The sequence below is a fragment of the Mixophyes fleayi genome, chromosome 1, assembly GCF_038048845.1.
Source record: "Mixophyes fleayi isolate aMixFle1 chromosome 1, aMixFle1.hap1, whole genome shotgun sequence".
Lineage (NCBI taxonomy): Eukaryota > Metazoa > Chordata > Amphibia > Anura > Limnodynastidae > Mixophyes > Mixophyes fleayi.
This window is the reverse complement of record NC_134402.1, coordinates 358517896-358806253: the sequence shown is the minus strand read 5'-3', so window position 1 is coordinate 358806253 and position 288358 is coordinate 358517896. Positions and strand designations below refer to the sequence as shown.

General features: G+C 42.3%; 3 protein-coding genes across 4 annotated transcripts; 2 read left to right on the top strand and 1 right to left on the bottom strand.

Annotated features, from left to right (window-relative positions):
* Positions 1 to 92395: 92395 nt before the first annotated feature.
* Positions 92396 to 128949, bottom strand: BRAP (BRCA1 associated protein). The gene is made up of 12 exons (XM_075178462.1): positions 128718 to 128949; positions 124494 to 124655; positions 122592 to 122757; positions 118653 to 118842; positions 113928 to 114041; positions 112348 to 112496; positions 111723 to 111798; positions 109693 to 109831; positions 106526 to 106635; positions 96132 to 96221; positions 95518 to 95621; positions 92396 to 94557 (listed from the first exon to the last, which is right to left on the bottom strand). Exons 1-12 carry the CDS (start codon positions 128794 to 128796, stop codon positions 94209 to 94211), a joined length of 1728 nt encoding a protein of 575 aa, XP_075034563.1. The 5' UTR covers positions 128797 to 128949; the 3' UTR covers positions 92396 to 94208.
* A 215-nt stretch (positions 128950 to 129164) lies between these two features.
* ACAD10 (acyl-CoA dehydrogenase family member 10) lies at positions 129165 to 185578 on the top strand. Of its 2 annotated transcripts, XM_075178460.1 has the most exons (21): positions 129168 to 129448; positions 130853 to 131045; positions 132057 to 132205; positions 133776 to 133970; positions 134135 to 134293; positions 134843 to 135002; positions 136365 to 136506; positions 145538 to 145606; positions 145712 to 145893; positions 146428 to 146578; positions 147584 to 147729; positions 148765 to 148938; positions 149739 to 150145; positions 150652 to 150792; positions 156960 to 157097; positions 165647 to 165737; positions 167364 to 167522; positions 169102 to 169274; positions 182762 to 182905; positions 183878 to 183955; positions 184604 to 185576. In XM_075178460.1, the coding sequence occupies exons 2-21, from the start codon at positions 130859 to 130861 to the stop codon at positions 184736 to 184738; spliced, it is 3180 nt and encodes a 1059-aa protein (XP_075034561.1). In that variant the 5' UTR covers positions 129168 to 129448; positions 130853 to 130858; the 3' UTR covers positions 184739 to 185576. The 2 variants fall into 2 exon arrangements, with proteins under 2 accessions (XP_075034562.1, XP_075034561.1); XM_075178461.1 differs by lacking the exon at positions 167364 to 167522 and having other exon boundaries at positions 129165 to 129448; positions 184604 to 185578.
* Positions 185579 to 209773: 24195 nt separating this feature from the next.
* On the top strand, positions 209774 to 238613 carry ALDH2 (aldehyde dehydrogenase 2 family member). The gene is made up of 13 exons (XM_075178459.1): positions 209774 to 209973; positions 216307 to 216411; positions 226891 to 227031; positions 227809 to 227888; positions 229008 to 229119; positions 229359 to 229487; positions 230903 to 231016; positions 235147 to 235249; positions 236065 to 236249; positions 236361 to 236525; positions 237263 to 237420; positions 237736 to 237850; positions 238144 to 238613. The coding sequence occupies exons 1-13, from the start codon at positions 209854 to 209856 to the stop codon at positions 238174 to 238176; spliced, it is 1560 nt and encodes a 519-aa protein (XP_075034560.1). The 5' UTR covers positions 209774 to 209853; the 3' UTR covers positions 238177 to 238613.
* The last annotated feature ends 49745 nt before the right edge of the window (positions 238614 to 288358 follow it).

Genomic DNA, 288358 nt, shown 5'->3' with positions numbered 1-288358 from the left:
CAAGCGTTCCAAAATGCATCCATATGAGCACACTTTAGACTTGCGGCCCTGTACACCTGTAGAGGTACTGGAGGCCTGATGTGAAGATACATGATGATGACATGAGCAACACTATCTAACCGCTTCTCATTGACTCCTTGTGTACTGACCACTCCAGCTGACAGTACTTAAAATTTTGGCGTTGTTTTTGCTCTCAAGAAGGCATGATACTTTTGGGATACAAATATCTTCTTGTGTTTTGCAAAAGGGAATTGGGGTCTTTCTAATATCTTAAAGTGCCCTGCAATGGTCCCCGTTACTATTTTGCTGTCAGGCCACTTAGCAGTCACATTGGATTATGTACTTCTACCTATGCCCTTTTAACAAGCCTTTGGAATTATGCCATTTTTTTCTTAGTCTGCCAGATGTAGCGGATAGTCTGATACCACATTCAGTGAAGTACCCAGGGCCCTTGAAATGTGGTAAGCCTGTGGGAGGGCATCATTTTTTAGAGGGCTGTACCTACTGCCCACTACTTCACACCCTCCCACCCTGCTTCTGTTGTTGGGCTGCAATGGGTTGAAGAAATAGGGGATTACAATGAAGAAACAGGACCCCTGTCATAGAGTTTACAATATTGCTTAATAATGAGACTTAAGCTATGAAGAGCACGTAGCTCAGACATGGCACTCCACTCACCGACCTCCCCACCAGCCTCTTCTAATGTCTCCCCCTCTTCCTGTGTCTCCAACTCCTACACGTGTGACTGCCTCCCCCTCTGTCTCTCCTTCTGCATAAGACAGTCTCCCCCTCTTTCCCCTCTGCATGTGACAGCCTTCCCCTCAATGTGTGGCAGCCTCCTCTCCACGTGATCTTCTCTCCTCCGCGTGTGACAGTATTCCTACGTTACCCCCCACTCTCCCTTAAACATATGATGGCTTCCCCCTCCATCTCAGCAGAGCACACATGGGGCTGCACTCAGAGCTGGATTAAGGCTTTGGGGGGCCCAGGGCACTTAAGACAGGGGGGCCCCTAAGATCTAAAATTAAGGGCATAGTGACACATCCTGCATTACATCACCTACAGCCCACAGTATGATACTTACAGCTCGAATAGGTTGTCTACATAAAAAAAATCATAGCTTCCACAAACTAAAATACTGTACATTAAAACAATCATCAAAACATCACATTAAAATGGGCATTGACACACACATTAAAACTAGCAATGATACCGCTCTTTAAAAATACCATTTATAATGCACATTTAAACTAGCATTGATACAGCACATGAAAACTATCATTGATACCGCACATTAAAAATACCATTAATAACGTACACTAAAACTAACAATTATGCCGCAAGCTAAAACTAGCAATGATACCGCACAATAAAAATAGCATTGATAATGCACATTAAAACTAGCAATGATACCGCACTTTAAAGCTAAGATAAAAAATAAACATTGATAACATAACACCAAATTTACAAGCCATCGCCGCTTTAAATTTTAGCTGCAAAGTCGCCGATTTCCGGCGAATTGAAAAAAATCGCAGCATAATACATTTACCCCCTGGTCTGGTTTGAAAGAATTTAGTAAAAAGAGTGTGACCTCGGCCATAGCTTCATACGATCCTACTATTAACATGCAAAGGATGGTGGAGGATTATTTTCAAGTGTTCATTGAAATCGACATGTCTGACAGTCCCTTTCCATACTGGTAGGAAAAACAAGCTATTTGAAAACCCATGTAGAAACTCGATTTGCAATACCTAAGCTGCCCACTCTCCAGTGTGTACTCAGAAAGAGTTTTCAGCACAGCCGGGAACCTTGTCAGTGATCAATGTAGGAGGTTACTTCCTAAAAATGTGGAAAAGATGATGTTCATCAAAATGAACTACATCTTCCATGAGGAAGGCCTTTACTGGCAAATACATCCAAGTACTGACACTTCTCTAATGGCGGATTCCAGCGGAGATGAATTAATAGTCTGTGATGACGATGTACACACTGATGAGGGTGAGGATGATGCTGAAGATGATGATGACAACAACTTGACAGTGTAGAATTCATTTGACAGCACTGTTGGTCTAACCTGCCTTTAGGGTATTGATAGCTGGTTTAGTGGGGGCCCAAACAAACCAAGCGCTTCAGCCACAAAAGTGGCAGCCCTTATCGCTGAAGTGCTTAGTTTGTTAAAGTGTGCATGTCCTTTGTAAGATCCAACATATGGGTGGGTGGGAGGCCACAAGGACAATTCCATCTTGTATTACTTTTCTATTGTGAGTTTGTGACACTGGTGGGTGGCAATGTTTTCTAGATGTGATATAAACTGCAGTGTGTTTGTGTCGTTGCGCTGTCGCTTACCATCCAGCCAGCTCGCTACAGTATTTGGCTGAAAGTGTAAGAAAAGCATATTGTTATCTGTGAGATGGTAAAAATTGAATGGAAATTAGTGTTAGTGAGGTTAACAATAATGTAGGTACAAAATAGTACCTAAATTATGCGATTTTAGCCCAAAAAATTTAATTTTGTAAAAAATAGCATTAACCTGCTCTAACTGTACTATGCTTACACCTGCCTACACCCACCCCACCCCCGTTCCGCCTCTCTAAGCATATTGAGGTGAAATGGAGAGTATGCACAAGACTGAGACATAAATCTTTCTACTGTGCATGTGTAGTAAGCTAAAGTGAATCTTGCACTTCCACATCTGACTTGTATCCGATTCTTCCTGACCCCCAAATTATGGAGATTTGTTCTGTTCCTAGGATTTTTTGTTTGCAGTTAAAGTTCTGCTTATCTTTTCAACTGAAAGGATCTTGTTATCACTCAGTGGTCTATTCTGAGCTATACATGTGCCTTAGTGTATAATACTTATAAATATCTAGCCTATACACTTCCAGCACCTGATTTAGAAGATACTGCATTGTATGTTGTGGTTATATGTTGTTGAGTACCCTTAAAAAACATCCAAAGCTTCATAATGAACATACCTCAGTATATAATGGTGTTGAGTGTCTCTATGCACTTCCAGCCTCCTGACACAGTGATGTATGCTTTCTTTCTCTGAGAGCCTCATTAGACCTGGATAGTAACAGCAGAAGTGCATCCTCTGGTGCAATTACCTTTATGATTTAATATTAAAAGACAACAATAAATGGGGGCTTACTATCCTATACAAGCACAATAGCAGAACGCATACCTCCGAACTGTCACAATTTAGGCGGGACAGTCCTGATTTAGGGGGACCGTCTGGTGTTTCAGGTCTTTTTTTCCTGATTTGGTGACAATTGGGGAATATTTATGCCCCTATATTGCAGCACATACCAGCGGCAGGTGTGCTCAGCATTAAACCTGTGTTTTTAGGAAAGAGGAAGATGTCTTGGGGCTGCCCGCTGTTTTCTCAAGCGCTGGCCTCAACCCCAAGGGATGTGAAGCACACAAAATCTTGGGAGGTATAAGAACGTGCGTGCGTGTGTGTGTGTGTGTGTATGTGTGTGTGTGTGCGTGTGTGTGCGTGTGTGTGTGTGTATGTGTTATAAAGATTTGCTCATATTTGGGGGGCGGTAATTGTATTATGTTAAGCACCCCCCAATCATTTTGAAAAGTTGACTCCTGTGATGCGAGTTATCCAAAGCTTAAAACTGGGATTGAAGGCAATGTCTACAAGCTTCCTGTAGGGTTGCCACTTGGCCGCTAAAAACGGGACTCAGTGCCAGTGTTATTAACAGGAAAGAAATATAAAAGAGATAGGAAGGCCAGTATTATCTTTCCCAAAAAAGGTGTCAACCCTAGCACTCCATGGCTAAATATATCATGAGTAAGCAGCAATTAAGTTTTCCCTGGAAATATTTAATCACTTTATCATGAGAACACAATTGCACAACTGTAGCAAGATGATTTGGATCCAGTGGCTGTGTGTAAGGTGCTGGCAGGCTGACAGCAGCAGCAAGGGTTGGATGTGCTTGGAAAAGATACTGCAGTCTGTGAGAAGTCCTCATCCCTCCCCAGTCACAAGGAGAGAAAATGCTCAGTCTGTTTTGGCATTGCTGCACCTTCTGTATTTGTTTTTATACAGATGAACAGATTTTCAGCTCCATGTTTGACAATAACATGATTAAGTGTGTGATGTAACAAACACAACACATAACACGAATATTTCAGTGGATGAACCAAAGATTTATGCATGATACAAAACGGGTCCATTAAACCTATAACACTGGTTTATCTAATGTGTATCCAGGCCCAAATTTGAAGAAAAGACATATAGGCCTTGTATATAATGACACATTATTGTTGTTACTTTATTTTCCATATTTGTAATGTATTAATTACAAATTATTATTATAATGCCAACTATTACACAGTGCTTTTCAGAGAATGCTTAATTATATATATTGGTCCCTGGCCAGTGGTGCTTAGTCATAGTCTAAAAACACACACACACACACCAACACACATACACACACACACACACACCAACACACATACACACACCATTAACCTGCCATTATGTTTTGGACTGAGGCCAAGAAACCAGAGCACACAGTAAAAACTAGGGGTGTGCACCGGGCACTTTTAGTGTTTTGGGTTTTGGGTTCTGATTAGCTTAAGGGTTTTGGGTTCTGATTTGTTTTGCCAAAACACCTGACGAAAGGTTTTGGTTCTGATTTAGGGTTTTGGGTTCTGATTTATTTTTAAAAAAGCGCTAAAATCAATTTTTTGGTTTTTTTTTACACTCCTACGCTATTATTAACTTCAATAACATTCAATAACATTCAATAACAATCATTTCCACTAATTTCCAGTCTATTCTGAACACTGAACACCTCACAATATTCTTTTTAGTCCAAAACGTTGCACCGAGGTAGCTTTCTGGACTGTGTAGTGGAGTGGCCCCGGTACCCAATTTGGTACCGGGGCCACAATATATCACCCTCAACGGGTCTGAATTCCACTGCACAGCTGCCTGCTCCTACGTCCTCTGCAGCATATACAGGGTGTAGTTCGAGCGCGTCAATACCTCTTGTTTTTGACGATGACAGGTCATTTTCATTAATTTTGGATTTGGCCCCAACACTGAATGTAGTTGATACGCATCTATCTGGACTGCGTAGTGGAGTGGCCCCGGTACCCAATTTGGTACCGGAGCCACAATATATCATCAAAGCGTACAAAGGGCTTCATCCACAAGAGCTACATGCTTGGTGGAATCGCAATGGTTTACCAGCTCCTCCCTCACTTTCTCTTGTAATATAGATTGCAGTACCTATTCTCTTGCACTGCTTAAAAATTTAACTTATTAAATGTAATATAGATTGCAGTACCTATTCTCTGGAACTCCTTAAAGAATGAACATAGTAAATGTAATATAGATTGCAGTACCTATTCTCTGGAACTCCTTAAAGAATGAACGTAGTAAATGTAATATAGATTGCAGTACCTATTCTCTTGCACTGCTTAAAAATTTAACGTATTAAATGTAATATAGATTGCAGTACCTATTCTCTGAAATTGCTTAAAGAATGAACGTAGTAAAAGTAATATAGATTGCAGTACCTATTCTCTTGCACTGCTTAAAAATTGAACGTATTAAATGTAATATAGATTGCAGTACCTATTCTTTAGAACTGCTTAAATATTTTTTTTTTTATTAATTTTGTATAATTTTTAAAATATTTTTTTTTTTGTAATTTTGAAGAGATTTTAATAATTATAAAATTTTTATGGACTTAGCACAACAGGACTAAAGCACCACTGGACTCAGCAGGACAGACACTGGCCAAAGCACCACTGGACTCAGCAGGACAGAGCACAGGACAAAAGCACCACTGGACTCAGCAAGGACAGAGCACTGGACACAGGCATAAAGCACCACTGGACTCAGCAAGGACAGAGCACTGATCACGCAGGAGCACCACTAGCCTACACACCCTCCCTCTTCCCTGATGTCAGGCGAAATGAAGATGGCGACCGCAAGGTGAGTATTTATGACATCCGAGTCTCGCGAGATCCGACGCGAGACTTGGATGTCATAGCCTCGGTTTGGCTTCGGTCGGAACGCTGAAGGAGAGAGCGCCGCGTCCCAGCATAGGAGAACTGCTGGGCGCATGCGCAAATAGCAAACCAGCCTGCGGGCTAATTCTGTTAATTTATTCACTAGGCATAGGCTGGGGGCAGTTACAGAGCTAGGCTCTGATTGGTCACACTGTGTATTTAAGGCAGGGAGGGCTTAGCCTCCCTGCCGGTTATAGCTTCCAGATTCCTGTGTTGCTGCCTGCTGCTGTACTCCTGTACTCTTGGTGTTAAGCCTTTGGATTGTTGCCTACCGTGTATGACCCCTGCCTGTTTACTGGATTTGCCTTTTTGCCTGTGCCCTTGACCTTCTGGCCTGTATCTCCGTTTCTGCTGTTTTGCCCGTGACCTCGACCCTTGGCGTGTTCCTGACCATTCTTCCTAGCAAGTGACCCCTGACCTCGGCCTGTTCCTTGGAATTGCTGTCTGCCATTATCCTCTGCTCCTGGGTTCCCCGCAGCTGGTACACGCCACACGACCCTCTGTAGTCTGCAGCCAAGTCTGTCCCCACCACTAGGGGCTCCAGCGAACACCTGACTATCAGAGTAGACTCCGGGTGGTGTTGTACTGGTTGGAGGGGTTCCTGACATTATAACCGGCCAAAAAAAGCGTTGGAGAGTTCGCTTCAATGGAAGATAATGGGGCAAACATTTCTCCAGCCCAAATTCTGGCAGGACAGATCCAGTCCGTCTCACAAGTGGTCCAGAACCTGGTTCAACGCCTGTCTGCTCAGGAAGAGGCCACCAGAGCCGCACAAGCTCAAGCCCAGCAAGACCCATCAGTTCCTGCTGTGGAACCCAAGCTGAATTTGCCGGATCGATTTTCTGGGGACAGGAATCTCTTCTGTAACTTCAAGGAGAGCTGTAAACTATACTTCCATCTCCGACCCCATTCCTCCGGCTCTGAACAGCAAAGAGTGGGTATTGTGATTTCCTTGCTTCAGGGGTCCCGCAGTCCTGGGCCTTCAGCTTACCTTCCGACAGTCCTTCCCTAAGGTCCATGGAATCCTTTTTCAAAGCCCTAGGCCTTCTGTATGATGACCCGGATCGGGTAGCTTCCGCTGAGGGCCATCTCAGATCCCTAAAACAAGGCCGACGTTCTGCAGAGGAATACGCTGCTGAATTCCGGCGCTGGTCCACTGACAGTGAATGGAATCACCCAGCTTTAAGCAGCCAATTCCGTCAAACAAGTTCTGCTTAAACTCCGAAAACATCATCTTTTCGCCAAGCTTGAAAAATGTGAATTCGATGTTAAGAAGGTGTCGTTCCTAGGATACATAATCTCTCCTGATGGATTTTCTATGGATCCTAATAAAGTCCAAGCCATCCTGGAGTGGATACGTCCCACGAGTCTGAAAGCGATCCAAAGATTCCTAGGCTTCGCTAATTACAATCGGAGATTCATCCAACATTTCTCTGATCTGGTGGCTCCCATCACTGCTCTTACCCGCAAAGGAGCGGATCCTGGTAATTGGTCTCCAGAGGCCATTACATCATTCAAAGCTCTTAAGGATGCCTTCACTGCTGCTCCGGTCCTCAAGCATCCTAATCCGCAGTTGCCATTTATCCTGGAGGTGGATGCCTCGGAAGTAGGCGCTGGTGCTCTCTTTTCTCAGAAAGACCCCGGTGATCATAAACTGCATCCATGTACCTTCTTTTCTCGCAAGTTCTCGGCCGCCGAAGTCAACTACGATGTGGGCAATCAGGAACTCCTGGCAATCAAGTGGGCGTTCGAGGAGTGGCGTCATTGGCTTGAGGGAACAGTTCATACAATTTCAGTCTTCACTTATCATAAAAATCTGTTGTACATTGAGTCTGCCAAACGATTAAACTCCAGAAAAGCCCGATGGGCTCTATTCTTTACCCGTTTCAATTTTGTCCTAACCTACAGACCTGGTTCTTAGAATACTAAGGTGGATGCTTTGTCCAGGAGCTTCCTACCTCATCAATTACCCACGAGTGAACCATCACCTATATATTCTCAGCCTCTATCATTCACGCTGGGTTGACCCAGGATTTAGGGAACACTATTCGTCAATTCCAGAAGATTGCCCCTGCTGAAACACCTGCCGGGCGTCTTTTTGTACCGGTGCACCTCCGTAGAGCTGTCCTCACTGAGGTCCATGAGAATAAATCTGCCGGACATCCGGGTATCTCTAAAACTCTAGAAATCCTTATACGCTCAGTATGGTAGCCTTCAATCTCTTCGGATGTTGAGCGTTTTCTCCGTACTTGTGAGGATTGCGCAAAAAATAAAACCTCCAGGATCTCTCCTTCAGGTCCACTTATGCCGTTGTCTACACCTATGAAACCCTGGACACATTTATCAATGGATTTTATCGTGGATCTGCCATATTCCTCAGGAAACAACACTATTTGGGTAATAGTGGACTGTTTCAGCAAAATGTCTCATTTTGTTCCACTCTCTAAGCTCCCTAGTGCTCAGGATTTGGCTGTGCTATTTGTGCAGCATGTCTTTTGCCTCCATGACATTGTTTCAGACCGGGGTTCCCAATTTGTTGCCCAGTTCTGGAAGTCCTTGTGTTGTCTTTTGGGGATCAACATCAGTCTCTCCTCAGCCTATCATCCTCAATCCAATGGACAAACTGAGAGGGTGAACCAATCATTGGAACAGTTTCTTCGCTTCTACACTACAGAGTTTCAAGATAATTGGTCATCATTGCTTCCGTGGGCTGAGTTCACATATAATAACGCATCCCATTCCTCCACCCGAACCTTTCCTTTCTTCTGTAACTTTGGTTTTCATCCAAGATCCAATTCCCTGTCCCTGCTCAACTCCTCTGGCCTTCCAGAGGTCCGTTCCATGGCTTCATTTCTCAAATCTGTTTGGAAAAAAGTGCATTCTGTATTAATTCGAGCCTCTTTTCAGTCTAAAAAATTTGCAGACCGTCATCGGAAGGACTGTTCATTTAAGGTGGGGCAAAAAGTCTGGTTGTCCACACGCAATATCAAGCTCAAACAGCCCTGCAAAAAACTAAGTTCTAGATTTATTGGCCCATTTCTGATCACCAAACAGGTCAATCCTGTCGCCTTCAGGCTAATGCTTTCTCAGTCACTTAGGATGCCGAATACCTTCCATTGTTCTCTTCTGAAATCTGTTATTCCTGCACGCAAGTCTAGGCTCCGTTACTTACCAAAGTTTCAGCCTGTTATTCTGGATGGTCGCAAGAAACTTGTGGTGGAGAAGATTCTGGAATCCAAAAAGGTCCAGGGGCAGATTCATTTTTTAGTTCAGTGGAAAGATCGTGGCCCAGAGGAAAGATCTTGGATTCCGTGGAGACGCTTACACGCCCGCAAACTCATTGAGGAATTTTTCAAACAATTCCCTGAAAAACCTGGATGTCGGGGTGCCTTGACCCCTCCTCAAGGGGGGAACTGTTACGAGCCACGGCGGTGCCCAGCCGCTGCGACTCTCTCACAGGCGTCCCGGCCGTCGCTATGACGACCGGGACGTCACTTCCGGGGCTCGCCCCGGCCGTTGCCTAGGCAACGGTCGGGATGCTGAAGCAGAGAGCACCGCGTCCCAGCATAGGAGAACTGCTGGGCGCGTGCGCAAGTAGCAAACCAGCCTGCGGGCTAATTCTGTTAATTTATTTATTAGGCATAGGCTGGGGGCAGTTTCAGAGCTAGGCTCTGATTGGTCACACTGTGTATTTAAGGCAGGGAGGGCTTAGCCTTCCTGCCGGTTATAGCTTCCAGATTCCTGTGTTGCTGCCTGCTGCTGTACTCCTGTACTCTTGGTGTTAAGCCTTTGGATTGTTGCCTACTGTGTATGACCCCTGCCTGTTTACTGGATTTGCCTTTTTGCCTGTGCCCTTGACCTTCTGGCCTGTATCTCAGTTTCTGCTGTTTTGCCCGTGACCTCGAACCTTGGCGTGTTCCTGACCATTCTTCCTAACAAGTGACCCCTGACCTCGGCCTGTTCCTTGGAATTGCTGTCTGCCATTATCCTCTCCTCCTGGGTTCCCCGCAGCTGGTATACGCCACACGACCCTCTGTAGTCTGCAGCCAAGTCTGTCCCCACCACTAGGGGCTCCAGCAAACAACTGACTATCAGAGTAGACTCCGGGTGGTGTTGTACTGGTTGGAGGGGTTCCTGACACTGTCACCCAGTTGCAAAGCGGATCAGAGACGCCATGGCAACCATGCTAGTATTAGATCTGGATCCAATATCCACTATTAATGCTGCCGGTATTAGACAGTTACTTGAGGTCTTGGGTCCCTGTTACCAAATTCCATCGCGACAGCATTTCACTAGAAAAGCTATTCCTTACCTCTACCAGAAGGTTTGTAAAAATGTAATTATTGGACTACAAAATGCCATTCTACCCACTGTACACTTAACCACAGATGTGTACAAGCAGAACTAAAGATTATATGACTGTGACAGCCCACTGGCTTGGTGAATTGCCTTCACCATCAGGAACAGCAGCAGCATGAACCCAAGTACGTCACATTTGTCAGAGGCAGGCAATTCTGTGTATCACCGGCTTCACTAAGAGGCATACAGCTGACAATCTGTTACAAAAACTAAGGGATGTCATTGCAACATGGCTTATCCAGCTTGGAGTCTCCTCAGGATATTTCATTTCTGATAACGCTACCAATATTGTGAGAGCATTATAGCTGGGTGAATTATCACATTCCCTGTTTTGCTCACACAATAAACTTGGTGGTGCAGAGCTTTTTAAAAAATGACAGGGACGTGTAGGAAATGCTGTCTGTGGCCCGTAAAATATCTGGACATTTCTGAAATTCGGCAACAGCGTGTAGGAGATTGCAGCAGCTACAAGAGCAATTTAATTTGCCGTGCCACCAACTGAAGCAAGAGGCAGTGACAAGGTGGAACTACACCCTGTATATGCTTCTGTAGATGGAGGAACAGCGAAAAGCCAACCATGCTTACTCCACAAGCCATGACATTGGGAAAGGAGAGGGGATGTATTTTAGTCAAGTGCAGTGGATAATACTTTCCATGTTGTGCAAGGTGCTTAAACCATTCGAAGTAGTCACCTGTGAAGAGAGTTCAGACACTGCTAGCTTGAGCCAAGTGATTCCCTCAATTAGACTTTTGGAAAAGCAGCTTGAGAAACTGAAGGAGGAGATGAAGCAAATCAAATAGGCTAAGTATGTCGGACTTGTAGATCAAATACTTTATTCGCTTTGCCAGGATCCAAGAGTTATCAAAACCTTGAAATCGGATCACTACATTTTGGCGACTGTGCTTGATCCTAGGGTTAAGAGCTATTTCTTCTTTGTTTCCAACTGACCCAGATCTCAAGAGATGCAAGGGAATTTGGAGACCCATGTACCAACTCGCTTTGCACTGCCTAAGCTGCCCACGCTCCAGTGTGTACTTGGAAAGAGTTTTTAGCACAGCCGAGAACTTTGACAGCAATCGGCGTAGGAGGCTACTTCCTCAAAATGTGGAAAAGATGATAATATTGTGACCTGTGAGGTGGTCAAAATTGACTGGAGATGACTGGAAATTAGTGTTATTGAGGTTCATAATAAAGTAGGAACAAAAAAAGAGCAAAATTATGCGATTTTAGCATATTTTAGCTATTTTTCTAAAAAAAAATACAGATCCAAAACCAAAACACAGAGGTCAGTGAGCATCTCTAGTTTAAACCAACCCATTACCAGAGTACTTTTGAAAATTAATCTTATACTAATCACAGCAAGCGATCGCTATGTGCAATCGCTTCTCCGATGATCTTGGATTCCTGCTGTTAAACTGTGAATTAATATAAGGTCAAACTCCATACATTTTTTAGGACCTGAACCATAAATACATTTAATGTAAATTTAGCTTTGTATAAATAACTTTTAAGTCTTACTAATAAAATGATGTGAGTTGGAACTTAATTAAAGGTGAACTATTTACAAATGTAGAAGTGAGTGTAAGTGTATTTGCTGTGTTTTCCTATGTAATTGCATATCTAACATCCTTACGCAAATGCTTGCAAATCGTAATCACACAGAATTCTATAATAACCAATATTTATTCATTTAAAATGACTTCATCCAATTATTTGACTTTGATATAGCCCCCATCAGGCTGACATACACTATATGGACAAAAGTATTTGGCCCCACCTGTTAATTATTGAATTGAGGTGTTTCAATCAAACCCGTTTCCAGAGGTATATAAAAATCAAGCACCTAGTCTTGCAGTCTCTATTTGCAAACATTACTGTTACAAAAAGGGTCGTTATGAAGAGCTCAGTGACTTCAAGTGTGGTACTGTGATAAGATGCCACCTTTGCAATAAGACAGTTCGTGAAATTTTATCCCTGCTGAATATTCCACAGTCACCTGTAAGTGATATTAATAAAAAGTGGAAGCGTTTAGGAACAACAGCAACTCAGCCGCAAAGCAGAAGACAATGTAAAATCACAGAGTAGGGTTAATGACTGCGAAGGCGCATGGTGCGTAAAAGTCGCCAAAGCTCTGCTGATTCCATAGCTGAAGAGTTACAAACTTCCACTGGCATTAATGTAAGCACAAAACATGTGCAACGGGAGCTTAATTGAATGGGTTTCCATGACCGAGCAGCTGCATGCCAGCCTCACATCACCAAGACCAATGCCAAGCGTCTGATGAAGTGGTGTAAAGCACACCAAATTGGACTGTGGAGCAGTGGAGACGTGGTCTGTGGAGTGACGAATCAAACTTCTCTGTTCGGCAGTCGGATGGGTGAGTCTGGGTTTGGCAGATGTCGGGAGAACGTTACCTGCCTGACTGCATTATGCCAACTGTAAAGTCTGGTGGAAGAGGGATAATGGTATGGGGCTGTTTTTCAGGGTTTGGGCTAGGCCCCTTATCCCAGTGAAGGTCAATCTTAATGCTTCAGCATACCAAGTAATTTTAGACAATGCTATGCTTTCAACTTTGTGGCAACAGTTTTGGGATGGCCCTTTTCTATTACTGGACTACACACAGCCTTGGTCTCAACCCCATCGAACACCTTTGGGATGAATTGGAACGGAGCTTGCGAGACAGGCCTTCTTGTCCAATGTCAATGCCTTACCTCATAAATGCTCTACAGAATGAATGGGCACAAATTCCCAAAGAAACACTCCAACATCTTGTGGAAAGCCTTCCAAGGAGAGTGGAAGCTGCTATCGCTGCATAAGGAGGACTAACTCCATATTAAAGTATATGTATTTGAATATAATGTCATTACAGTCCCAGTTGATGTAACAGTCAAGCATCCAAATAATTTTGTCCGTATAGTGTATGTCTGTCTCTCCTCTGTTCTCCTTCAACTGCCTTTTTATACTACTTTCTCCAACTGCCTTCTTCAACTACTTTCTACAACTGCCCCCTCCTTCTTTCTTCTGTGCACACACTCTCCACACTCCCCCCTTTCTCTTTCAGTTCCCTGGCCTGCCGGGAGATGTAGTCTCTCGCCAGCAGCCGGGGACACCACTGCGCATACACAGATTGACATGTCCACCTGAGCAACATAATAATATACAGTAAACAGATATCTTTCATGCCTTTTATCATTAGGATGTAAATTGTTCTCCTTAGAGACAAAGGGCTAGATTTACTAAGCTGTGGGTTTAAAAAGGTGGGGATGTTGCCTATAGCAACCAATCAGATTCTAGCTTTCATTTATTTAGTACCTTCTACAAAATGATAGCTAGAATCTGATTGGTTGCTATAGGCAACATCCCCACTTTTTCAAACCCGCAGCTTAGTAAATCTAGCCCAAAATCTTTCCTCTTTTTACGCAAAATTGTGAGGGTTATAATTGTATGTGCAAATGAGGACGAATGACAAATAATATCTCCTTTGTGAATAAAAGTTGAAATTAACTAAGTGTGTGAACTAAGCTCAATGAGAATTAAATAAAGAAAAGTTCAAACAATACAATTTGAAGAATATAAGAATAGCAATACATTACTGGAAAAGTATGGAGCTCATGATAAACACTAAACACATATAGACCCCAACTTACCAAACTGTACATTCCAGCCCCATCTAAAGGTCTAATTAGATTTTTTTTTTAACAGAGCACTTTATTTCTTTCTGTTTATTACCTCCTTAATCTGTATTTTACTATTTTGCCATTATAGGCCTGGTGAATGTGGCAATGGGAATTTTTAAGTTTTGGTTATCAATAAAATAGGTTTTAGTATTGTAAAATTATATAGGAATCTATTGACCTGAAGTGCCTAATTTTTTCAACTCTAATTTTAAAGAAAATATATTCTTATCTGTGGTCAGACAAGGCTGTCCTCTTTTACCTCTTTTGTTTGTTGTATGAGCTCTTCGCAATGTGCATCATACAGAATCCAGAGATCATCGTACTGGAACCCAACTGATGAGCGTGCAAGTGCTCATTCTATATGGATGAAGTCACTGTCTTCTATTCAGATCACAGTCAGTGGCAGCCATCATCCAGACCTGCAAGAATTTCGACCAAGCTTACGGTGGGAAAGATCAAGTGACAGAAGTCAGAGATAATGCTCTTTGGGCAATGGCATCTGTTATGCCCTGCTTCATTCCCCTTCACAATCAAGTCAGACGTCATCAAGATTCTGGGAGTCTGGTTTGGTTGAGAGGACGCGGACCTGAAGTTTTGGGAGGAGAAACTAGTTACTTGTAGACAGAAAATTAGACTGTGGAGCCTCAGAGACCTTACCATTGAAGGGAAAGCACTGGTGCTGTGCAGTGAGAACTTTCCGTACTGTAGTGTATGGACAGAGTACAGCGGTCAGTTATATTCAAGAAGATCCTCAAAGGGAGAAGATAAGCAAGTCGCAGAACCAAGAAGCTAACGTAGGAAATGCTATCACTGGCAATTGATGACTGGAGACATGGGAGAGCCGCATTCAGGTTAGGGAGAAGACACACCTCCATGATGTAAGATCACCTGACTGCCTCATATGTACACTAAGCGGCCAAGAGGAATCAGAATCACTGTAGTAAAAAGCATTTGCTTAAAATTAGGCTGGCAGAAGACAAAGTTATTGTCTACAAATTATATACAGATGTTAGCTCCCACAAGAATTAGGATCCTTTCCTTCTTTGTGGATCACAGAGATTGTGGTTGCTGTAGTGGGTAAACAAAAAGATTCCCTGTCCCAAACGAAGTCATAAAGATCTGTGAGCTTTGGGGTGAGAATATAGCTATTTTATTTTTATAATAAAGAGCTGGCCAGGAGCAGAGGCTGACTTCATTGAGCAAACAGTGACAGAGTTTCCTCCTCTGTTATTGTGGCATTAAAAGTTTTAATGGTCTGTCAAGGATGATAAGTGTTCAAGAGTTTCTTCTGAGGATGTAGCCTGGTGCTGAGCCCGAGCTGCCTGAATATAGGATTCCAATTTCTGAATGAGGTCACGTTCCTTTTATTTTAAGCTATGGTCAGGCTAATTAATTTGCAGCTAATTGTAGGTTTGTAGGCATCCCATATAGTGGGGAGAGAAATATCTTCAGTAGAGTTTATAGAGAAATAGTCAATGCTTCTACTATCTCAGAGCAATCTACCAGCCTCAGCAACAGGTTGTCATCAAGCCTCCAAGACAAATATCTAGAGGAAAGTTGTGAAATATCAATGGTCTGGGACTATGTCAGCTTAATTCAGTCTAAAGTCAAATCTGGAATAAAAGAAAAGAAAACTTAGCATAGAATAGACTCTATGCATGTCCAAATAAAAAGTTTACTCTCTGGCTTCTCTATTAACTAACTGCCAGTGTATGTTGTTTAAAAATAGATGCAAATCTTTCAAGAGAGTATTGGTTAAAATCTTTTAAAGGGGAACTAAATTGCCGGGATTTATCTAGTGCAGGATATAATGTCAAATTGAAATCACTTCCAAGGACTAAGAGGCCCCTCACATGAAGATCAATTTGTTTGAATAGAGAAGATAAAAAGGGAGGTTTGGCCAGTGTTTGGTGCATAACAAGAAATTAAAGTTATAAAGACCCCAAAGAGCCTGCTCTGGGTATGAGTATGTGGGGGATTTCATAAAAGAAAGTATGCTATGAGCTATAATTGCAACCCTATGTTTATCATAAACAGGACTCAACACTTTTTAGGAGAGTTAAGCCATTTGACATTTACAAACAGGAGTTTTAAAGATATTAGGGTATATTTACTAAACAGCGGGTTTGAAAAAGTGGAGATGTTGCCTAAAGCAACTAGATTCTAGCTCTCATTTTGCTGAATGTACTAAATAAATGATAGCTAGAATCTGATTGGCTGCTATAGGCAACATCTCCACTTTTTCAAACCCGCAGTTTAGTAAATATACCCCATTGTCTCCAAAGGCAAGCTCAAATTCTGAAATAAAAAACATGCAACTCTTGCAATATGTACAGGACCAGCAAAGTTGCACCAGCATGAATAGTGTAATTTTGTGACTCCTAGAACCCAGAACTCGGAGAGAGAACTTTCCCATAGTCATCAGTATCATGTCTGCTTCCCTGACTGTTTCACTCTGGCTGCACTGCACACCTTTGGTAGATATGCGCTACGGAATATGTTGGCGCTATATAAATAAATGATGATGATGATGATGATATGCCAGTGGCTTACACACAGAAAGTATAGCCCTCCAACTCTCAGCTTCACCTCAAATATCTTTAGTTTTTATAAATTGCTGAAATTTGTGCATTTATAATTCTGTATTAATAGCTCCTTTAAAGACATCAACTCTTATTTTAGGTTTTCTGTTTCTTTAACAAAATGTACCGCACTAGTCCACTTGTTTTGCACTCTGGGTGCAATACTCAGTATCTGCCCTTATTTTATATAAATGAAAGCTTACTGGCAGCAGGGCCCTATTAAGGGTTCCAGCCAACCTAGGCTATTACCGCCGCAGCGCCCCCCACCAATATAAGCGTATAGGAATACTAGGAGCATTCATCAGCATTCAAATTTAGACAGATGTGCATTCTCTCTTGCCTGTTCTTGCTCTTCTCTGTTCCCTGTTCTTGCAGCTTTATTGTCTTCTAGCTGGCTTCTGGAAAGTTGGGGTCCTGTTTTGTAAATATGTGGATGACCTGTGTGAATTTGAACAGATAATAGTGTACCATATCACTCCCATTTAGTCAAAAGTGACAAATTGTCAGGATTTTAGTGAATAGCCAGCTTTACTCTTAGCTGTTTGTAGTACAGATATTAACTGCAGATGTGAATGAACTCATCATAGCTTCTGGCTTAAAAAATGAAGAGTGCAGCTCACCTCCCAGAACAAACATTTGTCTTTGCATAAAGAGGATTATTAGTTATGATGCAACAAGTATCCCATGTTTGCAGGACAAGCAAAATTAAACATATTTCCCTCTGTCGGTGGTTGGAAATATTTCACAAAAATGCTTAACCACATTGTTGTTTAATAACAGCATAATATTTAGCATAAAAGCAGTAGCAATCAATTTTTTTGCATCATAAAGACAAGGAATTTTAGTTGGCTACATGGAAGACAGCTGTATTTAGACACTATTTAGGTACAGGTCAGCATTGTTTTTATATCATGCTTGGAAATGTACTACTATCCTTCCAATTATGACTTGAGAGCAGAACTCTAGATTTGTTATGTTTGCATGTATTTCTGGTATATGTATAATATCAGGGCTAACATCAAAAATTGTGAGGCCAAGTACAAATGAAACTGGTAGAGTCCCTCCTACTCTTGAACACCTCCACCACCCCTGAGTCCAGTGGACACAGAGGTGTAGTGTGGAGCCATGATGCCTGGAGCAACAATATGCTCCCTAAACTTCCCCGCATGCCCTTTACATGCCCAGCACACCTGTCATCTGACCTCCTGACATGCCTCTCAGACCTCACCACATGTCATCAGACCTCACCACCATATAGTATTACAACTGGGACTGGAACGACTCAGAACTCAGGCAGAGATTATACAGAGGGTGGCAACCTCCTGAACAGAATAAGCCTGGAGCTGGGCCTGGACAACTCAGAACTCTAAAACCTGAGGTAGATCTGGAACTGGAAGTCGGTTCCCCGAGTCACATAGATGGCTCCAGAAAGTGGAGAGTAACGCCCGCAGGGGAACAGGACAGACGCACACAGATGTCTTACCTTCCAAACGATGACCACCTACCGTCCAGTTCGGATTCACCCCAGCCACTCTCTGTGTCAGCACCATGTTTATTGAAGGTCTGACTCCTGGACCCCAATCCCGAGGAGCCACTATGGAATACTCCGCTCTTTCCTATTCCAGCAGATCAGCAACTGAACCTCTGTCAAATCACTCCACTTCCCCCCAGACACTCCAACTTCCGGTCCATGCTCTCCTGCTCCTCTCCGTCACTTGTGGAATACAGCAATAAACACGGCCTCCTTCTACTCTACAGGTGAGGCTAGAATGTACCACTCACACAACTGGCACTAGCTAACAATAGGCGCCCTGACCCTGCAACAACTAATGGTCGGGTAACGCAACTTTGCTAGGTACTGGGTGTGGTGTACTCCCTAAACCTCCTCCCTCTACCTATGGGGAACACCAATCAGTGTTCGCCTTTTACTCTGGGGGCTCACCCTAAACCCGCACCGAGGTCGTACTGAGAAAAATGTCTCCTAACTACGGGGTCACACAGAATCCCAAGGACCAGTTGTCACCTGCCCGACCGGAGCTCACTGGAACAACGCGCCACCGGGGTGGCGGCTTCCACTTGGAACCGTCAGTGGCTACTGCCAGAACTCGAGCCGGTCGTGTTCACCCGAGTGGAAACACCGCCCCAATCTGGAACTGTCAGGGACCCTGCCAGAACTCAGGCTGGGACACCCAATTGGAACCATGGGACGCACCCCTGGAACTCAAAAGGGTCATGCTGCACTGCCAGTGAGGTGCCCAATCACTGCCTCAGGAACCCTGCGTAACCCCAGGGAGCTACGGGACGGGAAGACTACAGTGTGTCCTACCCTAACTGTGTGTGCTCTAACTAACCTCATGTTCCCACAGACACAGAGAATTACAGAAGTACAGTAAGGAAACAAGTGCCTACCTTTAAGGGGGCCTGACATCTTGCTCCTGCTCTGTGCAGGATTCTCAACTTGCCCCTGACGTTTTCGGGTCTTCCAGGCTCTCCAATCGGCAGCGCCTCTTCTCTTCAGCACACCGCTCCCCTCTGTCTTCTTGACAGGGGCGCTCTCTGCCCCTGCAAGTACTCCCCGACGCCGATCTACTTCTTTTCTTGATCCTGGCGTCTTCTGTCTTCCGCGCCGGCTTCTTCTCTTGCCGCACTGTCTTCTCTGTTGTGTTCTTGTGGCAAGGTAGCTCCTAGCCCTTACAAGGGCTCCCTGCCACTTCCGCCTGTGTCCACGTCTCTTCTACTTCTGAATGTCCCACTCTGCTCAAGATGGCGTCAATTGACGGCGCCGCAAGCGCTGATTGGCTCGCCGCGCCGCCAACAGTTAAAACTGCCGGAGGTGAGCCAGGATTGGCTCACTCGCCCTCTGCTGCTGGGACCTGCAGGAAAAGAGGAGAAGTACTCACCGCTGGAACAAAGGACCAGTGATTAACTTCCCATCTCTTCTCTCTTCACCCTCTTCACGGGCACTTCCTCTGGACACATCTCGACAGGATGACTTAGAACAACCTACTACACCAGATAGCCAGTAGGAGAGATAGGAATATATTGATGAGAGGAGAAATCACAAAGAAGGTAACAGCTGGAAACTGTACAAGAGCAGATTCAATGAATGTGAATCCACATGAGGAATAAATAGCCAAAGTCTTTATTTCAGCAAGCAGAGTGAAGCTGAATTCACACAAGAGGTTAATGGTTTGAAGTCCATATAACAGCAAACAGGATGAATGTAAACTCACTCAGAGAGTAAATGGTTGAAGTACATGTATTAGCAACAGCATGAGGCTAAATTCACTCAGAGGGTAAATGGTTGAAATCTGTATACAGCAGGTGGAATGAAACAGCAAATAGGATGAAGCTGAATTCACACGAAGGGCTTATGGTTGAGATCTGTATACAGCAGGCAGGATGAAGCAGCAAACAAACAGCAACTGTGGTAGTCTGGAAATAGGAAAGTGCTCCTATGGCAATTTGCTGAGTATAGGAGGAGACTCTTATAGTCTGCAGGGAAAGCTAATTGGTGGATGAGATCAGATATTCAGAATGAGCAGGATGTTTAGCAAATGTCTCACCCAAGATGGCAGCCTCCAGTACTGTAGACAGAAGTCATGCTTGTCCCAAAATAGAATGCTGCCTTTGACCAAAAGGGAGATGTATGGTTATTTGTTACCACCAAGTAGTGTAAACAGGACTAAGACCCTTATTCGTGACAACTACCTGGTAATTATTTTGGCTTAGGGGTGCCTTCAAAAAATTACTGAGAAAGTTTGGGATCCACTGCCATAAGTGACAGATATTCATGAGAAAAATCAAGTAAAAAATTATAAGTATTGTGACAGGATGGACCGCCTATCTCACCCTGTCTGTTGTTGCTGGGAACCAGCTGGGCTTATTTTGCCACCGTTCCCTTTTGTTATTCCAAATGCGCCCTCTTGCCACAGTAGGAGGGGCTTACAAAGGCTGCCACCACTAGACTCCTATACCGGCATCCAGAACCGTGTTTCTTCTGGGTAACTGACGCTGCTAGCGTATCTCGTTGCTGGTGTACCTGGGCTGGTACTCGTGACCTCTTACTATGGATCAGGGTTGCTGTGGATGGATCCCCTCTGGCCTATCACACTGACCAGTACTGCATGGGTAGCAGGCAGAGCAGTGGTCCTAGAAAAGTTTGGGTCCAAACCTCAGAGACAGCCGGAGAACGGATTAGAGTTAGGGTCTAATCTGCAGGTCACAGGAATACAGCAATATTGAAGAAGTTTCCAAGCAGGTCTTTGAAGGAAGACGTTTATTTGCTATCACACTGGTTAAGGGTCCAGTGATCAAGTCAGATGTTGAAATCAGAAGAACAAGTTTTCAATACAAGCTAGTGCCTTTTATACAGTTCAGACACAGGCTATTTTCAGCTTCAGGATATAAGCTGTTCGCACAAACATGGATTTACATGCATTGCAAAGTCACTAATATTTACACTTAGCTATGAAATTCTTAAAAACCTTGCTGTGATTTCCTGCGTCTTATTTCAGAGGCAGGATACATACTAGCAAGTCAAAAGGTCTGACATGAATACCTTCTTCAGACAGTCGCCGAATACACATTCTCACAGCACAACAAAAACCCAAAACAAAACAAGCCACTTCACCACATCACAATACACCAAAGGATTTGTAAACAAAGGCTCATTGTATCAGATATATACATCAGACATAATGCATTTCCTCTAGAGAGGCTAAACAGAAAAAACACATTTTCTACTCTGGTCTCAGAAATAACGATTTCCTATCTCAAAATATACACAATATTAAAAATAAGTGCATTGGCAATATATATAAATAAGCGCCCCGCGCTATTTCCTTTAAATAAATTCATACCATAAATGATTTATATGTGATCCAGTCACAAGTATTATTAAAGTTCACAGCAGAGTAGTTAAAAAAAAAACAACAAAACATACTCACTTGATGGCGGCGCCGGCTTCCTCCTCTGCTGCTCTGTGCTCCATTGCTCCAGACTGACTGAATGTCGGGTGTGACATCATCATGTCACACCCAGCATTCAGTCAGTCTGGAGCAATGGAGCACAGAGCAGCAGAGAGGACCATGAAAGAAGAGAGAAGAAAAGGTAAGTGAAGGAAGGAAAGGGGGCGGCAGCTTTACACAGGGGTTACAAAATGGGGGGGGGGGGGTGGGCAGCTTACACAGGGGTTAAAAAATGGGGGGGTGGGCAGCTTTACACAGGAGTTAAAAAACTGGGGGGTGGGCAGCTTTACACCGGGGTTAAAAAATGGGGGGTGGGCAGCTTTATACAGGGCTTAAAAAACGGGGGGGGGGGCAGCTTTACACAGGGGTTAAAAAATGGGGGGGGCAGCTTTACACAGAGGTTAAAAAATGGGGGGTGGGCAGCTTGACACAGAGGGGTTAAAAAACGGGTGGTGGGCAGCTTGACACAGAGGGGTTAAAAAACGGGTGGGGGGCAGCTTGACACAGAGGGGTTAAAAAACAGGGGGGGGCAGCTTGACACAAGGGGTTAAAGAAAGGAAGGAGAAACGCAGAGAGGCACAGAGGGGTTAAAGAGAAGAGGTACAAGAGCAGCATGGCACAGGGGGTTAAAAAAGGAAGGAGAAACGTAGAGAGGCACAGGGGGTTAAAGAAAGGAGGGACAAAAGCAGCATGGCACAGGGGGTTAAAGAAAGGAGGGACAAGCAGCATGGCACGGGGGTTAAAGACAGGGGGACAGAGGTAGCATGGCACAGGGGTTTAAAGAAAAGAGGGACAAAGACAGCATGGCACAGGGGGATGATGAAAGGAGGGGGAAAGGCAGCATGGCACAGGGGGATGAAGAAAGGGGCAAAGGCAGCATGGAGGGCGCAGTGTGATCATAAGGGGGCATAGCATGGTGATGATAAAGGGACACAGTAATGTGTGTGTGATGGCACGGAGCTTTTGGCAATGTAGTGTGTGTGAGGTAGAGGGGTTAAAAAACGGGTGTGACACACACACACACGGACTGCATATAAAGAGAGAACTGTACACACACACACACAGAGAGAGGGGGACTGCATACAAAGAGATCTGTATATATAATTAATGGTTGCTTTTTTGTTTGTGGGGTAATGGGAATACTATTTTAATGTTGGGGCTGGAGGAAGGCCTAATTTTTAATCATGGATGCTATTGATTTAACGGTGGGGCTGGCTGTGATTTTCTAAACGTAGCCATTTTTTTCCCAAATAGGTTCTCCAACATTCCAACATTCCAGGATCCGGACAAGCCGGAACCAGCAGCCACATGTGGTAAAAGTGAGAAGAACAGGTAGGACAGAGCAGCATAGTTGTGAAATGTTGTGATTCTAGTAGGGACAATGGCAATGTTTGGTGAGCCCAGTGGGCGCAGGCCAAGACTGAACTCTTTCTGTACACACTGCATTCTTCCTATACTACACAAGGGTGCTAGATGTCCTGAAAGTCAGGAGTACTTGTACAAATGTCACGGTCCAGTGAATTCAGGACCTAGTGATTTTGATGTGCTAGCCACGCCCCAATGGCGCATAGCCACACCCCCAATCGTGTGATCACACCCATGACGGTGGCGCAATTTTTTTTTGCTTGCTCAACTATAAGGGGGGCTCCATGAATTTGTTGTACCGGGGCCCTGAATTCCTCTTGGCAGCCCTGGGAACAACTATGTGGCATACTTAATATAGGGGGGACAACTATGGCATACTATGAATAGGGGCAGACAACTATGTGACATACTATGAATTGGGGGGACAACTATGTGGCATACTATGAATAAGGGGGGCAACTGTGGCATACTATGAATTGGGGAACTGTGGCATACTACGAATTGGGAGGACAACTATGTGTCATACTATGAATAGGGGGGACAATTATGTGGCATACTATGAATAAGGGGAAGACAACTATGTGGTATTCTATGAATAGGGGAGGGCAACTGTGACATACTATGAATTGGGGGACAACTATGTGGTATACTATGAATATGGGGAACAACTATGGCATATTATGAATAGGGGGGACAACTATGTGTCATACTATGAATTGAAGGGACAACTATGTGTCATACTATGAATTGAGGAGGACAACTATGTGGTATACTATGAATATGGGGAACAACTATGTGGCATATTATTAATAGGGGGACAACTATGTGTCATACTATGAATAAGGGGGACAACTATGTCATACTATGAATAGAGGGGACAACTATGTATCATACTATGAATAGGGGGAGCAAATATGTGTCATACTATGAATAGGGGGGGGGCAACTATGTGGCATACTATGAATAGGGGGAACAACTATATGACATATTATGAATAGGGAGGACAACTATGTGTCATACTATGAATAGGGGGGACAACTATGTGGCATACTACGAATAGGGGGAACAACTATATGACATATTATGAATAGGGGGGGACAACTATGTGTCATGCTATGAATAAGGGGGACAACTATGTGGCTTTCTATCAATAGGGGGCCAACTGTGGCATACTATGACTGGGGGAAACTGTGGCATACTATGAATTGGGGGCACAGCTGTGGGCATAATATGAAATGGGGACACAACTATGTGGCATGATATGACTTGTGGGCACATGCATGAGGCATGATATGATTTTGGGGCTCAACTATGTGGCATAATACAAAGTGGGGTAATTCTGTGTCATAATATGAATTGGGGGCACTACTATGTGGCATAATTTGAACTGGGACACCACTGTGTGGCATAACATGAATGTTTATTTGCTGGTCCCATTACTGTTAATATGATATTAGCATCATAACATAATGTAAAAAAATCTCCCTCTCTCTATAAATATATATATACACATATATATATACAAGTTAACCCGTGCATGATACTCATGCATTCTAGTCAAATCAAGCTACTTAAGGTCTTAAAAAGGTTCTTGTCATGCATTTGGGCCTAGCCCAGGCCTCCTCAGGGGAAGAGCTTTACTTCCCGACTCAAGCGGCCTTTTTAATGTGTGTTCATGAGGTAAAATTACCTCACGAAAATGAGTTTGACCCCTCAACTCGTAAATTTAGCCTTTACTACCTCTCCCACGGGGGGAAGGGGGGATGATGGAAGTTAACTGACTTGACTATTCAATTTTTTTTGTCAAATAATGTCAGTATACCAAATTTCAGGTCAATTGGATGAGCCCTTTCTGAGAAAATAGTTTTTTCCACACACACACACACACACACACTAACGCACGCCTCTACACATGTGTGTTCATGAGGTAAAATTACCTCACGAAAATGAGTTTTTACCCTACCAAATTTCAGCCCTTTTTGAAATTTTTTTCCCACACACACTAAGAATTTAGTAGGTCAGTGTATAACTGTGCCCAGCAGGTGGCGCTGCAACTTGTTTTTTTTTTCCACACACACACAGACAGACAGACGCCACTAAGCATTTATATATTAGATATACATATACACCACACCCTAAAGGTGCACAGAGGGTTAAATCTATATATACACACACACACACACACACACACACACAGAGCTGTGTGTGCGAGACTGAAGCCAACAATGACCAGTTAGGGACCTAACTGTGATAGCCAAAGTTTAGGGCTATGAGACTATGTTTATTTTTGTGGATGTGGTGATTTGATTGCTGAAGACACTGCCTAGAATGTTTAACCATCCTGACAAGTAAATAAACGTCAAAGTGGTTGAGCAGAAACCTGTGCACAATATATATTTATAAAATCTAGTCAAGCCCGGGTGTGCCTGGGCTTGACTAGATTTTATCCGGCACACTGAAAGAAAAAGGTTGCCAACCCCTGGCGTAGAAATAGCATAGCTATAGATCTGGCTTGAGAGCCTTAGTAGTACACATTACCTTTTATTGTACACAAATGTCACATACACAAGAGAAAGAAGTGTCTTGACAGTTCTAAGTGAAAGTAAGTACACAAATGAAATGAAATGGAAGCAAATAAAATAAAATTAAATCAAATTAAATAAAAACACCTGTTGTTTTCCCCTTAAAATATCCAATGGCAATTTTCTTCTTTGCAGTAGTCCAAATGGAAATGCCAATTAAGCAATACAACTTCATATAAAATAGCCTTGACACTAATGAATTAAGTGCTTTCATCTGGACGGTTCAATGCGCAATTAGCTAATCAGATGCGGCTAGATACTGCTGCTGATAGCCATCATCATTATATATATTTGCACCAGCCCTCCAGAATCCGCAAGTGATTATCTTCTAACAGGCGGATCTGCGTCTATATTGAATTGAGTGGCATTTACATGACCATGCCCTTACTGTATTTAGTCTATCAATTCCCACCTTTTCCCTACCCCTCTCCGCCTCTCCAGCTATAGGTGAACGACATTCAAAAACCTATATATGGACGTGTGCGTTCGCATTTTTGTGCATATCTTACAAAAAAACCCAGACCTATGTCCAACTGTTTCAATGAAAAAAGAGCGAAAAGGTGTGTAATTCAATGGGGCACGCCATGGATGTATTGTAATAATTGTTAAAATATTATTTATTGTTAATCCATTAAAATATCGTACATATATTTAAAAAAAATCCCTGATCTGTAAACAGCAAAATATTAAACACACATCTAGTGATAAAGTGATTACCGTATATACTCGAGTATAAGCCGAGTTTTTCACCACATTTTTTGTGCTGGAAAAGCCCCCCCTCGGTTTATACTCGAATGATGCTCCAGGACCACAATGAAAAGAACCAACCAATAACATCTGATTAGACGCCCACTTCCGGATATCGTCACATGCGTTCCACTGTGGAGCGCACGCCTTTCTGACTGAGACCATACGGATTACAGCCGCTGTGCAACATCTGGGACTAGTGGAACGTCACCGCTTTTTTTTTTTGTTTGATTGATGCCGTTTATTCTAGTCTACTAACATTGTCAGCAGTCTCACATCTCTGACTATTGAAGTTTTAACATCTGAACTGGGGCCACTGATTATTTATTTTGCACAAAGTGCTGAGCTGAACGGAGGATTTTGATCATTTTGTTCACGCAGACTGTTACGTGGAACTGATTATTTCAACCAGGTCTGACTTATGAACCCGCGGCATACGGATAACGGGACATTCACCTTCCAGCTCTCATATCTGGGGACTGACGGTAATATTCTGTTTACACTTCTCATACTTGTATTCAGCTCCAGAGCTAAGATCATCATCAGCATTTAAGGAACATATCAGCTGAATGTTTTTGGTGTGGCCACACCGGTAATATCTTTTACTCCGGATTATGTTTATTGGAGTGTTCTCAGGACTATTGCTGTCATTCACAACAACCCGTGTTTATGACTAGTTTCTATTTTTTGTGGCTTCAGATTTGTTACGTTTATTATCCATGTGACTTATATCTAGTGGTATTCTGCAGCTTTTTATTGTTTTACTGGCCAGTGATAGCTCTGCTATTGTCATAATATATTTTATCAACAAATTGTTTTTATTTATCCAACGGATCATTCTATGTTGATGGGGTGCACTCATTGTCAGCGCTGATATTTGTGCTTGTTCATTTTACGATCAATCTATGCACTGATACAATATATTAATTAGCCAATATATTTTATTTTTAATTAATGTAATATTATTGGTATCTATTTTTATTTTTGAAATTTACCAGTAGCTGCTGCATTTCCCACCCTAGGCTTATACTCGAGTCAATAAGTTTTCCCAGTTTTTTGTGGTAAAATTAGGTGCCTCGGCTTATATTCGGGTCGACTTATACTCGAGTATACACGATAAGTGTGTAAGGTGTAAATAAAAATGACAGTTCTCACTGCAATGTCATGTGTTGCCCTTTTCTTAATTTAAGTATCCAATTAATTCAGAGTCTATTTTGTGCTAATGTTCAAATTATGACGTCCCCATTAAAAATTTAACATATAATGATTTCTATAGTGTTGATGCTCTTGTGACTTTAATGATTAGATTGTATTTATGACACTAGGATTTAGTACAGTCTGCAAAATAACAGCTACAACCTGATTGGTTGCTATAGGCAACATCACCAATTTTTCAAACCCGCAACTTGATAAATTTACCTCTAGGCCTCAGAAAAGTAATTGTTCTGAATACACATCATATGTTATTAATCACAGGATGCTTGTATATATAGTTTTTTAACCTTAAATAATTTGGTTTGCCTGGGCAAATTTTAGGAATAATAAATCTTAAAGGGGGGAATTCAATTGGCCTGCGCACTATTACCAATATTACGGTAATGGTGCACATTATTACCGTTAATAAGGTAACTTCAACGCCGGCTTCTTGCTCGCGGCTCTCTGAGCTGCAGTTAAGGGACTCTTACATAAAGACTCTTACGATCAAGCAGGGTAACAATCGTTACTATGTTGGTAGCTTGTTCATTCACCAGCAACAGCCATTCACAAGTTTTATTCTGGCCCTCCTGCCTCATTGGCAGTTTGTAAGGCCTACTTAAAAAGGTTTCTCATGTAAACAAACACTGAAATTCAAATTCATACTTATGAGATTATCGGGAATATATTTTGCTGAGGCATAAGCTTTATCAAGGCAGACTCCAACTCTATACAAGCTTCATAGTACTACACTGCTGTAAACATAATAGGAAGTATATGTATGATAAACTGCAACATTGCTATGTAATGTTTCTGGAAAAGATATTTATTACTCATGGATTTCCTGTTGTGGTTAATATGTTCATAGTGTATTTTATATAGTCAGTCACAGACATATAGCACCTTCCATACATTTGACAAATTAGGGTGTGTTTCTTTCTCATATTACGTCATGTGTGCAGACTTGTGTATATGTATGGAACATGAAAGCACCAACTCAGCACTGAGCCAAAACTTTCACGTTCTCTGAAATGTGACCATGTTAGCTGAAATAAACAATTCCATTATTAATTTACTGAAAAATGTATAGATACAAAAGTGCAAAAAATCGTAAAATGTTTTCATTTTAACTTTAAAGAGTCACTAAACCTAAAATTCAAAATGGTCCAACATGGAATATATTCACATTGCAACATTCAGAAATGTTTAAGTAAAAGCTCCTGCATCCAATCTCAGTGTGAAGCTTATTGTAAGTTCTTGTCCTTCGGAATCAGTCATATTAAGTGGAAAGTGCTCCCTGCAATGTTCTTCAACAAACTTACAGACAAGGGGCCAGATTCATTAAGGAGGCATTCTGGCAATTTTGGTTGTATAATACGCACAATAACTCTGCGCATGGCCAGAACTGGACTGTACGCCAGAGAACGCAGCAGTGTCCGATTCATCTTCTAGCTCAGCGGTTCCCAAACTGTGCGCCGCGGCTCCCAGGGGTGCCGCGGCGCTGTCCCTGGGGTGCCGCAGGCCAAGCATTGAAAAAAAAGAAAGAACACAGAAACTTACCAATCCGTCGGGCGCCGGGACCCAGCAGAGGAGTCTGCTGGGTCCTGGCGCCCGACGGATTGGTAAGTTTCTGTGTTCTTTCTTTTTATTCTATGGCTGGCGCGTGGCAGAGGAGTGAGAGGGAGCGTGATAGCGGGGCACAACAGGACAGAGGAGTGTAACAGGGGACAGAGGAGTGTAACAGGGGCAGAGGAGGGTAACAGCGGGGCACAACAGGACAGAGGAGTGTAACAGGGTACAGAGGAGTGTAACAGGGGACAGAGGAGGGTGACAGCGGGGCACAACAGGACAGATGAGTGTAACAGGGGACAGAGGAGTGTAACAGGGGCAGAGGAGAGTGACAGCGGGGCACAACAGGACAGAGGAGTGTAACAGGGGACAGAGGAGTGTAACAGGGGACAGAGGAGTGTAACAGGGGCAGAGGAGTGTAACAGGGGACAGAAGAGGGTGACAGCGGGGCACAACAGGACAGATGAGTGTAACAGGGGACAGAGGAGTGTAACAGGGGCAGAGGAGAGTGACAGCGGGGCACAACAGGACAGCGGGGCACAACAGGACAGAGGAGTGTAACAGGGGACAGAGGAGTGTAACAGGGGCAGAGGAGGGTGACAGCGGGGCACAACAGGACAGAGGAGTGTAACAGGGGACAGAGGAGTGTAACAGGGGCAGAGGAGAGTGACAGCGGGGCACAACAGGACAGAGGAGTGTAACAGGGGACAGAGGAGTGTAACAGGGGACAGAGGAGTGTAACAGGGGCAGAGGAGGGTGACAGCGGGGCACAACAGAACAGAGGAGTGTAACAGGGGACAGAGGAGTGTAACAGGGGCACAGGAGGGTAACAGCGGGGCACAACAGGACAGAGGAGTGTAACAGGGTACAGAGGAGTGTAACAGGGGACAGAGGAGGGTGACAGCGGGGCACAACAGGACAGATGAGTGTAACAGGGGACAGAGGAGTGTAACAGGGGCAGAGGAGAGTGACAGCGGGGCACAACAGGACAGAGGAGTGTAACAGGGGACAGAGGAGTGTAACAGGGGACAGAGGAGTGTAACAGGGGCAGAGGAGTGTAACAGGGGACAGAGGAGGGTGACAGCGGGGCACAACAGGACAGATGAGTGTAACAGGGGACAGAGGAGTGTAACAGGGGCAGAGGAGAGTGACAGCGGGGCACAACAGGACAGCAGGGCACAACAGGACAGAGGAGTGTAACAGGGGACAGAGGAGTGTAACAGGGGCAGAGGAGGGTGACAGCGGGGCACAACAGGACAGAGGAGTGTAACAGGGGACAGAGGAGTGTAACAGGGGCAGAGGAGAGTGACAGCGGGGCACAACAGGACAGAGGAGTGTAACAGGGGACAGAGGAGTGTAACAGGGGACAGAGGAGTGTAACAGGGGCAGAGGAGGGTGACAGCGGGGCACAACAGGACAGAGGAGTGTAACAGGGGACAGAGGAGTGTAACAGGGGCAGAGGAGGGTGACAGCGGGGCACAACAGGACAGAGGAGTGTAACAGGGGACAGAGGAGTGTAACAAGGGCAGAGGAGGGTGACAGCGGGGCACAACAGGACAGAGGAGTGTAACAGGGGACAGAGGAGTGTAACAGGGGCAGAGGAGGGTGACAGCGGGGCACAACAGGACAGAGGAGTGTAACAGGGGACAGAGGAGTGTAACAGGGGCAGAGGAGGGTGACAGCGGGGCACAACAGGACAGGAGTGTAACAGGGGTCAGAGGAGTGTAACAGGGGACAGAGGAGGGTGACAGCGGGGCACAACAGGGCAGAGGAGTGTAACAGGGGCAGAGGAGTGTAACAGCGGGCAGAGGAGTGTAACAGCGGCCAGAAGAGTGTAACAGGGGCAGAGGAGTGTAACAGCGGGCAGAGGAGTGTGACAGCTGGGCAGAAGAGTGCGACAGCAGGGCAGAGGAGTGGCTCAGCAAGGCAGAGGAGGGGGGCAGAGGAGGGGCACAGCGTGAGAGGGACAGTGGAGAGGGACACAGCGTGAGAGGGGCAGTGGAGGGGGACAGCGTGAGAGAGGGCAGAGGAGGAGGACAGCGTGAGAGAGGGCAGAGGAGGAGGACAGCGTGAGAGAGGGCAGAGGAGGAGGACAGCGTGAGAGAGGGCAGAGGAGGAGGACAGTGTGAGAGAGGGCAGAGGAGGGGGACAGCGTGACAGAGGGCAGAGGAAGTTCGGCATTTGCGTTCCAAATACCTAACTTCCTGTCTGTGGAACGCACATGCGTTCCTATGTGTGAGAGAGGGCAGAGGAGGAGGACAGCTTGAGAGAGGGCAGAGGAGGAGGACAGCGTGAGAGAGGGTAGAGGAGGAGGACAGCGTGAGAGAGGGCAGAGGAGGAGGACAGTGTGAGAGAGGGCAGAGGAGGGGGACAGCGTGACAGAGGGCAGAGGAAGTTCGGCATTTGCGTTCCAAATACCTAACTTCCTGTCTGTGGAACGCACATGCGTTCCTATGTGTGAGAGAGGGCAGTGTGTCTGGATGCAGAGGGGGCAGTGTGTCTGGATGCAGAGGGGGCAGTGTGTCTGGATGCAGAGGGGGCAGAGTGCCTGAGGGCAGAGTGTCTGGATGCAGAGGGGGCATTTTTGCATACAACTAAATAAGTATTTCTGTCCTGACCTAAATACTTATTACAATTTTTTGACCCAACTTCTTCTAAAAGAGGACTGCTCAATAATTATTTTGGAGGGGTGCCTTGAAAAAATTTGGAGACTCTAAGGGTGCCGCGAACTGCAAAAGTTTGGGAACCACTGTTCTAGCTCATGACTGCCTACAATTTCAGGGTGGGAATGGGGCAAAGAAGGGGCATATGCCTGTAGTCAAGTACAGTAAGGGTGTGCCAAGCTCGAGCGCATGCAGAGACTCTGGGTATCTCAGTATTTCTTGATCCAGCTACAGGTCTAGTCTAAGTGCCGATTACTAGTGATGATGGCTGAGTATGTTTGCTAGAACATGTGTTTGCAATCAGGAGCAACTGTAAAACCAATTGATCTTAAATTAATGTATTTTTTTTCTGTTTGTTTTGTGATTTTATATTGCACATATGTATTAGATTTATCCTGCAGTGTCTTGTCTAGTAAGCAGAGCAGACCTACACCTGTATTCATCACCACACGTATTTTCAGATCCACTCCTTGTAGTTTTGTGGCGTGCATATAGCCAATTTACATGTGTATTTTAAAAAACACATTACATTCAGTCTGCGTCCGTTAATGAATCAGGCCCAAGAAGTTTGATGTGCCTAGAAAAAATATTCACCAATGATCAAAGTCCAATCCTATATGTATGCTGAGAGCAGGGGCAAATGCAGGATTTCTAGTAAAGGGTTACCTCATCTCGCTGCCAGAACCGTCATGACCATGGTACAAGGGGCATGGCTATCATTTTAGCCAGTTGTAGGTACTCTCCAATCCCTTCCTATACACTTCAAATACACAAGCAATGCTCTGTGCACTACAGTTCGTTGTAAGCAGATCCCCCTTCATGAGCAGATCAGTGTGATGCAGGACATATTACCCAACTTCCCCTGCAGTCAGCACAAAGTCCTGACTGAGTGGGACAGTCATCCAAAAATCAAGACAGTTGGCAGACTGCCCCTCTCCCTCCTACCTGTTTTTTCAGCTTTCACTAAATGCTACTACTCATGTCTTAAGCTCAGGCATTTGGACCCTGGTATGTTGTGGCCCGGTTTATAAAAAGGTTATGTACATGAAATTTTGAAAGCCTAACAATGAGTGAACACTCTAGGGCCTGATTCATTAAGGGAGTACGTTTTCTCCTGGATAAACCATGTTACAATGCAAGGGGTGCAAATTAGTTTATTATTTTGCACATAAGTTAAATACTGACTATTTTTTCATGTAGCATTACCTCTCCTGCTCCTCCCCGCCCTCCCCCACGAACTGCCCTTCTTGCTAACCTCATCCCCATCTCCCCCCTCTCCTCTCCCCCCTTCTCTTGTGCCCTCTGGAACGCTAGATCAGTCCGCAACAAACTGACTGCTATCCACGACCTCTTTTTATCCAACTCCCTTAACCTTCTTGCCATTACTGAAACATGGCTCTCCGATTCTGACACCGCCTCCCCCGCTGCCCTCTCCTATGGTGGCCTCTCCTTCACCCACTCCGCCAGACCTGGTGCCCCCAGGCGGGGGAGTGGGCTTCCTCCTTTCCTCCACCTGTACTTTTCGTGTCATTCCCCCTGAACCCTCCCTCTCCTTCTCCTCCTTTGAAGCCCACTCCATCCGCCTCTTCTACCCCATCCATCTCCATGTTACTGTCATCTACCGCCCCCCTGGCCCCACCTCCCTCTTCCTTGACAACTTTGCTGCCTGGCTTCCTCACCACCTCTCCTCCGACCTCCCCTCCATCATCCTTGGCGACTTTAACTTCCCCATGGACAATCCCACCGACCCTGCTTCCAGCAAACTGCTCACCCTTTCTTCCACCCTTGGTCTCACCCAATGGACCTCCTCCTCTACCCACTGCCTTGGCCACTCCCTTGATCTTGTCTTTTCCTACCTCTGTAGTCTATCTGACTTCTCCATCTCTCCCTTTCCTCTATCCGATCACCATCTCCTCTCCTTCTCTCTCTCTTCCCCTGCTCCCCTCCCCCTGCCCAAACCTACTCTGTCCATTCGCAACCTCGACGCTCTCAACCCGGCCTCTCTGTCCTCTTCTCTTGATACCCTCCTTTCTCCCCTTTCCTCCCTGGCCTGCCCCAACCAGGTGGTCTCCCTCTACAATCTCACCCTCAACTCTGCTCTGGATGCTATCGCCCCTGCCCACTCCGTCCACCCTCGCTGTTCCAAACCCCAACCCTGGCACTCCAAATTTACCCGCTTCCTCCAAAAATGCTCCCGTACCGCTGAACGCCACTGGAGAAAATCCCGCTCCCTGGCTGACTTCCTCCACTTTAAATTCATCCTTTCATCCTACAGCTCTGCCCTCTCACTCGCTAAACAATCTTTCTTTAAATCCCTCATCTCTTCCCAATCCTCTAACCCCCGCCGCCTCTTCGCCACCTTCAGCACCCTTCTGGCCCCACCCCCTCCTCCCACCCCCTCCACCCTGACTGCCTCCGACTTCGCCTCCTTTTTCTCCTCTAAAGTTGAAGCCATCCGACTTAATATCTCATCCTCCACTCTCTCATCCACCCCCCCACTTTTCCGTACTCCCCCCCCAGCCACCTTCCCTTCCACTCCTTCCGCCCCAGCACGGGCGAGGAAGTCCACTCTCTCATTTCATCCTCCCCCCCATCTACCTGTCCCCTGGATCCCAACCCCTCCTACCTTCTTCGCTCCCTTTCCCCCACCACCTGCTCTCACCTCGCTCACCTCTTTAATCTTTCCCTTTCCACCGGCATCTTCCCCTCCTCCTTCAAACATGCTCTCGTATCCCCCATCCTCAAGAAACCTAATCTTGACCCTACTTCTCCCTCTAACTATCGCCCCATATCACTTCTCCCCTTTGCCTCCAAAATTCTCGAGAGGCTCGTCTGCAGCCGTCTCTCCTCCTACTTTTCCGAACACTCCCTCCTTGATCCTCTCCAGTCTGGCTTCCGCCCCCTTCACTCCACTGAAACGGCCCTAGCTAAAGTCACCAACGATCTCCTCACTGCTAAAGCCAGGGGCCACTTCTCCCTTCTCATCCTCCTCGATCTCTCTGCAGCCTTTGACACCGTTGACCACCCCCTCCTCCTCCACACCCTCCAGTCCTTTGGCTTCTCCTGCCCATTCTTGTCCTGGTTCACCTCTTACCTTGCTGACCGATCCTTCTCTGTCACCACCTCTGGATCTCTCTCCCCCCCGTCCACCCTTCCAGTCGGAGTCCCCCAGGGCTCTGTCCTGGGACCCTTACTCTTCTCTCTCTCTACACCTCTTCCCTGGGTGAACTCATCCGCTCCTACGGCCTCAACTACCACCTCTACGCTGACGACACTCAACTTTACCTCTCCTCTCCTGATCTCTCTCCCTCCCTCCTCTCTAGGGTGTCCGCCTGCCTCTCTGCCATCTCATCCTGCTGTCCTCTCGATTCCTCAAACTTAACCTTGCCAAAACTGAACTCATAGTCTTTCCTCCCTCTCACACCTCGCCCCCTTCTGATCTCTCTATCACTGTCGACAACACCTCTATCTCCCCTGTCCCCCAACTTCGCTGCCTCGGTGTCATCCACATTCTCTCTCTCGCTAAATCCTGCCGCTTCCAGCTGCGTAACATTGCTTGCATCCGGCCCTTCCTCTCCTAAGATGCCACCAAATGTCTTATTCACTCTCTGATCATTTCCCGCTTGGACTACTGCAACGTCCTCCTTACTGGCCTCCCCCACTCTCATCTCGCTCCCCTTCGATCTGTCCTCAATGCGGCCGCTAGTCTTATCTTCCTTTCTCGCCGCTCCTCATCTGTTTCCCCCCTTCTACCTATCCCTTCATTGGCTCCTCTTCCCCTACAGAATCCTCTTCAAACTCCTCACTCTTACATACAAGGCCCTCGCCAACTCCACTGCACCCTACATCTCCACCCTCCTCTCTATTCATGCTCCATCCCGCCCTCTCCGATCTGCCAATGACCGTCGCCTCTCTTCCCCCCTGATCACCTCCTCCCATGCGCGTATCCAAGACTTCGCCCGCGCTGCCCCCCTCCACTGGAACAAGCTCCCTCCCTCTATCAGAACTTCCCCTAATCTGTCCAGTTTCAAACGGGCTCTAAAAACCCACCTTTTCCTTAAAGCTTTCCAGTCTTCCACTTAATTTCCTACCTTTTCTTCTACCTCTTCCCTTTCATTCCCCTTCCCTTATCTCTCCCTCTCCTGTGTCTCTCTGTCTGTCTACCCCACCCCTTAGATTGTACGCTCCTCTGAGCAGGGTCATCTCTCCTCCTATCCTCACCACTCTTAACTCGGCTCTCCAGCTACCTAGCCCTCCTCCTCGAGGGCCCTCTTTACCCCCCCGTCCCCTCTCGCTCCTTCCTCTCCCCTCTGGGGGTTTCCCTGTCATCCGGGCCCTCCCTCTCGGGCTCAGCCGTATGCAGGACCTTCCCCTCTCCCCTCCCCCGCCCCTCTAGCTGTGCTTTGAGCTCACCGCCGCGAAACTCATTACCGTCCTCTGACGTCCCGGCCGTCGCCATGACGACCGGGGTGTCACTTCCGGATCCTGGCCACCGGTTGCCTTGGAAGCTCTGTGCCCTGCGCTGCGTCCCGGCAATGGAGGAAGCCGGGCGCGCATGCGCAGAAGATAGTATCTTGTACTTTACATTCTGGGGCTTGATTTAACTAGCCTGTGCGCTGATTAATGCCTGATTCATTAATCAGGCAGGGGGCTGTGTGTGATTCAGAGCTAGGCTCTGATTGGTGGCCACTAGTATTTAAGGCAGTGAGGTTTGCAGCCTCACTGCCGGTTATAGTTCTGTATCCAGTCTGCTAGCCTGCTCCCTGCTTGTTCCTGTCTATTGGACCCTGTTACTGCTTACCTGTATATGACCCTTGGCTTGAATTTGGACCCCGCTTGTGTATCTCGTGACCCTGACCTTAGGCTTGAATACTTACCTCCCTGTCTGCTTGTGACCTCTGACCTCAGCTTATTCCTTGATACCATTGTCTGCCGACGGCCTCTGACCTCTGCTTGGACTCCACTCCGCTGCTTGGGTTCTCCCTAGCCGGTGCACACTTCACGACCCTCTGCCAGTCTGCAGCCCAGTCTGTCCCCACCATCAGGGGCTCCAGTGAATACCTGACTGGTAGAGTAGACTCCGGGTTGTGTTGTGCCAGCTAGCGGGGTTCCTAACATTATAACCGGCCAAAACGTTTCGGAGACGAAGTTGGTATGGAAGAAAGCGGAACCAAAACGTCTCCTCTTCAAGCCCTGGCGGGTCATATTGAGACTCTCTATCAGATGATCGGGGAACTGTCCCAGCATTTGTCCTCCCCAGACGGGGTCCCCCGGACTACACTGTTCAGTTCTGGTTCAGTTGATGAACCCAAGTTAAATTTGCCGGACCGGTTCTCCGGAAATAGAGCCCTGTTCCGGAATTTTAAAGAAAGCTGCAAACTCTACTTTCGGCTAAAACCTCGGTCTTCTGGTTCTGAACAGCAGAGAGTGGGAATTGTCATCTCCCTCCTGCAGGGTGACCCCCAGTCCTGGGCTTTCACCCTACCACAGTCGAGCCCTATCATGCAATCATTAGAAGCCTTCTTTAATGCACTAGGCCTCATTTATGATGATCCAGATCGAGTTGCCTCTGCTGAGGCTCATCTACGGGTTTTAAAGCAAGCTCAACGTTCTGCAGAAGAATACTGCGCTGAATTCCGCAGATGGTCGCCTGACTGTGAGTGGAACGACCCAGCATTGCGCAGTCAGTTTCGCCTACGACTATCAAAGGAGGTTAAGGATTCACTTGTGCGGTATCCTTCCCCTGCCTCGTTGGAGAGCCTTATGCAACTTGCTATTAAAATTGACAGAAGAATCAAGGAGAGGAGAACAGAGAAGGAGGCATCTTCCTGCTCATCTGCAATTGTTCCCGCTCTCACGGATGTTGAGAAGCCTATGTCCTCAGGGCTGCTTCATCTATCTCCTGACGAAAGAAACAGGAGACGGTCACAAGGACTATGCCTTTATTGTGGGAAGAAAGGCCACTTCTCCTGCTCTTGCCCTTTCAAACCTGAGAAAGGAGCATCTCTGGGAAAGATACACGTAGGCCTGCAAGTTGTTTCCCAAAAGAATGCTGTCCTGATTCCCGCACAAGTCACTTTTGGTGCCAGTTCCGTGGCCTTATCGGCCTTCATTGATAGTGGACCTGCGGGCAATTTCCTTGATATCGGGTTCGCCCGCACCGCTGGGATTCCGCCTGTAAGACTCAAATCCGCTATTACCGTCTGTGGCTTAGATGGGAATCCATTGCCTGGAGGGAAGGTTGAATGGGAGACTCCGCCTTTATACTTGAACATTGGAGCACTTCATTCGGAGTCCATAACCTTTCTCCTTATTGATTGCTCATCAGTTCCGTTGGTCCTGGGCCATCCCTGGCTTTCTCGTCACAACCCTGTTGTGGATTGGGAGAGAGGAGAAATCGTTCAGTGGAGCTCGTATTGTTCACAGTCTTGCTTGACCCTGCCTCTGCGAATCGTCCAGTCTATTCCGGAGCAACTTCCCTCACAATACCACGACTTCTGGGACGTGTTTTCCAAGAGAGCTGCGGATACTTTGCCACCTCACCGGGACTTCGACTGTGCCATCGATCTCATACCTGGCTCCAAGTTACCCAAGGGACGCTTGTATTCTCTCTCGGGCCCCGAGACCAAGTCCATGCAGGATTATATTGAGGAGAATTTGGAGAAAGGCTTCATCAGGCCATCCAAATCTCCGGTAGGAGCTGGATGTTTTTTTGTGTCTAAAAAAGACGGAGGACTCAGACCCTGTATTGACTACAGAGGATTGAACCTCATCACAGTCAAAAACACCTATCCATTTCCTCTAATCTCCGTATTATTCGACCAATTAAGAGGTGCAACGGTTTTCACCAAAATCGATCTTCGAGGTGCATATAACCTCATCCGGATCAGAGAAGGAGATGAGTGGAAGACGGCATTTAATACACTTTCGGGCCACTATGAATATCTGGTCATGCCGTTTGGTCTTAGTAACGCGCCTGCGGTGTTCCAAGATCTGATTAATGAGGTGCTACGGGAGTTCCTGGGTCATTTTGTGGTCGTCTATTTGGACGACATCCTCATATACTCCAAATCCTTAACTGTACATCAGGGCCATGTCAGACAAGTTCTACAGAAATTGTGAGAACACCACCTCTACGCTAAAATAGAAAAATGTGATTTCGAGGTGCAGAAAGTATCCTTCTTAGGTTATGTAATCTCCTCTGAGGGATTTTCCATGGACCCAACCAAGGTCCAAGCTATCCTGGATTGTGTACAACCAAATAATCTCAAGGCGGTGCAGAGGTTCTTGGGATTTGCCAATTACTATAGAAGATTAATTTGCGATTTTGCTGAGATTGTGGCTCCTATTGTCACCTTGACTCGCAAAGGAATGGATCCAACGAACTGGCCACCCCAGGCAATAACCGCGTTTGAGACCTTAAAGAAAGCGTTTGTATCAGCTCAGGTCCTTAGACATCCAGATTCTGAATTACCGTTTGTTCTTGAAGTTGATGCCTCCGACGTCAGTGCTGGAGCCATCTTGTCTCAAAAAGATTCCCATACTCACCGCCTACATCCGTGTGCCTACTTCTCCCGTCAGTTTTCCTCAGCAGAAGCCAACTATGATGTAGGTAACCGGGAGCTATTGGCAATCAAATGGGCCTTTGAGGAGTGGCGACATTGGCTAGAAGGCGCTACACATCAGATCTCTGTTATAACTGATCACAAGAATCTACAATACATACAGTCGGCCAAACGCCTGAACCCCAGACAGGCTCGTTGGTCGCTGTTCTTCACCCGTTTTAACTTTGGGATTACCTACCGTCCAGGTTCTAAGAATGTCCGAGCAGATGCTCTGTCCAGAAGCTTCCTGGCACATCATGTTCCAGTTTCTAGTCCTGAACCCATCATTCCCACTTCCATGATCCATGCTGGGTTAACCCAAGACCTGAGCTGCACCCTGCAAAGATTTCAAAGGTTAGCTCCTGATAACACTCCGGTAGGATGCTTATTCGTTCCTGTTCATTTAAGGAAAGCAGTCCTGGCTAAGGCACATGATAGTAAGACTGCTGGACATCCTGGAATACAGAAGACTTTGGAGATCCTCTCCCGTACTGTCTGGTGGCCATCATTGCCCGCTGATGTCAAGAGTTATGTCCTCGCTTGTGAGGGTTGTGCCAGGAGTAAGGTTCTCAGGAGTCGTCCTGTAGGTCAGTTGCTTCCATTGTCTATCCCTGCAAAACCTTGGACACACTTGTCTATGGACTTTATAGTTGACCTGCCACTCTCTGCAGGTCACAACACCATCTGGGTGGTAGTTGACCGCTTCCGCAAGATGTCACATTTTATACCACTACCCAGGCTCCCTGGTGCTCGAGATCTGGCCATTCTGTTCATCCAGCATATATTCCGGCTTCATGGACTTCCTACTGACATCGTTTCCGACCGCGGTTCCCAATTCGTGGCACAATTCTGGAAATCTTTTTGTACAGTTCTTGGGATCAAGATAAGCCTCTCGTCTGCTTACCATCCTCAGTCGAATGGGCAAACCGAAAGGGTTAACCAGTCCTTAGAACAGTTCCTACGATGTTACACCTCGGAATTTCATGATAACTGGTCTTCTCTGTTACCCTGGCCAGAATTTGCGTATAATAATTCATGTCACTCATCTACCAAAACCTCTCCATTTTACTGCAATTTTGGTTTTCACCCCAGGTCTAATTCCTTATACTCTCTCACGTCCGCTGGTATTCCGGAAATTCATTCCACGGCCAGGGATCTCAAAGTTATCTGGAGAAAATTACAGTCATCATTGAGACAAGCCTCATTTTTTGCAAAAAAAAATTCGGACCGCCACCGTACCACCTGCTCCCTCAAAGTGGGCCAGAAAGTGTGGCTGTCTACACTCAATATCAGGCTCAGACAGCCTTGCAAAAAACTAGTCCCTAAATTCATCGGTCCTTTCCTCATTATCAAGAAGATTAATGCTGTAGCATTCAGATTGAAAATCCCTGGTTCCTTAAGGATCCCCAACACCTTCCATTGTTCTCTGCTTAAACCTGTGTTATACCCGAATCAGTTCCAGTCTTCTTATTTTTCTGTACGGAACACGAACAAATACATCATTCATAAGATCCTCGATTCTAAGAGAGTGCAGGGGCAGGTGCACTTTCTAGTTCAATGGAGGAATCGTGGGTTGGAAGAGCGGTCGTGGATTCCACAAAGACGGCTTCATGCTGCTAAACATTTAAAGGAATTTTTAAAAAAATTCCCTAAGAAACCTGGGTGTCGGGGTTCTTTGACCCCTCCTCAAGGGGGGGGTACTGTTAGACAGTCGCGGAGGCCGCGGGCACTGCCGCGTCACTCATTACCGTCCTCTGACGTCCCGGCCGTCGCCATGATGACCGGGGCGTCACTTCCGGATCCGGTCGGAAGCTCTGTGCCCTTCGCTGCGTCCCGGCAACGGAGGAAGCCGGGCGCGCATGCGCAGAAGATAGTATCTTGTACTTTACATTCTGGGGCTTGATTTAACTAGCCTGTGGGCTGAATAATGCCTGATTCATTAATCAGGCAGGGGGCTGTGTGTGATTCAGAGCTAGGCTCTGATTGGTGGCCACTAGTATTTAAGGCAGTGAGGTTTGCAGCCTCACTGCCAGTTATAGTTCTGTATCCAGTCTGCTAGCCTGCTCCCTGCTTGTTCCTGTCTATTGGACCCTGTTACTGCTTACCCGTGTATGACCCTTGGCTTGAATTTCGTGCCCGCTTGTGTATCTCGTGACCCTGACCTTTGGCTTGAATACTTACCTCCCTGTCTGCTTGTGACCTCTGACCTCAGCTTATTCCTTGATACCGTTGTCTGCCGCCGGCCTCTGACCTCTGCTTGGACTCCACTCCGCTGCTTGGGTTCTCCCTAGCCGGTGCACACTTCACGACCCTCTGCCAGTCTGCAGCCCAGTCTGTCCCCACCATCAGGGGCTCCAGTGAATACCTGACTGGTAGAGTAGACTCCGGGTTGTGTTGTGCCGGCTAGCGGGGTTCCTAACACTGTGCTTAGTGTTTACTGTACTGTGCTATCTCACCTTCTATTGTAACTTTGTTTGTCCCTGTACGGCGCTACGGACGCCTAGTGGCACCCTATAAATAAAAATTAATAATAATAATAAAGTAGCACACAAATACTTTCTAGCTTTATTTTTATATACAAATTTAAAGTTGATCTAGGACATGCACTATCTCAACTATAAATTTGTCTCCACATTTTAAATTTATCTCCTGCTCTAATGCAACATGGTTTTGCGAAGGTGCAAAGGTACTTTTTTTTTTGCTTTACTTTCCTTAATGTATCAGGCTATTAGTATTTAAATTTAATAAATAGTCCTCCTTCTCCCCAAATTCAGCACCTCATTCAATTAATAGCCCTCATGCTACCTCATCAATAAATGAATAGTCCTATCACTCCACACTAAATTAACATGCAGCCCCATGACCCCACTATAAAAGTAAATAGACCCACCATCACCCCACCAATAATTTAATAGTTTGTGCCTCTCTCATTGCAGCCCCATCTGTGTCTCTCTAACTCCAGCCTCTCCGTGCCTCTCTCATTGCAGCCCCCTCTATGTCTCTCTAACTCCAGCCTCTCCGTGCCTCTCTCATTGCAGCCTCCTCTGTGCCTCTCTCATTGCAGCCCCCTCTATGTCTCTCTGATTCCAGCCTCCTCTGTGCCTCTCATTGCAGCCCCCTCTATGTCTCTCTCCCTTAGATTGTACGCTCCTTTGAGCAGGGTCATCTCTCCTCCTGTCTTCACCACTTTTAACTCTGCTCTCCAGCTACCTTGCCCTCCTCCTCCCCGTTCACTCTTGCTCCCTCCTCTCCACTCTGGGGGTTTCCCTGCCTTCCGTGCCCTCTTGGGCTCCGCCGTATGCGAGACCTTCCCCTCTCCCCTCCCCCGCCCCTCTAGCTGGGCTTTGAGATCTCGGAGTTACTGTGCATTTTGTTTACTGTATCGTGCTGTCTCACCTTTGTATTGTAACTTTGTTTGTCCCTGTACGGCGCTACGGATACCTAGTGGCGCCCTATAAATAAAAATTAATAATAATAATAATAATAATAATAACTCCAGCCTCTCCATGCCTCTCTCATTGCAGCCCCCTCTATGCCTCTCTCATTGCAGCCCGCTCTATGTCTCTCTGATTCCAGCCTCCTCTGTGCTTCTCTCATTGCAGCCCCATCTATGTCTCTCTGATTCCAGCCTCCTCCGTGTTTCTCTCATTACAGCCCCCTCCGTTTCTCTCTCACTGCAGCCTCCTACATGTCTGTCCCATATCCCCCTCTGTGCCTCTCTCATTTCTGCACCCTCCATGTCTCTCTCATTGCTTATACCCTCTGTGCCTCTCTCATTTCTGCACACTCATTGTCTCTCTCATTGCTTATATCCTCCATATCTCTTTCATTGCAGCCCCCTCCCTATAGCTGGTGCTATTGCTCGTCCTTTAGCTTGAATTGCTCTTAAGTCACAATGTAGTCCATTATGCAGAGCAAGATCTTGGACCTCATTCACGTATCTGCCAATTCTGAGCATATTAGATGCAAAATGACTCTGCGCATGCCCAGAGCCGGGGGATACGTCCGTGCACGCAGCCCTGTCCGCTGCCTCTTCGTACGCAAAGGAGACTTACTACAGACTGCGATATCGGGGAGTGAACAGGGCAGGGAATGGGCATTTTGCCATAGTCAATTTACAGAAGTGGTGTGCCAAACTCAAGCGCATGCAGCCAGCTCTGGGCATCTCAAAATTACTTGTCTTTCTGCCGTATTTCTTGCTCCAGCTAAAGGGTTAGTCCTGATCAGTAGTGATGACAGTCTTGTGTGCATGCTATAACATGTGTTTGCAATCACTAGCAACTATAACAATGTATTTTATGCTCAGTAGACATTAACAACATTCTGATAAATGTATTTCATGGGGGAAGGGGGGAAACTTTTTTTTATAACCGTTTAATCATGAATGCCTAATTTATTAACAGGTGACTTTTATTTAATATATTTTTTTCCCCTGTGCTTTCCTTTGTCAATTTATAATCCACATAGGTACTGGACGCATCCTGCAGCACATTGTGTAGTAGAGCACAGCAGACCTGCCCCCGACTTCAACAGCACACATATCTTTAAATCTGTATTGTAAAGCGCTACAGAATCTGCTGGCGCTATATAAATAAATGTTGATGATGATGATCCATGCCTTGATAAACAGGGCTACAGCCATCGCAGGTTAATATATCGGTTGGCACCACCACTCCACCTTGCCGCTCCCCACCCCAATGTGTGTGTAATTATATATATATATATATATATATATATATATATATATATATATTGTAACAAAAGGAGGCATTTAGCTGGCAATATACAGAGAAAGCAGGGAAGTAGAGTAAAACATTTGTGCAGTAATGCACCTAGATTGAATGTAAAGACCTATGTATGAAAAGCAATAGTTTAAATTTGGTTTAAATTTGGTTTAACTTACATGACTTGAAATCCTTCCTCTCAGCAAACAGACAGGGTGTGTCTGTTTGAATTACAGAGCCAGTGATTGGCGTTTCCTTTTAAAGAGAAGGTGGGTGTGTCACCTATCCATCAAGCTAAGGCTGGAGGAGGAGTATCATGTATAAAAGCTTGTTTATATCATTTGTGCACGGAGACCAACGCTGGGTGAGCTGGCTGGTCCTGAGAGAGAGCCGGACTATGTATAGCTAGTGTTTAGGGTCTCCATGATTGCTGTGCAAGTATACGGTGTCAAAACATTTACCATCCTGACAATAAAGCACCATAAAAAGGAAGAAGTTGTTCGCGTGTGCTTCTCCAGTAGCAGGCTCTTGCCACAAGTGGTGTCAGGAGTGGGATACTCCGGGAAGCAAGTTTCCGCTACCCAACCCGCGCAGATGTCAACATGGAGGAAGTACTGAGAATCCTCGTGAAGGTGGCTGCTGCGCAGCAAGAACAGCAAGCTCAGATGCTACGAGTTGCCGAGGCACAGGTGGAAAACACAAGGCTCTTAAGAGAAGAGTTAAGCCAGGTGAGGCATGACAGGAATGAACCACTTGGTCCTGTTCTCCAGAAAATGTCACCAGGTGATGACATAGAAGCATATCTGGTGTCCTTTGAGAGACTTGCAAAAAGGGCAAAATGGCCTCCTAAAGATTGGGCTGAGAGGCTGGCGCCATATCTGACTGGTAAAGCACAGCGAGCTTATATGGATCTAGATGAGGAACGGGCCTCTGACTATCTGTGCCTAAAGTCTGAGATATTGGCTCGCATTGGAGTTTCTAGGCCAGGCCGAGCCCAGCCCTATCACCAATGGCGCTTTGATAAAGAAAAACCGGTCAGAGCGCAAGTGGCTGTGCTTTCTAAAATTTTAAAGAAATGGCTGCAGCCTGAGGAGAATTCACCTTCTCGGATTATTGAATTTCTGGCGATAGATCACTGCATCCGGGGGCTGAACCGCGATTTGCAAAGGTGGGTTCTGCAATCAGACCCACAAACTTATGAAGAGCTTTCCATCGTGGTAGAAAGGTTTTGTGCGCTACAGCAAATGACTAAAGAACCTGCATTTGTGCCAAATCTGCTGCCACGCCAAAAGCCAGGTTTGACAATCCTTGCTACAGGGCCCAATGGCAAAACTGCTACGGACAGAGGGGCAGGTGCAAAGCTGTCTAATCTGAAGTGTTTTGAATGTGGTGAGCTAGGCCACTTTAAGGCAGAGTGTCCTAAACTACAGGAACCCAGGGACTGTTCCGTGGCACATATTGGGCCTGCATTTCCAAGCTGTTTTACCATGAGTCCCACATCAGGAAGTCCTTGTTTGTTCCGGGTGACTGTGCTAATCAACCAAAACCTTGTTCTGGCCTTGGTTGACTCAGGGAGTGAACTCTCATTGGTTTCCAGCTCTGCCTTACCCGAAACCATAACTTCTCGATTGCCCAAGGTGAAGGTTCTTTGCATACATGGCATGACAGAGGAGTATGAAAGAACAATACTACCAGTCACACTCAAAGACAAAACTATTATGGTGGTAGCTGCCATAGCACCTAAACTCCCATATCCACTCATTTTGGGGCGAGACTTCTCACTGTTTAATGATGTCCTCAGTGAGCGGATCCAGCCGGACATGCCGGCAACTGACACAAAGGTCGGAAGCCCGGTCTTAAAGGAACCGCCTAAGAATCCACAACATCTGGACATCAATCTTTGGGAACCGCCAAACCGGAATGCCATCCTGGGAGTCACAGCAGGAGTTCCACAAAAGCATCCATCTGCGGGGAAACATGGACAGTCCAAACTAGCATTGGTCGGTGATGTCGCAGATGAGCCCACCCCGCCTGTCAGTGAGGATACGGACTGGTCCGCAATACCAATTTTGTTTCCTCTGCAGGACTTTGCTCGAGACCAACTTAATGATGCCACTTTGGAACATGCCTTTAAAAGTGTGACTGAGGTAAATGGGGTAGCGAAAGGCGCCCAGCCTGCAGAAGGTATACCATATTTTATTGTTAAAAATAATTTCCTGTATAGAGTTGCTAATATGCAGGGGGAAAAAGTAGAACAATTAATGGTTCCTCAGGTCCATGTACCCCTAGTGTTAAAAGCAGCACACACATGTCTGAGGGGTACACCTAGAGGAGGATAAAACACGGGAAAGAGTTCTGCTTAGGTTTTACTGGCCCGGTGTACACATGGCAGTGAAAAAGTATTGCCGGTCCTGTCCCATTTGTCAGAGAACCTGTCCCAAACCCATGTACAGGGCACCTCTCATTCTGATACCAATAGTACAAGTTCCCTTTAAACGGATAGCTATGGACCTTGTGGGGCCACTGGAAAAATCCGCACGTGGGCACCAATATATACTAGTGGTGCTTGACTATGCAACCAGATATCCAGAGGCAATTCCCCTGCGAAACATAAAGTCCAGCACCATAGCTAAGGAACTTGTATTGATGTTTATACGATTGGGAATACCCAAAGAAATTCTCACAGATCAGGGTATTCCATTCATGTCTAAACTGATGAAGGACATGTGCCAGTTGCTAGGGGTTACGGCGCTTCACACCTCTGTATACCATCCACAAACAGATGGCTTGGTGGAACGCTTTAACCGCACATTAAAGCATATGCTCAGGAAAGCAGTGGCTCAAGAGAAAAAAAAGATTGGGACACTCTTATTCCCTATTTGATGTTTGCCATCCGTGAGGTACCTCAAGCTTCAACAGGGTTTAGTCCCTTTGAGCTATTGTTTGGGAGACAGCCCAGGGGTATCTTGGATATGTTAAAAGAAGGGTGAGAGCAGCAAAGTCCCAGGGAGCCAAATCTGGTACAATCTGTGTCTTAAATGTATGAGAGGCTAGGAAAGATAGGGCCCATTGTACAGCAACATGTAAAAGAGGCTCAGGAACGACAGAGGAAAAGTTATGATAAAAGTGCTGTTGTTCGATCTTTCAAGCTTGGGGACAAGGTCCTAGTCCTGGTTCCCACCCAGGAAAGCAAACTTTTCGCCCATTGGCAGGGTCCATATGAAATTCTAGAGGCTGTCGGTCCTGTCAATTACAGAGTCCGCCAGTTAGGTAGGAGAAGGGAGGAGCAAATATATCATGTTAACCTCCTTAAACCTTGGCATGATGAGGAAACCACTCCTCAGGTCGCGAGTACTGCCATTGAAAAGTCTGAAGTGCCCATAGAGCCAGCTTTGTCCATTCAGCAGAGACAATAGACTGAAGAAATGATTCGCCGGAACAGGGATGTCTTCTCTTCCATTCCTGGGCGCACTACCTTAATTGAACACGACATTGTCACTGCGCCAGGAGTCATTGTAAAGCAGAAGCCGTATCGTATTCCAGAAGCCAGACGGGTGGACGTGAGAAAGGAGGTCGAGAAGATGCTCCAGTTAGATGTGATTGAAGAGTCCACTAGTGAGTGGAATAGTCCCATTGTGCTTGTCCCGAAACCCAATGGGACAATTAGGTTCTGCAATGACTTTAGGCGCCTAAACAGTATGTCGCAGTTTGATGCCTATCCAATGCCACGTGTGGATGAACTAGTGGAAAATCTTGCTGGTAGCAATTATTTGACAACCCTTGATCTAACAAAGGGTTATTGGCAAGTTCCCCTGACTTCCACGGCCAAGCCAAAGACTGCATTTTCCACCCCTGACGGTCTCTATCAATATAAAGTCCTACCCTTTGGATTGCATGGGGCATCTGCCACCTTCCAAAGGGCCATGAATAAATTGCTACGACCTCACACAGCTTATGCAGCCGTTTACCTGGACGATATAGTGATTTATACCCCAGACTGGGGATCACATTTAGCCAAAGTTGAGGCGGTCTTAGCTTCATTAAGGTCAGCAGGGTTAACAGCTAACCCAGAGAAATGTGCCATAGCCATGAGAGAAGCCAAATATTTGGGGTACGTTGTTGGTCGAGGGCATGTCAAACCCCAGCTAGACAAAGTGGAGGCAGTCAAAAATTGGGCAAGACCAGAGAAAAAGTCACAGTTAAAAACCTTTTTAGGCTTAGTAGGCGGTTTGTAAGCCACTTCGCCACTAGAAGAGCTGCTCCACTAACGGACATGTTAAAAAAAAGTTGTACAGATAGATTAACCTGGTCTGACTCTGCAGAAGCCGCCTGGTCAGATCTTCGGTTAGCTCTTTGTTCCTCCCCAGTTCTACAAGCACCGGATTTTACCCGGAGGTTCTTCCTCTAAACTGATGCTTCTGGTGTTGGCTTAGGTGCAGTCCTGTCACAGGAGAAGAATGGAGTAGAAAATCCTGTCCTGTACCCAAGCCGTAAGTTGCTTCCAAGGGAACAAAAATATGCCACTGTGGAGAAAGAATGTCTCGCCATAAAATGGGCTACAGAAGCTCTGCGCTATTATCTCCTAGTCAGAGAGTTCACCTTAATAACAGACCATGCACCATTGAGATGGATGCAGAACAACCGGGAGGTAAATGCCAAGGTAACCCGCTGGTTCTTGGCACTGCACCCTTTCAAGTTCTCAGTAGAACATAGACCCGGGATTCTACACAAAAATGCAGATGCGGTGTCATGAAAATATGCGCTCCTCGCGAAGTCCGCGTCCCCCTACTTGGAGACGCTAGGGGGAGGGATATGTAACAAAAGGAGGCATTTAGCTGGCAATATGCAGAGAAAGCAGGGAATTAGAGTAAAACATTTGTGCAGTAATGCACCTAGATTGAATGTAAAGACCTATGTATGAAAAGCAATAGTTTAAATTTGGTTTAAATTTGGTTTAACTTACATGACTTGAAATCCTTCCTCTCAGCAAACAGACAGGGTGTGTCTGTTTGAATTACAGAGCCAGTGATGGGCGTTTCCTTTTAAAGAGAAGGTGGGTGTGTCACCTGTCCATCAAGCTAAGGCTGGGGGAGGAGTATCAGGTATAAAAGCTTGTTTATATCATTTGTGCACGGAGCCCAACGCTGGGTGAGCTGGCTGGTCCTGAGAGAGAGCTGGACTATGTATAGCTAGTGTTTAGGGTCTCCATGATTGCTGTGCAAGTATACGGTGTCAAAGCATTTACCATCCTGACAATAAAGCACCATAAAAAGGAAGAAGTTGTTCGCGTGTGCTTCTGCAGTAGCGGGTTCTTGCCACAATATATATATACATATGCAGCGCAGACTACCTGATGTTCTCTTTTGCTTGTTCTTGGAGCATTGTCAGTTGGCTGGCTTCTGGAATCTTGGAGTCCTGTATTTAAAATAGTGCAAAATTTTAACAAACCCTGAATGATTCAGACACAACATTCCATTGTGACCATATAAAACAACCCCCTAGTACAGACATAGACAATAAAATACATGAAAAGTATTTACAATCATATACTTACATCTACCAGCCCTGACTGTCTAGTATTTAGCATTCTAGTCACCGCCACACAATACAGAGATAATGCCCCCCACAAGCTATTTCATCAGCTCCCCCTGCCAGCCACTACATCCCCCCAGCCATTCATCAACCCCCGCCAGAAGGTTTATGACCCTCACCATTCATTTCATCACCCACCCAGCCACTCATTTGTTCAGCCCCCCAGTCAATTCACTAACCCTCCCTGGCCATTCATTAACCCCCTCTCAGTCAAATCATTAACCATACATGCCAACCTTTGAGATTTCTCCCCCAGGAGATCGGGAGTAGAAGTCATGTGACAGACATGGGGTAGGAGGAGGGCGTGATGACACTGTCGCATCACCATAGCATTGAATGGAGGGGGCACGGCTCTTAATGACACGATTATGCCCCGCCCCCTCCATTCAATGCCGTGAATTTCGGCAAATGCGGGAGCTTTGCCTACTCTTACGGGACACCGCCGCGACACTCATTACCTTCCTCTGACGTCCCGGCCGTCGCCATGACGACCGGGGTGTCACTTCCGGATCCTGGCCTACCGTTGCCAAGGCAACGGTCAGAAGCTCTGTGCCCTGCGCTGCGTCCCGGCAACGGAGGAAGCCGGGCGCGCATGCGCATAAGGTAGTATGTTGTAGTTAGACATCCTGGGGCTTGATTTAACAAGCCTGTGGGCTGATTAACGCCTGATACATTAATCAGGCAGGGGGCTGTGTGTGATTCAGAGCTAGGCTCTGATTGGTGGCCACTAGTATTTAAGGCAGTGAGGTCTGCAGCCTCACTGCCGGTTATAGTTCTGTATCCAGTCTGCTAGCCTGCTCCCTGCTTGTTTCTGTCTATTGGATCCTGTTACTGCTTACCCGTGTATGACCCTTGGCTTGAATTTGGACCCCGCTTGTGAATCTCGTGACCCTGACCTTTGGCTTGAATACTTACCTCCCTGTCTGCTTGTGACCTCTGACCTCAGCTTATTCCTTGATACCGTTGTCTGCTGCCGGCCTCTGACCTCTGCTTGGACTCCACTCCGCTGGCTTGGGTTCTCCCTAGCCGGTGCACACTTCACGACCCTCTGCCAGTCTGCAGCCCAGTCTGTCCCCACCATCAGGGGCTCCAGTGAATATCTGACTGGTAGAGTAGACTCTAGGTTGTGTTGTGCCGGCTAGCAGGGTTCCTAACATTATAACCGGCCAAAACGTTTCGGAGACGAAGTTGGTATGGAAGCAAGCGGAACCAAATCGTCTCCTCTTCAAGCCCTGGCGGGTCATATTGAGACTCTCTATCAGATGATCCGGGAACTGTCCCAGCGTTTGTCCTCCCCAGACGGGGTCCCCCGGACTACACTGCTCAGTTCTGGTTCAGTTGATGAACCCAAGTTAAATTTGCCGGATCGGTTCTCCGGAAATAGAGCCCTGTTCCGAAATTTTAAAGAAAGCTGCAGACTCTACTTTCGGCTGAAACCTCGGTCTTCTGGTTCTGAACAGCAGAGAGTGGGAATTGTCATCTCCCTCCTGCAGGGTGACCCCCAGTCCTGGGCTTTCACCCTACCACAGTCGAGCCCTATCATGCAATCGTTGGAAGCCTTCTTTAATGCACTAGGCCTCATTTATGATGATCCAGATCGAGTTGCCTCTGCTGAGGCTCATCTACGGGTTTTAAAGCAAGCTCAACGTTCTGCAGAAGAATACTGCGCTGAATTCCGCAGATGGTCGCCTGACTGAGTGGAACGACCCAGCATTACGCAGTCAGTTTCGCCTAGGACTATCAGAGGAGGTTAAGGATTCACTTGTGCAGTATCCTTCCCCTGCCTCGTTGGAGAGCCTTATGCAACTTGCTATTAAAATTGACAGAAGAATCAAGGAGAGGAGAACAGAGAAGGAGGCATCTTCCTGCTCATCTGCAATTGTTCCCGCTCTCACGGATGTTGAGAAGCCTATGTCCTCAGGGCCGCTTCACCTATCTCCTGACGAAAGAAACAGGAGACGGTCACAAGGACTATGCCTTTATTGTGGGAAGAAAGGCCACTTCTCCTGCTCTTGCCCTTTCAAACCTGAGAAAGGAGCATCTCTGGGAAAGATACACGTAGGCCTGCAAGTTGTTTCCCAAAAGAATGCTGTCCTGATTCCCGCACAAGTCACTTTTGGTGCCAGTTCCGTGGCCTTATCGGCCTTAATTGATAGTGGAGCTGCGGGCAATTTCCTTGATATCGGGTTCGCCCGCACCGCTGGGATTCCGCCTGTAAGACTCAAATCCGCTATTACCGTCTGTGGCTTAGATGGGAATCCATTGCCTGGAGGTAACGTTGAATGGGAGACTCCGCCTTTATACTTGAACATTGGAGCACTTCATTCGGAGTCCATAACTTTTCTCCTTATTGATTACTCATCGGTTCCGTTGGTCCTGGGCCATCCCTGGCTTTCTCGTCACAACCCTGTTGTGGATTGGGAGAGAGGAGAAATCGTTCAGTGGAGCTCGTATTGTTCACAGTCTTGCTTGACCCTGCCTCTGCGAATCGTCCAGTCTATTCCGGAGCAACTTCCCTCACAATACCACGACTTCTGGGACGTGTTTTCCAAGAGAGCTGCGGATACTTTGCCACCTCACCGTGACTTTGACTGTGCCATCGACCTCATACCTGGCTCCAAGTTACCCAAGGGACACTTGTATTCTCTCTCGGGCCCCGAGACCAAGTCCATGCAGGATTATATTGAGGAAAATTTGGAGAAAGGCTTCATCAGGCCATCCAAATCTCCGGTAGGAGCTGGATATTTTTTTGTGTCTAAAAAAGACGGAGGACTAAGACCCTGTATTGACTACAGAGGATTGAACCTCATCACAGTCAAAAACACCTACCCACTTCCTCTAATCTCCGTATTATTCGACCAATTAAGAGGTGCAACGTTTTTCACCAAAATCAATCTTCGAGGTGCATATAACCTCATCCGGATCAGAGAAGGAGATGAGTGGAAGACGGCATTTAATACACTTTCGGGCCATTATGAATATCTGGTCATGCCGTTTGGTCTTAGTAACGCGCCTGCGGTGTTCCAAGATCTGATTAATGAGGTGCTACGGGAGTTCCTGGGTCATTTTGTGGTCGTCTATTTGGACGATATCCTCATATACTCCAAATCCTTAACTGTACATCAGGGCCATGTCAGACAAGTTCTACAGAAATTGCGAGAACACCACCTCTACGCTGAAATAGAAAAATGTGAATTCGAGGTGCAGAAAGTATCCTTCTTAGGTTATGTAATCTCCTCTGAGGGATTCTCCATGGACCTAACCAAGGTCCAAGCTATCCTGCATTGGGTACAACCGAATAATCTCAAGGCGGTGCAGAGGTTCCTGGGCTTCGCCAATTACTATAGAAGATTCATTTGCGATTTTGCTGAGATTGTGGCTCCTATTGTCACCTTGACTCGCAAAGGAATGGATCCAACGAACTGGCCACCCCAGGCAATAACCGCGTTTGAGACCTTAAAGAAAGCGTTTGTATCAGCTCAGGTCCTTAGACATCCAGATTCTGAATTACCGTTTGTTCTTGAAGTTGATGCCTCCGACGTCAGTGCTGGAGCCATCTTGTCTCAAAAAGATTCCCATACTCACCGCCTACATCCGTGTGCCTACTTCTCCCGTCAGTTTTCCTCAGCAGAAGCCAACTATGATGTAGGTAACCGGGAGCTATTGGCAATCAAATGGGCCTTTGAGGAGTGGCGACATTGGCTAGAAGGCGCTACACATCAGATCTCTGTTATAACTGATCACAAGAATCTACAATACATACAGTCGGCCAAACGCCTGAACCCCAGACAGGCTCGTTGGTCGCTGTTCTTCACCCGTTTTAACTTTGGGATTACCTACCGTCCAGGTTCTAAGAATGTCCGAGCAGATGCTCTGTCCAGAAGCTTCCTGGCACATCATGTTCCAGTTTCTAGTCCTGAACCCATCATTCCCACTTCCATGATCCATGCTGGGTTAACCCAAGACCTGAGCTGCACCCTGCAAAGATTTCAAAGGTTAGCTCCTGATAACACTCCGGTAGGATGCTTATTCGTTCCTGTTCATTTAAGGAAAGCAGTCCTGGCTAAGGCACATGATAGTAAGACTGCTGGACATCCTGGAATACAGAAGACTTTGGAGATCCTCTCCCGTACTGTCTGGTGGCCATCATTGCCCGCTGATGTCAAGAGTTATGTCCTCGCTTGTGAGGGTTGTGCCAGGAGTAAGGTTCTCAGGAGTCGTCCTGTAGGTCAGTTGCTTCCATTGTCTATCCCTGCAAAACCTTGGACACACTTGTCTATGGACTTTATAGTTGACCTGCCACTCTCTGCAGGTCACAACACCATCTGGGTGGTAGTTGACCGCTTCCGCAAGATGTCACATTTTATACCACTACCCAGGCTCCCTGGTGCTCGAGATCTGGCCATTCTGTTCATCCAGCATATATTCCGGCTTCATGGACTTCCTACTGACATCGTTTCCGACCGCGGTTCCCAATTCGTGGCACAATTCTGGAAATCTTTTTGTACAGTTCTTGGGATCAAGATAAGCCTCTCGTCTGCTTACCATCCTCAGTCGAATGGGCAAACCGAAAGGGTTAACCAGTCCTTAGAACAGTTCCTACGATGTTACACCTCGGAATTTCATGATAACTGGTCTTCTCTGTTACCCTGGCCAGAATTTGCGTATAATAATTCATGTCACTCATCTGCTCCCTCAAAGTGGGCCAGAAAGTGTGGCTGTCTACACGCAATATCAGGCTCAGACAGCCTTGCAAAAAAACTAGGGCCTAAATTCATCGGTCCTTTCCTCATTATCAAGAAAATTAATGCTGTAGCATTCAGATTGAAAATCCCTGGTTCCTTGAGGATCCCCAACACCTTCCATTGTTCTCTGCTTAAACCTGTGTTATACCCGAATCAGTTCCAGTCTTCGAATTTTTCTGTACAGAACACAAACAAATACATCATTCATAAGATCCTCGATTCTAAGAGAGTGCAGGGGCAGGTGCACTTTCTAGTTCAATGGAGGAATCGTGGGTTGGAAGAGCGGTCGTGGATTCCACAAAGACGGCTTCATGCTGCTAAACATTTAAAGGAATTTTTCAAAAAATTCCCTAAGAAACCTGGGTGTCGGGGTTCTTTGACCCCTCCTTAAGGGGGGGATACTGTTAGACAGTCGCAGCGGCCGCGGGCACCGCCGCGACACTCATTACCTTCCTCTGACGTCCCGGCCGTCGCCATGACGACTGGGGCGTCACTTCCAGATCCTGGCCGACCGTTGCCAAGGCAACGGTCGGAAGATTTGTGCCCTGCGCTGCATCCCGGCAACGGAGGAAGCCGGGCGCACATGCGCAGAAGGTAGTATGTTGTAGTTAGACATGCTGGGGCTTGATTTAACAAGCCTGTGGGCTAATTAACGCCTGATACATTAATCAGGCAGGGGGCTGTGTGTGATTCAGAGCTAGGCTCTGATTGGTGGCCACTAGTATTTAAGGCAGTGAGGTCTGCAGCCTCACTGCCGGTTATAGTTTTGTATCCAGTCTGCTAGCCTGCTCCCTGCTTGTTCCTGTCTATTGGATCCTGTTACTGCTTACCCGTGTATGACCCTTGGCTTGAATTTGGACCCCGCTTGTGAATCTCGTGACCCTGACCTTTGGCTTGAATACTTACCTCCCTGTCTGCTTGTGACCTCTGACCTCAGCTTATTCCTTGATACCATTGTCTGCTGCCGGCCTCTGACCTCTGCTTGGACTCCACTCCGCTGGCTTGGGTTCTCCCTAGCCGGTGCACACTTCACGACCCTCTGCCAGTCTGCAGCCCAGTCTGTCCCTACCATCAGGGGCTCCAGTGAATACCTGACTGGTAGAGTAGACTCCGGGTTGTGTTGTGCCGGCTATCGGGGTTCCTAACACTCTGTGAGGACTCCCCGTAATTTGGGAGCCTCCCGGGACTTCCGGGAGAGTAGGCATCTATGTCATTAACCCCCCCCAGTCACTTCATTAACCCCCCCTCACTCACTTAATTAACCTCCCTCCCTTAGTCACTTCATTAACCCCCCCCCAGCCACTTCATTAACCCCTCCCAGCCACTTCATTACCCCCCCCCCCCCCCCGGTGAAATCATCTAAGGACCCAGTGCCCCAGGCTGCAGCCTGATCAGCCTAATGGTTGATCAGTCCATGTTGATGAATTCAGGAGTACGCAAAGCATAAATAGGTGCGTTTAATATTAAATGGAGGTTGCACTCAGAATGCATGCGTCGATAAATCAGGCCCCATGTGTGCAAATATATTGATAGAATTAATGTGTGTTCCTATAGCATGGTGTGCAACAATTGGACCTTGTATGTGACAATTATAATCTCTGCTCTCTGCACCTCTTCCTAGTGACTTTGTTGTCACAGGATAATCCAGGATCAGACACTGAGGTCTTCTCCCAACAGTTTGAATAGCCACTCATAGATTATTATATGTTTAATGGTCTGTTCACTTCATGTGTGTGTTCTGGTGCGAACGGGTGCATTTTACAAAGGTAAAGGTAAATAATGTTCTGTTTTTAGGACCAATGGCTCTATTCTTTATTTAAAACATTGTTCTGAAAACATACACAGGGGCATATTCTGGTTAAAATCATGAAGCTTGATTCTTTACTATAAACTAAAGGGTACCATGGCACACAATTACTCCAACCACTGCACACACCAATGAGGTTCTCATACATATTTTAATTTCCTTTTCCACAGATGTGTTGGCACAATATAAATTTTAGCACATTTTTTGTGCAGGGCAGTTACACTATTTACACAACACATATTTTACTCACTCTGTGCTACCAGAGCTCAGACTTACACTCCTGTGACACAATTAGAAATGCCTTCAACTATCAATTACAATAGATATTAGGACAGATCAGAGGGTTTCTTGACAATCTTGTGACAAGTGAAGGGAATAACTTTGATTATATCACATACCAAGGTGGGATATATTATACTATAATATATATAATCTATATTAGTGAACAGTCAGTTCTTGATGTTGATGTGTTCGAAGTAGGAAAAATGGACAAGCATAATAATCTGAGCGGCAGCCGGAAAAGTGGGCCAATCCCTGCTCACTTCCGTCTGTTTGAATTTTGGCACCACAGCGAGCCCTGATTGGGCACGACGGTGTCTATTTAATTTATTTTCATTTTGACCTTGTCGGCCATGATTAACAATACCATGGGAAATGGTCCTAGAAAAACCCTTCCAATAAGGCGACTGACATAATGATGCAGGCCAAAATACATAATGCTTCTGCTATTAGAGGATGTGGAACAGATTTATTCTATGGTGCAAACCTAAATAGAATAATCTGGCATCTGCCAGCATTCCTCAAATTCTTGATTTCCTTTGGGAAGTTTTAGAGAAAGGCCTTGCACCTAATATTCTAAGTTCAGGTATCAGCACTTAGAATTCTGCTGGACAGAAATTTGACAACAACTGATTATGTGATGTAGTTCTTTCAAGCACTGAAGGTAATTAATCCATATATAAGGTCATTTGTTGCACCCTGGGATCTTAATCTTGTCCTGGAAGGTTTGATGTCAAATACTTTTGAACAGTAAAAAGATGTCCCTCTTAAGAGTTATGCTCAGTATTACTTCTAGTAGCAATCACATCTGTCAGGGAATGCTTTGTGTGTTAGGAACCATTTTAGAACATTCTTTCTTATAAGGTAGTGATGCTAGAATGCTAATCTTGCCTTCTTACCAAAGGTAGTTTCCACTTTTCACATTAATCAAGAGATCATACTTCCAGCTCTCTGTTCACAGCCAACCAAGGAAAGGTAAAAATTATTCCCTACCCTGAGCCTTGTAAGAGCAATTTAGATTTAACCAGAAGAAAGTAAGTTAGAAATACGAACGAGCCCTTTGTCCTTTCTACAGAAGTAAGACAAGGACATGTGCTATATGTGACATATTCTCGCAAAATGCATCTGAGAAATTATTGCACAGGCCTATAGGGGGAAAGGATGTAAGTTGTCTGAAATCATAAGGGCCCACTCCATAGGGACCATAGCATCCTCTTGGGCATGCAACGTTCAGGCCTCAGTGGGTGAACTCTGCAGAGCAGAGGTCATCTCTTCCTATTGTTACAAGACATCATCATCTTGATGTGGTTTCCTCAATGGATGTCCAGTTCAGAAGGAAGATCCTTCAGGCAGTGGATCAATTAAATTGTTTATTTGCATCACAAATTCAGTGTTGGCTCAATTATGAGCCCACCCTACATTGATACAAATTGGGTACATTCTATTGAAAGGGCTGCCATGGAGTATAAAGAGGAAAAAGGCAATTTATGTTTATCTGTTCATTATGTTTTCATGAATACTCAATGACAGCCCCGATATTCACGCCCATGTTGTCTGTTTATATTTTACAGGGATAGCCTGGGAAGTTATTCAAAGACACATAGGAGGAGGGGGATTCACACTATATACCCTCTGGAGGTGTTTTCCTTTTCCTGTCCCTGCACAGCTGATCAAGGAATTAACCCATTGTAAGGGCTACTAACAGTTAAATATAATTTGCCTATTTTGCCCACGATATACTGAGGCCTGCTCATTGTGCTGAACAAAACGTACACGATAGGCATTTTGACACACATATATCCATGTGGATTTCATTAAAATGCATGGTCTGCAAACTGTTACGTCCGTAGTATCGTATAAAATAAAGATTCTCCAATGTGATCACTGTGGTTCCAAAGCATCATCATCATCATCATCACCATTTATTTATATAGTGCCACTAATTCCGCAGCGCTGTACAGAGAACTCACTCACATCAGTCCCTGCCCCATTGGAGCTTACAGTCTAAATTCCCTAACATACACACACACACACACACACACACAGAGACACAGTCAGAGAGAGAGACTAGGGTCAATTTAACAGCCAATTAACCTACCAGTATGTTTTTGGAGTGTGGGAGGAAACCGGAGCACCCAGAGAAAACACACGCAAACACGGGAAGAACATACAAACTCCTCACAGATAAGGCCATGGTCGGGAATTGAACTCATGTAAGGCAGAAGTGCTAACCACTACGCCACCGTGCTGCCCCACAAAGGTTTTATTTGCAAAGTATTACAAGGCAAAGCTTGGAATGCATACACTTATGCTATTAGCCCTAACACAAGCTTCTATCAGAACGCTCTGGTTTCTAAAGCCAGAGGTGAATAATGTATACACTGTACAGTTGTAAAAAGCATTGACATCATAAAGATACGCAGTTACAGTATTAAGGTCCACATACAGAAGTCGATGGGCCTTGACCTCCCAAGAACTCATTGTGCCATTGGTCACTGTTCCTTGAAGTGGCCAGGTGTCTTTCCTCAGGCTCCCGCCTCTAAACCGGTTCTTTTATGACCTCTCTGGACTTGCTAATTGGTGTATGAAAAGTGATATTATTTATAACTAGCATTCACAAGGTGTGAACGCTGCATAAATAATACCGGAAGCGTTCTCATGCAACTGCGAACAGAATAATACCAAACTCGATGCAATTTAAATGTTGGAAACATTAATTAGCTTCTTCACCACTTTATATTTTATATTAAAAGATAGAAAATATATTAAACTTATTTAAAGGTTGTTACAATAATAATTATGTTGCGTATTAATCGCATCGCAACTGATTGCAGTGTACCAAAATTATTGATTACCACCTTCGTCCAATTATTAAACTTCAACAAAACAGAAGCGTAAATGATGCCATCTATTTTTTTTTTTTTTACTTCAATAGATTTTTATTGAGTTTTTCAAAGTTAAATTGGGTACAGAAAAAAGAAAGGGTAACAAGCACAGTTGGGGAAACAAACAAAAGGGGGGGGGGGTCACTCAATTGAAACAGCAATCTTATAGCATGCACGTTACTTTGAGAAACAGAAATAACATATACACATTGGTCTTTCTCATGGTACACCAGATGGGGAGGTATTAATACCTAGGTAGTGCAGATAACCCACAGGCAGAGCCTATTCTTTAGGCTGGGGTTCCTCTATGAGGGCTGCTGGGGAGGAAGGGGGTGAAGTATTTGAAGCTACTCGTGCTCTACCAGAGCCCTCTGTAACATATTCGTGCCAGCTAAACCATTTGAAAATTGGATTGGAGGCTGATGACGTATAGGGCACATCCGTAGTTTCCATTTCAAAACTATACTGGATCTTAGACACGACCTTAGTGATGCTGGGGGGAGCAGGGGACTTCCAGTTCTGAGCTATTGCTGCTCTAGCGGCTATTAGTATGTGTCCTAATACATAGCGCTTATAGCTAGGACCCACAGGCTGATATATATGTAGGAGGGCTACCTTCGGGTCAAGAGGGACAGAAACTCGCAAGACCTCCGAAATCAAAGCGGATAACTCGCCCCAGAACGTCTGGATCACCGGGCATGTCCAAAAGACATGATAAACATCTGCTATCTGACCACATTGACGCCAGCAGAGTTTAGACTGACTTGGCCATATCTTATGAAGGCGATCCGGGGTGAGGTAGAGCCGATTGAGGAGCTTAACATGCATTTCGGTGTGATTGATGCATCTAGACATGCGGTGTGAGGAAATGTAGATCTTTTCCCACTGCTGGAGGGAGAGAGTCATACCAATATCTGCTTCCCAGCGTGCCTGAGTCGGAGTCTTGGAGGCTGGGACCAGGGACTGGGAATAGCGGTACCAGAATGTTATTCCTCCCCTACTGCCTGCCTTTGTTAATCTATCTAGGACCTGAGCTGGAAATGTGGACAAGGCTTGGGGGGTCCTGGAAGACGCCCCCACCCAATGTCTAATTCTCATATATTTAAACATCTCAGACTGAGGCAGATTGTATTTGTCCCTAAGCACGTCGAAGGGGAGGAAAAGGGTCTGCGCAAACATATCCGCCAGTGAGACTATCCCTCTATTTTTCCATACAGTAATATTGATATCCGGCATGAGTTTGGACAGTGCTTGGAGGGAAAGATTGCGAGAGGGGAGTACAACGTCCTTGTGCAACCCAATAAATCTATCCCATACCCGTAAGGCATCCGAGATAGAGAGTAATTTACGGGCACCTGGTGGGCGGTCCGGCCTAGGAACCCAAAGAAGATCCAGCAGGGGGAATCCTACGTATAAAGATCTCTCGATATCAACCCACGGCTTAGCTGCAAGGGGTAGCGACCAGTCACGGAGGCAACTCAGAACACAGGCATCCTGGTAAAGTGTTAAGCTGGGAAGCAATAGGCCGCCTCTTGACTTTGGTAAAGACATACGTTTATATGTAAGGAGGGGGCGTTTCTGCCTCCAGACGTATGACATCATCAGAGTGTGAAACCTATCCATCATTCGTTTTGGCATAATATAGGGTATGGTACGGAAAATATACATAAGTTTTGGTAGCAGCATCATCTTAAAAGCCGCTATGCGCCCCAGCCAGGAGACCTCAAAGTCAATCCAGTTCTTAGCCAGTGTGGAGAGGTGAAGATAAATCGGGGAAAAATTCACTTCAAACACCGCAGATAAATTTGCCGGAATATAAATACCTAAATATGATAAGGAATCTTTAACCCACACAAAAGGAAATTTCTTTTGTAAGCTTGAAAGGGAAGATTGTGGTATATTGATAGGAAGGGCTTCAGATTTTGTAATGTTCAATTTATAGAATGATGCTTCGCTAAACCGGTCTATGATATGCTTCAAAATTATCAACGAGGTCTCCGGGCTGGTTACAAACAGAAAAACATCATCAGCAAATAGGCATACCTTCTGTCTATGTGGATGGATGTTAATACCTGGGAAGTTATCCGCCTGCCGGATTGTATGGGCCAGGGGTTCTATAGCCAAGACGTACATTAACGGGGAAAGGGGGCACCCCTGCCTCGTGCCATTAGTGATGGGAAATGAGGATGATAGGAAACCGTTACTGAAGATTTTAGCGGAGGGGTCTTGATAAAGAGCTAATATGGAGTGAAGAACTCTTCCCTGTATACCAAACTTACGCAAAACCTCCTTCATGTACTTCCAGTGAAGTCTGTCAAAGGCCTTTTCTGCGTCTAAAGAGAGCAGAATAGCTTCCTCCGAGGACCCAGAGAGAAGGTCCACGACATTTAATATGCGTCGGGTGTTATCCGAGGCCTGACGGCCTACTACAAAGCCTACCTGGTCCGGATGTATCAGTTGTGGTAAGAGGGGATTCAGACGGTCAGCAAGCAATCTAGCATAAATTTTCAGGTCTGTATTAAGCAATGCTATTGGTCTATAGTTCTTACAGTCTGAGTGGTCCTTGCCCGGTTTAGGTATAGTAATAATCTGTGCTTCCAACATCTCTGTTGGGAAGCCCCCACCCTCTGAAACGCTATTATACAGGTTAGTGAGGAGAGGGGAAACTTCGGTCCCGAAGGCACTATAGAATGCATTAATGAAACCATCCGGGCCAGGAGCCTTATCTTTTGGGAGGGATTTAATGATTCTCTCAACCTCTCCCTGGGTCCATGGGAGATTAAGCAATTGTAAGCTATCGGCATCTAACAAGGGAAGGTCTAGGTGTTGGAGGAATGCGGAAATGGACGCCTCAGATGGTTTAAAAACATTGTCATCGTCCTGGAGATTATAAAGTTTAGAGTAAAATTTGGCGAACTGGTTAGCTATAGCCGCTGGGTTATATATCTTGTTACCTCTAGGACCGTGCAATACTTTAATACGATTCCTAGCTTGCTTGCCTCTTAATTTTCGGGCTAGGAGACGACTGGCCCTATTACCCATTGTGTAGAATTTTTGCCTCAGCTTGAGTAAGGAGGATTTCATGCGAGATATGAAAATATTATTTAGCTGTTTCCTCAACTCATTAATTTCTCTTTGTAAGGTTTTAGATGGACGTGTTTGGTTTTGAAGCTCTAATCTCGCTAGGTCAGACTCGAGTGTTCGTTGGCGTAGAAGGTATTGCCTCTTTAGGCGGGCCCCAATTTGAATAGCAGCACCTCTAACGACTGCCTTCAGGGCACACCAATGTGTCGAAAGGGAAGTGTTAGCTGGGTTGTTTAATTGAATGTATTGTGACAATGCCTCCGAGAGAGCAGTCCTAGCTTCCAGTGAAGTGAGTAGGTAGGCCGGCATACGCCAAGGTCTTGGAGGAGCTCTGGCAATACATAGACTCCAGGACCATTCCATCGGGGCATGATCAGACCACGTAATAGGGAGGATATTGATGGAGTCAGTATGCTGAAGTGTCCACTTATCCGACAAAATCATGTCTATTCTAGAATAGGTGTTGTGGGCCATTGAGTGAAAGGTATATTCACGAGCACCCGGGCACTGCGCCCGCCAAATATCGTAAAGGTCATATTCCGCTAATAGCTTACGGAAGGCAGTGGAGGGGCCAAGGGTAGGGTCAGGACCGGATGACCTCTGAGGCCTGGACTTATCGACCTTCGGGTCCAAAGTCAGATTAAAGTCTCCCAATAACACCAAGTGGCCCTTTCGGACTTTTTGTACTTCCTCACACAAGGCCTTCAGGAAGGGAATTTGACGGGAGTTTGGCGCATATAATGAAACTATAGTTATTGGCTTGTCCTCTAGGAGGCCTGTCAGGATGATGTACCTCCCCGACTTATCTTCTAGTTTTAAATGGAGTTGGAAGTGTACACGGGCGCTAAAGGGAACAGCTACTCCATTTCTTTTAAAAGGGCCATTTGCAAAGTAACCTAACGGATATCTCGAGTCCCTCAGCTGCGGTGGGGCATGGGAGGAGAAATGGGTTTCTTGGAGAGCCACAACGTCTGCTTTTTGTTTATGAAATGTGGTGAGCGCTAGGCGGCGTTTGTTAGGGGAGTTAAGACCTTTAGTGTTTAAGGTATAGAACTTAACCATATTCTAAAGGGTCATGGTGATACGATATACAGAACGAGAGTAAGTATTGCTCTGGAAATTTAGTTCTGGAGTGACTGGGAAGAAGAAGGGGGGGATTAAAAGGGAGGGGGAGAAGGGAACGAGGAAAATGGTGGGATGGATTGACCCGAGGAACTGGGTCAGAGTATTTGCCACATGGGTAAGAGTGTGACAAATTGTTTAACATGTGGGGGGGTAGTTGGAACACATTCCCACCCGCGGAACACCCAAAATAAAAATAAAAAAATATAAAAATAAGAATAAAGAACAGCAAGAGTAATTATAAATAGCATTACAACAACCACAAAGATAGATTTAGGACAAACTCTATGGGGTACAACCACCTCCGGGCCCCCATGGAAGCAGTCCATTTCTGACCCATCCCCCCCGTGAGAGGACCAGCCTCCTGCGGGCGGGCGGGCCACCACAAGGGGTATCTGCCCCTGGGCACAAGACTAAGCTTCTACCTCCATGGGTATCCCGGCAGCCACACCCTAGAAACATGAAACTCGATAGAACATATCTAAGTTAAACGGAATTGCTAATATTACTTATAGTTATACTTATCAAATCAGGATTAGGTCCCATGAGACTTCAACATAGAAAATAGGAATACAACTCAGTCTCTGGAAACCTGGGTCCATTCAGCCTGTGGAGGGGGCCTGGCTGCAGAAGATCCAGACGGTAGGGGGATGCGCCACTCCTCCAACAACTTGATGCCTGCCTCCACGGAGGAGATGACATAAGTAGAGTCTTCGTAGCGAACCAGCAATTTCACGGGGAAGCCCCATCTGTAGGTGATGTTGTTGGCCCTCAGAGCTGACGTGATTGATTGAAGACTTCGCCTTTGGTTGATGGTGGTAAGTGAGAGGTCCTGGAAAAGCTGAAGATCTCCGAGGGATGCCTCGCTGCTAGGATCCCGAGCCGCTCTAAGGATCGCCTCTTTGACATGATAGAAGTGGACCCTGAGCAGAGTGTCTCTCGGGACATTCCCTGGAGCAGTACGTGGACGCGGGAGGCGATGTATACGATCTATCAAAAAGTCATTAGCATCCAGCGAAGGAAGAAGTCTGCTGAATAGGGAAACAGCATAGCTCTGAAGATCAGGATTTGCAATAGATTCCGGTATGCCCCTTATCTTAATGTTATTTCTGCGAGAGCGATCCTCCAGATCTGCGACCTTTTCCCTTAGAGACATGACTTCGCTTTGTAGGGAGTTATGCGATGAGCTAAGAGCGTTGTGTGAGGAATAGAGGTCGTTGTGCGAAGACACCAGTTCCCCCATCTTCGTCTCCAGATGGTCTGTGCGATCTCCCAGTTCCGTCACATCAGTTTTCAGACCCCCGATCGCTGCTTTAACCTCAGAGGTCAGGTCCGCCCTTAGTGCTGTCAGCATCTGATGTAAGGCACGGACTGTCAGTGGTGCATCTTGAGCTGTATCAGGGCCTTGGTCAGGCAGCGAAGTGCTCAGAGCGGAGGCTGCCGGTTCTGGTGTCTGACGTGACGGAGACGAGCCTTTTGGTGTAGAAGGCGAGGTCGTTGTTGATTTCGGTTTCGGTTGAAATTTGATCGGAGGAGCCAAGGCAGTAGTAGTAGGTTTAAGCTTTTTAGGAGGCATGATTGCCTAGGCACAGCTTCAGGACCTCAAGATCTGTAGATAAATTTTGCGTAGATAGAATTTCAAAAGGGTACCCCGCGGGTGGGAATGCGCTGTAACACTTCAAAAGGCTTCCATTGGACTGCGCAACCCTGTCAGGGTCACAAGGGGGGGCATATCATAGCAGGGGAACCTCACCAGCCGGCTTGAGCTGTGCTTTGTCTGCAGCCCAAGGGGGGAGATGGGCTGAGGTGGATCTCCTATTGCCTCAGTCTTTGCCAGGCACTCCTTGGTGATGTAGGGGAGAAGAGGGTGTAAAGCCAGATATCCTAATGGTACTTTGAGCCCCAGCAACCGCTGACCGGAAGTACCCCCCTCCGACGACCGGAAGTTAGAGCCCTGGAGCTCTGGAGAGATGACAGTGTCCCCCAGGGTTGGGAAAGGCTCCCCGAGTCCACCACAGCCTGCCCCCACTCACTGCTTAGCTCCGCTGGCCGGGATGGATAGGGACAGCCCGTCTCCGCTGCCGCTGCCGAAACCGGAAGTGCGGAGGCACGGGCACTTCCAGTTTTCGCGGGACCTCGAACTGGAGGCTCTGGTAAGTGTGGAGGGGTGCCAGGTGGCTGGGGAGGGCCCCAGGATGAAGGTAACAGCCCGTGCAGGGTCCAGCCAGACGGTGGTGATCGCGCCAAATCCCCGCTGGCCGCGCTGAGCAGCGGGAGTTCCGATGGGGGGAGTTTCTATGGCGGCAGTTGGGCTCCAGTGAACCCCTGGGCTCCGATTATGCTCCTCAGTGTATTTTTTTCTTTTTTAGGTGGCCAAAACTGCTATTGATCCACCGGATTGCGAGGCCAAGGGAGAGCTCTGGAAGTTCCTGTCCTTCCAGTATGGCTGCCAAACCACACCCCCCTGATGCCATCTATTTAAATAGATCTTTGATTAAAGGATCAGGTACCTGCCCGGTGAGAGGCCATATAATTCTCTTCACTGACAGGTGTCTCTGTATGAGTGTTGGAGATGAAGCTGACCAACGTGACTGCCTTCTCCCGCAAGAATATTTCAGGCAGAGGAGATATGAAAATTATTTCACACTTATACAGCAAACTTATCTACAAAATAATGTGACAGGCTTATAGTGTAAAGATAGGAGTTTTATAATAAAAGAGATTAATGTACAGTTCAGTCTCTGGTGCAAGGTTTCCAGAGCTAGTGAGCAAGATGTAAGGACCTGTCACTGTATGCGTGTCATTCATTTACTTTACATGGAAAGTGACACGTGTGTGTCTAAATATAGATGTATTTGTTGTCATGTCTGCTCATACTGTAAGTTGATGGAATGTAAAGGATCATTTTATTATTAATTAATATTTATAATAAAGCTGTTATTTACCAAAGACTCTATCCTGCTTTTGTTTTATTATGGTAACTCCAGACATAACACTCATAAGAGCATTGTGATTCCTAATAACAGTTTTCTTGCTTCCTATCTTTTAAAAGTACAGTTACAGTGGGAGAAAGGGAGATTGCTGTCATATCACATCACCATGTGCAATGATTGTGGCAGTAAGCTACAACTCACATAATACACTGCAAAAGGCATCAAACATCAACACTGAACATTATCAGCCACTTCTCTGTGACATAATGAACAAGACGGATCAGCCAGTGTTTGTATCATGAGAGCGAACAGCTGCAGAGAAAGTACACAAAATGGCATGAGATAGGGAGGCCCAGACAGTACTGAAGCTACAAAAAACTAAATTCCCCAGCGCAAGGGGAGGGGCATAGAAGACAGTACAAGGATACAAAAGATATGAGCCAGATAATAGATTATGCTTAATTGTATTACAAAACTTGGACACACTATGGTCAGAAAGAAAACTAATCTAATAGAAGGCAAAGTTGATGATTAAAACAAATAAAACAAATATATGATTTTTTCAAATGTACTAATGAATGGACCCTTGACGTATCAAGGATAAAAAGTGGACTTGTTTTTCAGATTAGTGTGTACAAACGGGTCAGTTCCTTTGTTTGAGGTACTGTTTGCCATAGATCTGCAAAAAACTTCTTTAGAGTAATCCTCCTAATATATTTATGAACATCAATGTAGGTATCAAACTTATTCAGTCCTTTATCAGGAGCAAATTTAAGACCTTTTCCCAATATCTGCGTCTGTGGAGCAGTAAGTTGGGTTTGGCTAAGATTGAAAATGCCACTTTGTATTAAGTCTGCTTCCTTGTTTTTGGTCTTGCTCCTGTGTCTTCGGCCTCCCCTATATCTTCTCGGTCTATGGAGTCCCTTCTTCTTTTTAGACATAATTGTGTGGGTACAGTTCGCACGTTTGACAGGGCTGGGGGTGAGATGCTTTTGGCTAGTCCTAAAAAAATATCTATATTTTGTTCAACATCTAGATCAACAGGGGACTACCGCGGGGAAGTCTGATCCACTGCTTAATAGTTACTAAGGTAGTTAAGATTGTTGATAAACTCCTGTTTAGTACTGTTGAGCTCAGAAAAGGCTTTCTTAGGCCCTTTTTGGAAACCTCTTTTCGCTATGTCCTTGTCACGGGCACTAGGAGTCTTTACCCAGGTATCACCAGATGATGGACTTACCAGAGCAGTATAGGTGGTAATATGGTACTCTGGTAGCGGGGTGATAACGGAACAGGAGACAGCAGATGGTAAGAGAATGCTCGTGGAAAGTCTATGACTAGCAGCACTGGTAATATATAGATAATTGTACACGAGGAACTGGATGGACAAGGAAACGTGAGGGTAGTCAGTGGTCTGCGGATAGCAAGTTGTACCACTGCTATAGTGAGGAGGAATGTCCAGAAGTAACGAGGAGGTGATGAGAGTCAGCGGTCTGCGTATAGCAAGTGGTACCGCTGTCTAGGTGAGGGAATGGAATCCAGGTGAAGGTATCCGGGAAGTCAATGGTCTGCGTTAGCAAGTTGTACCACTGCTATGTGAAAGGATACAGGAAACTGGTGACTCAGGAAACAGGGAACAGTGGGCTGCCTCTAGCAAGTTGTACCACTGAAATATATCTGTGAGGAGGAGCACGGGGAGGTAAATGCAATGCAGAGTATACACGGGCACACTGAACTTGATCCCACGATGATATGCACAAAATAGTAATAACTGAACAGCACTGCACAATTATACAAAGTCACAAGAACTATCCAGGCTAAAAGGTAACACAGTCAAATGATGGCAATAGTCTCAGCGGATAGGAAACTCCAGAGGAGAACAACTCAGTCCAGCAAGATATGCAATACACCAGCACAGTCAATGAGAAGTATGCATACCGTGGTTCAGGAGAGCAGGCTGTCAGACAGAAGTGCAGGGATACCTGAACGGCTGGAGGCCGGCAGGATACGAAGTCCCAGGAGGGTGGAAGCGGTAATCAAGTAGGTGCAGCGCACAGGTAGGTAGACCAGCAGGGATGGAAACAATACTCAGGAAGCAGTAGTATATAGAACTGGACACCTGGAGAACACTGAAGAGTAGAGATGGTCTAGCCGAGATGAAAGCAGCGGAGCGTTGATCCAATGCAGACAGGCGAGTTGACACAAGCGGAGACACTGTAGAAGCACGGAGAGCGGATCAGCTGGCTGCAGACACGAGGAGTACTGGATGGTTGCGATGAGCAGGGCACTGCAGATACACGGAGGCAGCGGATAGGAATCAGCTAGTGCAGTCACGATGAAACACGGGAGAGTTGAAGTGGTCTGGAAACTGTAGAAGCACGGAGGCAGCGGATAGGAATCAGCTGGTGCAGTAACGATTAAACACACGAGAGTTGAAGTGGTCTGGAAACTGTAGAAGCACGGAGGCAGCGGATAGGAATCAGCTGGTGCAGTAACGATGAAACACAGGAGAGTTGAAGTGGTCTGGAAACCACAAACGAACAACAGGAATCAGCAGGAGCTGAACACACGAGGAAACACAGGAACACTGTTAAAGGACCTGTGGTAGCGCCTCACATGCGCACGCTATCCTTTAATTATATTCTTAGATACACTCGCTATAAAACTCGCACTTTTATGCACTTTTCCTTACACAGTGTTGCCTTACTCAGTCTTTTGACCACACTAAATAACACAAGTTTTACAGAACTATTTATCCAATAAACACTGTATCTCAGCAGTACTTCACAGTATATATTCGTTATAAATAATCAATACTCACAACATATGTATGTATTTAAATCAAAGTATTTTACTGTTAACACAGAAAAGCTTGTATTCACAATTCACACACATATCATAACGTTGTTCAACATAACATAGTATATAAATATAACATTAACCCTATGTTCACCACCGTTATTCCTTACACTATCCTAGCTTTGCATATGTATCCTTAATAAGAATCAGTATTTATAAAATTGATTTAACTATCACAGATATCAGACAATAGCTACACAGTTATATGTATATAAATAGTTAAATCCACATTACAAATACACATATAGCTCTATGGGTATATATATATTATTGATACTTATCAAGTCCTTGTATCCTCGGTCCGATTCTTATCTGCAGTGTAGGGAACGTTCCTGTAGTATAGAATCCTTTCTTGTAGCTTAGTGTAATATATATATAGTAGTGTGTTGTAATCCTATAGATGTTTTCTGCAGTGTAGTGTATCCCTAGTGTAGTGTATCCGTAGTGTAATGTATCCCTAGTGTATGTCCTGCAGTGTAGTGTAGAGCTCTTTGTCAAGGGGCAGCAGGCATCCAGAGAGAGAGAGAGGGTCCCGGGTCTGGACTTTTATAGTCCAAACTTGGAAACACCCAGCCTCCCAAGTAACAGCATGTGTGTGGTGATTCACCACACACACATGGAGCTTCTTGGGTCCAGGGATGATGATGTCATCACCACTGTCGGTTCTCCCCACTATGTATGTGTCCCTTCCAGTGTCCCAACACCCTCCTTTGTCTCAGGCTTCAAAGCTGTTATCTGAAACTGACCAGAGTTGTGTGGGGGGTTTTACAAACACATGCAAAATAGCTAATCTTGCCATGTGGCTGGGAGGATGGGAGATACTTTTGAACAATGCATGAAATGACTTGAGAATCATATCATAGGAGAAGGTTCTTCAACAGTCCCCCTGTTGTCGGAAAACCGACACTACAAGTAAGAAGTTACCTGTCCCTAGATTTGGTGGTGAACTAAAAAAAAATAAAGAGAGAGGGAGAGAGAGAGACCCCGATAATTTTCAACTCTCTCTTCCTCTCCCTACCAACTATGGAGGAGATAAAAAAAAACCTCTTATGTTATTGGCGCACAACAGGAAAAAAACCTCCTAGAGGGGGAACCATAGTGGAAAAAAAAACCACCCTTTCCCCAAGGGTGTGAAGAGCAGGAGAGAAGAAAGGAGAAAAAGGCACAAAGGAATAATAAAAAAAACAAAGACATTCATGTAAAACAGATCCCATGCCTGCAAAGTCCATGATGCCTGCAAAGTCCATGATGCCTGCAAAGTCCATGATGCCTGCAAAGTCCATACCCCCCCTTTCCTTAATAGTTCATCATTTGTTGTCCTTTAGTCTTCATGTGTTACTAATACCAATATAATGAGAACTATTATGGGATGAATGAGAAAATGATACTTTGGCATCATATTCCAGCTTGATTGTAGCTTGATTCCCAGAAAGTTTCTGCAGTATGTCTTCTTCCTTCCCGAAGTCGAGCAGCCAATTCTTGAGTTCTGGACCAAAACCGAGCAGGATTTTCTGAAGCCACACAGTAGTATCTGGATGGGTACCTAGTCGCTTCTCTGGGGTTGCTGGTGTTCTTCCCATCTCCTCCGCTACATCCACACCTACAGTGGGAGAAAGAGTAAAATATGCTCCTCGGAGGAGTGTCCCTCTTGGAGCGCTGTTAGTTGCATATACAGTACAAGATGTAATCAGGGTAGGGCTCTAGGATTTTCCTTTCCTTACATTTTGGTTCTCAATGATCAGTTAAAACTTTTTTTTTATTTTATTTGGAAGGGATATGACTTCTCAATCTACCCATCTCAATGAGCACAGAAGCACTCTATTGAGTTAAGGAGGCTTGCGTGGTTTTCACTTGATCAACGTGGACCCAGAGAACTTTACGTCTTCTCCATACTATAATTTCGATGGGAAACATGCAATCCTGTGCCATTACCGTGACTTGTTTGTGGTGTAGAAGCGGTATGTACAGTTTCCCAACCACTGCCTAGGCCAAAAACTTGATCATCCGCAAATTGCGCACGACCATTAGAGACATTCCCCATGGGTGTTGGGGAATAAGTTAATGTGCGTGCTACAGGGTCAGCCACTGAGGCTATTGGATTTCGCTGATCTATCACAGGAGAAAGTATGGGCATATGTATATTATGTCCTATACTCCCTGTTTCACTGCTTCTCTTATCTGTTATACATACCTGCTTTCTAGCCATGGATGTATTCTGTGTTGTGGAGAAGGGTGATAACTCATTGATAATTTTTTGCATATTGGTTATCATTTGTGCTCTATTGATTAAATCACTTTGTAATTCAGCAATTAGAACTTCATTAGATGCTACCTTATCCCTGAATACATTGATTTCTGTATACAGTTCTGCCAATTCCTTATCAACATCTGTGTAATATTTTTCTTTCTCTAATATTTGGGAATTGAGCATACAAATCTGTCTTCCCCTATCTATATTGGCCATATCTTTGTCTTCCAATTGTGCTTCAAGTATGGAAACACTTTTAACCTTTTCAATGCAGCACTGGCAATGAGAATTTGCATCAGTGCCCTTTTTGTTTTTAAGTATCATCTCAGCGTGTTCAGATGTCCAAATCCTATCTTCATAAGCATGTACCAATTTAGCTAACATTTGGAGACGTTTAGTTTTTTTGTTGAACACGGTTCTCCTATTAATACACAGCGCATCATGTGTATAAGCCTGTTCTAAAAGTGTTGCCCATAATGTTTCAGCAGATGTGTAGTTATTAGGAATCACTGGGTTAAACATACTATTTGCTGACAACTTCTCAATGGTAATAAAACTCATACTCGCCTGTCCAGATACAGAAGTCATTTTTGTTCTGTGTTGAGTGTTACTTCTCACTGTAGTAATACAGGTCCCCTTAAGCCTCTGAGACGTAATAATGCTGCTTCCAGAAAGATCCTTATCAGTTCAGGAACGTCTTTCCCCTCTCAGCAGGACCCTTCCAAATGACTGTTGCAACCTTGAAAAGTGAATCCACGTTTCTCACAAACGCTCACAGTGCGACGAACCGTTCCTTCTTAAAGAAAGAAATAAAACAACGAGTATCCAAGAAACTTTAAATTTTAAACTAGATTCGCTGTAATTGATTGTATTTCTTCTAGGCCTCAAGTAAAACAATGTTATCTGTCCAAACCTCTTTCCAGAGAAAGCGTACGCTAATAACACATAAGTATCACCTCCTTTGTACCTAAGCTATTCGTCCCCGCTCCTCTACCGAATTAGATTAACAATATAACAATTTTCACTACTATATCCTAGTATATTGCAATTAAAACAGCCAGGGCTAAGCTCGCCAATGTTAAAGGACCTGTGGTAGCGCCTCACATGCGCACGCTATCCTTTAATTATATTCTTAGATACACTCGCTATAAAACTCGCACTTTTATGCACTTTTCCTTACACAGTGTTGCCTTACTCAGTCTTTTGACCACACTAAATAACACAAGTTTTACAGAACTATTTATCCAATAAACACTGTATCTCAGCAGTACTTCACAGTATATATTCGTTATAAATAATCAATACTCACAACATATGTATGTATTTAAATCAAAGTATTTTACTGTTAACACAGAAAAGCTTGTATTCACAATTCACACACATATCATAACGTTGTTCAACATAACATAGTATATAAATATAACATTAACCCTATGTTCACCACCGTTATTCCTTACACTATCCTAGCTTTGCATATGTATCCTTAATAAGAATCAGTATTTATAAAATTGATTTAACTATCACAGATATCAGACAATAGCTACACAGTTATATGTATATAAATAGTTAAATCCACATTACAAATACACATATAGCTCTATGGGTATATATATATTATTGATACTTATCAAGTCCTTGTATCCTCGGTCCGATTCTTATCTGCAGTGTAGGGAACGTTCCTGTAGTATAGAATCCTTTCTTGTAGCTTAGTGTAATATATATATAGTAGTGTGTTGTAATCCTATAGATGTTTTCTGCAGTGTAGTGTATCCCTAGTGTAGTGTATCCGTAGTGTAATGTATCCCTAGTGTATGTCCTGCAGTGTAGTGTAGAGCTCTTTGTCAAGGGGCAGCAGGCATCCAGAGAGAGAGAGAGGGTCCCGGGTCTGGACTTTTATAGTCCAAACTTGGAAACACCCAGCCTCCCAAGTAACAGCATGTGTGTGGTGATTCACCACACACACATGGAGCTTCTTGGGTCCAGGGATGATGATGTCATCACCACTGTCGGTTCTCCCCACTATGTATGTGTCCCTTCCAGTGTCCCAACACCCTCCTTTGTCTCAGGCTTCAAAGCTGTTATCTGAAACTGACCAGAGTTGTGTGGGGGGTTTTACAAACACATGCAAAATAGCTAATCTTGCCATGTGGCTGGGAGGATGGGAGATACTTTTGAACAATGCATGAAATGACTTGAGAATCATATCATAGGAGAAGGTTCTTCAACAAACACCTTCAGAGGCTCATGGGGAATGAGACTCCAAGATCAGGCAACGAGGTATTGATCTCAGGTGCTTTAAATAGGGAGTGTTGCCTGATCAGCCAATTAACCAAAAGGAACATGTACTGAAGGTTTGAAAGGGCTGCACATGCGCAGACCCTCAGGATGGTGGACGGCCACGGTTCCTAAACACACGAGAAGTAGCACTCACAGTCCGGTGAGTGACAGTCCTCATAAATTGCTCGCGGATAATTTCGAGCCGATAAGTCACATCCCAAATTGTGGGGATTAAGGGGTTTATATACCCTTTTCTTATCAATGTGTTGAGGTGGATGTTTAATAAGAGGTTTATATACCTTTGAACGGACTTTTTCGAGACTTTACCCAGGGTATCACATAATATCTATGGAGCGGCGGCTGGTGCCCTTGTATTAGAGACTTATATATTTCTCGGCATACAGCTACAATTTTCCACTACTATATCATTGATAAATAAAGTGTATATTTTATTTGTTTTAATCAGCAAGTTTGCCTTCTATTAGATTAGTTTTCTTTCTGACCATACTGTGTTCAAGTTTTGTAATACAATTAAGCATAATCTATTGTCTGGCTCATATCTTTTGTATCCTTGTACTGTCTTCTATGCCCCTCCCCTTGCGCTGGGGAATTTAGTTTTTTGGATTGCTATATTTAAGAGTTTGAGACCATCTCCTCTGTTTTGTTCCCCTGGCTGCCCATCTCTCTTTCACGTGGGAAGCGCAGATCCCCCATATTTCTATATAGTACTGAAGCTACAGTATATAGCACGCTACCAAATAAGTCACAGCAGGGTTGCATTTGATTTGCAGTGCCCACTATAAAAGACAAAATCCTGTCTGTCAATGACCGCACCAACGTTTCACACAGGATTTTCCCAGGTGATTATTGAGAAATATATTTACCAAACAAAATAATTCACTCTGGTCGTTAAATGTAATTTTATAGTCAATTCTGTTACCTTCGGATGTGACCTTTTCGTCTCTGTGTTCTCTGTGACACTTGTTTTTGACAGTAAAACATTTCTCAGTAGCGCACATGTACCCTAACATGCAGAGCAGTGCAAATGCTCCTGCAATCTTTAGAATCAGATATTATGGCAGATATTGAGAGACAGTAATCACAGAGTTGGATGGATGGATCAAACATACAGATGAGCCTATGAACCTATAGAAGGGAATTTGAGTAATTTGTCTGCTCTCACAAAAAGCTGATTGGAGAGGAAAAAGTAGAATTACAAAAAAATTGAAGACAAGTCTGCAAACAATGATTATAGATCCATCATCCCACCACAATACTGTGATATTAAGAGAGGTCCTGAAATAAGCTGCAGATCTCCAAACTTATACATTGGAAATGTTTTGGTCTCACTTAGCTCAGGACTCAGACCAGAGCCTATTGCTTGATCAGATACATAGGATGCCCAATCCACAACACTTATCAGACACATCTCTATACTTAACAGCAGATTATAAAAAAGCAAAAACACTTCTATAAATCAGAAAGCTTTTGGTATACCGTGCAGCCTTTCCTGGACTAGTCTCCAGGGACCTTAGCCAGACTTAAATGCATCTTACTGTTAGGCTGCTGGTCTGGTCACCAACCCACAGAACTAGATGGCGGAGGTCTTCACCTATAGCAGCCGCCTTTCCCATAGAGCTTGATGTGCTCATCGGTACTCAGATGCCCCCAGGACTTAGCTCCAGGTGTAGTGTGGGTTGGTAATGCAGGCCCACAGTGGCAGGCCAGGAGACTGGGTCAGACAAGGCTAAGCCCTGTAACAATACACATGCCATGAATAATTAAATAAGGCCACATTAATCAGCCCACAGGCTGAGGAGATTTCAGCACTTGCGCCCTTCTGTCCTATTTGACGGGGCAAACTGTGCAGGGGATCGGCGTCCGGCCATTGCCTTGGCAACGGTCGAACCTGCTGGCGGAAGTGACGTCCCAGTCGTCAAGGAGACAGCCGGGACACTCAGCGGGGTAATAAACGAGTCGCTGCGGTGACCGTGGCCGTGTGGCTCCTATCACTTACTGGCAACAGCGGCCCTTAGTGAGTGGGGCCATAGTATACCGCTTATACTTCACAGTGAAGTTGAACCGCTGTCCATAAATTATTACCTCAACTGAGGCTGGTATCAACATTCTGCACATATATATCTTCTCCTGGGCCCAGGCTTCTGCCAAGTCTTTGCAAGAAAATTAACAGCCAGAGGAACACAACTACTCTGAGAATCTCCCCTTATTGTCCCATATTGTCTGACTCTTGGCCACCCAAAACCAACCTGAATCTCTAGTTGCGTTGCAGGTGTAAATCGTGCAAGGAGCAAAAGTATTTGGCAACATCTAGTAATTATTCAAGTGAGGTGTTTCAATCAGACCTGTTGACAAAGGTATATAAAATCAAGCACCTAGCCATGCAGTCTCCATTTGCAAACATTTGTGATACAAAATAAGTTGTTCTGACGAGCTCAATGACTTCAAGCATGGTACTGTGATAGGATGCCACCTTTGTAATAAGATGGTTCGTGAAATTTCATCCCTGCTGAAACAGCAACTCAGACACGAAGCGGAAGGCCACATAAAATCACAGTGCGGGGTCAACGACTGCTAAGGCGCATGGTGTGTAAAAGTCGCCAGTGCTCTGTTGATTCCATAACTCAAGCATTACGAACTTCAATTGGCATTAATGTAAGCATAAAAACTGTGCGGCGGGAGCTTAATGGAATGGGTTTCCATAACCGAGCAGCTGCATGCAAGCCTCACATCACCAAGACCAAAGCCAAGCGTCAGATGGAGTGTGGAGCAGTGGAAAGGTGTTCTGTGGAGAATCTCGTGTCTCTATTTGGCAGGCAGATGGGTGAGTTTGGGTTTGGCAAATGCCGGGAGAACATTACCTGCCTGACTGCTGTCACGTATCACTAGGATGAGATGGCAGTCACCTACCAGCAGTTGGCATTACTGAGCAAAAAGGTGTGGAGTGTAAACACGCTCCTGGTTTTCACCAGGGACTTCTGCAAGGGAGTATGGGCTCAGCTGCAAGAAGCGTGCAGGTCGCGGGCCTCCAAGTCAGTTGCTAGTGAGGTGGGTGGTGAAGAGAACAGTGAACAAGCCATATTGGTAACAGGTATCAATCAGGATCCAAATCAGTAGGCGAAGTATAGTGAAGAAGCCGGGTCGTAACAGGTATCAGTCAGAATCCAAATCTGTAGGCAAAGGATAGTGAAGGAGACAAGCAAGTATACAGTTGCTGGAGCAGGTTATGACCTAATACTCTGGCAGCATGTGAACCTTAAATAGAGGCTAAAGAGTGCAGTCAGTGATGTCACTGACCGCCAAAATGGCGGGAAGAAGCACATCCCGTTTCCTAGCAACGGGCACGCATGTGCACAGGAGCCGTCTGGCAGGCAGAAGTGGAACCTGACAGTAACGTCACATTGCTTGGCTATGAGATGTGGTCATGCGAGGTAGAGGAAGGCATCTGTCCCCATCTGTGAGAGGTGAACGAGTGAGGATGGCGCTTGACAACTGCATTATGTCAACTGTGAAGTTTGGTGGAGGAGGGATAATGGTATGGGGCTGGTTTTCAGGGTTTGGGCTAGGCTCTTTATCTCCAGTGAAGGGCAATCTTAATGCTTCAGCATACCAATTCATTTTGGACAATGCTATGCTTCCAACTTTGTGGCAACAGTTTGAGTAAGGCCCTTTTCTATTCTAACATGACTGTGCCCCAGTGCACAATGCAAGGACTACAAAGACATGGGTTGATGAGTTCAGTGTGGAAGAACTTGACTGGCCCGCATAGAGAACTGACCTCAATCCCATTGAACACCTTTGAGATTAACTGGAATTGAGATTGTGAGCCAGGCCTTCTCGTCCAACATTAGTGTCTGACCTCAAAAATGCTCTACAGAATGCATATGCCCAAATTCCCACAGAAACACTCCAACATCTTGTGGAAATTATTGCAAGAAAAGTGGAAGCTGTTATCGCTGCATAAGTGGGACCAACTCCATATTAAAGTATATGTATTTGGATATATTACAGTCCCTGTTGGTGTAATGGACAAGCTACTGAATACTTTTGTCCATATAGTTTAGTTTAGTTTGGAATAATAAGTCACAAACACATACGCGATATCACATGAGTTGGAAACTCTCTCACCCTTATCATTGATAATATGTTTGACACTGATGGATTCTTGCATGATTTTGAGCCCATTGATCCCTCATCTTCCTGGCCAAAAGTCTGCCAGCTCTGTTACCCACGACACAAAATATCTGGCATAGTCTGTTAAGGGCATTGTGAGAATGCGTCAACATCAACTTCTGAAATTGGATTTTCAGAAGGCTTATCTGAGTTTTAAGATCCCCTGAGGGACGAGACTTGTTGAGACTCTAAGGAGGCAAGCTTAGCCTCCAATTCATGTTGAAGCTGAAAATTTGTCCTCTTAATCTGCGCCCCCATCTGTATAGTAGCACCCCGTACTACAGCCTTCAAGGTACACCAGAAGTCAAAGATTGAAGTGTCCTCTGGAGAATTAGTAGATGTATACAAGTCTAAGGTCTACTTAGGTGCCATTTTAGCTTCCAACAGTAGCAGCAAATGTAGGGATAAGTGCCATGAGCCAGGCGGAACCTGAGGTCGAGGAAACTGCCAAGTCTATGTCACAGGGGAATGATCGGACCACGACATCGGGAGGAACTGGACTGAAAAAGTGTTTTCCAGAGTCCATTTGTCAGATGAGATTAAGTCTATTCATGAGTATTAGTTATGTATGGAGTAGTAGTACGTAAAGTCTTCCTCCAGAGGAGCATGGAACCTCCAGACATCATAGACACTGTACTCCGCAAGGAGCTTCACAAACGCTGTGGGAGGACCCATGTGGTCCGAGCTCAGTTAAGAATGGGCAGTGGAGGATCGAGATTGGGGTATAGAGAAATAGAATTATGACCGACATATCTATGAGGGAGACAAAAAGAATGATGATTTTTGTCCTAAATGTTAGATTTAAGCGTAAAAGAGGTTTTGGAGTTAAACATAATGGCAACCTCATTATGCTTAAGGGGACTGTTGTCTGTGTAACATATCAGAAAACAGTTGCCTAGGAAGAGAGGGGGAGCTTTAGTCGAAAACTAATTCTGCTGCACTGCCACTAGATCTGCCATATGGAGGTGGAAATGATAATGCTAGGTGATGTTTATTGGGGGAATTCAAACCACTCACCTTTAGAGAGAGAAATGTAACCATACAGTACTAGGGTCAGTAAGCACATACTCTGTAAATGGAATATATAATAAAAGAACAAAAGATGAGACAGGGAAAATAGGTACCTAGGGAGTACTGGTAGGGGGAAAGGGCTAAGGGTAGTGGAGGAAAGGAGAAAAAAGGGGGACCATGGAGATGAAAAAAATAAAATAATCCAAAACATAGTGTTAAAGTACAGTATTTGATAGAGGGGAGGAAAACCAGCAAAATATGTAACCTGTGGTTTGTGGCTCAAACCTAGAGACCATACCAAATTTAAAACTAAAGGAAATCACATTTAAAAAAATCTACAACGTCATATCTAAGACAACATATCAGCATTTAGAAAAGAATAGCAAAATTGTTAGAAAAATACCAGGGGGAATAACATGAGGCATAAACATTAAGGAAAACATTATTATAAACAAACTGGTAGTAGTCCGATTTGAGACAATTTCAATGTGATTTGTAAGGAGGTGCTGGCTGACCATTACATTTTTTGTCAATCTAGCAAAACCAATGTCATATTCGGAGTTAGCACCACAAAATTAACCCAAAACCACTCTATTATTGGCAATAAAATAAGTGTTGACCAGTTTAATGCTTTGTCCTAGATTTCTAGATCTGAGGCCAGACTAGCTTGGAGGCCAGCTTGATTGCTGAATGGCTTGATCATACCTTAATATATAGATATAGACCAAGGCCCTCCTCACCAGGTAAATGATGGTCTTAAATTTATGTCTCTGAGCATGAAATAGCTAAAGTCCCCTACTAAAAGGTCATTGAACCTTGCAGCTTAATATAAAAAGAAATCAAATATAGTGGACCTCCAGGAAACTCATTTCACATCCACTGCAACCACCCAAAAATTCTGACTTCCACTATTCCCAAATATTTACTGAAAGTAGGACAATCAGACCACATGGTGTAATTACCCTCTTTAGAAATTACTTCCATGCAGACCAATATGTGTACTACGTCATTATGTTTGGTCACATATAAGACCATATGGTCACATTAGTGCTACCAATAGCAACCAAATCCCATTTTACATAAAGTCTTGTTGATTAATGACTTTAAACTTACCTCTGACCCCACACTGGATGTATCCTCACCGCTCCTCAATTTCTAAAATGACAATTGTATTTAAACATCTGCTGGCAGAGTAGGACCTCCATGACCTATGGAGAACCCAACACGTGAGAGAATGAGGATACACCTTCCTTTACACAGCACATAACATGTACTGAATAATACACTTGTTTCTAGTGGTCAAATGGATCAGACAACAAACCTCTAGCAACATTACCTATTTTATGGTCCAATCATGCCCTATTTCTATAGCATGGTCCATCAAACATACCACAAACTCCTCCAGACAGTGGAGGATGCATGATTACCTCCTAACATGGCCTAAGGTGCATGAAGCCCTCTGGCTCTCTCTGATGCTGAAGATATAACATAACTTCCCAGGCAACACATCCACTTACAATCACTGGTATAATTTGAAGGCACTTAAAAAGAAATGCTGAACAAAGAGAGCTAAAACTATAGCTTCTGAACGAGACACCCTGAATAAAACTATGCCTAACCAAGTCAAATCCACGTTACTTGCCATCTTAAGAAGTTACAGCCATCACACACACTGAACAGGGTGTGAATAAACTTAAACAAACAATTCCATACAAGAAGCAACCAAACTTCTAGCCCACAAATTTAGTACAAATTACAAATCTACATACATATTATATGCCCCCTCTGACACAGCTAACACCTTTGCATCTTAATAAACTAAATTATATGATCTTAGAGTTGACCCAGCCACTCCTCAACCATCCCAGACTCCATACATTCTTTCCTATACTCCATTACTTACACACCATCCCATAACAGTTACTAGATCAAATTAAGTGTTTTTGAAAGAACATGGTTTTTAGAGCCATTATATCATTTCCCTTTGGAAAAGCTCTGGACACAGACTGATTTTTCCAATCTATTTTTTTTTTATCATGGTCCAAAAAGACTTAGCCCCAACCAAATACTCAAAGATTTGATAGAATTATCACCCTTTCAAACTCAGAATTCAAAATAAATGCCAAATTGGTGGAAACAAGATTAGCCCCTCTCCTTCCACTCTTGATAAAAATTGATCAAGCAGGCTATGCCCAAGACAGTCAAGCTCCCAACAACAGTTAGTGAATTAACTTGATTTCCTCTTACCAAGAATTCACCCATGTTGCTCTCACCCCTTGATATCAAGATGGCTTTTCACCGCCTCCAGTGGTCCAACATGACCTAACTAAATTTGATGTCCATTATCCTAGGCTCCAAGCTATCCACGCTCTATACACTTCTATACACCCCTAGCTAAAGTGTTTAATAACATTTTTAAATCTGATCCATTCTCAGTATCTAAGGGCACCAGGTAGGATTATACTCTGGCCCCTTTAATTTTTGCATTAACAATAAAACCCCTGGCTGGGATAAGGAATTCTACGTTGGTTCACGGCCCTTCCTTACATGATGTGTCTCATAAGTTTTTTTTATTGTTTGTTTGCTGAGGATGTCTTGTTTGTCATCACTAGTCCAAAAATTGAATTTCTTGCCCTTCACATGATCCTTGATCTGTAAAATATCATTTTATCTAAACTAAACATGACAAAGACATGACATATCCACTTATCTACCCAACTATCACACATCGCACCAGTTAATCATTCATTCTGGTCTCTGTTCATACCTTTTGCCCTTGGTTTTCACTCCCTTCATTTACTTGCTGGTCTGTACTGAACATGCGCACACCTGGTCTTTTCAAAACTTCCTGCATTCACTTCATTAGCTAACTGCCTATCAGCCCTGTCTATTTAAAGCACCTGCCTTCCTACTAAGGTGCAGATCTTCAGGTCTCCTTACTTGTTAGGATGTCTCCTCCTCTGGCTCCTGTTTATTGCTTCCACCTCGTTATTCATTGGATTCAGCAACCACGCTGCAGATCATTGCAAATCACCTCTGATCCTGCTCCAGGGCTTCCAGCTCATCATGGCATTAGCGCTACATCATTCTGCAGCCTGTTTCTCTCCTGTGTACTTCTGTATCACCTTCACAGTCAAGACGCTGCTGCCACTCTGCAGATCATTGCGCACCACCTCTGACCCTGCTCCAGGGCTTCCAGCTCATCAGGACCTCAACGCTTCATCATCCTGCAGCCTATTACTCTCCTATGCATACTTGTATCTCACAATAGACAGAGGAAGACAGGAAGTGTGTGTATTCAGGGCACTTAATGACTTAATCTTTTTACATCAATTAATCTAAAATATGCAATTAAAAATTTCAGTAAATTCGTAGAACAGATCTTCATCGCCATCCAATTAGTACCAGGACATCATCTATGTATCTTAGCCATACATTGACATGGTTGGTGTATTTTTATTCCTCTCATTGAACACAACTTCTCTCTCCCACCATCCCAAGAAGGGGTTGGTGTATGTCGGGGCATATGATGTGCCCATCGCTGTACCTCTAATCTGCAGAAAAAATTGGTTTTCAAATACAAAATAGTTGTTTGTCAAGATAAATTTTAACAAATTTATTATGAAGTCGCTCATGTCTGCTTTATGTGCCATGTTCAAAAAGTAGACAACCGCCAATTTATACACATCTATGTGAGTAGCGAGGTGGCTTGGTAGCAATATGCTGCCATTTTAACAGTGAAGATCTTACCAATCTATAGTATATTCATAATTCTTTATTTTAACATTTCGCTAGTTTAGTAAATATGTGGGGAATTAAATTGTTGATAATTCTCCATTTTAATGTATACCAATAAAGCAGTAATGCATAGTTTAGATTAATTGATGTAAAACGAATAAGCCATTGAATGCCCTGAATACACACACTTCCTGTCTTCCTGTCTATTGTGAATTACAAAACTGTGTGGGTGCACCCCCTTTGTCATAATTAGGTACATATAATATTATACTAATCAGAAGAAATAGAGGGGTCTATTGTGTTTCCCCAGTGCGGTGTGCAATTTCTTGGTATACCTCCTCCCCAGCCAAGACGCTGCTACCACTCTGCAGATCATTGCGCATCACTTCTGATCCTGTTACAGGGCTTCCAGCTCATCAGGTCCTCAGCACTTCATCATCCTACAGCCTTGTTCTTTTGTGCATACCTGACTGACCTTCTCCGCGGGCTATTCGCTGCTGTCTCTCTGCAGATCATTGTGCCTCTCCTCCGATCTTACTCCAGGGCCATCCTGTTCACAGAACCTCGGTGCAGCAGCACCCCATAGACTGTTGTTCTCTCTTGTTATCTAGAACTTCCATTTACCTGCAGGACCTGCCTCAGCTCTCTGACATATCCGCATTGCCACCTTTATCTCATGACCATCCATCTAGTCTCGCTCATCGCCCCCCATAGAGGACCGCAACCTGCAGTTAGAGAGCTGCTAAGTCCATATCCCCTTGCTGGGATCCCTGGTGAAAACCTCTCTTCCATTAGACTCTGCGCCTCTCGGGGGGTAGTATCCACCTGAGCAGACTTCAAGCCCCAACCTGACTCTGAATCCATGCCACTAACTCATTACTCTAAAAAGATCCTTAGATCTGTACTCATGGCAAGATAAATTGCTTATTTGAGCATTTTTAACCCAATGAGTTTCAAACACCTGTAAAACCATAATTACTCATATCTGCAGTCACAACTGGGTTTGAGCACGTCAGTTAAAATGATGGTATCTGTTCAGAACCATATCCCTCCCAATCTGATACTCATTCTTTATGTCAGTTCAGTCAACGATATCTCATTTTATTTGGAAAAGGAAATTACCCAGGAGGTTCAGCACCTCCCTATACCTCTCAAAATGAAATTGAAGAGTCTTGTTATCCCAAATTGATACTTAACACACTGCATGTATTCTAGATCAAACTCACCATTGGACACTCCCACCAGGAGAGTAAGCATAGGAAAATATGAAATGTCAAGTGGTGGGCTATAAATCATTTCACGTAATAATGCAAGTTCCCCAGGACTTATAAGCCTGGGGGTGGGTGACCAAATATTTTAGAAGAATCGTCAGAATTCAGCTGGTAAATGTTGAGACAAATTCATACCAATTAACAACTCAGGCCTGAGAGTCCACTAGTGGGCGGGTTTTTTGGGGAGTTGAAGTGATATAGTAATACCATAGGCTCCAGATCTGGGTGAATTAATTGGTCTTATCATTTAAGCAAGAAGTGGTTTTTTGCAATGATTTGCTATCAGGTATCTAGCCACATTAACAATTTGTGTGGTCAATTTATTGGAGAGTTTATCTAAGCAAGCAAGATAGGATTGATTTTCATAATACCACATTAATGCAGGGAATTGTTTGGTTTACATTAACTCTAATTGAATTAGCTTGTGATTCCATTTACCTCTCCCTGATCAGAGACACGGTTTCCATCTCCCTATACTTGAAAAACAATTATTACCTAGTACTTTCATCTTACATGAGGGCCCTCTAACGTGTCAGTTGAACTCTATTCTATGAATGTCAAACCCCCAACCCACATCAATCATTGAATTGAATTATCTTAATTTTGGGGTCTAGTAATTACTTCATGAACCTAACCCCAGATATTTTGTTATTCACAATGTGGAAGGCACATAAGGCCATTCTAAGTGTACACAGAATTAATCCACTCACTAATCAGACACTCACATTCGAGCAAGCTCACAATAACTTTACAAACACCAGCTCAAACAGCTGACAACTCTTCGAAAGGAAATGAAACACACTTTCAGCTGAGTAAATGGAGAAAAAACTTTGTGGATTAAATCAAGAGTTTAGCAAAATTAGACACTCTATTGGCAAATAAGCTAACAGTGAGGAAAGCATCCCAAACCACACATTATGATCAAAGAATGATTAATAACGTTGATAAACTTTTTTGAAGACTATTATTGTTATGGTTCTGTTCAAAACCAATTCCTTGATTACAGCCATGGAGCCAGACACATGATATAAACGTTTAAACTGTTTATTGCAGAAAAGGTATAGTCCAGGGAAGGCAAAATAAACAGTAAACAGTTCAGGCTGAATGACAACGGATTTCCAGATCTTGGCAAACAACAGGTAAATAATAATGAAATGCAGCAAATAACTTAACTGAAACCAGTTAGCAGTAGTAGCCAGAAACAAGCAGGTAAGCCAGGGATAAAGACACATGAGCAGGCTAGGAACTTCAATGACCAGCAAATGATTCTGGAAAAGGCAGGCATATATAGGCCACAGACAGGTGTGGATGATTACTAGCAGTGCTAGTTAACCCCTGATAGTAGGGAAAGCCAAACAGCAGCACCTCTGGAGGATCACAGGTACTGCAGGATAATATGCACACAGGGAAACAAGGCAAATCATAACACAAGGAAAAAATGCACACAAAGATACAAAGCAGATCATAACAATTATAAGATATTTTATACAATTCAGGTTATTAAGCCACCATCAGAGCTCGTGAACCACTTAAAAAAATACTGTCATTGTGCAAACCTCTTATTACTGTACACAAGTCTGCCATTACACATATAAATAAGGAAATAACGGGAGTAAAGGAAGTCCTTAAATTGTAATACTGCCAAAGATGATACAATGTGCAAATCAACACCGAATTTCCCTCTGAAGCATCAACTTAAAGCTCTTGGGGAAGTTGCATTCATTCCAAACTGCCAGGCACTAGACAAAATTCCTCTAGGATGATATACCTCATCCACCATATAAATGAGCATAAGTTTCTCTCTTTGATCTCAGCCCTCGATTCTGAGAAAGCGATTGACCTTGTAGACTTTTGGATTTCATGGAGTTTTTTTCCCACACTATTAGGGCATCCTACTATAATCCAATCACCCTGGTAATTGTGAATGATCTGACATTCAAATCCTTCAAGTTAGAAAATGGGCCGAGACAGGGTTGTCTCCTCTTTCCTCCTTGGTGTTTCCCCTTATGCTTGAACGATTAATGACTAAAATTAGGCAGAATTCAAATATATCAGGAGATGGGATTAAAAACACAATTTAATGGTAGGTTAGATGGCTTCTGATGAAATGGAACCTAGAGTGGATGTATGTTGTGTGGTGGGGATTTAGAATGAAAGCTACATGGGGCAGGGGCAGGGACTGGTGTCAATGATTACTTATTCTCTATACTGCTGTGTGATATGATTAGCGCTAGTGGGAAGTGAAAATTTAGAAGTCGAATGGGAATGTAAGTAAATGGAATTTGATAGTTTTACAAGAATGGCAATAGGACTAGTGGAGGTATAGCATACCGCCGTATACACCCCTACTTTGACCACTTATTAGCACTTTATAAGCAATAATAGTAGCAGTAATAATAATAATATTAATAATAATAATAATAATAATACAATTTAAATTTTTACAGATGATGGGCCTGATTCATTAAGGATCTTAACTTAAGAAACTTTTTATTTCAGTCTCCTGGACAAAACCATTTTACAATGCAAGGGGTGCAAATTAGTATTCTGTTTTGCACATAAGTTAAATACTGACTGTTTTTTCATGTAGCACACAAATACTTGATAGCTTATTTGTACACTGAAATTCAAAGTTGATATTTGTGTGTTACATGAAAAAACAGTCAGTATTTAACTTATGTGCAAAACAGAATACTAATTTGCACCCCTTGCATTGTAACATGGTTTTGTCCAGGAGACTGAAATAAGAAGTTTCTTAAGTTAAGATCCTTAATGAATCAGGCCCGATGTTCTTATTTTGCTCACAAAACGTATGACTTCTCCCTAATTTTTATTCAGAACTTTATACATATGGTGCTTTTTAAATGTGAATTATCATAAATCTGAATCACTTCTCTACACTTATATGAACATTTGAAGAAAGTTTGAGTTTTAGTGGAAACCTGACTCAGTTCGGCACATGGAAACAATTATTACCAAATGTGATGAAAATTCTCCCTCCTTCCCCTCCCAACATTGTATATTAACTAAGACTTGGCTAAATTTTATAGAAATTGACAAGCAAGTGAATACAATAAACAAAAGTAAGGAAACAAGCTTAAAATTGAGTAAAACATAGCAGCAACAAAAATAACTGATGAACTAATAGTTAATGACACAAATGTTCAAATACTGGAACATCTACCACAATTAGAACTTTAATTCTGAAGAGACTGAAAGTGCATCATGTGTAAATAATTTGTACAGTCCAGCTATTGGACATCTGGAAGTACACTTGTACACTTAATGGATTAGGATTATTATTATTGTAGATTTCTAAGGCGCCACAGTGCTTCGCAGTGCCGTACAGTAGGGAAAATAGGATATACATAAAACAAGGACATGGAAGGCAGAAAAAATAAATGCAGACATTAAAACAAAGGGTATGAAGGACCCTGCTCATTAGAGAGCTTACATTCTAAGTGGAAGAGGGCACAGCTGAAACAAGAGGAGCAAGAGTGGCTCAGAGCGGAGATTGGGACAGTTGTGAGGGCGCATTAGTGTAAATAGTGTTATCAGGGATGGATGGATGGATGGATCTTATCCAAATTGGCCTCCTACATGTTGCCAAATTGGACACCTGAAAACTGTAATTTGGACCCCAGAATGTTTGTGTCAAAATATTTAAAAAAATAAATGAAACAAAAGATGCAATTCTTAGTTCCACCTGTTGCCATTAGTAATTGCCATTGGGCCGATTCAATTCGCCTTGAGGTTCTGTAGTAGTCTTCCACACTGTTTATACATACAAAAACAGTAATTTTGGCAATTAAATCTTTGCTCATTGAAGTGAAGATCATTACCTGAACATCACTGTGAAATAGAACACGTGATGCTACTGCGGCACCTCTCGGCTTATTTTGCACGAACCATATATGAATGTCTTATGTGCTTCATATGCCTTAGTTGCTCTTGTCCGCTTCTGGGCCTTCAGTCCAACCACTGCTGCAGTGATGTTCCATTTCATTCTGTATTGTGGATGACTACTTTCTGCAATGTATATCAGACTAAGATTACAAGATCATTACCATACCTTGCTTATTAATTTGATATTGCTCCAGTTTCACACACATTATATTTATATATATATATATATATATATATATTTATTTATTTTTTTATTTAAATTCAAGGTCATCTAGCATGCTGCTGGTAGTGCCATTTCATTTAGTATCTAGAAAATACAACAGATGTTCAAATGATAATAAAACATTTTTACTAGGCATAATTACTACACACACACACACAAACACACTATTGGAGAACAGTGTAGTCACCCATAAATGCCATCATTCCCCATCCTGTCGCATTTTAGGGTTTCAGTAAAGTCAGAATCTGACATCTTTAGAAAGCATTACAGAGACATGAAGGTTTACAGAAAGTCCAGAGAGGTTTATTTTTAATATATTTTGCAAGTATTTTTTAAATCAGAAGTAATGCTAATGTCTTGTCTACTGTTAGATTACCCATATATTCCACACGATAATGATTGTTGAAGGAGATCAGTGTGGTCCTACAAAAAAATCCAATTGTAAAAACATTTTGTTAAACAAAACTACACACCCTGTAAATGATAACCAAACTGCATGTCAGCTTTGTAGTGTTGTGAGTGGCGGCTCGTGTCCCCCTGCTCTCACCTGTGTCCCGGCTGTCATGACAACAGCCGGGACGTCACTTCTGGTATTACTGTGCGACGCCCTTTGCAATCAGCGCCACGTCCCAGCATCTGTGGCAGCCGCATGCGCAAACTAGTATAATTAATTCTGGAGGGGCAATTAGTACCAACTAAACCCCTAACCTCTGATTGGCCACTACATGTATTTAAGGCAGGGATGGTTTAGCCTCCCTGCTGGTTATAGAGTTTGTGTGCTGCACAATTGCTGACCAGCTGTCCTGTTCTATCCTGTGAATACTCTGCATTTGACCTGATTCCTGTTGTAATCTTTGGCTTTGACCCTGCTTGACCACTGATTGCCCCTGACCTCTGCCTGTTTTCTAGTTATCCTGTTTGCTACGAACCCACTACCATTGGACTGTCTTTGGTATCTCCGGTTATCCTCTATCCTGCATTACGGTTACTCTGATAAGCTTTTGCTACTCTAGAGTTAATTCCTGGGGGCATCCGAGTACCTCAGAATGAGTTCAGTTCTACAGGAAAGGTGGCTGTTAAAGGTGAAGACCTCTATTAGCCTGGTTCTAAAAGCTTATCAAGTAACCGTTAACCTAACAAAGAAAATAAATTTCAAAACATTAGGAGCCATATAAAGGTAAATTATACACATAGATAATGGACTGTAAAGAGACTTTTTTTTTTATTTTTTTTTATAAAAATAGCAGAGAGACATGATGCTTTCTTCATTAGATCTATAAAATGTCGGAGTCCTGCTTTATAAAACGGTTATTTACAAGTGTCATCTTTATAATGTGAAGAATGTGGCTGATAAGCTATGTCCTGTTCGTCAACTCAGGCTGTTATGGATTACAATTGTTTGCATATACAAACTGTTCATATACAAGCCTTGTCTTTTTCTAAAAATAGATAAAAGTACTATTCATTGAACAAATGTCTCAGAGCGGGCAGCCTGTGCCAGGCATGTGTCATCCCGCTGCAATTTATAAATAACAATTCTGCTGTTTCTAGCACAATCCTTCCTTTGCTTAGAGAAACTGAACATGCAGTACAGCAGTTGGAACAAATGCAGGTACATTAAATATGAGTGTGACTCAGACACTAGCACAGCTACGCATACAGTTACCAAGTTATATATTTTCAATGCTGTCAGTAGAAATTTTGGAAAATCTGCGCTTTTAGGTGTAAAATCCCGGTATTGCTCTTACAAATGACTGTCAACCATCATAAAATGATATAGAACCTGTTAGACACCGAATTAGTTTTCCATGTTTAAACAGAAGTATGGCATTACTGTATGTCACTGCCCGAATGCTTCGGAGTCAGGGGCATGGCATTTAAAGTTCACATATCACCAATTTACAGTAGGGGAAGACAGTTTGTTAGCTGAACTATTACAAGAAAGCTGCCTACTAACATACTAGGAACAAGTGACATCAGTGAGGCATGAGGCTTTACCTTTCCTGCTTCAGGGGGGACATTAAATCCTAGTGATCACACTGCAGAAAATTGCTTTCTCTACCATGTGCAGGAGATGGGTGCACTTCAAAGAATTACTACTCCGGATAGACATTAATCCACATAGATCAGTGTATTCTGATAGGAAGAGCGCTTCCTGAATACCTACTGCCAACTGTAAAGTTTGCTGGAGGAGGAATAATGGCCTGGGGCTGTTTTTCATGTTTTGACCAAGGCCCCTTAATTCTAGTTTAGGGAAATCTCAACAATGACATTTTACAGAACTGTGTGATTCCAAGTTTGTGGCAACAGTTTGGAAGAGGCCATATCCTGTTCCAGCAAGACATCGAACACCTTTGGGATGAATTGGAATGCAGACTGAGGGCCAGGCCTCATCATCAAAATGGATGCGAATCCCCACAGCCATGTTCCAAAATCTATTGGAAAACCTTCCCAAGAGTGTAGGCTGTTAGAGCAGCAAAGACGGAGGCGGGGGCAACTCCATATTAATGCCATTGTTTTGAATGAGCACATATGGATACATACGGATGTGTTGTTCGGTGTCCACATTCTTTTGGCCTTCTGTGAGAATACCTATCTGGACCTTAGACGACAGGTTACTTATTTCTGGGAACATTTTATGACAACCATCTTGGTAAGATATGGCTTCACAAATAGCTTTGTTTGGTAATTATAGCACCTGAATTGACTGCACACCTGAGTTTAGTGCTCTACTTTACATTATCTCCATCAATGATCTAATTATATATGAAAGTTCACTATTGAAGCCCTTTATAGGATCTTTGTTAGCACTATAGATCCCTGTGCGCTGAGACAATCTTCTTGTAGATACTTGGGCAGGTGCCCGGGGGCCCGTCAGAGGCAGCGCTGACAAAAAAAAAACGTGCAAAAAAAAAATAAATAGAAAATACTTACCTTGCGGTCAGCTGGCGATCCGACTCCCTCCCTGGTCTCCTCCTCCATGCGGCGCTCGCAGTACATGTCAGGCGTGAAGTCATTACGCCCGCCCGACATCCATTGCGGAGCGCAGCACGGAGGAGTCCCCTGCTGCCTGCTGATTAAAGGTGTTTTTCGCGTGCAGTAACTTGGAAGAAGAGTGAAGAGGATCGCATCGGAGAATAAGGCAAGTTAGGTTTTTTTTTTATTATTTCAAGGGACGCTGACGGCTGACCAGTATGTGTGTGTGTGTGTAAAAAAACGTGATTATATTTATTTATATATATATATATATATATATATATATATATATATATATATATATATAAAACTTTTTTTTTTTTACGTGTATATATTTATAGGGGCCCCATTGCACTGCTTTGCCCGGGGGCCCATAATGTTGTTAAGAGGGCCCTGAACAGCAATGTTACTAATCCTCACTAACCAAGTCAAACCACAGATGAGCATAGGAATACTAATTTCAGGTAATATTCATTTATAATGGTCTATGGTAAATCTAAATACAGGCCTGGGGCAACAATAAAGAGAATTGTATTTATTACATTTTATTGAAAAAATATTTTATATCTAGGGTGTTCAATACATAAGCTTAAGTTTGGAGCTTCCATAAACATGGCTCTCATTAATTCTGTTTTTTTTTTATTTAAAACAGGCTTTAAAGTGAAAGTCTACCCAAGCTCTAAATACAATTATGCTTTTACATCCTTTTAAAAAGATTAAAAAAGATTAAATGTTCGTTTTTGCTAAACATGTCAACAGTTATGTCCCCAAAGAAATAAATGATTTTGTCTGTTCTCGGATATGACATTTTGTTTTTAATTCAACTCAAAAAGTTAAAATATAAGCTAACCTTCAATGTCTTATCCTTCACAGTTACTTGTACAATATTATATATAGACTTGTACCTGTAAGATCCAGTGAGCAAGAGCCATAACCAGCATCTACTGATTGATAGAAAATGCCAAGACCCATATAAACATCAAGCAATAAGACAAGAGATTAAAGGAGTTGTCAGTAGAGAAAGAAGGTGGAGGGAAATGAAGGGAGTGGGAAGACTGAGTGAGGGAGAAGGAAAATGAAGAAAGGAAGGGAGAAAGGTAAAAAGAAGGAGAAGAGGAAAAGGGGTGAGGAAAAGATTATACCTTTTATTTTTAATACAAACTCTGAAATGCCAATAGCTGAAGATGTTTTAATCTACAATTTGCTATGTTTCAGGTTGCCAAGAACACAATTAAATTTATGTACAAATCAACCAGAAAAAAAACCCAAACATTTTGTTAATCTACTCCATATCATCATCACTTATTTATTTATATAGCACCACTAATTCCGCAGCGCTGTACAGAGAACTCACTCACATCAGTCCCTGCCCCATTGGAGCTTACAATCTAAATTCCCTAACACACACAGACAAAGAGACAGACTAGCAGCTAATTAACCTACTAGTATATTTGTGGAGTGAAAACCGGAGCACCCGAAGAAAACCCATGCAAACAAACTATACACATCTAAGGCTTGGGAATTAAACTCATGACCCCAGTGCTGTAAGGCAGAAGTGCTAACCACTAAGCCACTGTGCTGCCTATAACAGAACAAAACTCCATATAACAGAACATATGCTTTCAGTATCGTCAGCTCACTCATACATCCTACATATACCACTACAGGTCAGTTAAGAGTCTGAAATAAATTTATTACTGTTGTATTTGAATAACTGACAACAAACTAGGCTCAATATAATAGAATAACCAGAATCCTAGTCAGTGGAAGAAGAGAGTTTGGGGGTATTTCTAAATACTGACAGAAGTGTAGTGTCTTCACTAGACAATAAATAAGAAGTTTGGTTACGTTCATTAATACAGAACCAGCATCTTCATCCTTCCAGCTATTGCAAAGTGGCAATATACATTATGAATAACTGTATTTCATAAAATTCTCCAGGAAGCGCCATGCATCATTATGCTGCACTGTTGCATTTAGAGTGCATTTGTTTATGGACAGCGTGCATAATGTGCCAAAATGTGGTACCTTGCAGAATAGTGCTTCTGTACCTCCTACAATTTAAAATGCACCTATTGCAAAACACGGTGGAGACAGCTATTTTGTGGGTGGAACCAATCTTAAGAGTGTAGCCTATTAAAATTCAATAGGAGCTGGTGAGATCATGCCCCAGTAATATCAATAGTTGTTAGTGAAATGATTGGTTGACTATCAGTCCATAAAACAACAGGTGACAGGTCTACTTTATTTTACATACAAATCAAGATTTTGTCCTACATGTGAAAGGGGTACTTTCTACTTTTGTCATTGTACTGACTAGGAGATTGTATCTTATTTTTTATTAAGTATTACCAGTTTTGTAACGTATAAGTCAGAAGTTCTAGTGTCTGCAAGACACATTATTAAATTAATCTGCAAGAGCTATATTCACAGAAGTGCGTTCAGTGTTTTTAATGGTATAAATCACTCCTGATTCTGCTAATTCACCAATTAACAGTTGCTGGGGAACTGAGCAAAATTTAATTTTAAAATTTTGAAATGAAATAAAAATAAATTTGTGCAAATTATCTCCAAAATTCTGTTCTGTAAATCTTCTCCATATAAAATTTAACTGATCACCCATTCATAAAAGGCCTCTACAACTCTTTCATGGACCAATATCTCTGAAAAAGGAGATTACAAGGAAAACAAAGTTTGGGTAACAAGACTTTAAAAAAAGAGTCATAAATGTAGTCATGGGAATTCTAGCATGTCAGATGTTTTCTTCTTGTAGGTTGCACCAGGCTATTTAACAGCTTGTTTGTCAGAGAAAGCGTTAATGTCTACATCTCTGATCATTTAGTACTAGAAACTATGCTTGATGTGTGCTATAAATAATAAACATGGGATTCCTGACATCCCAGCAATGATACTGGTGACACTTCTTTGTAGCGAAGTTCAATTCATCCCACTCCAAAGGGAAACCAAGAATCAAGACTTCTGTATGTGCTATTTGCCTCTTTTTCCACGTCCTTTCCGGGACTTTCCCGCCGTTGGTGGAGAGCTGGAGGATGCAACAGCTATGTTGATCTGGCCATCTTGAATTTCCTGCCGCGCCTCTTCAGGCATCTGGTTGATTTTCCGCTGAGCTTCCAGGTAGAACATGACATCGCGTAGTTGCTCCTGCATTTCCATGATCTGCAAATCCTTCTGCTCAGAGCCCTCTTTCCTCAGATTCTCCTCCTCTTTCAGCTTGGTTTGAAGCACAGCCTGATTGGCTCTCAGACATTTATTCATTTCTTGCTCTTCCTTCAACTCAGTAGATAGTTTGGACACCTTTGTGTTTAGTTGAGTACACCTTTCAATGAAAGAGAAATAAAAGGGTGTCGGTCAAAGCAATTTCACCAGAAGAAAAACTATGTACATGAGAGAACACCAAGCAATAATTAGATTTGTCCTGCATGCATATGTTGATTGTGGTGTGTGTCCACAACAGGTATGTTGTGCTCTATGTCCAGAATGGATATGATCTGTGCATAGACAGAAGTGATGTGCATGGGCAGAATTGATGCACTCTCTACAGTGTTTTACCAAAGTGAGAATCAGTGAAATCAAGGTGTGCTCCTGTGAAATTAATGAAATGTGTACAAGTGAATAAAATCATTTGAGAGATTGCAGCCAGGACAATTAAGACCATTGTGTATATGCAAACAGAAGAAAATATAGTCCTGCGCTATATTTGCACATGCACAGTGGTCTTAATTGTCCTAGCTGCACTCTCTCAAATGATTTTATTCACTTGTACATATTTCATTTATTCAAAGGACTGCACCTTGGTTTCACCGATTCTAATTTGTTTTTTTGGGAGTCAGACCCACCCCCTCGTAGGTTGCTGTATACTTTGAAGCTTATCCCAATATAGCTGTATTGTGTACAAAATTCTCCTATTTATTTATATGCTGACACATAGTGATTTATATATCGTTTGTTTCAGAGCGCTGGATTATATTTTCCTTTTTTTTTTTATTTGTACCAAAGAGTATGTTCTATGGGTCAAAACTGTATAGCCCTTCCTTCATACTACTAAGTTGACAATGACTAAATAATATACAAGACACTTAATAAACACAGACTACTATATTGTTTATGCCGTGTTGCTTTATTATTGATGATTTTGGTAAATGACCAAGAAGAAAATATATGCAATTCTGTTCACTGTGAATGGCAGCAATTTAGAATAGTGTGTATCATCTAAAAGCACCTCACGTAATATTGTTAAAATGTAAAAAAAAAACAAACAAAAAAAAACCCCACACACCTCCTTTCCACAGCTTGTTTCTCCTTCAGAAGGTCATTCAGTCTGTGCTCCATGCTGTCACACTTATCTATCGTCTCCTTGAACTTGGCCTTCATATTGGTAATCTAGGCAAAAATAGGGGAGGATTCAACTCACAGCTATAAAATATTATGTTATCACCTAATCATATCACTGCCTGAGTGCCCTGGAGAGGGACTGCTGCTGCTGAGGAGACCATAGGCTTTACACTGTGCATAATAGATACCTCATTATCAGTCAGAGACAGTATTGAATGTGCAGCTCTTTCCACAAATGGTACTAGCAGATTACGATACATATAGAAATTATGCAGATGCAGAACTATACACAATAATTACCATGGTGGTAAATACTATTTTTGTATATGTACTCTAAGCATCCGAGAGGAGCATTTAATAGGTTAAATTTATGTATATTATGTTGTACCTGTGTCACTATGGTATGTTAATGATCTAGTTCATGTATGCAGACCTTCAGGCAGTTACAAATATAGCACAAAAGATGGAAAAGCAGTCAAGCGAATTGTTCCCATCATCTCGAAAATGCAGTCTGGAGTTAGAATGAAAAATAAATATTGGCTGTTTGTAGTCACTCACCTCATCTGCTGTATCTTTTTCCAAACGAACAATCTTGTTTTCCCAATAGATGCGCTGAGATTCCAGCTGGCTGGTGAGCAGGTAGGAGTACTGTAACCAGATAGGAACACAAAGACAAAATGGAAATAAATGGTCAGATGGTACTCTAACAATATATAACATCTCTTGCAGATTAGTGAAATGGGCCTTCCTTAATAAAATGGTGTTTTGTGCACAAATGTGCTGTAACCAATAGTGACCAAACATCACATTCTAAACTTCACTGGAATAATGACTGCTTGGATGCGATTTGTAATCAATAGCAATCAAAGATTTGTGAACAAGGCAATATAGATTAAATAAATACTGATGCGTTAACTACGCTAATACTGCTATGTAACAAAAATAAATTTATATGGAATCTTCTTTTTTTTTTTTTTTTTTATAACTCCTACTGAGTTTATTATGAAATTTGATGGCTTGTATAAGCACTTGTAATATAACCATTTAGGAATTGCCTGATATACTGCAATCAGCAGTAGTTAAAGGAATACTAGAGAACACACATGGCCTTCTCAATCTACCAACCATAGCTACCCACTCTTTCAGCATTCCATGTAATACTCGCTATTGCCGCCCCTCAGAAAGTTAAAAGCCTTGTGCAATTTTAAATGCATACGGCTAATCTGAGTGCGGCACAGTCTCCTCGGAGACGTCAGGCAGACCGCCCTGCTCACAGAGGAAGCATACATTTTGTTAAAAAGTAGTACTAACAAAATAGTAATGATATATTTTTTTTTTTATAAAAGGCCTTGATTGTAGTTAATTCCTGCACTCATAATTCAATTGGGTTGCGGCTATCAGTGTCCGTACTCATTAGTGGCTTCTGAAGAATTTTTAGTGAGTACCACTGGCCTAGTCAATATTCATTTTGCATTCTTTAGCGGTCCCTAGACTCTACTTTCTATGTTTTGCTTAGCAAAAAAAATGTAAAGCCATACATAGGCATTTCCTTTTGTTGTAAAACTACCCTATTACTATATATAACAAGAATTTCTAGTATCTTTTTTTTATTCACATTTAATGAATTGAACACAAACAAACATACTGTTTGCTGTATCCTTGGTTTCTAAATTGGCAGCTTTTTTCTTTCTTTTTATTTTATTTTATTTTTTTAAAGCAAATAAAGGCTCTGTTTAATCTTCCACTGATCTGCTGACAAGTAGAAATTCCTCAGAGTTATTTTGCGATGGCTTAAATGAGAAACAATTCCAGCCATTCCAAGGCCAAAGGACCCTATCAAGTCTAAAAATCCAAGTTGTTAGGACATTGAATGTTACCTCTTATAACACAAAGTCAATATTTAAAAATACATGAGCCAAAAAAGAGGGAACAAGAACTCTGATTAAATAAATGTAGAATACAGCGTGTGAAAACTAATAACAATCAACACAAGTGGAAAACGACTCAAAACATAAGGTCTTATTCAGAAATAGAAATTAAAGGTTCGATAGATTTTATCTAATTTTATACAATCTGAATTGTCAGATATAAAGAGACAAATCTACTTGTAAAAAGAATCTATGTCCAGAGTTTCAAAACATTTTATTTTTACAATTGTTATAATCTAAAACATCACCCCCCTTTCATTAAATAATCAAATAATGGGAAATGTAAATATGTTCATTAGCATGCTGATCCTGTTATAAGGCTACACATGCAAAGTGGAGATTCAAAGTGAAGTGCTGATGGCCGCTTAGAGGACAGTGGCAGGCAGGGAGTCTGACTGGGGCAGTACACTTGTCAAACCGTAGCGCAGGTGTCCTAAGCCGAGCTCAGGAAAGACAGAACCTCCCGTGGAGCAGAAGGGCCTTGCGTGATGAGGTTCTGCCGTGATGTCTGAGCTAATTTTTGCTCGCACCTCATAAATGAGTGGAGATTCCTCTACAGCAATAACAATTAGTGAACGCAGGAGCAGATCGCGTGAGACAAACATTCAAACCAATGTTTTCCTTCTGTATTTATGGTGCAAGCATTTTTGCATTAGGTACAGCAGGCCTGTGCCCAGGGGCTGCTTAGTCTGAAGGATAGCTAATCCTGTGCCAAATGTAAGAAAAAGGAGAAGAGAAAAATTAACAACATGGGTTGTTAATTTGTAGAGAAATTAATGCGTGGAAATGTGCAGGGTACAATGTAAAAGGTGTGGTGAATGGATTTGGTGTGGTGGGGTTTAGGGAACCAAAGGTTACATGTTTACAATCTTCAATTAGACATGTGACCATGCATGCAAGAAATGCCCTATTTTCTGTTCTTGCTATGCAACATGATCACTCGCTTGGTGGTGTCTCTGGCAACTTACACATTTTTTTGCAGTGTGCAAATGCCATGTTCAAAATAAAGCCACAAAGAAATAGCACCTCAATGTGATGCACTGATGATGGGAGCCCAGAGTAATTGTCCTGTTCTGCAACTTACCCGAGGAGCTGCTGTAATCGATATGAACTAATACTGTATATTATATTCCAAGTCACCAAGTAGGAGGCCCGAAGACCAAGTGCTTTGATGAAGGTTACAGAACTCGGAGGGGACGTTTCTCATTATTATATACAGTAGAGGGTACTTGTTATTTAAAAAACAAAGTAGTGACAGGTATTGACATATACATGGACACAGACAGTTACAGACTGCCAAACTCTAAGACAGACAGATGCACAGACTTACTGACCATTAGCTCTTCTCCCTTCCTTCATCCCTATCAGATACAGACTTTCTGTGCTCCAGTTTCTCACTCCTATCTGTAAACTAACCTATCCCAGGGTTGTAAAGGTTATGTGAAACCAGTATAGGTTAGGATTAACAGATTAAGGAAGTTACTGCAGAGCGGATAATAGAGATAAAGTGTATGAAACAGCCATGGCCAGAGACAAATGACAACGCCTGGGATGGGTTAGTTAGTTGCAATATGTGGGAGAAAGAATGACTAATTTAGACAGGTCAGGAAGTAATAGCTGGCATTTTCGGATTTTGTGTAGTATACAGTCCATTAAGTTTAATATTTTACTTATTCCTAAAAATAAACTATGTAGGAATCTTACCATCTATTAACATTTTATTGATGAAAAACAAGCGTCCTCCTAAAGCATAGTCATTACCAAATGCACTCTCTTAATTCAGATCAAATTCTGGTGCTAAGAGGTTGTAATAATTACCATTTTATAATTCTTTATTTTAAATGGTCAAGCAATACAAGGCATACAAAGTACGAAATCTGAAAGTTACAGTGGGTACATAAAAAGACATTTGCATTGTGACGGAATCCAGGAAAGACGTCCACAGGGAACTCAAGATGTAGGCTGACCAATTTTTTAAGTTATTTCTTGCTTTACCTTATATAAAACTGACATTATAAACATAGTTTGGGGGGGGCGGAGTAAGGGGGGGATGAGAGGGGGGAGTGAAGAAGGAAGACCACAAAAGCTAGGCAGCAGTGCGGTCAGAAGGGAGATAATGAGAATGTGTTAGAAGGTCAAGCGCTGGTAGAGCAGGAACAGGATCCCGCTCGCCACACATGGGTCATCAGAAGGGTATTAAGTGTCCGAGGGGAACACGCTCACCGCCATTTGCCATGGAGCCCAAACTTGGCTGAAATCGTGACCTCTGTCGTGTAAGTGGCAAGTAATCTCTTCCATTGCTGCCACATGCCAGATTTGTTTTTTTAAGGGCCGAGAAAGTTGAAGAAGAACTCCGCTTACAGTTGAGGGCAATAAGGGATTTGGCGGCTGTGAGGATGTGTGCTGTCAATTTTTTGGAGAATTTATCAAGATCAGGGGAAGGGTAGCAAAGGAGAAAGATCCAAGGGTCCCTCGCAACGGGAGTCTCAAATAAGGTATTGATAAAGCCATGGATCGCATCCTAGAAGAGAGCGATAATTGGACAGGTCCACCAGATATGTGTCATAGAAAGAGCGAACTTTTAGAGTCGATGTCCCCCACCTGCACACCACAAAAATTAGAGTTGTAACGGATTTGAGAGGCCAATGGCTCAATCACCAAAGCAAAAATAAGGGGAGAAAGGGGGCCCCCCTGCCTCGTGCCGTTTTGGATGGCTAGCGAGTTTGAGGGTACCCCGTTAATCAAGACTTTAGCTGAAGGCGAGGAATACAATGCCAGGACGCCAGTGAGAAAGTCGCCAGCGAAGCCAAAGGCCTCAAGAGCCGCTTTCATAAAGCCCCAAGAAATCCTATCAAACGCTTTTTCAGCGTCCAGAGAGAGAATTATAGTGGGAGATCTCCTGGTGTTTGCAATATGTATAATATCAATGGCCCTTCTGGTGTTGTCTCTCGCCTGGCGCCCCGGAATGAATCCCACCTGGTCGTAGTGGGATAACGAGGGAAGGAATGCGTTTAGACGATTTGCCAGAATCTTAGCGAAAATCTTCAGATCCAGATTGAAAAGGGAGATGGGTCTGTAGCTGGCACAGTGAAGTGGATCCTTCCCTTCTTTTGGGATCACTACAATTCTAGCTTCGAGCATTTCGGGCGGGAAGAGGGTACCTGGAGGACACCATTGTACAGGGAGAGCAGGTGGGGGGCAAGCAGACTCGAAAACTTTTTATAATAAGCTGCCGTAAATCCATCTGGGCCAAGAGATTTTCCATTTTTTTGTGATTTAATAGTAAGCAGAATTTCATCTAATGTAATTTCTTCGTTGAGGGATTGAAGGGCCTGTGGGGACAATTTAGTAAGTTTAGATTTAGCAAGGAAGTCTGATATCAACGAGGCGTTAGAGTGCTGCGGGATAGAGACAGGGGGAGATGGAAGATTATAAAGGGCGGAGTAATATTGCTGGAAAGCCTCTCTGATGGCAGCAGGGTCATGGAGGAGCTGGTTATTAGAATCACGAATCAATATAACGTTTTTGTGGGCCCTTTCTGAACGAAGCCGCGCAGCGAGAATTTTGTCTGCCTTTTCCCCCTTTTCATAGAAGGATTGTCGAAGCCATTAAGGCTACTTGCTTAGAGAGAAGATGATCTAATTGGGCCTTAGTCTCGCGGAGGGCTAGCAGAATGGAGGGGTCCGGAGTAGCCTTGTGTTGGGCTTCTAGAGATTGTAGTTGAAGAGATAACTCGTTAGTCGTGGTTAGAATTTCTTTTTTCCTCCTGGAAGTGATGTTAAGCAGATGTCCCCTCAGGACCGCCTTGTGCGCGGTCCATAGAGTGGCCCTAGAAATATCTGGGAGGTCGTTGAGCTCGAAATACTTTTCAAGGTGAGTCCCGAGCTGGGAAATTACATCCGCATTATGGAGCAAAGAGTCGTTAAGACACCAGGTCATGGGGCGGGGGCGGTCTGAGAGACCAGAGAGGTCTATAGATATAGGAGAGTGATCAGACCAAATCATTGGGTGAATTTGGGCCGCCTGGAGGTTTAACGCAAAGTTGTGGCTGAGCAGGATCATATCAATGCGTGAATATGAATGGTGTGGTGGGGAGTAATATGTATAGTCCCGAGAGGTCGGTTCTTTCACTCGCCAGGAATCGTAGAGAAGCTGGGATTTCATGAGACTGAGGAGCGACTTAGAGGAAAATGGGTCAGAAGTAGCAGGGGGCGCAGCCACAGGGGGGGAACGATCCAAAGCCTGATTCAAGACAGTATTGAAATCTCCCGCTACGATAAGGTCTCCCTGACGAATACGGGACAATAAAACATCTAATTTGGAAAAAAAGCGATTCGGATGCTGGTTGGGAGCATAAACATTAACCAGCGTGCAGAGTTTATTATTTAGTTTACCAATCAAGATGAGATATCGGCCCTCTTTGTCTGTAAGGGAGTCAATGAGTTCGAAAGTCAAATGGCGGGCAAATAAAATCGCTACCCCTCGTTATTTGGTTGCGTGATCGCAAGCATGGTATGAAACGGGGTACGCTTTGGAACGGAGCTCTGGGTGGGAGTTATGTAGAAAATGTGTCTTTTGTAGAAAAATCAAATCGCCCTTATGAAGCTATTTAGCCCTTTAACATTAAAAGAAAGTAGTCCAAGACCCATGTGCAGTGAGGGGGAGAGATATCAGGAGAAGACCTAACACATGGTGGTCAAATAAGAAGGGGGGAGTTTAGGGGGGAGGTGAGGGAGTTAGGGGGGGGAAATGGTCACTCGGCGAAATAGGCCGGGACCTGTTGTGCCGACAATGGGAAAGAAAACTATTCGCTGGGAAAGCACATAGGTCAGCAAAAGAGCCATAGGCTCTAGGGAGGAGCGGCGAGGCCGCTAAAGGCTACATCACCGGAGGACAGAGAGCTAGGCACGTGGAAAAACCAGGTGGGCGAATATGGAGTGGGGGCGGGGAGAAGAGTGAGGTAGTCCCAAGGGAAAGTAGAAGGTAGGAAATAAGTTTCTGGGGATGGGAGGGTATTGCGTCAGGGAATGAGGGAAGGCCGTTGAGAGGCGTATAAGAGCAGAGAAAAAGTAGGATGCATACTTTGTCAAATTACCAAATTGGGTGGTAGGAGTTAAACATAAAAAATAACAGAGCTCAACAATTACCTAGAACAACAAGCTCTCAGCTTAAGTGGGGTATTTCCGGTTGTAGCTCCACTGTCACCCCAACGTGGGCGTGAAAGGGGTAATAGCCCCGGCTAAAACCGGAAGAGCGACCTAGATGGCCACTGGAGGTGGTGACCACGAACCAGGGATAGCCAGGATGAGAGTGTGATAAGTAATAATAAAAAATAAGTAACAAGAAAAGCTTAACAATGTGTATTATAGACTAACATAGTATAAACTGGGAATCCCAGACGCCAGAGGATACGCCCCCTAGTAGGGGAGGCAGCCAAAAGGAGCCGGGATCCAACAACACAGTTAGAAAGGAACTCAAAACATCAGGAACAGAGCAACAGGTAAGTAATACACACATGATAACCTGTAAAACAGTACAACTAAGCTCAGTAGGGCTTTCGGATGACACAACCAAGCAGCGTTAGCGTATGGGGGTTTGGAGACAAAAACCAGTAGGAAATAACAGACGTTTCACTAGGAGCATGGTCGAGGACCAACTCTCAGTAAAAGAACCATATGGGGAGAGAAATAAAAATGGAAAATGATCACAAAATGTAAACCTGGTGTAGCAAGTCAAGTTCCAGAAGGTTCAGTGGATCGCGGAGAGGATGATGACCTCGATGGGATCGTATTCCTCTCGGTCCTGGGGGCTTGACGCGTCGACTGTGTAGTCGGCCTCCGAGGGAGGGGAGAGGGTTCAGGGAGACTGGGAAGTCCTGTAGTAATGCCAAGTTTGGGAAGTAGAGGCTGCGCCTCAGAGATGGTTCTGGCAATGAGCATAGAGCCTCGGTGCCAGATTAGGAGACGAAAAGGAAAACCCCAGCGATACTTAATTTCCTTTTGGCGGAGAAGCGTAGTAATCGGCTTGAAGTCCCTTCTTTTGGCCAGAGTGAGTGGGGAGAGGTCTTGGAAAATCTGCAGGGTGGCGTTATCGTAGGTGATCGAAGGAAAACGACGTGCCTCCTGCATGATGGCCTGCTTTGCCGTAAAATAGTGCATTCTAAGGATAACGTCGCTGGGATGAGATGGGTCCTGAGAGCGAGGTCTGAGTGCGTGATGGGCACGATCCAATAAGAGTTCATCCTCCGGGGTTTGGGGGGAAAGCTGGGTGAAAAGCTTCTTAAGGTAGAGTTCCAAGTGGGCAGACTCGACATGTTCAGGTATTCCCCGAATTCTCATATTGTTGCGTCTGGCTCTATTGTCTTGGTCCTCCTGGCCCTCCTGTAGCTGGAGAATATCCTGGCGGTTTTGGCCCAGATCTGTATCATATGTTTGCTGGTACGTCACCACCTCTTCGACACGTTGCTCGAGATGGTCTGTTCTGTTCCCAATATTCGCGATATCCGTCTTTAGTGAGTGGAGGGCCTGTACAGAGGCTTTGACGTCTTTCACCTCTTTGAGGAGGGACAGGAAGTCCCCGCTGTGATGGGGGAGCAGTCCTCTTCCTCAGACCCCGAATCAGAATGTCCACCAGATCTAGCTTGATTTTTTTGTTTAGAAAGATAGGGGAGGAGGTCCCCTCCTGTAGATTTTTTCCCCCCTTTAGGCATTTTGGAGTGTAAGGCAAAAAGGAACGGATGGGGAGGCAGAGGATATGGAGAAAACCCGGTTGTTCCACAGGGCACAGCTCAGGGACCAGAGGGGCACAGAGGCATAATTAGAACCCAGTCATTTGAGCCCAGCCCCGAATTTGGTATGCAGGCGGAAAGACAACTTGATGAGAAGGAGCTGTAGTCAGAGCCTGTGGCTACTGAAGAAACACTGTATGATAGGAGTTAAGCCTTGTAATCAAGCTCAAGATTCAAGTGGAGCGAGCTCAGCACTAGGGAAACAAGACTTTATACACACTTGCAAATGTGATACAGGTTTACTGCTGGCTGGTGCCTCTTACCCTACTCCAGGGTGCGTATAGGAGGCTTCACTTGAGAGGGGGATGCAGGGGTGCGGAGAAGCGTAGTCGCTGCATGCGTCTCAGAAATATAGGGAGACTTTGTAGTTAATTCTGCTGGGTAATACAAGCGGGCACAAGCCTCAGGGTAGGAAGCGCAGGGTCCCCAGTCACAGGGCTAGTCGTGGGCCTCTTACAGTTCGTGGACCAGGGAGGCAGAGCTCCAGCCCCACAGGGAGTCGAGAAGAATCTGCTGGCAAAGTGAACAGCTTCAGACTGGGTGAGAGGAGATGGGGAAGTATTGCAGTGCTGGTGGTCTGATGTCTTTGCCCACAACTCCTCTAGAAACCCTGACAGTGAGGCAGGGGTGCCCTCCAGGCAGACCACACGTGTTGCAAGCGGAGGTGGGGAAAGTGCAATGGCTGCAGCTCTCACCTGAGTCAGGAGTCCTGGCCACTTTCGCCGGAAGCGCCTGTGGCGATACCGGCAGTGAGGGGTCCGCGGGGAGGCTGGAACTTTAGTCCGGGGCCTCAATCGGAAGTAGGCCGTCGACTGCAGCCGATCGAGCCAGCGGCTAGTCATAATTACCATTTTAAATAAAAATGCACTCTCTTAATTCAGATCAAATTCTGGTGCAAAGAGGTCAGCACAGTGGCCTAGTGGTTAGCACATCTGCCTCACAGCACTGGGGTCATGAGTTTGATTCCCGACCATGGCCTTATCTGTGTGGCGTTTGTATGTTCTACCCGTGTTTGCGTGGGTTTCCTCCCACACTCCAAAAACATACTGGTATGTAAATTGGCTGCTATCAAAATTGACCCTAGTCTCTCCCTCTCTGTCTGTCTGTGTCTGTGAGTGTGTGTCTATAGTAGGGAATTTAGACTAAGCTCCAATGGGGCAGGGACTGATCTGAATGAGTTCTCTGTACAGCGCTGTGGAATTAGTGGCGCTATATAAATAAATGATGATGATTACCAGAGCTGGGTATTTAATAGAGGGCACTTGGCTCAGGAGTGGATCTGTATAGAACATGCACACACATGCAGCCAAGTGTATGAAATGTGCTTCTGGAACACAATCCAGTTTGAATAAAAATATTTGTTTTAGGAGAAACCAGTGATATTAGTGAAAGAGAGATGAGAAGAATCAAAGTACTTAAAGGTAGCATGTATTAAAAACACGTTTCTTTTCAAAGCTGGTATATATTAAACGGTTCTTTCCATTACATGCTAAGAACAGTGGGTGTGGTTAGAAAAGTTAACGATAAAGCGCAACAGACTTTAATAGAAGGATGAAATGGGGGCTGTGTGTGTGTAGATCACATAAATATAAGTATGTTCTTTAATACACAGGCTTTGGTGGTCACAATATATGTAATAATGCACATGAGATGTGTAACCATATTTCGCTTCACTGACTGAGTTAAGAAAGGCTGAGAGCAGTTGCTGGAACAACTCTGATCACCCAATATTAGGATTTGCTAGGTATAGGCAACAGCTGCACTGAACACTATAGGGGCATTAATACCCATAGCAACCAATCACATGTTCACTTCCATTTTCTAAGGTGCTATACAAAACAAGTTAGAATCTCATTGTTGCTATAGACAGAACCAGAGTTTCTATTGCACTATATTTCACCATTGTTCTCTTATGTGTTAAGGGCATTTATATTTTTGTACTTATATTATATGTAGGATATGGCTGTTTTAGTTTAAAAAAAACTATAGAGCAGGAAACCTGCCAGGCCCTAACCAACAAGCTCATCAGTTTAGCTTTCAAAGATATTAACATTGTTATTCCTTTTACTATTAACCTGAATACAAGCCAACATACCTGAATGTTTTAAATGCTAATAACAATTGTTGTGTATTGTATGAACAGATGAGAATGATCTAGTTTTGAAATACAAACTATAATTCAGTATTCTAGATATTTTGCAACCTAAGCTTGTACACTGTAAGCCCATGTTACTCACCTCTAACTGCAGAGAATCTATCTTTTCTTCCTGGCATGTGTCCCCTTCACATTCATATTGAACTATTTTTCCATCTGTTTTGCTTGCAACCAATCGATGCACATAATTATCTGAAGGTAGGGCACAGACCAGTTATTTGTGCAAAGAAAAAAAGAGAAAAAAATCAATGCAAGTTAATTGAAGTCAGTCTATGTCTAAACAACATTGACTACCAATTTAATAATAATCAGTTGTTCATGTAGGGTAAGTTATATAGCAAACTTACATTAAAAATGCACACTCACCCACTTGAAATGCTCGAAGCTAAAATAGTAGTGGTCCCAAAAGAAGGAAAGGACCCATTGCATTGTGCCAGCTACAGACCCATCTCTCTCCTTAACCTGGACCTAAAAATATACGCTAAAATTCTGGCAAATCGCTTAAATGAATTCCTCCCATCATTGTTCCACTACGACCAGGTGGTATTTATCCTGGGGCGCCAAGCAAGGGATAACACCAGGAGAGTCATTGATGTCATGCATATTGCAAATACCAGGAGATCCCCTACCATAATTCTCTCTCTGGATTTTGAGAAGGCATTTGATAGGATCTCCTGGGGTTTTATGAGAGCAGCTCTTGAGGCCTTTGGCTTTACTGGTGATTTTCTCACGGGCGTCCTGGCACTGTACTCTTCACCCTCGGCCAAAGTCCTGATTAATGGTATACCCTCAAACCAGATATCCATTCAAAACGGAACAAGGCAGGGTTGCCCTCTCTCTCCCCTCATTTTTTCTCTAGTGATGGAGCCACTGGTCTCAAATTTGATCTAACCCCAACATTTGGGGCGTACAGGTGGGGGACATTAACTCTAAAATCTCGCTCTTTGCAGATGATGTCCTGCTTTCGCTTTCTCAGCCGGCCATTTCCCTCCCCAACCTCTATAAGGTTCTCCAGACCTACCGTGTGATATCCAACTATAAGATAAAACTACACAAAATCAGAGGCCATGCTGGTCCATGTCCCACTCCGGGAAGCCGAGGTGTTACGGTCCTCTTTCAAATTTAAATGGCAGGCCAGGAAGCTAAAATACTTGGGAGTCTATCTTACATCTCGATTTGACCTCCTTTACCGGGAAAACTTTCCACCCCTACTATCCAAAACACAATCTGATCTGGCTTCCTGGAACCGTCTTATCTCATGATAATACATTTTATAGGATGTTTCTTTTAGTTTGGTCGATATGGAGCTTTTGAATATCACCAGTCTCATGTCCTCTTATCTCATGGCTGGGCAGGATCATAGCAGTCAAAATGAATATCATACCCAAATGGTTATATCTCTTCCAAACCCTACCAGTTGCTGTCCCCGCCACCCTCCTATCCAATAGCCAAAAAGCTCTGACTCGTTTCATCTGGAACCACAGGCCCCCAAGGCTTTCGCTCAATGTTCTGAAAAAGCCCATCTCTGGTGGCGGCAGGGGACTACCCGATATCAAGCTCTATTATCTGGCTTCCCATTTCTCCCAAATTGTTGCATCATATGCCCCCTCGGGGTCCACCTCGTGGCTTGACCTAGAGGGCATATATAGCCCTTCCTGACTCCACCCCGCTATGGGGTCTACCCCCTGTACACCGCCCTCCCCCTTCCAAATTACTCCCAACCATAAAATTTGACATCAAGATTTAGGATTCTTACTCCTTTAAACTAAAACTCCCATCTGCCCTTTACCCCCTGACTCCCATTTGGTTTAACCCTATATTCCCTCCTGGCCTCTCCAAAGTACGATACCGCCTCTGGGCTCAGGCTGGCCTTAAAATCCATTCAGATTTCTCGAAACAAGGCCAGTGGCTCACACTAGCGGAAATTCAGCCTCATCCCCCAGCTCGGATGCTTAACCCTTTTCTTTCAAAATCACCCACTTTTTGCGATCCCTACTACCCAAATATTTACTACGCCCTCTCACTCCGTTCGACAACCTTTGCAAACTCCACCCCATGGATAAGGGTATAATATCGCAACTTTACAATATCTTTCTTGAATCCGCTATCCATCCGCAACTCTCACATGAAGCTGACTGGGAGAGGGATCTTGGTCCCCCCCCCCCCGGGTGAGGAGCCCTGGGAGGACATGAGACTGGTAATATTCAAAAGCTCCATATCGACCAAACTAAAAGAAACATCCTATAAAATGTATTATCGTTGGTACTATACCCCCACCCGACTCCATAGAATGTTTCCTTCCTCGTCACCTGACTGTTGGCGGGGTTGTGGCCACAGGGGATCAATGTTACACATCTGGTGGACTTGTCCAGTTATTACTCCCTTCTGGGACGCGATCCATGGCTTTCTCCACACTCTATTTGAAGCTCCCGTGGCGAAGGATCCTTGGATTTTTCTCCTTTGCTACCCCCCTCCAGACCTTGACAAATTTTCTAGAAAACTAACAGCACACATCCTCACAGCCACCAAATCCCTTATAGCCCTTAATTGGAAACGCAGCTCCCCTCCATCTCTATCTACTCTCAAAAAGCAAATATGGCATGTGGCAACCATGGAAGAGATTACTTATTATTTACACGATAGAGGTTACACTTTCAACCAAGTGTGGGCTCCTTGGCAGTTCGCAGAGCGTTCGTTCCCCTCTGGCCCTTAACGACCTCGTCTTGACCCATGTGCGGCGATCAGGACTCTGCTCCTGTTATGTCATCTTCTGATACTCAAACATTTACATTTTACCTTTTTCTCGACCACACCCTTGCTTTAGTCTTTGTGGTCTCCCCCCCTCCCCCCTAATTCTCCTTCACCCCTCCTCCCCATTCTACCTTTTGTATTATTGGTTTATATACGTAAACATAAGCAAATAAAAAAAAAAGAAAATGTAAATATGGTCAACTTATGTTTCCAGTTCTCGAAGGGCGCCTCCACTGGATACTCCTACAATGTTAATAACCTACTGTGTATACATTGTAATCATTTTACCTTATATTGTACATGTTTGTTATTGATTGACCATCCACAATAAAGAAATTTTTTTTTAAAAAAAAAAAAGCACACTCAGAGGTAAGAATAATCAAGAAGTACTATCCTATTTTTGAGAGCTGCGTTGTTTAGATAATCCAAAGTCAAATGGGAAATCCACCTTATGAAAAACATACAGGAAATACTGTAAATTAGGACCTCTTATCTCACCTCCAGCATAATCCCAGACTCTGTGATTGGTTAGTTGCATTGCATACGTATGCTGTGTCTCCTCAAAATGCTTATATGCATGTCTGCTAACATATCTACCACAGCCAATATGACCACAAATTAAACAGATCCAGAGGTTCTGCAATATAAAAACAAAGGAGTTAACAACTTGTGTAATTACACTATCAACATGTGTCAGTTTTTATATGCGTGGTTGATGCACTTCTCACAGCACTGTAAAATTGACAATGCACACATTCATTAAAGGATATTTCAACAATTACCCACCTGCTATAACAAAAGGATGGCTATATTAACTCCTTAACGACCACCCTCTGCCTTTTCACGGCAGGAGGACACAGGCCTTACATCTGTATGTGTTCTTAAGGGACAGTCAGTATACTTGAATGGTTCCTGACTGCTCCGATATTTATGAACAGCGATACTAGATGTGGTACTACCTGTGACATCATGTGATCACCAGGGCCCCCTGTGCAGGAGCAAAAGCTACGGGGCAAAGACGACCCAGATAAGCTCTCATACCCAAAAAATAATAATAAAAAAAATAAAAGTAAAAAAGGGTCTAGTTAGAGAAAACAAACAATTGCTGTAAAAGTTAAATCTTATTTTAGTGTTCCCGGAGGTCTATTCTAACCTACTGGTGCACATACTAGTAACAACTATAGAAGCTCACTGACCCCTGTGAACTGGTTTTGGATCTGGATTAGCTTCGTGTTTTAGTAAAACCGCCCTTGTGTGTTTTGTTTTTTAGAAACAAAACTAAAATATGCTAGAATCACATAAGTTTGCTCTTTTTTGTTCATACATTATTATTAACCTCAATAACACTAATTTCAAGTCATTTGACCACCTCACAATATTATTTTCATTCACTTTCGGACAAATACTGCAGCGACCTGGCTGAATGCTAAGCGACAGAGCAATGACAAACACACTGCAGTTCCTAGCACATCTAGGACACACTGGCACACAGCAGTGGCAGAAAAGAAAAATGGGGGTCCACCCTCCCTCCCACCCCTTGCTATGTTAAATCTTAAAAAGGAATTCAAAACTCGCTTTCGATTCCACGGGCGCGCAGCAGATCCCCTAACTTTCTGTGTGTTCGGTTCCCGAGGACCAGAGCCCGAGCATGTCTAGTAACAACTAGTAAATATGTAAATAAAAAAAATCCCAAAAAGACTAAAAACAAAAAAAAAAACACACATTGATTTATAGTCATTGTTACTTAATAGAGATTTATACATACTTTATTAGATATCAAAATTAATGCGGATCCGAACTATTTGTAGATATTATTAGGCTGGGGTGAAAAAAAGGGCTAGATGTTGAGCTAGCTTTTCTGCAGACCAGCCTATACTGCTTCACCAGACCATGCACTCTTGTGTGGCTGTTTGAATTAAATACACCTTCTTAATTTGTAATTATGGATCATAACTATCTGTTACATGTGATGTTATTGATGCCATTTGTATTTCATCATTCATTCAATTATGGCTTTGTATTTATTATCTCAGTGTCTTCATGATAAAAGAGATTAAAAAATAAAATAAACAAGTGTGAGAAATAGGTAATACATACAAGGACATTTCTAGAGGCACAATAATAGCTTGAAAATAATCTTGACTATAATCATGTAGAAGTGTATTTAAAAAAAGACCCCCAAAAAATTTTTAGTCTAATTTTGCATTGATAACCAAATAATTTTTTTTTTTTATATATATAAAAATGCTAACAAAAGAAAGCCCCATTGTTAAAACCAAAAACAATATAAAATTCCCACTGATACCCTAACAATCTGGCAGTAAACAGGTTAACTGAAACACTAGAATACTGCAATATGAGCGGATACTTATGCGTGGATAAAAACAAGAGATTATGGATTGAATTAGCACTTTCACTCCATTGTGCAAACATCAATCCTGGCACCAGGACAAATGTTCTGTATGTTCTATAGAAAACACAATGGAGTCCACATGTTCCCAGTGCGGGGACTCAAAATGTCAACTTACTTCCTGAACACCACACTCAAAGCATTTGTTTTCTTCCACTGGTTCCGGAGTTTGGCAGTATCTACACACTGGACATCTGTAACATAGAAGAGCCATTACTTTACACATGAAAGTTTGTAAACATGTGGATATCATATGACTAACCGGGAATATGTGCTGCAGGCTGGAAATAAAGTCCCTGCACCACCAACTCCAACCCCTACACACCTTTAAACTACAAAAGTTAAAAGATGAAATATGAGTTCTCACTTGACATCATCAATTGCTAGCAGATACCATTGCTGAACAATTTGTTGAATGCAATAAAAAAAACAAAAAAAAACCAAAACCTCCCACTTAAAGTATTAGTTTAGTAGTACATCTAGGCTTAGAAGTGCAAGTAATTTGTCGTGGTTGTACAGTCAGTTTCTAAATTACTGTGAAAAGCATAAACCCATAATTTAGCATCATTTGGATTTCCAATATGGACTGCTAAAACAATGCAGGTACAAATTACAAGAAAAGTTCACAGTAGCTGAAATAACAAATGACCACTGTTATTGACGATTAAATCTCTGAATATTAGAGTCAAAATACTCCCAGCAGCCAAGGATTGCATGGGAGCGTTATACCATAAAGCACCTACGTGGTGTCCTCCCAGCGCTGAAGACACTGGCTATGGAAACTGTGATTGCAGAGAGTTGTTAGAATTCCATTTACAGATTCATCCATCCTCTCCAGGCACACTGTGCATTTAGGTAGCTCCGTTAGATCCATCACTGGCAGGCTTGCACCCTGAAATTGATATTTCAATATTTAGACTGTAATGTATGTAAAATCACTGCCATAGGCAAAGGAGTGAAACAAAAATAAATAGCCGACAATTACTTCATAAGTTCATAGTAGCTAAAGACATGACCCATGAATAAAACCTTAACTCACAAACACTTGTGTGTGGATCATGCATCATCATCATTTATTTATATAGCGCCACTAATTCCGCAGCGCTGTACAGAGAACTCATTCACATCAGTCCCTGCCCCATTGGAGCTTACAGTCTAAATATATATACACACACACACACAGACACATGCATGTACGTAACAGGATCATGCAATAGCATTTGTTACATTTACATCACCACTCAATTAACTGTTTGAGCGATAGTTCCAATCAATAATATTACATATCTCACTTACAAGACTACAATTCTTTCAGACTCCTCACCATCACCAAGACTTAAGGCCCTTACACTATTTTCCATTGTTGCCCACTTGTCCCAGTACTAAAAGAATGTTTTGGGTTTTTGATTTTTTTTTATAAAAAATACTGTATAGAAAATATAGGTTACCTAGCACCAGGGTGGTGTACATATCTTTCTTTTACCTTCCATTAAAAAAAAAAAAAAAAAAGTTTCATTAAGCTTTATTTTATTAAAATGGCTCATTTTACAGAGCACATCCTAAATTACAGCACAGACAAGAAAAAGATGTAGGAATACTTACGTAAGCATGTAAGAAAACAAATCGTAACAATTACAATTCGTAAAATTTAAGGAAATGGGGAAAGCTAGGCTTTCTGCCTGTGACATTACTGAAGACTATTATATGCAACATAAATGTGAAATAAGCAACAGAAAACAATAATTTTAACTAAGTGTCAGAAAATGTAAGCATTTCAAGTTGTCATGAAATAAAGAGTTTAAAATATACATTTAGGAATGTTATAATATACCTATTAATTTTGTATAACATATTTTATGCTTAATGACCCTTTAAGTTCCTTCTGCAAAGAAGAGTGAAATGTGAAATTGCATACCAGGATCCCGAATGCACCCCATACAATGAGAACAACTGATAAAATGTAACAACTATAACTTGGGTGCAAAACAGGAGCTATCAAAATCCATGTAACAGATCCGGTACTCAATTTAGCAAGTATGACAGCTATTAATGAACTACAAATCCCAGAATGTTCAGCTAACCACTTGAGACAAAGGTTCTGACAGCCTCTATAGACTGTAGAATATCATTCCTTTCATTGTTTTAGTGCCACAAGCACATAGTTTTAACATGCAAGTAAAAATGTGGAATACAGACAGTTCGTAAAGGATAGGAGGTTGTTCCACTTCAGATGTTCAGGCCATCAGATGATTGATTCTCACACTGAGCAAGTTTATGTCAATACAGTACAAGGTTTATTTAAAACCACATGTAATATACTCACATCTTCAGACTTAAACACCTCTGCCCTTTCCACATAGACCAGCTGGCAAACATCCTCTTCAATAGAATTGAACTGACGTCCGTTGCTTGACATGTAGAAACTATCTGCATCCGCCTGGATAAACGAGAAATGCTTTACTATAAAGCTTGTAACATTCCCTCTACTATTAGAATAGGTAGCATCCAGGGCTTCAGCACAAGCAGAGATTAAGTAGTCCTGAAACTCCTATGGCACATGGATATCTGTTTCTCTTCAATAATGGAGATCACCTGATGTGTTAAGCACAGAAATGTCAATACCTTCCATAACAATGTTACACTAGATCAATCTTTTGTCATGTTTTTTTTCTCTCCACACCTGCCACAAAATAGTCACATGGAATGATTACCCTTTGTTGCAGACAACACAAGCGAAGTGGGTAAATGGTGATAGAGTTGAATGCACATCTATCAGGACTGTTTCACAGAGCATATTAGGGCAAGAAAAATAATATCTGTACACACGTGTGTATATACATACGCACACACCGGAATGGAACGCGTTTTAGAATAAGAAAATACATCTTTATCTCTCTCTAACTATATATATATATATTTTCTTTTCAAGCTGCACTACCATCTAAATTGCAGAACACTCTGTGATTGCAGCTTGATTGGTTCACCCACTCACACATCCCCTCCACAGTGTATCATAGCCGGTTTTTGGCCATGGCTGTGAGATTACGCACTGCGAGATGAAACCCCAGGAAAAATAGCTGCATGGAGCAGCTCACAGGTGAAGGAATAAGTAAACTGTACATCACAATGCAGAAAACTAGGAATGGAGTCTGTAGTGTTTGTGTGATAAGGTGCTAGCAGTGGCTTATGTAGCCAGTGTGTGTAGAAATTATATACCACCAGGCCAGTGAAGATATAAACCTGACCTCCTAGGCAATATAAAGAGCTTATAAATTGGATGATGACGGCCTTTGCAACCAAGGAAGATCCCTGTGCTTGCCAAGGAATGAAAAGTCAGGTCACAAATATATTTAGAACCAGATTATATGCCAGAACCAATGACATAGAGAAGTCATTATTTGAATATAATGGATCATATGAAAGTGAAAGGGGAAATAATAGAGGAGTTAAGGCCTTTAATTTGGAAACATTAGAAGTCCTACTTAAACATATTTATAAATCTATGGGTATACAACATGTAACAGTAGCGAAGTCCCTACAGGATGCTTTCTCAGAGAGCAATTAAAGGAAACACGAGGTCTTCTTAGTGCGTAGAATAATTAAGGATCTCCTAAATAAAGATTGGGAACAAGTGGACTTGCAGCAGTCTAATCTCAAGAGGTTGAATTACATGTATCCTATTAGAGGTGAGAAAGCCTCGAAGAGAAATTCAATTCCTAAAGTAGGTGCCGCTGTGGCCAGTTCATCAGCAAAGGCTACTATACCATTAGAGCAGGCCTGTCCAACCTGCGGCCCTCCAGGTGTTGTGAAACTACAGGCCCCAGCATGCTTTGCCAGTAGACAACCTGTTGATAGCTTGTAGTTTCACAACACCTGGAGGGCCGCAGGTTGGACAGGCCTGCATTAGAGGATGGTGGACCATTAAGGTATCCAATGCATAGGAAGATTGATGTTTCAAGAAATTAAATTTTTCTGTAGGAACAACAATTAAAGCACGAGTAGCAATGGCCTCAGTTTCCAGAGCATTGAGAAATTGGTTGCATAATTTATGCAAAGATACTCAGGAAAAATAGAGTATCTGCACAGAAATATGGATATCGTGAGAAAAGGAATTGATTTTCTATGTGATGCTGCTTTGGATATCAATCATCCTTATGAAGGTTCATTATTATTTGGAGACAAGCTTGATCTAATTATACAGAGGACTCTCAGGTTCTGCCACAGGACAACAGAAGATCTGTTTCCTCTTCTTCTTCCGGTTAGTGCTTTAAGACAACAAGAAAATATCTTCCTGGCAAACAATATACAAGAGAGTGAGACAGTTTAGAGGCAATCTATACAGACAAACGTTTAGCTCCTCTAGAGGCAAAGTAGGCAATCTTAGAGCTAAAAATACATGACTTGAAAACAATGCAACGTCCAGAAGAATTTGTGGATTCCAAACACCAAACCTCCCCACTGTATGTTGAGGCTTTGCGCGACACTCTACAAACACTATTACAGAAAACCGTAATCTCACCTGTCCCTACCAACTAACAAGGCACAACGCTTTATTTCAAACTTCACTACATATGTTCTCGAGACATTGTCTCCTTGATGCGATTTCATGCAAGGATGGTCAATTAAAAAACAAAAAAAATACTTGAAAGTGTAGATTAAATGAAGATCTTTTTATTTTGCCTCTATACTGGGTGTTGGTTTTCCTTGTATCCACCCCGTGTCGTTAATTGTGTTCATCCCATTCATAATGGCTGCCAGGGAGTCAGAGGAGGAAACAAAAGCAAATTAGCTACTTAATTTCCTTTCCGTAAAGGATTACATGCTGACCTAATATATCACACACATGTTGTATGTAATATTTTTCAGTAAGTACTCAAAGACATATGAGGGAAGGATGAGACAGGTTATACTTGGTGAGGTGTTTCCTTTTCCTGTCTCTGTCTGCTGAGCAAAGGGTTAATCCATGCTTAATGGGTGTCATGGAGTCCTTCAAGGAAAGGAAATTAAGGATAACTAATATGCTTTTCTTGAATGAGGTGGGTTATGTTAACCTATGTGAGACCTTTAACCACTGAGTGGAGGTGTAACAAGAGTAGGAGGATTTAGGAATAGTGTTACATGTTGTGATCAAAGTAGAGCTATTGTGAAGAGAGGGTGGGCTTACCTACTATATTAAAGAAATTAGGACTATTTGATAAATCCTGAAGAAATGTGTTTTCAGGGCATGCTTAAAACTTTCAAGACTAAGGGCTAGATTAATTGTGGAGGGTAATGCTTTCCAGATTTGAGATGCAGTGTGAAGAGAGAAGTATATTAGGAGTTTAAAAGGGGAGGATGATAAAAAAAAAGTCCCTAACAGATCAGAATGCACATATGTGGCTAGGTCTCCCCTTCCACCATGCATGATATACTTTAATTTAAATATTAATGTAAATAAAAAAAAACAACCATTAATTTTAATAAAGTATTTAAGTAAACAAAGTAATTTGGAAATTACCATGGTGGTACAGAATTGATCACATCCCCTCTAGCGGTATTGTAAAGCTGCTCGGCACATCTGGAACCAGGGCGCTGTGGTGCCAGTGGGTCCTCTCTCTTGGTGATCCCAGCAGTGTTTGGCTGCCCACTCTGCTCCATAGAGCTGGGAGACGGTGGAAGCAGCTCTGGGAGCCCTCCCTGTAACTCCGGGGAGGGTTCACTTGAACCTTGTAGGAGCAAGTGTAAGAAGGGCCCCTACTGTATTTAGGCTGCTTGAACCTGGTTCCCCATGTGGGGACTGAAGATGGTGGTGTGCTGCCCCTCTCCCTTTCCCTCCAACCTCACAGCCCAGATTTGGTGGTGCCAGGATGGAGAGAAGAGGAGGGGAGACCCCTTCACACCTAGTACCCTGCAGTCCTGACTTAAAATACATGGTAAGGAGGAAACAGCAATCACCAGTAAAAAGGTGCGGCAGCTATACACACTACTCTCACCACTACTTACAAGGCTCTCTACTCTACTGCCCCCTACATCTCTAACCTCCTCTCCATTCACACTCCTGCCCGCTCCCTGCACTCAGCCAATGATCGCCGCCTCTCCTCCACTCTCATCACCTCTTCCCACTCCAGAATCCAGGACTTTTCCCGTGCAGCCCCCCTTAACTGGAATGACCTCCCTCGTTCCATCCGTCTCTCTCCTACTTTGTGCTCCTTCAAACGTGCGCTGAAAACTCACCTCTTCCGTAAAGCCTACCAACCATCTACTTAACCACCTTACCTCCTCCACTCAATCTTCCTTCTCTCCCTTTGCCTCTTCTGGCTCCCCTTGTGCCTGTTCTGTCTACCCTCCCCTAGGATGTAAGCTCGTATGAGCAGGGCTGTCTTCCCTCCTGTCTCCTCACCTGTTCTTCTACTCCTTGCTTATTGTATTAGCCTGCGTGGAGTTTCTGAAGTATTTGTATTTTTTGTTTATTGTACTGTACTGTTTCACCCTGTATAGTCTTCTGTTTGTACTGTGTACGGCGCTGCGGATACCTTGTAGCGCCTAACAAATAAATGATAATAATAATAATAATACTCTGAAGGAAGATGAAGGATACCCTAAATATCAATTTAATCTATTTTTTTACCATCAAATGTTTGCTTTTATAGTTAGGTAGAGACAAGTGAAGAGTTGTAGTAAATAGAAATAACTTGTAACAAGTGCAATGGCTGGCAGAAAGTAGCAGTGTAGTACAGCTGTTAGCAAGGAAAAACAATCTAGAATCCACATTCAAGATAACTGGTTAAAGGTGAGACACATTCACTGGTGTGAACTGGTAACACACTCATCCCCAACGCCAGGATCAGAGTGCAAATTTGGCCACACAAAAGTGGCCAATCTTGACGTGATCCCTCCATTTGGTGCTCCAGCAAAATGGTCTCGTCCAGCATTACTGCAGTGGAATGTTTACTACAGGAGCAAAGCTGTTTTTATTATAACTTTAATGTTTATAGTCATTGTTAATTAAACGGATTAAGTAAACCAACACAAAGTAGACACCTTTTATCAGGTGTAGATTGACAATTACCTGGGAACTGAATTTTACCAGAACCATGTACTGGTTTGGTGTTGAGTCTCTGATGATTTTCATATGCTCAATAACTTCATTAAACGGAGCCACAAACTTCATCAGATCATGACTGGTCATTGTAGCACGAACTGTAAGAATGCAAATCATGGCACTTCGCCTGACGTCCTCTTTCAACGATGTCATCTTACTGAAAAAAGACAGCATATCACTCATTTCTTACAGCAGGTTGTAATCTACAGTTACAAATCTATTCAAATTCTATGCGAGTGGCATCTATTCATAAATAGGTATTATGTCAGTCTTCATTCATACTTCAGCAGTAGTTTAATCTTGGCTTTTATGACAAAAGAGGGGAACTAGAATTTTTTAACAGAAAGAGTTCTTCAGTACTTTATTCAGCTAACAGCAATCAGCAAGGAATGCTTCACAAGATAAAGCTAATCTGTCAATCGCTGGCAGCTAACGGATTTGCTTTCTCCTACTTGTGTAATGTGATGTCAGCATATTACATGGCTGTTTAGGTCATGCTGCCAAATTCTCTGCCACTAAGAATATCAAGAAGTGACCGAAAAAACCCCCAAAACAATTATCCTAAAATTAAAATAAGACTATATGCAGTGGCCAATTTGTATTTGAGTCACTTGATGCTAAGACAACACTTTTTTTCTTACACTGCCCTGTTATATTCACCTAACAAAATGACACAGATGTGTTAAACCGAATACATGTTACTCTCTAAATAACCTTTACAGTGCTAGCTTTGACTTGTATTTTGAGATCACAGTGTAAAGAGGAAGCACTTGTCACATTATTTACTATTAAGAGAAAACAACTACAAATCAACCAGAAGTTAAATATAAAATAAACAAACAAAAGGTACAGGATGCGTCCAATGAGGAAAATAAATTTATTAAAACTCAATGAAAAATAATAATGGTAGGTCTCACATGTAATTATGTGCACATATAATAAGGCGAGATCACCCCATATTATATGTGCACATAATTACGTTGATTGAATCACACACTTTATATTGTGGCTATAAGGTGTACTGGCCAGACACCTATTCCTGCTATACTACATAGAGACCATTTGCAATATACATAGTTATTATTAGAGTCATGAATGCTATGTATTTTTATTATATGCAATTTATCACTGTATTGTATCTGGTATACATGTGAGACCTACCATTATTATTTTTCATTGAGTTTTAATAAATGTATTTTCCTCATTGGACGCATCCTGTACCTTTGTTTGTTTATTTTAGATTGATATGAGATTGGCAACCTCAAACAGTAAATGCGACAAGAGGATTAGTTATATCATTATTGATATTATTAACATTTATTTTTATAGGATTACATACATGGTTGTAGCATTATAGCCTTATTGTTAGTACAGAAGTTAAATATAATGAAGTCAATAATGATGACCACTTTTTATTGAAGTAAAAAACAGCTTTTATTATAATTCAAATTTTTAAGTAACAGCCATTATTATGTTCCAAATCCAAACATCCAGCAATTGAACACGTATGTGTGTGTGTCAGGGAATATAGATGACTGATGTGAATTATTAAATACCCTCTGTAAAGTGCATAAAGTGGAATATGTAGGCGCTATATAAAATAACATTACATAATAATGGGAGGTGCGGAGATAATGATATAGACGTAGGATGAAGCCCTACATGTGGCATGTATTAGTCTGGAAATTCACAGCCATATGTACGAGTATGGGATCTCTTAACTGGAAACATATTATTCAGAAAGCTCCAAAAACGAGAAAGGGATAAGAGGAAATTATTTCTGAAGCTTGGCAAAATTGTTACACACACAGAAATTATTACAAAGTGTTTCCCCTTTCACTCATTCCAAGGAAAGTCACTAAACAATGGCATTGTGAGGAAAGACCGGTCTTTCTAACGTAATTTAGCATGTTTTATGCATGGTGCTCAAAGTGATGGAAAAATCTCGTATCCAGAAAAGACAAGCATTCCAGATAGCAGATCCTATACCAGTCTTCTGTGTTTGTGTCTTCAAGCAATCTCTGAAAACCTACCTCTTCAGGCAAGCTTATAATATTCCTCTAGCACCCTCTTAACCTCACTAGGTTACATATCCTTTAAACAGTTCACACAAGAAAGACAACAACCCTCTGTGTGACTGGATCATATGGCCCACTAGGTACTCTTTAAGTCTGCATTCTGGCTGGACCAATATGCAATATTTGGAACTTGACCTCATGTATCAGACTCCCACTGTCCCATAGATTGTAAGTTTGAGAGCAGTGCCCTCTTACCTCTCTGAATTACCCAGTATTGTTTTATTACTGCATTTGTTCACAATTGTAAAGTGCTACGGACTTTGCTGGTACTATATAAATAGATGTTGATATATGCAAATTGCTAACATCAATTAAGGAAATATTAATTGCTTCACAGAGTATACACACAAAAGGTTGTAGTTCACTGCTCATTTGGTAACCATAGAGTTTGAGTGCTTAATCTTGAAAACAGTTTTCAAACAGCTACTCATTAAATTTAAGAACGCTTATCTGAAATTACAGATACTCACTGAATGGATGTGTGTTTCGGAATAAATATAAATCAATAAAATATTGGAGTTACCCACGGTAGTTAAATATCATGCTTTTGTGTTTCTTTAATTAGTAAAAGCATGTAAACAAATAGGGAACATATTGGTTCCAGCGACCACATACCCACTTGCTGTTGTTTTCAGGAGCACATCATCTTTTGGATGCTACCTACTCTATTTACTCACGTTCACTGCAAGCGATTGCGAGGGAGGTGGGTGGGGGGTTGGTTGTCAATGGACCGCATGTGCAACCACTGGAAACACACACCATGTCATGACATGAGGTATCACTAAAGTTTTCGGAAAACACCAGTGGGTAACCAGCTTAAATACTTCAGATTCATAACTGCAACATTTGGAAAAAATGTAATCTATATAACCTTACATATAGGGAGGAATGTACTTGATAACACAAAACACACAATCAATAAATTGTTAATCTACAGAAGGTAAGCATAACTGCAAACAGGAAATATGCAAATATTGCAACTTTGTTAAAATTACTAAAATGTGTAGCAATAGTTATAGATTTGCAGATCCACAGAGCCACAAGGATCCCAAGGAGTAGCCTCCTGGATTACAAACAAAAGAAGGTTAACAGCAGAGTGCCCCTAGTGGTCACTTACAATCCGCACATGAACATCTTGGGGAAAACTGATGCTGACCTTCAACCCATATTTCAGAAAGACAATAGACTGAAGGAAATATTCACAGATTTACCTCTCCTTTTATACAAACAGCCTCCAAATTTAAGAACTTTCCTCGTTAGAAGTGCCCTCCGATCACCATCAGAGACTGGCACCTTCCCTTGCAAAAACAAAAATGCAAAACCTGCACCCATGTCCTACCAACAAACAGTCCACATACCCAACGGGACTATAAAATAACTATCACATTCTCATTTTTCATCCTCCAATGTGGTGTACGTGATACAGTGTACAAGGTGCCCTGTGGGAATATACATTGGAGAGACAAAGCAGAAACTGCAATCCAGGATGAATTTAGAAAGACACACAATAAGGAAGCTAAGCAGGAAACGACTATCCTACAATGAGAATCTCTAAACCAGTGAAAGCAGTCTGCCAGTATGTGGAAACCTGTCTCCTGTATTGTATGTATCATGCCCAGAATAGACAGTAAGTAAAGTACTGACTCAAAGGACCACCATGAATTATCCACACGTCAGTGCTTCAGAATTGGAATGTCTTATTTGCACACTTATCTCTAGTGATTTGCTGAAAAACCCATAATATTTTAATATGTTTAAAAAAATAGTGCATTATATAATAAAGAAGAACAGAGTTGCTTAAATACTGAAGTGATACAGGTGTGCTTACTTTGTTTTATATAGGTGCATAATGCCATGAACTATTTCCACTGAGGGATTTCCACTGAAGAAAGTTATCTGCTCAGGCAGCTGTTTTGAAGGAGAGTCAGGAGTGGTTGTATTAGAAGCTGCCAGCGAGTCGTCAGTTTTCTCTGGGTGTGAGGCCACCTGAGTATCTAAAAGAAAATAAAGCAGAAATAAAGTGATCTTATTTAATTATTTTAGCTCCAAATTCAAAACAATGCCTTTTCTCATATGACGGGCATAGCATACCTTTCCTATACACTCTCGGGGGCATAGATAAACTCTCTTACCCCTCCTACTACCACCACATACATTTTCACACAATGTAAAATATTATTTTACAAAACACTGACACATTCTCTAACAATTTCATCTCAGCTGTGCATGAAGCCGAGCTATTTATATAACTTACACAGCATATATGCGAATATGTCTGTACTTTAACAAAACCTGATCTTTGCGCTTGGTCATAAGAATGAAACTTGCAGTGCAAATAAATTCAATGGTAGGTCTATAACCAAGCTGGTACTCTACATAAGTGCTGCTTTCTGTAAACTGACCACATAAGCTGGCAATTATCGGGTAACTGGCCTAATATTAAAATGTGCGTGGCCCCTAAGAGACTTGATGCCCAATAATAATCAAATCAAAGTTAATTGGATCATTGTCAGACATGTTGGTAAAAGCAGTTGAAAGATTACAGCTATAAGTGACCATCTGCTTGGCCAGACCCTTAACAACTTTCACTCAGGCCAAATATCAGGATCAGCCTGTATGTGCCTGCTCAGCTTAACAAAGTCTGCACTTTAATATTTCGTTTTTTGTTTTTTTTATTTCAAATCTCTTTATATTGCATTTTGTTTGTTAATTTTTCATTGAAAACAGCTAATATTTTGATATATGATGAAATTGTAAGCATCCAAAATAAAACAAAACAATACATTTCGAAGCCTCCACTTGCAGCTTTAATAAAATATGACACCACAAACTGCCTACTTAATCAAGGTACCAAAACCATGAATGCAGCACATGCTGAGTATTGGTGTGTATAATGAAGTCTAATTCATATATGCATGCTCATTTGTTATATTAAATAATGACCAAATTAGTCTTCTTAGTCTGTAAATTAGGTCTTTTTTGCTTGCTGACAGATGAGTTCTGGGGCATACTGTTGCCTCTGCAAATAAGGGAGGGGTAATTCACTATGTTTTGCTAATTATAAATTGATTGTATTAGTTTAGAAATCCATGGGGAGTCTGCAGCTGCCTTAGGGTAAGCCTGGGTCTCCCATCAGGGCCCGCACTCATTCAGGGTTTTTAATGCCCCCACTGCTCCCTCACATGGAGCGCCAGCATCTGCCATGTAGAAGAAGCAGCCAGCGGCTTCTTACATGTGAAGCTGCTGCTCCTTCATATCAGTGTTACCCTGGGAGTGAGGCGTTAGGCTAGAGAGGATGCAGCCCCTACATTCTGCCAGCTAATGTAAGCAGCAGGGTTGTGGGGTGGGTTTCTTTCATTGCTTAGCATTAGGAACATAATATTAGCAATAGCAATTTGTAAGTGGTAGATGTCATACACATATATTATAAAGTAATGAAGACTTGTTATATCCTGACTATTACATAGGCAGGATATAAATTAGGTCTTTTTTGCCGACTAGTAGATTAGTGCAGTTTGTGCACCTGTATCGGATTGCCCCACCTATTATTGGTGTACTTTTGAAAGGTATACATTGAAAAGGGAACTTGCCTTTGCTCATTTTTTAAAAATTATCTTAACTGACTGGTTAGAATAACTTTAATCTTCTTTATTCAGTGATAAAGACATCTATGTCAAGTAACAAAGTAAAATTTTATACAACTGTAGAGCAGATGCATGACCATATTCACCTGTACTTGGACCTATGGTTTCTATTATCATGTCCGTCATTTCCCTCCTCCCAATGTGTTGATGCAGAATTGCTGTCTTTTCCACTGGCGCCTTTCCTTCCAAGGAAGCAGCTGAAGTACGTAAAGTCTTCTCTTTAATTTCCTCATCAGACATCTCGGTGGCTGGGCAGGAGCAAAAATGTTAATGGGTTGAGTTTTCAGGACGGTCAGAAAACAATAGTGCAAGCAGCTGTGGACAAATCTCCCTGTGAATTTGCTAAACCACTGAAGCACTCTGCAGGATAGAGTAAATTTGTTGTTGTACATTGCTGAATAGATGGTTCAAACTATCATAAATCACTAATTGCACCTTGATGAGAGACAGTCCAATGCCCCTGTAAAAGGGGAAAGACATAGCAAAGCTACCCATCTGGAAATGTCTGCTACAAGTCATAAGTTATGTACAAGAAGAAAGAGGTAGGATTGTCAGATTGTTAGTGTTCCATTATGAGTAATAAATTGTTTCCTCTTATGTAATGAGGAGACTATACTCTACTTTTCAAGATGAAGGGGTTGGGAAAACTCTGCTGTACAGAAAATAATGAGATGCATGAACATTCCAAAAATATCCAAAATATTATTAAACAGAGTTGCCTGTTACACATTTTATGCAAGTTATTAATTAAGCTATGGTAATTTGTGGATATAAGCCTCAAGTATTGGTTTCTTGCAGTGTCCTTTAATACACATAAGCACAGGAAGCATAACGTGCACAGAAAAAAATGCTCCATGCTAAGGCATCTCAAATTTAATTTAAATTATGTTTGTTTAAGATATGTACTCAGAGAAACATGAGATGTTGTTGTCATTAGTCGAACACTTGTTTTGAGCCATGAAGCACCAATGAGTTTGTGTGCATAATATATATATATATATAATCACACACACACATCTACATTACCAGATTTTTTCTTTGCACAGATCAGTAGCTACACCATAAAGAATATATCCCTGTGTCTCAGAAGTATTATAAACAACAAAACAGGTGACATTTGAAGACGGTATATATATCACAACTCATTGTGTTTCTAGAGATTTTTGCATGCAAAATAAATGTTTATGTTTGACATACATATCCTTGCAATAATTAAAATATATATTCATATTTGGCAGAGTTACAATGTTGTATGTGAAATAAGCTTGTGAGGTGGTTGGGTACTTTATTAAATAAGAACAATTTTCAGATAATCCTCTAATAAGCAAAGAAAAGATAAGAAATATACTTTAAAGAAGGTGACAGTTTCAAAGACTGTTGAATCTAAAATACATACTCATATTTCACACTATACTGAATCCATCTTATGTCCAATTCAATCATGTATAAAAGGCTCTAGGTGACTATGTTAATAGTTCATTAATAGTCTTCATACAGGAAATATAAGGCACATAGCAAAATTTTCCCAAGAATTATCAATTGCAATTGTCTTCAGTTATGTCAAGTTGGTTTGACTTTTACAGATGTCTGTTCTTGTTGCTAGTGTCACACAATGCTACTTACATTTTAGCTTTAGTTTTAAAGTGAGGAATTTGTTACTTTAAATTAAATTTAAACACAAACAACTAATGACAATACACACTTTTTTTTTCTTAAATAGCAAGTTTTCAACCTTTTTAAACGACAATGAAGCATTTTTCAAGGAGGATCCCCTATAACTCAGTATTGCCTTTACAAAATGGCTCTGTGGGGGAGATTTATATGTACCACGCAATATAAATAAAGAAGTCTCTTTCTCTTGGAAAATATTTGGTTTCTGCCAATAGAGTGTAACCTGATCGCTTAGTCTGAACCAGCCATGAAAGTCCCAAAGCCTCTGCACACTATAACACTTAGCAAACTGTAAACAATTAATAGCAGCTTGAATCAAAATGCAAAGTAAACATGAATAACTCCATGTATCACCTTACAGGTAACTAGAGTGATTTATGTTTAAGAAAATCCTTTTCTTCATCAGAGCCTATCAACTCTCCTCTTAAATCACACCTACTCCCCCCTTTACACTATTCCACCCTCTCCCCCCCCCCCCCAGATTGTAACCCCTCAAGAGCAGAGCCCTCTTCCCTTGCAACTTCCTTTTTCCACTACCTTTGCCACCATCACACCAGTGCCTTCCCACCTATCCCCAATCAGGGAGTGTGATCCTATTTGCTGCAGCCATACTCCTGGGAACAGGTTATACTTGTGCATGCTGATTTACTCCATTTTCTGTCCCCTGCTCTTCATGCCTCTTTCCTCATGTTATGGTGAAAAGCGCTCCCCTGCCCAGCTCCTCAGTGCTGCTGGTTAGGCTATTCATCATCTTATATTGTAGTGTAAGGCAGCACAGTGGCTTAGTAGTTAGCACTTCTGCCTCACAGCACTAGGGTCATGAGTTCGATTCCCGACCATGGCCTTATCTGTGTGGAGTTTGTATGTTCTCCCCGTGTTTGTGTGGGTTTCCTCCCGCAATCCAAAAACATAATAGTAGGTTAATTGGCCGCTATCAAAAAATGTACCCTAGTCCCTGTCTGTCTGTCTGTGTGTCTGTGTCTGTGTGTCTGTGTGTGTGTGTCTGTGTGTGTGTCTGTGTGTGTGTGTGTCTGTGTGTGTGTCTGTGTGTGTGTGTGTCTGTGTGTGTGTCTGTGTGTGTGTCTGTGTGTGTGTCTGTGTGTGTTAGGGAGTTTAGACTGTAAGCTCCAATGGGGCAGGGACTGATGTGAGCGAGTTCTCTGTACAGCGCTGCGGAATTAGTGGCGCTATATAAATAAATGATGATAGTGTACTGTTTTGTCCTGTTATACTGTATGCTCTTTCTATGGCACTGCAGACCCCTTGTGGGGCTTATAAATAAAAGATAATATAACAAGGAAACATCTAATTTTTACAGGGAAAGGTGTCTTTAATTAAACTTTTTAAAGAAGCAGAGGTGGAAAGACAGGATAAGACTGAATAATCTAATCATGCTTTATATATGAAATGTAAATGTGTGCATTTAGTTGTAATTTAAGGGAAAATGTACTTAACATATCAGAATCTTAAGAAATGATAAGTTTGAGCAAACTACATATCCTTTCAGGATACAGGCTGAAGTAAAGTATGTACTTTTTTGGAGATTTCATCACAGTTGAGTTAATGAGTCATGTGAAATCACTGAGCAATAAATTAAAATACATTAATGTGTTTCCCAATTATATCTTTCATTCTCATTTCAATAATTCATTAAGACTGCAGCTGATAGTACGTGTCAACTAAAGTACAATATCCCACGAACAACAACTAAAATCTCCAAACAGCACAATACAACATATCTATTGTTTTATTAGAAACTTAGTTATTCAACAAATACATGCTTTTTGCAAATATAACATATTATGGTATATACACAATGTTGTAGATCAGCACAAAACTAATGCAGATATCTTCACAAGCAGAAAACTGCAATGCATCAGAACCATCCTAGAAGAACTGATACGGCTATTCTGTATGCCAGTAACAGTTGTACTCAATAAAATATTGTACTTTGAAGTATACTGCAATTGGGAAATATTACTGTGACAAACTATGCAGCCTGTTAAAAAGGCGGAGTAACATATTTTATTTGTCATCTACATATGATTTGACATAAAGACGACTCTAGATAGCTAAATGCAGATATGACATTATTATGGATCCTCATTGCTGAACCCACAGACATGATAATGCACCATTATATTGTGTCATTTTATTTCCTAATGTAAATGTTAGCACCATGATGTGAGGCCCGACTAATATTCTCCATTTGAACCTAAGTATGCCAAGTCTCTCTAGCAAAACTGCAATCACTTGAGTTAGTTCTCAAATATATTTACTGTAACAGATTGAGAGTAACTAAAAATGTATCTCCAATGTGGTGTGTCCTGTCAACTGTTAAAAGCAACATGATGAAAACGATAAATTCAATGGTGACATGGCAAAATAATATGCATTAGCCGTGAATTAATTGGATGATTTAACCTGTCGTTGAAAAATAAAAGTTTTAACACTATTGAATTGTTATTGTACCATATCACTGTTACAGCCACCCGCGAGAGGTAGCAAATAATGATTAAATACAAAAGGACATGTAATGCTGAGACAGATACAATTGGGCACTACGGGATTTATACCAATATTTCCATGTCACTGGCATTAGTAGGCACTGGGAAGCCCTGGCTTGGGAGCTCACTCACCAGCACGGTATTGGAAGCCCACTGGCAGGGGAGAGTGGTCCGCAAGCTCCAGCCGGATGACAACCAGTGAAACACTCATATGTTTAGTCAGGCAGGTGCCACACACAGACACGGGCGGGGATTGGCCTGACTTCAATAACCGACGTGACCGGGTAGGAGGGAGCAGCACGGGAGATTGAGACGATTTTCCCAGACGATGTCAATATTACTAAACTTCCGGGAGTTTGACCCCGTGTCTCTGCCTCAGACATCTCATTGGTCGCCAGCGATGACTTGACAGAGCGCCGCCGTGGCCATGTTTGGTTTGGGAAAAAAAAATACCTGAAATGTTAAATAAAATAAAGCGTCTTGTTTGTCATTGTTTACCGGCTGTAAGATTCGTGTTACAATTACACATTCATGGATACAATGACATATGAGCGAATTTATTTATTTGATGCGGTTATTTTACCATTCCATTCTTATTACAATATACTGAAAGCTTTTTAATGCTTGAATGATGATTATTAATATTCTGTGTTCACCTTTTAAACAAGTACTGTATCTCCTTCCAGTCGGCTCCCTGAGTACACTATATCACTAATTTGTATCTGGTATTCAAAATGTCTCCTTCCGTAGGGACACCGCACAGTGTACAATTTCTTCTCTAGTGTTTGTGACTCTGGACCTCTAGGCCGCCTATCACAGCTCCCTCTGTCATCACGAGTTAGCGAGCTGATGTCCGCTGTAGGGTAAGTTGGAGTTTGACACTTTGCTCAGGACGACAATTAGATAACGAGAAAATAATTTCTTGTGAAAAAAATAAACAAATTCATTTAAATTAAAACAGAAGTGGGAAATAGATTAAAGAGTAAAGTGCAGAGATGATAGAAGACCAATAACAATTTCTCCAAATGATCTGTGAGCAAGATCTATGTATGTGATAGTTATTTTATTCAAAGCTAGAAGTGTAAATCTTATGTTGGAAAGTTTCATGTAGTAATGTGCATTATGGCAGCTAGCCCTAATTTCCAGGGTCAGAGATAAATTTTAAAGATTTGTTCCTGGAAAATGTTTCTTCCTGGAAATGTCCATGATTTTAAAATATTGACCAACTGCACATTACACTTGTTTATATTCTATATATTGAATGTAATTCTCACTATCTGTTTTTATTGGTTAATATTTATAGAAGAGGTTTATTTAACATGCAAAAAATTATATTATAACAGTGTGCAGTTAACATACTATAATAGGGGTTGTCAGTGTCATAGCGACCACACTGCGGCCCAAAAGCAATGAGGGCTCTGCTATCACCCCAATATACTGTGCTGGCTCATATTTGTTTGCTCTTTTTATGCCATGAAAATACCAGTGTGGCTTTTTTTTAGTGGTTTTTGGAGACTTTGTCAGAGTGCTTTGCCCCCCTGAGAATGCACAATGAGAAAATATCCTATATCTATTTAACACTGGTGAAAGGGAATATTTGTAGTGTAGTCCATCTAGTAAATTGCTGAAACCAAGGTCTAGGGATGTAGTGCCTCATATTCTGTTGACACACATAGCAATTAAATATGTACCACAGAAGAACTGACTGAGAAGATTTCATCTGCATCATATTTGCATGTTTTATTGCTGCATGCAGATGGGTCTAGAGTTGTATTTTTCTAGAGGCTTACTCGCTCTCGGGTTCTGTTTTTGAGTACTTCTTAAAAAAATGCGATCATTTGCATGAGCCCTTACCGCTAGGTAGCGTTTTTTGGGGGATTTTTTTCTAAAAAGTCATGATCTATAATTTTTATTTTTATTTCTGCATTATCCACGAGCATAAAAATGATTCAGACGTTATTTGTCATGCTGGCACACAGCATTTAAAATAAAAATGTATTTATGTATTTTTTATGTCTAATTAAAGTCTATGGGGCATTTTAGGTGCGGTATACTTAGAGGCATAGAAGACTTCTCTAAAATATTAGATTAAACATCTGTCAGAAGTCATTACACCACATGACTAACTGGATCTTCATGAATAGTTTACAAACCTAAACTATTTTATTGCAAGCTGCTTACAAGTGCACCGGCCATGTGATAGGATTGTTACCGTGCATTTATTCCAAATTGTTGGTACAAAAAAATAAGCTGTCATTTTTTCCTAGGTGACAATGCTGATAACCAGAGTTTTACAAGCTTCATTTTTAAGACCTTCCAAAGCTTCTTCAATTTGGAGACTCTGCTTTTTTCAGCAGCGGAGTTCAATAAGGTGGAACCATGCTTCAACCTGTGCATTTAAGGCAGTTGTTTTTGATATGGGAGGTGTCCTTCTTCCTTCACCCTACAAATATGCTACAGGTGAGAGTATATTATAGGGAGGGTGAATGTTATCTTCTGTGTATAGGTAAAGCAATACCTGCTGCAAATCAATAGGATACACAGCTGATTGACTGCTTACTTACAATCTGTCCCTATATAACATTAAGGTTACAATATAGATTGGCTCATTATTCAGAAGTGCAGTGATTATTTAATTACAGATTATGTTTACTTGTTGGAGATGAGTACAGACCATTAGATTGCAAGCTCTTGCAAACAGTGCCATTTAAACATTTTCCAGTGTATAATATGTTGTGTTGCTGCACTTGTTTCTATTCTTTAGCTTTATAAATTAAGAGTATTAACAATAATTGACTTCTAGAAAACTGAATTATGGCAATTTAGTTTATGCAGTTATCTTTGCATCCGTTTTCTATTGAATTATTTGTATAGTAATCAATCGGTTTCTATTTATTGCACTTTAGTCCCCCAAGGGGTTATCATAGAATAGGCTGTGAAGTGTTTTTGCTTTTCACCTGCCTGCATTTTTTTACATACACTGCAAAATATTGGTGATTCATGTCTGTAGAAGTTTTCCTGTGACAAACATAATATTTGTATCTTAATTATAATTCTCCAGTAAGGAACGATGCGAACACTGAAATGTAGGAGGGGAGCAGTGTGGAGAACACAGCTCTGCCCAGCAACAACTCTCACATATAGTCATGTTTTATCCGTTGCTGGGCAGAGCTGTATCTCTGCCTGCTTCCTGCATGTACCTGCTCTCAGCACTTTTTACTGGTCTACAGCACACCGTGATGACTGTTTAAGCAAAAGTGGCTTCTCTGTGGTCTTGTAAAGCCATTCACCAAATATGTTTTTATTGTAGATTATGACTAATATAGATGATAAAATTGGCTGCAGAGAGCTTATAATTCAAATTACTGGTGGGACCTGCACACTAGTTCTCTCACATCGGCCCTGTATGATATTCACATATATTAATAGCTATTACATGTGTTCACTAAGGTGGTTTTATATGTTGTTCAGAATGGGAAATCCGTAACAATGTTCCTAATGACACCATAAAACAAGCGATTCAAACGGGTGGAAATGGTGGACCCTGGATGAAATATATGAGAGGAGAGCTATCGGCTCAAGGCTTTGTGGAGGAATTTGGAAACCAGTGCTCAAAGATTGTGAGTTTTATTAGCTGTTTTTTTTTCTCTATTTTCTCAGGGCAAATCGGTCATTGTGTTTTTTGTGATTTCTCAAACTTCTGCGAGCAACCCTATACATATAAGCTTATTTTTGGTTGGTATGCACAATATATGTGGCAGATCTGGTAAATTTACAAAGAAAACAACAATATTTGGACATATTTTAAGGTTGTCTGTGAGGTGTTGCAAGACTTTTTAGTTGGACAAATGGACCTAAATCTTAAGCTGGGTACACACTACAGGTTTTTCACCCAATTATCATGCCAATCACACAATAAAGGACGATATTGCATTAGTGTGTACTCTCCCACGATCATGTTTTATTGTACCAATGCACATCATAGTGTTTGATTTTGTAAACTGACTAAAATTCTCCATCAACAATGGAACAATGTCTGACAAATTGTGAAGTGTGTATGCACTCAGGGCCAGCAATGTCAGCAGATCTCCATAGAGTTTACAGAGTCACAATCTTTTCAACGGTTGGTTGTGACAAATGAATAGCACAGATCTAAAGGTAAATCATGTAGGTGTGTACACATTAATCTTTCAATCATTGGTAAAATCATTACAGATATCTCATCAGGAGAAATTTTCTGTAGTGTGTAATCGGCTTTATACCACCTCGGATATGGTAGAAATCCATATTCTCCAATAGTTTCAATGAAGTGTCTTCTCCATTTGGGCACAATATGCTGCAAATAAGTATGCATAATTTATTTTATCATGTGGTAGCCCTGGTGTCCCCTTCCCTTTTAAATGTTATATGAAAGTTAGGAGAGAAAAACAGAGCAATTTAAACAATATGGGGTCAAATGTGACCTCACAAGACTCCCAAATTCAGAACTGCAATGAAAGAACACAATGGATGGACAACTGAGCAATGAACTCGCTGAAAGGGGATAAGCATTTATCTTCAAGTTTAATACCTACTTACGTACTAATTTAGCACGGGTCAAGTTTTTTAACGCTGGTTAATTTCATTCTTTTTCCGGGTGCTGCCTCTTTAAGGAAACACATCACATTGTGTGTTTTCCAAAGTGCAATATTGAAATTCCCTGTAGCACCTTTTTCTTTGAGAGAATAGTGCTATATATGTTAGGTGAAAGTAAAATACACAGCACTTCCTTACTGTGCTTTGTGAGTTAAATTACTATGTTTAAACTCCAACTTGAACTAAGGAATCGGCAGCAGCTGTGGTCTGAGTGCTGCTAACTTTCAACCACTTGCAGAAAAAAAGACACATAGCTGAGAACTGCAAGTAACAGTTACCTCTGCTCAGACAGTTGCTGTACTGTATAATGCAAATAAATAGTTATGGGTAGCATACACCTCTACCCACTCACCCATCCCCTTTTCCAAATCTTCAACCCTTCTGTCCTGCTACAGTGAAATCAATCCCCGGGCTGCTCAGCACAGGGCTGGTGTCTCTATCGGGGGGTATTGCAAAAAAACAGCACCTCCGTTCCAGGTGATGTAGAAAAGACACATAGATATGGCGATCAAATGATGAGATATGATTAATAACTTTTCCTCCTAAATATTGTAGACAGGAAGTCCAGTCCCAGCTCACAGTTTCCTTACCGACCTCACCAGTAATGAGATGGCAAAGCAGCTCCCTGAAATGACTGAGGCTATTCAGTGCATCCGAGCTGAAGGGCTTAAAACTGCTGTCCTCAGCAACAACTTCTTTCTACACAGCGGAGAAAGTTTCCTCCCAGTGGATCGTTCCCAGTTTGATGTGGTATGTACGATGAATACCCCCACTGTCTCTATAAATCCTCATAGAATATGTCCCACAACATTCGTCTGTGCAATCATGCAAGATCACATAATGTGCTAATTTCAGTTTATTGTACAGTGTTGTGATGGGAGTTATTTAATACTCACGGTTGTGTGTTATTGTAGATTGTGGAGTCTTGCATTGAAGGTGTGTGTAAACCAGACCCTCGGATTTACCAGCTGTGTGCAGAACGGCTTGGTATTCATCCGACAGAGGCTGTCTTTATGGATGACATAGGACATAACTTGAAAGCTGCTGCACAGCTAGGTTTTACTACAATAAAGGTAAGTGACTGTCTGCAAACACACAGTCAGTGCAGTTTGTATACACCTTTCTCCTTTGAGATAAATAACAATATAAAAAGTCGGACACCTGCTGTAAACTTTTGCTGAATTTAGCAAATTAAATCATAATCCAGATATCTCTGCCCATGTAGTGACAATGTAGTAATTTACATAGATCATGCCAACCTCTCTTTGAATATATTATTGCTTTTATTAATTATTCTATGCAAATTAGGATTATGATTGTCTTCAGTATTCTAGTGTGAATTTAGTATTCATACATTTAATAGATTGGAAAAAAAGAGTTATTATATAGGTATCATGTATTCTGTATGTGGCATCACTTCTGGTCTATTTCAAGTAAACAATTTGTATTCGATGTATGTAAATTGCGGTAAAATCCAATGTTTTTTTTCCTGCAAACAAAATAATTTGGGTAATCTATTGAAAAATATCAGTTTAGTCTAGTACAATAAAAAAATTCTGTATCTGAATGAATTTACAGATATTTGTATGTATCTGATAAATTTAAGTACTCTCTTTATGTAGGTTAATAATGTTAAGGAAGCTCTGGAAGATTTAGAAAACCACTTGGGGTTCCCATTAAGAGGCTTTGTACCAAGCACTCGTTCTGTGAGACCAACTATGGATATTCCGAGAGATTCATTAAACAAGTATCTGGAAAATATGTTTGGGGAGGAATCATCAGGTATGTAAGTTTGAAAACTGGTTAGAGAATATGGAACAGAGAGTTGTGATAAATGGAACATTTTCTAATTGGTCAAAAGTTTTATGTGGAGTACCTCAAGGTTCCGTGTTGGGACCACTCCTTTTTAATATATTTGTTAATGACCTTGGTAATGTTTTAGAGAGTAAAGTTTCTATTTTTGCAGATGACCCTAAACTCTGTAGGGTAATAAAATCAGAGCAAGATGTAGCTTCTCTACAGAGGGACTTAAATAAACTGGAGGATTGGGCGGCCAAATGGAATATGAGGTTTAACATAGATAAATGTAAGGTTATGCATTTAGGGATCAAAAACAAGAACGCAATCTATAAATTAAATGGAATTAATTTAGGAGAATCTATAATGGAAAAGGATTTGGGAGTGCTCATAGACAGTAGACTTAGCAATAGTGCTCAATGTCAAACAGCAGCTGCAAGGGCAAATAAAGTATTGGGAAGCATAAAAAGGGGCATAGATGCAAGGGAAGACAGTGTAATTTTGCCACTGTAGAAATCGTTGGTAAGACCACATCTTGAATATGCAGTGCAGTTCTGGGCACCACTCTATAAAAAAGATAATTTGGAACTAGAAAGGCTTCAGAGAAGGGCGACAAAATTGATAAAGTGTATGGAGTCATTAAGTTATGAGGAAAGGTTAGCCAGTTTAGGTATGTTTACTTTACTTTAGAGAAGAGGCGTCTAAGAGAAGATATGATTACTATCTACAAATACATTAAGGGTCAATACAGAGAACTTTCATGGGAACTTTTTACCCCGAGGACTATATACAGGACACGTGGTCACCCCTTAAGGTTAGAGGAGAAGAAATTTCAAAACCAGCAAAGGAAGGGGTTCTTCACAGTAAGGGCAGTCAAGATATGGAATTCACTGCCACGGAAGGTTGTGATGGAAGATTCAATAGATCTGCTTAAGAAAGGGTTGGACAATTTTTTGCAGAAAAGTGTATCCAGGGATACGACCGTTAATTAAAATGAAGGATGGTAGTGTATATAGTGTAAAAATAGGACTGCAATATTGGATCTGGGGGGATTTTCACAATTGAAACAGATTGGCGATTGCTTACTCTGGATCAATTTCAAATATAAGTGCAGGATCGCAGGAGATCCTAAATAGGTTGAACTTGACTGGACTGGTGTCTTTTTTCAACCTCATCAACTATGTTACTATGTAAGTGTCACAACAAAATTCAGATACCTACCTCGTTAAGAAATTTTTTAAAACTACTGACATGTAAACCGTTGTCAGTGAAATTACCTTGACTGCCTTGTCTTGTTCAACCTGCAGAGGTGATAGCTTTTTTATTTATGTTTATGAAATCTTGCAGGTCCTCTTCTTGTCCGACAGTTCAGTCATGGACAGTCCAACCCTACTTATTATGTTAAATTTAATGGGAAAGAACTTGTGCTGCGGAAAAAACCTCCAGGAAAGTTGCTGCCTGCGGCCCATGCTGTAGAGAGAGAATATAGGTAGGTGCAGTTTTAATGTCTACATTCTACTTTTCTCAGGCCATGAAAATATGTTCTATAAGTGAAACACACACATACAGTTTTCACCAACCACAGAACAGCCGGTTGGAGAATTTATGGCCCCATACTAGTGACTGCAATGCTGTATTTATATTATTATAATATACTGTGTGTGTATGTGTGTATATATGTATGTATATATATATATATATATATATATATCTCATCTCATCATGGACACCAGGGAACAGAAGGTTTTCTTTCCCAAGTACAAAGCCTGATCCATTCGAATCTTGACGGCCCGGGTCTTGTCACAATGCAGTCCCTCCATGCTTCTCTGCATGAAGCTCCCAGGGAAGATGTTCTCCACATTCAAGACTATTCCTTACGGAAGATTCCACTCCAGATGGTTTCAGTGGGATCTTCTAACGAAGTGGTCAGGGTCTCGCCTCAGATTGGACTCCGTCTATCTCAGGAGGCTCGGTCGTCCCTTCACTGGTGGAGGGTTCAGGATCATTTGGTAGTAGGCGGATCGTTTGCTCCAGAGTCCTGGATAATTGTCACGACGGACGCTAGTCTTCAGGGCTTGGGGGCTGTGACTCTTCATCTTTGCCTCCAAGGCCTTTGGTAAAAAACAGAAGCTTCCCATCAAATAAACATTTTGGAGCTGAAGGCCATGTTAATGGCGCTGAGGGGGGCTCAGGCTCTTCTTCTGGGATTTCCAGTTTGCCTCCAATACAACAATGCCACGGCAGTAGCATACGTCTACAAGCAGTGGGGGACCAAGAGTGCTAGGGCAATTCAGGTGGCAACTCAGATCCATGCGTTGTCAGGCAGGGAGGACTGCCAGTAATACTGGTGGCGCCCGAATGACCGAGCAGGGGTCTGGTTCACAGACATTCTGTCCATGGCGGTCGGTCAGGGGTTTCGATTATCTCTTTGCGACCTTCTTCAAGGACCTTTTCAACATCAGGACCTGCCTCGGATGGTTTTAACGACATTGCTGTTGAAGCCAGCCTCTGGCGGTCTAAAGGGTTTTATCCAGGTTTGTGAACACTCTTGCGGACTAGGAAACCTGTTTCTGCTAGTATTTGTCACAGGATTTATCGATCCTACATATGGTGGTGTGAGAGTAGAGACTGCCATACTGCGACCTTTAATCTGCCTCGTATTATGGCTTTTCTACGCCATGGTCTTGAAATGTGCCTCCATTTGGGTTCCCTGAAGGTTCAGGTGGGGCCTTATCAGTCTATTTTCAGTTGCGGTTGGCTGATATGCCAGACATAAGGACTTTTCTACAGGGGGTGTTGCACATTCACCCTCCCTATATGCCACCCACTGCTCCATGGGATCTTAATTTGGTACTTTCAATACTTAAATCTCCTCCTTTTGAGCATTTGCGGTCAACGGACCTTAAGTTCTTGATGTGGAAGGTGGCTTTTCTGTTGGCAATTGCCTCAGCTCTCAGAGTGTCAGAACTTGGGGCTCTTTCATGCGGGGAACCATACCTTATTTTCCATGATGAGAGGGCGGTCCTCTGCACTGTTCAATCCAAGATAGTGCCGTGGTTTCACTTAAACCAAGAAATTGTAGTTCCAGTTTTTCAAGAGCCTTCTACTCCTTCTGGAGATAACCAGACTGAGCTTTTGGATGCGGTCAGTACATTATGTATATATGTTCATCGGACTGCACACATTAGAGGTTCAGATTTATTTTTTTGTATTGTATGATCCCCATAAATGGGGTTGGCCTGCTTCTAAGCAGAGCATTTCGAGATGGTTTATATCAACAATTAAGTATGTTTGCATCAGGACGAACCGACCTGTGCCCAGTCACGTTACTGCCCATTCCACCCAGTAAGTGGGAGCTTCTTGGGCCGCGCAGAATGGGGTCTCAGCGGAACAACTATGCCAGACAGTCATCTGGTCCTCGGTGCACACATTTACCAAATTCTACCAGTTCAATGTTTTTGCGTCTTCTGACGCTTAGCTTTGGCCGTAGTGTTTTACAGGCCGGGCAGTCAGAGCAGTCCCTACCTTAGGGGGGCTGCTTTTGTAAGTCCCCATGGTAGCAGTGTCCCCAGAAGGATAAAAGAGAAAATGGGATTTTTAATACTCACGATAAAGCCTTTTCTCTGATTCCATCTAGGGGAGACTGCGTTCCCTCCCTTCTGCTCTTTTGCTGTTTGGTCTTTGATTGGTTTTTATCACCTTCCTTGGGGCTTTAGAATTACATGGAGGAGCTACAGAGTGGTTACAGAGGGGAGGGGTCTGTCAGCAGGTTACAAGCAACAAGTTAACTAGTTAAGTGCCAATTCCCACACTCCCCAACTACAACCCCATTGTAGCAGTGTCCCCCAGATGGAATCGGAGAAAAGGATTTAGCGTGAGTATAAAAAATCTCATTATATTCTTGGTGACGACTAGTACCCCCGCGCCCCCCCCCCCCCCATACTATATTGTTATAAAATGTTATAGTATCCTGAATATTCTGGATAACAATTGTATACTTACCTGTCTGTTTAATGACAACCTGTTGTTGTCTTTGAAATTTGCTACTGAAATATTTTCAGCGCCATTAACATATGCCCATGATCTGTATTGTTTTCTGTTTTTGTTTCTATTCCTGCAAATGTACTAATTGTTGATTCTTATCTGTACATCATTGCTATTTTTCAAAATAAATAGTTAAGAAAAAAAAAAAAAAATCCCATTATATCGCCTTCATTTTTAAACTGGTATTGTTTTCCCCATTTTTTTTTTCTTGAAAAAGTAGCTTTATTTGTATAAAGTACAACAAACACACGATACATTACAGTCCTCGATGATCATCTTCTCCTGCTTCAAAATGAGGCGACTCCTGGCAAGCCACATAGCATCCTTAAAACAGTTCATAAGGTGCCAGGCCTCCTGGATTGCCCCAATGATGTGGGTCCCAGGAAATAATCCATAAAAATAATCCTTGCCTTTCATACCAAATGGTATGAAAGGCAAGTCCTGGGCACACTATCATTAAGTTCATGTTCCACGCCATACAACAGTGCCTGTGCAGTGGGGCAGTCCCAAAAAATATGTTGAGCTATTTCCCTTCTGGTGATACAGAAGGGGCAGTGGACATATCTGTTCTGGGAGTACATGAATGTCCTGAGAGGCAGACCCCCCTGGATAGCCATCCATGCAGTGTCTTTATGTCTATTAGTCAGCCTCTTAGAGGCCATATTCTCCCACACGTGTTTGCCTGTAGCAACAGGGAGCCCTGGAACAGACTCCATGGTGTTTTTTTGCCCTGATAAGCTTGTGGACAGTTTTTGGCTTCCACAAGTTTGGTTTAAGTCCCTCCAGATTGTGCGCCCTCACAAATTGTCCAACATCCAGGTAAAATCAAGGTGTAGTCCAGTTGTAAGGGAAGGAGCTGTCCCACTTGTCCCAACCAAGGGTCCTCCAAAGAGGCAGGAGAAAAAAGCAAGACATGGACTTCCCAGCAGAGCAAATGTTCTTTTAAATGAGAGTCCTGTGGATGCAGTTACAAACAAAGAAGGCTCACAGCATGGTGGGGATATCTGGGATCCCTTTCCCACCTTTGAGAGGCTCCTTGTACATAACCGACCGCTTCACTCTGCCATTTTGGAGCCCCAGATGAAGTGGAAGACTGTCCTCGTGATGGTCTTGCAGACGGCAGCAAGAGGTGGCCAAGCCTGGGCCGTGTACTGCAGAATGGGAAGGATCTCGTTGCGCAACACCAGTGCTTTCCCTTCGATGGTAAGGTCTCTGAGGCTCCACAGGCCAATCTTTCACCTGACTCGCCAGTCTCTATTCCCAATACTTCAGGGTTGCCTCCTCTCCACCAAAACAAACTCCAAGAATCTTGATGAAGTCCGACTTGATTGTGAAGGGGAATGCAGCGGGGGATGACAGGTGCCACTGTCCGAAGAGCATCGCCTCTGACTTCCCGCATTTGACCTTTGCCCCTGAAGCTCAGCTGAAGTTCTCGCAGGTCTGGACAAGTGCTGTCACCGAATGCTGGTCAGCGCAGAAGACAGTAACGTCATCCATGTAGATCAAACACTTGGCCTCTAGACTGTCTGGACCCGGTGCGGTGATGCCTCTTATCTCTGGATTCCGCCTGATGCACATCGCGTAGAGCTCTATACAACAAACAAAAAGAAGAGGTGAAAGAAGACAGCTTGTCTGACGCCAGACAGGACTGAAAAGGGGTCAGTTTTCCAGCCGTTTATCAACACCGAGCTGTAAATATCAAGGTACATCAAGTTAACATAAGAACAAAACATATCACCCAATCCATACCTGCACAAAACCCTACGCATAAACTCATGAGAAACACGATCAAAGGCCTTCTCCTGATCAAGACTGATCAGGGCCACATGTGCATGGCGATCTTTGATGTAATGGACCGTGTTCCTCAGCAGCGCAAGGCTGTCTGCAATCCTGTAACCAGGAATGCCACAAGTCTGATCCGGATGAACAATCTGCCCAATGACAACCTTTAGCCTGTTGGCTAGTACTTTGTTGAGGATTTTGTAGTCCACGTTCAGGAGAGAGATGGGCCGTCAATTTTTAAGGTCACATATCTCCCCCTTACGCAAATACAGAATCGTGATCAGTCCCTCTCTCAGAGTAGAAGGCATTCTGCCCTTCACCACCATGTCCTCGTACAGCTCTAGCAGGTCCGGGCCAATGAGGTCCCACAGCGCTAGATTCAGCTCTGCTGGGAGACCGTCACTGCCCGGGGTCCTACCCGGCCTAAAGGATCTAGCGGCAGAATGTCAGGGGGCTGTCCATGGCTTCTTTACCTGCGGGATCAATAGTGTTAGTGATATCTGACAGGAATCTTAAATGTTTCAGCCGTATCTGAGTAGATTGTCTTAGGGGAGTAGAGGTTGCTGTAGTAGTCTGTGGCGACTCCCATGACGCCCTCCTTCCCCTTTCTGGGAATGCCGGTCTCGCCCCGCAGCTCAGTCAGGGGCGTGTGGCCGGAGTGGAGTTTTCAGAAAAATAAAGAGTTAAATTTCTCACCTTTCTCCAGGTTCACCACCTTGGAAAGGAAGACGATGCATCTGGACTCCTCCTCAAAGTGTTTTTTCAGGCTCCCCTTGGCCTCCGCCAGATCATCCTTCACGTCCCAGCCACAAAGTTGGAGATCCAACAGGGACTGCAGCTCATGCTGTAGCATCCTGCAGTTTCTCTTCCTCTCACACGCCTGCTGTCTTCCCTTAGCATGAAAGAAACTGCAAATTTTGACCTTGACATATTCCCACCAGCTAGACATGCAATCAAAGTACAGTTTATCATTTTTCCAAGTGACGTAGGCATCCCTCAGCTCCTCCAACACATCCTCCCTCTCTAGCAGAGCGCTATTCAATTTGCAGGAGCCTGAGCCCGGGAGGAAAACCGTGGCCAGAACCCCCTCGAAAAGAATGGCCCTGTGGTCTGAGAAGAAGCAGGTAACGATGACATGTCTCTTTTTGCCTTACTGCTCTCGAAGTAAATACAAAGTCAATCCGGGAACTCGCTGAGCCATCGGGGCGGTTCCAAGTATAGTTTACAGAGCCAGCCCCCATGGATCCCACTGCATCCCACAAGGATGCTTCGGCTACCATCTCCTGCAGCAACCTAGAAGAAACATCAAGTTTAGCATTGCTGTTAGAACTTCGTCCGCCTTCCTCTATAGGACAGTTAAAATCCCCGGCCATCACTACCGCCCTGGTGGTCGCGAGCTAGGCCCTCAGGGTCTGGAAAAGTTCCAAACACTCATTCTTACCAGGGGAGGCATACACACGTTTGTCCAGAAAGTGGTGTTTTTATACACACTTAGTCTGTAGACCATTTTGGGTCTTTAGAAGATGGTCTTGTATTGTTACCTTTTAATATTAGGGTGGTCTTTCCCAAATACTGGAGGCCACAGGAACACTCCAGTAAGTTGATTCACAATACAATGACACGTGATGTTTTCATTGATTTTGTAATCTTTTTGATCTATTCTTAGAAGAAAGGGAATTGATTTTGACGTAAAATCTAAAATATTTGCATTCTGGACAGGGGAAAAAAACATTGCTATCTAAGCTTAACCAATTACCATCCTTGTTGTTTGCATTTTCTTAAACCATAGTGGCTAGATGGATTTTCAGGTTAGGGCGGTGGTTCCCAAACTGTGCGCCATGGCTCCCAGGGGTGCCGCGGCGCTGTCACTGGGGTGCCACGGGCCAGCCCTAAAAAAAAAGAAAGAGCACATAAATTCGCGTGGCGCCGGGACCCAGCAGCCTCCTCTCTCCTGCAGCTGTCACTGAATGACGTCAGTGACGGCTGTGGGAGAGAGGAGGCTGCTGAGTCCCTGCGCCGCGTGGATTGGTAAGTTTATGTGCTCTTTCTTTTTTCTATGGCTGGCGCGGGGCAGAGTGAGAGGGATTGTAGCAGAGGAGGGGGACAGAGGGCAGAGGAGGGGGACAGAGGGCAGAGGAGGGGGGACAGCGTGAGAGAGGGCAGGGGAAGGGGACAGAGGGCAGAGGAGGGGGGTAACGTGAGAGAGGGCAGTGTGCCTGCATGCAGAGGGGGCAGTGTGCCTGCATGCAGAGGGGGCAGTGTGCCTGGATGCAGAGGGGGCAGTGTGCCTGGATGCAGAGGGGGCAGTGTGCCTGGATGCAGAGGGGGCAGTGTGCCTGGATGCAGAGGGGGCAGGGTGCCTGGATGCAGAGGGGGCAGAGTGTCTGGATGCAAAAGGGCATTTTTGCATACAACTAAATAAGTATTTCTGTCGTGACCTAAATACTTATTACAATTTTTTGACCCAACTCCTTCTAAAACAGGACTGCTCAGTAATTATTTTGGAGGGGTGCCTTGAAAAAATTTGGAGACTCTAAGGGTGCCGCGAACTGCAAAAGTTTGGGAACCACTGGGTTAGGGGCTTTTTTAAAATTCACTAGTGGTTTTTCAGGGACAATGGAATTTAAAGTGGGATCTTTCAATAGGACATGTCAATACTTGTTCACTTTCTTTTTAATTTGTTTTGATTGTATTCAGCGATAAAAGGAAGATTGGCCTTACCTTCTTCTCCCTATACATAATCAGATATGTTTGTTTGAGCATAGATTCTTTACTACAATCCTCCAATAAATTTGTAGAATTACCCCTTTCTTTAAAGAGCCTCATAAGAGAGTTTGTAATTGTATTACTTATTTCTCTTTGTAATTCTTCTTTAATCTTCTGAAGTGTCCCTTTGGAATGTTTCTTAACCAAAGGGGATTGTGGCAGCTTGTTGGTAGGAGATAATTGTTGACATACACCTGTTTAAAATGTGTTTTCATTTTTATCTCTTCATTATCATCATAATCTTCTCAATCCAAAAAAGATACTTTGCTTGTGGTTGAGGTGACTTTCAGATTATACCGATTGTCATTTTTAAAAGACATAACATTTCTTAGTTCAACATCATTGTCACACGCCGGTCCCATAGTTAGTTGCCGGCGCTGTGACTTTCCCTTTAAGAACCATGATTCTGCTTGCTTCTGCCTCAGAGACATTGCTTTCACAGGTGTTCCTGGCTACTGTGATCTGGACCTCCTCCTGAACCTCATTGGTCCTGGAGCACTATATTAACCTCCCAAGGTTATGGGCTCATTGCCTGTTCTTCGTGTTACTCTGGTTGCATTTGGATCTGGCTGTATACCTCTCCTTCCGTGTGTCCGTTACCTGCTCGCTGGACTGAACTCCTTACTGCTGTTCACCTGCAAGTTGCAAACTCCTCACTGCTGTTCACCTGCAAGCTGGAACTCCTCTCTGCTATTCATCTGCACGCTGAACGAGTATCGTGAGTTGTTGCTAAACCTGTGCCCTATCTATTGGTTTCCTTTACGTCTGACTGGCTAAGATCGCTGCATCTCGCTGTAAGAGCTACTGTCAAGTTACTTGTCACCTGTAGTTCCACGTCTGACACGGTTTATCCTTACTCTGCTGTTACCTGTTTACTGGACTGTTATTGTGAACTACTTGTTGTGCCGGTGGCTAGTACTTAAACTCAAGTTACGTGTCTCTGTTCATTTGCTTCATACTACAGCGAACTTACCATTGCAGTTACAACGAATCCTGCTACCTGTAGTTCCACGCATGGTTCAGATACTACTCACGTCTCTGCTACTTCTAGGCAACATTCTACTGCACGTGTCGGTGTTCATCCAAGTCCTTGGGTGATGTTTAACGCTTGCTGTTCTACTTAATAAGAATCACAGTGTTTCCAGTACCACCTGCTATGTTGAGTCATCTCTACTCTCGCATCAGCTAAATTCTATATACTACTCTGTTTGGACTGTAAGCTGTACCAGTGATTCACATTCATCTGATGTGTGGTGGTCTATTGGATCCTAGTGTTCTTGTTTATCATCACTGCGTTGAACTGTATATCTTCTCATGCTGTTGCTAAGGGTTACCGACTATGAAGTAGCATATGTGATTAATGTCTGCATTACTACGAATTGCCGTGTATTCATCTTTGCCAATATATATATATAATTCCTTCCATTCCTGTTGTACCAACATTCAATATAATACGTTGCAGCACTACTACTTTCTCCTGTGTTATTATTGATGCTTGTAAGCCGTGAACTTATCATAAGAATATTATTGTGTTCTGCCTCCACCATCCTCTATAGTAGAGGTAAGGGATCTGCAAAACACCCTCAGAGCCGTGACAATCATCCTAATCCAAATTATTTCAACTACATTTGTGGCCAAATTGGACATTGATCCTTTCACTTGGTGATTAGGATAGGTCTTAGAATCGGTCCGCGTATCGCGAGTCATGATAGTTTTGATGCTGTATCTTTTAGAAATATATTGTATCATTACATATTTGCCTATTTAAAATACAAGATAATAAAGTTGCTTAGGATAGCCGCTTGTGATAAAAATTGGCTCAGTTTATTAGGATGTAACGTTAATAATTGCACATTATAAAGAATGAATGACCACGAACAAATCACACTCAACATTCACTTGTTTGCTAACAGATTCTGTATTTATAGGATCTTAAAAGCACTGGGTGAAGCTGGTGTTCCGGTACCAAAGGTGTTCAGTCTTTGTGAAGATTCGAGGTAAATCTCATTTACAATCGATATTTAAGATTACCTTTCTTTCTTGTGGCTGTAAGCTATTACTTTCAGTTTCTTACACCAATGGAATTGTTCTATTTCTGACAGTATAATCGGGACTCCCTTCTACTTAATGGAGTATTTAACTGGGCGCATTTTTAAAGATCCTTCTCTACCAGGACTTGATGCTAAACAACGTGGAGCTATATATACTGCAATGAATAAAGTTCTGTGCAAGATTCACAGTGTGGATATCCAGAAAGCTGGCCTGGAGGATTATGGGAAACAGGGTAACTAGCTCCTTGTAGAGACTGAACTAAGTTCAGATACATGATGAAAGCTGATGGTGTTTGACTTTGGGAGTTATTTGCTTTGATTTAATGAAGTGTCCCGTTTAGTGTATTTCATCTGTTCTACTGTAACTAAAATCAATGAAGGCTCTGCAGTACTTAATATTGGCAGAGACTGCACCTTGCAATGGCTTTTCAGAAATAACCTTTTTACCACCAATGATTCCCAAGCATTGTTATTAACCTTCATTTGGTTATGACAGAGAACATATCTAGAAATTAAAGCTATATGAGAGTGATTATATATTACGAATACCTATTGAAAAGTGCACATTTGCCAGTGTTTAATAAACTTGATTGTACTGCACCTCTGGGCTGTGAGCATAACTCTCTTAGGCAGTCTCTAGAATTTTCAGTGTTTCAGTGACTGACCCAGTAAGGTGGATTTGGTTGCAGATGGGGGAAATGGCCGAATGTGTTGAGTTTTAAATGATTAATCACTAGCCCAAACATGTTTTGTTTGCTTCCAATAAGGTGAATATGTTCAACGCCAAATTCAGATCTGGACCAAGCAGTATAGATCTAGTGAGACTCGTACAATCCCAGCCATGGAGAGGCTTATTGAGTGGCTTCCGCATCACCTCCCTGCAGGCCAGAACACTACTGTTGTACATGGAGATTTTAGGTAACAAGTACAGAGAGATCTCACAGATTTTATATTGTGTTTACCCAGCATTGCATAGCTTGTTGACTCGCTCAAAATAATTGATAATGATTCCGTTAAAGGATAATTCTTTTGCTTCTATTATCTAAACAGTGCGGGTCTCTTCTGTGGATTCCCATCCTGTGTGCTGTTGCGGTCCCTGAAAATAAGTTCCCCCACAAAAGAGAGCCTGATTTGGCTGGGCCGAAATGCAAAATGTAGACTTAGCCTTAGCCTCATGTGTCAAACTTCCATTGTCCCATAGATTGTAAGCTTGCGAGCAGGGCCTTCTCACCTCTTTGTCTGTTTTACCCAGTTTGTTTATTTATTAGTTTACTATGTTTGTCCCCAATTGTAAAGCGCTACTGCAGCTTGCTCCAAATCAGGCCCTCTTTTAAATGTCTTCAGGAACCACAACAGCATAGAAAATGTGGGTCCCAGAGGGAGGAACCCCATTGTTTGGATAGGGTAGATCAAGGATGGTGGGGTACTATTTAACATCTTCAATCTATGTTTTCCATGTAAAGCAAAGGTCTTTAGGTTCTTTAACACTTTAATTACCATAGCATTGTAAAGGGCCAATTAAAATCAAATATGCACACTATTGTAGCAGTTTTTCGGTTCATGATAATTCACATAGATAGCTTAGCAAAACTTTTGTGTACAGTGGATATTATGTAGGTGGGGTAGTTCTCATTAATGATAGCCTGTTGTTGTGGAACTGCAAGTCTCAGCATTTCCTGCTAGCCTTAGCTTTATTTACTAGAAGTCCTAGCATACCCTACTGACCTGTCAGCAGGATAGTCACCTATAGTTGCTTTCTATGTCCTACAGAATTACATTATTTTCAAATGCACCAGCAATATTCTATGTTCAATTTATGCCACTCACTCCAGCTGGCTTTGTAATGGAAAGAAGCATGTCTATAATGAATGCACTGACTGAGGCATATATATCGTTTCCAATACATTTTTGCTGAATGTTTAGGTTGGATAACTTAATATTTCACCAGGATAAAGTGGAAGTTCTTGGTGTTTTGGATTGGGAACTGTCTACACTGGGAGATCCCATGTCTGATGTGGCTTACAACTGTTTGACTCATTATCTTCCACATGACCTCCCTATCCAGAAAGGTATTCCAGAAAGGGTTCCATATGTTCTGTTACTATTAAATTGTATAATTTTATTATTAAAAGAAATTCTATATTATATTTTGTTGCATCAATGAATAAATATATTTATATATTTATATTTTCGTTACACCTTATCAAACATTTGTATAAGCAGAAACTTCACATTCGCTTGCTTTTGGGGGGTGGAGTGTGATATTTATACAATCCAAATTCTAAAACTGGCCCCGCCCACAATGCTTAGTTAGCAGTTGTACAGACGGTAGACAATTTTCATACAAAAGCTTATTAGTTTTCTTCCAAAGGGATTTACCAATATGCACAATAATGACTATATGACTTTATAATAATAATGGAATCATTATTGGGCATTGTGGTTGTTTTAGGGCCACACATGTCAATTACCCGATACCACGGTGCTTGTGGCCAGCATATAACAGTAGCAGTCTCATGAGTGTAATCTGTTCTGCAGAAGATAAATTAAAGGGATTGTATCATTAAATGTACTGGTTTTTTTAATTGAGGTTTGCTTTGTTATATTTTTCTTCTCCAACTTTGGCTCTGGATGACCCATGGTTCAGCCAACAATGTCTATACGATCACTCTTCGGTCCCTCCACTTTCCTCATTGTTCAGAATATGATCGATATACAGGTTGGAAGGTTTTCACAGGAAGAACAGCTGAAAGCATATTAATGCAGGGAGGGAGAATTGATGCCATTGTATACTTCACCATCCACCGGCTGAAATTGTACTGATGATTAAATGTTTATTTTTGTTAAAAATACTTTTCAGTACTAAAACTTTCACAGTCTCTGGTATTTTAAACATTGACAAATAATAATTAAAAATCATAATTTCTCCCAAGTACTTCAAATAGTATGACAGTGTTTTGCATCTATTAAAGAGGGACATAAAGATAGGTAACAAAGTGTGTATCAAAGGATACAGTCCCAGCCAATTGTGGTCAATTAACACCGTAAGGAATGTCTAATATTTATGACTTTGGATATTAGCTTCCAATCTTTCTTTATTCAAGGGCTAAAAAACTATGATTTGAAAGAGCTGGGGATTCCTACTGCAGAGGAATACTTTCATCAGTACTGTGAATACAGGGGAATTCCTAAGGTCGAGGACAGGAACTTCTACATGGCCTTCTCATTTTTCAGACTGGCCGCAATCGTGCAAGGTGTATATAAACGTTCACTCACAGGTATGGATGGGACTTATGGTGTGACTACATTTTGTTTCTGTTTACGGAGTAAATGGTTCTGGTGGTTTTGGAGAGTGATTACCATGTGCAAACCATGTGTTGTTTTGCAGAAGACATTGAAACTTGCCACTCCATACACCTGAAAATGGAGATTGGGGATGTGCAAGAGTGTAACAAACCCCCTGGAGATATTACTTGTTCAGAGTAGGCCTCCGCTCTAAATGCTTCTCTTATGAGGCATATCTTTTGTGTCTCTAAAAGTCCTGGTGCAATGATCCATGCTGCTGCTGATAATCTGCATATATCTTTACTAGTTTAGAAAAGAAAAGAAGAAATACAACAACATCCTTTAGCCTGGGCTGGTGACTGCTAAAGCAGGGAGACAAAAAGCATGGGGTCCCTCTACATTTTTTTAAGTTTCCCAAATTCAAGATTTCCTCTGCCAGACACACTCCAATGGGAAAAAAACAGGGACGCAAGGGAGCCTTAAGTGCTAAGTTTTAATTTGTTCCATCCTTTGGCATAGAGGATGACAATTGATATCTGATTTATAAAACAAGATCACGGTCTATTCATTGATTGCATTAAAGCTTCTTGTTCTTTTTAATAGAGTAATTTTAGCATGTGGACATTGTTATTTATTTGCTGTTCATGTGGAAAGGCAGTCCAGTGTAAGTCCAATTTTCACTGCTGGTTGACAGGCATGTATGCATCTTTGACCAATGGGAAAAATGCTTTGGAAGATGCTCAGTGTTTGAAAAAGTGAATGCTCCTTTGAAACCTAATTTAATCTCTTGTAGGACAGGCTAGCTCGGCAAATGCAGAAGTTGGTGGAAAATTAGCAGAAGTCTTGGCTGACCTAGCTTGGGATTTTGCTACAAAAGAAGGTTTTCGGGTATTCAAATCTCATTCAGGAGCCATTTCTAAAAATCCAACAACAAGATCATACAGTACTTGGAGTAAAGTATGGAACATGAGTCCTTCAGAGAACAGAACCTCTGTTATTTTTTCTAGAGCATCCCTTCATTCTGCACAGAGAGGTATTCTGGTGATCTCCCCTGATGGTCTTGCTCAAGGGACCAAAAACCTCTATAGTAAATTGAAAGAATTTATAGAAGTTCATATTTATCCTGCTGAGCAAGAACTCAGAAATTATCAATTTTCTGAGAACAGATGGACACCTCACCCATTGATTGAAGACCTTAAGGTAAATGTAAACAAACTTAGACTTGTGACTCTATTTTGATGACAAGTATGCTCGTTGGCATTTTTTATTATAATTTGTATATTTTAAAAATATACTGTAAATTAAAGGAAATTAAAATGATGATGCCTTAATTAGAACACAATATGTTAATATTCTTTCTGTAGGTTGGAAACCATTTTCCATAATCATAAGCTATGACTAATAAGCATGCGTACAAACACATAACTAGTTGATTCATTTGTACGTTTTGAAGGTTGGTGACAGGTTGGTCTACATGCAAGAACTTTACACAATATCCATTTCCTTTTTTTACAACACTGATATAGGTGATTTAAAAGTAGACTAGATTATCAGTATCATAAGGTACGACCCTCACTGTGTGTTCAGATTACAGATCAATACCTATTTGTTTAATTTTATTTAATCTTAAATGTATTCACCCTGCAGCTGGGAATATGGGACAGTTTAATTGATGGATTTTTTTAGTGTTGATATTTATTTTACAGGAAAAAGCGAAGGCCCAAGGATTGTGGAATCTCTTCCTTCCTCTGGAGAGTGACCCAGGTGGTAAATATGGTGCCAAGCTAACAAACATGGAATATGCTCATCTTTGTGAGCTAATGGGGTCATCTCTATATGCACCAGAGGTATGTGGTCTGGTTTCTATTGTCAAATGTTAACAGGACAGAAAACAAGTCATTAGATCATTTGTACAAGTGCAGTCATTCATAAACGGAAGCAGAAAAAAAACAGATTAACTTCCATAAGTAGTTTTTTTTTTAGGGGGAGTTTTATGTCAAACATATTTATAATTTCTCTTTCATCCAGTCTGGGGGACACTGCTTACCATGGCTTGTGGAGGGAGCTTGGGGAGTTGGCACCTAACTAGTTAACTTTAGTACTGCCGACAGACCCCTCCCCTCTACAATCCCCCTGCCCCCTCTTGTTCAGTTTTTTTTAGGTGCCCGTGAGTTGGGCAGCGTTAATGTACTGCTAGTAATTTTTTCTTTTATTTCAGTTACTTTCTTTGAAAATTTTATTTTTTAACAGGTGGCAGCGCTGGTGTGTGTTCTGCTATAGAGAACACACACAGCAGAACAGCGTCAGGAACTCCCCTGCTCAGATGAGAGCCAGCGGCTCTCACTGACAGGGATGGACAGAATGGGTGCCTGAATTTGGAGTGACAAGCGGTCTCACCGGACCGCTGTCGCTCCTGGAGCCTCCCCGATAACCGGCGCTGCCACTGCAGGCATAGAGCGCCGGTTATCGGATATCTATTATAGCGGCGGCCATCTTGGATCCGGATCAAGAAGGAAAACAGCGCTATTAAGGAGAGGAGGAAGGGGGCTATACCAGGATCCCCCTTCATGCATAGGAGGGGGCATCAGGTATCTTCCGCTGCGGAGACCTCCCCTGGAGGTCTCCATTACTCTGCCACATTAACCCCGTTTTTTTCCCGGATTTGGAGCTGCAGGGACAGCATTACTGAAGAGGGGGGGAGCTAAGACATAGAGCTCACCCCCCTCCTTCCAGAGAGAGATGGTCTGTCCCAGTCTTCTGGCGCCAAGGAGAAGCCCGGGAAGAGAGAGATCAGAGCTGAGGGAGCAGACACCAGGATACTGCTGCTGGACTTCTCCCCTATTTGGCCTTTGGGCAAAGTATTAATTTATTTAAACACATATTCTGTACTGCTGTGTACAAGTGGTTATTTTATAGTCTCCTACTTGCTTATGTTTTTTGTGTTTAATTTTTTTTTTACAATTACAGCTTTTATGTATAGATTGGTTGATTACTTGTAGTTCACTTCTGTCTCTCCACACATTATATCTCTCTCTCTCTCTCTCTCTCTCTCTCTCTCTCTCTCTCTCTCTCTCTACTCAGCTAAATTTAACAATTTTAGTCTGTGTGTTTGGTGTGCCTTCCTTTTATTAAGAAATTTCAGATAAGGGAAAGGGCCCTATTGCAAAATATTTTACATGTTCTAAATGTCATGTTAAATTACCTAATGGCCAGAAGGACCCGTTGGCGCTATGCTCTGCCTGTGAAGCAGAGGTCCCATCTGCGCAAACCCAGCAGGTGTCAGCCCCACCGACTGAGGAACCGGCCTGGGTGGCCTCCCTATCACAGTCGGTATCCTCTTTAGCTCAGATGGTTTGCCAATCCAATCAGTTGTGGTCTAGTGTTGTAACCTCGGTGGCCAATAATCCTAGTACACAGCTGGGCCTCCCTACTGCCACAGGTTCTATTGGAGCCTCTATGCCAGGGCCTTCCTCTTTACAGACGGACCAGGCCTCTGTTCCCACAGAACCGCCATGGTCCACAGCAGTTAGAAGGGGTTTGGATAAGCTGAACCAGTTACTTGAATCCCCTAACATCCCGCCTTCTAAAAGAAAGCGTCATAGGTCGGATAACCCCCTTATGGTCCTTTCAGACTCAGAGGAGTTTTCAGAGGAAGAAGGGGAAATTAATTCTGATCCTGACCAGGTTCAACCTTTGAGTCAGGAAGAAAGTTCTAAAAGCCAATTTATTAATGATTTGGTTTTAGCAGGAAGACAAGCTTTGGACCTCCCAGAACCGGAGGAGCCTATTCCTAGAGACAGAAGTCTCTTTAAGAAGGCCAAAAGAAAGGCTAGCCGTTTTCCACCTTCTGTAGAGCTTAAGGATATTGCTGAAGGAACCTGGAAACAGCCTGATAAAAGGTTCTCTGTACCTAAAAGATTCTCCTCCCTGTATCTGTTACAGGAGGAAGATACGGCACGCTGGGAAACTATTCCAAAGGTCGATATTCCGATTGGCCAAACACACCTTACTCCCAACGGGTTCAACATCTCTGCAGGATGCCAATGATCGTAGGGTAGAATCTCAGCTGAAATCTATATTTGCAGCTGCGGGTTCTTCCTTTTAGACCCACATTTGCTTCAGCTTGGGTGACTAAAGCCATGGAAACATGGGCAGACCAGTTAGCAGAGGCCTTACAGGACTCTGACTTACTCCCCCTGGCTTTGCATTTAAAGGAGGCATCGGGGTACCTTTATGAGGCGGCCCAGAATACTGCAGCTGTTTCATCTTCTATCCAGGCTGCATCTATTTCTGCAAGAAGGACGTTATGGCTGAAATCCTGGGAAGGGGATGCGGAATCAAAAAAGTCAGTGGAAATCATTCCTTTTTCTGCTGCAGGTTTTTTCGGGCCGGAATTGGATACCCTGATCGCACAGGCAACGGGGGCAAAAACAATTCCTTGCCGGTATTCCCTAGTAGGAGCCGTAACCCTCGGGTTCCTTTCGCCAGCCCTTTCGGGGGACTTCCTTACCTAGGGGTCAGTCCTTCAGAGGCAGGCATCCCAATTCTCGGGGCTCCTCTGCCAGGGGGAGATCCTCGTTTGCAGGTAGGCGTCATACTCCCAAGACCCAGGAGAAGCCTGCATCCTGACGTCCACCCTGTTCCTTTGGAGGGGGTGCCTGTGGGGGGACGTCTGTCTTTGTTTCAAGAACAGTGGACAGCGTCCTCTCCAGATCCTTGGATTCGGAGCATTATATCAGAGGGGTACAGGATAGACCTATTGGGCACAGCTCCACATTGTTTCTTCTTGACCCCGTTACCCCGAGATCCATCAAGACGCCAGGCAATACAGGATAGTGTCGCCTCTCTTCTTTCTCAGAGAGTTATCAGCAGGGTCCCAAACTACCAGAAAGGACAGGGCTTCTATTCAAACCTGTTTCTGGTCAAGAAGCCGGACGGCTCCTTTCGGCCCATCTTAAACTTAAAAGGCCTCAATGTGCACTTAAGGGTGGACAAGTTTCGGATGGAATACCTGAGGTCAGTGATAAACGGCTTAGAGAAGAATCAGTTTTTGGCGTCTATAGATATAAAGGACGCTTACCTCCACGTTCCCATTTGGATCCACCATCAATCACTCCTGAGATTCACAGTGGGATCCTCCCACTATCAGATTCGGGCCCTCCCATTCGGCCTCTCCACAGCGCCGAGGGTTTTTACGAAGATCATGTCAGTTGTGGCAGCATGTCTTCACCTACAGGGAGTTCAGGTAGTGCCTTATTTGGACGACCTGCTCATCAAATCTTCCTCGGAGACTGGCTTAAGGCATCACTTATCCCTCTCCTTGGCAGTTCTCGAGGGCCATGGATGGCTAATAAACCTAAGGAAATCTCAGATGATCCCGTGTCAACGCATGGTTTTCCTAGGGCTCATTATGGACACCAGTCAGCAAAAGGTATTCCTGCCCGTCGAGAAGATCAGTTCTATTCAGAGTATAACAACTCAGGTCTTGACTTCTCCCAGCCCCTCAATGCACTTGTGCATGCGGTTGCTGGGAAAGATGGTAGCCTCCTTCAAGACCCTTCCATTCGGTCGAGCTCATTCCTGATGTTTTCAGTGGGATCTATTAAGTAAATTGTCGGGATCCCACCTACGCTTGGATCTCCAGAAAATATCTCTATCCCCAAGGACGATAGAATCGCTCCAGTGGTGGCTAGTCCTGGATCACTTGAGGGTAGGCAGGTCCTTCGCTCCATGCTCATGGATCATAGCCACGACGGACGCCAGCCTAAAAGGTTGGGGGGCGGTAATCCTGCACCTCCGACTCCAGGGACTTTGGACGGTTCAGGAAGCAGCCTTATCTATCAATGTGCTGGAGCTGAAGGCTATTCTTTTAGCGCTCCGGGGGGCCCAGTCCCTCCTCCAGAACCACCCGGTCAGAGTCCAGTCCGACAATGATACAGCCGTGGCATATGTCAACAGACAGGGAGGAACCAAGAGTGTAGCTGCAATGAAGATTGCCGCTCAAATTTTGGTTTGGGCAGAACAATATGTCCCTGCCATCTCCGCAGTTTTCATTCCAGGAGTAAGAAATTGGGAGGCCGACTACTTAAGTCGAAACCAGATGATGCCGGGGGAGTGGTCACTCCATCCGGAAGTTTTCCAGTCCCTGGTTCAGAGGTGGGGTCTTCCGGACCTAGATCTCATGGCCTCCAGACACAACAGAAAGGTTCACAGGTTCTGCGCAAGGGCAAGAGACCCCTTAACGGTGGCAGTGGACGTCATGACGATGTCATGGGAATTCAGGTTGGGATACCTATTTCCTCCGATTCCCATGCTTCCTCGAGTAAGACAGGGGGGTCTGCCAGTAATTCTGATAGCTCCCTCATGGCCGCGCCGAGTCTGGTACGCGGACATAATCTCTATGGCGGAAGGACGAGGAATTCCTCTTCCATCTCGAGACGACCTGCTTCTGCAGGGTCCCTTCCGTCACCAGAATTTACCTCCGCTCAGTTTAACGGCATGGCTGCTGAAGCCAGCCTCTGGAGGGCTAGAGGTTTTTCCCCCAGAGTAGTAGACACTTTAATGCGAGCCAGAAAGCCAGTTTCAGCTCGCATATATCATAGGATTTGGAGAGCTTACATCAGATGGTGCGAAAATAGGACATGTCCCTCGTCTTCCTTTCGTCTCCCTCGCTTGTTGGCTTTCCTTCAGAATGGCCTGGAGGCAGGGCTTCGATTAGGTTCCCTTAAAGTTCAGGTATCGGCTCTTTCAGTATTTTTTCATCTGAAACTAGCGGATTTACCAGATATCGGGACTTTCCTTCAGGGAGTCCTGCATATTCAACCTCCCTATGTTCCGCCTACAGTATCATGGGATTTTAACCTGGTGCTGGATATGCTTAAAGGACCTCCTTTTGAACCTTTAATTGGCGCAGACTTGAAGTGGTTGACCTGGAAGGTCCTCTTTCTTTTGGCTATTGCATCTGCGCGTAGGGTGTCGGAACTAGGAGCTCTGTCTTGCCGGGAACCATATTTGGTTTTCCACAACGACAGAGCGGTGTTGAGAACCCTTCCTTCCTTCGTTCCTAAGGTAGTTTCGGCCTTTCACCTGAACCAGGAAATTGTAGTTCCGGTCTTTTCATCTACTTCCCATTCGGATCAACAATCTATGGAAAAGTTAGATGTGGTTAGGGCTCTACGCATTTATGTCAAAAAAACTTCTCTGATTAGATGTACCGATTCTCTATTTGTTCTTTATGATGCCAATTAGAGAGGCTGGCCAGCCTCTAAACAGTCCATTGCAAGATGGATTACGGCAACCATTAAACAGGCTTACATAAGGGCTAACTATCCTGTGCCGGAGAGACTAACCGCCCATTCCACCAGATCGGTAGGGGCGTCGTGGGCAGCAAGAAATGGGGCTTCTGCAGACCAGCTTTGCAGGGCAGCCACCTGGTCTTCTGTCCATACATTTACAAAATTTTACCAGTTTAATGTATTTGCATCCACTGATGCAAATTTCGCTCGTAGTGCTTTACGAGCGGGATTTTCAGAGTAGTCCCACCCTAAGGGGGCTGCTTTAGAACGTCACCATGGTAAGCAGTGTCCCCCAGACTGGATGAAAGAGAAAAGAGGATTTATGTACTCGCGTTAAATCCGTTTCTCTGATTCTGTCTGGGGTACACTGCGATCCCTTCCTTCTGCTTTTCTTCTGTGTGCTCTTGTTTGACTGGCCTTTACTCCTTGGGCTTTTTAATTAACTGAACAAGAGGGGGCAGGGGGATTGTAGAGGGGAGGGGTCTGTTGGCAGTACTAAAGTTTAACTAGTTAGGTGCCAACTCCCAAGCTCCCCTCCACAACCCATGGTAAGCAGTGTCCCCCAGACGGAATCAGAGAAACGAATTTAACGTGAGTACATAAATCCTCTTTTTGTTTTTTATATCCCTTTGAATGTGATTCTTATATGGTTTTCTTTTCAATTATTGTGTTCACAGTATTTTCTTTTCGAGTAACACTATTGTTTCTAAAATATTTAGATATTTAATTGTGCGGCTCCAGACACGGGAAACATGGAGGTGCTAGTTCGCTATGGAACAGAGGAACAGAAGGAACGGTGGCTGAAGCCATTATTAGAAGGGGAGATCAGGTCCTGTTTTGCAATGACTGAACCACAGGTATTAAAGTTTCTTTTGTGGCTTTAAAATCCATAGTGGGCTGCCAGGTGGCAGATGAGCATTTCTCACCATCATGTTTGACCTACAAGTGGCTGGGGCATGGTTACTGATACAAGGGGGTAGTCGATACTAGCTTAGACTCCCATATGAAATAAAATTACATGAAGTGCAAGTTGCCAACTCCTGATTGGCCATTTAGAAGCTGAGAGGAACAGAAAGGAGTAGGCAGCATCAGGTGAGAAAGGACTGCTGGACCGAGTGTTTCTGTCTACTGGTCCTTTTCACTCATTTATTGCACTATAGGGGGTATTATTACACCCATTACAGTAAATTGGTCTTAATCATTGGAACTCGCCGATTCCCGGCGAGTTGAAAAAACCGGGGTATGATACATTTACCCCATAGTGTAATTTATGTCGTCATGTTTCGTAAAACAAATAATATTACCTGAACAGCCAATTTGTCTCACTGCTTATATAACACACTACAACAACTGCCCAGAAATCAATTAAGGATACAGTAATTAAGTTTAAGCAAATAACCTGTTAATTTTTGACAGGTTAATTTGAAATGGTGGGTGCTGGGCCATGGGACACATATACAACCAAATGTTGTCAGACCTCCAGTGGCACTATACTACATTACACTAAAATATGATTTCTCTTACATCCATTGAGGACAACGGAACACCTTAATCACTTTAAAATTTATGGATGAAAATGAATCTCCCCACCATCTATTCCACACTGGCTGCTTTCTAACTAAGTACTGTTAAGGGTCCACTGGAGGCCAGGTGCATTTTGGATGGCTGCATTATCATGTTTTAACTAATTTTTATTTGATTTGATATTATGCACTTTTTGCTATTGTAAATTTGTCACGGTTCAAAATGCTGAGGCCACTTACTGGTATTGACACTGCTAACCTGGAGGCGCGGAGTCTAAACGTACTCCTGGTTTTCACCAGGGACCCCCGCGAGGAAGTTTGGAATTCGCTGCAGGAGCACGCAGGTCGCGGCCCTCCAGGCTAGCCACCAGTGAAGTGGTGCTGGTAAAAGATACTGGGCAGACCAGAGGTTGGACGCTATTGGGGTCAGGCAGAAACGTAGTAAGGCAATCCGTGGTCAAGCCGGGCTGGAAGCGCAGTACAGAAAAGGCGAACAAAAGCGTGGTCAGACGGTCCAGGGTCAAAGCCAAGGGAATGAATAATGCCAAAGGGAGATCCACAGGGAAGGTCAGACAAGCCAGGTCGGGAGCCAAGGAGTCAATCAGGAAACGGCTGGACACTGTTAAACGCTGGAGCAGGGGAACCATACCACGATACTCTGGCACCCTAATGGTGCCAGAGACTATCTGATAAAGGGAGCACTGGAGGCTGATAGGAGGACGGGGGTCAGGTGAGGAGAATAGCGTTGCTAGGCAATAGGATGCGCTTTTCCGCACATGCGCTGGGCGGCTGTGCGTCATTTGTTGACACGAGGAGTCGGAATCAGGCGTCCGTCCCCGGCACCGAGTGAAGGTGCGGGGACTGCGCCTGACAAAATTGCATCCCATATCCACCTCTGTGGATGCCTGGAGTGGCTCCTCCTACTGCAAGCAGCCCACTCCCACCATAGCATCACCTACTGGGAGGGGGGGGGGAGAGACTAGCCATTATCGCTGCAAGTAGGAACTGCATGGGATTCCTGTGCCTTTGGGCCGGGACCGACACCGGACATGCGCCAACAATTGTAGTTTCTTTGCGGAGCGGCTTAGGAGACGCGGTACAATCCACTGACACCATTACCGGCTAGAGGGGTTCTCTGTTCCCTAGCTAGTATAGGTGTCCAGGAGGAGGTCAGGTCTGCATAACATTCCTTTACTAGGCACTAGCTGTCTAAGGAGGCCGTCCTTTGAACGGTAGCCATCTGTCCCAAGTCCAGGCCGGTTGGACTTAGGACCTGACTAGGTCAGTGCAGGGCTTAGTTCAGGTATCCTCTTCCTTGGAGAGAATTCTGACTTCTACCACCACATCTGGATCTTGGAAGTGTAAGGTGAAGTGGCAGAGGGATCTGACCTTGAAGCTGTCTCTATTCCTAATGTTGCTACCTTCAAGAACAGCATGAATAGGAAATTGAAGCCACCCTTAAGACCATTTACACAGTGGTGGGGGGCTTCTCAGTTTAGCTTCAGCTTTCGTCTAAGGCCGTGGAAATATGGGCAGAACAGTTAGCGGAGGGCCTGGTGTCTAACAGACCCAGATTGAATTTAATCAACTTGATTTATCATATCTGTGAGGCCTGGGTATTTGGAAGAAGCTGCCATGATATGGGGCTCATTAGGGCTAGGATTTCAGCCTCCGCCTTTGCAGCATGTTGTGCCCTATGGCTGTGGACCTGGATGGCGTTGTCCAAGAGGATTATTATTATGATTGTAGATTTGTAAGGCACCACAGAATTCCACAGCGCTGTACAGTAGGGAAAACAGAAAATACATAAAACAATGACATATAAGGCAGACAAAATAAATACAGACATGAAAGCAAAGGATATGGAGGACCCTGCTCATTAGAGAGCTTACATTCAAAGTGGAAGAGGGCAAAGCTGAAACAAGAGGTGCAAGTGTGGCTTAGAGTGGTGATTGAGACAGCTGTGAGAGTGTATTAGGGTGAATAGTATAATTGGGGATAAGGTAAGCTTTAAAAAAGAGATGAATTTTTAGAGAATGTCTAAAGATTTAAAGGCTGTGGGAAAGTCTGATTGGGCATGGTAGGGAATTCCATAAGTGAGGAGCAGCAGGGAAGATGATTCTGGAATTGAATCCCTTTGTTACTCTGGAGAGGTCATTTTGATCCTGAGCTGGATAATATCATTACACGGGTCATAAGGGAGAAAAGCTCTTTTCTTCCTGTTAAATCCACCTTAGGTCCAAGTGTTGTTCCTTTCGACCCAAGTCAGTCCTCCGATCCCTAGGAAGGGATGCAGAAATGCATACAGGCCTGGACTTCGAGATGTCCAGCATCTAAGCTCTCTGACAAGCAATCAGCATGGCAGACAGGCTGCCCTCCTAGAGGCTTCCATGGTTGGAGCCAGTCTTCTTCTCTGCTGGAACCAGTAGTTCTGTTCCACCACAGACACCTGGGTGCATAATAGATCTCCAGGCATTCCCTACCAGATGCTTCTTCATCATAGGTCTTCCTAGAAGCATTGAAGAGCATGTGACCCTATGAGAGGACATTCAGTCCCTCATTTCGGCACAACTAGTTATTCCTGTTCCAGAAAACTAAAAGGACTTGGGTTTTTACTCACACCTCTTCATGGTCCAGAAGTCAGACAATTCCTTCCGACCTATTCTGAACCTGAAATTACAAATGTGTAGTTGTGAGTGGACAAGTTCAAGATCGAGTTTTTAAGGTTGGTCATCAACAGCATGGAATATGACAGGTTCATGGTGTCCATGGGCCTGTATGTTCCGATCTGGGAAGATCATTAATGCCTTCTCAAATTTACTGTTCTGTCTCACTATTATCAGGTTCAGGCCCTGCCATTAGGTCTGGTGTCAGCACAGAAAGTATTCACCAAGATCATGGCAGTGATGGCGGCCCTACTCGGATCTAGAGGCGTGATGGTCATTCCGTACATTGATGATTGGTTGATCAAGGCGAGTTCCCTGGCCTTGCTTCAGTCCCAAGTTCAAATGATGACCCAAGAGTTAGAATCACTTGGATGGGTTATCAACTCCAGCAAGTCCAACCTGAGACCTTCCCAGATGATCTTCCTGAGCCCCTGTTAGCTCACAGGCAGGTGTTGGTTCACCTGGGCATAAAGGTCTGTAAAAGGTGGTGTCCAATTTCGAAGCAATGCAGTTTGTTTCATTCACATGGGTTTCAGCTTCAATTGGTCTCCCACCAGCTCTTGACCAAGCAGACTTTCAGTCTGTCGCTGGAGGCGAGAGTTTCGCTTTGCTGGTGGCTGGTGCCTTTTCGTCATCTGGAGTGAACATTGGGGACTACAGATGCTAGTCTTTGAGGCTGCTGGGCTGTGGCATTCCAGCACTGGTTTCAGGGATTTGGACTCTGGAGGACTCCAAACATTGTCAGTGTGTTGGAACATTAAGTGAATGTACGGTTTTTCAAATGTTGCAGGCCAACATTTTTGTGAGGAAGGACCATGAAAGTTTAATCCGACAATGCCACAGTGGTGGCATATATAAATCACCAGGGGGGCACAGAGAGAACCTAGCCATGATGGAGATTGCCAAATTTTTCAGTTGGGTAGAGCAGTATGTTCTGGCCATTTCGGCAGTTTTTGTCCCAGGCATATAGAACTGGAAGGCCAGCTTCATCAGCAGGCAGCCTTTGTGTCTTCACCCAGAGATATTCCGGCAGCTGGTGTGTGGCGTCTTGGTTGAACTACAAGGTGGACCACGTCTGCCCTAGGACAAGGGATCCATAAGAGTGTCTGTTTCATGGACTTCCATCTCGTATACCTGTTCCCACCGATATCCATGCTTCTGTGGGTGCTAAAAAAAAAAAAGGTAAATAGAGAGGGTGTTCCGGTGATTCCTGAAGCACTTGATTGGCCCAGGGGTCTTGGTACTCTGTAACCCTCAGCATGGCAGAGTGTTCCAGCGTGGTGTCATGGTGCCATTCAGACCATGGTGAAGGCTCACAAGCTTGTGTTGGCCAGGAATTTTCACTGAGTCTGGAAGATTTACATCTTCTGGTTTGAATTGAAGAGGCTTTTTATGTCATCTTTCAAGCTGTACCAATCACTACAATTTCTGCAGGACGGTCTGGAAGGGGGGGTAAAACTCAGTTTGTTGAAGGTTCAGAGTTTTCATAGAAAACTGGCTTTTCTACCTGAGGTGCAGACTTTCTTACAGGGAGTGATGTAAGTACAGCCTCCATACACCCTCCCAGTGTATCTGTGGGATCTCCTTCTGATGCGTCTGATTCCGACAGCCTTGCAACACCCTCCTTTTGAATCAGTCGGCTCGGTGGAATTACTAGATTACTTACCTGGAAGACAGTTTTCCTATTGGCTATCTATTTTGCCAAAAGAGTTTCAGAGGTGGGTGATTTGTGTTTTAGATCTTCGTTCGTCATCTTTCATAAGGACAGAGCATAGCTTAGGGCTAAGCCTTTATTTAAGCCCAAGGTGGAATCTAGGTTCCACCTGAATCAGGAAATTGTGATTACCTCTTTACACCAGGATAAGTCTCCAGAGGAAGAATGCTCTCTGGTCTGTGGATGTGGTTAGGACCTTGAGAACCTATGTGGAGAGGACCAGGGATTTGATATGACGTGTTGGTCCTCTAGAACGGACACAAGAGATGCTGGCCAGTCTCTAGTCAGATTAATAGCAGGTGTATTACTGTGGTATTTCACCAGGATAATCTGTCCCTGAAAATGTGAGGGCACAATCCATTAGATCTGTGGGTGCTTTTTGGATGGCGCAGCAAAGGGCCTTCACTGAACAGCTGTTCCCGCTACTGAAAATAGTTAATTGATGCTTCAAATAACCACCTGGGGGTAAATGTATGATTCTCCGATTTCTGCAAGTCGCCGGAAATTGGCGACTTTGCAGTGAAAATTTAAAGGGGCAATGGCTTGTAAAGGCAAACTTGCTTTTACAAGCCATCGCCGCTTTAAATTTTCCCTGCAAAGTCGCAGATTTCCGGCAACTTGCAGAAATTGGAACATCATATATTTACCCCCTGGTCTTCAGTGCACACCTTAGCAAAGTTCTAAAGGTTTAATACTTTTGTGTGCCAGTTTTGGACATAAGGTGCTGTGCACCACGACTTCTGAGTGTACCCTCCATTAGTGACAGTTTTGGGACGTCCTCAGTATTCCAGGGCCTCCATGAATGTAAGAGAAAATAGGTTTTCTGTACGTACGCTAAATCCTTTTCTCTGAATCCAATGGGGGACCCTTTACACATTTTTTTGTTCCTGTTCTGATTCTTTTTTTTTCTTTTTTTTTTCTTTTTTTTTCTTTTCACTGTTTCCTTGTCAGGATTCTGTATTTTAAGGGAGAACGTGTTGTTTTTTCGCCTCTTTCTCTTGTTTGGTACTTCTGTTTCTGTTCTTTGGGGCTTTGTTACACAAGCTGTGAGGGGTTAAAAAGCAACCAATGGAGTATAGAAGGGGAGGAGTTTCAATTTCAGTTGTAAATTGGAAAATAACTAAGGCTATAGCTATCACTTGCTATACCTCAATGTTCCAGTGTCCGCCATTGGATTCCGAAAATTATTCACATAAGTCCAAAAAAAATCATATTTTTTGCAATATACATCCTTTGGAGTAAATGAAGTACATTCCCACATCTGAAACATGTTTTTATATATATATATATATATATATATATATATATATATATATATATATATATATATATACTCAGTACAAGCTAAATATTTACCCTTTTCTATTATGGCAGTGTTTCATATAAAATATATATATATATATAATATAAAAGCCTAGCGGCGTGTGTTAAAAAAAAAAAAGCTGCAGCGCCACCTGCTGGGCGGAGTTATACACTGACCTACTAAATTCTTAGCATTATCTAATATATAAAATTAAAAGCCTAGCGGCGTGTGTTAGTGTGTGTGTGTGGAAAAAACTATTTTCTCAGAAAGGACTCATCCAATTGACCTGAAATTTGGTATACTGACATTATTTGACAAAAAAATTAGAATAGTGAAGTTAGTTAACTTCCATCACCCCCCCCTTCCCCCCGTGGGAGGGGGTAGTAAAGGCTAAATTTACGAGTAAAGGCTAAATTTACGAGTTGAGGGGTCAAACTCATTTCCATGATGTAATTTTACCTCATGAACATACATTAAAAAGGGCGCTTAAGTCGGGAAGTAACGCTCTTCCCCTGAGGAGGCCTGGGCTAGGCCCAAATGCATGACAAGAACCTTTTTAAGACCTTAAGTAGCTTGATGTGACCAGAATGCATGAGTATCATGCACAGGTTAACTTGTGTGTGTGTGTGTGTGTGTGTGTGTGTGTGTATATATATATATATATATATATATATATATATATATATATATATATATATATATATATATATATATATATATATATATATATATATTAGTGAAAGAAAAAAAGGGCGCTTCTTTAAATTAATGAAATGTGTATAAAATCATTTGAAACGGCAGCCAAGGACAAATAGGACCAATGTGCAAGTGCAAATAAAAGAAAAATGTTGTCCGGCGCTCAGAAACAAACAGAATTTAAAAATCACTGTGTCAGCATAAACATAAAGGAGAATTTTGTGCACAATATAGCTATATTGGGGTTAAGCTCACCTGCCGGACGTCAAGGCATCTCCTGTAGGTGAGTCCCTAAGCTAGTGATACAAATTTACATTCAGGGTGTTCCATTTAAAACCTTCCCCTGAACCTCCATCTTATAAAGCCTGCAGCACCTTTTGTAGGGAGTGGTCAACTCCCAAAAAACTAGAAAATAGTGAGAGAAAAAAAGGGCGCTTCTTTAAATTAATGAAATGTGTACAAGTGTATAAAATCATTTGAAACGGCAGTCAAGGACAAATAGGACCAATGTGCAACATACATTAAAAAGGGCGCTTACGTCGGGAAGTATATATACACACACACACACATACACATACATATATATATATATATGTGTGTGTATATATATATATATATATATATATATATATATATATATATATATATATATATATATATAATTTATTTATTTAGAGCAGTGGTTCCCAAACTGTGTGCCGCGGCTCCTTGGGGTGGTGCAGCGATCTCACAGGGGTGCCGCGGCCAGGGCTGGTGGTAAGCAAGGCGTGGGAGTATTTGGTAATTATTTTGGCTTAGGGGTGCCTTGAAAAAATTATGGAGACCCTAAGGGTGCCTCGAACTGAGAATGTTTGGGATCCACTGTATTAGAGGGAGAGACCATTGTATCTAGAGAGGATAATATTCTTGACTTTCTATGAAGAAGCTAGTCACTTTGCTTGCTAAGGTCACCGTTAAGTGCTGTTCTTTTATTTGCTTTCTCTTACCCATAATCCATATATTTTTTTCACGGAGCTCTCCTGTCAATTTAATTGAGATATGGTCTCTCATAATACAATATTTTGAAGACAAGGTCTGATGACAAAGGATATGGGGGTCATCATTAGGGGTAGTGTATGGTATGATTAGCCAGTGTATTCAGGTTCAGAATGGTCTGAAATTATGACGAGAACAGAGTTTTAAGTTATCCCCTCTTTCTATGTCCAGTATACATTTCCCTATGCTAGGCACAATTAAGCAGAGAACATTTTTAAAGTTAGTGTTCCCTTAGTCTTCTTAAGCTGTAAAGCACCTTTTAGTATGTGTATGGATTTATTTACTTGTTCCTTCAAAGCAATAATAATAATATTGATAAGCTATTCACATATATGTGAATGTTATTTTCTAGCTTACAATAAAATTGTTGCAGTGGGATGTTGCAAGGCTTCCAACATTGACTACGTAACATGGATTTTCATCAAGCATAGTAAAAAAACAAATGCCCCTGTTTTCCATTCTGCTATAGGTTGCCTCTTCTGATGCCACCAACATTGAATCATCAATCAAAGAAGATGAGAACTCCTACATTATTAATGGTCATAAGTGGTGGACGTCAGGTATGAATTTAAAGGAAAACTATGGGCACTGTCCATTTATCAATGTGGAAATGTCTTTGGATGATCACATATTAGTTAACAGGCTTTTCTGGCACACATCATCAAAATGCATTTGATTGTTGTGACAGGATGGACTGGCTGTACCACATTGACACAGCTCGATTTATGGGGTATTGCTAGTTAACTAATTGACACTTACTAATCCTACTAGGGCCACTTGGCCAAACCAGACCCATTCACTGACTGAGTGTCGGTGGCACAACACCCCAGTTTTAGGAGGGAATTTGTTGCCACCATCTTGCGCTTTCACCAGCACCTGGAAACACTTCTTGTATATTGTGAAGTTGCTGCAGGACTACTGGGCATAGCACAGTTGCAGGAAGCTACGGTCGATGCAGGAGAGCCCAGGGATGGATTAAAGTGTGCACTTTAATCTGTTGGTCACAGGAACGGCCATCGCACATAAGCATGCAGAATCTTAGTAGTAATGGTGCATATATATCTTAAAAGAGCTGTTTCCTTAACCGAATACATGCACATCGAATAGTTAATGATGTTTGACAACGTTACATAGGCTACAATCCATTGTATTTATCTACATCTATATTATACAGTTTTTTTCCGCAGGGTAGGGGGTGGGTAAACTTGTAGTAAATTATATACTGGGAGAAGGTGTGCAGGCTGGTCCTGAGTTCTGGATCTTAAACATGACTAATCTTATCTCTAGATTTAAAAAATCCCTTTTGAGACCCTTTCACAATGCACTGAAGCTGTTCTAGTCAAATGGAAACCTCCCATCTCTATCTGTTAGATTGGTTTGATAGACTCGACTTTTATATGTCTATGGAGGACGTTATTACATCCACATGAGATCGTAATGCAGAGGACACATCTACCTGGTTCAGTTGGTTAGAGTTGTAAGAATTGGATATGTATAGGACAGGGCTTCCCAAATTCAGTCCCCAGGGAGCTCTAACAGTGCATGTTTTCCAATAACTAGTATTACCTATGGATCTTTTTAAAAGTGTCAGCAATTAATAAACCTGTGCTCCAGCAAGAAGAGATTGAAATCATGCATTGTGAACTGGAGTTGGAAAGCCTAGTATAGGAGATAGATATACTGTTTAAGCTCCTCAGATCTCATTGGTCCACCATTCATTTGTATTGTACATTTGGATATGACCTATAGGGGGGAATTCAATTCAATTCAAGTCCCATCGGAGCATCGAATTATGTGCGCCTCTTACAGATTATTGTTCGTACCTCTATATCCCACTGAGTCTGATCTTGTGAAGCTTTGACGATACTTTACTAGTAATTTAATTTCCTCCATATAGTACTAAAAATAATGTGAGGCACAGGACGAAGCCATAACCACAATCTATTTTAATAGGGATTCCTAGTTATTTCAGGCCCAAACGCCGAGTGATGAAATTGCCCAATCTACAGGAATACATTCATTAGTATGAAGTTGCTTCATAGCATACCAGACATTAACATACCATGCAATTAATGCATCCACTGTATTCATTTGCAGTGTAGCTACGCGTTCTAACCTGGTATGGAAAATCTTATTTTTCTTTTTTTTTTTAAGTTTCATTAATTTGATACTAGCCTTCTTTACAGGTGCACTGGATCAACGCTGTAAAATCTGCATCTTTATGGGAAAGACAGACCTAGATGCACCTCGCCATAAACAGCAGACAATGATCCTAGTTCCCATGGACACTCCTGGAGTGACGATTCTGAGGCCACTTACTGTCTATGGATTAGATGATGCTCCAGGTATCAATTGCAGTATCTGTTAATGGTTTAGAAGCACTATTTTAAATTTTAGGGAGCTTGCAAGAGCAGGTGAACTAGACAATTGGTGATAAAATCAAAAGAACCTGATCAGAGAGCTACTTGAAATAGTTATTTGATGCTTCATTTCAGGAACTCCCACATTGACAGCTAATCCCTATAATTCCCAGCCATGTATTGCGCAACAAAACACCACGTTGCAAATCGTACACTGCACAGCGATGACCACCCAATGCTGGTCATACACTGCACAGCGATGACCCCCCCCCCCCCCCCATGCCGGTCATACACTGCACAGAGATGACCCCCCCCAATGCCAGTCATACATTGCACAGAGATGATCCCCCCCCCCTCCCCCCAATGCCAGTCATACACTGTACAGAGATGACTTCCCCCCCCATTGCCGGTCATACACTGCACAGAGATGACTTCCCCCCCCAATGCCGGTCATACACTGCACAGAGATGACTTCCCCCCAATGCCGATCATACACTGCACAGAGATGACTTCCCCCCAATGCCGGTCATACACTGCACAGAGATGACTTCCCCCCAATGCCGGTCATACACTGCACAGAGATGACTTCCCCCCCAGTGCCGGTCAGTAGTTAACACACAATGCACATTTTCTTGGGGTTTTAAGACAAGTAGGTTAGGAACTTAGATGAAATATATCTGCCATCAAACACTAAATTCAATGACTTTGTCACAACATACATTGTGTAGATTCTACCTCCATTGCTTAGACATATATTGCACAGAAATAGCGAGAAGAGAGAAATATAGAAGACATAAAAATACCCTCACTTTGCCAGACATATATTGCTGTCAAATACCCCAATACATGCACAGATACCCTCCAGGTGCCAGTTATGTATTGCACAAATTATACGTCTTTTTACCCCACTTGCCAACCACCCCAACCTTCCTGCTCCAGCATCTGTTCAGTGAAACAGGGCCACCATAAGGGCTGTATAGGAGGGAGCTGCGATTAGTGCCAGCAAATAAGCAGCACGTTGTTTGTTGAGTCCATTATGGAGAAATTAAAACATGGCCAAAAGTCTGCTGTATGATAGCCATGCATTGAAGGGCCGTTTTGTATAGTTGCCACCAAAATGGATTCTGCTTTAGAAACTAGCCACCAGGGAGGGGACTCTGTGTTATAGTCCCTTGAATGTGTGTTGGGTTGGACGAGGGACCCTGTTTTTCAGAAATCTTTGGGCTCTCTGCAACCTGATAGCAACTTGGCAGTGAAGAGAAAGTTCACTTCCTATCCTCCTGCTCTCTTGGTGTTCCAGGGTTATTCAGATCCATAACCAAGCATTCGTTGGTCTGTCAGAGTATGTAACGACAGAGAAGATGGCAAGTGTGCCAGTCACCTTTGCTGTTGCCAGACGGCGGCCAGTTTGCAGATTCTTTAGATCGGTGAATGGTGGCACAGCCATGCATATTTCTGTAACTCTGGGCACCACTAAAGTATCCGATTCAGTTGCCTAAAAGTATGTGAAAGTATTGTATTGGGCAAATTGGAAGTATTGACTTTGTGTGTTTCTGTCCAACAGGTGGACATGGAGAATTACGCTTTGACAATGTACGTGTTCCTAAGGAAAATATACTGCTGGGTAGAGGAAGAGGATTTGAAATTGCACAAGGCAGACTAGGTCCAGGGAGAATACATCACTGCATGAGGCTTATTGGACATGCAGAGAGGTCTTTAACACTCATGAAACAGAGGGTAAGTAAATGTAACATACATAGTAACATAGTTGATAAGGTTGAAAAAAGACACCAGTCCATCAAGTTCAACCTATTTTGGATCTCCTGCGATCCTGCACTTATATTTGAAATTAATCCAGAGTAAGCAACCGCCCATCTGTTTCAATTTTGAAAAATCCCCCCAGACTCAATATTGCAATCCAATTTTTACCCTATATCCACTACTATCCTTTATTTTAAATTAACGGTCGTATCTCTGGATACACCTTTCCGCTAAAAATTTGTCTAACCCTTTCTTAAACATATCTATTGAATCTGCCATCACAACCTTCCCTGGCAATGAATTCCATATCTTTACTGCCCTTACTGTAAAGAACCCCTTCCTTTGCTGGTTGTGAAATTTCCTCTCCTCTAACCTTAGGGGATGACCACGTGTCCTGTGTATGGTCCTTGGGGTAAAAAGTTCCCATGAAAGCTCTCTGTATTGACCCTTAATGTATTTGTACATAGTAATCATATCTCCCCTTAGACGCCTCTTTTCTAAAGTAAACATGCCTAAACTGGCTAACCTTTCCTCATAACTTAATGACTCCATACCCTTTATCAATTTTGTCGCCCTTCTCTGAACCGTTTCTAGTTCCAAATTATCTTTTTTATAGAGTGGTGCCCAGAACTGTACTGCATATTCAAGATGAGGTTTTACCAACGATTTATACAGTGGCAAAATTACACTGTCTTCCCTTGCATCTATGCCCCTTTTTATGCATGCCAATACTTTGTTTGCCCTTGCAGCTGCTGCTTGACATTGAGCACTATTGCTAAGTCTACTGTCTACGAGCACTCCCAAATCCTTTTCCATTATAGATTCTCCCAAATTAATTCCATTTAATTTATAGATTGCGTTCTTGTTTTTGATCCCTGAATGCATAACCTTACATTTATCTGTGTTAAACCTCATATTCCATTTAGCCACCCAATCCTCCAGTTTATTTAAGTCCCTCTGTAGAGAAGCTACATCTTGCTCTGATTTTATTACCTTACAGAGTTTAGTGTCATCTGCAAAAATAGAAACTTTACTCTCTAAACCATCACCAAGGTCATTTAATAAATATATTAAAAAGGAGTGGTCCCAGCACGGAACCTTGAGGTACTCCACTTAAGACCTTTGACCAATTAGAAAATGTTCCATTTATCACAACTCTCTGTTCCCTATTCTCTAACCAGTTTTCGATCCAAGTATAAATTTTGATTTCTAGACCCAGTTCCCTTATTTTGTAAACCAACCTCTTGTGTGGCACTGTATAAAAGGCCTTTGCAAAATCTAAGTAGACCACATCTACTGTCCTGCCCTGGTCTAAATTCCCACTAACTTCCTCGTAGAAACTAATTAGATTAGTTTGACATGACCTATCCCTCACAAATCCATGTTGATTCCCACTAATAATTTTATTGCGTACCAAGTAATCCTGAATACTGTCCCTTAAAATACCTTCCAGTAGTTTCCCCACTATTGATGACAGGCTTACAGGTCTATAATTCTCTGGTTGTGATCTCGTCCCCTTTTTAAACAATGGCACCACATCTGCTATTCGCCAATCCCTTGGTACTGAGCCTGATGAGATTGAATCTCTGAAAATTAAGAATAGCGGTCTAGCTATTTCCGAGTTTAACTCCATAAGGACCCTTGGGTGTATGCCATCTGGACCTGGAGCTTTATTTATCTTAATATTCTTCAGTCGCCTTTGAACTTCTTCCTCTGACAACCAAGTATTAATTAATGGCATGGTTTCATTACCATTTTTATGTATTACTCCTGCCATTTGTTCCTCTCTGGTAAATACTGAAGAAAAGAACGTGTTTAATATCTCTGCTTTTTCCTTAGTATCATTTTTCAATTCACCCATTTCACTTCTTAGGGGTCCTATATTATCTTTTTTAATCCTTTTGCCATTTATATACTTAAAAAACTTTTTGGGGTTTGTCTTACTTTCTTTTGCAATGTGCCTTTCATTTTCTAATTTAGCCAATCTAATTTCCTTTTTGCATGTTTTATTACATTCCTTGTACCTATGGAAGGACTCCTCTGACCCTTCAGACTTAAACAATTTAAATGCACGCTTCTTCCTTTGCATTTCTTCCCTTAACTTTTTATTTAGCCACATTGGTTTAGACTTAATTCTTTTACATTTATTTCCCATAGGAATGAACTTATACGTGTATGTTTCCAACAACATTTTAAAGACAGCCCACATTTCTTCCGTATTGTTTCCTTCAAAGGCTTTGTCCCAGTCTATGCTCTTTAGAGACTCCTTTAGCATATTAAAATTTGCCTTTTTAAAGTTTAAAGTCCTAGTTGATCCCTTATACTGTTGTTTCTGGAAACTAATTTCAAATGAGACCATATTATGATCACTGTTTCCCAAGTGCTCCTTTACTTGAATATTTGATATTACGTCTACATTGTTTGTTATTACTAGGTCCAGTATAGTCCGGTTCCTAGTTGGTTCCTCAACTAATTGGGACATGTAATGGTCTTTTAGCGTGCTCAGAAACCTATTTCCCCTAGCTGTACCGCAGGTCTCAGTACTTCAATCAATGTCCGGATAATTAAAATCCCCCATAATTAAAATTTGACCTAGTTGTGTAGCCTTTTCAATTTGCTGTAGAAGTTGGGCTTCCTCAATTGTACTAATATCTGGCGGTTTATAGCATATCCCTATCAGAAACTTCTCTGAACTTTTTCCTCCGCTGGATATTTCCACCCACAATGCCTCTATATTATCACCGAAATTCTCGTATATAACTTCCTGAATACTTGGTTTTAATTCTGGCTTAATATAAAGACATACTCCTCCTCCCCTTTTATTTACCCTATCCCTCCTGAAGAGAGAATAGCCTTCCAAGTTGACTGCCCATTCATGTGTATCATCCCACCAGGTCTCAGTAATACCTATAATATCATACTGCTCATTCATTGCTACTAGTTCTAACTCCCCCATTTTACCTGTCAGGCTTCTTGCATTTGCAAGCATACACTTAAGTCTATTGCCTCCCTTAGGTATTTCTTTTTGCTTTAAAAAGGGCCGCTCCTTATCGGCTATGCTTCCCTTTCCCCCCTCTCCACCCCCTTTACTCTTGTTAAATTCCTCCTTACTACTCTCAATGTCTATCCCATAAATACTTGCTTGCCCCTCCCCCCCGGAGCCTAGTTTAAAATCTCCTCCAACCTTCTAACCATCCTCTCCCCTAGCACTGCAGCCCCCTCCTCATTCAGGTGCAATCCATCACGACAATAAAGATGGCAACTGACCGAGAAATCAGCCCAGTGCTCTAAGAATCCAAAACCCTCCTTCTTACACCAATCTTTTAGCCACGCATTAACCTCCCTAATCTCCCGCTGCCTCCCTGGACTAGCGCGTGGCACAGGTAGTATTTCTGAAAATACTACCTTGGATGTCCTTGCCTTAAGTTTGCGACCTATGTCCCTGAAATCATTCTTTAGGACACCTCTTCTTCCTCTAACTCGGTCATTGGTGCCAACATGCACCAAAACCGCTGGGTCATTCCCAGCCCCTCCCAACAATCTGTCCACACGATCCGCAATATGCCGAGCCCGAGCACCTGGGAGACAACACACTGTTCGGCATGCACGGTCCCGGTAACAGATTGCCCTATCTACCTTCCTAATAATTGAATCCCCTACCACCACAATCTGCCTGGGTCCCTGAGTAACTTTGGTCCCCTCTGTGCTGGAGAGACCATTCCCCTGGTTGCTAGAGGAAGCAGTGTCATCCAACTCTACCAATTCTGAACTGCCTTCCACAGTATCTTCATCCAATCTGGCAAATCTGCTGGGATTGCCTAGCTCAGAACTGGCCTGCCTCTTTCTCCCTCTGCCACCCCTATTAACTGTTACCCAGCTGCCTACCTGTGCATCCTCCTCTGTCTCTGCTCCACCCTGCTCAGATAACGCATCAACGGTGAGCTGTAAACTCTGCTCCAGGTTGGCAATGTCTCTCAATGTTGCAATGGTCTGCTTTAGATCAGTTACCTGGGCTTCCAAAGAGACCAATTGCTCACATTTCTCACAGAGGTATAAACCTAGGAACACTTGCTCCAAGTGTGCATACATATGACAAGATATGCATTGAGTGAAATCATCAAGCCTGCTACTACTCATCTTATTATGGCTAACCTAACTTCTTATAGCCTACAGTGAACTTTAGTACTAGCCTTTCCTAGCCACTTACCAGATTAAACCCCTTCCTGGATTCAACTCCACACTTTAAAAAAAAAACAACACTTGAAATCAAAAAAGCAGTGAAATCACAAGCTCAATGAATGGATCTTTTACTATTTTACAGCAGGTGAGAAGAGTCACTCTAAGCGTTCACAAGTCAGTACTATATTACTCTGAATACATATTTTTAGCGCAGTCCAAAGCTCTACAAGTAAACTAACAGTAAATGGGCTCTTCCACTATTATGAAAGCCAGCAAATATAAATATTGTGTTTCATCAGGCAGTTATTTTTTTTGTCAAACAACATGTTTCTTTTATGGAGCTAGTCCTTAAAATCATAGCTGGTTGTGAAAGAATGGAGGGTGAGGCACCTTACGTTCCATTTGTTACTATTTAATATAGAGATTATAAAGTGCATAGCAAGTGAGTGATGTGAGATAATGTGTGGGAGCCACATAAATTATTTGGGGTAGATAGAAACAAGTCATCATTTTTCTGTCAATTTATTGAAGGCCGGTAGCGATAATTAAGAATCCTTGGTGCTCTCAAGTCTCCTTAAGCATCTTTAAGAGAATATGTTCTACTGACCAGGCATGCTTTTAGTGAGCTCCGGGAGACATTCACCCTTTGGTGCCTTATAAGTAGACTTTTGGATCAGTAATATACACTACAGTACCTCCCAGTTCTTCAGAGCACGAGTGGTTCCTTCAGCCCTAGATTTGGCCCTGTAACATCGCCATGGGACGTCCTTACAGAATTGTGGCCTAAACCGCGTGTGAATCTGCAGGCTGAAGTAGCTACTGGCAGAAACACACTTGCCGATACCATTTCCCCACATGAGTGTGGACTGCCTGAAGGGAGCACAGACCACAACCCTCCGTTTTACCAAGTGGCTCCCGGACCTGCAGACCCCACAACTTTGGAATCTGACACCCACCTTACCTTCTACAGACCTCCAGGCTATTTTCAGAACTAAATGTGACAGTACTGGTGCGAGAGTCTCCTAAATAGAGAGCACTCATTTTATTGTAGTGATACAGCAGATAGTGAAATGTTATATATGAATCATTTACCCCTCTATAACTTTACACAGAGATGGAACAGAGTGTGATGAAAACACTTTTCTTCATTCTATTTCCTAGAATTTGTCCAATAGAGAGCAGATTCAATTGGTTTCAGGTTGCCATTATATTGAGCGCCGATTCGGAGGGCAGCGTAGGGTTAACAACCTGCCATTTTATTTTTTTTTACAGAAATTGCTCTTCAACATTTCAAAATGTTGGTAATATGGTCTGGTAACATTTATAGTAGAAGATTACTCCTTATCACAGACATGTATGATGTTCTGCTCAGAGAAACTACCTTATTGATCAGAATGGGGACATCTAGCTGTAACTGCTTAGTAACAGGATATAATATGGCCAGCTGCTCTTCCTTATAATACCACATTTTATTTTCAAATTCAACTCGGCAAAATGAAGCACTGGTCAGATACTCTGAATAATGAAGAAATGGGTATGGGAAAAATCATTAGTTATTCGTGGGTATCCTCTGTAGTATTGCAATGGAAACATGTCTAAATATGGCAGCTCATTCTGCTAGTGATCCATCATTTTTCACCTCACTTGGATCTCTACTTTCTACTTTCAATGTTGTCAATACGGATAAGGCATTTGTTTGATTTGAGATTTTTTTTAAGCACTGCATATTTATTATAAGTATCTACTTTATAAATGCCTAGCGGCGTGTGTGAAAAAAAAAAAAACAAGCTGCAGCGCCACCTGCTGGGCAGAGTTATACACTGACCTATATATTTCTTGAAGGAGAAGTGACAGTTGGGAGTGGTTGGTGGCTGCCGGGGGTGACAGTGGGGAGTTTTTAACACCTTAAGTAGCTTGATGAAGGAAGTGGCGATGAAGATGAAGGATGAGGTGATGGAGAAAAATTATGAGGTGGTGACATGTGGACAAAACCACGTTAAAAAAGGGCGCTTGCATCGGGAAGTAACGCTCTTCCCCTAGTTAACTTCCATCACCCCCCCCTTCCCCCCGTGGGAGGGGGTAGTAAAGGCTAAATTTACGAGTTGAGGGGTCAAACTCATTTCCATGATGTAATTTTACCTCATGAACATACATTAAAAAGGGCGCTTAAGTCGGGAAGTAACGCTCTTCCCCTGAGGAGGCCTGGGCTAGGCCCAAATGCATGACAAGAACCTTTTTAACACCTTAAGTAGCTTGATTTGACTAGAATGCATGAGTATCATGCACGGGTTAACTTGTTTATATATAAATATCTACAGAGCACTGGAGTTCCCCCTGCTGGTCAACTTAGTACCTTGGCAATATAATTTGTTGTCACATCACATCAATTTATTAGTATTGCCCCCTCACTCCTACAATCCCCTCTAACAAACACTCATGAACTTCTTAGCTATCTTCACTCCTTATTAGCAATGTCCTAAACCTGTCCACACAGAATAGATCTTTTATATCCTACAATCTTCTTTTGTAATTCCCAATGCTTCTGCTTCAAATCTCTTGAAAATGTTGCTGCTTCCAAAACTCAATTGAACATAACTTATTGATGGACTGCATAGTACAGTGTCGATTTAGTGATGAATATTGACCCATTGATGTAATATATATCTGGGCCCACTGTAAAGATGCAAAGCACTAGACCATTTATAACGCTGCATGTGTTGGCTGAAAATGATTAAAATCCATGCAAGATTTTTTTATGCATTTGTTTTTAAATATTTTATATATAGCAGAAACATACATGTATTGCTTCATACTGTTACACAATAAAAAAGCATAAATAACATATGAAAATAATAATGTATGCAAGAGTAAAATAAATGCATTACAAATCACAATTGTGGTTATCCAGTATTTCTATCAGATTGTCAGCATTTGTAGAACTTGCATTAAAGAGCAAAATTGTCATATATTGCAGTCCCTTCAATACCTCCACATCCCATCTCATTCCCAACAATCATCCGGAGAGGACCACCTTAACCCCTTTAAAACCTGGATCAAATTTTGTTCTAGGTCCTTTGTGTCTATAAAGTGCTGCCATTGTTTCTGAAATATGTCTGCTCCTTTTCCAGGGTTGAATAAACTCTTAATAATTTAATTCAAGAAGTTTTGACTTCACCTTTGCAGTAGTGTAGTTTATGTTGGATCCATTCATTTAGGATCTGATATTTTTCAAATGTCAAAATAACCACTGTAGGGGGAATATAGGACTTTTGAAACAATCTTCCAGGGATCCACATATTTAAAATTGTTAATTATATTTAAGGATGGAGTTTAACGTATCTATATTTGGGAAATCTCTATTCCATTTCAGAAAAAAAACGAATTAGGAAATTTATTGTATTACTACATATCCACTCAGAATAAAGCATTCTTATCTTAAATCTACCTGATTTAGACAATGTTCCCAAATTTCTTACCAGGAATCTTAAAGAGTATAGATTAGGTATAATGTGTAGTAAACATAAACATTTGTTCAGAGGGAAGTACATATCTTTGCAGCCCATTGAAAATACTGAAATCTGCTTGGGATACTATGGGGTAAATGTATTAAGCTCCGGGTTCTTCAACGCCCGCGAGTTCGGCGTCTTCGGCGTTTAAATTTAAAGCGGCGATGCCTTGTAAAGGAAACTTTCCTTTACAAGGCAGCGCCGCTTTAAATTTAAACGCCGAAGACGCCGAACTCGCGGGTGTTGAAGAACCCGGAGCTTAATACATTTACCCCTATGTCTTTGATATGTGTCAAGCTTTCCTCCTCCATCTATGAAATATCTACGTTGTACACCAGGAGTCTAGATTTCCACAAATAGGTGAAAGTTCTGGTGGGAGGGCTAATCTACCAGATTGTAATAGTTAACCAACTCGAAAAAGTTGGTTTCTTTGTCTGTGAACCTATTTTTATCCGTAAAAAGAAGAGAAATTTTGACAGTGTCATACTGCCAGTAGCTCAACCGCGATAGCAAAAAAGTAGAGACTTGTGCCACTTTCCACAGCCAGTGGGTCCAATACAAAGTCATTCGCTACCGCTGTAATTTGAGGAGAGTTGTATAAATTGGTTGAGTAGCCAATATATCTGTCATCAATTAAATTTCTAGTGTTGTATGTAAATGATCCCAAATCAAATCCAATGCTTTTTCTGCATCTACATTTAATATACAATTAGGCTTCTGTGGCTGTTTTCCCTCAAAATATTCATTAGTCAAAGATTGGATAAAGAGTGTTGCCATATAAATGCTGTCTGGTCTCTTAGGGGTCCGAATAAATTCTCTATGGAGTGCCTCTGGAATAATTGTGTGGGCACTCTGCGGGGTGCAACATCGCAGATTTTGCCTTGCCCCTCCATAGAGGTGCACAGGAAAATCCGCGATGCAGAATTGATTTCCTTCCCTTAATACTGTGGTTTTTAATACATTGGGATGTATGAATTATTACATATATGACATTCTATTATTTTTTATTAATTGTTGTTACTTTTTTGAGTGCGATCCATTAAGATTTGATATTTGTATCTTACAAGTCTGCTGGTTCTGGTCTCTGCTTTCATTTGTCTCCTGATATCTGACTTTGCATCTGCATGCTATTCATATAGCTCAACTTAGTATCCCCAGACATGGACTTTAGTAATTATCAATTGTGGTCTCTGGTGCTTCGCAGTTATCGCTGGTCTCTGTGTTTTTATATTCTTGAATTTCCTCAAAGACTCTGTAAATTTGCACCAACCTTGCCTCAGAAACACTTATATTTTTGGATGGCAACAAAGACCGTTATACTGGTTTATTCTTGCATTGTCTTTTGGCTGATTACTCATCCCTTCATTACCTAAGAGTCTGTGTTTTCACCTGGCTTCCTTAATCACTGTAAAATCCAGTGTGCTTGTATTCATACCATAATTATATGAACTGCAATAAACTATTATGTTTTTACTACAACATCACCTTGTATTCCTGTGGCTTCCTAGCAATCAGCACCTGTGTCCTGACTTTTGGAACGTTGGGAGCTACGACCCTGGACTTACTGCTCGGCAAAGCAAATTGCATTATTAAGTACTAAATATCCTATTCTTATATATGTCTAAATGATGGTCTACTATCGCATGTCGGGCCCGCTGATTCTGCGGTTGGGACCTGGCTTACCTGTCAGACTCGCTCCCTTAGGCTCCGGCGTGCAGCGCTGCGGGTCCTGGCTGGAGCCATCTTGAAATCGGGTCTGCGCATGTGCGGACCCGTCTTTTGAAGCCTTCCATCCGCTTTCATTGGTAGACGCCCCCAGTGGCCACAGTATTTAATGCACCCTTTTTCATTCATTCAATTGCCAGTTCTTTGTCTTGTGTGGACGTGTTTTCTTCTGGCTCTCTGCAACTCTTCTGCTACCAGTTGCTACGTACTGATCCAGCTTCCCTGCTGCCAGCATTCCTGGACCTCGCCATCTACCAGCCACAGATCATTGCACTCAATACCCCTGTCATTGTGCTTTTAAGCCTACCAGTTCCTTGTATAACCAGCAGCGCACCACTACCAATTTATATCATATTCTGTTGTTTCTACACTGGGTTTCACTTAGGACCTACTCGGAAAACCACGACCTGCGGCACGAAAGCAGCAAAGCCCACATCCCCTTGCAGGGACCTTTCGGGTCGTTAGACTCCGCGCCTCCCAGTAGATGGCAGCAAACTAGATAAACCCATAAAAAGGATCCGCTGACCATAAAAGTGGGACAGTAAGAATTGGCCATAAAGAAGAATGGATCCTTCTGGAGAACCCTCGGCCTAACATATGTTACAACATTTAGTGAAACATGCAGACCAACAGGATGCCACTTGGCACCAACTATTTCAGTGTCTTCAGGCTCTTGCAACCTATCTGGAGGCGCTTCAGACTTTTCTTTCTAGCACCCTACCATTACCGGACTCGTGGCCTTCTCCCGCTAAATCCTCTTCCTCCGCCTCCACCTCGAAGTTACCCACGTTTCCAAAATACTTTGGTGATTCCAAGGCTTGCCGTGGGTTCCTCAACCAATGCTCTATACAGTTTGAGCTGTTACCCCAGAACTTTCCCACTGACAGGTCAAAAGTGACCTATATTATTTATCTTCTCGCTGAACAAGCTCTGGCCTGGGCTTCTACACTATGGGAACGGGATGACCAGTTACTCCAACACTGCACAGCATTTATTTCCTCCTTCCGCCGGGCAGGGTATCATCCGTAGGATCTAGCATCATCAGACTCTATCAGGGTTCCTCTACTGTGGCCCAATATGTTATCCAATTTCATACTCTGTCCTCCGAGCAACGATGGAATGATGAGGTCTTGGTAGCAGCATTTTGGCAAGGCTTGTCGGATTGTGTCAAGAACTACCTTCTACATTAGACGCTTTACTCTCCCTGTGCAATCGAGTAAACATTCATTTTCGGGAGAGGTTCTCTGAAATGGATACTTCTCGACGTCCAACTTTCAAATTTGGCTCCCCGATTCAGCCTCCAGTCCCCTCCGATGAGCCTATGCAGCAAGGGCACTCTCTGCTCTCATCTGAGAAACGTCAGAGACGGATCAGGAACCATCTTTGTATATATTGTGGCGCAACTGGTCAAATTTTTTCCAGCTGTTCCAAACTTCTGGGAAACGCAAAGCCCTAACTCGCTTTGGGGAGGTCAGGTTGGGGTCATCTACATCCTCTCCAAATAAGCAAGAACCGCATGTTTCCTTTCTGTTTTGTTATCCTGGTCCTTGGGACAAATTTCCTCATCCACCTTAGTGGATTCAAGTTCTGCAGGAAACTTCGTGTCCGTTGCTCTGATTCAGCAATGGGCGGTGCCGGCATCTACCCTGTCTATGCCTCTCTCTATCCTTGCCATAAATGTAAGATGAATTTCCACTATCCGTCACCAGATGTTCCTGTCTCTTTGCAATCTGGAGCTTTATACACTGAGCAGATCTCCTTAGTTCTTCCACAAGCCTCTAATTCCATCATCCTAGGATTCCTGTGGCTCCAGAAACATTCAACTCAACTGGATTGGTCTAATTCTCAAATCCTAGCCTGGAGTCGGGATTGGCAGTCTCGTTGCCTTGCTCAGGTTAAACCTGTTTGTTCTGTATCCTTGCAAGCCTCATCTTTGATACCACTTCAATATTCCTCCTTTGCTGATGTCTTCGGCAAGAGTCGTTCTGAAACGTTACAGCCACATCGACCATGGGATTGTCCCATCGAGCTTCAACCGGGCAAAATTTCTCCCGGGTATACCCTTCATCTGTTCCCAATGCTTGAATCCTCGCCAAGTGCGATGGTCTCTTTTTTTTTTTTTTTCTCCTTTTCTCGATTTTGATCTCTGCATTGCCTTCAGACCAGGAATTGAAAACAAGAAAGCTAATGCGCTCTCTTGGTCGTTTCCTTTCAAATGAAATTCTGAGGAGATTGTTAACCATCCTATTTTTGATCCTAATTGCTTACCAAACCACCTCTTTGATGGCAACCTCCACTCCATGTAAAACATTCGTACCAGTAAACCTCCATAAAAGACTTCTCCTGTGGTTTCACGTCTCCCGCTTTCAAGTTACGCTGGAGTTCTCAAGACCACCAAGATCATCTCAATGACTTATTGGTGGCCTACTCTCCACTCTGATGTCTGCCAGTTTGTAACCGCTTACAGTACTTGTTCTCAACATAAGACGCCACGTCAATCTCCTGATTGTCACGTTTCAAAGTAAGTCACATCTAAGGAGTCCGGGATGTGATGAAGCATAAGGTGTTTATTGCTTAGAATATACAAATAAATAGTACGAATTAATAGAGTTGAAACTGCACAGGGATTTCTGATAAGGCTGAATTCAGGTTGCAAGGAATACCGCAGACACAGGTAGCAGGGTACAGGTGCAGCAGGAGAACAAAACCATAGGGAGGGCAGCAAAACAATGACCAGCACAGGAGACGAAGAAAGGCAGGAATAAGTAGGGAACACCCAGGTGAGGAGATAATTAGTGAGACAGGTTAACCCCTAGTAAAAACAAAGGAAAAGGCACAGTAGCAGCACCTCTAGTGAACAGAGGTACTGCCAGATAACAAAATAAAACAAATCCAAGGTCCAGGAGGCAGGAACTGCCAATAAGCAGCATGCAATGCAGAGGGTTGCCGGCAGATCCTGACACTGGTGGCCTGCTTCGTCCATTACCACTTACAACCACATATCGGTTAGATATTGGTCCCACATATCTATGAACTTTGTCACGGATTTACCTCCCAGTAATAAGTTCAATACAGTATGGGTAATTTTGGAGCGGTTCTCTAAAATGGCCTATTTTGTTCCTCTCATCAGACTGCCCTCTGCTCCAGTCCTCGCTTAGTTGTTTATCAAAGAGATCTCCCGTCTCCATGGATTGTTCACTGAGATTGTCTCCGACCGAGGAGTTCAATTTACTCAACTTTTCTTCCCCATATCACCCACATTCCAACAGTCAAACAGAGAGAGTCAGTAAAGACTTGGAGACCTTTATCAGACTATATTGCTCACAATTTTGCCTAAGAACACAGCCATGAATAAAGAATGGTACCAAAATATCCCCCAAGAGCAACTTCTCCCAACCATCCAAGAACAGTTTGGTGACGAACAATGCCTTTTCCAGCAAATGCAAAAGTGATAACTAAGTGGCTCGGGGATCAAAACATCGAAATTTTGGGTCCGTGGCCAGGCAACTCCCCAGACATTAATCCCATTGAGAACTTGTGGTCAATCCTCAAGAGGCAGGTGGACAAACAAAAACCCACAAATTTCGACAAACTCCAAGCATTGCTTAGACAAGAATGGACGGACATCAGTCAGTATGTGGCCCAGAATTTGATTGACAGCATGTCAGGGCGAATTGCAGAGGTCTTCAAAAAGAAGGGTCAACACTGCAAATATTGACTATTTGCAGAAACTTAATCTAATTGTCAATAAAAGCCTTTTACACTTATGAAATGCTTGTAATTTTACTTAAGTACCATAGCAACATTTGATAAAAAGGTCTAAAAACACTGAAGCAGCAAACTTTGTGAAAACCAATGTGTCATTCTCAAAACTTTTGGCCATGACTGTACATTTATGAATATTATATTTCCTCATACTTTTTAAAACCATAACATTTCCTGCTTGGACATTACTTTACATTTTGTAAACTATCCTTTTTTAGCAGCTGAGCACAAACAGAATCTGTTCTGAATCCGTTAAAAGTACCCTTACTCTTAACATATCTTTCTCAGGTAAAATCAAGAATAGCTTTTGGCAAACCTTTAGCCGTACAAGGGACTATCATGGCAGACATTGCAAAATCCAGAGCTGAGATTGAACAGGCGAGGTTGCTGGTTTTAAAAGCTGCCCATCTTATGGATACTGTAGGCAATAAGGTAAGCGTTCACAACTAGTTTGAGTGTAGATTTGTTTCATTGGCTTTTGTACTGTATTTAATAGTTTTATTGTATCACATGTTTTCTTCATTATTTTTTTTTAAAGAAATACTAACAACTCATTACACAATGTCTGCAATAACACTATTTTTTCCTTCAACGTTCATATAATATAGTGACACATGGAAATTTTTCTGAATTTTGTTATTTAGCTTTTATTTAATATCTATTAAAAGGCTAAAAGTCAGGAAAAGTATAAACATTAACAATTTAATGACAATCTATTGCTTGCCCACAGTGATACTAGTGAAAGTTGTGTTAAATACAGCAAGGCTGTCCAACTGGAGGCCTGCATCCCGGGTGTGAACCTTCTTTTTTTTTTGTGGCCTTTCCCATACCTGAAAATGGCAGAATTTTGTTAAAAAGTTCTAAAACAATATTGTTGTACACTGTTCTCTTCAATGAAGAATTGAAAAGTCAATGTTCAGGAACTTTAAATGGTCACAGTTCAGTTTTAAGACTTTCTTCAGTTTTACATTAGTGTCTCAGCACCTATTGTAACATTCTGTGATATATTTTTGTCCACATTTGTGAACTGTACATGCCTGGGATAAGAATTTTTTATACACCGCAGAGTATCAATTTGAGCTATTGCTCGGCCAATGAACAATACATTGAAAGCATCCTCTCATTGTCAGATATGTAATGCATTGTATTAGGAACCACCTCTTTTGGTATTTTAGAACAATGAAATAGTTACAGATTATTCCGTTATCGAGACAACCATTGATATATATAATGTGTGTATGTACAACGTGTTTCTATGAGAGAACTACTACATTAACGTGTACCAAAAGGAGAGTCTGTTGTAGTATGAATGATGTATAAGTATTATGATGTGTTTTCCATGTGCAACTACTTTTTATTTTGCAAGTCATCACCCATATTACATGTTTTCACATGATTGTGCAGGAAGCTGCTCTGGAAATCGCCTTGATTAAAATGGTCGCCCCTACTATGACCCAAAATGTGGTTGATAGAGCGATTCAGGTAAAAAGTTAATCTATTTATTGATCTCTATCTAAAACTTTTTTATTTTAAAGACATACAGTGTACATTTATATTTTGAATTAAAGGTGTAAAGGATGAGTAGAATTATCCAACTAGATGGCAGCAGCAGTAGTTGTAGGTGAATTAGAAGGACATCTGACTTCCTGATCTTAAAACCACTTTTGGCCAACCCTTGCTCGGTAAAACATTGCCTTATGTACAGCGAATAGAAGAGCCCACTCGCTTCCCAAAAAGCACAGCGGTTATCTGAGCGGTCTGAACAGCTGGCCCACACAGCGGCTCACAGTGCTGCAGTACTTTAGTTGTCCTTGTGCAGGCTGTAGTGTGATCTAGCACCCAGTCTTTAGGTAACACATTGTATGTTCTCCTGGGGGGAACTCCCCTATATGTTGTATGGGGTGCTATGTTTTATGGAGTAGGACAACCTGAAGTCTTCTCTAGCAAAATAAACAAAAGTATTTTTGAATATGGTAACCTATGGAGTACACTATATAATAATTTTATTTTATACACATCACCAATGACAATGTATACTGTAATCTTTGTTATTGTATTGTGTACACTCACCTGTGTTTTTTAATCATTTTTACTTTACTGTATAATCCACATGCATTATTTATCACTTAGGCTTTTGGGGCGGCGGGTCTCGGCAGTGACTTCCCACTTGCTCAGTTTCATGCCTGGGCACGGGCGCTACGCTTGGCAGATGGACCTGATGAAGTTCACCGAGCAGCTGTGGCTAAAATAGAACTAAAAGATTAGAGCCTGTCTTTAGGTAGGCAGTGTAAAGATCAGTGTGTGTCAGTCCTGTATATATTGATAATGAAATCACTACAATGACCTGCTTGAACATTACCAGTCACTAAATGTTGTGCGCTGGCAAATCTGGTCACCAATCATGAGTACAGAATATGTGTGGAATAATCATGTAGGTCTGTGCACTTATTAGATGCAAGAGATTTTCTTCTATTTTTGGTCTAAGCTATATTATAGCACATTGACATAATTTTTTCTAATATGAATGCTACTTTATACATTTAAAGTTTAGTTTTCCATCTGAAATATCTCTTTATTTGTTTACCACTATAAAAATCTGTCCGCACTATAATAGTGAAGAGACCAGTTTGTCATTTTCACAGGAAAATACCATACCGGAAAATGCAATATGATATCCATTTTGCAACAGGAAATGGACTTAGACATATTTGTAATGCTTCTTCTGGGCTGGAAATAATGATTGTAGCCTGGATTCTGCCACACTTGATATTTACGAAGTAGCCAAAGTGGTTTAGTATGTTTCAAATAGACTCTGTCTCTGTTTCATAGGTCGCTGTGTACTGCAGTTCTATCTGCTCTGCTTGTTTTATGTGAAAGTACTGGACACTATGGTCATTTAGATTTGATTGAAAGTGTGTGACCGTATGTAAAGTGCAAATCATATGGGCAAGTTTTAAGCCATATTTTATTACGCCTTAATCTTATTGGGGGAAAATGACATGGATTGAAAAATATAATTTATAATGTTGCTGATTGTGAAATACATTATCTTTTCACGTTTCTTTTGTAAACATTTGTTTGTTTTTTCTAATAAAAATGGGTGTGTGTTTTAATATGTTTCTAAAAATGAAGTACAAAACTGCACTATTACACGTCATTCTCTGTCATTCTTTCGCCAGCATTACTGAAGAATGCATTTTACACTTATATAAATGAGGCACTTGGCTTACACATATATTTAGTCATGTTCAATAGAATGCAGGGTGTTTATAGAAATACCAGGCCCGGTACTGAAAATAGGCCCAGGGAGATTAAATGTTAAATACAGAATTACTTCATTATTCCTTAGAGAGATAAATAGTTTCATACATTTTTGTAACAATATTCATATTTCAAGATTATGCAAACAAGAGCGTGACCAGCATGTAAAATAGTGAACAGCATAAAAACAAATTTGTTTTGCTTCTATATATTCTTCAATTACAGAACTTGTAAAATGTTATAAATGGAACTAGGAAAGATTGAGAAACTGAAAAATAAAAATATTGGAAAAGAGATATGGGGAAGGAAGGAATTGGAAGAGACCTATAATCTGAAAGAGTGTAATGTATCCAGAGGTGTAGCATGGATCCACTGAACCCGGAACAAGAGTATGTTACTCCACCCTTCCAAAGATAAGGGGCGTGACCAACATGGGGGCGTGGCCTTTATGTGGCGGAAAAATTCAAGCGAAAAATACCTAGCAGGGGCAATGTTGGACTTGGGGCATGGAAGGCACACTGGGAGAATAACTGTACATGTGACAGTGGAACACTGTGTGTACTATGTGGCTGGCTGTTTACCTGTGTTACCAGTGTAACCTATGGCTCTCCAGCTCTTTTGAAACTACGAGTCCCAGCCTGCCCGCTGGCTAGACATGCTGTGCTTTGCAGTTCCACAACACTGAAGAGCGAGAGACAATAATAACAGTAGTGTAATGACTGATGACCCACTTACCTTGCATCTTATATTCTGGCCTGTCTGCTTCACCAGAGCAGTGCAGGGGAGTGGAGTCCATCCACATGGAATGCTTGTATTTCTATACGAAGAAAAATGCTATTTCTAAAGTAGCATTATCAAGATGGCCAAGGAGTATGATTAATTTTATTTCTGGTAAAATCAAGAGATACAATTCAAAGATATAGGTTTATTTTTTATCATGAACAGCTGCTTTGTGGTAATATGTAACATTTTTTAATTGCCACTTTTCACGCCTGTGAGGGAGTAGGGTGCTACTGGACTGAGAACTTTTTATTCATCACCCGTTTCTCACAGTTTAATGTACTTTTTAATCCTTGGCCCAATCTAAGTATATACACCAGAGCATTGGTATATTATGCTCTGGTGTATATACTTATATACCAGTGATGCTCTGCCAGAGATTCGCTATGGAACATATCCCACTGGATTTATTTGTACTAAGTTCCTCACCTGTTAGGGGGGCCGTGCTGTACATATCTTACTGGATTTATTGGGACTGATTTCCTCACTTGTTGGAGCTGCTGTCATTAAGGGTGCTGTGCTGTATTTAATCCTGTTCTGCAGGGTAAACCATCCTTCTGTTTTTCCTCTAATACCGTGTCTGAGTGATTTGGGAACCATGTATCTCAACGCCAATAAAAAAAAAATCTCTTATTGTCACAATTTTTTAAAAATATATGCCAGCACAGCTCAGCAATATACACCTGCCCCAGTGATACAGGCCAGAAGGATTAACATAACCCTTTGGCAGTCCAGTCTTTGCATCAGCTTGCCAGATTTGGGCTTTCATTTCCACTAAAGTGGGGAAAAAAATAAAAGATAAAAATTTATTTAAAATGAAAAAAAAAAACCTTTCATACATAAAAAATGTTTTATTGAAAGACTAAAGCTTTTTTTTACATGATTAAATGATTTTAATCTGTTAAGTGAATAGGAAACACCTGAACAAGTATTGTCATAACACTATGGCTAAGTATTCACTTGCGAAACCCATAGCAGGGTTATAGGACAAAATTATTAAAATCAGAAAATTGTGTTTACCTGCCATCCTCTGGTTCATCTACAGCGCTTCTGATAGGCAGCCAGCAGGACACAACGTCAGAAGAGTAGGAGGAGGAAGAAGGGGGGGGGGGGGGGTAAAAGAACATGCATAGCAAGAGGAAAAGTAGGTGGTGGGCACACATGGTAGAAGAAGGTGAGTAATAGATACAGTAAGAGAGGTGAAGGGAGACGGACACAAAGAGGGAGAAAATAAGTAGATGGGTGAGATCTGGCAATGCTGAATTTGTCGACAGACTATCGTCGTGGCGACAGACTGTTGACAGGTTCAGTGAGTTGAAATGGTTAAAATGGCGACATTGTGACTGTCGACAGGTAGTAATGTCAACAACCAAACGGCAATAACGACAGACTTGCGTGCATAAAACAGTTAACACATAAAAACACACACACACAAACAGCAACAATCCCCTTAGGAGTACCATACACCATGCTGAAAGCGTTAGGTTTCTTCCCACAACCCGCGGTGGTGGATGTGGGGTAATAAAATATATTTTATAGTAAACACACCATTTCTCTTTCATCCAGTCTGGGGGACACTGCTTACCATGGGTTGTGGAGGGGAGCACGGGAGTTGGCACCTAGCTAGTTAAGTTTAGCACTGCTGACAGACCCCTTCCCCTCTACAATCCCCCTGCCCCTTCCTGTTCAATTTTTTTTAGGTGCCCATGGAGTTGGGCAGTGTTTTAGCTACTGCATGTAATTTTTAGTTTTATTTTATTTATTTTTCATTTTTATTAGTCTTTAGGATATTTTATCTAGGTGGCAGACCTGGGAGTGTGTTCTGTTATAGAGAACACACTCCCAGAATAGCAGCGCAGGCACTACTCTGTCAGATGAGAGCCAGAGGCTCTTACTGACAGAGAGAAAGAATAAGGGTGCCTGAATAGAGAGTGACAAGCGGTCTCTCCGGACCGCTGTCACTCTTGGAGCTTCCGTGATAACCGGCGCTGCCACTGCAGGCATAGAGTGCCGGTTATCGGTGTTAAGAAATGCCGGTGGCCATTTTGGATCCGCGGAGAAACGAGGAGAGCTGAAGGGGGCCATACCAAGATCCCCCCTCATACATAGGAGGGGGCATCGGGGTGCAAACCGCTACGGAGACCCCAACTCTTGAGGTCTCCACTACTCATACCTTTTTTTCTATCAAAAAAACAGAGTAAAGCTGTAACAGAGAGACAGCATTATAGGAGGGGGGCGGGGAGGAGCTAAGATATAGAGCTCCCCTGCTCTCCATGGTTGGAGTCCAAAGTTGGACTAGCCCGGTCTTCTGGCGCCAAGGAGAAGCCCGGGAAAAGGACACAGATCAGAGGGAGCACCAGGCACCAGAACACTGCTGTTGGACTTCTTCCCTGTTTGGCCTGTGGGCTAAATATCTGATTTATTTAAACAATATTACTGTATTTGCTCTGACTGCAAAGTGGGCTAGTAGGGGTTATATTGTAGTTCTCCTACTTGCCAAGATATTACATTGTTGTTTAACAAAATACAAGTACAACTTTTATGTCAGATTAGTTAATTACTTGTTTTTCTCAATGTCCTTCTCAGTCTCTCTAAATCTCAATTTAAAACTGTGGGGTAAATGTATCAAAGTGCGATTTTGCAACTCCAGCGATTTTCTCGGGAGAGTTGAAACTCGCCGATGTATGAAGCTGAGATTTCATGCAAAATCGCCAGAATTCTGCTTCTGTCAAAATCGCTATTTGCAAAATCGCCAGAGATCAAACTCCCGACTGTTTGCCACTGCAGCTATACAGCTCTCAAATGTATGAAGCTGCGCGTTAGCAAACTCAGGAGAGTTTGCATCAAAACACGCCAGATGCTTGATAGCAGCGTGTTGTACAAACACATCACTGTTACACTGCCCTGGCAGTGTTAAAACTGTAAAGAACAGATAAAAGTTGAAAAAAAAAAAAAGCGTGAGGTCCCCCCGCTATTCATGCTTAACCCTAGTGCTGCCTGACTAGTGCTGGTCCCGTGAAAATCGGAGAAAAATAATACCGAAATTATGTGATTTTTACCCCAAAAAATGAAATTTAATAAAAAAAAATAGCTAAACAAAACCAAAACACGCAAGAGCGGTTTTGGCAAAAGCAAAACCCGAAGGTAATCCAGACACAAAACTAAAACACGGGGGTCAGTCAGCATATCTAATAATAATGCATCTGTTGATCCTTCAAACTTCCAAAACTACAGATGAGGTTGAACCTTTTTCCTCCAGAGGTGGGTGCCAGATGCATATGTAATAAAAGGAAATCACAATATAGCAGATTCTATTTTAAAATGTTGACATATTTATATTAAACCACCATGAGTGAATAAAACAAATATAAATTACCAACACCTCCACACAGAGACGTCCCCTTTGTGTTTATGCTTACTTCCAAGATGATAAGCTCATTAAACCAAAGATTAAATGTAATGGCACCATAAGTATCTCTGGAACACTCCCTCTTTGTGTATGTGCTTGATTAGAAAATATCAAAAATATCTTTATCGTCATCTTCTCCAACGATGTATCAGAGAGCATTTGGGATTTGTATATAAAGTGAATAAAGAAGAGGTATATAGTGCATTATCTCCTTTACATTATTTTTTATAACATAAAAAAAACTAATAATAATATAAATAATCTCCGACTGGGATAGAATCAGCTTGCCTACCAAAGATCAATGATGTTACAAGCAGTAGAAATATATTTTACAACCCATGTAAAAGGCCTCCAATACACTGGTATACAGGGGATCCTCCCTTGTTCTTTCTTGCCAACGCATTTCAACCATCCACCAGTCTCTATCACGGCACTAATAGATGGGGGACACGTCCTCTTATTTATATTGATAGATTGGAAGTTTGTTTTGGATATTTTCAGGTGGTTAATTTTTCATCTTAACATATGTATTAGCTTCTTTAAGTTGGCTAAATATCTCACCCACATGCATGATTTGGTCCATGATAATAATAGATTCCCCTTTATCGACCAGTGTGACTACTATGCTAGTATTGGTAGACAAATTCTTTAATGCTAACCTTTCCTTCCTCGTAAGATTATTAGACATTTATTAGTGGGGGGTTTTTTGGCCTGTTTACTAGCCAATACCTTAAAATCATCATTCAATAATTTACAAAAACTGTTCAAAAGTTTGAGATTGTCCATGTTTGGCTACAATCTTCTGTTTGATCTCAGACAAGTCTCTGGTTATCTTTCTTTTCTCCATGCTCATTGCAGTACACACAGTAACACAAAACAGGAGAATGAGTCATTTTCTCTCTTCAAGCTTGTTTAATAAGTGATTTTTAGATTTCAGGCAGCTGTTACTCACCACAGGTGAGTTCACTATAAAAAGTGAAGGGGAATCATCTGCTTGAAATCTACTTATTTCTTTTTTTTTTTTAAAGTATAATTTTTATTATTTATTTAAACAGGTTTACAAATATGTAACATCAAAGAATTGTATGCATTAGGTAGTGCAAAAAGATAGAAAATGGGAATAGTTATAACATTTATGATTATGTCACAAGTGTTACATCTTGTGTAATACTTCAGAGATTTATTAAAACATGTAAGATAAAAACATCTAAATGAGCAATTTCAAATTAAATCCTAGGTATTACACTAGATGTGATTCTATTTTCTCCAATGTACATTGGTTGAATAACGGACTAGTGGGAGAAATGTATGTGGAAGAACATCATACCATCAGAGTGAATTTTTCTATTGGCATGTAAGTTTGATTGCAAAACTTGTTGTTTGAACACCATTTCCACTTGTTGGTGATACTTTTAACTATTTGACACAAATTCTTGGTGGTATTTCTGGGTGTATATCATAGGTGATTAGTCAACAACTTTCCCAGCATTTCCCCACATATAAAAACATCTTTTACATCACCTGGAGATACTATCTAAGATAAAGATTCTTTTGTTGGATGGGATTTTGAATATCACAAGAATTCAAAAAGGAGTATTATATTGATAGAAGATTGGTAGATAAAGAGAGAAAAGAAAAATAACTCTATGTTGGACTCTATGATCATATGTTTTAAGTGTTGAGAACCAAAGTCTTTAGTTCTAATCTTAGTCCATTCTTTGGGATCTATATTTTCCCCTGTGTCTTTCTCCCACGCAAGTTTGTGTGGTTCCTTAGATGGGATGCCAAAATTATTGATCAACTGGTATAATGTGGATATGAGGCCTCTCCTTGAAATTGGATGTCTGCAGAGTGATTCTAGGGGAGAACACTGATCTGTGAGGGCTGTTGTAGGCAAGGAGTTGTAGAAGTGCCTAATTTGTAAATACTGATAAAATATCGTGTTAGTACTTTGCTAAACTGGGTAGGCCAAGACCGCCTATGGTTTAATGCTTAAATAAGAGCCATAGACGGATTCTCGGTTTGCGGCCGGCCCAAATGAACTTCGACAGAGATTGCTGTAAATTTTTAAGTACATGTGTGGGGACGTGGATAGGGAGGGTCTGCCATAGGTAGAGGAGGCAGAGTAGTATATTTATTTTAATAGTAGCGATTCGACCAAACCAAGATACTGTAAGTTTGGACTATTGCGTTAGGTCAGTATTTATTGTGCTAATGAGTCTTGGGAAATTAGCAGCATAAAGGCGAGAGTAAGATTTGGTTAAGTATACCCCTAGATACTTGAGTTGTCTAGTTTGTCACCTAAAGTTAAAGTTAGTTTTTAGTGTCTGAGTTTCAGCAGGCGTAATATTTATACCTAGAATTTCGGATATGGCAGTGTTAATTTTATAGTTGGATAGGGAGCTGTGTCAATCTCTTTTAAAAGATTTGGGAGCGTGATGTGGGGATTAGTCAGCAATAGGATAACATCATCCACATACAGGGCTATTTTATGGTCTCTAGTGGTAGTTGGTATACCAGTGATGTCGGGGTTGTTTCGTATGCGAGCAGCTAGAGGTTCCATAATGAGGGCAAACAGAAGGGGGGAAAGCGGGCATCCCTGTCTGGTGTATTTCGTATAATAAAAGGGGTAGAGGTGAAACCATTGGCCAGCACGGAGGCTGTTGGGTTATGATATAGTGCTGAGATTCCACGACAAAAGGCACCCTGAATCCCCATACTCACTAACGTTCGTTGCATGAAAGGCCAAGCAAACCCTGTCAAAGGCCTTTTCGGCGTCCATGGCGACCACTAGCGCAGGGAGAGCCTCTGTATTAGCTATATGGATCAGGTTGATCAGCCTTCTAGTGCTCTCCGAGGGCTGCCTACCTGGGACGAAACCCACCTGATCAGGGTGCACCAGAGAGGGCAGCACCAGGCTCAGTCTACTTGCAAGAATCTTTGAAGATTTTTCAATCTACGTTTAAAGGAGAGATAGGACGGTAACCGCCTGCCTCTGTGGGATCCCGCCCCGGTTTGGGGATGACTACATTCCCTGCTCCAGTGCTTGCCCCGTCTAATTTGCCCCCAGTTAATATGAAATTAAATAAACCCGATAGCATGGGTGTCAGAGGGTTAATTCATTTTTTATAATAAAGTGATGTAAACTCATCAGGTGCAGGTGCAGACTGTCGGTTCAAATATTTAATAGCGTCTATGATTTCTTCTGTTGTGATCTCTGCATTTAGAGAGGTTCGTTGCGCTGGGGTTATTTTAGGGAGGTGGCATGAGCGGAGGTAGTTTTTTTTATGCTAGATTTCAGAAGAAGGGGGTCTGTAATGTCTGGAGTGATATTATATAAGGATTCGTAATATTCTCGGAATCTGTGTATTATGTGCTTCGGGTTATAGAGCAGCGAGCCAGTGGAGGATTTTATAGATGTAATTCTATTTTCCGTTCATCTAGCTTTTAGCTTGCGAGCTAAAATCGAATTGGCTTTATCGCCTTTCTCGTAGTATTTTAGTTTCAGCCAGAGAAGGGTTTTGGCCGCTTTCTTAGAGAGAATTTGATTCAGTTAGCCTTTAAGGGCCAACAGTTTAAAATAGATTCATTTTTAGGGTGCTGTTGGTGTTGGAGCGTGATGCGATGGATATCTGATTCTAAAGATTTTATGCGTTCATTCTCCTCTTTTTTTTGTATCGAGGACATCTTAATAAAGGCCCCCCGTATTGTGGCTTTGTGTGCCTCCCACAAAATAGCTTGGGATATATCTGGAGAAGAATTGAGGGCAATATATTCTGTAATCGCTTGTGTTATTCCTAAGATGTGGTCTTTTTTGAGCAGAAGGGTTTCATTAAATCTCCATTTTGGGTATGTGTCTTTTTGATGAGTTATACGTAGTGTCAATTCCACCGCGTCATGGTCGGACCAGGAAACAGGCTGTCACGGGCACTAGGAGTCTTTACCCAGTATCACCCGCTGATGGTCTTATCAGAGCAGTAGAGTTGGTATATGATACTCTGATGGCAGGGTGATAATGGAACTGGAAACAGCAGATGGTTAGAGAATGCTCAGAAAGTCTATGACTAGCAGCAAGGGTAAACAATAGGTAACTGAACACGAGGATCTGGATGGACAAGGACACGTGAGGGTAGTCAGTGGTCTGCGCACGGCAAGTTGTACCACTGCTATAGTGAGAAAGAATGTCCAGGAGTAATAAGGAGGTGGAAGTCAGCGGTCTGCGTATAGCAAGTTGTACCGCTGTCTGTAGTGAAGGAATGGAATCCAGGTGAAGGTAACGGGGAAGTCAGTGGTCTGCCTGTAGCAAGTTGTACCACTGCTTATGTGAGAGGATATATGCAACTGGTGACACAGGGAAACAGGAATCAGTGGTCTGCCTCTAGCAAGTTCTACCACTGAATATATATGTGAGGAAGGACACGAGGAGATAAATGCAATGCAGAGTCTACACGGGTACACTGAACTTGATCCCACGTTGAACTGCACACAATAATAATAATGAATGAACAGCCCTGCACAGATAAACAAAGTCACTAGAATAGTCCAGCAAAAGGAAACACAGTCAATAATAGCAATAGTCTCAGAGGATGGAAACTCCGGAGGAGAACAACTCAGTCCAGATGGATATGCAATACACCAGCACAGTCAATGAGAAGTATGCATACCGTGGTTCAGATGAGCAGGCTGTTAGAGATAGCTGCAGAGATACCTGAGCGGCAGGGAACTGACGAGATGAGAAGTCCTTGCAGAATGGAAGCGGCAGGTAGGTGCAGCGCACTGTAGGTAGGCCAGCAAGGACGACAAAATACTCAGGAAGCAGTAGTATATCGAATTGAACAGCAGGAGACCACGGGAGAGCTGAAGCGATGTAGCAGAGCTGGAAGCCGAGGAGCGTAGAGTCGATGCTAACAGGCAAGTTGACACAAATGGACACACTGTAGAAGCAGGAGGCAGCGGGTCAGCTGACGGCAGGTAGAATGCAGACTGGAGCGCTGAGACGAGCAGGACTCTGTAGACACGCTGAAGTAGCTAACAGGAATCAGCTGGAACAGTAGCGATGTAACACAGGAGAGTTGGAGAGATCTGTAACTTGTTAGACACACGGAGGCAGCGGATAGGAATCAGCTGCTGGAGTCACGATGAAACACAGGAGAGTTTGCAGTAATCTGTAACTGTAGATACACGGAGGCAGCGGATAGGAATCAGCTGCTGAAGTCATTAGGAACACGAGGAGTAGAAGTGGTCTGGAAACCACAAACGGCAAACAGGAATCAGCATAGGCTGAACACACGAGGAGGCACTGGAACACCTTCAGAGACTCATGAGGAATGAGACTCCAAGATCAGGCAACGTGGTATTGACCACAGGTGCTTAATATAGGGAGTGTTGCCTGATCAGCCAATTAAGTTAAAGGAACAGAACTGAAGGTTAGAAGGGACTGCACGTGCGCAGTACCTCATTATAATGGACAGACACGGTTCCTAGCTATCTTAGAAGTAGCACTCACAGTCCGGTGAGTGACACAGGCAGTATCTGGGCCTCATCTATTTTCTGTGTAGTCAGGTGGTCTACAAAAAAGTAGTCAATTCTTATGTACAAATCATGAGGGGATGAGTAGTGTGTGTATGATTTGGAAGAGGGATATGTGAGTCGCCAGGCGTCATACAGATTATGTAATTGAAGCTGCGCTTTCAATCTTGCCGAGTCCCTGGTTTGTGTGGAATGTATTTGTTTAGGTCGAGATCGATCTAGTGAATTGTCGAAGACGGCGTTAAAATCTCCCCCAACGATGGTGATAGTGCTAGCGGATAAGGAGAGCTGCTGAAAGAAACCGGAATAGAAGGCTCCCTGCCGCACGTTCGGGGCATATATTGAGGCTATTGTTATAGTAGTTTGATTGAGCAAGCCTTTAAGAATAAGGAATTTGCCATGTGTCTATAGTTAAGGGTATTCTTTGCTGTATAAGGATAGCGGTGCCACGTCGCTTCGCACTGGAAGAGGAGTAATAAGCGCGTGGATAAAGTTTGGATGTGAGCGAGGGATGGGGGTCTTTGAAATGTGTCTCTTGGAGGAGGACTATGTCAGGATTCTGTCGCTTAATATATTGGTGAGCTATTATCCGTTTGGTGGGGGAATTAAGACTGTTGACATTCAATGTGAGAAGTATAAGCTTCACAGTGGTTTAAAAAGTGAGGGCCGCTGAGAAAATGATTGAAGATGGGTGACTTGTGGTATGTGATATCGCGATCTAAAAGGTTTAGGGGACATACATAGAGGGGTAGAAAAAAAAAAGGGAGTAGGGTTCTGAACTCAACTCGAGTTTTAGGAACCGGTATGGAGAGGTGGAGAAAGAAAAGACTCCGTCTCTGTGATAGGGGGGGTCGTGAGGCTAGTATAGAGTGTCCTACAGCACATATAGAGTACAACATTAGCACATATGGTCAAAGGTAAATAAGTGTGTGAGGGGGAAGTAGTGGAGAAGAGGCCTAAAATGTGTCAAGCAGCGAACATGTGTATAGTGTAGCAGGAACATTGCTATAGTATTGTTGTTGGTAGGAATAGGGGAGAATGGTAAAACAATGGTAATAAACAAAATGGGAAACAGCAACTTCTTAGGCAGCCAAGAATCAATAAGTAATTGGGGGGACGAGGAGGAACGAACGACTTTATGGACAATCTATGACTCAACTTTAGCGTTAATATGTCGAGGACGAATGAGGCTAAACCATGGATAAAGTATCTCATAATAATCGGCATCAAAACTTCCACAGAAGTTTAGTGAAAGTGAGTATACCGAAATTGGAGAACGTTCCTCCGTCACCCCAGCAAACAAGTAATTAATTACATAACACTAATGTCAAAACGTTATAGGTCATAATAAATGAGTATGTCTAATTAATAACAAATAGTATGAGATGTAACAACAGTATATGTAATGAGGTGAGCAACAATATGGTAAAAAAAAAGGTTGGGGGTAGTGGTCTCCCGAGGGAATGCAATGTTCTACTCCAGTGTCCGTATGACAAAAATATGTGTGGTTGAACCTTGGATTGAGCATCCCAGGGGGTCAAGTGATGAAGCGGACACAGAGAACCTGTGAGAAGCTTTAGTTTAGTTGGCAGCAGCATGTGTGAAGTCTTAGTAAGAAGAGGTATGAGTGAAACCTGAACCTGTGGGGGATGCTGTAGATGAATTCAGAGTCTGGAGACTGTTTCCCGAAGTCCTTTGCTCCTGCTGCCAGACTGGTGTCGGGGCAGGCGTTCTCAGTGGAGTCGGTAAAGGTGCTGCCATCGTTTCAGAGTCCTGGAGAATACTGAAGCGCTTAAGCAGGTCGATGCCTTGATCTGGTGTTTTAACGGAGTAGGTGCGACCATCTTTCGAAACTATCAGCTGAAAAGGGAAACCCCATTTGTATCTAATAGAATGGTTGCGTAAAGCTTTTGTAACGTTGATTAGGTCCCTTTTTTTGATACAATTTAAGGTGAGTCCCTGCATAGGAAACAGACTGGACGTTTCTCACAGATGTCATTATCCTTTCTTTGGTTCTGTAGTAATGAAATCTAATGATTACATCTCAAGGAGGTTGATCTGATGTGGGTTTAGGTCGGAGGGCCCTGTGTGCTCTATCCAGATGTAGCATATCTGAGGACAATTCAGGAATCATTTGTAAGAAGAGACCTTTAAGGTAGTCAGAAAGGGCGTCTGTGGTGACAGTTTCAGGTACATTTTTGATGCGAATATTATTGCGTCTATTGCGGTTTTCTAGATCCTCAAGCTGATCTTTGTAAGTGTTGAATTCAGCCCTGAGATCTGCAACTTCTTTGTCAGTTGTCTGCTGATGTTGTACAACTGCATTCAATTGGTGTTCAATTTGATTTGTGCGAGTACCAAGTTCAGTAATTTCTGAATGGAGTTCAGCCACTATGGAACGTAGTTCTGACTGGATGGTTTTGTGACAATATTCACTACCTCTTTTGGTGTCAAGGGTGAATCTGTAACAGATGTATCATCAGGGTCTGAATCTGGGTCCGTTTGATGAGTACTCATTTTTGGGCAGGTATTGGCCTTCTCCAGAGCTTTCATAATGGTATGTTTAGGTGGGTTTATAATTTTTTTTGTTTGGGAGACATGCTTAAAAGTGTTATCGGACAGTTGACAGTTCACCACCAGAGGGATCACTTGTATAGGTGTTGGCTGGGAAAGTAACTGTTCGGTACAAAATGCGATTTGAAGTATTTGCAGTGGGTTCACCGCTTGACGGGAAACAAATTCCTGACCGTATGAATATAATATCTCCTCCCTCACCACTATCTTTACCAGCAGAGTGGCATTTGTTGAAAAAAGTGAGTTCTGATTGAATCTGATACAGGTTTTATGTGATGAAAGTTATTTCAAGGCAATATGAGAAACGACCACTAGATGACAGATTTTGCTAAGTGTTGAATGGAGAGGTGAGCTACATAGGAAAACTGACGTTTTTACAGTTAATCTTATATCCAATGTGCCAATTAAATAGAAAAAATTTGGGAAACAGAAAATCACTGACCAAGTAGATGTTTTATGGCACTTTGTGCAGAGAGGTATGACGGTTCTGCAGTGATCTTTGTGTTAGGATCTACAGCGATAGTATCGTGCAACGGCAAGCTTCCAGGGAACTAAGAGTGGACCTGGAAAAAATTATTGAAGTGGCCTCATGTGGGCGGGACCAAAATACGGTAACTGTAGGTGAGGCCAACACAAACGTAGGTGGGATTTTGAACTACTGGAATTTGGTTGTAGTAACATTTAGGAAAACCTAGATGTGATGACTTTACACACAGTGGGTCATATCTAAAGCCATGCAGGGCAAATGCTGCCAGTCCTGTGTCACTAAATGACAAGAATTCTTTTACATTATCTGTGACTGGTTTATGCCTCTGTGCTCCAACTTGTTTAGTTGCCTACTAACACATCCTTCCGCAATTCCCTTCATAGAAACATACCTGACTTTCTTTAATAACTATTACGAAATATGGTGGCATAATCATGTTTGATCAGTCTGCCAGAGCAGCATATGAGCACCTAACGCACTGTTGTTTCCCTGACGTCATGAGATGCAAACTACCAGTTAAATCTTTCTATATATATAATATATATAAATATGTGTACTGTGTGTTTCAAAAATGCATTACTAATAATCTTTATAATAAATGTCTGTCCAGGTGCGATCATCACAAAGGTGAAATAGCATCTGCAAGAAAACACTTATTTTGCAACAAATGTGTATGAGCCGTAAATGTGCCCAGTGATTGGGGGTGGTTTGAATTAACAGTGTAGGGAGGGTTAACAGTCAATGGCAGTAAGTAAAGGGGAAAGCTATTCCAAGTGTTTGCTGGTGATATACAAAGTGCAAAGGAGGCAGGATTAATGATATTGTCAGTGCAATGGGGGCTGGCCATATGCACAACAAAGTGATCTGAAAATGGGATCAGCGCAGCAAAGGATGCAATGGAATCAATGTAAGAACCACTAAAGTATTACCAGAGCTGAAATAAGGCTCTGGGGGGGGGGCCCGGACACTTAAGACAGGGGGGGTTATTGTTTTAGATGCATTTTAGACAAATACGCAGGCAAAACTGTGTGCTGTTACATACATGCAGCTCTGCCTTCACATGCAGTACACTGTGAAGCGGGACATACCTCCCAACTGTCCTTGCTGTCTGACCAAATACTGACTAAGCAAGACAGTCACCCAAATTTGGGACTGCCCCATCAGATTCAGGACAATTGGCAGTCTGTCCTGCTCTCTCTTACCTGTTCTTGTCACATTCACCATCTGGGGCTGCTGGTTTGTTTAAATCAGTTTCTGCTTGTCTGGATCCTGGAATGCTGGAGGCCCTATTTGGAAAAAATAATGGGTACATGAAATTTAGAAAATGCCAGCCAACCCCAGCATTAAATCAATAGCACCCAAATTAAATAATTAGACCTCACTCCAGCCCCAATATTAAAATAATAGTACTCACATTTGATACATAGATCTATTTTCCTCAAACCAGCCCTGACAATAAATTGATAGTATACACATTTAATAAGTAGATCTACTTCACTTCAATCAACCCCAGCAAAAAAATTATAGCATTTACTTTTAATATTTCCATTTCCCACAACCATCCCCGGCATTAAATAATTCATATTCACATTAAGTACATAACTCTCCTTCCCAAACTCAGTGCCACATTCAATTAATAGCCCCATATCACACTAGCTTTAAATTAAAGATCCCAAAACCCCATCTTAATTTAATAGGCCCCACTATTTAATAAAATAGCCCACAAATAAATTAAATTGTCCCACCATCACCCCACAAATAAAATAGCAAACATTAAAAAATTAGCCCCCCACCTAAAAGCCACCATTAAATTAATAGCCTACCTTCCACCGATGTGTTATTAAGACAGTCCCCCTCCCTTCCCTCATATGACACATTATAGCAACACACCCCCCCTTTCCTTCACAAATTATAGTAACCCCCCCTCTGTCCTTCTCACTCCCTATAGTTTAGTATAGCCACCCCCCCCCACCTTCCTATAGTATAGTATATAGGCAGCCCCTCCCACCTTCCCATAGTATATAAGCAGTCCCCCCCACCTTCCTATAGTATAGTATAGTATATCGGCAGTCTCATAGTATACAGGCAGTCCCCCCCACCTTCCTATAGTATATAGGCAGTCTCCCCCCACCTTCCTATAGTATAGTATATAGGCAGTCCCACCCACCTTCCTATAGTATAGTATATGAGCAGTCCCCCCCCACCTTCCTATAGTATAGTATGTAAGCAGTCCCCCCACCTTCCTATAGTATATAGGCAGCCCCCCCACCTTCCTATAGTATAGTATAGTATAGTACAGTATATAGGCAGTCCCCCCCCCACCTTCCTATAGTATATAGACAGTCTCCCCCCACCTTCCTATAGTATAGTATAGTATGTGAGAAGTCCCTCACACCTTCCTATAGTATAGTATGTAAGCAGTCCCCCCCACCTTCCTATAGTATAGTATATAGGCAGCCCCCCCACCTTCCTATAGTATATAGGCAGTCCCCCCACCTTCCTATAGTATATAGGCAGCCCCCCCACCTTCCTATAGTATATAGGCAGCCACCCCACCTTTCTATAGTATAGTGCAGTATATACGCACCTTTCAGTTTCAGAAGTCAATCTGCACTCAGTTTCTAGCTAGTGTTGACAACCATCATCATCATAAGTGTGTATTTTCACCAGCTCTCAGGCACCGGCTAGTGATAAGGCTACTGAACGGTGTTTATGCGTCTACTTGTGGGACTGCCTTGGTTTGCAAATATGCAACATGCTCTTACTGTACTGGGACTTAAGTTAAAATTTGAGGCCTGGGGCAAGACAGCAAAATGCTACACTCAATTTTAACCAAATAAACTTAAAATATTAATAAACTGCACCCCCCTTTAGCGTTGCACCCTCTGTGGTCGCCCCTATCACACAGCCCTAGATACGGCCCTGTGCGCGCCTCTCCCCTCCCCCTTTCTGCTTTTCCATGTGTAAGGAGGCACAAGTACCAGATCTGCATAAGGACATAGGTGTATGCCTTTTTTGTGGACATCTGCAGATTAATTTTGCGTATTTTATGCTAAACAAACAGGCTTATAGCCAACTCAACATGAGTCCCATAGTCAATAGTACTGAAATGAAATACACAAATTTGTACAACTAACAAGCTACAGGTTTAAGTACATCTGTCACAAACGCCCAGCCTGTCTCAGATACAGCAATCTGAAACAGCTGGAAGTGACTGGAGTCACCTTAGTCACTTACCAATCAATACATCCTTTCTGCCACCACGAAGGATTTACTATGGAGTCCTTGCATTCACCAAAACCACTTATTAATGTTTCACACTTAAATCACATACACATGTAGTATGAGCCTCACTTGTGTCACGGGCACTAGGAGTTTATACCCGAGTCTCACCTGATGTTATAACTGACAGAGGGGCGGTGTTGACCATGGACCTCAGGGCAGTTAGGTGAATGATTGGAATGATGATAACAGCAGGAAAGTAGATAATGTCTTATGAAGTCAATGACTTGCAGCTGTTGATGGTGGAAGGTCAGCGACTTGGAACTGTAGAGAAGAAGCGATATAGCTTCAGACGAGATGAGAGGACGTGAGTAGGTGAAGGTAGCTCGTGGAGGAGTCAGTGGTCTGCGTACAGCAAGTTGTACCACTGTAGTGATGAGGAGGTTGTCCTGGTGTAGGTAGGTAGTAGGGTAGTCGGTGGTCTGCGTATAGCAAGTTGTACCACCGCTGTGATGGGAAGAGTTGTACTGGTGCAGGTAGGTAGCGGGGTAGTCGGTGGTCTGCGTATAGCAAGTTGTACCACCGCTGTGATGAGGAATGTCCAGGTGTAGGTAGGTAATAGGAGAGTCAGTGGTCTGCGTATAGCAAGTTGTACCACTGCTGTGATAGGAGGACTTGTCCAGGTGCTGGTAGGTAGCAGGGAAGTCAGTGGTCTGCGTGTAGCAAGTTGTACCACTGCTGTGAGGAGGAATGAGGACTTGTCCAGGTGCAGGAAAGTGGTGTGGAAACGGCAAACTGTAGCTGTGTGGAAACAGCGCGAGTAGAAAGGAGTTTTGTACAACACAAGTGGGTAAGTACAATGAATAGTCTGTCAATATAGTAGCTGGCTCTGCAACGTGGAGAAGCGGGTCAGCGCGGATATGCAAGTAACAACAAAGTCAATATGATGAGAGCATACCGTAGCTGAGTGAGAAGCTTGTCCGGGTAAACAGGCAATGTAGCATAGACAGTCTATCATAGGTAACTGTACCTTAGTGCAGTAGTCACTTATAGTTCAATAGGTATGCAAGTAAACAATAATTGTCAATAGTGGTTATGCATACCAAGTAGAGCAGGAATCAGCTGGGAAGCTGAAGAAGCGATCAGCTGAGTAGACACGCTGTAGCGGGTATGGGAACCGCCGTTGAGTAGAGCAGGGAACAGCTTGGAAACTGTAGACGATCAGCTGAGTAGACGCTGTAGCGGGTATGGGAACCGCCGGTGAGTAGAGCTGGAATCAGCTGGGAAGCTGAAGAAGCGATCAGCTGAGTAGACACGCTGTAGCGGGTATGTGAACCGCCGGTGAGTAGAGCAGGAAGCAGCTTGGAAACTGCAGACGATCAGCTGAGTAGTAATGCTGTAGCGCGTATGGGAACCGCCGATGAGTAGAGCTGGAAGCAGCTTGGAAACTGCAGACACGAGTAGAGCTGGAAGCAGCTTGGAAACTGCAGACACGAGTAGAGCTGGAAGCAGCTTGGAAACTGCAGACACGAGTAGAGCTGGAAGCAGCTTGGAAACTGCAGACACCTATAGAGAATCACTGGGAATGAGACTCCAAGATCAGGCCACTACCTAAGGCTGCAGGTGCCTTAAGTAGGGTGAGGTGATTGATCCATCAATCACATTAGTGGTCAGGTGTAGTTGTTAAAGCGACCTGCGCATGCGCAGTGCGACAGGATGGCGGACGGACGCTGTTCAACACAGGTGTGAGCGGGAAAGATGGAGAACCACGTACCAGAGTGGAGGCACTCACACTCCGGTGAGTGACAACTTGGCTTCGTAAATTCACACATAATCACAGAGAATATGGTAGATTAAATGTATTTAATCCAGAAAATGTTTCAAAGGCTTAAGTACAAAACAGTTAATATTAAGACATACAAAATACATTACACAAATAAGTTTCAAAAATAAAATAGGAAATAAAACCAAAGTCACTTACTTACTAGTTTAAGACTTGGCATGAGAGGAGTACACTTTGGGAAAAATGGTACATTCTAACCTGGACTGGTTCCTCATATAATGAATAACATTATTGGGTAAGGCAGCTGATTTAAGATTTTCACACTACTCTCACCCCCACCTTTGGAAATTAATTTTCCCAATATGAGGGCATTTCCCAGAATGAGACGGCTTTCGAAATGAGCTATTTGTTTTCTGAGATATATGTCTGACATCTCAAAGGGCAGGATTTCTCACATGTGGCTGGTCAGATGTATACACAAACTCTGTAATGCCTCAGAGATGTTATCTATCTGGTTACTTTCAAAAGACTCTTGACACGTAAACACTTGGCACATACAAAATACACACAGGCATACATGAATATTCAGGGAAAAGTAATAATCAGTGATTAGGTGCAATACCTAATCGCCACAACATCTATCATACTAGGGGGTCTATGCAGTGGCGGATCCAGGGCCCCCCCCCCCCCCCTAGCAGAGGCTTGCTGCCGGCGGCTGCACACTGTGCAGGTCCGTTAAGCAGTGACAGTGTGCTGCCCGGCTGCTCTGATTGTGAGTGACAGGGAGGGATCATGTGATCCCTCCACACATGCACTGTCCAGCTCTGCTCTTCGGAGCAGAGCTGACAGCATTGGGTTTTTTCATTTCTGATAATGTACGCCAGCTTCAGTTCCGAAAAACTGCTGTTTCTGTGATAAAAAAAAATCATACTTACCCCCATCTTTGGGACGCGCTGTCTCTAGGATCTCCTTCACGTCATCTTCGTTCCTCTTCTTCTTTCCATTGCGCATGTGCAGTTCCACAATTCTGCGAGCGGTGAGTGATCCCTCCACACATGCACTGTCCAGCTCTGCTCTTCGGAGCAGAGCTGACAGCATTGGATTTTTTCATTTTTGATAATGTACGCCAGCTGAAGCTGGCGTACATTAACATGACAAGTTCCCGGAAAAAATGTTTTTTCGGGACTTGTTAGATTGCGGCCTGGAGCAGTCACCATTCTGTTAAATGGTGACTGCTCCCAAAAACGAAGAGGAATGCAAAGCAGCAGATATCCATGATATCTGCTGCGATGCACCCTTAATAAATTTGCGGAGGACAGGAGGACACCTTAATGACCCGTTAAAAGCACTATCGTGCTTTATTAAATATGCCCCATAAGCTCTTTGAAGCTTCTTTGAATCTGGTTATATTCATTATGTGATGCATTTTACTGATATTAAGTTACGTTATGCTAATGGTTTAAGCTATACAATCATATATGTTATTTAGTTTTCCTGAATTATTGCCTCCATTCTACTCCAGTGTATATTGTAGCAATTTGTTCATTTTTAGAGTTACATAGCTAACCTGGAGAGGCTTCAGCTGAATCCCATAGAAAATGACAGGTAACGCCATCCTGAGATGGTGTTATCTTGCTGCGAAATGCAAAGCTTTTCAAAGCTTGATGCATTGCAGAACTTCAGAGTCCCCATATTAATCTATGGGGAGTGCGTTAAGAAACATTAAGTGGGTTATGGCAGGAGAAATCTTTGATTGCACTTTAGTAAATAGACCACTAGCTCTTTCTAGCTTTGATGTGTCCAAATGTTTGTTGTATATGGCATACTTGGTGGAAATACTGTTAATTGTAGACTTTGGAATGTTACTAACACCATTATATTACTGTCAGGAATATCCACTTTACACTTTACTAGACAATAAACCTCGTAAGATCCCTTATTCAGCACATTGTTTAACACAATGTATTGCTGTGACAGCAATACTACAAATAAAACTGGAAATTATTGTATCTCCCAATGTAAAGAATTCCATAAAGTCACTTATATTAAATAAATATTTAGCCTCCATACTGTCCAAATGCAGAGGGCCAGGTTCAGTCTTCAATTTGGCTATCTTTGGCCAGTGGTCATTTTACGACCGCATTTGCTAATGTGCCCAATGGTGATAAGATCAAATTTTGATCATATTTGTGCCATGTATGGGGCTTGTTTTGGAGCAAAACACACTACATTATCAGGGTATTAGCTCAATATTGCAAAGAGGCCTGATTATCCAATAGGCTGACAAGGACTAGGACGGAAGGCTTGCAGGGGGGGAGGGTTACATTTTGGTGGGTGAAAATTTGTCACAGGGGAAGGTATAAACTGAAATTAATTTTAAAATATAAGAAAATAGTTGTTCTCCATAGTAAAAAGACAGGGACATAAACATTAAAGGGTGGAGTGATGGAAGCCGATATATATAACGATGATATTGCAGCATGTGTGACTAATTTTATGATATTAATGAATTGAACTCGGGGTGACATTTTTCTTCCATATGTGCAGGTGAGGGGTGAGGTAAAATCAATTTCTTGAACTACTTGCCAATTGAAAGAGGTAGTGAGTGTGTCTGGGGCACTGCAATGCTGAAACAAGGATATAAAGGAGTAGCATATTAAAAGCATCCAAAAAATTTGGCTCTGCTGATGACTCCCTCTGGATTACTGCCAGGCCTGAGTCTTTGTGACCTTTCTAAAATCTGTGGTGCTGCACAAAGATATCCAGAACTCACACAAATCAGGTAATGGGTTTACCAAGAAATAATCCAATGCAACATTGATTAGAAATGTTACTTTCTTAATTGTCCAGCTACAAAAAGGTGCATAGTGGTCATTTTTATTATATATCTGTCAGGGCTAACGGCTACCAAGATGAACTCTTAAAACAGATGGTATAGAGGTCTTCACCCTTAGTAGCTGCCTTACCGGTGAAGCTTAATGTGGTTGCAGGTACTGGGATGCCCCCAGGTCTTAAGCTGTTGCATAGTAAAAGTTTATCTATGGCGGTCATAGCGCAGATGGAAGGACAAACTAGCCGAAGACAAATATCTGAGACAGACCAAAGGTCGTGGGTCATCAGCAAACAGAGTAAATAGGGACAGACCAAAGATGAGGGCTGGTAGCAAGCAAAAGGATATCCAAAAGACAGGCAGAGATCAGGACGATCAAAGTTCAGGCAAAATCCATAATCATGCCAGCGGTTACAACGGGTAGTCAAATAGTAATCAGGCAGAGTACACAGTCTTAGCTGGTTAGCGAATGTGAGGCACATACAGGACACTAGTCCCTCCCTGCCTTAAACACTCATATGGACCAATGAAGGCAGAGAGGCTCTAGACCAAATTAGCCACAGAAGGCTACTAATTAATTATATATTTTGATCATGCCCCCAGCTGCCTATCATGCCGGGACCCAGTGCTGTATAAAATGGGAAGTGATGCCCTGGTTGTCATGATGACGCGTCTAAGGAGATAATAGTGAGTCACGGCAGCTCAGGGCACCGCAGTGGCTCGTCAAAATATCCAGTTCTTCAATTATTGGGATCTTGGTTGGATAGAACATGAACACACATACACACGAGACAGTACACACACTTTTAGCAATCCCACCATTACTCAATATCCCTTCTGTATGGGACAAGTAATATGTAAAATTAAAAAAGCCAATTTCTCTTTTCAGGAGCCAAACCAGGATAAGAGCGTCATAGATTAGGAAACTGGGAATTTCCTCCTCCCGAATCCTCTCCATTTTATTTATACTATCTGAAATGTGAAATATACCTTTCACAATTAAATTGTTAAAACAAAAATAACTGTTATTCTTGTACATCATAAATATGTATTATCCATTAAATCTACTTGTTTTAATGTTTTGTTTTCAAATAACTAGACAATGGCTACATACATGCATCTTTGGAAGACAATAGTGTAAGAGGAAACATGTCTAGTAAGGGCACTCAGTGATAATCATGGGTTATTAAAATATACCTTTTATTGTTTATGCAAATACATGCATCTTTGTCTACTCTCCTTGTTTACATGCTTAAATGCAATTTTTTGGATGGGGGTGCTTGATCATGATCTCTACTAATAGTAACATTGCACACTATCACTTCTTTATGTTGCTATTTATCAAAAGTTAATATTTAAAGTTTAATCATCATCATTTATATAGTACCAGCAAATTCCGCATCACTTTACAATTGGGAACAATTATAAAAGTATAACCCCCCCTTCCCAAAAAAAAGTATAACCAAACATTATCGTGAACAGTGACTGTGACACTTTATGCCAACAGTGGACCATTAGAATCTATACTCCAGACCAGTGGTGGACAACAGCAAGCACTAGTGTCACCAGCAGTTTCTACTATTGAGTCTGGTTTCAAAGTGACAGCTTGGTTTATACACACAGCTTAAGCATAAGAGTGGGTGGTGATGTGTTGCCACCCAGAGGCAGAAATTACCAATATGCCAGGTATCTGGCTAGTCTAAGATTTTCCCTGTAAGAGTTAGAGGTTTTGCATATGTAACGCCCCCTCCTGGTGGCTGAACATTAAATAGGACCCAGCGTAGACACACCAGGAATGGCTGTTTAGCAACATGAGGCTGGTACAATCTTATCAGAACCTGTGTGGTGAGAGTTTGACAACGAGGGACCCGGGACAGAGGGGAGGAAGTCCCGCATCTTTGCAGTCTGTGGAGAGAGTCCGTAGCCTGCTGCCATGAGAGCCAAACTAAATCATAACAGAGAGAATGAGTGAAACAGGACAGATTTGAGGGAGAAATTACATTACAATGTGGCTGTATGATAGGAGAGCTAAGTGAGGGGGAATATACCACATTCAATCAAAATATAACAGTATGACTGAAAGACACGGGGGTATATTTACTAGACTGCGGATTTGAAAAAGTGGAGATGTTGCCTATAGCAACCAATCAGATTCTAGCTGTCATTTTATAGAATGTAGTAAAATGATAGCTAGAATCTGACTGGTTTCGAAATCTCCACTTTTTAAAACCCGCAGTTTAGTAAATATACCCCCCCCCTCCCCCCCAGCATTTAGAGAGGCAGCAAGCCATGCAGGCATCCATACAGAAGGGCCCCAACTAGCAGTGCACTTCTCCATCTGTGTGGTGTGTTGGTGTGTTGTTGGTGTGTGTGTGCAGAGACGGATTTAGACCTTATGGGGCCCTAGGCAAGAAACTGGTTTGGGGCCCCCTCCCTGAAAAATTCGATAGCACTATAGTTTTTAGCATAACATATACCCCTATTCAGGGGCTGGCTGGCAGACTTGAGCCCAGGGGGGCAAGCAAATAGCACTGGCCCATAAGTAGCGGCCCATTTTTAAAGGTTGGTCTCACCTCCGGCCCTGGGAGGGCCCTCTGGGGACTGCTGGGCCCTAGGCAATTGCCTAGGTTGCCTAGTGATAAATCCGGCCCTGTGTGTGTGTGTGTGTGTGTGTGTGTTTGGCAGTATTGAAAGAATACTCCCCAGAAAAGAAAGTGGCGATTCGTGTGGCGGCACTGAAAACCAAGTACAGAGGTGAGAAGCACTTACATCATTCTATATAAATACACACCCTCACAATGCATACTACAATGTTACACTTGAATCTACACAATTCTCCCAAAATGTATGAAATAACCCAAACCCCATAACATTAAATATTCGTTCTTCCAACAATTGATAAATTCCCTTAATTCAGCCGTATTTGACTCAACACTTTTATAAGACATTCATAACATTATGAAGATTCCAAACCACTGGGGGTCATGCTCTGTATTATTTAGAACATTTTCACTAATTTCATTGTACAGATAAACATTATACTCTTTTTGATTGATGGTTTCCAGCTATGGCCCCAACATGACAATCTGCATAGCTGTTTATCTGTTATCTATTTGATAAAATAGTTAAATATCCACATAATAAGTAGATAACTAGTGATGTCTCAGTTTTTTTTCTAAATCTTGTTGTTAAGAAAAATCCTTAAACACGATCACTTCCCAATAATCCTGTTAAAAGCTCAGCTCAGTGTAAGCCCGTTCCCGTGAGCTCAGAGATCAGCATTCTGCCACTTGTTATACAGAGGAGATCCCTGCTCCGAGCTGTGGGCTGGTCATGTGTGTCTTTAGTCTGATTGGCCAGCAGGATGTTTTTGATCACACAGAGTGACAGCTAGGAGTGGTCTATGGTATTATAAACAGTTGCAGTGAGCGAAGCTTCCTCCTTGCTCTGGAAGTCTGTGGTTGTGTTGTTGCAGGGGATCGAGGTAGAAGTCTGCGGCTGCACAATGCTCCGAGCTGTGTTGGGGAATCTGTGCTCTAAGGTGCCTTTGGGGGTCCAAGTCAGCAGGTTTTCTGCTGCCGCCATTCCTGCTCCCAACCCTAAGCCAGACGTGCAATATAACCAGGTAATGTCTTTATCACACGAGCCGTCCCCCCGTTACCTTGTGATAGTTGTTGCAGAGCAGTGTGCAATTAGGGGCTTAGTGTAGAAGTAAGATATGCTGTGTATAAGCGGTTGAGGAGTGATCGTATTGGGTCACGGGGTGCAACGTACTCCGACAAAACTGCTTTCAAACTTATTAAAAAAAGTTATTGGATGTTCCGCTTTTTTTTCCAACATAAATTCTTAGTTTAAGTAGGAGTACAGACTGAAGGCGGGAGTACACCGCAAACTACGAACTTCGCTGACCTTTACGCACAAACTACAAGAAGTTTATGGCTTGTATACGGTAGGCTTCCTGAATCTACTTTCTATTTTACTGCAGCCATACTGACTGCCCAGAGAATCCTGCGTGGAATCTAGTCACAAACAACCATAGGAGACAGTTTTGTGGATCATGCTAGCAATTTGGCACCTGAAGTCCTCTGTTTATTTTCTGTTGAGTGAAGTGTACAAAATATTATCTTGTGCTATACAAAAAACCTGTCCACTCCTGTATCATGTTTGTATGGGTTCAACATGCCATTCTCCCTTCATCATCTCTTGTCCTCATAGCTGCTGCAGTCCCTACTATGGTTCTGGTTTATATAACTATTATTGTTAAAGGCAATAGACCTGTGGCTGGAGTTATTTTTTTACTAGGGGACTGTGTGGTACATATCTGCACCTGTCTGAGATTTTTTTTTCCTGATCTCGCAGCCTTCCACCATGGCGGTGTGGTACACCTACCACATATGTTACCTTGGTGTTATTAAACACTTGGGCTTGTTAGACTGGTAGGGGCCTACCAATTCTCATTGTCTTGCATTCGTAGTTCATCCCAAGAAATTGGCACTGCTAAGTATGGCATGGTTTTTGATGATATTGGGGAATGAGTGCATATTCAGCAATCGCTAACACTTGACAAGTTTGTATAATGACAAAATTAAAGGATTTCCGTAAGATTATTTTATCCCACTTTCTGCCCAAATTTGTTTTAGTGGCTTAAAGTGACAGCAAATACACATACATTTCTTTACTAAGATTACTCCACAAATAGGACATTTTCAATTTGTCCTCTTGTTGTTTCTCTATCCAAAGGATAGATCTATCAAACCTTCTAAAAAGTGGAGGTGTGCCCATAGAAACCAATCAGATTCTAGCTATTATTTATTTAGTACATTCTAAAAAGTGTTAGAATCTGGTTGCTATGGGCAACATCTCCACTTTTCCTTTTTAGAAGGTTTGATAAATCTGCCCCTTTGTGGGTTATCCTCAAACTGCAAATCGGTTATCTCGGCACATTCTTTCATATTCCAACAACTCTGCTGTTTGAATCAAACATTTGACCTTATGTATATATTGATTCTTCCTTAATTCTTGTAACTTATTCGGGACAAAAAGTCCCCCTGGAGTCCAAACCGCCCCGCTGAAATAATTTACTCTTACCCTTCAGGGTTGCCTCACCATGTATCATTTTCATAATATCCATGGCACACCTGGGTCCCCTGCTTGAAGTGGTACCAGAGTTTCTCATACTTATAGGAGTATGTCCCTCCTGAGATTCAGACACCCTAATCATATATATACAGACCCTTTCTCTGATCGCTTTACTTTACGTATTTCTTTGCACAATTTTTTTTGATCAATTAATTTTGTACAATCAATAGCCAAAAAGAATGACCCTCTAATATAAAAGGTTTTCTCAAATGTCTACCGGCAGACATACTGTATATCTAAATCCTTCACAAGTTAATTTAAATATTATTGTACACTTTTCTTCAACAGACATTTAAACTGTCAACAATATGACAAAACATAACAAATACAATGAATCTTGCCAGAACCAGAAGGGTGAGTATTCTTGAACCTTCACATCAAGCTGACAAGTCTTAGAAGACACAGAAATGGTAACAACATTTTTTTAGAGCACAATAAATCTTCTACCCAACGCGGTTTTGTTGTTCCTAGTTCTGTTTCTCCTCGACTTTCACAGTTTTCAGGATGGTTTTTGAATCTCACTGGGAGCCACCTGTATAATCCCTTCTAATTGGGGTATACAGTGCACACTGGAGAATTGATCTGACACACACACGGTTGTCTGGAATAATCAGTTCTGTTTTACTGAAACTGATATACTAATATTTAGAAAAACATGGCATACCCTCTTGTGGTTACATAGTATAAAAATTAAAACAGTCCTCTACATTGTAGTTATGACCTTCAATCAACTGTACATAGACATCTGTAAATCTTTCTTAGAGCAGGACAGACAGCTTATCTATCTTCACTTCACTGAAAGTGAGTTATATCTAAGTTTTTGAAGCAAAACTGCTCTTTTAGCTATGAGGTCTGTAGTTAATCATTTTTAACTATTTGACTTATGCATTAACTATTTCTATGAAAGCTATATATTGCTTAATTAAAAACATAATTTCTTTTACATTATTAACTGGATATAACTTTGTCTATAACTTCTCACATTTGTCTACATGCTGACCAGTGAGCATGTTCCGCTAGATATCTGGAAAAATCTTTAGTAGAATTATGTAACAAAATGTGACTGCAGCGGCCCCAACAATTGCTGATGTGCAACCCACTTTCTGCCATTTTCATATTTATTTTGTTAATTGGCCAGTTAGTTTACATCAACTTGTTTTCCCTAGTTTAAACATTCTTTATTTTTTTATTTAGTTGCAATGCATTGCCTCCTTGTGTGTGCCAATTATAGTACAAGTGTAAAAGGTGTCTATCTTCACTAATGCTAACTGATGCAAACTGATATATCAGGAAGTATTTTGGTTAGCAATGAAGCTATTAAATATTGTACTGTGGTACCTCTAATAATATTACAGCCTGAGTATAAACCTGCAATGTGCAGTTAACGCATTCTGTTCTTGAAAATAACTTTTAAAGCTGAGCCTCTTCCACTATTTGGCCTTCTCTTCACACATCTTTCCAATATGCAATCTGTCCTAAATGCTGCAGCAAAACTTGTTATTTTCTCTCACCCCTGCACTTCTCTGAAAAACCATACACTGATTCCCTATTACCTTCAGAAGCCATTTCAAGATCCTTGCCCTCACCAACGCCTTTAACTCATCACAAGATTGCCTCCCGTCTTAAATCTGCCACTGACCTGCACATCCATGACTCCTTCCGTGCTGCTCCTCACTTTGGGAACTCTCTACTTTTCTTGACCAAACTCTCTCCTCAATTTTCAATCATTCAGCATCATTTACTTATGTTTATAGTGTAACCAACTCTGCAGCGCTGTACAGAGAATATTTGTCATTCACATCAATCCCTGCCCGATTGCTGCATAGTCTAAACTTCATCACACTCACTCAGACTAGTGTTAATTTTGTCAGCAGCAAATTAACCTACCAGTATATTTTTGAAGTGTGGGAGGAAACCGGAGCACCTGGAGTAAACCTACGCAAACACAGGGAGAACATTCAAACTCCACACAGATATTATGTCAGGAATCAAACTCATGACCCCAGTGCTGGTAGGCAGAAGTAGTAACCACTAAGACACTGTGCTGTTCAAGCCCTTTCTCAAAACCCAGCTGTGCACTAAAGCCTAACAACCCCCCACCTGGTAATACTGAGTGTTCTACTAGTTACAATCCCATTTCCACAGCAAGTCCTCCTAGCTCCTATTGTCTCAGCACTTCCCTTCTCCCTTTAGACTGTATGCCCCTCTAACCTTTTTTTTTCACATCTGCATCTACTTCATCAACCTTGTATGTACTTTAAGGTTTTTTTCATGTGTAACTCGACATTCTGACCATCTGATGCCATAACATCAGAGTCAGAATAACTATCAGATTTTTGTAGCACCTTGCAAATAAATTATTTTTAAGTATAATAAAGCTAATATTTGCCCAAAAATGTATTTTTATTGTGAATCCAGACATACCTTTTGTAAAAGCTTCTGTTAATCCCAGTAGTAGTGTTTTCAGTTGCCGCCCTCGTGCAGAAAAGGCAACTTGCAGTTATATTTCTGCAGTATGTGTAATAATTGTCATAGTAAACATGGAAAAACAGCACTAAAATGTCTCTCCACTGTGACCTTTGGCTGCAAGTAGTCTTGGTGCATTGGCTCCTGCACAGGGTTAACACTTGCAGAGAAGGTAACCCAAAATGGAATTTAGTTTAATTTCACTTGACTGTCCTCTCCCAAATCAAACACTTTTGCTCACTGGAAGCTAGACCCTCAGTGGATCTTTTAAACTATAGCTCATGGGTACCATGTCTTATTGCAAAGTATTTGTTTGGCCCTCATTTATTGGAAGTCACTTGTTTGAAAGTGGAATTATCCTTGAAAGTTTTCCAGTGTCAAAATTCAGGTTTGTCCACAACTCCCCAATATTAATCTAAATTTTTTACTTTTATTCCTAAAAATACCACTTCTGATTGTCAGAATGATGAGACAGTCTTTCATGTAAGGGTTTGTATGCTTGAAGCATTCTGTTAGATTGGTAAAAAAAAATATTACAATCTACTACAAAATCCCAGTAAAGAACCTACCATTATTTTGTTGACTCCTGGTTCTGACTTCAACAATGGATTCTACTTTGACACCTGTACATTTCCAAAAACTGATACCATAGACTTCAGGGTACCAAGGTACAATATTGCAGATTACATTTGTCAATATTGAAACCTTTACAAAGTAAATACAGTTTCTGTAGCTGTGAGCACATTAACATTCTATTATGTAAGAAATGCTCTGCAAGATTTTCTCTTTCAAGTTCTGTGGCATGTGATAAGTAGCAGTGATTAGTGTTATTTGGCAGGGCTCTTTGTGAAGACCATAATCGGTCTGGCAAGATTTGAAATTGCATATGATGGCTCTTTTAATGATACTTAAAGTGCCTAAAACATTGTTTAATGCAGTGCAGACCTTTCCAATTTCAAACCTAAAATTGGTGATGACCTCCTGTGCTCTCAGACCTTATTTCTATTTTGTGGGTGGTGTGTGTGTTTTTTCTCTGTAACCATTACTTTAACCTATCCTAGGCAATACCAGAAAAAGTTTATGTACCTTTTATTTTTTTGCAATGTGTTTAATTGTATTAAGCGCATAAAATACATAGAACAAGAGATTCATAAATATACATACAATATCATATTAACTCTCCTGCAGCTTGAATCAGTGAAGTAGACACAGCTTTATATTCAACCTTCCTTACAAGTCTCTGTAGCATTTGGTCTTCAAATTTATTTGGACAGTCTCGACTCAAGTAAGCAAACTGTTATAGTGTGGGGGGAGCAGAAGTTATCACCTAGAAGTTAAAAAAATAAATAAAAAATGCCCATGGCAGAGGTGAGGGGTCTGCATATTTAAAATTTTACAAATGTAGAGATATACTGGTCCATTTCAAAGAACTCCAATCTCTTTGCAATTTATGGGAATAACTCTCACTACCCACCATCTTAACAAAAACAAACCCAGCCTTGTCCATGGACACACTAAAATTCCAGATATAATAGACCCTTATGCACACCCACTTTATCTAGTCTTCAGGTTGCAGCAGAAATTGGTATCGCCCAAGCGGGTGAGCTGATAAAAATTGTTCCTATGTTGTAGTCTGAACTTATCACACTTGGATTGATCTAAGTATTCCTGAACTCTGCCGGTCCTAGTACTGGCTGGAGGCAAGTGTTCTCCTCTGTGTTGCAAGGAGACTAAAGTTCTCTAAGTATCATCATTCCCTAAACCTATTTATTTAAAATGATCAATTTCAGATTTGGAAACTACAAAGTCACTTACAAATGTGTTGTACTTTGGGGGGGTGGTGGTTTATTTTCTTCCATTCAGAAAACCAAGTCGAACTTGCACTTTGTGGCTATTAAGGACAGGACTGCAAAATATACTCTACTATATAGATCAGTGATGGGTCAACATTTCAAGGGTCTCACATGTGACTCTTGATCACTTGAGCAGATCAGTTCTTTTCTATAAATGAAATGTGTGAACACCTTAAAGGCACAATTGTGTCCCCTCTGCTATGGCTGTGTGGAGCTGACATCAATATCTGAAGCCATTGTTCCCAAAAAGTACTGTGTGCTAAGGTTCATGTAGTGTTGACTGGTAATACTGTTTAGGAAGAAGAACCCACTGTTCTCTTATTGAGCAGCCTGTGTGAATGGGCCACGCTTCATGTCAAAAGGGAAAATTTGGATCAGGGAAGGGGTCATGGGTGGGCTTATTTAGGAGTACCTGCTGGTCACAACTGAACTAGACCAAAGTCCATTTCACTGGTTTCTTACATCTTACAGCATGCAGTAACTTCTGTCTGTCTTTACAGCTGTTCATAAACAACGAATGGCAAGATGCAGTCAACAAGAAGACCTTCCCCACGGTGAACCCTTCCACTGGAGAGGTCATCTGTCATGTTGCAGAGGGCGATAAAGTAAGCAGTAAGCAAGCATTGTGGTGGATCACTTATGTTTTACCAAAGGTTAAGCTGCTTGGTGACCTCTCCGGGCACTGTTAGATCCTGAGGTTTGTTTCTTGTTTAAAATATCTTGTCAAAATAAACTTTATAAATATTATGTATATTACCTCTGGTGCATTGAGGTACAGTGTGTCTGAAGAATGTTGGTGAGTAAATGTACATTTTGGTTTAAGAGTTGGGATAAAGATATACAGTAAATCAAACTATATATTTTTTAGTAGTCTTTTTCTACATCTACTCATTGTAGTCTATAAAGTCACTACAAGTGTCTGTATTTTGTCTACATGACTGTGCACATCTTCGTGTAACAGCATTACTGACTGATCAGTACAGTGTCCTGATCAACTAGGTTACCTAGTACTGTGTTGGCATCTTAGGATTTTGGCAGACTCTTCTCTTGACGGCCTCTGTTCCAAGTTTTGTCAGTAACTACTGTATTTGTTGTGAGCAGTTGTGCAATTAAGTGGCATCAATTCAAAGCGTTATGAAATCTAAACTTGTGTTACAACTTGTTAGTCTGTGTTGGCAGTTATGGAGAAATCCAGGGCAGTCATTTAGGGTTGCTCGCGTGCATGGTTTGCTCAAGACATTACAGTCACTCTTCTATGCTACGGTATGTTTAGTAAGGGCTTCTGTGTATGGAAGCTTTCCCCTTAGGCACAACTTTGTCTGAAGTTTCAGGATCTTATCGGTGTGGTCATAAGATCTTAAAACTTGTAAATACAATTTTGAATTACTAATTTGGGTACACACTACAGGGTTTTCACCTGTGCCAATCACAAAATAAACGATTGCATTAGTGTTTACGCTCCCACAATCACATTTGATCCAAAAGCAAAAAGTATTTTCTTTTATAAACTTACTAAAAATCACTACGGACGATGGAACGATGTCAAGCAAATTGTGTGTGTGCGTGCACACTCATGACCAGCAGTGTAGGCAGATCTCCTATAGAGTTTAGAGTCATGATCTTTTCAGCAGATGATTGTGAGAGATGAACATCACATATCTGAAGGTGTGTACATGCTTCAGCATGCTGATCGGGAATTTAAATCGTTGGTAAAATTGTTAGATATCTAGTGAAACACTTTCTGCAGTGTATCGAGCGTAAGTCAACTTAGGTCGACTAAACCCAATGTACTATCTTAACTCGTAATTGTGTTCCAATAATTGAATTCCAGGGATACTAGAGTACACCCCCCACTTAGTTAATTTTTATTTTCTTCCCTCAATATGAAGGTGATGCTGTTGAGCTTTTAAAACATTAGTTTGTCTTTAACAAACCAGTTGGGTTCATGTATACCATAGCTTAAATATTTAATTATATTTAATATTCTGGTCCTTTTTTAAAGAGAACCCGTTATCAGGTGCTCATAATTTGCTTATTACATAATATTGTCTAAACAATCCTGGCAGGTCCTCCTTTTTAAATTTATTAACTTCTGTAACCAGTACAAAAGAAAATGTAAGCTGCTTTATATCATGGTAACTCTTAAAAAGTTAAAGTAATAAGCAAAAGATGTGTAAATGCATAATTTTTTATAACTGTTGCTGAAATCTAGCTTTTTCTTTTTTTTTTTCTTCCCTCTAAATTTACATTGATCAGCTAAAGCAGAGCTGAGCTTGCAACTGTAATTAGTGGCGTTGATAAAAACATGGAATGGCTTATCCAAGGACCTTTCCATTTGTTTTCCAGGCATAGCATGCTACCATTGGGCCTCAACACAATATGGCTATCTTTCCATTTTGGCCACAGATACAGAGTTACCTTGTTATGGGCACCTTCAGACATTTATTGCAGATGTTGCTGTCTCCAAAATTCAAGTAGTACAGACATAGAATGTGTGCAGTAATGAAATCTGTATTTGCCTTTGAACAAAAGAAAAGCAAAGGGAGAACTTATTGTCTACTATCGTCTGAGAAGTTGTTTCTATCCTATTTCTGTAATTGGGTAGAAATTTGCGTTTGCACGCAATGTTCTAGATAGGGAGGTAGATCATAGAAAGGGTTTATAGGGTGGGCTAGTTGGGGTGGGGATTCTGCGGAGTATATTTGGCTAGGAATTAGAGATGTGATATCATGTTTTAGGCCTTTAAATATAGGTAGTGCCATTATTTTTTAAAAACTTTGATTTTAAAATGTAACATTTCTATTTGGAATCTCTATATATTGTAGGTTCACTTACTCTACCAATATCTTCAAAAGTCAGGTGTTGCTAAAACTGCTCACTGAGGGCAATTTGGACAGCTGCTTTTGGTCACTGTAACATTGTTTCACTAAATTGAAATCTGGTTACTCTGCACTGAAACAAAGCAAATAACCTGTATGTGTTTGCGCAACTTGAACCTGGCTCAGGTTATACCAGTTGGATCAACTTTCACTTGCCTAAAAGACAAAACTGCAAATATTCCCAGTATTAATTCTTGATTTACCCATAACCCTTATTGTGCCTCTTCAAAACATGTTTACAATGCTTCGGTTTGATTCCAAAATCCTGAGGCCAATAGGAGGTTCTTCTGCAGATTCTCTGCAAACGTACTCTGGGAGTGGTGTACTCATTTAATTAACTGTTTGCGTCTGACTGCTAATGCTGTAGTAGATTCACATGAAACCAAGAAATTCTATAAGAGGCCAGTATGGGCCAAAAAGTGTTACAGCAAGATTATTTTGCAGAAATGTATCCTTATTTAAAAACCTAGATCTAAATGTATGCAATAAACTACTTTAAATGCAAGATTAATAGTGTATAACTTGTATAAATTATCCCACTTGTAATCTCAGGCACCACAGCTGTATTTACCTTCTCAGAGATGCACCCTGATGTTTGCAGACACCTTCCCATGAGCCAATGAGTCAAAGTTGTACACTTTGACATGAATGTAGGTCATAAAGGATCCAATTGTATCTTTATATTCATTGCTACTTAAGTATACATGTGCAACTTGAAACATGGACTCCACCTGTCTGTCATTTTGATAACCTAACTTGTTTTGAGATATTATTGTAACCCATACAGGACACAGCACTGGCATATTGATTTGCTATAAAAATAAATAATGCTGATAGTCTCCTATATTCATTGTCTGGAGGGTTGGAGTGGGTGCAGAGCCAGGTAAGCCTGCAGGTCCCCTGTAGAAGGTCACCCAGTTATTACTTTAATTTCAGAGCACTGCATGAGTGGGACTGTTAGGAGATCAGACTTGAGGAACAAAGATTGATGGGGACATCTCTTGAGTCAGGTGCAGGATTTACAGTGGAATCTAGGCCCACACATGTTGCCATGGTAACCAGCAGAACCACATGTTGCTCTTAAAGACCCCCGTAAGTGTAATTGTGGGACCCAACTGGATTAACTTCCAGAGGGGTATGTATGATTAGTAAGTACCCATTTGTTTAATATATACAGTGTTTCAACATTTTGGGGGACTTCAGTCTCACGACCATTCTGGAGACAATTTGCAGTTGAGATTTTGATGAAATATCCGCCTATTTTTCCTCGCACCTCTATGGGGAGACTTGAGCAGAGATTTCTACCATAATAACAGTAAGTATGCACAGCTGCGATGTTTTGAGGAACATTGAGGCTAATTGAATACCCCCCTATGGGACAGATTAAATTAAAAGCAAAGTCCCATAGAACCTTGTGTGAGGTCCCTCTGTGGGATATCCCTGGTTAAAATCTCTGATCACTTGTGCTTGCACCTCAGATGTGTGAGCAAACAACGACCCTTTTTTTCCCTGTACCATAATTACTGGTTCTATGGTTCCTACTGGACTTGGCTCTTATTGAATAGGATATTTGTATTTTTTTATTTTTTTTTTATTCAATCTAATTGGGAGTGACTGAAATGTTCAGGGTGCTATTTATGTACTTTTTAGAAGAAGAAAAAAACTTGACACCTGTGCATTCATTCATGTACACTGCAGTTGCCACAATTCACTGCAATTTAAGGTCATTGGTTTCACATACCTGTATAATCTGTGTAAATTGCAGCTGTCAATGATTACATGACGGAATCATACTTTCACACACTTCTGTGGTAAACTTATACACTGTGTTTGCATGTATTTCCTGTTGGATAATATTTAATTTATCAACATATGTTTTTTATTTAATCACTTTGTTTACGTTCTGTTCCCTGCTGAGAGGGAGATTGCTTTGTATGTCTTTGTTTTAATATTTGTGAATGGGTTAATGGTATCTTGCAAAATGTCTTGCCAAATCTGATTTCATGTCACGGATTAAGTAGCCAAATGATGGAATGTATTGGATGATCAGTCATGTGACCCAGATATCACTCGCTGCTTGGATTCTTACATCCTGTTTATGTATGTGCGTTTGGTCTTAGAAATACACACTATACCATGGTACACTCTGCTTTTATACTATACATGGAATTATAGATAATCACATGCAATCACTTGAGGATTTGGAAGATTGAAAAATCACTGTTTCTGCTTCACTCGTCTAATGTGGCACTACTCCTAAACATGTCTAATGAGTTGTGTAATGACTTGATTACCTGCATTGCGTACATTCTGCCAAAGTTTTCACTGTACAGGTTTTTCAGCATTTATGTTGTGTATTTGTTCATGGCAATATGAAACACTTTACCTTTTTAAACACTTGTAGTGTCTTCTTACATGTCTGCTTCTATGGGTACTGCAGTGGTTACAAATTAGCTGGTCCAAATGGCTTGTTTCATTTCACTGCAGAGCTGTTCTGTTGAATGGCAAAGTAGAGACTGAACTGGCCATTTCATTAAGCTCAAGGACTCTGCTAGCCTGGCATGGAGCATTGTTTTCCTGAATGACCATTTACACAGTCATGGGGAGATGCATCTGCTCAGCAGTGATCCTGTGGTTTTCAAACATTTCTTCATCTATTTATATAGCGCCACTATTTCCGAAGCACCGTACAGAGAACTCATTCACATCTGTCCCTGCCCCATTGGAGCTTAGTCTAAATCCCCTAACATACACACACAGACCGAGCGAGTCTAAGGGCAATTTAATAGCAGCCATTTAACCTACCAGTATGTTTTTGGAGTGTGGGAGGAAACCGGAGGAAACTCACGCAAACACGGGGAGAACATACAAACTCCACACAGATAAGGCCATGGTCAGGAATCAAACTCATGACCCCAGTGCTGTGAGGCAGAAGTGCTAACCCCTAAGCCACCGTGCTGCCCACAGATGTGTGTGTAACCGCCTGATTCTATTAATGTATGTTACAAGCAGCCACCACAGCGGTCCTGCTAGAAATATTGCTGGCTGCATCCTGACAGCCGGTACGTCGCTTCTGACCACAGCGTCCTGGGCCGTTGCCAGGGCAACAAAGATGCGTCTCCTTCTCTGCTGTGTCCCAGCCGCTAGCTACAGCTGGGGTCTCTCAGCAATGGTAATTGATATAACCTCCTGAGCACCTAGAGAGGTGTTTATCCTCTGTCCCACTGTGATTAGATAGTTTCAATATTTAAGGCAAGGAGGGCGCATTAGCTGACCTGCTCCTGTTTCCTGTGGATAATCTGCCAGAATTCTGATTGACTCATGTTGTGACCCCTGGCTTGTTTTTGGACCCCACTTCAATTCTGATTGCCCTTGATCTCTGACTCTCTTGGATTATTCCAGTTTGCTACCAGCCCTGATCTTTCGGCCTCTCCCTGACTAACCTGTTTGCTTCTCGCCCATGATCCTTGGCCTGCTCCTGGTTTCTGTCTGTGTTCAAGTTTATCTGTCTCCTACCTCTGTGCTCCAGTGACTGCACATAAACTTTTACTACATTAGAGTGAAGTCCTGGGGGCATCCGACTAACTCTACAGGAAAGGTGGCTGCTGTAGGTGGAGACCTCTTAACATTTCCAAGTTTTAGTAGCCATTGGCCATAACACTTTGTTCTATTAAAAGCACAACTTGCAACTGCCGTCACCAGCCTGTATAACCCAACATGATGGATCCATGGTTTTTCCTCCATATCCTGGAACTTCAATTAGCATGAAACAGTAGTAACTGGGATTCATCAGACTAGACAGACTTTTGACCATTTCAACTAGACAATTTCACTGTCCTAAGTGGTGGTACTTATTTGGGTTTATACTTAATATATCTATAGTGTTGAGTTTAGATTGTCATTAGTGCCTATGGGAATTTTAAACACCTATTAAAAGCCATTTATGTATTAAAGAATAATATAGTGAATTTTATAATTAAATTTAAATGGTGATATTTACTAGAACATTGGTGTAGTCTCATAAAAGGAGCGTACCAAAGTTATATAAACTTAATACAATAGTTGGAAACATTACTTTTTTAAAAAACAATACATTTTTATAGAATTAAAATAGTATGATGGAACACTATCCAATGAAAAAATAAAGGCTCTAATTTTGCGTTCAGTATAATCAACTACTTGGTCACCGCTGTATAATAAGCAAAGCCGTTTGCATTGATGGTATATAAAAAGCCTTTAGTGACTCTTAGAAACATTTATTGTGTCAAATTCATTATAGTTCTAGAAGAATTAATGGTCATTACATGTGATTCTTCTATACTTCTGATACATACTGTTGCTGTATTATACATCTGCCTAATTATCTTTTACTATTGTAGAAGAATTATTGGTTTTAATATCTATATAGTCTGTTTACAACTTTTTCAGTACATTCATTTTAAATATACAGTTGAATAGAATCTGAGCACTTCTGATTTGGGATACCGGAACCCCTTGAGCAGCAGCAGTGTTGCTCTATCTTGACTCCAGCACCAGATTGTGGTTTGTTTGGGTTTTTTTTTCGTGCCAGAAAAAACCTAAATAGAACATGACATGATTTCTCCAGTCTCATTGAGTATGGTGCAAAGAAGTGGTAAATGTTAATAGTGGTTAACTGAGCAACATGACTGCAAATGGCAATAAATGTAAATGGCAGTAATTGGCACAGATTGACTTCTCACACACCAGGCACCTGTCCAATCTATTTAAGTGTGGACTTTAATTGCCCCACACTGATATTTATTTTTTAGAAAATGACGAGGATAAAGTTGTAAAATTTTTAATTGATCTTTATAATGTATTGTGACAAAGCGAGTGGTTTTCCACAGGCCTCTAAGGGAGGAGTTTGGTGCTCAGCTGAAAGTCTTCAGGTAAAGGCTGCAGACATGTATACCTTAGCCTAGGTGCACTGCTATACAAGTGAGTGACGGGGTTTGTCTGCAGTGAAGAGTAATTACAGAACACCTGCAGAGAACTCCCTTTTAAAGCCAAGGTTGGAGTGTCTCTTGTCCATCAAGCTAAGGCGGTGGGAGGAGTGTAAAGTATAATAACCTGAATTGTGCATATGTACAGTGCAACTGATGCAAGATTGTGGCCAGTGTCTAAACAGGAGGCTTATATATAGTCAGTGTTGGGTGTCATCCTGAAGGAAGTGTGTGCTGTTTTGTTCTAATGTAACAATGCAAGCATTGTTTACTCGGCAAGAAGTGGTTTGTGTAAGCATAACCAGAGGGGTGTCCATGTTGCACTATCTAACAGTTCAACTACATTTTATTACTCATCTGCCTTGGTGTATTCTAGCATTTTTGCTATATTGGCTCTACACATGGCTTATACAACTGTGGGTTTTCATCTTGCAGGGCATGCTGTGGCTTGTAGTCTTACAACAGCTGGAGAGATGCTGGCTGGCTGCCTAACTCTCGTCGTTTAAAACGTTTCTCACTTATCCTCAGTGACCCCTCCAGGCTATAAGCAACATCTAAAGCATATACTAACACAAGAGGTAGAGATTAAGAAAGTGGTGTTTGTTTATGGATAGTGACATACAGCAGGACATCACCAGTTCTGAAATGTCATAGAAATTGTTGCTCAATTAAATAAATCCCAATGTCAGGACTCCGAGAGCACATCAGTTCGCCAGGTTTAAACATTTGGGATCTTTCAAATGCTGAAGCAAGTTTATTATTTTTTTTTTTTTTAATCTGGTCTCCTGTTGCATGTATTCATATGCTATAATTTAGTACACAGTTCCTCAGGCTGTAGGTCTTATACATGAGCCAATGAACAGATTGCTTTTGCATTATTTTGTTGGTGAAATTATGGTAGAAGGAAATAAACGCATAATTGAGACACCAGGTATCTGTCATCTGCAAAACAAAGCATGTACTACTGAGTCCTGTATCTCGGTACTAACAATGTGCCACTTTGTCTTTGAAAGAAGCGTGGATTAGTGTAAGTGGATATATTAAAATGTTAACATTATAATGCTATTACTGTGGGATTTGCGGGTAGTGCATTGCTGCTGTCATGTTAAGCGCTGCGTCCCAATCTGGCACTGAAGAATGGTGTGACACTTCTGAGCACACCAGTAAGCAGTTGTGTCCTTACCCATAATCTGCATTGTGTCGATGACTTCCATCTGGTCTAGGTGAATAGATCACAAAGCATCACTTCTGCTAACTGTTTTGCATGGTCTATTTTTAAAGAGCTACTAATCCAGGATTACCTGGACCTAGATCAATCTGAACAAGTAAAGTAGTAGCCTCTTGGTATTAAAATCATAATTAACTGGGTATTACGCTGTTGGCAAAAAAGGGAGGTGTTACTTTTAATAAGTAAATCATTACATTAACTTTATGTAAATGTCTGATCTTTATAGGTTTTTTTTTTTTTTTTTTTCGTTTTTTTTTTTTCTCTTTGTGTTGCAGGAGGACTCGCTTGTATAATAAAGGTTATTTTGTTTCATGTCTTTCAGTTGATGAATTAATGATTACCTCTTGACCTTTGGGTCTGCACTTTCACCATCGAGGTTCATGGTCCTATAATTTGAATTATTGTAATTTTCAATAAAGTAGCCGTTTTTGCGTAATTTGTAGTTGGGTGTTTTTTTTGTTTTGTTTTTTTGTTTTTTGTGCCCTCCAGTTGGGGAATGGCTTAAGGCTGTCAAATGCAGCAACAGAAAAGAACACATGATGGTCTTTCTGCAGTGTAACACACAGATACTTGTCATACGCCTTAAAACAGATTAGTCACAATCTGATTGAAGCCTGCTTAATGCAAATGCTAGATTGTAACTTTATATTTTGGATCATCCGTGCTTAAGCTGCCGATTCTGGTGTGCTTGAGAAATTTGTCCCTGACTGTAGAAAAACAGGGACCACTACATATTGGAGTTCCTGTGTGTGCCAGCTTATCTGGGCTTTGTAAATATTGGAGAGGAGTATTTAAAATCACAAAATCATTACATTCTAACAAACTTGTAAACAAATCACATTGTTGTGCAATGTCTGCCAAAACTGTTATGCATATGACAAGTTTTGGTGATCTGTCTTCCATAGCAGTGTGTCTCTGGAAGTTATTTAAAAAGTTTAGCAACTGTGCCCTTGACAGACTTTAGATGCACTCTCATTTCTCAACAACTCTGCCCAGATGCCCTCTTTCCTTATAAAGCTCACAGTCTTTCTTGCAGTTGCCACCGGCAAGATAAGCATTCCCTGCACTGGGCTTGTGGTTAATATTAAGCCCTCTCTCAGGTGAAGGCTATGAGTGGCTTTCAGGAGTTGCTTGTCATTAAATTGGCATATAGGGGCCGATTCAGTTTGGCCATGTTAGGAATAACGCGGTGCTAATTGTATTATCGTTAATACTGTAATTCTAACCTGTGTGTTTGTCGTGCTGAGGACTGCGAGCAAAAATCAGCATTAAAATTACCGTACTAGTGCAGGAATAGCATACTTTTACCGTACTAACGGTAATGGTGTGTAGGTCGCATTATTCTTAGAGGAACGCGGCAGAATTGAATTGGCCCCTCTGTCCCAATTTCGCACTAGTAATTTGTGCAATAGCTTAATAGCAGTCACATTTTGATTGCAACATGGTGGGTGTGCTGTACAGTAAGTGGGTATTATCTTTTATTTATAAGTTGTTACAAAAGGTCTGCAGTGCCATACATGACTTATACAGAACACAATGATCTATAACACATTACATGATGCATGAAAGAGGTTGAGAAGGGAGACGTGTCCTTTAGATTTAGCAAATAAAAGGTCATTGGGGACTTTAGTGAGGACCGTTTCTGTGGAGTGGAAAAACCAGACTGGAGTTTGTCAAGTAAAGAGAGGAGAAAGGAGATGAGGTGGCTGTAGACAACCAGTTCAAGAGGTTGGGAGGCATGATTCTTGTACATGGAGGATGTGTGGTTTAGTTTGTGACTTAGAGGTTATTCAGTGTATAACATGTTATCAGTGCTTTGCACAACTATCTGTAGTAAATAGTGTTGCTACAAAAGGTGTTTCTTAGAAACATAACTGCATCATTGTTCTATATGTAATTATTAGTATTGCTTGGTCATGCGAGTGTCCCGGTAAATACACTGTGAAAGCCGAGCATGTTCTACAGCATTGTCCTACAGTTAATCTATAACTGTTCTTTTTTTTTTTTTTATAGGCTGATGTTGACAAGGCGGTGAAAGCAGCACGAGATGCGTTTAAATTGGGATCACCATGGAGGAGAATTGATGCCTCTCAAAGGGGAGTCCTGATGAATAGACTGGCTGATCTTATTGAGCGGGATAGGGCTATTCTAGCTGTAAGTAGATCATGAAGGAGGTATAACGATCACTCTTAAGCATCCTGATTGGGGTGTTTGGGGTTTTTGTACCACACATTTTGAAATTGGGTCAGTGATATGACGTGTGGCCACCATAACTAGAAATTCATTGTCAAAATGCTTCTGTTCACTTCCTCATTCCTTTATAAAGAAGTTTACAGGTCTTTCTTGCCACTTCCGTGACATTTAATTGGCACATGCGACTAACATCTTAAGTAATAGAGATTACATTTAAACGGAGACCGATATCTTTACTACTAGTGTGATTGGTAAATCTATTAAATTGATTTACCTTTTACAATGTGTTTTGAGGTTTTAAGTATGTACAGAAGACAGTACATGCTGTAAGACTGCGTGCAAGAGTGTTCCAGCATTAAAAATAAAGTTGAGAGCTAATCTAAATCATTTAAAGCAATTGACCATGTCGCACCAGGGGAAAGAGGCAGTGACTTACAAAAAGTCTTGGTAGAGGAAAATGTTTTGACTCTTCCAACAAAACACATTATTCCCTAATAGTCTGAGTAAGCTATGAATTGTATATGGCTTATTTGGCCTACTTATGATTGGTCAGTGTTATGTTTACTGAAATGTTTCTTTGCTTTACTGGGACACTAATCTGCAGATCCTACAAGATGACTCTGCTTCATCACTTGACTTGCCTTTAATCATTTTTGTTGATATTTCAGTTAGTTGAAATTATTCTTATATGGCAAATGCTAAAACAAAAACCTTGTTGAACTGTGTGCTTTTCTGCAGAATCTGGAAACCCTGGACAATGGAAAGCCCTATGCAACTTCCTATGCAGTGGATCTGGATCTTGTATTGAAATGTTTGCGGTAAGACCATACTTGGAGTAACTACGTGAGGTTTGCTGATGTACTTTTTTTCTGTTTCGGTTTTTCTTGCTAGAAGTGTGTGTGTATCCGCAATCTACACAACCTTCTATATACAAGAATTTATTATGATTTCAATGGCTTTAATCTTTTAGCTATGCACTATTCAGTTAGCTGAATAGTGCATAGTTGGACGATTTAAATTTTGAGACCTTAAGGGGCATATTCAATTAGCCACGTTACTCGCAAAAGTAATGCGGCGTTAAAAGTTTTACCGTTATTATGGTAATTCTAACCCAGATTTCAGGGAGCTGCGAGCAGAAAGCCGGCGTTAAAGTTACTGTAATAACGATTATAGTGCGCAAGCCGCATTCCTTTTGATAGTAACGCGGCCAATTGAATATGCACCTAAAAGTCTGACCTGATTGATCTGCCAAAGATTGGGTAAACATCAGTAACTTTTGCCCGGTAGGATAGTGCATTAGAGCTGAGCTATTTGTGTGTACTGTTATTTTCTCTGTCAACATGCACAGCAAAGTATGGCATTCAGTAAGCACAAGTGGGCTTGCACAGCTGCCTTGTGTCAGTATAACAATGGTCTCTCCTGAGCAGGCTTCCTCCACCATCGCGCAACAAAAGCATTTTAGGAACTGTTAAATTTGGTAAAACTATTCCTAGTTTGGTCTGTCGACATTAATGGTAATGTCATGCAGTCCGTTAATACTGACTCTTAAACATTATGCTTAATATTGACACCTCCATTACATAGTAATAACGGTAGCGATTCTCTAGTGTATGCGCTGTAGCTCAGTTTCCAATCCTCACTATGTGCCTGTATTTAAAAGCTGGTGTATTTGCTGTGCGCAGGTTTTGTTGTGTTTTTCTCCTTTAAATATTCAGTTTACGTAATTTTTGAGTGTAAAATAAAACCACTTTATTTTCCACCCTCTTGGACATCTGTTTAACAGACATAAACTAGTGGTGGCTGCATATTGAACTGCTAGGTGCATAGAAACATAGCGTGCAGTGTATGAGCAGAGATCCAGTCACTCTTACAGGACACTGCCTGTATGGTGACGAAGCAGTCAGTTTAGAATTGTAACTTTTTGTGCTGTGCTTCAGGTATTATGCTGGATGGGCTGATAAATGGCATGGAAAAACCATCCCCATCGATGGAGATTATTTCACCTACACAAGGCATGAACCAGTTGGCGTCTGTGCACAGATTATTCCGGTATGTCCCCACAGGATAAACCATTCTAGACTGTCTAGTATTGGTTGTAATAACCACATGCTTCCCTCTGAGACCTCTCCTCGAGCCTCATCCAGTCCTGTCCAATAAATGTTTTAGGATTTTATAGCTTAAATTAGATTAAATAAGTCTGATCCTATATATTAGTTGTATAGTATGAACAGCTGCTTTATGTAACTCACCAGCTGGCAGTGCTGAATCCATGTTCTGGTTTCTTACAGTGGAACTTCCCTCTTCTGATGCTGGCATGGAAGTTTGGTCCCGCATTGGCTACTGGAAATGTGATTGTTATGAAGGTGGCTGAGCAGACACCTCTCACCGCCCTGCATATTGCCAGCTTGGTGAAAGAGGTAAAAAAATATATATTTTGTATACCCTTCACATCCAGATTTGGAATGTCCTGTCCTCTCCTTCAGATCCCCTGGACTTAATGGAATATTAAAGTATACTCCTGTTTGGAATAGCTCCGTATTGCTTACTGGTAGCAGCAACAACAAAACATGAAAGTGCTTTACACAGACTGCAGATATCTGACTTCTTAGGTTAAGAATGATCCTGAGTATTCAGCAGTTTTGAAAAACTTGTCAAACCATGCTGGCAATACTTGTATGAAGCAATATCTGTGAGACAGAGGACCTTCTAGAAACAAAATCAACTAAGATGTAGTATTTCTCTCGTACCTGATTATGGAGAAGAAGAAATCCTGCTTTATACACTTCAGCACTTTGTATGAAACGTGAAATTTGGTGCATAGTCCTACTGCTTCAGGAGTGTCCTCACAATGGGTTAAGTATAGGAGATATGTGCTATCAATTATAATGAATTTATATTACATGGGAGTTGCCAGTTCCTTTTGCTTAATATAATCAACATTTATTTATATAGCGCCAGCAAATTCCGTAGCACTTTACAATTGGGAACAAACCTTAAACAAACAATACTGGGTAATACAGAGGTAAGAGAACCCTGCTCGCAAGCTTACAATCTATAGGACAATGGGAGTTAGAAACACAAGGGCATGTGCTACATCATATTGCACAATGGACCAGCTAGAATGCAAAGGTAAAAGTATTGAGTGGGCTGTGTGTGTACCAATGTTGGTCAGAGGGTTGTTGTCTTGTGATAGCTGTGTAGAGGGTGGTAATGGGGGATATTAAGATGGTTGATTATATAATTATTATATATAATTGGGATTCTTTCACCTAGTACTTGGCTGTGTTCTAGCCAGATCTCTCTTCCTAATGATTGGCATCCTGTCACAATACACTGGCTGGCTGTATTGTTGGAAGAGTCTTACTTCTGACAGCACTGTTTCTGGAGTGATTACTCCATGTTAATGAACACTAACCTACCAAATTGGCACATTGGTCTCCACTAAATGTTGCACAGGAAAGTGTTTAAAATAAAATCTGTGGAAATACCCAACACTTCTAAAGATTCAGTACAGTTTTTATAATATACTTGTTCTTGGTCTGACCTGGTGTAGGACAAGCACCAGTTTTTTCTGTTGCAGTTGCTATGACATGGGGAAACTGGAGCTCGCTCGTCCATGGAAATGACAATTGGTGAAAAGGCACAATCTTTATTGGAGGAAAAACCTAGTTTCTGCTGACTCAAGTTAGGGTGCAGGGAATATATATTCTGTGTACCCTCTTTAGTAGTGCTATTCTTGTGAAAGATTGCCTTTGTTTTACAAATGTCTCTTAATGTTTGCTGTAGTCAGCCCAGAGTCTGAAACCTGAATAACATGATCTTCTTCCTCCAGGCTGGCTTCCCACCAGGTGTTGTTAATATCATTACTGGAATGGGTCCCACAGCAGGTGCAGCTCTCTCCTCTCACATGGATGTGGATAAAGTTGCTTTCACTGGTTCAACAGAGGTAAAATTGCTTATCAGCATGTGATCGTCCTTCCATATATACTGTAGTGGGAGATATTTATGGAAACTGCTTTACAGGTAACTGTAGAAAAGGAGGTGTTGTCCCTAGCAACCAGCCAGACTCAAACTACTTTAATCTTCTAAACAACACTGCAAAAGTCACTTCTGGTTCCTATGGTCAATTTGTGTTTCTTCTTCAGTCCTCTGTCGCCACTGTCCTTTACTCTACAATATAGAACTGAGCAGACGCTTACTAAATTTGCATAAATCAAAGTAGTTCAGGGTACATACCCCTATAGTTTGATTTTTAGTGTCAGATCTAATTACATAAGCTTCAAAGGCATAATTCACTTTATTCAAAAACAAATTGAAACAGGCATGGATTCATTTGGTAAAGTGTTTTTATTTAGATTTTTAAGGCACAGTACAACAAAACAAATTGCATAACAAAACATACATACCCAATTTCAGGATAAGTATTCTAAAAGTTATTGCTGCTTTTAACATATAACAGACAAAGATATTGACTCTAATCAGTTTGTATTTTCATTGATAAAAATGTACAGTGAACTAGACTCTGAAACCAACCTAAATAAATGAGGTTAAAACTGAAGCTAAAGCTGCGCAGGGCTGTTACTAATATCATAACTGGTGGTTATGATATCATCTTGGAAGGGGAGGACAGCAAATTGAGACTCATACCAGTGGTGCCAGATTTTATGATGCCCGTGTAAGGCCTTTCTACTATCGTATATAAATCGTTCATGCCTACATATCTCAGTAACTAAATTAGTCCAATGATCAACACTTGGTGCTTCCGGCACCATCCAAACCCTTGCAAGGACCACCTTGGCCAGGGAGGACAATATAAATATATATTTGAAGAGTGGCTTGTCTAAATTATCATCTAATGTAATACCAAACAAACATATCTTGGGGCACAAAGGAGGGGTGAGAGGTAGTGTAGAGGAGATGCGATCCCATATATTGCACCAAAATAATTGAACAACTGGGCATGTCCATAATAAGTACCAGAAAGTACATAAGGGGTCTCCGCACTTAGGACACTCAGAGGAGGTATGAACTCTCATCATGTGTGGGTTAGAGGGAGTTAAATACACTCTATGTAATATATAAAAATGTATTTGCTGGAACTTGAGATGAGGTGGTATTTTTTTGTAACCGCCTGTTTTAATTTGTGATGCATTAAAGTAGTGGTGGTTTGTTTGGTTTGTTTTTTCATCCTATAGCTACATTTGACACTATACAGTTCTTTCTAAATGCCTATCTGATGCATATGAACTCTTTATATGACAAAAAAAAGAGATAAGTGTACAGTTAACATGCGTTTTATCGTCGCAAATGCATGTAAATGGGTCCAGTGCCAAACGTGTGTACTTGATGTATTTTACTCTGCTTTTTTTTTTTCCTCATGTCGGTATGTACCCTAATTTAGCTTTAGATGTTTAACTGCATATTTTGCTAATGAAGTTACATGACACGCAATGCTCTGCATATGACTGCTATTCACGGTCCATGCAAGGGTACATGCATACATCTGTAGAGGAATTGGTAACCATTATAGAATCACTGGGCAGTGACCCCCATTTAACTTCTCGTTTTTCATAACTTTTAATGAAACTGTAGACCTGTGGTGCAGCATAATATAAACCAGTTCATCTACATCAGCAAAAGCTACACAACATTGATCAACTGTTTATTGACCCAAACATTGAAATTGCAGGTTTTTATGACACAATAACTGAAAACAAGATACATTCTGTTGGACATTTTTCCACTTTGCTATTTTTCAAAATAAATAGTTAAAAATAAATAAAAATCATGTGCAGATAAGAATCAACAATTAGTACATTTGCAGGGCAAGAGACAAAAATAGTGAACAGTACATGTCATGGGCATATGTCAATGAAGCTGAAAATATTTGAGTAGCAAATATATAAATTAGCCAGAGGTTGACAATAAACTGACAGGTAAGTATACAATTGTTATCCAGAATACTCAAGCTATAACATCTTATAACAATATAATGGGGGGTGGGGGAGGGGGGGCACTGGTCGCCACCGAGACTGAAAGAAAAAGAGAACACACTTCCCAATTATCCACACAGTTCCTTACCCCTATCTTTCCTTTTTAAGAGGAGAAACAAATAAATAGAAGAGGGGCAATAAAAGTTTCAGAGGGGATTACTACTTAGATTCTCTGGGGAGGGAAACAGCATCGAGAGTCAAGAGTCAGGCCACCTATGAACCTAGGGGGTCTTTTTAGGAGGAAGGAGTTGGTACAAGAGGTATGGGGTTATAAGTAAAGCCAAGGAGCCCAAACCTGGTGAAATTTATCATCCTTATCATGCAGGTGGTATGTAATCTGTTCCATCCGGGCAATAAACCAGATATAGGATCGAAGGGCCGCCAAAGTGGGGGGGGTTCAACTTGTTTCCAGGACTTGGCTACTAGGCATCGCGCAGCAGCCAGGACATGGGAGGCCAATTTCGCAGATTGTCTATCATCATCAATCAAAGGGTAACAGAGAAGAAAAGACCATGGGTCTTTCCAGACAGGGCATGGAAGGAGGGAGGAGAGGAGGGCCCTAACTCGATCCCAAAAGGAGGATATTTTAGGACCGGACCACCAAATATGCAAAAAGGAGCCCATCTGGCCACAGCCCCGCCAACATAATGGAGAACTAGAGGGGAACATTTTAGTGAGTTTGTCAGGTGTGTAGTACCACCTATAGTATACTTTTATATGCGTTCTCCTTCACCGAAGTGGAAATGGAGCTGGTGGCAACTTGGTCCCTTATGGCTTCCCAATAATCCTCCTCCGGGGGGGGGCCCAGATCCCTCTCCCACTCCCTCTCATGCCTACCGCCCGGAGGTATTTTTCCACTTTTTAATGACCTTGCAACTAACAAAATTCAAATGAACGATAGACATCTTTTAGGAAAGTTTAAAAAAAAAAAACTTACAATACCCTAGTTGCATAAGGGTACACATCCCTAAACTTATACTTTGTGGAAGCAGATTTTGTTTTTGTTACAGTAGTAAGTCGTCTTATTCACAGACCTGGGGGTAAATGTATCAACCAGTGGATTCTGCAAGTGGACGATTTCTGGCGACTTTGCAGGGGAAATTTAAAACGGCAATGGCTTTCGAATCCACTTTAAATTTCCCCCGCAAGGTCGCCAGAAAACCGTCCACTTGCATAATCCGCTAGTTGATGCATTTGCCCCCAGGTGTGTGAAGTTGAATCACCCAGAGGATTCTGCAAGTTGCCTATTTTCCAGGAACCTTGGGGGGGTAAATTAAAGCAGGTTTGAAAACAATTGCTGCTTCCTTGATTTTAGATTTTTTTTTTTTTTTTATTTTTTTTTTTTCCTCCTTGTCCCGTCATCAACTTTGTAGGGACTGATCTTGGCAAGAAATTATGCGAAAAAGAGAATGCTAGATCATCCATTTAAAACCAAATGCTTAAAAATATTGGCAGTCCTGCATGTTTTTTAATGCACTGTTTCTTCCAGAAATTTGTTGAAAGTAAAATATTTTGCAATTTTTTTAGTTTGCAATGGAATAAAACATAAGCAGAAAAACTTGCTAAGCCATAACTTATTCCAGGCAGAAATACTTAAATGGGCCAGACAATATCATTGGCACCTTTTTTAGAAGTTTATAGAAATTTAGATTTCAGGGAGGTGATTCTCCTTCACTTTGGAATGGAACTTGCCTGTGGTGAGCTGCAGGTGTGTACAATATAAAAATCTTTAAATGAACCTCGAACTCCTTGTTCTCCTGTTGTCATTGCATGGGTAGAACTTGCTGCTAAGCCTGTGCAAAGTGATCTATTGTCTTATGATTTGGTGAGTGTGAGAGCAGCTTTAGTTTTCATTTGTGGATATCGCTTCTGTTTCGGCTTATTTTAGGGTCTAACAGCTAAAATCCTGGTCTGGATGCATCCAGTATTGCAAGGAATGTTGTGTATCACATAGTAATATATTCACTACTTTGGTTATTTCAGATACATGCTGCTAGTATTGCTGATCGTACTATATGGTTGTAGCTTAGCAATTGCTAAAGAATAGTTTTGTTCAACTGTCTGCCCATGTTCTCTGCTATAGGTGGGTCGTCTAATCCAGCAGGCAGCAGGACAAAGTAACTTGAAGAAAGTAACCCTGGAACTTGGCGGGAAGAGCCCAAACATCATATTTTCTGATGCTGACTGTAAGTAGTAGTTTTCAGATCTTAGACAAAGATGCTCAACAGCATTTACAGGATTCTGGAAAGCAATGCAGTGTTCTGTTGATGATTCATGTTTTCAGATCTAGGTGTAGTCAGCCCTACATGTTTCAATTAACCCTTTCATATCTAGGCTGCTTTTGTATCTCAATCACCGAACAAATCTTCCATGACCCATAGTGGGGAGTGGGTGAGATAGTCAAGCACTGGGAGTAGGTGCAATGTGATACTTACGAGTGACTGTTTAGAATCCTGTCTCCCCAGCATATCTAACCCATCAGGATGTTCCTTGGTAAATATTTAAAGAATCCAGAATTTAAAAAAAAGTGTTCTGTTTCTGGTGCCTATAAACTGTTAACACCAATGAGTATACTCAAGTGTTACAATTTTGGTATAGCTTTTAGGTATAATAATGAAACTGCATATTAGTATTTTATTATAGAAAGGACTACTGTGCCCCCTTATTCTGGTAGTAAATATAGTAGTAAAGTTATCCTGGCATACCTATAACTCTGAGGTGGGCACTGTACTGAAGGTGTTTACGTTTTGTTTGTTTTTAACTCGCAGTATTTAGTTCAGAGGACATAAAATCTCCACTTAAAGTAGACTTGTTACCTACACAAAGTGCAGTCATCGATGTGGGCAGAGCGAATACAGAATATAGCCAGTTTGCTGGGAGCCAGTGCATCTTCCATGTTAGACAGGAACTTGCCTATTGTGTCCTCCCCATGTTTCTCTCAGCTGTTGGGGGTGTCTGATTGGTGAAAGCAGTCTGTTTTACACTCTTTACTTGTGTGCAGTGGACTGGGCTGTGGAGCAGGCCCACTTTGCTCTGTTCTTTAACCAAGGACAGTGCTGCTGTGCTGGCTCTCGCACCTATGTTCAGGAAGATATCTACAACAAGTTTGTGGAGAAAAGTGTTCACCGAGCCAAGAGCAGAATCGTTGGAAACCCTTTTGACTTCAAAACTGAGCAAGGACCTCAGGTGAGGTCTAACTGAGACTTGATCTTACACTGATCCCATTTCATATGGATTTTTATTTGTTTGCATGAAGATTTTGTACTAATTTGCAGTGAAACAATTTGACCTTTTCAGGTGGATGAGGAGCAGTTTAAAAAAGTCCTGGGCTACATCAAAGCTGGAAAACAAGAGGGTGCCAAGTTGTTGTGTGGTGGGAACGCTGCTGCCGACCGTGGTTACTTTATTCAGCCCACAGTGTTTGGAGATGTGACTGACAATATGACCATTGCTAGAGAGGAGGTATGTGCTAGCACTGGGAGTGGTATATCGAAGAACAGTATGTAACAGTGCCCTACAGTACAGAGGGCAGTACACTTCAACTTCAGCTGACCATGAAACACTTATGATTCTATTTGATGTATCGAGTTAAGTGTATTGAAAGGGAATAATTAGACATGATGAGAACAAATCATTTACTGTACAAAACTGTAACTGTAGTTCAATGTTAAGGGTTTTTATCAGAAACCAACGTTTTAATGGACAAATCTAACATCGGTAATGCCATTTGCTCTGGTGATGGCAGATATACGCAGATGTCTGCATACAATCAGGGGCAGACTGGCCTGGGGAGCAGGGGAGAATCTACCCCCTGGGCCGGTCCCATAGTGGGCTACCTTGGGCTAGGTCACTGGACCACCTGCATTTTTTTTTATTTTTTTTTTAAAATAGGCTGCTGAGTAGATTCTTGCCCCTGGGTTAAAGCTTGCCAGCCTTACCCTGCATAATACAATCCTCCCATTGAGGAGAAGGGTTCTTTAGAGCTAAGTATCTTTAGATGCAGTCCACAGTGTGTAACCAAACAACAAATTGGGCTTGGATATATATACTAAATTGACCCTTATTGAGTCTGTTGTGTAACTTAGGAGGAAAGTCCCATAGAGGCTGTATTTCTTCCAATCAATAGTCCGTAAATGTAAAATGAAAAAATTGGTGGCATAAAATATTTTTAACTCTCCTCTTTCCCTGTTTCCCTGTAGATCTTTGGACCAGTGATGCAGATTTTAAAATTCAAGACAATTGAGGATGTTATTGAAAGAGCCAACAGCTCAATGTATGGTCTGGCTGCAGCTGTTTTCACAAAGGATATTGACAAAGCAAACTACGTGTCCCAAGCACTACGGGCTGGAACAGTTTGGTAAGACTCCCTTTTAATCCATAGGTAACTAAAGGGACCTATAAACAGAACCTATATTTATGTTTAATATTATACATTTATTATTGCCCTCTTGAACTACGTAACTGAAGCTCAGCTGGGAAAATGTTTCCCCATGTTCACTCTTAAAACTGAAGCTGAAACTAAGAAGATTTGAATAAACTATTTGTGTACAATGGTCTAGATTAGCTTCAGACTAATCCAAGGTTATTTTGCCTTTGACTGTTGCTGATAAGTGGATTTCTAACTATTTGTTTCCCAGACCCATTAAACTGAAGTCTGTCTGATGCTTTTCAGGATCAACTGCTATGATGTCTTTGGCGCTCAAGCACCATTTGGGGGTTACAAAGCCTCCGGCACAGGGAGAGAGCTGGGAGAGTATGGATTGGAAGCGTACACAGAAGTGAAAAATGTGAGTCCAGTAAAGGTCTACTAGACAGAATAAGGATATTGCAGCATTGGCTAAAGTTGTCAGGTTGTTTGTTGTGGTGGTTTTGCTATTCCCTGCTCTTCTATTAATCTGCCTTTTTATTTGAATCCACATCAGCGTGTGAAATGCACAACAAAAACACACATTAGACTAGAAAATCTATTGTGGCACTGACGCCCTATTGTAACATTCCTGAAAATAATTTATTTCTAAATCGCACTGTTTGCCCTACATGGGGATGTACCAGCAATATCTAACTTATGTATGTTTTGCAGGTGACTATCAAGATCCCTCAGAAGAATTCCTAAGAACAAAGTTCACAACGTTGCAAATGTTTAAGGAACTAGAAATGTGAACTGACTCCTTCAGCACTCTGGTCTTGCAATAAAAAAGTTAAACCATTTCCTATATTACTTTGCTCACTTTACTAGAACAATACCACCTCTCACTGTCTTAAATGCTTGTATTGATATTTAAGACCTCCACTGCAGAGGAGCTCATTAAAAGTTTGTGTAAAGGAAAAACATTGACACTTATAGCCTTCCAATGTAGGTCTTTGGAGGGAAATGAACCCAGGAGTTAAGCAATAACCCATTTTATTGGTTTCCCTTTATTCAGCATGTGGCAATATACTAAAGTACAAAGCTAGGAGGAAGTCAAATAATTCTCTGTACAAGTTGACCAATATCTTGTAATCCACTTTACTCTGAATACTTGCACTGTTCAATAAAGTTCAGTTCATTTACCTTTGCTTGGAAATTACTTTCTGTATAGATTGATATCCTAAAATCATTATAAACAATATTTTTGGCAAAAAATAAAATACAGCAAAACATTTGTTAATTGTTTTAGGAATGGGGATAGTAGATGCCAATACAGCTTCCATGATGGATTGCCTGGTAGGAAGAATGTTGCATCAAAAACCATGGGAGGAAGCAAGATCTGGAACCTTCTATAATGTGAGACTGTTTATTTGAAATCTGATGCATATCTGAAGAGTATGCAAACTAGCATAGATACATTATAACACCATTTGATGGATTAAACTTGTATTTACAACTTGAGAAAAAGAAACTGAAAACAGCATTCGAGCAGTGCACAACATTTTTTCTGAGAAACCAGCTCTCTTAGAAGTAGCCACAGCCCCAGTGGCTTCTGCATGTGACAGGTTTTCTTTGTTTTTGTCTTTTTGTGTTCCTGGGGCTCAGCCAGTTCTGTAAATCCAATCCAAGAGATGTGAGCAGGAGGACCAATCTATTGAAAATGATTCACTCTTGCAGACTGTAAATCTTCAAGTTGTGGCTGAGAAGTGTGGTTTTTTTTTTTTGGTTTTTTTTCTATCCTGATTCATAACAAATTGATCTAGGTGACCAAAGTTTGTTTAAAATCATTCCAGTTGTAACTTGTTTAATTGTCTGGAGCAAGTGGCTAGGAATTTAATAGCCTGTGACCACTTAAAAAATGAATTTTGTTCATTTTAAAGGCCTTAAGATCAAAAATTTTAGAACAAGTCATCTAGGTGTCTCAATCTGCCTCTGGTTGCACTGCAGCACCCTCTGTGGGGATGCTTTGCCTTCTGCAGCTCCTTCTGGCCTGCAGTACCTCTGTACCATCAAAGGGGCTGCTGATGTACTCTTGACAATTCTACCTTCACAAGTTAAGCTCATTACTCCTGGATGCTTTTCACCTGTGACTGGCTTTTAAGAGACTGCCTTTTCCTAGTATTCCTGCTGCAGACTGTTACCTCTGCTGTTCCTTGTCGCCTTGCTTCTTGGCATTCCTGGACTTCTATGTACTCCTGCCCGCAGACCATTTCACCTCCTCTGATCCAGTCTCCTGGCTGTCAGCTCACCCGGTCCTTTGTGTACTCCTGTGCCTGCACACTGTTAACACCTCCTGTGTCCCAGCTCCAGTGATCCCTGCTTAACCTGGACATCCAGTCTCTGCCTGCTGATCATCCTACCGATTCGGTTACCGAAGTACTCCTCTCTATCTGGCTATGCTGTCATCCAACATCCAGTATTTGTGTTTTATCTGCTTTGTTTTGTTTGTTTTTGATTTGCTTCATCTCTGTCCAACCTGTTTTCTGCCCAATAAACCACTTTGTTTAATTTTACATTACTCTGGGTAATATAAAAAGAAATGTGATTTTCATGCTAGGGATCCTGACAACAGGATTTTAGTGGCACATTAACATCTGGGGTGCTGTGAAATGGTGCATGATTCTGGGTGAGGTTGATGGGGTATTACGCAGCAGGAGCATTTCCACAAATACAACTGAAGATTAAAACTGAACCAATTTATTAAGTGATTTCATACATGTCAATTTGGCCCACTTCATGTTGGGATATGTCTTCTCCTGAATTTAGCACTTGCTTTTTAACTGAATAAACTTTAGCTTGGCTCTGCTGTACATTCTTGCCATGCCATGCATAACTGATCTGTTTTTTTGTAAAACATCGTCCACTGCTTCAACAATGTTGAATAAAGTAATAACTCTTATTAAAGTAATTCTATCGTTTTAAAATAAGCATTGCCCAATCAATTGAATGTGTGTCCAAAGCACAAAGTGATTTATTTTAGCAGATGTAAATGGTCAACAATTCAATACATTATTATATCATGATAAAGTACAGTACAGCACAGCCAATACCAAAAGATAATACATACATACCGCTGCAATCGCTTGCGCACGCTGCGCAACCACGGGACCCGATGGACAATATTCTGTATAGAATATTGTGTCAGAGTTGACTGAGGCCCCAGTGAGATGCAACTAATATATATATACAGTCAGTGTTTCATTGTGAACAATAGAGATGACGTAGATTGTTTCTATAGGTCCAGACGTTGGGTGGGTCCAGGCCAGACAGGTAATAGGTTGATTCAATCTAAGGAATCCAAAGGTGGGGGTCTTCTCTCCAGGGGGTCTGCTCCTTTTCATAGCCAGTATCATACAAAGGTTTTACTCTCTAATATCAATAACTAAAGTATGCAATGTGCGATCTCTTCGCCGACTGCACCGGACAGCTGCTGATGATTAGGGCTTCAATATGATATCAGGCATGACACCTTTCCTATTACCTAAACCTTTAATAACACTACAATGTACATATAATCAACATATATATATATATATATATATATATATATATATATATATATATATATATATATATATATAGACTAATAATAAACCGAATACTATCTGCTCCTGAATTACAGTGTAACAGAACCAATATGAAATTATATAAATAACTAACTGTTGTAATGCGAGTGTGTGCATGCGTATTTTACCGTGCGAACGCACCACGTCACGTAACACGTGGCGTACGCTTCGCAATACGCACGGCAAACCAATATTAAACCAATATACTTTCGTTCATCCAATTATACGACTTCAACAGTCCACCCTTTGATAGTACAATAAACTATCACCTTAAAGATGTTATAAGCAGGATCTCAGTACCACGTTTCATTGTTATGTAATACCAATCCCCTTTGGTGTATGTCCACACTGTTTGTAGATCTAAACAAGTTATCATAAGAGAGAGTCTTAATCCTCTAAACGACTTGTTCTTTTACTATAAACCGTACACTTCTGGAGCTTGGAGATAACCTTTTGTATGCCCTTCAAGGGTGCAATAAAACACTTAATACATTATTTGGAAAGGTACATGGTACAGTAGAACGTGAATCAGCTATACAGAATTCTCTACTACAGTTCTTCAAGTTTAACAGGTTCTTCTGTCCAACGCATGTCTTTAAGCTCAGAATACATTTAAACACTTCATGTTCATTAATAGCATCATCCTATGTCTATCAATAATGTCATATGCAATCTCCTTCAGCTTGCGTTAATATACACACATCTAATAATGTCACCAGTTCTTTTCATCAACACTTGTGGGCGGGCTATTGTCTGTTCGTTCTTCCCAGTCTCCCAATACCCAGATTTAACAGTGATCGGCTTGTAAAGCATTGGGAGACTTCAGACTAAGGGACTAAGAATATTTAGTGGAAAGAGAACTAATCCTACTTGATATAATCACTGAGGCACGCGTGAGCACGCCCAGCACTTTGTTTGGTCTAAAACCTTACCCTCCCAAGAATGATAATCATTCTCAAGGATGCCTGCTCGAGTCCGGATATTACTGGACTGGCATCGCTGGGTGTATCTCTTTTTTTTTTTTAACTATGGGGTCGCCGTACTTACGGACGTAATGCTACTCAGACAATAGCCCCTCGCACTTTCTCCAAGCTCCAAGGTTTCCAAATTTTCCTTTACCCCTGAATTGAATAGAGTAATTGACTGGACTGATTATGCTACTAACTTCTTCCTCCCCAATACCTCCTTATCACTACCCGAACCAGTCTCTGTCACCTGCTAATAATTAAAAGAATTAACCGCCCTGAGAAGAGAATGAAATGAGAGAACACAAAAGAGGATAAACTACAACTTCATGCTGGACAACAGTCTTAGCCTTTGGCTCAGGTGCTACTAACTGCATTCGAGGCCTTTCAGTACAGACTCATGAGTGCCCTTGGACCCTTCTCTGAGTGTTGGCCCCTCTGCAGTGGGTGGTATGGGCACCAGTGTGTCTCTGCTACCCTTGAAGCCGTGAGGCTGGTAGCCTACACCTGGTACCTGTCTGGCAAATAACCTAAGCTTAAGAAATTACTGCTCCACAACTTACTCTCCTGATCCAACATCCTGACAGTTAGTGTGACCTTTCAGGAAACAGTGTTTTGGACGTTCTCGGTTGCTGTCTCACTATTTACCTTCTCTCAAGGTCTAACCTAGCCTCCCAGTTACAATCTCATCTCACGAGGGGTCGAGAACATTTCAAAAACTGACAGGTTAGGAGTCTGCCCAGGGGTGATCTCTTGGTAGCGGGAAAGGACTAGTGGCACTTCAATCAAGTTCCAACTCTTATTCTATTCAATTCATTCTACCGAGTACCACTACTTTATGTTCACACTGGTTTATGGCTAATTGAAAGTATGTGATTTGTTACCACTACTCATACATTATACATCTATTATCAATAACATGAATACCCCTATCATCTATTATAACTCTAGGACTATCACATTGAATAACAAAAGCTTTGAGTATGATACAGTAATACATTAGACACATTTCAATACACCTCTACCCAGACATTTTTCATTGGTACACCTGTGTATACTTGAGGATCCTGCATGGTGGTAATTGGATGACGTGCATTTGTTTTACCTGGAGGAAAACCCATCAGCAGGAGGGATATGGGATGGCTATATTAGTCTACCTTGTCCATCTCTCCAGAGTCCACCAGACTCCTCACCACATCTCTTCACCTTCCAGACAGTTTATCGTTCAGGTAACACAAATCTTCCTATATTAACCAATATGTGTATGCATGCATGTGTGTGTGTGTTCACCTTTTTAAAACTAAAACAATACAACGAAAAACAAACAAAACATAGATTTGTTAGCTGTCACATAAAACCCTGTTGTCTATTTGACAGCTATGTTCTCCCTGGTGTGACAGCCATGTATGGTTGTGCATGTAAGTGTGGACCTTACTAGCAGCTACTTCAGTTGGTAACTGTGTCACTGTATAAAGTCCTCTATGTAATGTCCTAATCATGTGCTGGTATTGCTATAAAACGATTTCTCAGTCACCTCAACATCGCCCTCTAGACTAGAAAAAATGCTAAAGACCAATGTATATCAATCGATTTTTTCTCTGCCAACTCACATGTCATTCTCAGTACCTCATATTCAGCTACTTGACTAAGTGGGAAAGGCAAAGGGGTCTCTTTCTATAACACTTTCTTCAAATATAACAGTATCCAGTACATGTCTGTCTAACAGTGAAAAATATAAAACATGAAAATTCTACATTTTCTAGGGTTTCACATTATGTCGTATCTTGTGGTAAAAATCCTACTCCAATGTTCTATGCAGAGATGCATATCTGTATGCCTATCCTCTAGCATTCTTCTGTCCTCCTGTCCTGCCCACCCTTTGTGCATCCATAAAAAGGCACATTTTTGTACAGGAGGCACGAGCCAAAACAAAAAAAACAAAACAGATATGCAATCTATAACACATGAATCGTATTTCCACAACAGAACCTTTCTGCTTAAAATCAGCAGTTTCTATACACATGAAAACAAAACCCCTGACTGTTTCTGTAACTCATATCAATCTAGTGTGTGTATCTCTGAATTTGTCTTATGTAAAAACATAAAAATATGTTTTAGCCCCATTGTTGAGACTGTCAGATTTTATCTCTACCAGAGCAGAGAGAGAGAGAGAGAGAGAGAGATGGTAGAGAGAGAGAGAGAGAGAGAGAGGGGTAGAGAGAGAGAGAGGTAGGGGGAGAGACTAGCGTTTGTGTAAAGAATGAGAAATAGGAAAGCAATGAATGATGGGAATACAAAGGTTTGAATACAAACATACATGTAGAAAGGGAGATTTTTACAACAAAATGACAGCTGGATTGGACTCTGACTCTATGGGGAAATGGCTGTATTCATTCCACTGTTCCCCTTAGCTATTTGCTAACTATGACCCCTCCCCATACTTGACTAGGGGGTCTTAACAGTGCAATCCAGTGTCGTCCGTCATTTGTTCATTAAGAACTCGGTATCTCATTGACTACATACCTTTTCAACGGACTTTTCTAACTTATAATAGAGAAATGTGAAAATGTACTCTTAGTGACTCATATTTTCTCTGAAATACATAAAACGATATTTTGGAGCAAAGTATGTACATACTTCATTGTTGGATAATGATTCTCAGCCAAACAAATTATCATGAGTCACTGCAGCCTAAAACAAAAGAGTGTTCCAATTGTCTATTGTTAATTAGTCTTTCAAGAGTAATTCTTCTATTTCTCTATCTCACCCCTTTTAAACACTTGTCTATACTTCTTTTGTGTCCCTTTTATCTGTGAAAAGAAAAACAAGATAGTTATCTTAAAACAGCAAACAAAACAAACATTTCTATTCTTTGCCGTGGGCTAGCGATTTAGGAAAACAAACATGTGACAACATAAAACGAACAAACAAAATCAACAAAGATTACTTTTAAAAAAAATAAGTTTCTTTCTACATTTTGCACCTTAATGCTCACCACAGATTAACTCTAGAGTCGGCTATATTTCTCCCCCAGAATATTAGTTGTTACAGAGTGTGCAATCAATTAAAGGGGAACCTCTGAGAGAAGTGTACGCCTCCTTTGTGGATGTCTATGTGATTTCCAACCCAGGTATTCATTCTTCTCTCTACACAGTTCCTACTCATGTGTCCCTTCTTATGGCAGTAGAAGCACGTCCCTGTCATGTCTGCACAATGTTTTGCTAGGTGTCCTATTTTATTGCCTTGAAAACACTTCCTCAACTCGTGTTGTTTCTCTTCCTTTTTACAATCTTTCCTAATGTGTCCTTCTTCTCTGCAATTGTAACATCTCACTATTCTGGGTTTCCTGTTATGTGGGTTGTATTCTGGTGGTCGTGTGTGCAGTCCCTCTAGTGCTGGGATACTTATCATCATTACCCTATCACTTAGTGTCTCTTCCTGTTTGTTTATACTTTTATCATGTTCTATAGCTGACTCCCTGAGAGCACTTACAGTGGTTCCTTTCCAGTATGGTAATGAAGTTTGCACCCTTCTTTTTAAGTTTTCCCTGAGGCCATCCATTAGAACTTTAACAGCAACCTCTCTGTAATATGGATTATCTTTTATGTCTGGTACCCCAGTATATTTGCCCATTGCTATCAAAGCTCTGCAAAAATAGTCTGCTGCATTTTCACTATCTTTTTGCTGGATACTAAAAATTTTACTCCAGTCCACTATCACTGGGAAATATGTGGCCAACTGTGTGATTATATGTCTAATATTGTCCTGATTATCATCCTCGGTTAAGGATTCATCCTCCTCCAACATACAATCCTTAATGAACTTTTGTATGTCAGTATTGAGAGGAAGACAGGTCTTCAATAATACTCGCCAATCGTTATTAGTTGGCTCATACACATTACCATAATATCTAATAAACTGCTGACATTTGGTCAAATCTTTCCTAGGATCAGGGAAATCAGACAAAATTGAAAATGTTTCAGACCTAGTGCATGGATCATGCTTTGCTACATGTTTTAAGGGAACATCACTATTCCTGTCTGCTTTCCCATTGGGAACTGCTGCTGTGCAGACAGGATGTAAGTCTACCAAATCATTAAAACTAGTTGCTGAAATTGCTGCTGGAGTACAATGGATGCCTCCCCCTGTTTTAACCTTTTCATTACTCTCACCACTTTCAGCAGCTGCCCCTGCTGGTGGGACCGTTCCTCTTCTTTGTCCTGAAACATTACTTTTAACGTTACTTAAAACAACATACAAGTTACTAGTTACAGTTTTTACATTTTTGGTATTGGCTGTACTGCCCGCCCCGACCGAATTTATCGGGGGCGTGTTTGCGCTCAGTTCGCCACGCTTTGCAACGCACACTTCCGGAATGCTTGTTTCCGGTACGCTTACTTCCGCTGAACACGTGTTTTTCCTTACACTCACTTCCGCTGTGCGTTCGCTGCTCTGCCACGTGTTACCTTCCATTTGCCATGATTTTAAACAATGATTATGTGCATTTCTCACTTTCGTTGACTTAATCAACAGTACTTTATCTTTTACGGTATTTAGCACCTCTGCATTAAAACTCCCTGTTGTTGGGAAAGGCCTATCACATTCTTTGGTCATTTCGACCCACGTGTCACAATACACAGTTGCGTATGCACCATATTTTGCACACATAAGAAACCTCGCTGACTCAATAAGACCTTCCTTAGGCAGTAAACTGGCAATCTCTAGCGTATGCCTAGCACCCATGTTGCACAATATACTTTCTACCCGGAACACAGACACACCGCAATGCTCTGTTCCTTCCGGCCAAATGTGAAACACAGACACACCGCAATGCTCTGTTCTTTCCACCAAATAATTTCAACTCTGTTGCTATACTCACCGCTAGAGATCTATAATCCTCGGTGAACGTATTTCCTTTAGCCGCGCTCACTCGCTTTTCTCGCCCCTGGCGAGGGTCCCTAATACAGAAATATCACTGTGGGCCCCAAGGGCTATCAGCTCCTCGATACCCTGGCTCAACCACAAAAATCTGCTGAGTTTATTATCGCTGGGAGCGCAAAGTCGATACAATCAACCTGCCTTTCCAGTATAATTCCTCCTAGCTGCTTCACCAATTCGCACTAACGGTGCGATTGGATCGCACTGCCTACCAATACTAATTATTAGCAAACCTTGCGATCTATTGGTAGCGCTTTGCGAAAACCCAGTTTTCGCATTCGGTATACCTGCCCTGTATACCGTCCTTCAGTTGGGCAATCCGCCTCGTCAGACAGCAACTGAGCACCTCAACAACAATAAAACAGTGTATCTACGTTACAATATCACACACTATACACCTTTTCTGCGCAGAAAATCAAAAGTTCCCAACAATAGTAATAATGTCTCAGAGGCTTTCACAAGTAATTATACTATGCATGTATAATAACTATCAAAACAATTGTTCAACCACGTGGCAAATCTACCGGAAGTTTGCGTACGCACAGCAGGAAGTACACATACGCACAGCAATGCAATACACTTTAAACTATTAAAACGACAATAAAAAGAAACATTTTTCTTTCTTGTCCCTAGATTCTAATTAGCGTTCCTTCAGTCTATGCAACAACGGACATTCGGTTTCGCAACACACAGTGAACCACAGGTATTAGACGCATTACGTTCTTTCCTGCTTTATACGACGCGTCCGTCCATCCACCCTTTGTTGAGGAACCGAATATCGTAAGCGTTGCATACCTGCCGGTAACGTAACTCCTAACTCACGAGCCCCCATATTATTAAAGTAATTCTATCGTTTTAAAATAAGCATTGCCCAATCAATTGAATGTGTGTCCAAAGCACAAAGTGATTTATTTTAGCAGATGTAAATGGTCAACAATTCAATACATTATTATATCATGATAAAGTACAGTACAGCACAGCCAATACCAAAAGATAATACATACATACCGCTGCAATCGCTTGCGCACGCTGCGCAACCACGGGACTCGATGGACAATATTCTGTATAGAATATTGTGTCAGAGTTGACTGAGGCCCCAGTGAGATGCAACTAATATATATACAGTCAGTGTTTCATTGTGAACAATAGAGATGACGTAGATTGTTTCTATAGGTCCAGACGTTGGGTGGGTCCAGGCCAGACAGGTAATAGGTTGATTCAATCTAAGGAATCCAAAGGTGGGGGTCTTCTCTCCAGGGGGTCTGCTCCTTTTCATAGCCAGTATCATACAAAGGTTTTACTCTCTAATATCAATAACTAAAGTATGCAATGTGCGATCTCTTCGCCGACTGCACCGGACAGCTGCTGATGATTAGGGCTTCAATATGATATCAGGCATGACACCTTTCCTATTACCTAAACCTTTAATAACACTACAATGTACATATAATCAACATATATATATATATATATATATATATATATATATAGACTAATAATAAACCGAATACTATCTGCTCCTGAATTACAGTGTAACAGAACCAATATGAAATTATATAAATAACTAACTGTTGTAATGCGAGTGTGTGCGTGCGTATTTTACCGTGCGAACGCACCACGTCACGTAACACGTGGCGTACGCTTCGCAATACGCACGGCAAACCAATATTAAACCAATATACTTTCGTTCATCCAATTATACGACTTCAACACTCTGGCAGGGCCATCTTAACAACATTATGGGCCCCCGGGCAAAGCAGTGCACCGGGGTCCCTAGATATAGATGTATACAGATATGTATACAGATATATCTATAGATACAGATATATAGAGATAGATAGATGACCCTTGTAGGTTTTTTCAGGTTTTTTTTTTTTCTTTTGCAGGATTAGTCTCATTAAGAGCCTTGCCTGTGGGGCCCCCAGGCAGCTGCCCATCGGAAAAGATGGCAATGAACTCTGTCTGTTATTAAGACAGTAATCGTGATTCTGAGTACCTCATTATTTTACTTATTTGTTAATGGGCAATCAAATTTTATATCTGCTGTAGAAATCAACTTTTTTTTTTTTTTTCCCTAGTGGAATACATGGCACATTTCATTGACTACATTTTATACAAAAAAATTGATTTCTTTCCTGCCATTGGGGGGACACTGCAAAAATTGGGTTATAGTAGGTGGATCTGGAGTAAAGGCAGTCACACTATTGGAGTGGATAGCTTCTCCCTTACCATTCCAGGAACAGGGATATCCCGATTCCATCTTGGATAACGCACTTTCGGATGTTGACAAAATTGACAGATCTGAGCTATTGGTTCAATCAAATAAGAAAAAAGATATGCAATATGACTCCAGAACTTTTACATTTGTTACACAGTACAACTGTGCAGCACGTGATATTAAAAGAGCCATTAATAAAAATGTTTCTTTGTTAAGATTGGATAACTTCATAAGTAACGATATCAAGACCAATAATATGGTGGTCTTTAAAAGATCTAGAAACCTTAAAGAAACATTAGCTCCGAGTCTATTTAAACATTTTGACAAAATTAATCATTCCTAAGTCTATTGAACCGGCGACCAGATGGCTCAGTAGATCGAGTGGGTTCTATAAGTGTGGGAAACTCAGATGTATCACATGTAGCTACACAGATCATAGAGTGTGCAACTTTTCATCATTTAGAACAGGTGAGAGTTTCTCTATCAAGAAAGTTATGGATTGCCAATCCACTTTTGTAATCTACCTTATCAACTGCATCTGCGGAGTCCAATATGTAAGACGGACTACTAGAACATTAGCCACACGCTTCCTGGAACATAGACGCAATATAATCAATAAAATTAGAACGCATAGTCTATCTTCACATATCAATGTTTGTCAAAACAGTAACCTATCAGGTCTGAAAATAAGAGCAATAGAACACATCGAGAAAACTAAGAGAGGAGGTAATAGGTTCAACCTGTTGTGTAAACGTGAAGCATTTTGGATTTTCAAACTTGATACCATGTCTCCGCATGGCCTGAGCGACAGCATAGAACTTAATAACGTTTGAATATACTACTTACGTTTGTTCTTTACATCTTTAGGCTTTTTAGGTAGGTGAGGCATCTTGAGTCTCATGCTGACACTATTTTAGTGTTTTCCACAAGGCTGATTTGATCTCTGTATTTATTATTTTTCATTATTCACTACTTTTCATCCCAGTTTCCATTCTATAGATGCTAGTTATTAATAATTTTTCTGGCTCCAATTTCCAAGAATGTTTAAACCCTTTTCTAATACATTTATAGATACCAATTTAGTGGTAATGCTTGTAATGCTTTCCATATTTCAGTCTGGTTATTATACCAATGAGTAAGGGCTGTTTACAACATATACCCAAGACGCCCTATAAATATGCTATCCAATAGTTTTTTGCTTTATATTTTGAAGTGTCCAAGTTCATGTATCAGGCCATATCAATTTATATTCATTTAAAGGAAAATTTGTACTAGGCTTATATTATCACCATTATTTGTAACTATAGATATTCAAGTATGATAAGCTTTGGTGTATGTGTAAATATATCATTTTTATGCTGTGGACTAATTACATATTTAGTCCGCAAATTTTAAAGCTTGGCACTTTTTTTAAAATTCAATGTCACGCTGTAATTTACAATTTAGGAATGTTTATTTTTATTGTTGAATTAATGTTATGTAGGATCATATTGGCTCAATCAGAGTTACACGTATACTCTGCTCCATATTGGATAGTCCCTGTCACATGACTGATCATGATGGGTATATGACAGCCCCCTTGCAGGTGGCTGTTTTATCATTGCCTCTGAGGAAACGGCAAGTCAGTGCCTAGAAACGCGTCAGGCGAAGTACACCTATCCATTGGAGACTTAGAGACGTGGCAGAAAAATACTATTTTCTTTCCCATACCCCGGGGTTGGACTGAGTTCATTCTGCTTGTTAACCACATATTGATCTCTGCGCTTCTTTTGAAACGGATGCCGACACGGCTTAATCTGCAGGCAGAGGACACTGAACTTAATGTGATTCACCACTTTCTACGATCCATTTTAATGGACGCTAACACGATTTAAACTGCGGCTAGAGGACATTGAGCCCGACATGCAGGTTTGATGTTTATACCCTCGCTTATATAATCCAACATTGTTGGCTACAACTCTGTTTATAGGAGTATACAGAGCGGGGAATGTGGGCTGTTTAACCTGCTCATCAGCTGATATTCTGTGTTCCCTTTTCAGCGTGCTATACCTTCATACTTGCTTGGACTTGACTGTTGTCATATGATATTTTGAGGAGATTTATTGTGTAGAGGTGCATATCTAAACCAGTCTGGAAATCAATTTAATGAGACTGATCTTTTAACGGAAGCCCTCTGCGATTCCTCTGAATTTACACCCCAATCAACGTTCTAATTGGAGACCATTTAAGCACGTTTTTATCAATTGGAATTACCTGTTTATCGTTATTGTTCACTGCATGCTGTTACTCGTGTATTAGATTCTTTCTGATGAGATCTATAACCATCTGCATAGCGATAATTACTATAACATCAAACTCCTAGCAGCTAATCTCCATGATATTCATGACATCTATCAGTGTCTGAAAGCTCTCTGAACTAGGTATTTTGTTTATGTGTGACACAATTTACATACTTCAAGTGTTACTGCTTTAGTGGAATACACACACTTTCACTATGACACGTATAATGATACTATGCCACTGATTTAGTCCCATGACTGTCAGGTCTCCTCCAACACTGTATTCATTTAACCAGATTATATTGTAGTAATTGTTTATCATTTTTTGATATACATGTATTTGTAATAAATTTTATATCGATCTGAGTTTTGCGCTATCTCACCTTATTGCATTAGTTTTTATACCTTGACGGGTCCAGATCCCGTTTAGACAGCTGCATCTTGATCGATTAATATAGGGTAACTAGCGCCCCATTTATGTGTATTTGTTTTGATATTGTATTGTCTCCCTTACTATGCCCATCCCATCTGGAGCCATACTCCATTTTTTTTTTTATTTTTTTTTTTTAAATAGTGACGAGTTTTTACTCTTCCATTGGAATGCTTTCCAGGGGTTGAAGTGCTTGTCAACCAGTCGAGTATCTGTTTTTGTGTGGGGGTGTCTTCACTTTTGCGGTTTCTCCTTAGTGGGAACCGCCATTTTCAGCATCACTGCACTAATTCCTTGGTCTGGGTCCTCATCTGGTGCAATTCAGTTAGCTACTACATTTATCCATTTATTGTTGTAGATCTATAGTTTTACACTTGTGTTAGTGTCTGTTGTGATCCTTTTCACTGTCTTTTTAAGCAGTATATGGGTTAACAATCTGGGTATAATTATGACCTCACTTAATACCTTATACCTTTTTGTAGTGTTATAAGGGAAGGTTCCTATTTATTTTTTGGTGTGTGTTTGTAATTTGCTGCACAATGTCTGAAAAAAGGCCTTCCAAGACTAAAGGGGCTGCTAGAAAGTCTAACATTAAACTTTTGTGCCAAATATAATGCACAATTATCTTGTGGACAGTTTGTCCCAGATGCCAAGTGTGAAGCGGAGCTCTGTGACTTAAATACCTGAACAGTCTCTTCCAACAGACATGGGTAAACTGGAGAGTTCTTCAAAAGTGGATCCTCCCATTGGCCACTAACCAGAACCACTGCTATTCAAGTACAGGATGTGTCTTTGCTCTGGGATACTACTGACAAGATGTGACTTTTCTTCTCTGTTCTGCATACCTGGTGGCACAAAGTGTTGGTTTTTTTTTGGGGGGGGGAGGGGGGGTTTACCAAACATGGCTATACCCTGTGTCAACAAAGCCATTGAAACATGGGCAGCAGAGTTGGCTAAGATTCTGCAGGAACATAGACCTAGGACTGAATTGTTGGTGTTGGTTGAACATATTCTGACTTCTTGGGTCATGCATCTTTGGATGCAGTTTTCATTAACTACAGTCTTTCTGCTCTCATTGCGGCTTGGCGTTCTCTGGGGCTGCACTCTTGGTCAGCTGATGCAGACTCAAGGTGTATGCTGGAGTATTTCTAGCTTGACTGTATTAGTCTGTTTGGTTTGGAGGTGGAACAAATCATTCAGGTAACCACAGGTGGGAAGTGCTCTCTTCTGCCTGTCTGCAGTGCTAAACCAAAGCAATCCAGGTTTCAGTGCTTTCATCCCTTTGGATTGTTGTGAGTAGCTCCCACCAGAGGGCAGTCGTCTTCTTCCTCCGAGGGTCCCAAACAGTCAGACAAAACCTCCACATGACTGGATAACCCACACCGATCTTGTGGTGGTGACCCGTCTGCTGCGATTTCAGGATCAGTGGCGAGCTTTGACTTTGAATGCCTGGGTTCAGGGGATTGTTACTCAGGGCTATGTCATAGACCTCGAGTGAACTCAAAAGGCTGGCACTGTAGGAGGCTTATTGGAAACTTCTGGTTTTGGGTGTGATTTGTTCCAGTCCTGTTTCCGGAAAGAGGTTTGGGGTTTTACTCAAACCTCTTTCTGGTCCCACAGCCAAATGGCTCATTTAGTCCAATCCTGAATCTCGGATCTCTCAACAAGTAGGTTCGGGGTTTCAGATGGAGTTGTTATCCGGTATCGTGGGCATGGAACAGAGGGAATTCCTGGCATCCTGAGACCTAAAGGATGTTTACCTGCACATCCTCAAATGGGAAGGACGCACAATAATCAGAAACTGGCCAGGCTTTTATAGGAAGTCAAGGGGTGGAGCTAAGGCATGCTGGAATATCAGGATATCGCTGGAACTGATCTAGAACACTGAATAAAGGCAAAGAACTGTCCAGCAGCCAGAATAGCTCAGTCAGCAGAGCAGCAGTCCACAGAGGCAGAAGCCCTGGGTTCGAATTCTGACAGCATGAGTGTCTCCACTTTGCTGGCCATTACAGCAGTTCTCCTGGGCTCTCGGGGCATCACTATAGTGCCTTTTTTGGATGACCTGTTAAAGGTGCCGTCTGAATGTGTCCGTCTACATAATTCTGTTGACTATTCAGTTTCTGGAATCTCATGGCTGGATACTCAATCTACCCAAGCTGTCTTTGATGCTTGCACAACTGATGTGGTTTCTGGGCCTCAAGTTTCACATGGTGTCAGAAGGTGTTCCTCCCAAAGGATAAGGTTTGTTTGCTTCTAAACAAGACTATGGGGTAAATGTATCAAGCTGAGAGTTTTCTGGCGGGTTTGAAAAGTGAAGATATTGCCTATAGCAACCAATCAGATTTCTAGCTGTCATTTTGTAGAATGAACTAAATAAATGATAGCTAGAATCTGATTGGTTTTTCAAACCCGCCGGAAAAATCTCAGCTTGATACATTTACCCCTAGGTCTTTTCTGGCCAAACGAGAAGGGGTCTGGTTGGGGCAGTCAGTGGTCGTCTCCAGCTCCAGGGCCTCGAGTGCTCGTTAGGAGTCAAGGGGCTCTTGCCGGAAGGCCGCTCAAGGTCCAATCAGCCCATGCCACTGCGGTAGCCTACCTGAACCATGACTGTCTCACATCATGGTGACAGTACAGATCATAACCTGGGTGGAAATGCCATGTTCTCGTGATCTCTGCCATATTCATCCTGGGTGTGAAGAACTGGGATCAGATTACCTAAGCCACATGAGGATCCAACACAGAGGTCTTTGCTCTTCTGGTTCAATGTTTGGGTTGGCCAGAGATATATTTAATGGTGAACGTCAAGGTCTTTCTCTTTTGTGAAAAGTTCAGGTATTTGGCAGCAAAGGTACCATGTTGCTCTAGTGGCTGTTTCATCTGATATACTTGTTTCCTCTGAGTCCCATGCGTTTTTCAAGCGGTAGTAGTCAGCATATCGATGCTGACTACACAGACAACACTTCCCCGACATCTTCAGTCCGGACACCTGCTTCACAGACGAGGATCCATGACGACTCTTCTGTGAACTGACTTGAGCCAATCGCGATGAAGGAAGATGCCGGCGGGACTTGATGACGTCTGAGATAGGCGACGCTGTTAAGGCTGCTCTTAAGGGGGTAATGTACGTATGTGGCTATATACAGTGTCCAACCCTTTGCAAACTACATTGTACATTGCCGCATACTTACTTTGCTCCCTTAAGAGCAGCCTTAACAGCGTTGCTTATCTCACTGACGTCATTAAGTCCCACCTTCGTCTTCCTTTATTGTGATTTGGCTCAAGTCAGTTCACAGAAGAATTGTTATGGATCCTCGTCGGTGAATCAGGTGTCCGGACTGAAGATGTCGGGGTAAGTGTTGTCGCTTTACTCAGCACCGTTAAGCCATACCCTACCCTTTTCAAGAAATGAGAGAACTGGTACCCACCATTCTGTTTCACCTTACCAGTTGCCTCTGTCCAGGTCTTCTGATACAGGTTTCTCTTCTCTGCCCCTCTTTAGGTAGTCTCGCTTTGACCATGATTCTTCAAACTGGGGGGGTTTTCACAGAAAAGGGGTGCTGTCTATGATTAATGCGCAGAAATTCTTCCTCTGCAAATTTCTCACATGGTGGCCATGTTTAGTGCTGGACTAGGGAGGGGGATGTGCAAAACCCAAGACAGCCTAGCATATCCTTCTTTGTAGCCTTTCCTTACAGAGATTAGCGTGCCAAAACTTTAATGAGAAATAGAGGAAGAACTAGTGCTATCTGTAAGAAGTCTTCTAGTGAGTGGTTTCTGTGTGGGTTCTGCTTGCACACTCTTGCTAGGGTTGTGTCTGTTGCAGTTCACAAGCACAAAAGAAACTGACTATACAGTCATTTGTACATCTATATCTTCTGTATGATAAAGAGTTAATTCTGGAAGAAAGAGTCCGTTCCATTTTATAAGTGTTAAAATGGAAGTCAAAATTACCTCATAGTTTATAAGCGTAAAGCTCAAACAGTCTAACTCCTCCTCCTTGGCAGCCTTGCTTCCCAGAGAAAAGCCTGCCAAACCTGTCACGCACAGGCACTTTCAGCTGCTCTACATCTCTTCTAAGGGAAATATTAGAGTGAGAGTTTGTCTAATTTAAAGGAGTAATCCAGAGTTAAGTCTGGAGGAGAGGCATCTGTTACATTTTAGAACTGTTCAAAATATTACCCAAGCTGCCTTGGGGTTCATCAGTCTAAACCCCAGACAAGCTAGCGCCTCCTCCTTCGCAGAATTTTCTCATTGAGAAAAGTCTGCCAAAACTGCCACACACAGGCATGTGCAGCTCCCGCTCCTCCTATATATTTCTCCTGAGGGAAGTATTAGAGTAGAGGCAGAAGCTACATCTTTATCATTTTAGTGCTGTGGTTGATGCTGTCTTTTCAGAATCCCTTTGCTTTGTTTGTTTGAATCTGGAGGAAAGGTGTCTATCCTATTTTAGAAGTGCTCAAAATGTAACTCAAAATTACCTCAGGGTTATCAGACGAGAATGCATTTTTGTACAGTGCGCAGGGCTGAGAGCCATGTACCTTGCACATGTCACGGGCACTAGGAGTCTTTACCCAGGGATCACCAGGTGATAGGCTTACCAGAGCAGTATAGGTGGTAATATGGTACTCTGGTAGCAGGGTGATCACGGAACAGGAAATAGTAGATGATGAGATGCTCAGGAAAGTCTATGACTAGCAGCACTGGCAATATGAAGGTAGTAATACACGAGGAACTGTATGGACAAAGGACACGTGAAGGTAGTCAGTGGTCTGCGGTAGCAAGTTGTACCACTGCTATAGTGAGGAGGAATGTCCAACAGAAACGAGGGGGTGATGAGAGTCAGCGGTCTGCGGATAGCAAGTTGTACCGCTGTCTGAGTGAAGGAATAGAATCCAAGTGGAGGTATCCGGGAAGTCAGTGGTCTGCGTTAGCAAGTTGTACCACTGCTATGTGAGAGGATACTGGAATAGGTGAAACTGGAAACAGGGGTCAGTGGTCTGCCACCAGCAAGTTGTACCACTGAATATATATGTGAGGAGGTGCACGGGGAGAGACTGCAACACAAGATATACACGGGCACCTTGACTTTGATCCACAGTAATATGCACAATATAAATGTATAGATGACTGAACAACACTGCCAATATAGAAAGTCTCTAGAAGGAATCCAGCACGAGATAACACAGTCAATGATGGCAATAGACTCAGCGGATAGCACACTCCAGAGAAGAACCAACACAGTCCAGCAAGGTATGCAATACACAGCACAGTCAATGGGAAGAATGCATACCGTGGTTCAGGAGAAGGCAGTCAGACAGGAGTGCAGAGATACCTGAACGGCAGGAGGCCGGCAGGATGCAACGTCCCTGGATGGGTGAAGCGGTGGTCTAGCAGGTGCAGCGCACAGGTAGGTAGACCAGCAGGGAACACAGGAAGGCGTGGAGAGCGGATCAGCAGTAGATGGATGAGTAGCGCTGAGGAGTAACAGCAGCGGGTCTCTGCGGGAACACGGAGGTAGCCAATAGCAACCAGCAGGTGCAGTAACGATGGGACACGGGAGAGCAGAGTTGAACTGGAACTGTTGATCACGGAGAATAGCGGGTAGCAATAGTGGCAGCAGGCTCAAGGAAACACGGGAGAGTTGACAAGGACTGAAGACTGAAGCGCACAGAGGCAGCGGATAGGAATCAGCCAAACAGTCACGATGAAACACAGACGGGTTGCAGGTTGAAGACTGTAGTGCACGGAGGCAGCGGATAGGAATCAGCTAGCAGTCACGATGATGAAACACAGACGAGTTGCAGGTTGAAGACTGTAGTGCACGGAGGCAGCGGATAGGAATCAGCTAGCAGTCACGATGATGAAACACAGACGAGTTGCAGGTTGAAGACTGTAGTGCACGGAGGCAGCGGATAGGAATCAGCTAGCAGTCACGATGATGAAACACAGACGAGTTGCAGGTTGAAGACTGTAGTGCACGGAGGCAGCGGATAGGAATCAGCTAGCAGTCACGATGATGAAACACAGACGAGTTGCAGGTTGAAGACTGTAGTGCACGGAGGCAGCGGATAGGAATCAGCTGGCAGTCACAATCATGAACAGGTGAGTGGATGTGAATGAAAGACTGTAGTGCACGGAGGCAGCGGATAGGCATCAGCTAACAGTCCCAATAATACATGGTAGAGTTGAAGTGGTTAGAAGACTGTAGTGCACGGAGGCAGCGGATAGGAATCAGCTCACAGTCACGATGATACAGTAGATGGTAGAAGTGGTATGGAAACCACAGTAGTAGAAGTGGTTTGGAAACCACAGAGGTAGAAGTGGTTTGGAAACCACAGGAATCAGCTGGGCTGAATAAACGAGGAAACACAGGAACACCTTCAGAGACTCATGGGGAATGAGACTCCAAGATCAGGCAACGTGGTGTTGACCACAGGTGCTTAATATAGGGAGGTTGCCTGATCTGCCAATTAAGTTAAAGGAACATACACTGAAGGTTTAGAAAGGGCTGCGCATGCGCAGTCCCTCAGGATGGAGGACGACCACGGTTCCTAAATGTCCGGGAAGAAGCACTCACAGTCCGGTGAGTGACAGTACCCCCCCTTTTAAAGGTGGGCACAGAACGCCTGGAACCGGGCTTGTCCGGATTTTTGGAATAAAACTTCTTCAGAAGGGCAGGAGCATTAAGATCTTCAGCTTTGATCCATGAACGCTCCTCAGGACCAAAGCCCTTCCAATGAACGAGGAAACGGAGGACTCCTCGCGAAATTTTTGCATCCAATACCTCAGTAATCTCGAAATCCTCCTCCTGATGAACTTGAACTGGCTGCGGTGCTGAGGGAGGAGCCGAGAAACGGTTGATAATGAGAGGTTTGAGCAAGGACACATGGAAGGCATTGGAAATCCGAAGATTCTTAGGAAGAAGAAGTTTAACACATACTGGATTGATAACTTGAATGATCCTATATGGACCAATAAAACGAGGGGCGAATTTCATAGATGGAACCTTCAAACGAATATTTTTGGTAGATAACCAGACACGATCTCCAATTTTTAGTGGTGGAATAGCCCGCCTCTTCTTATCTGCGAAAGACTTATATTTGTTAGATGTCTTTTTTAAACAGGTTTTGACCTGAGACCAGATATTTTTGAAGGTCAGACAAGCAGTCTCCACAGCAGGAACTTGGGTGGGCGGGAGGGCAGGAAATTCCGGAAAAGACGGATGGTGACCGTAGACCACAAAGAATGGAGTTTTGGATGATGACTCATGGTACATGTTGTTATGGGCGAATTCAGCCCAAGGGAGCAATTCTACCCAGTTGTCTTGGTTGGCTGAAGAGAACATCCTAATAAAAGTCTCAAGATCTTGATTGACTCGTTCCGTTTGTCCGTTAGATTGCGGATGGTAAGAAGATGAGAGTGCTAATCGTATGCCCAAGGTTTTACAAAGGGCCCGCCAGAATCTGGAAACGAATTGTATTCCTCTATCTGACACAATCTCAGACGGACATCCATGGATGCGGAAGATTTCTTTAATGAAATGTTCAGCCAGAGTAGACGAGGAAGGTAAACCGGACAGAGGGACGAAATGAGCCATCTTCGAAAATCTGTCTACCACTACCCAAATAGTATTGTGATTCTTACTTGGTGGCAAATCAGTAACGAAATCCATACTAATATGGGTCCAAGGCTTGGACGGAATGGGTAGTGGTCGCAGCAACCCAGCTGGAGTTCTGCGGGAGGATTTGAACTGAGAACATAAATCACAGGAAGCAATAAACTCTTTGACGTCTCTCCTCATTGAAGGCCACAAGTAACTTCGAGAGAGAATCTCAAAGGTCTTGTGTTCACCGGCGTGTCCAGAAAAACGAGAGGCATGGAACCACGAAAGGATTTTCCTCCTCAGAGTAGGAGGCACGAGGGTCTTCCCAAATGGTAGCCTTTTGGTGGATGAAGCAGCCAGAGAAATACATTTGGGGTCTAGAATAGCATGGTTGGGAACCTCTTCTACATCAGAGGACGTCACAAAGGCTCGAGATAGAGCGTCAGCTTTCTTGTTCTTAGCGGCTGGTTTGAAGGTTATAATTAATTCAAAACGGGAAAAGAAAAGAGACCATCTTGCTTGACGAGGGTTCAAGCATTGGGCAGATTGCAAATATGACAAGTTCTTATGATCCGTGAAGATCGTCACCGGATGGCGAGCTCCTTCCAACAAGTATCTCCATTCCTCTAATGCAGCTTTGATGGCCAGCAACTCCTTGTCCCCGATAGTATAATTTTTCTCTGCGGGCAGAAGACCCCGAGAGTAGAAGGCACAAGGATGTAATTTTTGTTGCTCCGAGCGTTGGGAGAGAATAGCTCCTAAGCCCACATTAGAGGCATCTACTTCTAGGAAGAAGGGGAGTGTCACATCAGGCTGTCGAAGAATGGGAGCAGACGAGAAGGACTCTTTGAGAATTTGAAAGGCTTGGAGAGCCTCAGATGACCATTGCTTAGTATTAGCCCCTTTCCGAGTTAGGGCCACAATAGGAGATGCAATGGATGAAAAGTCTTGAATGAAGCGTCTATAGTAATTGGCAAAACCTAAAAAACGCTGGATGGCACGAAGAGTAGTTGGCTGAGGCCAATGTAGTACAGCATTTACTTTGTCTGGATCCATCTTCAGGCCAACTCCGGAAACTATATACCCCAAGAATGGAATCTGGGGTAACTCGAATGAACATTTTTCCAATTTACAGAACAATGAGTTTTTCCGTAGTCTGGAGAGGACCTCTGCCACATGTTGGTGATGAGAAGGCAGGTCCTGTGAGAAGATCAATATGTCGTCCAGGTAGACAACGACACATACATATAATAAGTCCCGAAAGATCTCATTGATGAAACCCTGGAAAACAGCGGGGGCATTACACAGCCCGAAGGGCATTACTAAATATTCGTAATGCCCATCTCTGGTGTTGAACGCGGTCTTCCATTCGTCACCGGAACGGATTCTAATTAAATTGTAGGCACCACGAAGATCCAACTTAGTAAATATCCGAGCTCCCTTAATGCGATCAAATAGCTCAGTGATCAGCGGAATGGGATACCGATTCTTGATAGTAATGGCGTTGAGTCCACGAAAATCTATACAAGGGCGTAATGATCCATCCTTCTTTTTGACGAAGAAGAACCCAGCTCCAGCGGGAGAGGTGGAAGGTCGAATGAACCCACGCTGGAGATTCTCCTGTATGTACTCAGATGTGGCTTGAGTTTCAGGTAACGAGAGAGGATAGACCCGACCCCTGGGAGGAGTCTTGCCAGGTAGAAGGTCGATCGGACAATCCCAAGAACGATGAGGAGGAAGACGTTCAGACTGAGCTTTATCAAACACATCGGCAAATGAAGCATACTGAGGAGGGAGTCCCGGGGAGGAAGATGAGATGGAAGATTGCTGTACTTTAAGAGGAATAACTTGAGAAAGACAACGATGGTGACATTCAGACCCCCAAGACGTAACTTGAGGGGTGCGCCAGTCAATCTGGGGAGAGTGACACTGAAGCCATGGAAGGCCTAAGACAATCGGACTTGTCGTAACTGGAAGAATTAAAAACGAAATTTCTTCATGGTGTAGTACACCAATCTGAAGGGTTACTGGAGACGTACTCTGGGTGATGAGACCATTGATGAGACGTGATCCATCTATAGCCGTCACAGTAATGGGTGTTTTTAAAGTGATCACTGGTAGGGACCATTGATTCACTAGTGATTTAGAAATGAAATTTCCTGCTGCTCCGGAATCAATCAATGCCTGTGACTCAAAGGATTTGGTAGCAAAGGAGATCGTAACATCAAAAGCGCAGACTTTAGATTTCATAGACAATGGAGAGGACTCCAGGGACCCTAACTTCACCTCTCCAGAACTAGTTAGGGCCTGGCATTTCCCGATCTCTTAGGGCAAGAGCTGAGCATATGCGTGGAATCAGCACAATAGATACAGAGTCTATTCTTTACTCTTCGTTTCCTCTCCTCTGAAGATAATTTGGAACGTCCTATCTCCATGGGAATCACAGAGGATGGAGCTGGACGAAATTGAGGGTTTAAACGAAGAGGTGCTTTGACAGCCGTTGTTTTCTCAGACTCTCTTTCACGAAATCTCATATCTACACGATGGCAAAGAGAGATCAAATCTTCTAGTGACGAAGGAAGCTCTTGAGTAGTCAGTGCATCTTTAATTTTATCGGAGAGCCCCTGCCAGAAGGCGGCAACTAATGCTTCAGTGTTCCACTGAAGTTCAGAGGCTAAGATCCTAAATTGAATGACATACTGTCAGAGATAGCCTCTATTGGGTCCTTTCTCTTATGCTCTGGCACCTGTCTTAAGTGGGTATCGATCGATAGAGAGACAGACAAAGTTCAGTTGTAAGGCTGAAGTTCAATCTGGTTCTGACCAGCCCCCAGTCAGAGTAGTTTTATTTATACACAGAAGATGGCATAAAAAGATGTATGGTTACACAACAAAACAGCAGTTTGACATTTAGGATCAGCAGATGTTCCTGTTTCAGTCGCGCAAACCTGAGGCGGAAATGGCTGCGGTTTCAATGGTGTGGGGTTTTCACAGGAAACTGCTAGATGTGCAGACTTTTTGAGAACATGTAAAACAAAGCAGAAAAACAAGAAGTCAAGTATCGGTTACATGGTGATGGTCTGCAGAGCCCTGCAGACCATTGCTCAAACATTAATTATACAAAATGTATTATTCTTCAGAAATTGATTAAATGGATATCTCTCACATAAACCCCTCTTTTTATCATTTTTATAATTATCCTGCCTATCCTTTTGGTGTGCACAAAGTATTTCTGCACCTGACCTACTTCATTCAATTCAATGGAACCCCTAGCAGGCCCTTAGAGGATGGTAAATGTACATTCAGCCAGGTCTATAGTTTATGTACACCTGGGTTCTTGAAAATAATAAAACATAAGGGAGAACCTTTTAAGTATGTAACTTATTCAGAGTCTAGTGAGAGCGAGTTGGACCTGGGTTTCTGGATCGGACTTTAGATGTTTCTTAAGTGACCTTTTTATCTTGATATCTTTTTTGCATCTTTTCAAACAGCATTGGAAAAAACATAAGCTTAGTTTAAAAGCAACATATAGTATCAATATTGAAATGCATATCTTGGCTATCCATATTAGGATACTTAAAATCCAAGCGAAAATTCCTGTCCCCCAACTCCTGGGATCCATCCATGAGAAGGCGGATGTCCACCAACCATCGTTTACAGTGTCGGGGTCATAGTTATCTTTTCTAAATTTCTCTTTCATTTCTTTGGCTTCTGTCATATATTTATCTATGATCTCTTCTGGATTGTCAGTGTCATTTGTTACAAAATTACAACAATGAACTCCATATTCCGTTTCTAGGGTTAGACAGTACCCTCCTGACTGGGCCGTAATGTAGTCCAATACAAGTTGGTGCTGTATTAATTGGGTTTTCAATGCCTGTAGTTCCTTCCCAACATATCTGAAGGATTTGTCATAAATTTCTGTAATGTTGTCTAAGAGTTCTGCTATCTTTATTATCATATGATAGTTGGCCATATATCCCCAATGCCCTATGGAGATAATGTTGCCAAAACCAATACCCACATTGTGTCCTGTGGATTTTTCTATGAGGGGAATGTGTTCGGTGTCTATTGTGTTTATCTCCCTTTTATCTAGTCTGTGGTCACTTCTACTCCTCAGGACCTTGCTTAGGTCGGAGTGTGACATAACATAGAATTCAGGGACTAATCGGGCCAGGTAGCAGACACCTATTGAGTTTGGAGGAAGCCATCTATATGCATTTTGGCCACAGACGTAGTATACATCGTCTGGTAGCAAATAGGGGATGTCAAAGAATAAGCATGAAGTTGACACTTGCAATCCCAGGTGGCATGAGATGTCTCGGTCAGTATCAAAAGGGGGTAATGTCCCATTCCAGGTGAGGTTGTATTGTTCATATTGACAGTCAATGCAGTCTTTACTTTTAATGTTGTAAATGGTTTCATTGCCTGTGCCGTTTGGAGCGCATTGGGGGGAACACTGAGACAAATAGGGCTGAGTGAAATTTACTATTACCCGGCACCTTGATTTTGGGATTGCCCCTAATGAGAAACTCTTATTTTGGTATTCAATGCGTATTCGGCCATGAGGGGTCCAAAAGGACTCATTAATCATTCTATTTGCCTCTATACCTTTATTGAAACAGAAGCGTGGTCTTATCACATTGGGGCTTACTTTGATTATAGGGTACCGTGTGGTGTTGTATTTAGGGTTCACCATACGTCCGCATGAGAGAGTGTCATTTCTGATCTGAGTCAGTTCTTTAGTACTTAATGGTAGAGGGATTAAGGCCATATTTCTGCTGGTGGATGGGGTGCGGGAGCATACCCAGCATTCACTTGTATTGGTTATTTGGCTGATGGTTTTGTGCAAATGAGTTACGGCATTTCCTGGTTCCTCTGGGTTAGCAGAGGCTGTAAAAAAACATAGGAAAATAGCAATTTTTACAAGGACTTTACTTCCCTTCATGGTTTTTCCTGGTTCGCTGTAATCTTTTTACAGTGACTGGCGTGGATCCAAGGGTCTTTGCCCTCTAGTTTCACTGAGGTGGGAGTGGTCAGCAGGACTTGATATGGTCCTTCAAATCGTGGTTCCAGAGCCCTCCTGACGTGTCTCTTCACAACAACGTAGTCTCCCGGTACTAAGATATGTGTTCCAACACAATCCTCTGGATCTGGGATAGAAGAGAAAACTCGAGAATGTGTATTAGTGAGGGACTTCTGCAATTCTTTCACATAATTAGTCAGTTCACCTTGGTGTTTTACCATAGATTGGGGAAAATAACACCCTGTTTTTGGCGGCCCCCCAAATAATATCTCATAGGGGCTTAGCCTGTGTTTTTTGTTTGGTGTCGTCCTGACTGAGTATAGGGCAAGGGGGAGGCACTGTAACCATGGCATTCCTGTGCTTTTCATGGCTTTCTGTATTTTAAGTTTCAGAGTGCCATTTAATCTTTCCACCTTGCCACTACTCTGTGGATGGTAGGGGGTATGGAATGCCTGACTGATCCCCAAATCTGACATGATAGTTGTCATTACTTCACCCGTAAAGGTGGTGCCCCTGTCTGATTCTATCACTTCTGGGACACCATATCTGCATACTACTTCTGACAGTAGTTTCTTTGCTGTATTTTTTGCTGTAGCTTTAGCTACTGGCCAGCCCTCCGGCCAGTTTGAGAATAGGTCAATGACCACTAGGACGTATTCATATATCCCACATTTAGGTAACTGTATATAGTCTATTTGTATACGTTGGAATGGGTAGAGAGGTTTTGGGGTTACTCTGAGGGGTACGGTCACTGTGTGACCAGGATTGTTTGTGTTACAGATGGCACAGGCCTTTACCAGATTACTGGCAGCAGTGCTGAAGCCTGGTGCAATCCAGTGTTTAAACACAGAGTTAATTATCCTATCTTTTGAGACATGTGTGGGGCCATGTTCTAGTGTGGCCAGTGTGGGAAAAAGGGCTCTGGGAAGACAGTGTTTGTCTGCTGATGCCCATAATCCCTTTTCAGGTTCTGCTCCTCTCTTTTTCCACTCCTCTTTTTCTGACTCTGTAGCCTGTTTTTGTAAAATTTTAAGCATCTCTAGGTCTACAGGGAATGTGGGAGTGGCAGTGGTCAGTAGATAATGTTTGACCAATGGTAAATCTGCTGCTGCCTTAGCAGCTTGGTCTGCCAGTCTGTTTCCTTTTACCTCTAAGGTTTGTTCCCTTGTGTGCGCTTTTATTTTTATGACTGCCACTTCTTCAGGCAGTTCTAAAGCTGTGAACAATCTCAAAATGATGTCTGCATTTTTTATTGGTTTCCCATTGGAGGCCATAAAATGTCTGTTTTTCCAGATGCTTTGATAATCATGTGCTACCCCAAAAGCATACCTGGAATCTGTGTAAATATTAGCTGTTTTCCCTTCTGCGTATTGGCATGCACTGATTAGTGCTTCTAATTCAGCCTGTTGTGCTGAAAAGCTGGGTGGAAGGGGTTGCTGAATCAATATTTCAGTTTCAGTTGTGACTGCATACCCCGTTTTAGGGGAACCCTCCTCGTAGTACCTGGACCCGTCTACGAATAGTAGTAGGTCAGGATTTGCTAGTGGTGTTTCTTTTACATTGCCTGGAGGTGTGGTTTCCAAGTCCATTAGGGCTAAGCAGTCATGATCATTAAAACTGTGAAAATTTTTGAGTTGCATTTCCTGCCCTGTCACAGATTGTGCACTCTCTGCGCTGTCACTGTGTGTGCTGTTTACGCTTACATCAGTGCTTAGGCAGATGCCACTGTCATTAGTGCCCGGGCGGATGTCACCGTCTTTCTTACTGCTACTCCCCTCTTTTATATCCATGCAACTTGGGAGCAATGTTGCTGGATTTAAAACTGTACATCTTTTTAGTGTGACATTCGAGGGTGTGAGAAGTGCCACTTCATATTTGGTTAGTCTGGCTGCAGAAATGTGTTTTGTTCTGGCTTGATTAAGTATTTCCATTACTGAGTGTGGAACCTGAATGGTGAGTGGGTGGTCCAACACTATGTCTGCAACTTTTTGTAGCAGTAACGCAGCCGCAGCTACTGCTTTTATACACGTGGGAGCTGCTGTTATAACAGGGTCTAGCTTTTGAGAGTAGTATGCTAGTGGTCTCTGTTTGCCCCCATGTTCTTGTGTCAGTACCCCGTGTGCATGGCCATTTTGTTCGTGGCAAAACATATTGAACGGTAGTTCATAGTTAGGGAGGCCAAGAGCCGGGGCACTTGCAATCAATTCCTTTATTATTTCAAAGGCTATTAGTTGTTCACTTGTTAGAGTGATTGGGCCTGTGGCGTTTCCCTTGGTTACAGTGTAAAGAGGGTCTAAGAGTTCTGAAGCATTCATTAACCACTCCCGGCAGTAGCCAGCAAGTCCTAAAAAGGCACGTAACTGTCTCACTGTGGTGGGAGGCGGGAACTTCTGTATGGCAGTTACTCTAGAGCTTAACAGATGTTTAGCGCCTGCTGATATGCAGTGACCCAAAAATTGTACTTGAGGTAAAGCACACTGTAATTTTTCTTTTGAGACTTTACATTTCTCTTGTGCTAGAAATTTTAGCAAACTTTTTGTTTCCTTTAAGCAAATTGTTTCAGTGTCTGCACAGAGCAGCAAATCATCTACATACTGTATTAAACGTGTATTTTCATGTTCTGGTGCCCATGCAGTTAGGACTGTATGCAGGGCTTCAGAGAAGGCCGATGGGGAAATGGCCGCTCCCTGGGGCAATCTAGTCCAACAATATTGTGCATCATCTACTGTAAACGCAGTGCATTTCTGACTATCTGGGTGTAGTGGTACAGAGAAAAATGCATTTGCTAAATCAATTACAGAAAACCTGGTAGATGATGCTGGAATGTCATTGAGTAATACATGGGGATTTGGGACAATAGGTACGTCAATTTCCATACGTTTATTAATTTCCCTTAGATCGTGCACAAGTCTATATTGGATTGATCCATCTATTGACCTCTTCTTAACGGGAAAGAGTGGAGAGTTCCAGGGGGAACGGCATTTCTTTAAAACTTTGGCTGTTTCATAGTCCCTTACTTGTTCTTTTATTGCCCCCTTCTGTTCTCCTTTAAGAGGATACTGTTTGCATGATACGGGGACCGTACCTTCCTTTAATTTAATGCATACCGGGGGGACTGAAAGTAATCCTACATCTGTTTTACCTTTAGACCAGAGTGTATCTGGCAGAGACTGGAGGATTTCTGGGAGACGTTTCTCAGGGGCCTCTCTATTTTCTGTGGTTTGTTGCATCATTGTTAATGAGGCCAGTACTTTTGAATTTCTCAGAAGGGGGTCTGAGTTTTGTAAATAAACCTTTCCATCTTTATATTTTATTGAGGCTTGTATTTTGGAAAGTATATCTGCCCCTAACAAATTTACAGGGCAATCTGCGGAGACTAAGAATTGGACATCAATTGTCTCCTCATTACCTGGTATCTGTACTGGGATGGGAATGGTTTCTTGCAGGTTTACTGCAGTACCAGTAAGTCCTGTTGTGGTGACAGTTTTATCAGTTAGGTATGGCTTAATGGTGGGGGAATGTTTTATACATGAGCGGCTAGCTCCGGTGTCAAGCAAACAACGAGTTTCTATTTTACCATCAAGCAACATGTCAATATATACCTGAGGACCCGTATCTTTTACAACCCCCGTGGACACCAGAATGCCATTTTCCTATTCTGATTTTTGTTCTTTTTTCTTGAGCCATGTTTTGTATTTGGGACAATCTCTTTTCATGTGTCCTGTCTGTTTGCAAAAGAAACATGCTCCGAGGGTTGTGCCACTAGGGTCTCTTGCCCCTCTTTTATCACTGGTAGTTTGGATAATATAAATAGGGGTTTTTTTCTTTTTCTGCTCTTCTCTATCTTCCATTGCCCGTAATATATCAAGTAGGACTTCCATGTCCATACTACCTGCCTCTGGTCTGTTTCTGAATAGAGATTCTCTCATTTCTTGTTTAAGACCCATGAGAAAGGTATTTTTTAGTAATTGTACTTCACGGAGTTCAGCAGTGCCGAATCCTCCGTCCGTGTGATTGATTAGGCACCGATCATACCACTTACGGCAGTCTTCCCCATTATCTTGCTTTAAGGGAGTGCCTACCGGGACTTTACGTTGTTCTGCAGCTGCCCATACATTCATTTTGGCTAAAAAGGTAGTTGCAGATTCAGAGGTTAAGGCATTATCTCCTACGGGACATTCTACATTATCCGAGTTTTTAAGGACTGCAGTTCCACTCGGGCCAATTATAATATTGGCTAATTCTTCCAAGTCTGACCATGTACAAGTGTAAATTCTATTCATTCTTCTAAAGTAGGCAAGACACTGGGTGGGATGTTTTCTGGGATCGGGACTCTTATCACAGATATCCCTTGATTCACTCGGGGTCCATGGTCTGTGTTGGACCGTTCTACGTATTACTGCAGGGGGGTCTGCATTATCTAATGTGGTGGAAGTTCCCAAGGGGAACATACCCGTGGTTAACTGTGGGGGATCACACTTCTCATCAGTGGATTCCTGGGGACGGCCACAGAATGGACAGACTTCTGAATATGGGGGGATACATCTAAAACATTTTTTACAAGTGGTTCCGTAAGGGAGATCACTTTTGACTTTATTGTTGAAAGGTTTAGTATTAGGATTATATGGCGGTGGTCCGGTGACCAGAGGAAACGCCCATTGTCCATAGAAATCGGGCTGTTTCGTGGGTCTTTGTCTTAAATTCAAGCCTGATTGGTTATTAGAGAGGGGTCTTAAATCAGGGTACATGATGGGTCCTGATGGGGAGGGTGGATATGGGAGTAGAAATGGATTATTATTATTATTTGGAACACCAGGGACCCCCACCACTGGTGTTTCTTCTTCTGTATCACTTAAATTTGTCAGTTGTAACATATTACTGGGGATATCATCATCTTCTAACTGTTCTGCCAATTTGCACCACATCTGACACCTTTTAAAATATCCTTTTTCCTTTAAAACTTTCTCATTGTCTTTCACAAACTGTTTCCAGAATGCAACTTTTAATGTGCCCTCTTCAGACAGTCCTACTGCTTTAAATAATTTCCTCATTCCTTTAGTGAGGTCTTTACCTCCACGTTTAGACACGTACTGTATTGGACTCAGACCGTCATATATTTCGGGTCTTTCTTGTCCCTTTATGGACCCTTTATTTCCCATTAGGAATTACCTTATGGTCCCTTTATTTGAATGAGGATTTTTATAACAAATTTGCAGGACTTCTGCCTTTTTTAATATTTCTCACAACTTTCAATAAAATCCAACAGAAAAAGACAATTATAAACAATACTGTAACAATTTGTAGAGTGATTTCACTCACTTCTCCTATTTCAGATGTGGTCACATTAGACATTTATCATATAGATGTAATACAGTAATTTTGTTAAACAAAAAAAAATTCAACTTTTTAATCTACCTTGATACCCTTAATAGTATCTGTTGCCAGAGCTCAGAGATCCCCGTCAATCAGACTGAGGTACCCTCGAACTAAGACACTACCTCCTTATACAGAGACAGCACTGTAAAAGAGTAAAAATAAAGCTTTTTACTCACCATATGGATTTGTTGATGTCTGTCTGTGTACAAAGAAGAGGTCCCAACGCCGTCAAGAGGTCTGATGTATTGGGGATCCCGGCAAGCGAGCCCCCACTGAAACTGTCAGAGATAGCCTCTATTGGGTCCTTTCTCTTATGCTCTGGCACCTGTCTTAAGTGGGTATCGATCGATAGAGAGACAGACAAAGTTCAGTTGTAAGGCTGAAGTTCAATCTGGTTCTGACCAGCCCCCAGTCAGAGTAGTTTTATTTATACACAGAAGATGGCATAAAAAGATGTATGGTTACACAACAAAACAGCAGTTTGACATTTAGGATCAGCAGATGTTCCTGTTTCAGTCGCGCAAACCTGAGGCGGAAATGGCTGCGGTTTCAATGGTGTGGGGTTTTCACAGGAAACTGCTAGATGTGCAGACTTTTTGAGAACATGTAAAACAAAGCAGAAAAACAAGAAGTCAAGTATCGGTTACATGGTGATGGTCTGCAGAGCCCTGCAGACCATTGCTCAAACATTAATTATACAAAATGTATTATTCTTCAGAAATTGATTAAATGGATATCTCTCACACATACTGTCCTACTGTATGGGAGCCTTGTCGCAAACGAAGGATGCTGGAAGCAGCGGAGGTCACACGACCTGGTTCATCGAACACACTTCGGAACGTGGAAATGAATTTGGCACTATCTTGTAGAATTGGATCGTTTCTTTCCCACAGAGGGGAGGCCCAAGCCAGGGCTTGTCCAGAAAACAATGAGATAAGATAGGCCACTCTGGAACGATGGGTAGAAAAATTTTGAGGTTGGAGTTCAAAATGGACTGAACATTGGTTAAGGAAACCTCTACAAGTTTTGGGGTCCCCGTCGTATTTTGACGGAGTAGGCAGGTGAAGCGTAGGAACTGTAGACACCTGGGATGGCACTGGGGAAACGGAGGAAAGCACAGGAGCTTCAATATTAGCTGTAACAGTCTGTCCAGATGTTCCTTGGGAGGTTAACGATTGGTAACATTGAAGTAACAGCTGTTGGCGAGCATCCTGTTGCTGCACACGGCTGACCAGGTGCTGCAGCATCTCTTTAGCGGTAGGTTCCGTATCTGGGTCTGTCATGGCCTGATCTTACTGTCACGGGCACTAGGAGTCTTTACCCAGGGATCACCAGGTGATAGGCTTACCAGAGCAGTATAGGTGGTAATATGGTACTCTGGTAGCAGGGTGATCACGGAACAGGAAATAGTAGATGATGAGATGCTCAGGAAAGTCTATGACTAGCAGCACTGGCAATATGAAGGTAGTAATACACGAGGAACTGTATGGACAAAGGACACGTGAAGGTAGTCAGTGGTCTGCGGTAGCAAGTTGTACCACTGCTATAGTGAGGAGGAATGTCCAACAGAAACGAGGGGGTGATGAGAGTCAGCGGTCTGCGGATAGCAAGTTGTACCGCTGTCTGAGTGAAGGAATAGAATCCAAGTGGAGGTATCCGGGAAGTCAGTGGTCTGCGTTAGCAAGTTGTACCACTGCTATGTGAGAGGATACTGGAATAGGTGAAACTGGAAACAGGGGTCAGTGGTCTGCCACCAGCAAGTTGTACCACTGAATATATATGTGAGGAGGTGCACGGGGAGAGACTGCAACACAAGATATACACGGGCACCTTGACTTTGATCCACAGTAATATGCACAATATAAATGTATAGATGACTGAACAACACTGCCAATATAGAAAGTCTCTAGAAGGAATCCAGCACGAGATAACACAGTCAATGATGGCAATAGACTCAGCGGATAGCACACTCCAGAGAAGAACCAACACAGTCCAGCAAGGTATGCAATACACAGCACAGTCAATGGGAAGAATGCATACCGTGGTTCAGGAGAAGGCAGTCAGACAGGAGTGCAGAGATACCTGAACGGCAGGAGGCCGGCAGGATGCAACGTCCCTGGATGGGTGAAGCGGTGGTCTAGCAGGTGCAGCGCACAGGTAGGTAGACCAGCAGGGAACACAGGAAGGCGTGGAGAGCGGATCAGCAGTAGATGGATGAGTAGCGCTGAGGAGTAACAGCAGCGGGTCTCTGCGGGAACACGGAGGTAGCCAATAGCAACCAGCAGGTGCAGTAACGATGGGACACGGGAGAGCAGAGTTGAACTGGAACTGTTGATCACGGAGAATAGCGGGTAGCAATAGTGGCAGCAGGCTCAAGGAAACACGGGAGAGTTGACAAGGACTGAAGACTGAAGCGCACAGAGGCAGCGGATAGGAATCAGCCAAACAGTCACGATGAAACACAGACGGGTTGCAGGTTGAAGACTGTAGTGCACGGAGGCAGCGGATAGGAATCAGCTAGCAGTCACAATGATGAAACACAGACGAGTTGCAGGTTGAAGACTGTAGTGCACGGAGGCAGCGGATAGGAATCAGCTAGCAGTCACGATGATGAAACACAGACGAGTTGCAGGTTGAAGACTGTAGTGCACGGAGGCAGCGGATAGGAATCAGCTAGCAGTCACGATGATGAAACACAGACGAGTTGCAGGTTGAAGACTGTAGTGCACGGAGGCAGCGGATAGGAATCAGCTGGCAGTCACAATCATGAACAGGTGAGTGGATGTGAATGAAAGACTGTAGTGCACGGAGGCAGCGGATAGGCATCAGCTAACAGTCCCAATAATACATGGTAGAGTTGAAGTGGTTAGAAGACTGTAGTGCACGGAGGCAGCGGATAGGAATCAGCTCACAGTCACGATGATACAGTAGATGGTAGAAGTGGTATGGAAACCACAGTAGTAGAAGTGGTTTGGAAACCACAGAGGTAGAAGTGGTTTGGAAACCACAGGAATCAGCTGGGCTGAATAAACGAGGAAACACAGGAACACCTTCAGAGACTCATGGGGAATGAGACTCCAAGATCAGGCAACGTGGTGTTGACCACAGGTGCTTAATATAGGGAGGTTGCCTGATCTGCCAATTAAGTTAAAGGAACATACACTGAAGGTTTAGAAAGGGCTGCGCATGCGCAGTCCCTCAGGATGGAGGACGACCACGGTTCCTAAATGTCCGGGAAGAAGCACTCACAGTCCGGTGAGTGACAGCACACCTGCAAGAACTGCCTCAAATCTGGAAAAACCATCCTGAGCTAAATCTTTTGTCTAGTCTATTGCTGAATTCCTACACCTTGCCCAAGGTGGATGCTCCCATAGCACAGTTATCCAAGACCACTACTATTCCTATTCCAAATGTTGCGGACCTCAGAGATGGCCCATATATGTTGTGGCTGTGATCTCTCTGGGCCCGATTTAGCCTTCACATAGTTTAGCAAGACAGCAAGGCTTGTAGCAGCTTTGGAGGGTTTGCAATCTGGTAGACCCAGTTATGAATTGATAACATTCGTTTACACATTCAGGAGGTGTCAGAATATAAATGTGATGCAGCTCTGGATGCTGGGCTCATTCGAACCGGTCAATGTTGGTCTCTGTCTTTTCACTGTAGGTAAATCAGGAGGACAAACTTAAACTCTTAAAGGAAACAGTCCCTCTACTCCTAAGGAGGGTAAAGCAGGCTTGGGTAGCCAGATGGCTGGCGTGCAAGCCCTCACCACTGGCCTTCCTGGAAACCTAATAAGACAGAGGGCTCTACAGGAAGCTATTTGGACATTAATAATGATGTTTGGTCAACCCAGTGCGAGCAGGCTTAAAGAGAATGGGATACTATACTAAACTGATGTTGGTTAGTCCAAAGGCCATATGGTCCCTTTTAGCCCAGTTTGAAGCTCAAGACTCTGACCTCAGAGATTCCATCTTGAACCTGTACACGCTGAGTGTTCATTCAGGATATCCAGCATGGAACTGGATGAGCTCAAGGTATCCAAGGACATACAGGATGCTTATTTTCATGTTCTGATAAGGCCACCAATGTCTTTTCAAATTCGTATTACCACTTCTAAATTTAGTCTCTGCGGGTGTTAAAGGAGATCATTGCAGTGCTGTTATACTGGGTTCCTAAAGAGCTGACAATTATTCCTTATCTGGACGATCTCTGGATCAAGTTGTAGTCCCAAGATCATTTCAGACTCTTGTGCGAAAAGCGGCACACACCGTAGAATCCCATGGATGAATCATTCGACTATCCAAAATCTAATCTAGTTCCTACCCAGTGTCTTATCTTCTGGGTCTGCTCTTTTGACGAGCAAAAGCAGAGCGTGTATTTACATCAAGCAAGGTACATTTGTTGCACAGACTAATGAAATCTTTTGGTTCTAAAATGGATCTTTTCAGTTGGGCATAAATATCCTGTGCAAGATGGTCTCCGCTTTTTAGAACAGTGTTTCCCAAACCCAGTTCTCAGGGATCCCAAATAGTACATGTTTTCCAGGGTACAAGTGAAATAATTAGTATAACCTGTGGATCTTTCAAAATGTCAGTCAGTAATGAATACATCTGTGCTCCAGCAAAGAGATATAGAAAACAAGAACTGCTAGGGGTCCCTGGGATTGGGTTTGGGAAATGCTGTTCTAGACCGTGCTGATTGTAGAGCGTTCTAGATCAAGCTTGAAATGTAAATAGTCTCGCATTCACTTGAGGAATCATTTCACAAAACTGTCTCCGAATATGCGCCATTTGCTCCTTTAATAGCTCAAAGTAGACCGCCTGAACAGGAGCCTTCGCCATTTGTTGAAAAATTGGACCACGGCTTCCATCCTTCAATGCTGATCTCTGTCTGTCTAATGTGGCTTCAAGGTCTTTGGTCCCCATCGTAAACTGGGCTCCCAGATAAATGTGCTAGCTAGAACTAAGCATGGTGCTAAAAGCTTGCTTTTGTGGGGTTATCCCATAAAGACTTAGTCAATGTCACATTTGTGGCATATATAAACCATCATGAGGAACAAGAAGCTCCCTTACAATGACAGAAACCAATATGATCATGTGTTGGTTTGAAACTAAATGTTCCAGCATTGTCATTCATTCCTGTATAAACAGATGATATCGGAAGCAACTATTAGATCTTATGGCTGTTATAATATAGACAATTGAGGTGTATGTGTGTGTGTGTATATATATATATATATATATGTGTATATATATATATACATACACATACATATATGCATATATATTTCTATATATATGTTTGTACTGTCTTCTTGAAGGTACAAGTGAACCAACATGATCTTTATTCCAGGAATCTGGTAAGAGATGTTTACTACATATTTTTTGTACCTCACGGATTCCTAGCCCTGCATATCCATACCATCTTATGGCTGCTAAGGATTAGCTTATCATAAACTAAATATTTTGTATACATACTATATATTATCTAAAGATCCAACTCGGACCACTGCCTTGACACTATTTCAAGAAAATTATATCACTAGTATGACCTGTGCCGGGGGTGGCAGCCCCCTGAGTCCTGGCACGCCGTCCGACTGTTCTAAATGACAGCCGGAGAAGAGCTAAACTGTTGGCTGTCACTCCTTCCCCGACACTGAGCTAACAGTTCAGCACCTCTCCGGCTGTCATTTATTAAAAATGACAGCCGGAGAAGAGCTGAACTGCTAGTTCAGTGTCGGCTACGCAGTTCCTCCCAAGCACCTTTGCGGACCGTTTCACACCTGGAAGAGGGAAGTATAAAATTATATAATTTTTTATTCATTTATTAGGGTCCTAAAAAAAAATTATGCAATTCTGAGGCCATAAGAGTCATTGGGGGCATTACTGTGGCATAAAAGATATTGGGGACATTACTGAGGCATAAAATGTATTGGGGGCAACTGTGGCATATTATGTGTTTCTGGGGGCAACTGTGGCATACTATGTGTTTCTGGGGGCAACTGTGGCATACTATGTATCTATGGGGGCAACTGTGGCATATTATGTGTTTCTGCGGGCAACTGTGGCAAAGTATGAATTGGGGGCACAACTATGTGGCATAAGATGAATTGGGGGCACAATTATGAGGTATGATGTGAACTGGGGCACTACTGTGCGGCATAACATTTTTTTTTGCTGGTCCCTTACTGTTAATATGATATTAGCCTCATAAAATGAGAAATAATTATATATATATATATATATATATATATATATATATATATATATAGCCGCCGAGAGGGGCACAAATTCCCTGGGCCTGCTTGGTGGCCCGAATCCCCTCTGGAGACCTAATTTTGAAAAAAAAAATATTTTAAAAGTACTTTTTTAATTTTTTTTTTATTGAGTGCAGGGGGATCGGTAGTGGCTAAATCCCCTTCAGCTCAGGTACCTTCAGACGCCAGGTCATGTGACTGCAGTGGTCACATGGTACTCGGCGGGCTGCTGAATATCTTCCCATGCTGTGCAGTGGAGAATAAGGTAGGAAGAAGGTGTGCTGGAGAGGGGGCATTTGTGACGAAAGGTGATGGAGAGGGGCATGTGTGACTAGAGGTGCTGGGCAGAGGTGGGGCAAGTGTGATTAAAGCATGTGGGCAGAGGGGACATATGTGAGCAAAGCTGCTGAGCAAGGAGGCATGTGTGAGTAATGCATTTTTCTGTAAGAGGGTGGCCTGGTGTTTTTCACCTGCTAGACATGCCCCCAATGATGTACTGCCACACCCCCAATTGTACGACCACTTGCATGGTTAAAAAAAAAAGTTTTTTTACAACATTTTTTTAACCATGCTGAACTATAAGGGAGGACCCATGGAGTTGCTGTACTGGGGCCATGAATTTCTCTAGGCAGCTCTGTATGTGTGTGTGTATATATATATATATATATACACACACACACAACTAGCACACCTGGGCTTGACTAGATTTTAGCCGGCACTCCGATAGAAAAAAGTTGCCAACCCCTGACCTATATGAACACTCAGCCTGTACTTTGAATATCTATTAATGAAGTGAATAGGTTCACCTATATATTCTTATATTTCGGGTTTTTCATATTTAAGCCATAAGTGTGATTTTTCTGAATATTTGGATCCACAGTATCTGTGAGGTTTTTATTGTTATATTTTAATAAATCATTGCATTTGATATTATCCGCAGTGCACAACTAATTTGTTTGGTGGCGTGAGTAACCATTGCTATTTACTTCCTTTCTTTATATAATCTTTTGGGGAAATTTGATTCCGTCAAACATAGTACGTTATTTAACAGAGGCAGAAGATATCAATATCCCCAAAGCAAGCACTTTATTTCTGTGTAAGGAGAGACACCAGCCCCTTGATCTAGTACTACTGAGCACTCCATATTTTGCAACCATTTATGTTCAAACATGGCCACTTTCCTATTAGATTGTAAGCTCTAACAGGATCCATTTGTCTGAAGTTAAGTTGCCTTATTTGAAAAAAAGTATTGGCCTTACCCCCCTACTGTACAATACTGAAAAATATGCTGGTGTTAAAAAATGCTAATTAATCTGCAAAGTATTGTAAAAGATCCTGTATTTACACCTTAATTGCACATGCTCTCTTCGTACTCTGTTCCTGGATATGCTTGCTAAATAACCACACGCACTTACACTTTCCCACTTCTGACACGCCTACTTCAGCCCTTTAAACCTAATTTACTGTAGCTCACTGATTTCTGTATATAATATCGCCTGTATCAAGACATTATAAATTCATAATCACAATGCAGAGCTGTATGAATGAAATAGAATCTTTACTTGTACAGTAAAAATAATATAATTTCAATAACAATCTTACACATGGTACATATAATAGAGGACAATCGATGTGTAAGTACAATATCTTATTAATGTCTTGCTACTTATGTAAGTGACCATACATGTATCTCAGAATTCATTACAATTCACATGTTGGATGCATTATGTCCATCAATCCTAGTAAAACTTATCTTACAGACAAATCTTGCCAATTTAATATCAATGCTTAATAAGACTTCCCAGTACAAAGTCACTACTTAAAATGGCAGACCTCATAACATGCTTTGTTGAGAGCACAAGCTAACAGCATCTGGCTCTCTGGAGGTCATTTTTCTAATTGCCTGTTTTATACCACTCAAGATATATAGTTGTCAAACAAGGACAGTATACTTCTTATTAACACAAACACAATACAGTCCTTATAACAATGCAACCTTTAAGACTTTAGTAACAGGACCAGTTCTTAACTTATTAAACTATGTAAGCAATAATCTTATTACTTGCAAGTCCACCACAAATATATCTTTATCTAGCAATCATTACATGTTGTCCACTAATCTCCCTTTGGTTTCACAGGGGGATGGGATGTCTACAAACCAACCAACCTTTTTCTAGCATTTACTAACAAATTAATGCAAACATTTACTACAATCTCTTATAAATATCTTTCTCACTAACAATCACTACAATTTCTCTACAAACGATGTGCAAAGTCACTACTTATATCTCTTTAGAGCAATATATATTAAGCACACTTACATTTACTAGTCCCACAATTGTACAGCATTGCAGGAGTTAATTCTGACATCTGCAAACCAACTACATGTATTTACAATGTTACAATATCACAGCCAAAAACATTTCTACAAACCAAAAATAATTCCACATCATTGCTGACCAAAGTATGTGGTCTTTCCAAGATACCAGCCATCCATGTTGCCCCAATGTAGCGCCCAGGGCCGGATTAAGGGAATGGAGGCCCCTGGGCTAAGGGGCCCTCCATTCCCCGCGAGGCCCCCAATGTGAGCCGTCCGCCGCCCCCCACCCCCCGCGAGGACCCCCCCAAGCACTTACCTGTCAGTGCAGTCCTCCGTCCCGGCGCGCTGTAAGCTCCTTACTGAGGAGATTTCGCGAGAGTTCATGAACTCTCGCGAGATATCCTCAGTAAGCAGACTACAGCGCGCCGGGACGGAGGACTGCACTGACAGTACTCAGCAGCATCGATCGGGCCGGGGGCGCCCCTGCCCCCAACCGATCAATAATGCTGCTGAGGAGTTTGAAGGGCCCCCTGGATGCCCGAGGCCCCTGGGCTATAGCCCAGTTAGACCTCGGGTTAATCCGGCCCTGGTAGCGCCTATAATACTTCCTTGTCCATGTGGATGTGTAAGAAGAGAGATATTTTCTATGTGCATCTGAATATCACAGGTCAGCCCTAAAGTTAGGCAGAGTTTCAACACAGGATGCCTTAAGACATGTTAATTAAGGAGCTCATATTTCCACAGCAGAAAATCAAAGTTTATTCAGTTAAGGAAGGGGAGGAGATTATCCAGGAAAATGGAATATATAATAATATATTTAATCTTCAAGTATATTTTTTGATGCACCGTTGCAAGCTCTGAAGCACAAGGACACCTATTTTCCCCAATTAGCATAGCTATCATTTCTACAACCAAAATTAATAAAACGTAAGAAAGTGGCCATTCTTGTCACATGAAAATGAGATTTATCACTATGGTTGTAAGGAGAAAAGTACAATAAGATTATCTAGACTTGCATTTCAAATTGAATCACCAAAGTAAAAATTAAATACTGATTTAATAGTTCAAATTGTTTAATGCTTAGATAAACGTTCTATGTGCAGTAACAGAAGGAGCCAATAGATGGAAGTGTGGTACTACTGAGCACCAGTAAATCAGAATTACATATTTTTTACTATTGTGAATTCTCATTTGAAAAAAACATCAGATTCAGTATTTAAAATGTGATAATGTTGATTTTGTGATGGAACTAGTCACTCTATGGTTGTCCCCTGGTATTACTGCTTTATTTTTTCTGTAAACTATTCATGCAGTGCTTATTGTAAGTAACTAAAATGCACACAAAAAATGGTCTAATTTTGTAAGTAATGTATTGCAATATATCATTTATCTTCATTTCTGCTTTCCCCAAATTGCATTGTATTTTCTTAGGTTCTATAACCAAACTACATTCTGTATTTATTGCTCTTTTTTTTTTTTATATATATATATATATATATATATATATAGGTCGTGTCGAAGTCGTATAATTGGATGAACAAAAGTATATTGGTTAATATTGTTTTGCCGTGCGATTGCGATCCGTACGCCACGTAACACGTGGCATGGTGCGATCGCACGGTAAAAAAACGCACGCACACACTCGCATTACAACATTTAGTTATTTATATAATTCATATTCATATTGGTTCCGTTACACTGTAATTTATGAGCAGATAGTATTTGGTTTATTATTAGTCTATATATATTATGATTATATGTACACTTCAGTGATATTCAAGGTTCAGGTTGTAGGAAAGGTATCATGCCTAGTATCATATTAAAACCCTATTCATCAGCAGCTGTCCATTCCATCGCCGAAGAGCTCGCATATTGCATACTCTAGTTATTGATGTTAGGGAATAAACCTTTGTATGATGCTGGCTATGAAATGCTAATTGTAACTGGATCATTGGCGGGAAGAAAGGAGCTCATCCCCTGGAGAGACGACCCCCCACCATTGGATTCCTTAGATTGAATCAGCCTATGACCTGTTTAGCCTGGACCCATCTGATGTCTGGACCTATAGAAGCAAGCCACGTCATTTGCATTGTTCTCTGTAACACTAAATGTGTATATATGAGCATAGCTGTGCACCCAGTCCTCAGTCTTCACTGACCGCAGTATTCTAACAGATATACTGTCCACTGGGTCCTGTGGGTGCGCAGCGAGCGCATGCGATAGCAGCGGTATGTATTTATCTTTTGGTATTGGCTGTACTGTACTGTATCATAATATAATAATGTATTGAATTGTTGACTATTTACATCTGCTAAAATAAATCACTTTGTGCGTTAGAAACAAAATACAATCGCTTGGGCAATGCTTATTTGAAAACTATAGAATTACTTTAATAGTCGTGTCCTCATTTTTCCTACTTCGAACATCCATTAAGACCTTGGCATCTTTATGGAACTGCAGAAATATGGAGACGGGTCATTAATTAATATATATATTAGGGATGAGCGCACTCGGATTTATGAAATCCGAGCCCACCCGAACGTTGCGGATCCGAGTCGGATCCGAGACAGATCCGGGTATTGGCGCCAAATTTAAAAGTGAAACTGAGGCTCTGACTCATAATCCCGTTGTCGGATCTCGCGATACTCGGATCCTATAAATTCCCCGCTAGTCGCCGCCATCTTCACTCGGGCATTGATCAGGGTAGAGGGAGGGTGTGTTAGGTGGTCCTCTGTGCTGTTTAGTTCTGTGCTGTTTAGTTCTGTGCTGTTTAGTTCTGTGCTGTTTAGTGCTGTGCTGTGCTGTGCTGTTTAGTGCTGTGCTGTGCTGTGTTCTGCAGTATCAGTCCAGTGGTGCTGTGTGCTGTGCTCTGTCCTTCTGAGGTCAGTGGTGCTGCTGGGTCCTGTGCTGTGTCCTGTTCAGTCCAGTGGTGCTGTGTCCTGTGCTCTGTGCTTCTAAGGGCATAGTTATTTCCCCAATATTCCCCTGTGTTTAAAAAAATAAAAAAAAGTTTTTTTAAAAAATACCAAAAACTACTTTAATATTTTTTAATTACCACAAAATTTTCACAACCAATCCTGCAGTATAAGCCCATTGGTACTGCAATATTACCAAGTTCACACATTCAGCAGTAAAAGTCCAGTGGTACTGCAATATTACAAAGTTTACACATTCTGCAGTATCAGTCCAGTGGTGCTGTGTCCTGTGCTCTGTCCTGCTGAGTTCCGTAGTGCTGCTGGGTCCTGTGCCGTGTCCTGTTCAGTCCAGTGGTGCTGTGTCCTGTGCTCTGTGCTTCTAAGGGCATAGTTATTTCCCCATTATTCCCAAGTTTTTAAAAAATAAAAAAAAAGTAAAAAAAAATAAAAATTTTTTTAAAAAAAAAATATATAATAATTATAACCAAATTTGCAAAACCAATCCAGCATTATAAGTCCATTGGTACTGCAATATTACCAAGTTCACACATTCTGCAGTATCAGTCCAGTGGTGCTGTGTCCTGTGCTCTGTCCTGCTGAGTTCCGTAGTGCTGCTGGGTCCTGTGCCGTGTCCTGTTCAGTCCAGTGGTGCTGTGTCCTGTGCTCTGTGCTTCTAAGGGCATAGTTATTTCCCCAATATTCCCCTGTGTTTAAAAAAATAAAAAAAAGTTTTTTTAAAAAATACCAAAAACTACTTTAATATTTTTTAATTACCACAAAATTTTCACAACCAATCCTGCAGTATAAGCCCATTGGTACTGCAATATTACCAAGTTCACACATTCAGCAGTAAAAGTCCAGTGGTACTGCAATATTACAAAGTTTACACATTCTGCAGTATCAGTCCAGTGGTGCTGTGTCCTGTGCTCTGTCCTGCTGAGTTCCGTAGTGCTGCTGGGTCCTGTGCCGTGTCCTGTTCAGTCCAGTGGTGCTGTGTCCTGTGCTCTGTGCTTCTAAGGGCATAGTTATTTCCCCATTATTCCCAAGTTTTTAAAAAATAAAAAAAAAGTAAAAAAAAATAAAAATTTTTTTAAAAAAAAAATATATAATAATTATAACCAAATTTGCAAAACCAATCCAGCATTATAAGTCCATTGGTACTGCAATATTACCAAGTTCACACATTCTGCAGTATCAGTCCAGTGGTGCTGTGACCTGTGCTCTGTCCTGCTGAGTTCCGTAGTGCTGCTGGGTCCTGTGCCGTGTCCTGTTCAGTCCAGTGGTGCTGTGTCCTGTGCTCTGTGCTTCTAAGGGCATAGTTATTTCCCCACTATTCCCAAGTTTTTTAAAAATAAGAAAAAAGTAAAAAAAAATAAAAAATTTAAAAAAAAAATAAAAAATAATAATTATAACCAAATTTGCAAAACCAATCCAGCAGTATAAGTCCATTGGTACTGCAATATTACCAAGTTCACACATTCTGCAGTATCTTGTGCTACATATAATGGAGACCAAAAATTTGGAGGATAAAGTAGGGAAAGATCAAGACCCACTTCCTCCTAATGCTGAAGCTGCTGCCACTAGTCATGACATAGACGATGAAATGCCATCAACGTCGTCTTCCAAGCCCGATGCCCAATCTCGTAGTACCGGGCATGTAAAATCCAAAAAGCCCAAGTTAAGAAAAAGTAGCAAAAAGAGAAACTTAAAATCATCTGAGGAGAAACGTAAAGTTGCCAATATGCCATTTACGACACGGAGTGGCAAGGAACGGCTTAGGCCCTGGCCCGTGTTCATGACTAGTGGTTCAGCTTCACCCACGGATCTTAGCCCTCCTCCTCCTCCCCCCCCCTACAAAAAATTGAAGAGAGTTATGCTGTCAGCAACAAAACAGCAAACAACTCTGCCTTCTAAAGAGAAATTATCACAAATCCCCAAGGCGAGTCCAAGGGTGTTGGTGGTTGTCAAGCCTGACCTTCCCATCACTGTACGGGAAGAGGTGGCTCGGGAGGAGGCTATTGATGATGTAGCTGGCGCTGTGGAGGAACTTGATGATGAGGATGGTGATGTGGTTATTGTAAATGAGGCACCAGGGGGGGAAACAGCTGATGTCCATGGGATGAAAAAGCCCATCGTCATGCCTGGTCAGAAGACCAAAAAATGCACCTCTTCGGTCTGGAGTTATTTTTATCCAAATCCAGACAACCAATGTATGGCAATATGTAGCTTATGTAAAGCTCAAATAAGCAGGGGTAAGGATCTTGCCCACCTAGGAACATCCTCCCTTATACGTCACCTGAATAACCTTCATAGTTCAGTGGTTAGTTCAGGAACTGGGGCTAGGACCCTCATCGGTACAGGGACACCTAAATCCCGTGGTCCAGTTGGATACACACCAGCAACACCCTCCTCGTCAACTTCCTCCACAATCTCCATCAGATTCAGTCCTGCAGCCCAAGTCAGCAGCCAGACTGAGTCCTCCTCAATACGGGATTCATCCGAGGAATCCTGCAGCGGTACGCCTACTACTGCCACTGCTGCTGTTGCTGCTGTTAGTCGGTCATCTTCCCAGAGGGGAAGTCGTAAGACCGCTAAGTCTTTCACCAAACAATTGACCGTCCAACAGTCGTTTGCCATGACCACCAAATACGATAGTAGTCACCCTATTGCAAAGCGTATAACTGCGGCTGTAACTGCAATGTTGGTGTTAGACGTGCGCCCGGTGTCCGCCATCAGTGGAGTGGGATTTAGAGGGTTGATGGAGGTATTGTGTCCCCGGTACCAAATCCCCTCGAGATTCCACTTCACTAGGCAGGCGATACCAAAAATGTACAGAGAAGTACGATCAAGTGTCCTCAGTGCTCTTAAAAATGCGGTTGTACCCACTGTCCACTTAACCACGGACATGTGGACAAGTGGTTCTGGGCAAACGAAGGACTATATGACTGTGACAGCCCACTGGGTAGATGCATCCCCTTCCGCAGCAACAGCAACAGCTGCATCAGTAGCAGCATCTACAAAATGGCTGCTCATGCAAAGGCAGGCAACATTGTGCATTACAGGCTTTAATAAGAGGCACAACGCTGACAACATATTAGAGAAAATGAGGGAAATTATCTCCCAGTGGCTTACCCCACTTAGACTCTCATGGGGATTTGTGGTGTCAGACAATGCCAGTAACATTGTGCGGGCATTAAATATGGGCAATTTCCAGCACGTCCCATGTTTTGCCCACACCATTAATTTGGTGGTGCAGCATTACCTCAAGAGTGACAGGGGTGTGCAGGAGATGCTTGCGGTGGCCCGCAAAATTGCTGGACACTTTCGGCATTCAGCCAGTGCCTACCGCAGACTAGAGGCACATCAAAAAAGCTTGAACCTGCCCTGCCATCACCTCAAACAAGAGGTTGTGACGCGCTGGAACTCCACCCTCTATATGCTGCAGAGGATGGAGGAGCAGCAAAAGGCCATTCAGGCCTACACAGCCACCTACGACATAGGCAAAGGAGTGGGGATGCGCCTGAGTCAAGCGCAGTGGAGACTGATTTCCGTGTTGTGCAAGGTTCTGCAGCCATTTGAACTTGCCACACGAGAAGTCAGTTCCGACACTGCCAGCTTGAGTCAGGTCATTCCCCTGATCAGGCTGTTGCAGAAGCAGCTGGAGAAAGTGAGGGAGGAGCTGGTAAGCCATTGCGATTACAGCAAGCATGTAGCTCTTGTGGATGTAGCCCTTCGTACGCTTTGCCAGGATCCGAGGGTGGTCACTCTTTTAAAGTCAGAGGAATACATTCTGGCCACCGTGCTCGATCCTCGGTTTAAAGCGTATGTTGTGTCTCTGTTTCCGGCGGACACAAGTCTACAGCGGTGCAAAGACCTGCTGGTCAGGAGATTGTCCTCTGAAGAGGACCGTGACATGCCAACAGCTCCACCCTCATTTTCTTCCACATCTATGGCTGCGAGGAAAAAGCTCAGTTTTCCCAAAAGAGGCACTGGCGGGGATGCTGATAACATCTGGTCCGGACTGAAGGACCTGCCAACCATTGCAGACATGTCTACTCTCGCTGCATTGGATGCTGTGACAATAGAAAAAATTGTGGATGATTACTTTGCTGACACCATCCAAGTAGACATGTCAGACAGTCCATATTGTTACTGGCAGGAAAAAAAGGCAGTTTGGAAGCCCCTGTACAAACTGGCTCTATTTTACCTGAGTTGTCCCCCCTCCAGTGTGTACTCGGAAAGAGTTTTTAGTGCAGCGGGGAACCTGGTCAGTGAGCGGCGAAGGAGGTTGCTTCCTCACAACGTTGAAAAAATGATGTTTATAAAAATGAATAATCAATTCCTCAATGAAGTACAGCACTGCCCTCCAGATACTACAGAGGGACCTGTGGTTGTGGAGTCCAGCGGGGACGAATTGATAATGTGTGATGAGGAGGAAGTAGACACTGTAGGGGGAGAGGAATCAGAGGTTGAGGATGAGGACGACATCTTGCCTCAGTAGAGCCTGTTTAGTCTGTACAGGGAGAGATGAATAGCTTTTTTGGTGTGGGGGCCCAAACAAACCAATCATTTCAGTCAAAGTTGTTTGGTAGGCCCTGTCGCTGAAATGATTGGTTTGTTAAAGTGTGCATGTCCTATTTCAACAACATACCTCTCAACTGCAGCTCATCCCTCCTCTGCGGGGATAATGTCTCCTGTGCTCTGACACGTCACTCTGTGTACTCTCAGCCTCAGGATCTGACACTACAGCTACCATGCCTCTTGTAGCAGCCCTCACTCCAGGGCCTCTTCCATGTGCAGTGTCCCCCTCTCTCTTGGGTTCACTATAGTGGCATGGAGTTCTCCCCCTCATCCAGGGCACACATTCCTTGCCCTGGCTCAGTCACCACGCTCAGACTTCCAGGCAATGCTGGGGGAGCCTGGGAGCTTCCACCCCAGGTCCCCAGCTACAACTCTCCTCTCCTGTGTCTTCTCTCTCTTTCTGACACTTTAAAGATCGTGCCTTTAAATGAAAAAGTCAGTCTTCATTGCACGACTATGTGCAAGTGCAACAGGGACATTTTTTTGGGTTTACAAAGTCAAACAATAACACTTCGACCCTGTCTGTCTGGGGTCTCTCAATGACGAATTGTCTGTAGCATGTTTGGAGGAGGTATTGTGGCCCCGGTACCAAATTGTGTACCGGGGCCACCACACTACGCAGTCAAGATACTTGTTTGGTGGAATTCAGACCAGTTGAGGGTTTTATTATTATATTGTGTGGACCACTCTATCTATACCACACTACAACTCTATACCACTCTATTTCCTACTTTAATTCTATTTAATTCTATTTCCTACTTTAATTCTATTACTAATTAATTACCATAAAGAGGAACAAAAAAAACCAATTTTACCAAAAGTATAATATGACTTAGACTTACAAACACTACACTTTAAAGATCGTGCCTTTAAATGAAAAAGTCAGTCTTCATTGCACGACTATGTGCAACAGGGACATTTTTTTGGGTTTACAAAGTCAAACAATAACACTTCGACCCTGTCTGTCTGGGGTCTCTCAATGACGAATTGTCTGTAGCATGTTTGGAGGAGGTATTGTGGCCCCGGTACCAAATTGTGTACCGGGGCCACCACACTACGCAGTCAAGATACTTGTTTGGTGGAATTCAGACCAGTTGAGGGTTTTATTATTATATTGTGTGGACCACTCTATCTATACCACACTACAACTCTATACCACTCTATTTCCTACTTTAATTCTATTTAATTCTATTTCCTACTTTAATTCTATTACTAATTAATTACCATAAAGAGGAACAAAATAAACCAATTTTACCAAAAGTATAATATGACTTAGACTTACAAACACTACACTTTAAAGATCGTGCCTTTAAATGAAAAAGTCAGTCTTCATTGCACGACTATGTGCAACAGGGACATTTTTTTGGGTTTACAAAGTCAAACAATAACACTTCGACCCTGTCTGTCTGGGGTCTCTCAATGACGAATTGTCTGTAGCATGTTTGGAGGAGGTATTGTGGCCCCGGTATCAAATTGGGTACCGGGGCCACCCCACTATGCAGTCCAGATACTTGTTTGGTGGAATTCCGACACGTGGAGGGTTTTTTAATTATATTGTGGCCTCGGTACCAAATTGTGTACCGGGGCCACCACACTACGCAGTCAAGATAGATAGATGCGTATTGCGTATCATAGATAAAGTACATTCAGTGGTGTGGGGCAAATTGAAAAATATTCCAAATGCACTGACATTATCAAAAACAAGAGGTTGTCACACGCTAAAACTCCAACATGTATATGATGGAGAGGATGGAGGAGCAGCCGTATGTGTAGTGTAATGCAGATCTGTTGAAGGTTTTTTATATATTTTATTGTGGTGCCCAGTGCCCACTCCTCTACGCAGTCCAGATACATTTATTGGTGCGAATCATAAAAGTTCAGGGTTTTTAATATATATTGTGGTGACCCACTCCTCTACGCAGTCCAGGTACATTTATTGGTGCGATTCATAAAAGTTCAGGGTTTTTAAGATATCTTGTGGTGACCCACTCCTATACGCAGTCCAGGTACATTTATTGGTGCGATTCATAAAAGTTCAGGGTTTTTAATAGATATTGTGGTGACCCACTCCTCTACGCAGTCCAGGTACATTTATTGGTGCGAATCATAAAAGTTCAGGGTTTTTAATATATCTTGTGGTGACCCACTCCTCTACGCAGTCCAGGTACATTTATTGGTGCGAATCATAAAAGTTCAGGGTTTTTAAGATATTGTGGTGACCCACTCCTCTACGCAGTCCAGGTACAATTATTGGTGCGAATCATAAAAGTTCAGGGTTTTTAAGATATTGTGGTGACCCACTCCTCTACGCAGTCCAGGTACAATTATTGGTGCGAATCATAAAAGTTCAGGGTTTTTAAGATATTGTGGTGACCCACTCCTCTACGCAGTCCAGGTACAATTATTGGTGCGAAT

Coding starts and splice junctions, on each gene's coding strand:
- ALDH2 (XM_075178459.1), top strand. CDS start 209,854: ATGCTCCGAGCTGTGTTGGGGAATCTGTGCTCTAAGGTGCCTTTGGGG. Junction 237,421..237,735: donor CTACGGGCTGGAACAGTTTG/GTAAGACTCCCT, acceptor GATGCTTTTCAG/GATCAACTGCTATGATGTCT. Junction 237,851..238,143: donor CGTACACAGAAGTGAAAAAT/GTGAGTCCAGTA, acceptor TATGTTTTGCAG/GTGACTATCAAGATCCCTCA.
- BRAP (XM_075178462.1), bottom strand. CDS start 128,796: ATGAGTGTTTCACTGGTTGTCATCCGGCTGGAGCTTGCGGACCACTCT. Junction 109,832..111,722: donor TTGAGTGTGGTGTTCAGGAA/GTAAGTTGACAT, acceptor TTTATATTGCAG/AACCTCTGGATCTGTTTAAT. Junction 94,558..95,517: donor AAACAAGCTGTGGAAAGGAG/GTGTGTGGGGTT, acceptor TTTCATTGAAAG/GTGTACTCAACTAAACACAA.
- ACAD10 (XM_075178460.1), top strand. CDS start 130,859: ATGCTGATAACCAGAGTTTTACAAGCTTCATTTTTAAGACCTTCCAAA. Junction 135,003..136,364: donor GTTTGGGGAGGAATCATCAG/GTATGTAAGTTT, acceptor GAAATCTTGCAG/GTCCTCTTCTTGTCCGACAG. Junction 150,793..156,959: donor CATCTCTATATGCACCAGAG/GTATGTGGTCTG, acceptor TAAAATATTTAG/ATATTTAATTGTGCGGCTCC.